Here is a 263,079-nt window from a genome sequence, read left to right as displayed (position 1 = left end):
CCTGGAGAGCCTTTGCTGCCAGCCAGTGTCAACAGTACTGGGCTATATGGACCAGGGGTCTGATGCAGTATAGGGCAGCTTCCTATGTTCCTATGAAGGCCTCTCTGCTTTCTGCTTTCCAAATCGATCTTCTGCATGTCCCCTCCCGTTTCCTGTGACACCAAACAGCAGCAATGAGAGGTGCAGATAAGCTGTTCACGTTTGACTAAGTCAGGTGGGAGCTGCTACACATTCCGCGATAACGTTGTGAGTTGGGGAAATGGCCGCAGCAAAATCCTTTGCAGCTACAGGCCTCAAATGCATGTTCCAAAGAGCAGCAGGTTAATAACAATCCACCTTTAGAGCCACAAATAAGAATGTTGGTTTTAACAGATCTAGATAGTCCATTTACTGCCCACACTACCATGTAACTATGATTTTTCTGAGCTTTGAATGAGTAGCATCTCCCTTGCAGACAAAAGAGGGCTATTTATTCATGTATTTATTTATTGCATTTTTATCCCACCCTTCTGCCCTTCTAAGACTCTTAGAGCACTTTCAAAGATATGAAATAAGACACCCCCTGCCCTCAGGCTTACAACCTAAAAAGGCATGACACAAAAGGAAAGGAGGTTGGGAGGGAGTTGGGAAAAAACAGATTCAGGCACTAGATTCAGCTAAGCTCAGCAGGTCATGGAGCTGGACCTAAACATAGCAAAGGGATTGCTGCTTCCTCTCCCTCAGAAGCAATGGTGGTTAGTTGGAAGGAGGGGGGATTTCAGCTGGAGCTGTATCCAGGTGCGATGGAAGGTGACTGACCGCTGCTTCCTCTCCCTCTGTGTGTGTCTGTCCTTTCTCAACCAGGCACTGCTTTAAAGAGGCAGACATTAACGGCTGCTCAAGAAATGTCACGCTCTGTGCTGAACGGATGAAAGGGCGGAGAGAAGAGCCAAGCGACAACGCCACACATGAGATCCGGGGTTGTTTATTTATTCCAGTGGTGTATTAGTTGCCTTTCAGGGCCAAGCCCCGCCAAGCAGTGGACACAACATGAAAGAAAGAACAGAACGTTGGGCGAAAGGGTTAGACGTCCCAAGGCCTTTAAAAAGGAAAAAGAAAAGGAAATTCAGCATGGGAGCGGGGGCAGGGAGGGGCTTCCAAACTGGCCCTACTTTCAGTATTTGTGGGGATGAGGGATTCTTGCAAGGAAACAGCAGCTTGAGGTGGGGTGGGAGGAATTTGATGGGGAAAGAGTTAAATGCCCACCTCCCTCAAGTTGGCAGCCCTCTGTGGCTGGAGTTCGTTGAGAGAGAACACCTCATGACATCCAGTCATGCATCTCCCTCCTAATGTGTCGTTCAGCCCTAAGACATTCTTCCAAACCACAGCTCGATGCCAGACCAACCAGCGTTGCATGCAGAAAGCCCCTGGTTCAATCCCTGCCATACAGACCTAGAAGGATCCCACAGCGAGGGGTGGGGAGAGTGTGGAATCCCTTGCCGCCTGAGAACCAAATTCAGTTTGGGGAAAGCCCTCGGGGGCCGTGTTGCACTGGTGGGCAGCACTGAAGATGAAAAGGGGTGAGGCCAAAATACCAAAAAAAACCCAACCCTGAATGTTTTAGCGTAAAGCTCTTCCTGGCAGTCACTAAGCCTTAGGAGAGGCAATTCATCCATTAAAACGGGGAAGAAATCATGCAAATGCTAGGTGGTCAGGGTGGGGGAAGCAAGAACTACCTGGTGATGTGAGGAAGGAGGCATGCATGGCCCTCTGGGGAACCTCAGAAGGCTGGACTGGGACCTGAGGCAGGCCAGATTTGGCAACAGTGCTAATAGGGACCAGAAAGAACAGCTGTAAGGCTGGAAACCAAAGTCAGGAAAGAAACAGCTGCACCAATTAAATTCCCAACATGTTTCGGCTTGGTCTTTATCAAGGGAAAAAAGCTTGGAGATCCTTTTGGAGGATTCCCTCTCCCTTGCTTCTTCCCAGATCTGGCCCCTGGGCCTAAGGTTCAAAACCCCTGCTGGAGCAAGGAATGGGGAAAACTGTTCTGTGCCTCAGACGCTGGAGAGAGGCTGCCATTGAGGACGATGCTAGGCCAAATGGAGAAATAATGTGACCTGGTATAAGGCAGCTTCCTATGTTCCTAGCCATGCTTCAGACTGGGCTTGTTCACATGTAGAATTGGCCCTGGTTCACTGCATAGCCAGCAGCAGTGGAGGATGGTGGCGCCGATGTCAGTGGGCCAGTGAATCCGTTCGGAAGCTCCGTTAGAGTTCTGACTGGTTCCGACTGAAACCCCGAGCGGATTCACCGGCCCACTGACATCACAGCCACCTTGGATAGCTCCTTTAGAGCTCTGACCGGTTCCGACTGAAACCCTGAGTGGATTCACCGGCCCACTGACATCACAGCCACCTTGGATAGCTCCTTTAGAGCTCTGACCGGTTCCGACTGAAACCCCGAGCGGATTCACCGGCCCACTGACATCACAGCCACCTTGGATAGCTCCTTTAGAGCTCTGACCGGTTCCGACTGAAACCCCGAGTGGATTCACCGGCTCACTGACATCACAGCCACCTTGGATAGCTCCTTTAGAGCTCTGACCGGTTTCGACTGAAACCCCGAGTGGATTCACCGGCCCACTGACATCACAGCCACCTTGGATAGCTCCTTTAGAGCTCTGACCGGTTCCGACTGAAACCCCGAGCGGATTCACCGGCCCACTGACATCACAGCCACCTTGGATAGCTCCTTTAGAGCTCTGACCGGTTCCGACTGAAACCCCGAGCGGATTCACCGGCCCACTGACATCACAGCCACCTTGGATAGCTCCTTTAGAGCTCTGACCGGTTCCGACTGAAACCCCGAGCGGATTCACCGGCCCACTGACATCACAGCCACCTTGGATAGCTCCTTTAGAGCTCTGACCGGTTCCGACTGAAACCCCGAGCGGATTCACCGGCCCACTGACATCACAGCCACCTTGGATAGCTCCTTTAGAGCTCTGACCGGTTCCGACTGAAACCCCGAGCGGATTCACTGCCCCACTGACATCGGAACCACCAGCCTCCACCGGCCAGGAGATCCCTAGCACATTTTAATCAAGTTATCGTAAAAACAACAACAACAACAACAACAAGCTGCAATTCCGCTTGTAAGGAAAAGGAAAACGTTTTCAAGTTGCAAGAAACAGGGATGTTCTACCCTTTCAAGGCCACGTCTCTCTTTGGGGGTTTGCACATCATGCTGTGCGAAGGAGCACATGCTCCATCATTGCGAGCCCTCCCCACTAGATGGCGCCAGCTTGTCCGCTCAGAAGCGGCAGCCTCAGTTTGCGTGGGCAAAACGGACCTCTCTGGCCTGTTCCTGCTGTCCTCAATCTGGTGCCCTCCAGATGTGCTGGGCTACAACTCCCATCGTTGCGCAGGGATGATAGGGAATGCATGTCACAACCGGAGGGCATCAGATTGGAGAAGGCTGCCCTAAATCATAGTCTAGGACGGAAAAGACCACAGCCCTCAAGCATCAGAAGCCAGCCATCTCTGCTATGGACTGGAGGCAGATTATTAGGGGTGGGGGAGAGAGAGAGAGAGAGAGAGAGAGTGTAGAGAGCGTGAAGAAGGTAGTTGAAGAGTGTGATCAACCCCATGCTGCTAATCCCCATCACCTCTGATTAACGAGTCCTGCAGGGTTTTGTAGCATTTCCAAAACCTGTTTCAGCAGAGAGGATGATGGGACAAATTCACTTTTATTTGTTATTATTACATTTAGATCCTGCCTTTTTTCCTCCTGCAAGGAACCCCAAATGGCTTGCATGGCCCTCCTCCTCTCATTTTCTAGCCTCACAACAACCTGTGAGAGTCAGTGACTGGCCCAAAATAACCCAGTGAGCTTCGTGGCTGGCCGAGTCCAACACCCCTGCCATGGTGCCACCATGTCACAGGCAGTGCATCCACTAGTGTGCCACTTTCACCTCTCTTATGAAGAAGCCTCTCGCTTCCAGCCATAGAGAATTTAAGCCCCAGAGTTTGCGTTAACCGTGTGGGGTGGGTTAGGGCTGAACACTAACTGAAGTGTCAGTGTTGAACACTGACTAAGTGGAGCCTAGAGCTGCACGGAAGCACTTGTAAGACGTCTCCATGCACCCTCCCACCTCTTATCAGTGGCACAGCTCGTGCAGCCAGGTAATTTCAGAGCCTGGATTAATGGTTTTATGGAGGGTGTGAATGTGGGTGGGTGTTGAGATAGCCATGTGTATTACGTCAGTTGTGAAGCAGACAATTAACATTTTTTTTATTTAGGGCGCAATCCTATGCATGTTCTGATAGAGAAAAGGCCTACAACTCCCAGCATGCCCCCAGCCAGCATGGCTGGTTGGGCCATACTGGGAGTTGTAGGCCATTTATTTATTTATTTATTTATTTATTTATTTATTTATTTATTTTATTCATATCCTGCCTTTTTTCTCTCGCAAGGAACCCAAGGCAACTTACATTAGCCTCCTCCTCTCCATTTTAGCCTCACAGCAACAACCCTGTGAGGTGGGTTGGGCTGAGAGTCTGTGACTGGCCCAAAGTCACCCAGTGAGCTTCCATGGCTGAGTGGGGACCAGAACCCAGATCTCCCGGCTCCCGGTCCAACACTCTCACCACTACGCCACACTGGCTTTTCTCTGTCTGAACATGCATAGGATTGCGCCCTTAATTCATTTATTGTTTTGGTGACATTTCTATACTGCCCAGTAGCTGAAGCTCCATCCATGCCGTTCCATGTTTTACATTTGTTTCTGCACTCCCAGTATGTTAGAGCAAACAAACAAAAAACTGTTTGCCAGCACTGTGAAAAAGAAGACGAAGGAAATGTTCTGAGCCTGTGCAGTTTCACCTTTTAAACTCATTTAAATCACAGCACCGTTATGGTGTTTGCTTCTGCTGCCCTGATGCTAAACACACTGACATTTGTTGGTAGAAAAGGATGTCATGTTGAAGAAGCAGCAGCAGCAGCATCAGCAGAAGACGACGATCTGTAACAATGCACATGCTTGCCGACTGTCCCCTGACTATAAAGTGTTTGGTTGTTGTTGTTTTAATAGGAAGAAAGGAAGGAAGCTGCGCTGAGCAGTTTCAAGTTCAGTAGTCCCCAACGTGCCCATACCTGCCCAGATGATGCAGCTGGGCCTGTTTGCCGCTGCCCCTTGCCGCTCTCTGGGGGTCATTGGGGGGCACCCTGGGATGCAGGACCCCGGATTTCATCCCCAAGATACAGCCCTAACTGTACCACTTGGGAGGTAATCAGTGACCTTTTATAAGTGGGGAAACGGAAGCTTGTGGAAACAAGCCCCGAGCATGACTGCACCAGGAGAGAATAAAATGCAAATCAGCAGGAGAGAGAAGAAATAGAAAGGGCTGAAAACCGACCTGCCTCCCACCCCGAGCCGATGTGGAATTAATCAGTTGCGGGCTTGCGCGGCTACACATTAACAGCCACTGCTTGTACGGTGTAGCAAAGTGGCAAAGGCTGCAACCAGAGCGGGCTCCAGGTTCTGGAGGGCCCTTGGGCGGGACACCCTCCATGGGCGCCTCCCTGAAGGGGTCAGGCTCACCGCATGGTCACCAGCTCGGATCTCGCTCCTCCTCCTCCTCACTGCGCCCACCTGCTGGCTTGGCAGGCAGAGCGCCGGGGAGCAAGGAGGCCGCGGCATCTGCCACTCCTCCTTCCCACCACCTCCGTTGTCTGGGCCAGGGCGAGAGGCAGGGGAACAAGCAAGTTGCAATAATGAAGAGGAGGGGCAAGTCCAGGGGGTTCTTGTCAGTGGGCCCCTGCTGGGGCGTGAGCCTTTGCAGGTGCCCCACCATGCCTACCCTTGACACTGGCCCTGGCTGCAATCCTAAACACGCTTGCCCGGGAGGAAGCCATGCTGGACACTTGTATTGCAGCTGACTTCCAAGTAACCACAAACAAGATTGTGCTGTAAGAGACGGAGCTACGAATCAGGAAGCCCTGGGTTCGAATCCCATGTCTTCCCTGAACTTAGGCAAGCCACTCACTCTCAACCTCAGATGTTTGTTCCGCATTTGCAATAGGAGTGGCAGGGGATGATCTAATAATATTGACCCTCCCAGATGACAGCAAGGCAGTGCATCTGAACTTCTTGAAAGCATACTTTGAAATGCTTCAAACTTGGCTCTCCCACTCCCAGCCGTTTGCTATTTGGGGATGATGGGTGTGAGGTCACCGGGTTGGGGAAGGCTGCTTTAAACACTCAAAAGCAGGGGTGGGCAGAAAGTAGATCTCCAGACATTTTGGACTTCAACTCTCAGCATTCCTGTCCATTGGCCATGGTGGCAGACACTTCTGGGAGCTGAAGTCCAAAATATCTGGAAATCTACATTCTGCCCACCCTGGTTTAAATGATAGCAGCTTTCCCCAACCTGGCACCTTCCAGATGTGATTGACTACAACTCCCATAATTCCCAGTGACTGTGCTGGCTGGGAATGATGGGAGTTGCAGTCCAAAATGTCTGGAGAAAGCCATGTTGGGGAAGGCTGGCATTGTGTTTTTGCCTGTCCATCAAATGCCTTGCAGGCCTCCTTATGTGGCTGGTTTTTAGTTTGGTGCAGCTGTGAATTGTTTAATTGCATCCTGTGCAAGTAGATCGCCAGACATTTTGGACTTCAACTCCCAGCATTCCTGACTGTTAGCCATGCTGGCAGGGGCTTCTGGGAGTTGAAGTCCCAAACTTCTGGGGATCTAGGTTCTTCCCACCCCTGCTGCAAAGGGCTACACCAATGCTCAATAGAATGATTAGTAATAAGTATGCACAGAAGCAGAAACAAAAAAAGACCAGGGGGGAGGGGAGGGATAGGAAATGCTCTCCCTGTGACTTATGGCATCCCAGATGGGCTTCTAAACATGCAGCTTCCATTTGCTTCCTGGATGCGACTAATTTGGATGAGTCACCCGCTTGGAAGCAGCCTGTGGTGGCTGTGACTCAGCTGAACCGAGCTAAGCCAGGGTGGGTGATTGCGCCCTACTGATCACTAGATGGTTTGCAGTAAATGGGCCCAGATTTCTGACTTCCAGTTGTTGAACAATAGCAGTGACAGAAGGGCTGCCCTCACCCTCCTTCTAAACAAGCTTGTTAAAATACTTTTTCCATGGTAACTGATCCATTGATGTAGATCAGATGTAGATTTGCATTGTACATGCCAGTAATCCCAGTGCGTGACTCATGGGGCACAATAGTAGGGAAATGGCTTTGCACCAGCCACCGTTCTTCATCTGTCTCTGCCCTCTCCCAGAAGACACTATTTTGTACCTGGTTCCAGTGGGATTGTAATAAGTAGGGCCTGTAAGGCCTCACCCATAAAGGTTCCTCCTCCCTCAACTGTCACCACCTGCAGCCATTCCAGCAGGCTATAGAGGAGGAAACAGGACCATTCCACCAGCCCTGCTGAATGGCTGCTTAATTTTTTCCTCTTCCCTCCCCATCCCTTTTTCCTTTTGTGTCATGTATTTTTAGATTATAAACCTGTGGGAACGGACTGTCTTGTATTACCAACTGGATGTAAGGTCCAGGAACCTTTTTGGCTGAGGAGCGGGATACAAATTCTTTAAGTAAAGAAATTCAGAAAAAAAGTAAGTCTGAAGTCTGCCTGCCCTTTGTTGGCTTGGCTGATAAAGGCATCTGCAGAACTGGCACAGTCTGGACAAGTACCACAGTGTAAGCCGTGGGATCTCCATCCTACCTCTACCACTTCCTGTTTGGGCATTTGATAATTGCCCAAGTGTGATCCAGAAGAATGATGGCAGAGTATCTAGCTCTTGCATATACTTAAGTGTGTGTGCATCTGTATATTATTACATATATATCCTGCTTTTTTTCCTCTTGCAAGGAAGCCAAAGCAACTTACGTGGTCCTCCTCTCCTCCATTTTATGTTCACAACAACCCTGCAAGGTAGGTTAGGCTGAGAGTCAGAGACTGGCCCAGAGTCACCCAGTGAGCTTCATGGCCGAGTGGGGACTAGAACCCGAATCTCCCAAGTCCCAGTCTAGCACTCTAGCCACTATCATCCCCCAAACTGAAAGACCTGCACTGGTTGCCAGTTGTTTTCTGGGCTCAATTCAAGGTGTGGATTTTAACCTTTAATGCTCTAAACAGCTTGGGGCCTGGCTATGAGGGACTGCCTTTCTCCATATGAACCTGCTCAGCTATTAAGTTCAGCAGGAGAGGCCTTTTGACTTCACCCTTGCTTGCAGAGGCATGCAGGAAAGGGCTTCCTCCTGGGTTGCTTCCACACTCCGAAAGTTGGAGTTGCAACTCCATACCTGTAGTTGTGGGTCAGGATACATCTTTTTCACTTGCCTTTTTGAATTGTTGTAATTTTTAAGGTTGTTTTTAATGTTTTTATTTGATTGTGGTTTTTATTTTCTGAACTTTTTGCAAACCGCCTTGGTTAGCTTCCGAAAGGCAGTGTTGAAATACAATAAAAAAGAATTATAAAACGAATAAAGATCCACTTTCAAGTTAGAATTGATACCATATACAACAAGACATTTCAGCTTGACTGTTTTATCTTCTTTCTAGCATGCTATTCTCTCCTGTTTTGTTTGTAGGATGGTCTTCAAAGCGTTAGGTACATAGAATGGCTAAGGGCACAATTCTATGCATGTTTAGACAGAAAAAAGCCCTACACCTCCCAGCATTCCCCAGCCAGCCATGCTGGCTGGGGAATGCTGGGAGGTGCAGGGCTTTTTTTTTTCTTAGCATGCATAGGGTTGCAGTCTAAAAGTTTGTTTCTAGTTATCTAGGAGTTTAACCATTGCCGGTGATACTTTATCATGCTCAAATACATAAAAAAGAATTCAACCCCTCCCCTGCTTTCAGTAAAACTTTGGCTCCAGACTCGGGGAACTGGGAGAAGGAGGAATCTTGCCTTTTTATTTGTCTTCCAGTGCAGGTGATTACATGTCGCATCTCCCAGCCGGGTGCGTGCAGCGAAGGCCGTGTGGAAGTGATCAAAGCCACCTTTGATGCAAGGGAGCTGTAAACAAACCGCAATTCTATTGGTATTTATTTATCAACGTTATGACAATACCGGCCGGGTGGCTGGCCAGCCGGAGCAGATCTGGGCCCTGCATCAAACGAGGCGGGCAGCGCGGCTTTCATGTGATGCATCTGCGAGATACAGAGCCACCATCTTCTGCCAGGATGGAGCCAGGAGGCATTGGGTGAAACCCAGACCCCGGAGGCTGTGGTGATCCCACTGCCTGGCTCAGCCCTCCTTTGAATGTAGGGTACCACTTTTTGCAGGGCCCTGCTCCAAGGCCTTTGACAGCAGCCTGACACTGGGGTACTTTCTGTGAAGCTGCATACGGATAGCTGGATCAGAGCAAGGGTAGACCTGGTCCTGTTTCTCACAGTGGACAAGTATATGCATTAATCCAGGGGTCCCTGTGGGCACCCACAAAAAGTTTTTTTTAATCATTTTTTTAATATACATACATGGATTTGTATATACCCGTAGCAATGAATACATGTGAAATAAATACAGCTTTCTAGCTATTATACATAGGCTTCAACAAAAGCAAACCAGATATCCAAATAAGTATGCATTTGGAGCGGGCGTCTACATGCCACCCATTCAAATTTTGAAAGTGTTGTAAGGTCCTCAATCCATTGCATCATAGGAACTGAGCGTTTATCCTTCCAATGTTGCAGTATCAGTCTTTTAGCTGCCAAAAGGGCACGGAGAATCCATTCATACCAACTGTCTGTTAATTTCCATGAAGCAGGTAAATAATTTAAACGAGCATGTACATCGGTGAATATTAAAGGCTATTCCAGTACAAAATGTATTGTGTAATAACCTCCTCCGAACTACGGCACATTGCCAAAACGTATGTTTAAAAGAAGCATTAGCTGCATTGCACCGCCAGCCATTTGCCGATTTAGACAATCCCTTATTAAAGAGACATTGTGGGCTCCAATAGATACAAAAGTCTTTGCTGAGTAAGACACAGCCTAAGATCCATAGATGCGACCAGTAGACGCCAAAGCAGCGATCCACTGATTAGGCATTTTGTAGTGGTGCCTGCAGCTGTTTCTCAAATTCCCAAATGTGCCCACGGGTCTGGGTGGGCAAAAGGTCACCTGGGATCTCTGGATGATTTGCAGTCGATGGATCGGCAAGGACGACATAGATTACAGCCATGAGGGAGAGGTACCCGGCAAGAAGCCTTGTCCTGCCAGAGAGCTTGGGGGGGTGGATCTAGTTACTTTAGTCGTGGTAACTAGATGGAGGGCTCCTTGTGCCGGCAATCAAGAAGGCATTGTCCGTATTGATACTTGCTTTGCTTTTGGCCTAGAAAAGCAGGGCACATAGTAACATCCTCTTGGATGTCAGATTGGCAGAGAATACAGGACAGCAGCCAACAGCCAGGCATGAAAAGCCTTCAGTGGTGTGTAATGGGCGGGTGGGGCGGGGAGGGGGAATAATGGTGTTGCAAGCATGTCCGCTGTGAAATGTTGGAGGCTATTTTTAAAGAAACACCTCTGGCCGTGTGTACCAAGTATCCTCCCATTTCACCACTGAATAATCACCACTAGCCCATATACACCTGGATTTAGCACAGATGTGGCGAATCCAGAGTCAGGGGTCAGCATAATTGGGCACTTGCCAAGGGCCCACATTCCAACAGGGGGTGGGGCACTGAGAAGAGCCCCCCTCCCCCTCGCAACCAGCTTGTTCACCTGCCTCTCGCTCTGGCCCAGACAGCGATGGTGGGGAGGGGAAGGAGCAAAAGCAGCTGGTGAGAAGGTGGACCCACGGAAGGAGGTGGCCCATTGGGGGTGCCTTGCCCAAGGGCTTTTCATACCCTGGTGCGGGCACTAGGTGAACCTGTGGCCCTCCAGATCTTTTTGAAACCCAGCTCTCATCAGCCCTGCCCAGCATGGCCTATGGGCAGGGATGATGGGAGTTGTAGCCCAGCAACATCTGGAGCGTCACAGGTTTTCCACCCCTGATAGGTGTAAAACGTCAAGCAGAGAGAACTCTGTGTGCGCACGCATGTGTTAGAGAGTGTCCAGGTTCGGACGATCATAGAGGTGGGGGTAGGGAAGAAGCCATCATGGCATCTCGCCCTGTTCCTGTGTGCCCGTTTACATCATTACCATGCTGCAACGCAGATTGGCATGTCGTGCAAGGCTGGTGCATAGCACAGAGGGAGTGGCTTTTAACTACCCTACAACCCACGATGTACAGTGGGGGTTGTAGGGTGGGACGAAGCCTGAACTGCATGCCGGGTTTGCACAGCACGCCAACCCACACTGCAGCACAGGTAATTATGTAAACAACGGGTGTGGCTTCTCCCCCCCCCCCCCCGCGATCATCCAAACACCCCCAGTGAGTGAGAGCGAGATTATATATACTTTCAAAATTAAGCACTGCGTGGATGCTTAACTTTGCCTTTTGCTTCGCCACACAGTTAAAAGAATCCTCTAAGCGAACAGGAGGCTTCAGGCCGAGGAGTTTATAATGTTGAGGTAGGAGGAAATTATAATAGCTTAGGACAAACGCAGGGCAGGGCATGGGCACCCCGGTTGGACTTTTTTCCAGTGCCCGCTGGTCTCTCTTCCTCCTGCAAGGCACCTTGGACTTTCAGGCTGAAAAAACTCAGGCTGGTTAATGAGCCAAGGAAAACGTGAGCAACCAGCACAAAAGGTGTATTTTAAAGGCCGGTCCTATCGAAAGGCTGGCGCTCAGCCAGAGCCACCACCCCTGGGAGCTGGCAAAGGAACTGGACGAAAGGGGAAACACAGGCGCAAGAGGGCAAAGAAAACAAAATAAAATCCATGTTCTGCACCTGTCACTCTGGCAAAAGACGGATTTGCTTTGCACCACTTTGAAATGGATACAGTACACTCTGACCCATCCCAGAAAAAAGGCAGCGACTGGCATTTGAAAATATTAGATAGTCATTGAGAAGTCAGGGGAGGCGGGAGTGATATTTGCTTAGGGACAAGGATTCCGGGACTGTCTACATGGCGTGACCTGTCTTCACCTGCACACCCTCCCCCCCAGATGCAAGCAAGTTTGCGTACATATAGCCGCACCCTGTGTGCAGTTGTCGCATCTCAGAAAGGCTATTGTAGAGCTGGAAAGGGTGCAGCGAAAGGGCAGCTAAAAGGATCAGGGGGTTGGAGCAACTCCTCTAGGAGGAAAGGCTGCATCGAATGAGGCTATTAGGTTAGGAAGAAAGGGGGGAAAAGATGAATAAGGGTGCAATCCTATGCATGTTCAGACAGAAAAAGTCCTGCAACTCCTAGCATGCTTGTAGGACTTTTTTCTGTCTAAAGACGCATAGGATTGCACCCTAAAAAGAGAATAGAGCTGTCTTCCAAAGCTGTCACACATTACGCCTTCCCCTGCTACAACCCATGATGATTGTGGTGATAGCCATGGACTTAGAGAACTTTAAGAGGGAGTGTTTATGTAGTTGGACTAGTTTTATGTTGCTCCTCAGCCAAAAAGGCACCCAGAATGGCTGACATATAATCAATTAAACAAGACAGTCCCTGCTAACAATCTAAAAAAGACACAACACACAGTGGGGAGGGAAGAGAGGGGGAAAAATTATTTTAGCAGGGCTGGTGGACTGGCTGTGTTTCCCCTCAGCTCAGCCTGGTGAAATTACTGTTGGTAGTGACAGTTAACCAGGGAGGAGACTTTATGAGGAAGCACTTTCAGGGCTGGTAGAACTGATCATCATCCACTGATTAGACAAACCAATAGATGATAGGTCTCCCAAGAGCTGTTAATCCATTTGTCTACAACAGTCTCCAGATGCTGGGAAGGCAACAGCAAAGGAGATCTATTACTTCCATGCCCTGCTTGTGAGCTTCCTGGAAGAGCCTACATTGTAAGTTCCTTGCAGCAGGGTCCAGTGTTTTCATTTGTTCAGGTTTTGTTCTGAAGTGCAGTGGTGTCTCTGTATAAATACTAGCCGACTTGGACGCTGTTGTGAGGACAGAAATCAACAGTGGGGTGTCCAGCAACTCTGCTTGCATGATTAAACTGGATCATTTTCAGCTTGTGACTCCTGATGATGTGGACAAGCTGCTTGGCTTGGTTAAAATGACAACCTGCCCTCTCGATCCCTGCCCATCCTGGCTCGTAGTCCAGGGAGGGGAGATGGTGAAGCAATTTTTGCTGAATATTATTAATGCTTCCCTAAGGAAAGGTAATTTTTCATCATGCCTAAAAGAAGCAATTGTTAGACCGCTTCTGAAGAAGCCTTCCCTGGACCTCCTGGACTTCAATAATTATAGCCCAGTAAGTAATCTACCATTTTGGGGCAAGGTAATTGAGAAGGTGGTGTCCATTCAACTCCAAGCAGTCTTGGATGAAACTGATTATCCAGACCCATTTCAAACCAGCTTCAGCACAGGATACGGAGGTGAGACTGCCATGGTTACCTTGTGGATGATCTCCGCCTGGGAATCGATAGCGGGAGTGCATCCCTGTTGATTCTTTTGGAACTCTCAGCGGCATTCGATACCATCGACCATGGTATCCTTCTGGATCGCCCGAGGGAGTTGGGGGCACTGCTCTGCAGTGGTTCCACTCCTTTCTCCCAGGACAGTTCCAGATGGTGTCGCTCAGGGATAGTTGTTCCTTGAAAAAGGAACTATTATGTGGAGTCCCTCAGGGCTCCATTCTATCCCCGATGCTGTTCAATATCTACATGAAACCGCTGGGAGAGATCATCAGGAGGTTTGGGGCTGAATGTTATCAGTATGCTGATGACACCCAAATCTATTTCTCCTTAACATCTTTATCCAAGGAAGGTATGACTCCTCTGAATGACTTCCTGAAGTCAGTAATGGACTGGATGAGGGAGAACAAGCTGAAATTGAATCCAGGCAAGACAGAGGTACTCATCGTGAAGGGTCCTAATTCAGCTATCGAGGCATGTCAACCAGTTCTAGATGGGGTTGCACTCCCCCAAAGGAGCAAGTTTGTAGCCTGGGGGTGCTTCTTGACCCAACCCTGCTCCTGGCATCCCAGCTGGAGGCAACAGTGAGAAGTGCCTGTTATCAATTTCGGCTGATATGCCAGCTACACCCATTCCTGGAGCATGGGGACCTGGTAACGGTGCTGCACGTGCTGGTCACCTCTGGGCTTGATTTCTGCCATGCATTGTACTTGAGGCTGCCTTTATATTTTGTTTGGAAACTTCACCTGGTACAAAATAGGGCAGCCAGGTTCGTCTCTGGACATCCCGTGGAGACCATATGACACCAGTTTTAAAATCTTTACACTGGCTGCCAGTTTGTTTCCAGCCAAAATAAGAAGTGCTGGTTCTTACCTTTAAGGCCTTACGTGGTCTAGGCCCAAGGTGCCTTCGGGAGCGCCTTCTCCCCTGCGTCCCAGTCCACCCCCTAAGGTCCTCTGAGGGCTCTCTGCTGCAGCTGCCTGATGTGAGACTAGCAGCCACACGAAAGAGGGCCTTCTCCTTTGCCGCCCCTCAATTGTGGAATGACCGGCTGGTTGAAATGCGCCTGCTGACCTCCTTGAAGGTTTTTTGTTGTTGTTGTTCAGTCGTGTCCGACTCTTCGTGACCCCATGGACCATAGCACGCCAGGCCTTCCGGTCCTGCGCTCTCTCCCGGAGCGTGCTCAAGTTCATATTCATTGCATCCGTGATGCTATCTAGCCATCTCATCCTCTGCCGTCCCCTTCTCCTTTTGCCTTCAGTCTTTCCCAGCATCAGGGTCTTTTCCAGGGAGTTTTCTCTTCGCATTAGCTGGCCAAAATATTGGAGCTTCAGCTTCAGGATCTGTCCTTCCAATGAGCACTCAGGGTTGATTTCCTTTAGGATGGACTGATTTGACCTCCTTGCAGTCCAGGGGACTCGTAAGAGTCTTCTCCAGCACCACAATTCGAAAGCATCAGTTCTTCGGCGCTCAGCCTTCCTTATAGTCCAGCTCTCACAGCCATACGTTGCTACTGGGAAAACCATAGCTTTTATTATACGGACCTTTGTCGGCAAGGTGATGTCTCTGCTTCTTACTATGCTGTCTAGGTTGGCCATAGCTTTCCTCCCCAGGAGCAAGCGTCTTTTAATTTCATGGCTACAGTCACCGTCTGCGGTGATCTTGGAGCCCAAGAAAGTAAAATCTGTCACTGCTTCCATTTCTTCCCCTTCTGTATGCCAGGAAGTGATGGGGCCAGATGCCATGATCTTCGTTTTTTTAATGTTGAGTTTCAAACCAGCTTTTGAAGGTTTTTAAGCAGGCATTAAAGACTCTGTTATTCCGGCCCTCCTTCCCTTTTGAGATCTTGCTCCTTTGGCTGCCTTTGTATACTGTTTTAAGCAGTGTTGTTTTAAGCTGTGTTTTATTGTTGGATTTTTAAAAAAATGTTTTTAGTTCAAAGTTGTTTTTAGTTATATGATGTTGTATATATTGGCCATATGTTTTTATGTAAATAGTTTTTAAAATTTGTATATTGTATTTTAATGTTTTAACTTTTGTAAACTGCCCAGAGAGCTTCGGCAATGGGATGGCATAGTAGTAGTGGTAGTAGTAATAATAATAAAAACAACAACAACTAATAATTAGGGCTGCAAGCTTGAATCAGTGTAAACAGATTAATCAACTCAAATGTTACTTGAGTCATCTGTTGGGACTATTATTGTTGCCAACATTATCATGGTACTTTTATTTAATAGATTTTAAAACTCTCTAAGCAGCCCCCAAATTTAGCTTATGAACTAAAGCACATATTTTGAACTTTATGAAGTATCAGCCTTAGATTTTACCATGTCAAATGGTGAATCCACATTCATCCACCTAAAGAGACAGAGTAAGGCCCAATCCAATCATGTTTAGACAAAAGACAAATCACACAACACGGTTGACTATGGAATGCTGAGAGTTATAGGGCTTTTTTCTGTCTAAATGTCATACGATTGCCCCCTAAAGTTACTTAGTTCCCCTCAGGCCCGCATCTGTAGGAAACTCTTTGGCACTTTCCATTGGTACTAGCTGGTCGAGCAGGTTTTGAGAACAAAGGGAGACCAATCCTGTGGTCTCAGGAGAGCGTTGCAGGGACCACAGGATTCTTTGGAGTCCCCCCTCTGAGGCCATAGACACTGCTGCAACCTCAGAAGGGGGACTCTGGAATCCAATTGCCCCACCTCTTTGCCCTTGCAACCTGAGTGCCTCTTGCTCTGGCCCAACGACAGTGGTGGTGAGGAGGAGCTGGAGATGCCACTGCCTACTTGCTCACGGAGTGAGTTCAAGGCAGAAACAAGATTCGAACCCAGGGCTTCCTGATTTGTAGCTGTCTCTTGCAGCACAATCTTGTTTGCAGTTCCTTGGAAGTCAGCTGCAATGCAAGCATCCAACGTGGCTTCCTCCCTAGCAAGTGTGTTTAGGATTGCAGCCGGGGCCGGCGTCAAAGGTAGGCATGGTGGGGCATGTGCAAAGGCCCACGCCCCAGCAGGGGCCCACTGACAAGAGCCCCCTGGACTTGCTCCTCCTCTGCACTTGCTCCTTTGCAACCTGCACGTCCACTTGCCTCTTGCTGTGGCCCGGACAACGGTGGAGGTGAGATGGAGGAGTGGCAGATGCCACCACCTGCCTCCTCACGGCCTGTCTGCCTGTCAAGCAAGCCAGAGCTGCCCATGAGGAGACAGAGAAGAGCAACCGCAGCTGGTGACAATGGTGGTGAAAAGGTAGACTCACTGAGGGAGGGAGCCCATGGAGGGCGACTTGCCCAAGGGCCCTCCAAAGCCTTGCTTCTGCACTCCAGGCTCCCACCTGGTGGGGGGAGGTTGTGTTTGTGTGTGTTTTTGAGAGAGAGGTGTGTGGTGCAAGGCTGCATGTGTGTGCTTGTGCATGAGTAACAACTTGCAGCACAAAAACATATGCTGCTGATCTGCACAAATAAACAGTAATGGAACACCCTCAGGTGCAAGCTTTTAGAAAGCGAAGATGCAACTTTAAGGGCACAGTCCTATGCATGTTTATACAGAGAAAAGGCCTACAACTCCCAGCATTCCCCAGCCAGCCATGCTGGCTGGGGAATGCTGGGAGTTGCAGGCCTTTTCTCTGTCTAAACATGCATAGGATTGCGTCCTTAAAGTTGGGAGGGTGGCATAGCTCAATGGTAGAGCCCCGGCTTTGCCTGCCAAAGGTCCAAGTTCAATTCCAGCATCTCTAGGTAGGGTTGAGAAAGAATCTTGTCTGAGTCTCTGGAGAGCAGCTGCCAATCAGTGTAGACAATATTAAGGTAGATGAACCACTGGTCTAGCTTGGTATAATTTTTGTGAACCGCCCAGAGAGCTTCGACTATTGGGCGGTACAGAAATGAAATAAATTTCTTAAAATACCTAAAAGCTTCTCTTGGTGGGATTTACTTCTGAGAGTGCCTTGGACTGCAAGAAGATCAAGCCAGTCCATACTCGAGGAAATGAAGCCAGACTGCTCACTTGAGGGAATGATCTTAAAGGCCAAACTGAAATACTTTGGCCACATCATGAGAAGACAGGACACCCTGGAGAAGATGCTGATGCTAGGGAAAGTGGAAGGCCAAAGGAAGAGGGGCCGACCAAGGGCAAGATGGATGGATGATATTTTGGAGGTGACGGACTCGACCTTGGGGGAGCTGGGGGTGGCGACGGCCAACAGGAAGCTCTGGCGTGGGCTGGTCCGTGAGGTCACGAAGAGTCGGAAGCGACTGACCGAATAAACAACAACAACAACAAAAAATGTGCATCATATTATTACACCTGCCCGCAGAGGATGCAAGATTAGAAAAGGCAACAGTGGGACATTTCCATGTATTGCTAAGCTCTGGACTTAATAGTAAAGAAATAACATCCAACTGTTTGCTAATCAATGACCACTAAACAGAAATGTTTTCCTTATTGCAGAAAAACATATTTCAACAACAAATCTTGGGAGGGTATCATCCCACCGGATCCAACCACCAAGGCTTTTCTCCCTCCAGCGAAAACTCTGGGTAATTTACAGCGCAAGCCTGTCTACTCTCAAGTAAGTTCCAAATAGTTCAATGGGACTTACTCTCAGGTAAGCCTGCCTAGTGTGTCATGCATAGCATTGTAGACTGGAGAAGCAGAACATCCATTTCCCTCTGCCAGCGGATGGAGGAGACCATGATGCACAGATTTACAAAGCACATCTTTTCATGAACAGATATACAAACTAGGACGCCCTGAAACCTGCAGTTTCGCTCTCACTGGAGAGCATCGATGCCTTGCTTCCTGCTGCCAGGCATCTATCTACCTGTACAGAGCGTGAAGTGGGAGGGGGGATTATTTTAGCCAAGGACACCTGGGGCACATTCATTATGAAAGAACCACTTCCTGCAGGCGCTGGAACCGCTTCCGCCTCTATGTTTCTGTGGCTCCCTCTATGCCAAGCACTAATCCTTGCTGGATTTCTCTTTCCTCCCTCTTTTTTTTTTTTTTTTTTGCAAACCCTAAGCGCGCTTACTGGGCTGTTAAGGTGAACTGAACTTACCTTCAAACGGACTTTTGTTACTCTGTAAGAAAGAAATTGGGGAGAGGTTGGGGATAATCGGGTGTGCTTGTGTTTTCCTCCAGCGTTAATTGCGTTTGCAGATTTAATTGCAGAAGATGCCTTGGCCCATTTAACCTCAAAAACAAAACTAGTGTTTGATTTGGAAAGAAAGGGGAGGGGGAATGAAGGAAACGCACTCTAGTGTTGATGCGTTTGCAAATTTTAATTGCAAAAGACGCGTTTGCAAATGTAATTGCAAATAGTGTTTGTTTTGCAAAAAAAAAAGTGGGATGAAGGAAGCGCTCGGATGGGGCCGTGTTTGGAGAGAGGGCGCAAAAGGGCAGCGCGTTTCGCAAAAAGAAGTCCAGCCTCCCAGCCATGCTTGTATTTCAAAATAAAAATAAGGTTGGCGATTAGAAGGCATCCAGAAACGCATCTGCGTCGGAAACCTGCCCAGGAATCTCTGCCAGTGGCACGAGTCCACCAACCCTGAACCTTAAAAAAAAACAAAAAAAAGGAGGAAAAAAAGCCTCCCCGCCGCCCCCCCCCCGCCTTCAAGCTTTCTACGCATTTGCACATTACGTAGGGGAAAACCCCTCCTTCCGAGCCCCCCCCCGCTCTGTATTGGGCAGAATATTCTTTTGTTAGCAGCCAGACTCGCCTGTCATTGGATACTTGGCAATGCCAATTAAAAAAGGGGGGGGAAGCTTGCCTCCCGAGCGCCTCTCCACCCCTCCCCCCGTCTTTCCCCTACACCCTGGAAGCGCGTGAGGCCCCCCCGCTCCGCCCCCGCCCCCCTCCCCCGCTTGTTGCGCGTGCAAACCCTCGGCGCAAAGGAGCAGCGGCCGCGCCAGCGCCGGGGAGCCGGGCTCGGCGCGCAAAGGCCCCCCGCGCGCGCTCAGTCGGGAGCGTGACCGAGAAGGGCCGCCGCGGCGGGGGGGGGCGCGCGCGCGGCGGCAGCGGCAGCAGCGAGGCGTTTCCCTCTCCGCCCCCCTCGGCTCGGATGGGCGGCCTGGAAGGGGGCGGCCGGAGCCGCAAGCGGGCCCTCTGCAAGCGCCTGCGAAGATCCGGGGCTGCTCTGGAGCGGTGCTGAGCCGGGCAGGAAAATTGCACCCTTAAAAAATAATAATAATAATAAAAAAATCCTTCCTCGCCCAGGAAAAAGGGAGAAGCGGCGCCGCTGGCGCCCGGGGGCGGAGCCCCGCGCTTTGTTTCGCCCTCTCTCCGCCCCCGGCTTCGCTTCCCCGCTGGAGCTCGGAGCGCGCAGCGCTGCGCGCCGGACTCTCCTCCTCCTCCTCGGCTTCCCGGGGATGAAGACGCGCGGCATGGCGCGGAGCTCCGCCCGGCCCGTCCAAGGCGCAGCAGCAGCCCGGGTTTGTGCCCGCGGCCGCTGACTGGAGAGCGCCGGCGAGAGGGGCGGCTTGCTCCCCAGCTCCCCAGCTCCTTTTTGCTCCCCGGATTTCCACGCGCCGTTTCTGCTCCGTCCGGGCCAACCTGCCTGGACAGCCGGGGCCCGTCGCCCCAAACCCCGCTTCCCCCCTCCTGGCCCTGGATTTCCGACAACCGCCTGGGCTCCCTAGCTGTGAGCTGTCCCAATCCGGTGTATCAACCTGCTCCGGGACATACTTATTTTCCTCTTCCCTCCTCCTCGCTCCGGTTTTGCCTCCGGGAAATTGGGATGTTAACCTGCTTCGGATCTGTTGCAAAGCCGTTCCTCTGGGCCGGGATTTGCCCCTTGTCAGTTTCAACGCCTGGTTTTTAAAGGATCAGTCCCTTTTTTAAAAAAAATAAAATAAAAAAATAGAGATATTTATATAAAGAGAACAAACCTCCGTCTTTTGTTTGTGGCCTGGGGGTCCCTCCCCCCTCTCCTTTCGCTTTTAAAAGGTGGACAAAAGTTGCAATCTATTTTTCGGTTTGTTTGTTTTTGGTGGTCCTTTTTCTGGGTAGACAACGCCATGTCTGCTAAAGATAATCCCTGCAGGAAATTTCAAGCCAACATTTTTAATAAGAGCAAATGTCAGAATTGCTTCAAGCCTCGAGAATCACACTTACTCAACGACGAAGATTTAAATCAGGTGAGTTGCCTTGTAGTAATGTGTTGGAAGTTCCTTTGGCATCAGAAGTAGATTATTTTATTATTTTCTTTCGAAGAATAGCAGTAATAATTGCAACCGTTGCTCTTTATAAAGTTCCTAAAATTGCTTTGGTGTTGTACAGAATTTTTATTAATGTTATTAATAATAATAAATAATACAGGCCCTGCTAGCAGGCTTGACCTCTGGAGCTGAATGGCAGGTGAGAATAAAACTTGAAAAGCTAACTTGTCACTGCCCTATTGCGGGAGCAGTGTACTGGTCTTAATTTGATGGTTTTATTTCTTTTGAATTTGGCAAGAACCGTGAGCTCTTGTCAATGTACCCAGGATGTTTTGAGACCTATATAACCACTTTGTTACCACTAGGTCTCTTGTTATAGGCCAGGCCCTTCCTGACCAATTAAATTGAGAATTTATTTTTATTTGCCTTGTTTTAGAGAATCAAAGCTGCTTTCTCCTCTTATGCTAGTCCTAATCTACTAATTCTTCCAATTAGAAATAGTAGCCTGCAGAAGGAAATTTAAACACCCCCCCCCCCCTCTTGATTGCAGAGGCCTTGCTTGGAAACCAGGACACCAGCTCTTGCTGTGAGCCTTTTTTCCCCTTGAGGTATAGAATCTTGACGCTGAGCATTTCAAAGCCTTGGTCTCCGCTATGTCAAAGGCAGCGTCAGGTGCCTGAGAGAGATCTATATATGCTTTTAATCTCCCTTAGGTAAACCTTTTGTACACTGATTTGCCTAGCTCTTTGCGTTTTCTTGTCGGTGTAATCGCAAAATCCAGGCACATTAAATTCAAAAAGGAACATGTTTGCATTACGGTTGAACACAGACACTTGCTGTTCTTGTGTCTATCCTGTTGTGTGTGTGTGTGTGTGTGTGTGTGTGTGATCTAAGCCCTTCCTGGACTGATGATCTAACAAGGTTGCCTCTTTTTCCCATCCTCCCTCCCCACCCCCTTCTTTCTGGGTCTGCACTAGTTCTGACATCCATGGTTAAAATCCTATTATGGAAATGAGATCAGTCATATTGCAGAGCTGGGCGGGGGATGTGGGGTGGGGGGAAGGCAGAAAGATAATGCAATCGGCAGGCTAATATGGAAAAAATGCGTGTGTGTGTGTTGCGGGGAGGGGGGGAGAGTGTATAACTGGTAAAAGTGCAATTTGGACAAAGCAAGGAGGCCCCAAGCCTTGCACGAATCCTCCGAAACAGCAGAGCTTTCTGCATCCCTAAATGATTTAATTCTTTTTCTAATCTACGTGATTTATGGCATGGTGGGATTTGTGATGTAGAAATCTCTGAACATTCTTTCTTGTCTCCTCTTCCTCATTACAAGCAGCAGCAACAACAGCAACAACTCATTTTTGTGTCTGTGAATGGTTTTTCACTCTCGAGGGAGGGAAAGAATTGCTGTCCTCCCTGCCCCGGGTTTCTCCCCCTCACTGCTGTTGAGGCTGGAGTACTGCCTGTAAGACAACAGGGCTGGCTGGGTGGATTATGGGAGCTGTAGTCTGCCACATCTGGAGGACACCAGGTTGGGCTAGGTAAACACTGACCTAGTTCTCACAGGTGAAGTGGTGACCCTTTTCCAGACAGTACAACTTTGAAGCATCTGAAGGTTTACATGTTTGAATGCTTTCAACACCCTGCCATTAAAAAAATATCCTTGCACATGGATAATTAGCACGTGGAGGAGAAGAGTTCTAGTGTCATGTTCTCCTTGAAGTGCTAGTTGTCTATGTGCAGGTGTGTAGAGAATGTAAGGAGGAGCATTCAGATATGTGACCCGCCCCCCAGCAGTCTGAAGTGGTACAGCCCTGACACAGGTCTACCACCCATGTGCTGTCTCTGTGAGGGCTAGGCCACCATCTTGGCTGCTTCTCTGGGGGGGCTGGCCGTAAGTTTTTTTAGCAACGTCAAAGCATTATTTCTTTCGTTCTTACTCAACAGAGTCCTCTGCCTTCTGGCTGCATCCCTTGTGTTGCATTCAGATTCAGTGCCTGTTTTATTTTGTTGGCAATTAAAGAGAAGGTTTTTTTTTAAAGGAACCCCACCCCATCGCTGCCCCAAATAACTACCATCTTGCTGGATCAGGCTAAGGCTTACCTGGTCCATACTTTTCCCAATCCGGTGTCCTAAAGATGTGTTGGACAACAACTCCCAACACATCTTTCAAGCATGATGTGGGGCTAATTTAGTCCCACGTTGTACTTCTATCAGCAGCCCCCCAGTTGCCTCTAGGAAGCCCATAAGCGGACATGACAGTAACAGTCTCCTGCTTTTGGCCACAGAATATGGTACTCAAGAGATATACTGTCCCTGAATGCAGAAGTTCTATTCAGCATCATTGCCAACAGCCTTTCTGTGAACCATCTAGGGAGCTTCAGCTGTTGGAGCGGTATAGAAATGAAATAAATAAATAAATGAACTGCCTTAGAGTGGGTCCTGGTCTCCCATGGATTTGTCCAATCATTTTAATGCGTATTCTTCCCATGTTTTTCCTGGCCTCCCTCCGTTGTCTGCCCTTTGCTGAATTTTAAACCTCTTGGGGCAGAGACCTGTCATCATTTACATGGTGAATCACCCTGGCCGTTGCTGATACCATATGAATATTAGAATGTCTGGGCCGAGAAAAGGAAGCTGTTCTTTGCGTAATCTGTAATTGATGTGGGCGAAATGCGGCTTGTGCAAGATGTGGTGAGGGCCGCTAGCGTAGAATGGCTTTTAAACGTAGGCTTGGACAAGTTTGCCAGGAGTGTGAGGGTATTTGACGGCTATCGGCCAAGAAAGTTAAAATGGAACCACCATGTATAGAGGCAGTTTTCCTGGGCATACCAAGTCCTGGGAGGAAAGCATCACTTTTAGGCCTTGCTTGTGAACTGGCTAGAAGCATCTGTCTGGTTGGAAAGAGCACGGTGGACTGGATGGATCGTGGTCTGGCTAGTGAGGCAATTCTGTACGAGAATGAATGCAAAATTGGTAAAAGTGCTTTTAAAATTAAAAGTGCTACATAAAAGATGAGAGAGGGAGGCGGGAAGAGGTGGTTTTAGAGCAATATTTTACTCTTCCTTCCCTTGGCTTCACTCCATAAATCCACTTTGTGGCTGTGTTCGCACAGAATACTCAGACGTAGTTTATGTTACCCATGGTTTGATGCTTTAGCCATGAATTATCTTACAGACAAGCAAACAAAATACAGCTTGTTTTCCCTATTTCTGATTTTGCCAGGGCTCATAGCGGTTTTGTTTTCAGGCTGCTCTTGCTGGGTGCCTCTTTTTCAGCAGCAGACAGTAGTGCAAGCAAGCCAGGGATACGCCATGATTATGGGTTCTGACATCATGACAAGCCATGATTTAAACAAACCAGACTTTGTCAGCCAACAACAAACCATGGCTTCTTTTTTTGGTTTGTAGTTATTTGTGGGGATGGGTTCAGATGCAATGACAAGCCAGAGTTCAACAAACCACACCATGGATTAGCATTATGGGCAAACCAGGTTATTATGTTGACAGCGACATGGATGTTGGCTGCTTCTGATGTCTGTTTACCACGCATTTGACTCTTGTCACTTTGTCTGGGGGTCAGGGGTGTCTGCTGTAACCAGATTGGGAGTTTGTCGTTTGAATAGTCTGCCGAGGCAAGTCCATGTTCCCGCTGCCTGATGATTTCCTTGGCTTGCAGGAAGTCTGGATAAAGTTGGACTTACCATGTGATCAGGTGCTACAGAAAACCAGCTCCTCCCCTGGTTGTAAATTTGCCCTACAGCAATCAGCTGCTGTGTGCTAAATGACCACCTGTAGGCACCGTGTATTTCTTTTGCATTAAATGGATTAATATGTTATCTCGCAAATGCTAAATAAGAGCAAGGATGGATTGAAGGTAGATTCCATCTACTGGGGAAGCTGTTTGACACCTGTCCGTAGGTAAAAGGGAACTGTTAAAGGGAACACTGGTAGAAGGAGATTGGCAAGGGTTTCCGATTCCCAGTTGTTTAGCCAGGGGTGGGCAGAAAGTAGATCTCCAAATGTTTTGAACTTCAACTCCCAGCCATGGTGGTAGGGACTTCTGGGAGTTGAAGTCCAGAGTATCTGGAAATCTACATTCTGCCCATCCTGGTTTAAATTATAGCAGCTTTCCCCAACCAGGCACCTTCCAGATGTGGTAGACTACAACTCCCATAATTCCTAGTGACTGTGCTGGCTGGGAATGATGGGAGTTGCAGTCCAAAAATGTCTGGAGCTGGCCATGTTGGGGAAGGTTGGCATTCGGTTTTTGCCTGTCTATCAAATGCCTCGCAGGCCTCCTTATGTGGCTGGTTTTTAGTTTAGCGCGGTTGTAAATTGTTGAATTGCGTCCTGCGCTTCTGCGATTGAGCACCGTCTCGCATGCGTGTCTTTGTCGCTTGAAGACTGGAGCCACTGCAGGTGTAACGCCATTGGCAGAGCTTCCATGTCATGCAGCTTCGAAGGAATCACGAAACACCTTGAGCTTTTGAGCTGAGTGGATGTTAACTGAGCAGGCTGCATTCATGTGTGAAACCAGCCCTGTGTATTTCCCCACTGTGGGGACAAAACTGAGATTTGAGTCAGTTTGTTGCTGGATAGTGTTTTGAACTTTCCATGGAAACTTGGGAATGAAAAGGAGCTTCCTTCTAATCAGCGGGCTAAATAGTAAGACAAAAACCTAGAACGCTGGCTTGTTTATTACCCATGGGTTCTCAGGGGATGTTTGGTAGCTGGGAAAAAGGGAGATTATTGTCTCTGTTCTGTAATACCAGAACTGGGGCTGACCCAAACAGATCAGCTAGCACCAGTGTCAGGGGACCCCAGTGGCAAGAGGTTGCAAAATGGCATCTCCAGGTAGGGCTGGGAACGAATCCTGTCAGAAATCTAGAGAACTACTGCTGGTCAATGCATACCAGCCTTTCACAACCTGGTGCCCTCCAGATATTTTGGCCTACGACTCCTAGCATTCATGACCATTGGCCATGTCAGCTGAAGCTGATGGGAGTTGAAGTCCTAAACATATTGAGGGCCCCAGGTGGGGGAAGGCTGGTGTAGGATATCCCAGGCTGGGAAAACGTGCAATGAACTTTGCTGAATGTTGTCAGCTATATATACATAGCGGACTGACGGGCTTGTCACCTCCCCACACCCCCGGTTTTTCCCGTCTCGTATAGGCAGCAGAAATAGGCCTGTGCATCTCCCATGGGCCACCGTATGTGGTGGGTGCCTGCCTGGCAGGTTGCATGTTGTGCTGCCCTGGCCTCCTTCGTGCTTTTGGGTCAAAAGATTTTGGTCTCATCTCTTCCATGCTGTGAAATGGGCGACCATTTTAAAGAAACTTCCAGAGGTGATCTAGATGGGATCCAGCTGATGCTTCGAGATGCAAAACAGTTGGTCTCCATGGGCAATTGATAGACCTGGATAGACCTCAATGGGCGATTGATAGACCTGGATAGACCTCAATGGGCAATTGATGGACCTGGATAGACCTCAATGGGCAATTGATAGACCTGGATAGACCTCAATGGGCAATTGATAGACCTGGATAGACCTCAATGGGCGATTGATAGACCTGGATAGACCTCAATGGGCAATTGATGGACCTGGATAGACCTCAATGGGCAATTGATAGACCTGGATAGACCTCAATGGGCAATTGATAGACCTGGATAGACCTCAATGGGCAATTGATAGACCTGGATAGACCTCAATGGGCAATTGATAGACCTGGATTTAACAGGTTCCATATCTCTGTAATAGGCTTGCTGGGCGGGGGGAGGGGGCACTGCAAAAGCTCTTATTTCCTGTAAAATAATGCAGGAAGCTGGGTGGAAAGGAAGGAATATATATAGCTCTAACAACAGGGTCTATGCCACTTGAAAGACAAACCAATTTATTATGGCTCTTTGTTGTTTTTGCTACATCAGAGTAACTGGGACGACCCCTCTGGAAATCGTTATATGGCTTTGGTTAATCTTTATCTACAGCCTAAAGGGTAGAGGCTCTATAGCTGATAGCTTATGGAAAGGAAACAGCCTCTGTCAGTACCCGGCTGCCAGTTTTTCTCTGGTTTTGTTTTGGAGTATGTTTTACTTTGTCCCCTCCCCACCCCCAGGGTTTTTTTGCTTGCGGAGAGAAAGAAATGGGCAGAACAATGCAACTCCGATGTATAGAGGGTTGGTTAAAAAAATAAATAAAAAATTAAAAAAATATATAGTGAGTATAAAATGTAGGTATTACCATTTTAATAAAATGGTATTAATACCATTAGACTGGAGAGCAGGCGTTAGTATTTATCGACTGATTGGGTTGCTGTCTTTCTTCCAAGGAGGTTTAGGCTGCATAGACAGGGCTTCTGGGGGGTTTATCTTCATGGGAACCCTGTGAGATAGGCAAGGCTGGAGAGAGAGCGCACGCAATTACACAGTGAGACTTGTAGCTAAGCTGGGATTTGAACTCAGGTTTTCCCATCTAAGTCTGCAGCATGAACATTGGCAGGAGTGGTGGGGAAGAGAGAATTCCCCACCAGTTACAACCTAGTTACAACCTAGTGATATTCCTGAGTTTTGGGATTGGCGTTTTGGATATGGAGGGATTCGGGAATGTTGTTGTTGTTCAGTCGTGTCCGACTCTTCGTGACCCCACGGACCATAGCACGCCAGGCCTTCCTGTCCTCTGCCCTCTCCCGGAGCGTGCTCAAGTCCATATTCATTGCATCGGTGATGCCATCTAGCCATCTCATCCTCTGCCGTCCCCTTCTCCTTTTGCCTTCAATCTTTCCCAGCATCAGGGTCTTTTCCAGGGAGTTTTCTCTTCGCATTAGGTGGCCGAAATATTTGAGCTTCAGCTTCAGTATCTGTCCTTCCAATGAGCACTCAGGGTTGATTTCCTTTAGGATTGACTGATTTGACCTCCTTGCAGTCCAGGGGACTCGTAAGAGTCTGTCTGTTATGATCTGAGCTCATTTCCCTTTTGAATGATGTGAGCTAACATCCCTTTGGGTTCGTAATTTTAAGCTTGGGGCCCCTTCAACTAGCACAAAGAGAGCTGGAACTCTGAATGGGGGTGACCTTTTAAAATGATCTAATCCCCCCCCCCCCCCACCAATCCAACTAGAGTTCAAATTAGCTCATGGCTGTTTATACAGCCGCTTGGCAAAGAAGTCCCCGGAAATTCCTAGCCTGCAAATGATTTTGGTAGCCTGACGACTTAAGGCATTCCTCTGTTAGCCACTTGTGGCAGGCCAGCTTCCTCCCCATTGACGCAGGCTTCCCAGTCTGCTTGCCTGCAAGCAGTTTTTACTTGCCACAGGCAAATGGCTGTATTTTAGCTTAAAGCTCTTCCTGCCTGTAACTAAGCCTTAGGAGAGGCTGTCAAAATTCCCCTTATGACCTGGACCCCTTGAGCGTCTCCTTAAGGATCTCTTGCCTCCTCAAGAGTCCCACATTCCTTCTTTTAAACTTCCCCTTCCCAGTAATGTGGGGTTTAGGCTGTAGATGTGGGGTGATTGACACTCTAGACACAGGGCTGAACCACAACAGTTTACTGGTAAATTAAAGCAAACAAATTACAACTAAAAGAATTTATGCAATAGAGCTGAGTCATACAAAAGGCATTAAGAGAAAATAAAATTTGCAGAATGCAAGTTCTTTTACCCTAGCTGTACTCAAGACTTCTCCAGGTTGCTTCTTCCTGCTCTCTCTTCAGGCTTTGGTCTTCTGAGTCTGTTCTTACTGGCTCTCTCACTCTCTTTATATACCCTCAAAACTGAAAGTACTGCTTCCGACCTGAAGAAATGAAACTCAAGTGGAGAAATGAAACTGAAACTTACTCCGGGGATATGAAACTGCTCCTCTCAGGGATACCCCCTCTCAACAACCCCCCCCCCCAGGCCTCTAAGCCTGACCTTTTTTCCCTTTGCCTCTGTAGGCCTCAAACCTTCACAGAGGCATTTCACCAACTCGGAAGTGTGTGTGTGTGTGTGTGTATGTGAGAAAATGCACAAAAGCCAGGACACCACCCAATGATAGGTGGTTCTGGGGGAAAGTGGGCATGGCCTGGGGAACCTCAGAGGGCCGGATTTGGCCCCTGGGCCTGAAGTTCTCCACCTCTGGGGTAAGAGATGGCAATTTGTGTCTGATAGACCTTGGCATGATAAAGACTCTTGTGTGTCTGGTATCCTAGTGAGGTGAAATGGCCACCTGGGCAAATAAAGAGTTAATTTGCAGCTTCAGGGTAAATCTGTAGCTTTTTGGACAATGATTACTGAGCACCTTTAACTTCCTGTTTGTTGGACTCCAGAGAGGCAGTTAGCAGCAGCTAAGGAGGTGTCTCTAGGCACTGAATGTGGGATTGGGGACATAATTCGGTGCTCTGTAAACAATCCGTTGTAGGCTCCTGCCCGGCCCAAGGCTGGGTGAGACGCTTTGGGGTGCTTTGGCTTTATTGTCAAACGTTTAGAAGTGTGGATTAAACACTCAAGGCTTTTCTGGGCCCAATTTACAGCCCAGTCCTTCTCACGCTTCACTTGGAATTTAAGTCCCACTACATCCAGTGGATGGGGCTGCGGTGGCTTAGTGGTTAAGACGCTGAACTGCAGACTGGAAGGTCGGCAGGACAGCAGTTCGAGACCCGAGTGCCGCGTGACGGAGCGAGCTCCCGTCTTCAGTCCCAGCTTCTGCCAACCTAGCAGTTCAAAAGCAAGAAATTGCAAGTGGATAAATAGGTACCGCCTCGGCGGGAAAGGTAACAGCGTTCCGTGCACCTCGGTGTTCAGTCATGCCGGCCACATGACCACGGAAGCGTCTTCGGACAGCGCTGGCTCTTCGGCTTAGAAACGGGGATGAGCACCGCACCCTAGAGTCGGACACGACTGGTTGGGGACACCTTTACCTTTTTTACATCCAGTGGGGTTTGCTCCCAATTCCGTATGCCTCGCATTGCATCCCGCCTGTCTTTGCTCAGAAGCAAGTTCCCCTGTGTTCATTGGGACTTAATTCCCTAGTTAACATGTGCTTTGGATTGCAGCCTTAATGGCTCTGATAGTTTTTGGAAGGCTTGTCTTTTGGGGCTTTGTTTCTAAATTTTCTATCCTTGGGCGACAGAGATTAAAATGGACGGTGTGCTGAACTCAGGAAAAGAATTGTGTGTGCTTGGTCAGCTCCTGGGACAGGGGTGCGGAACCTCCAAAATGGCCCTCTTGGGTTCCAAACCCGCTTCTGGGTTTCCCCAGATGACCCTCTGACTGAGCAGTCATTATGCCTGCATCTTTTGCTTCCCCCCTTTCATTTGTATCCTTTTTTTCCTCCATGCAGCTTAAGAGTGCTGTATATGGGGTTATCCTATTCCACCCCCCCACAACAACCCTGTGAGGTTGGTCACATTGAGATACATTGTACCATTAAAGCCACAGGTGGGCAGTCTGATGGCTGCATGCAGCTTGTAGAGCCTTGCCCACTTTCCCCTGCTGATCAGCCAGCTATGGCAAAGGCTGCTATTTATCAGCAAAAGGACTTCAGCCTTTATCAGGCTCATTGAGAGGGAGGCTTTAACCTCATTCCCTCTCCCCCAGCAATCCCAGCGCAGCCAGGATTGCTGTTCTTGCGCTACTAATGGCCATGGTTTAGCGCTATATGCAAGATTGCCATGGCCGTGGTGTAGCGCTATGTGCAAGGTAAAAAGGCGCCTATGTGAAGCTCCTCCTCCCTTCTCTCTTCCGCACGTGCAACCGTGAGGAGGAATAAACCAGAATTCAGTTTCACTTCCTGGCTTGTCATTACTTGCAGACCAAGAATCACAGTTTAAAAGAAATCTGTGGTCATTTGCTAAACACGCCAAGAGCAAACCCTGGCTTGGTTTGCTGGCTTGTTTAACAAACTAGAGCAGAGGCGAACAACCTGGTGCCCTCCAGAAGTTTTGGGTTACAGCTCCCGTAAAACGGCTGGTCATGCTGGCTGTGGTTGATGGGAGTTGTAGTCCAAAGCAACTGGAGGGCACAGGCTTGCCTACCCCCGAACTAGAGTTTACTTTAAACCACAATTTGTCGTTTGCACATAACAGCATCCCAGAAATCTGCTAAAAGCAAAACTGAATTCTGGCTTATTCCTTCCCGTAGTCATGGGAGAGGTGAGGGGGAGCAACTTTCTGGCTGTGCATGTAGCGACTAAATTATGGTTCAGCATTACATGCAAAGGCTGCAAGTGACTACCCAGGGCCCTTTGCTGCACAGGGATATGAATCCAGTTCTTTCTGGCCCAAGCTGGGCATTACTTGCTGGGCCGTTAGCTCCCATTGTGGTTCCCTAATTTGCATTTATACTCTGTTGTCTCACCCCAAACCCCTGAGTTCTCTAAATTGGGAAGGAAGCTGACAGGTGAGCTGAAATTCCATTGTTCGGCTCTTTTGTTTGCCAGCTGCTGGCATAACTGTGTGTTCCATGCTCTGGGATTCTAGCATGCCAGTGAATTTTGGAGAAAACAACAGCACACGGTGAAGACTCCAGATTAGGTTTGCCTCAGATCCATTTTCGTTTGCAACTTCTTTTTCTTTGCACCCCCATTATTCACTGTTCGGGTTTGCAAACGGGGCAAGTTCTGGGATTTGCAAAATGAAATGAAGTTCTTGTGCCTCTCTACCTCAGGTGTGGCTTCGGCCCTCTTTCCTGAGTTTTTGGATAGTGCTGCCCAGAGTACGTTTTGGCCTTCCTTTGTTTTGTTTGGGTGTTTTGCAAAGAGGATAAGCGTTCTTAATAGCTGTGTGCTTGGCAGGGTTTCTCCACCACCACAACATTTGCATACAATTAAAAAGAAACAGCTGACAGCTTTTGATGTGTTCAAAGTCTTAGCTTTGATCACATTTAACCCCAAGGTGTTGGTTTCGCTGGAAATCACATTTCCTTTAGCCTGAGGTTGATGAGCATTTTTTCCCTTTTTAAAAATATCCAGTGGATTTTAATTTTGCTTTCACTTTAACAAACCCCTGTAAAACACACACTTAAGTGGTGGTGGTGGTGGTGATGATGATACGTAGTTACTGTTATTTATTCTCAGTTGTATCTCTCTTGCCTTCCAAGGAGTTATTTCCTATTTTACCCTTTCAACAACAGCCCTGTGAGGGGGGCAGGGTTAGGTTGAGAGGTAGTCCCTGGCCCAAAGCCCTCTTCATGGCTGAGTGGGAATTTGAACTCGCGTCTCCCCTGTCCAAGTCTGTCACTCTACATTAGTCTTCCCCAACCCGGTGTCCTCCAGATGTGTTGGGCTACATGTCCCATCACCCTCAGCCATTATGGTCACTGCTATGCTGCCCAGGATTGTGGGAGTTGTAGTCCAAAACATCTGGAGGGTGCCTGGCTGTTCTACATCATGCTGGTTCAGTGGATTAGCCGCTTCTCTCTTGCTACCCAAAGTGGCATGATCAGTGGTCTGCTGTTGGGCTTTCTGACATCTGTCTTCCCTGCTCCAGCCTCCTGAAGCGAATGAATCCATTTTTCTACACTGCTGGGGTTTCAAAGCAATGCTCTTGCAGCCAGGGCGATACTATGAGTGGCCCAAATGTGTCCGCTGGCCAGTTTAAAAGTCCCCCAAATCAGTGGCCTACATTGGGCCTCAGAACCTGAAGTGTAACAGGCTGGAGGTTCTATTTTTTTTCATGAGTCAAAGCCAGACTCCCTATTTATTCTCAGCCTGGCCAATCAAGAGGCTTCATATTGCTGGCCAATTGCAGGGACTGATGTTGCACTCTCTGCCGCATTTGGCATTTGCTTTTCAGTTCCTGCAGAGGGCTGTGAGACCTGAGCGCACAAAGTCTGTGCCCACTTGGCAAGCGATATCCTTGACCCAGACTCTCCAAGATTGCCGGTTTGAGTCCAGGAGTGCCTGGCCAGGGTGGCGTCTCGCCGATCTTTCCCTTCCTCTGCTGTGGGCTGCATCCCACTGCAGATGTGGCATTCTTTCCATTCCTGTGGGAGTGGGTCAAACACCAGACTTCTGAGATGCTGCAGCCTAGGAATTCGAAATGGTGGCCCTGGCGTAAGCGAAGCTGCGATGGCCGGCATTAGCTTCAAGGTGCAAAAAGACAGGGAGACTCCCTTAATTCATGCTGTCTGCTGTTCCGATTTGGCCCTGTAACCTGGCCTCAGAAATAAAGATGGCCCCACTGTGGAGCTGAAATCAAAGGTTATGGCTGTGCATCAGAGGTCTTTGCAACAGGGTCCGTGTGCCCAAGGGCGCTGTTGGATTCGGGTTCTTTCTAACAGCAGCTCCACTCCTGCTCCCCAGCAAACCTCTTTTGCAGTTGAAGGGAGTCCCAAAAGCAGCTTGTGATATAGCTAAGGTTGTCTGAGAAATGAGTTTAAGTTTGTTTACCACCAGAATTTACCCCTTTTGCACCGCCTGAACGCAAGCGTAATCTGCGATCATAGCTTATACACTCTGGAGCTTACAATGCCATTCGCAGGAAAGAGAAAAAAGCATTTGAAAAATGTGTAGATTAGAAGGATGCATGTGAAAAAATGTGTATTTTTTAAAAAGTGCACACAAACACACTTGAATCCTATAGAAGATAGTGTAATTTTGACTGTGCACTCAAGTAGTTTGCGATTTTCACACGGAAAGAGGGGGAAAAGGGTCTCGGTCTGATACAGGGTTGGACCAAGCTTTGAGGTGGAGCTCTGAGAAAAACCTTGGCAAGCTTGTGGTTTGTTGATTTCCACATTCCTAGATATGGCATGGGGTGAGTCTCTTGGGCCAGCCGTTCAGAGAATCAGATTTGAAAAGATGTGACTGGCCAGGCTCAAACCCTTGAATGTACCTGAAGGAGACTTTGAGGGTTCCTGGCCTATGTAAAAAGTGCACAAAAATACACACTGAACCATCCTCAAAATAAGTGGATATCCATTTTAGTTGGGAAGGTGGTAACAACCAAACTTCCTTTTAATGCAGGAAGCCTGAAGGCTTAAAATGTAAGTATTTTAAGAGCTAGGGTAAATGCAACGCAAGAAGAATAAAAACATCTTTTGAAATAAAGGGAGGAATTTTGGTTTGGGGGCAGCTTTGTAAGGGATTGGATTGTGCAGTTGAATTTTATCTTTTCTCATCTTAAAAGGTGCATAACAAATTTAAGTATCACTGTAGTACCTGAGTGGTTTTGTTCCCTTTGATGTGTAATCTGAGGTGTTGGTGCAAGATGATGATGATAATTTCTACCCTGCTGTTTTGTTTGTAAACACTCAAAAGTGGCTTACGTAACACAATTTTTTTTAAAATACAGAGAGTAAAGCATAACAACACAATTACAGCATTAAAAAATATTGCAATTTCAGGCCAGAGCAGTCTTTAAAAGAGCAGATCAGCAAACAATAACATCTTACTTTAAATTAAAAAAAAAACTTTTGGCAAACACGGGAAATGTCAGATTAGACTCTTGCTCTGCTCTGATGTTATTAGCCTGACTCTTTCACAGCCCTAGTGCTGCCGCTCCCCATCCACAATATGGACATTATAATACTGGCCTACCGTAAAGGGTGGTTGTGAGGATTACAAAAAAATTAATGAATGAAAAAAAGCACTGAAGTGTTACAAAAATGCCAAGTTGTTATGGTGGCTGCAAAACAAAAGCGTTAAAGTATAAAATCCACGTTGGTTTGTGAACATTCATTGGAAAAACCGTGTGTGGAATGGGGCTCGGAGAAAGTGAGGGCTCAGAATCAAATTTTCCTCACCACTGCAGGAGGATCCTTTCCCCATCATAGCACCTGCACATCGCTGTTGAGGCTGTTCCCTGGCACATGCGGAATTCCGTGCTTCTGTGGGCTTCGGAGGAAGGTGGAGAGAGCGGATCATTCCACAGGCACCTCACTTTACGAAGCTGAGGAGCAATTACATGTGAATCCTGAAGCTTGTGTATTTACAAGAACACCGCTTCAGTTCATACAGATCCTTTGTGTATAATAATGGAACCAGTGGTCATAATGAATCAGCGGATAAACAGACGTTGGCCTCCAAACAGAGAGCTTGACAAACAACCGTTGACCGCTCCGTGTACAGAGGATTACGGTGTGCCTCTATAAAGAAAACTTTATGATTCATTGCTGGGTCAATACAAAGATGCTGTCTTAACAGAGAGCAGTGCAGCATAATAGATGATGTGTCGTGTCTCCTAACAAAAGAGAGACAAGAGGCCTGGCGGGTGGCTGGTGCAAAGTGTGCTCTCGGAGCTGGACTCTCACCTCACTGGGAACTCGCTAAGCGGCTCCAGGGAAAGAACCGTTCTCTCCAGCCTCAACCTTCCCTTTTGCAATACGGGGATAAGAGTGCTGGTCCTCCTGACAGGGTTATGCAATGAATGCTGAGAAATTCGTCATATAGGGAAGGGCTGAGGCTCAGTAGAGCAGCACCTGCTTTGCAGGCAGAGGATTCTGGGTTCCATATCCAGCGTCTCCAGGTAAAACTGGAACAGACTCCTGTCTGAAACCCTGAAAAGCTGCCACCGGTCAGTGTAAGCAGTACTGAACTGGAGCAGTGTTCTGGCTGAGTATAAGGCGGATTCTTAGGAGAGATCCTTGAATATTTGCTATTAAGAAATCGTTGCATTATCTCGCCCTTGGGTAGATCTTTTGACAGCTCTTGAGACTGCAGTCCTGCACACCATAACCTGGAAGTAAGTTCCGTTGAACGTGGTGGGACTTAGCTCTGAGTAGACACATGCAGAGAGAGAGCCAGTCTAGTGTAGTGGTGAGAGTGACGGACTGGGAGCCGGGAGATCCGTGTTCTAGTCCCCACTTGGCCATGGAAGCTCACTGGGTGACTTTGGGCCAGTCACAGACTCTCAGCCCAGCCTACCTCACAGGGTTGTTGTTGTGAGGATACAATGGAGAGGAGGAGGATAATGTAAGCTGCCTTGGGTTCCTTGCAAGAGGAAAAAAGGCGGGATATAAATGCAATAATAAATAAATAAATAATAAATAAATGCAGGTTTCTGCTGTGATTCACACATAGACCTTGCTCTTAGTAGCATCTGGTTACTTGGGGCTGAAAGCAGGATGCCTTTAGGTTAGTCATAAAAACATAAGAAGAGCCCTGCTGGATCAGACCAAGGGTCCATCTAGTCCGGCATTCTGTTCACATAGCGGCCACCCAGCTGTCGGCCAGGAACCCACAAGCAGGACACGAGCGCAACAGCATCTTCCCACCCATGTTCCCCAGCAACTGGTATACAGAGGCTCACTGCCTCTGGTACTGGAGGGAGCACACAGCCATCAGGAGTAATAGCCATGGATAGCCTGCTCCTCCAGGAATTTGTCCAACCCCCTTTGAAAGCCATCCAAATTGGTGGCCATCTCTACATCCTGTGGTAGTGAGTTCCATAGTTTAACTGCGCTGTGTGAAGAAGTCCTTCCTTTGATCTGTCTTGAATCTCCCACCATTCAACTCCACTGAATGATGCCACTCGGTTCTAGTATTATGAGAGAGGGAGAAAAATGACTCCCTCTCCAGACTATGCATACTTTTGTATTATCATGTATACTTTCCCTGACCTGCCTTTTTTCTAAGCCAAACCGTCTCGGACATTCTAAGGGAAGAGGCCGTAGCTCAGCGGTAGAGCCCCTGCTTTGATGGAGAAGGTCCTGGGTCCCCAGCATCTCCAGGTAGGGTTGGAAAAACCTCTGCCTGAAACTCTCTCAGTCAGCGTCAACAATATTGGCCTAGATGGACAAATTCTATGACTCAGTATAATGCAGCTCCTATGTTTCTACGTAACCTTCCCTCATAGGGGAGATGCTACAGCCCCTTGATGATTTTGGTTGCCCTTTTCTGCAGTCTTGGAAGATGAGAGGAAATAATTGACCCCAGAGTGATTGGGGGGGGGGGGCAGGCAGAAGCAAGCCTGACCTCTAAATGCAACTCTTTCTTCCTTAGTTCTGGGTGTGAAATTTTAGGGAAAGGGCTGCAGGAGACTAGCTCTGCTAAGTTTCAAGAAGGGTCTCCATGTTAGCCTGTTGCAGCAAAAATAAAGTTTGGTGGCACCTTAAAGACTAACCAGTTGATTGTGGCATAAGCTTTTGTGGACATGGCCCACTTCATCCGATGCAGCTATGCTCAAGCCTCCTTGTATGTCTCGTTTTTATAAATAGTTCCTGAAAAGCCATCGGCTAGCCCGACTGATGTTTTTGCTTGCTCAGATTCTTTAGTCCGTGGCGGGTGGTGTTGAGCTGAAAACATCCAGCTGTTCTTTGCTAATTATTAGGATTAAACGGGGGGCGGGGTTACAAAATGTCAAACACACCTCCATATTTGCAGTGGCAACCTGCAAACTGTAAGACCCTGTTTGTTTCTGGACAGGGGTGCCTGATTGACTGGGAGAAGAATATTGAAGGGAAAATAAAAACACTACATTTTGTTTCAGATTTTTTTAAAGTTCCCTTCCCTTTTTATCCATTCGCTTTATGCAAATCCACCTAAATTTCAACCAGAATGTCCGAAGACTGTGGGATCCCCAAACCAACAACCTAAATAAGGCATGTACATTTTTGTTCTTGCTAGAGTTAATGCTGTTTCATATGTGCTTACTGAACACCGAACGGGTGAATGCATTTGAATGCAGAACCTTGTGCATGAGGCAATGCCTGAGTTTTATTTCTGGTGGTATCATACCTGCAACAGCTTCTTTAGATACGCAGACCGCCTGTCAAAGCTGGACTTGAAGCAATGGACATACACATGTGAATCTTACTGGGTTCACTTATTCCAGAGTAGTTTTGCTCACCTCATCTGTGGGCTGCTTGTTACACTGCCTTTTGGCTTGTAGGATGTGGGGAGTAAAGTAATCGGCACCTTGAACAATTTTTTGTATTTGCCAGGGGTTCTGGACACTTAATTAAGGGTCATGGACATTGAGTTTGTTGGAGATTGTTTTGAGCCAGCAGTGTGATGTTGCAGCGGAAGAGACCAAAGATCTTTAAGGTTGTGCCGTTAAATAAGAGTACTACAATTCTACTGAGACCAGAGTTTGGATACCTCCCAGATGCTACAGTTCAAGGGGGACTAGAGGTCTACAGATTTTATACTTCAACACAACCAAATGCTTTCTTTTCTAGCAAGCTTTGGGTTGAAGTTTGTTGTGGCCTTGTTTTGATGCATTTGTATGCGATACAGATTTTGTTGTGTTTTGGAGGCCAGCCAGGGAAGCCTCTGCATGCTTTGCAGTGGAATGTATGAGTCTTGCAAAGGATTCTGGGGCAGAGAGCACACGCTCAGTTCATACATCTCAGTTACCCTCCGTGAACAGAGAGTATACTGTCCATCCGTCGCTCAACCCAGACGCTCTCCACCATTGGAGGGCAAGATTGCTAGATGTGGAGTTTTCTTCCAGGACAAGTTGCTCACTGTTATAGCTCTTGTTGTTCAAGAACCCCTGATGAGTATCTAAGGAACCCCAGGATATGCTGGAACACAGTTCAGAAAGCCACTGAGTTGGAGAATATGAATCGATGCACCTGCCTATCTGCCTGCCTTTCTGTCTTTGTCTGTCTGTCTGTCTGTCTGTCTGTCTGTCTCCCTTCCTTCCTTCCTTCCTTCCTTCCAAACTTAGACCAGGAAAATCCATCCAAACCTCAGGCACCCGAAACAGTCTCTTCCCACCCGTGCACACTTGGTCCCTGCTCTGCCCCAAAGCCAGGAATTTTTCCTAGTGACTAATCTGAACTTCTAGAGCATGTTATGACGGGTCGCTCATGCAGCTCCCGGGGAATTCTTCTCCCCCCAGCTTTTAAAACATTTTCTCATGATATCCTTGTTTCCTAATCCCTCCGGGCATTGTGATTAGCAACTGCGCCAGGTGTTTTTTATTTCTGCTGTCGCGGTGTGTTTCGGGAAGGCAGCGAGACAGGGCTTAAATTGGATCAAACCTCTGTCGAGATCCTAAGAGGAATGGGATCATGGAGTTCCGAAGTTTTCTGTTTCATGAAGAGTTGTTTATAAATAAGTGTTGACATTTTAGATCATCTGTCATGATGATGGCATGGTTCCTGGAAGGGCTGACATTACCTTGGCTGCGCGTTTATAGGCCTGTTTTGTAAACAGCAACTCGCCTAGGGTGAGTTGGAATTGACTCCAAGCGAATAGACAGAGAAGACTTGTTTTTTTGGTAAACTGGATAACTGTGGGGGTGAGGGTGTTTCTCTTTTTTAGGTCATTAATGGTTCCACAAATGACATAAACTAGTATTTGTTTGCAGGTAGACTCCTGAAAAGTTCGGAGGCCAAAATCTCAGTCTGTTAGCAGTTTTAAAGACAGATTTATTGTAGCATAACCTTTCAACATATGAAGCTACTTATACTGAGTCAGATCATTTGGTTTCATCTTTCTCCAGTATTGTCTACTCTGGATTGCAGTTTTTTTATGAGGCAGGGGAGGGGTCTTTTCTCAGCTACCTCAGACCTTGTGACGGTTGATGTTAGGGATTGAACGTGGGACCTTTTGCTTGCAAGGCACGTGCCTGACCAATGAGCTATTCTAGAGTAATACAAAACAGTTCCAGTTTTCAGCATCTAATTTTATTTATTCCTTTCATGCTTTACTGCCGGGGTGTACACCCTGTGGCCCTCCAGATGTTGTTGGCCTATAACTCCTAGCCAGCATGGCCAATAGTCAGAGATGATGGGATTTGTAGTCCAACAACATCTGGAAGGCCACAAGTTGCCCACCCCTGCTTTACCGGAATGTAACCAGATATGTACGTTTGTGCCGGTGTGGTAGCAGGAGTGGGCTGACCTGGTCTTGTGAGATCTACTTTAGTTTTTTACTTAAAACCTCAGAGTCCAGTTTACCAGATCCAGGTGCAAAATAGTGGTTGGATCAGGCAGAGCCATGTGCAAAATGGCGGCTCTGGAGTTGGAGCGAATTATCTGCTGAACCTCATGGTTGATAGACTGGGATAACCTGCATATAGGGATGTCAGAGGCATCCGTCCGGGGGTGTGAAGCTTGCTGTGCTTTCATGAGCTCAGTGCCCCGGTCTTCAGCTTGCTTTCCCGCGAGTTGGCCCAACTAAGGATGTCAGAGAAATCCACAACGGAACCAAATGAGCTCAGATTTTCATGAATCTGACCCACGGATCCCACAGCAGGCTGGCTTTTCCCCTTTAGAGTGGATTCCGCAGACTTGTGGACCGCTTTTCTAGCTTTCCCAAATTTTGCACAAATTTTGTCATAGAAAAACACGCAAAATTAAAAAATCCAGCCAAAAATGGTCATTTCGCTCGTAGGCTAAAGCGTGAAAATGTGCATTTGGGGGGAATTTGTGCAGAACTGGATACAGTATTTGAGGTGAAGTCTGACCAGTGCAGAGTAGAGCGGAACTTTCCCTGTTAAAGCTGTACCTGTACTTATGCAATCTAAAATTGCGTTTTTCCCTATCTACATCTAAGTTACTGCAGATCAGAGATTCAAACAGCCTCTTTGAGAAACCAGTTGGTGACTGTGTGCCGACCACATAGGCTCAGGCCAAGGTAGGTGTGAGGATAAAAGGGTGGGAACCATATCCTTGTGTGTGCTACCCCAAACTCTTTGGAGGAATGGGATGGGGGTATGTCATCGTGTGGGATAAATATTGTTTGTTCTTTATATACCTCCATCTGTTTATGTGGAGCAAGAGAACAGGTTCCTGCCCCAAGATGCTTGCAGTCTGAAAATAGACACCAGGGAGACAAAAGAGGAAGGAGAGGGAAATGAAGTCCGGGAAAGAATGTGCGTTAATAATATTGGAGTACCCTCTTTTAATGACAAGATCCAGCCTGGCTAGGATGAATTCCCCTGAGGTGCCGTGGATGGATGTGCCTCATCGATAGCAAATGTCTGGGCTGAGCCTGCACAGCTCTCTGACAACTTCATGTAAACCTGACGGAGGCAGTTTCCTTCCCTCCCTCCCATCCTAACGGTCTCTGCTGGCTTTGAGGGAGCCCAGGCTCAAACAGCCAAGAGGAATAAAAATAAAGCAGTTTGGAGAGCAAAGGGAGCGGAGCTTTATCGGTTGCCCTTCTAGATGCCAACTTCCGCTGCTGTTGTACAGGCCTTCTGCATTAGCAATTGCTCCCTCTAATAGGAAACTCAGGCAATGAGCGCCAACAGCTGTGTAGCCAAAATGGGGCCACTGAGAAACGAAAGGGAGTCATCGGTACACATGGTTTGCAGAAGTACAGAAAAACTGTATTTTTTTTTTTTTAAAGCTCGAGGGGGGGCACCTCCCCCAAACAGCCTAATGAGGACTCTCAATGCTCAGTAGCCACAGAATGTTGAAGAAATCCAGGGGGATGCCATGAGAAGGAAGGGAGCATCCCAGAGGGGAACATGTCTGCAGTGGTGCGGCTAGGTAATTTTAGATCCTGGACTTAGAGAGCAGTCCTATAGTCCCAGGGACCATAGGATTGTTTGGATTCTCCCTTCCAAGGTCGGAGCCAGTGCTCTAACCTCGGAAGGGGGAGTCGGAGATCCAGCCCTCCTCTAATGTCTTCCTGTAGTAATGTCCTGAGCTGTGGCTGGGATGATCTAGGGTGCTCGGAGCCAGTGAGGGTGATGGCCATCCCCTGTATCGGCTATTCAGAGGTACATTACCTCTCACAGTGGAGGGTCTCATGGCTCTGGATTCATTTCAAGCCCTTTTAACCTGCTCCTCAGCCGCAAAGACTCCCAGAACGTCGTACAGATTGATAAAAATGCAGCCACTCCCTGCCCTCCATCTAAAAGACACAGCAGAAAAGGAAAAAGGAACAGGGAGGGAAGAGGAAAAGAAGCACGCAGGTGCCAGTTCTTGAGGTTCTTATAATGGACAGAGTTCAAGGTAGCATGACAGAACTGCTACTGCCAGATGATAGAGGAGGAAGAAGAGGAGCCAAAGGCAGGCGGTCTCTCAGCAGAGCCGATGGAATATCCCTGCTTCCCTTCCTTTGCTCCCTTTGCCTTGTGGCCTGATGGAACACCTGCTGCTAGGTGATAATATTTGCTGCAAATGTTTCTAATACCATAAGAGATTACAATGCGTAACAGTGATTTCACACTGTGAAATGTCGGTAGCCCCATTTTTGTGACACCCCCCTCCCCTTTAAAACAAGCCTCGGTTGGCCCTGTCGGCAACTGTGCAGAAGTTAATTTAGGTGTTTTGTGAAGACGCACTTGCATTTCATGAGAGGAATCCCGATACTGTGGAAGTGGAGATTTCTCTTGCCTATCCTGTGCACTGTTCACTTCTTTTTTGTTTCATTTTCATTATTATTCAACACTCTGATTCAGGGCTTGGCAAACTAGTGCCCTCCAGATGTGTTGGGACTACAACTGCCTCATCCCTGACCATCAGCCGTGGTCGCAGGGGCCCGAAACATCCGGAGGACAACAGGTTGCCTTCCCCTGCACTCCTGTTCATTAACTCTTTAGGGCTCTCAATGTACCTGGGACTTGACCAGTTAAATGAGCATCGAGACAGGACCCTGCCCCTAGCTGCTTACAGTCTAAATGTTTCTAGTGGACAACAAGGGAGGAAAAAGAGGAACAGGTAAGAGGATAAATATGTAGAAATGGAGACTGTGTGGATCAAGATTTGGCATTATGTGGGTGTTCTAGGCGGAAGTTTATAGCAGGGATGGGCAGAAGATAGATCTCCAGATGTTTTGGACTTCAGCTCCCAGAAGCCCTGGCCAGCATGGTCAGTGGTTAGGAATGCTCGGAGTTGAAGTCCAAAACATCTGGAGATCTGCTTTCTGTCCACCCATGGTTTATAGGAGGGAGGGCAATGAGAGATACTTAATAGGCTGGTTCATGTCTACCATCAAGTTGATTTTTATGTTTGTTCATAGAGTTGCTTGGATTTATTTCCTTTCGTCCAACAAGCTGAGGGGAGCCTATGTGGCTTCCCTCCCACATTATCCCCAACAACAGCCCTGTGAGGTAGGTTAGGCTGAGGAATGACGAGATGCAGTCCAGCACATCTGGAGTGCACCAGGTTGGGGAAGGCTGATCTAGTTGCATGAGGGCTGGAAAACTCCACCTGTTGGGTTGCCCAGGCCCCTACATTTTGATGCTGGTCCCTTGGACTCTGCAGTGCTTTTGAGGCCTTTGACTCCTTGTATCAAGGACATTATAAAATAATAATAATAATAATAATAGGTGCTTTCAGGTGCTCACAGAACTTCACATAAGATTACTGGGGAATCCTTACATTAACTCTGTAACATAGGCCAGAGTTGCAGAAAACTAAAGGCTTTCAAGTACATGAAATTTCTCGGATGAAAACGACTATAGCACTAACAGAGTATACCCTTGGCTTTCTAAAAAAAACCCTAAGAGAGTGATGTTTTCATTGTGCGAAGATACCTCTGGATCACGAACAGAGCAGGAATCCGATACTACCTGGACCAGTGGGTTTGTTAGCCATGCCAACAACCCAACCTTGCTGCGTTTGGACGATACAACAACCTACAAGCGGGGGTTGGGTCATGGAACGGGGGCCCATGGGCGCCCGGCACATACTGCAAACCACGGTGGCTCATTCAAGCCAATGATTGTCCTAACCCAGTCAGAGAGTTGCTTGCCTAGTCCCTCCCGGTGAGTTCACAGCAGAAGCAAGGTTCAAATCTCTATGCCAGGGGTAGGCAACCTTGCAAAACTCCCAGGTGTTTTGGACTACAAGTCCTGTCAGCCCAAACAGCATGCCTAAGGGTTATGGGAGTTGTGTTCCAAAACAGATGGGATCTCGGAAGAAAGGTGGGCAAGCACGTTTTGAAACATCTGTGAAAATCCATGCTCGCTCTTCATTGTGTATCATGTGGGTGTTTCCTCTGAAGTGGAAAAAAGGTTGCATCTGACTCTTGACTGATGTCTCTTCTGGGGCAGAGTTAAAACCTTCTCGCTGATGGCCTTTCCTCCCCTAGCACAGAATTTCAGCTGGAATGTCTAAAGATGTAGTGTGCATCATCTTGAGAATGATGTATGGCTTGGTTGCCGAGGGATGTTTTGAAAAGAGTGGCGCGATTCTCAGCGAAATGCAACCTCCTCTAAGCAGGCGTGGAGTGCAGAGAAAGAGAGACTTAAGTGTGCAGAGTTCACAGAGGGCGAGACAGCTGTGAGCCGCAGAGGGAGTGGAGAAGGGAAGTTACACACAGCGCGTGTGTGGGTTGATGGGTGGAGAACCAAAGTGCCCTGACGGAACAAGGTGCATCAGCCAAACCCTGAGAAGAAAGGAGAGCGGGCAGAAGGTCCGTAAGAACTCGGAAGCAGAGCACCATGTACCGAGGAAAGAGTGGCCGGGTCCGGAAGGCGCTGCAGGAGGCAGGTGCAGAAATCAAGGTGCGTCGGAGTGTAGTAAGGCCAGGCGGAGCCTAGGTCTTAGTTTTGGAACCAAGGAGCTGCTGTTTAGAAGGAAGGTAGCAACTCGAGAGTCAAGCAGTTGATTAAATCAGTCAGCAGTGGCTTAATGGATTAAGAAGGTGTTGGCAATTAACTGTGCTGACAATTAGAAGAATGAATTTAATTATTTTTAATCCCACTACTTACAAAAAAACCCACAGGTGGCAGGCACCATCTTGGAAGAGGCATTCCTCCTACAGGGGAAATGCCCTGTTCAAGAGACTGCTTGCTCTGACTAGTCTGGGTGTCCTCTAAAAATAGAAAGAGTGACTGTTTTAGAACTGTTGTTTTATCCTCCGTATGAAAGTTTATGCAGACTTTGGGGTCTTTTTTTTAGAAACGTGATATTTTCCACAAAGCTGCGCTGGTTTGACTAACGCTGTCCATTCAAATAAATGTTAGTTGATTTTAATCAAGAGTTTATACTTGATTTTAATGGTTGATATAAATTACTTAAGCTCATGCGATGGACAAGATTTCTTTAATCCTGTGATAACCTAGCTGATATGGCAACTTGGTAGAAAGTGTAATAGTATTTAGGGATGTGTTCTGTCTCTGATCTTAGGGTTGCCATATTCTGAACTATGTGTTTATAGTCTCCACATTATGTTTATTATTACATTTATATTCCATCTTTTTTCCTCTTGCAAGGAACCCAAGGTGGCTTACATGATCCTCCTGTTCATTTTATCCTCTTGACAACACTGGGAGGTAGGTTAGGCTGAGAGCCAGTGACCAGCTGGAAGTCTCCCAGTCAGCTTCATGACTGAGTGGGGACTAGAAGCCAGATTTCCAAGTCCAACGCCCCCAGCCCCAGTCCAACACTCTAAAGACTACACTACACTGTATAAAAGTACTAGATGGATCGGGTGGCCTGCATTCAAGTGTGCACTTAGCCATGAAGCCAACTTGGTGCCTTTGAGCAAGTTGCTTCTCTCTCTGTCTAACCTACCTGCGGGTGTTACAAAGGAAAAAACATAGGATGAACCCCATGTATACCACCCAGAGCTCCTTGGAGGTCAGGACAAACATGTAATAAATAAATAAATACCAGATTTTACACCAAATAAAGCAAAACCCTGTGACAAGCCCAGCAGAATAAGCAAAAATGTTGACGGAGCGGCTTAGTTTGTATGCTGCTTCTCCTTCTGCCAGCTGTTGGGAGGGTCATTGAACTATGAAAAGTACTGGAGTTTCTGGCCACTCAAAATCCTTTTCATTCCACCTTTGATTTAAGAGATGTCCCCAGGTGTTACGTGTGTATTTATTCAAACATACTTTCACAGTTAATAAGGGCTAGGCACTTGCTTTCTTAAAGTAAGATTGCTTCGGAAGTTGAGCTCTTCACCCCTGGGTTTTGTACCCTGCTGTGTTGTGTGGGGCGATCATGGAAGTACGGCCCGCTGTACTGTAAAATAATTTCAAGGGCATAAATTGAAGAGCTGCAAAAGTGGAATTAGTTCACAGATGTCATTGATGTGTGTTTTCAGAGCTTGAATAAGGACTAAAAGTGACTTGCTTCCTGGACAAGTATTTGTCTGCCGCTTGGTTGTGTGTGACGCCCGTATATGTGTGATTTATTGATATATGTGTGTGTGTAGCTTGTATGTTTAGTTACTGTCCATCTGCATCTGGTCTGAAATCCACAGAAACAAGGAGAGTATTTTTTAAAAAAAAGTCAGAGAGCCAGTGTGGTGTAGTGGTTAGAGTGTTGGATGGGGACTTGGGGGACCTGGGTCCTGGTCCTCATTTGGCCAAGAAGCTCACTGGGTGACTTTGGGCTCATCACTGACACTCAGCCTAATCTACGTCACTGGCTTGTTGGGAGGGCAAAATTGAGAGGAGGGTTATGTAAGCCACCTTGGGTTCCTTGCAGGAGAAAAAAGGGTGGGATATAAATGTAATAAATTATTCTTTCAGACAACAGAATGGTGCTTATTTCCCAGTAAATGTGTTTAGCATCAGGGCATTCCGGTAGTCATGACGATGCTACGATTGAAGCGTGGTTCAAATGCAAAACACTTGCTGAGAGCTTTTCTTTTTCATCAGGACTGGCAAAGAGGTTTTGTTTTTGTTTTTTGCGCTAATGTATCAGGGATGTAGAAGCAGTCCCAAAACGGGGAAGGGCAGGGAAGAAGAGGAGAAATGTTAGTTGTGTGCTTCACAACTGAAGTAATATACATGGGAGTCTAAGGGGGTCTCTGTGGGCCATTAAGTCGATGGTCTAAAATTACCTAGCTGCAGATCTATGTAGAACATAGTGACCTAGCGTTTGGATTGTAAAAGGAAATATAGGCCAGCGAGGCAATTCTGCATTGATCGAATGCAACGAACGGGACCTGAAATGTGATGCAGGACCTGAAATGCAGTGCAGCGCATCAGGGTCTCCTTCACACATGCATGTTCAATCAGGTAGCGACTTGCATGTTTGAAGGAAGTGTTGCAGTTGTAACACCACAGATTGAACCCGCTCCATATCACCTAAAACGCACTGCTTTTTCATTGGAGTTGATCCGTGGATTCAGCTGCCCATCACTGAATGTAGAGAAATCCATTGATGTTTGTGGATGCGTGATTCAGGTGTGCTGGATTGGAGGTAATGCAGAAACAAAGGTGAGCGTCTTATATTTCTCTAGATTTAAAAAGAGAGGCTGTGTTTTATTTAAAAGCATTTTCTTAAAAGCCTGGTTAAAGCTGTCAAACGTGGCCTTACACTCTTGCATTCTTGACTTGACTAGGAATGCTTTTAGTGTTCCATAGAAGGAGAGTTAACTTCAGGTTTTTTTTAAATTGCCCTGGATTTTCTTGCTTTTCAGAGGTGCGGTGTGTTGACAAATTTCCCATATATCTACAGATGGATTGTGTGTGAGTGTGTATGTGTACATTTTTAAATGTTGTGAAATCTTTGACTTGCAGAGCAGGTTTGGGAAGGTGTCACTTAATCAGCCCTGAAATGTCTGTATGTTTCTGTTTTTAAATAAAGCAACTAGATTTTATTTTGACAGTTTGCAGTTAAAAAAAAATTGCTTTCTTTTGGGTTTTAGGTTTCCAAAGCTGTTCTTTAAAGAGAGCAGATCTTTGTGGCTTCTTGCTTCAGTTTTGGCATCTTTTGCTCTTTATTAATACAGTGCCATTGGTACAGAGTCACAGGAGCGAATGACAAATATCCCTTCTCTGGGGAGTTGACAGGCTAACTTTAGACAGGGGAGGAAGACAACAGACCAAGGGGAGAGACAAGGATTACAAGGGAATATGGAGAGTAAATTTAGGCCTTGTTCCAGAGTGGGTTGCAGATTGGGAGGCTAAGCCAAGGCCACTTATGAGTGGCCAAAAAACAGGAAAAACATCACCAAAAAAGAGCACAACAATTTGCATAACATTTGCATATGTGATTTAAATGTATAAATGCTAATTTAGAAATAACTATTCAAATGTAAATAGAAACACAAGACATCTCAGCATTGTGTGGACGGCTGTGACCAGGTGACCTGTGTGCCTGCCTGTTCAGTCTGCTGTCCAGGTGTTCACTGTGGATGGGCCACAGTTCTGATGGTTCCTTGCCTTTCAACCAGAAACTGGATAGGACAGCCCTTGAAATAGAGGACTGCCCTCTGTAAAAGAGGACACATGGCCACCCTACAACGGCTTCTTGTGCATTTTATGCAAAACATTAATTTGGTGTTTTGCTTCTAAATAGTGCAACGGGTGTTTTAAATTTCTTATCGCAAAAATGCGGCATGTTCAGCCAAACCCTCAATCGTGTATGTCTTTTTCCAGTCTACTTCTGTCTTTCTGATTTGCAGCCGTCTCCTAAGGATTTTGTTCGGAAGTAAGTCCTGCTGAGTAGTTGGACTTGACCTCAAAGCCATATGCACAGAATTACAACCTCAGAGCGCTTCAAGCCCCTGATCTCCAGTTAAAAGCAGCTTGGTTAGGTGGGCTGGGAAAGACTTTGGGGAGTCATGGTGTGTCAGAGTAGATGGTGCTCCCACTCAGTCAATGCTCTCAGTTTAAAGCAACTTCTAAATAGCCAATCCCTTGTGGTGGTTCAGAAGTCTCCAGGTGACCAGGCACAGAAGCTTTTGTCAATGGGAAGAGATTTGGCTGCTTCTCAGACAGTGGATGCATCACAAATAACATAAGCTTGCAACCTTTGTGTTCTGCTCTGCAAGGCTGGTATCCCCACCCTGACTGAACAGCGAGATGTCTCATCATCTCATATGTATATATAAGTTGCTATGCAATTCTGAAATCTTTTCACACAAGTGTAGAAATTGGGACTGGGGTCAAAATTCAACATTGTGAGAACCTTACTATGTCTCGGTTTAAAATCAAGTCTCTAGTCCCTGTTGCTATGGAGATGAGCTTTAAAATATGTAAACAGCACTTGATGAAATCTCAGACGGATGCTGGTCAGGAGTTCAGGTCTTCTTTGTCCTCTGTAGTTAGGAGAGGCAGAATATATTATGAGAATTAATGCAAATTCTACACATGGAATTCTGTAATTGGGGAATATGAGTAATTCCCCACCCCCCTTTGTATCACAGTGCCATTATCGCAGGCTCCTGGGTCCTTTTTAACGAGGGTGGCTTATACTATCATACCATTGGTCCATTGTGTCCAAAATTGGGCCTGTTTGCACGTCATGACAGCCCACTGTGGGTTAATTTACCTGCGGCGGCGATTGTGTCGTGCCGGGCATCCACGGTCACCATTGCTTGGCTTACCGTGGCTTCTCGTATCATGAGAGCCCAGGCAACAGGAGTTGTTTGAGAGTTAGACAACCCTCAAATAACCCTGGAACAAGGCATGGGTTATTTGAGAGTTGTCTAACCCTCAAACAACCCCTCTTGCCTGTGTTTGCACAGTACAGCAAGATGGGTGCCCATGGGTGTGAGGCAAAGATGATGGGCGCCCGGCACAGCTTGACAGCCCCCGGGGGTAAATGAACCCACGGTGGGCTGTTGTGCTGCGCAAACCAGGTCATCATCTGCTGTGGTGCGCAGGGTCCCAGGCAGAGAAGGGTCCTTCCTATAATCTCTCCCTGTGATTCTTTGCATTGGAGATAGCCAGGGATTGAACCTGGATCCTTCTGGTTGCCAAGCAAGGGCTCTACCCTGGAACGGCGAGCCTTACATGGAGTTCTGCGGTGGGCTCTTCCAGCCTGCAAACACATGAGGCGTTGTGCCAGTTTCCATAACTGGTAGTTGCTATAATTTGCGTCACTGAGTAAACTCTTGGAAGTTGTACCTTAAAAAAATAAATAAAGCTGATGATTTTGTTGTGTTTGCTTCTTTTTCAGGCCAAGCCTATTTATGGTGGATGGCTTTTGCTGGCACCGGAAGGCACCGATTTTGACAACCCTGTGCATCGCTCTCGGGTAAGGAAGAGGCTTTTTTCCTCTGCTGAGCCAGCGGGGCACTAAGGGTAGTCACAGCCCAGATGGACCTGCGCTTGGTGAACTGAGCATATGCCAAGAACCAGCAGGCATGCAGGAAAAGCATCGGATGTGACTTCTCGAGTGCAAAACTCTGCTTTCTCCAAATCTTTGCTTTCGTCATACCAAAAAACTAAGCAAAAAACCATCACTAAGTTTCTAGCATTTATGGCTGTGAAAATATGCTCAAGTGTGCGTAGGGAATTCCTGCAAGAAATCTCAGTAGTGGCTAAATAGGACTTGCAGAGGTCTGGGGCTAGAACATCGATGTCCTGAGCATTTTGTTACCTGGAATAGCAAAGAACAGGGGAAATTATGCAAAATGACTATATATATATATATGTATATGCAGATCTGCTCTGTTTTGCATCATCTTAACAGGGCACACCATTCGGCTTTTCTTGATGGAGAATTAAAGTTGACTGGGTGCAGAAATTGTTATTAGCACAGAATATCCAGCCCTGCTCATACTTCTGGAGTTTGAGGCTGTTGGAAGGAAGTCTGAGAAACCAAGTAGAGGCAAACAAGGCCCCCTTGTTTTCGACAGAGGGTGACCCTTATGGCCTCCTGAGAGTGAGGGTTGGTGCATTAGTTGGAGCTTTCCAGGCTTGCAAGTTGGGTGCAGGCAGAGCCTCTCACAATTCTGGTCACCAGGTGGTCAGCAGTAACCATGCATCACTTTCTGACAGTCCTCCCTGCCCTTGGTCCCTGGGTATCCAGTTTTAGCAGGCGGCAGTATTGCAACCAAAACTCTCCCCATGACCCGAATTCGATCCCGGCGGAAGCCAGGTCCCGGGTAGCCGGCTCAGGTCGACTCAGCCCCCCATCCTTCCGAGGTCGGTAAAATGAGTACCCAGCTTGCTGGGGGAAAGGTGGTCACGACTGGGGAAGGCAATGGCAAGCCACCCCACTACAGTCTGCCACGAAAACGCCAGCGCAAGCGGCGTCCCTCTAGGGGTCAGCAATGACTCGGTGCTTGCACAGGAGGAGCCTTTCCTTTCCTTTCCTTTCCTTTCCTTTCCTTTCCTTTCCTTTCCTTTCCTTTCCTTTCCTTTCCTTTCCTTTCTCAGAGCAGCAAGATGATGATCACTGCCTGTGATCTTCATGTTGTTTCTGCTTAAGCTGGGAGCAGTTTCTGGGACTGTGGTGTCCATGTAAAGCCGGGGTGTTGAACCTGTTTCTGCCTGAGGGCTTCATTCAATTTCAGGGAAGCTCTCAAGGGCTGGTTCCAGTGGTGGGCTGGGCCTAAGGCAAATGGCATCTAAAATTCCCCAAATCCTAGCATATTTTAGCTTAAAGCTGTTACTGCCAGTAATTAAGGCTTAGCAATGGCTTTTCAACCTTTTAGAATGGGGAAAAAACTGCAGAAAGCCAAGAAACCACCAAACGGGCCGGCAGTTGGAGAAAAGACCGTGCCAGGGGAAGGAGGCATGGTCATCTGGGGACCCCAAGCGGGCCAGAGGTTCAGCACCCCTGACGTAAAGAAACAAAGTTGGAAGAGAGTAAGAACAGACATGAAGGAGGACGGGGGAAATGTCAAGGAAGGTTAAGAACCGTTAAGGTTTATCTCCCTCTGTGGGAATTGGGTTGGGAGTTTCCTCTGGTTCAGATACCATGTTTTAAATGGTGTGTTCTTGCTTCTCTCTCGCTTCCAGAAATGGCAGCGTCGGTTCTTCATCCTCTACGAGCATGGCCTACTCCGCTACGCCTTAGACGAGATGGTGAGTGGCAACGTCTTTTCTCCTGAAGCAATGCCATTTCATTTGCTTGCTGTGGGATTGTCATAATGAGAGGCTGAGGCAGTTTGAGGCAGAAGCCTATAAGAGCGGTTGACCCATAGAGAGCTTGGGGGCCTCTGTGTTGGGGGAGGGAGATGTGGCTCATCGTAGGCTGCTGTTTTGAGCGGGTTCTGGGATGGCGGTGTGTTTGCTCCTTTTTCTTTCATGGCCTGTGGTGGTAGCATGTTTCCGACTGTGAATGCGTAGGCCCAAATGTGGAAGGGTCCAGAACCTGACAGGAACAGAAAGCACTTCTTCTCCCTAGCTGATAGTTATGCACTGTGTATAAGCTGGGGGCAGGAGAAGGCCCCCTTTCCACTCAGTTCCTTAGCGACCGTTACGGATGGCTGTTCGGAGCCTCACCGCTGTTGGTTACACCCTTGAACCTCAGAGTAGCTTGACAGGTTTCAGTTCCCCTCTTTCCCCTGCTTTGTTTCCTTTAGGTAGTGGGTGCGGTGAAATCACACGTGTCTTCCAGGATTTCTTATTTCTTACTCTGCTGTTGCGGGAATGAGCCTCAGCTGGTGAATGGCTGGGCAGGGTTTGGCAGTGTGTCCCAACATAGATATAAAGCCCTGGACTTAGTTTAAATGGTTGAGTCATACGGCCGTCGCTAGTCCTCTGCACCTGTTTCTCTCGGTAACTGCCAGCATCCCAGTATTGGCTGCTGTGTCTCCTTATGATTTACTGTGCATCTGCAAGTTATCGTGTAGACCTGTTGTGATGAGTTGTCCTAACCTTTGGGCTTGGATCCGGCCGTTGCTGTCTCCCACCTGCCTCTGCTCTCATCAGGCTTGGCTTTCTTGCCTTTAAATACCTGTAGGCAAACTTTGCATCCTCCCATTTCCTGTCCCATCTCCCGTGGGGCTTCCATAGGAATATAGTATTAATATAGTATAACAGTATCCCCACTGTTAGGGGGGGGGGGGCTGGAGCCAAGCCACACCCCCTGGAGAAACCCCGGGAGGCCCCTCAGGCCAAAATGGGGAGTCTGGTGTACTTGATGAGTCCAGCGGGGCAGGGGCTCTGTACCCCTGGAATATAGGAAATTTCCTTCTACTGAGTCAGATCCTTGGCCCATCTAACCAGGTATTGCTGACACTGACGGGCAGCAGTGGCTCTTCAGGGTTTCAGGCAGGGTTTTTTCCAGCTATATCTGCAGATGTCAGGGTTTGAACCTGAGACCTTCTGCATTCAAAGCAGGTGCTCCACCACGGAGCTGGCCCATCCCTGTTTGGGTGAGGCCAGGAAAAGAATCCCAAATAACTTAGCAATGCAATTGCATTGCTTCCTCCCACTGCCTTTCGCAATGTTATGTTTAAAGTTTATTTCTGTGCCACTTTTCTGGCAGAAAAAAAGCCCCCACAGCAGCTCACTTAAAAAAAAATAAAAAAATAAAATCTTGCCCATTGTCATCATGCTGAACGATGCAGTTGGTTCTTCTGCTGCCATTCCAGACAAATGGCTGCTGCATCAGATACCGGGGATGGGTTCCAGCTCACAGCCTGCGGACAACTCACAGACACGCACACACGTTGGTCACAGCAGATGACAAAAGATGGCAGCATTGACTGTTTGTGCTGCTAAGCCCATTCACACGCGGTGGCCGTGTTCTTACATTGTGTGTGGGCACTGTCCCGTGGTGTCCTCAGAAAACATGACTGTAGCCAGCAGGCTCCTGAGGTGTGGGTTGTGATGGAAAGTGTTGTGGGATAGTTTTAGAGGCTGGCAAACTTGCTCAGGCCTTCTGAGAAACCAAAAGGCCTACCTCATTATGGTTCTTGGTGACCCAACCTGGGAGTTGTAGTCCAACACAGCTGGAAGGCACCAGGGTTGGGGAGGCTGCTGTAACCTGGCCTGCCTGCTGGACAGATCCTGAAATGCCAAGCCTAGCCGTTTCGGGTGGTTTGTCTAGATTCTTCTCCTTCAAGGCCTGCCTCCATTTTACTCTCCTCCAAGATGGGCTCTGTGAGAAACCCCTTCTCGAAGGGAAGAGAGTATTGTATGAGAGACCCTAGGAGGGGAAGGGGAAACATGAGTGTTGAGGGGCAGGTGGGATTAGATGGCAGAATTCCCTCACAAGGTACATCTCGGTGCCTTTAATTGACTCGTTTGGTACGGACATATGAGAGTGCCCCCTTCTCTGAGGGAACTGTGGTAAAGGTTTGGCTGAGGTAAAGTTGACATCCTCAGATTCTCCTGTTTCCATCTGTCAACTTAAGTGTGTGTGTGTGTGTGTGTGTGTGTTTTTCCTCCCCTTGATGGTTGGTTATTTTTGGTTCCTGTGAGTATGGCTGTCCCCTGCTGTTTCCTGAGAACCGGGCACTTCTGTTGTGATGCCCGGAGCAAATAAATAGGTCAGTGTAGAGGTGCGTTCCCTCAGCCGTGTAGTCTGTGCCAAACAGTTCCCCTCCTCTCCATGCTGGAAGTGGGGCCTGTAGTGAAGGAACTGGTTTGCTCAGCTTAGCAGAGAGAGATCAGTCAAGTCTGTCATTTTTCCTTCTGTCAGCAAAGTCGCTCTTGGCAGGGGTGTTTTCGAAGGTGGTTGTTCTGCACCTTATTCACTGAAAGGAACATGTATGCATTTACTGGATGGGGTTGGAAGGCTAATGAAATTATCAGAATTTTGATTACAGAAGGGGAAAAATATATATTGCAGGAACGTCACACATGGAGCTCCTCTCTGTTCTTAACATCTAAGGCCTAGTTGACAATAGACTTGTGTCTGGACTATACCACTTCAGACTGCAGGGGAGGGCTAACATGATGTTCCCCTCTGGAAAAAAATGATTCTAAGTTGGTGGCTAGTAAGATTTGCCTCCATGTGAGCAGAGGAGCTTTTGCAAACTGGAGGGTTTTATTCTTTTGGCAGGCATGTGGTTGAGCCACAAATGATTTACATTATTATACTCTGGACTTCTTTACAAGGCTGCAGTAATAAGAAGGTCGACCCTTTTGGCTTCTCTTGAGCATACCTATGAACGGCTTTTGAGGAGAGTTCTTCCTTCGGTTTCCCTTGCTGTTCTGAGGGGTTCCTCCACCCCCCAACACAAGCCGCTGTGAGAGAATAAGGCGTTGCTTTTTGGCTCAGTATGAAAACGAACCCTCGAGCTTGCAGAACTGCTGCTTTTTGTTACCACTGGCCGCTTTGTGTCACCGCTGGAACTTCATCCAAATCCTCTTAATCAGCCATGCTGGAGTGCCGTAACATTTCTCTTGTCCCGTCTCCAGGCAACCTGGCTGCTTTCACTGGGATAATATTTCCTGAAATGACAATAGGAAGACGGCTCATGGGAAGGAGGGAGCGGGTGAAGCTGCATGGAAGGCCCAGGAGTGAGATGGCAGGAAATCAGTGGGATGTTGAGTAAAAATAGGTCCTCTCTTTCTAAACAGCTCTGGTACATGGCCGTGGACAGTCTAGGAGCTGGCTGGCTGGGGAGTAGGGGGCATAAATGGCTGGAACTGGTGTTGGAGGAGAACTTTGCAAGCAGTGGGAGAGGAGACATAATCCAGACGCTTTTATAGCTCTCCCAGGTCAAGGGGAGCCAATGGGTTGCTGAGGTGGGTGGAGTTACCCCAGAGCCTGGGGAGGACATCATAGCCTGGAAAGTCTTTAATGTCCCACACGGGGCAGCAGAGTCCAGATCCAGAGGTTCTAGCCCTTGCAGCTCCTAACGCCAGTTCAGAAACACTTTCCTTGTGGAAGGGCTACCTATGATTGGATTTACTGTTCTTTTAATAGGTCATCCATGTTTAGTGACAATTTCCAGCGGGTGGCCCTGTTAGTCTCTTGCCGCAAAAACAGCAAAGAGCCTTGTGGCACCTTAATGGCTAACCACTGGGCCAGCATAAATTTGTTAGTCTTTGAGGTGCCGCTAGATGCTTTGTGTTTTGTAGATTTTCGTGGTGTACATGATTTTATTGTTCATTTGTTTGGCCAAATTCCATTTTGGAGAAGGTTTTGGGGGGCACATTCCAGTGGGGGGGGGGGCAAAGGCAAAAGGGCCCCAAATACCAGCATGTTTAAGCTTCAAGCTACTGCCAGTATCTAAGCCTTAGGAGAGGCATTTCAGCCTTTTGGAACAGCTTGTGACCCTTTGCCCCACCTCTCTCTTGCCCCATGCGTGGCAAAACCATGCATTGGGGTTGGACTGACTTAAGTTAGGAAAGGAGACCGAGGTCAAGCTGCAGTCCCGCCGCCTACTTTCCAGGCAGGAAAAAACTACAAGGGGGAAATCGGAGCAGTGCAAATGGATCCCTGACTCTTGTGCTGCTACTGTTGTTATTTCTGGGCTGTTTGGCTTACCTACACACACAGCCAGCGCCACAGGAGGGAAGGATGCAAATAATAATGAGAGCATTTAACCAGAATCTCTTTAGCTGTAAAACGGAAAAAAGCTAGGGCCAGAAGGAGAGCTTAGTCATTAAGGTCTTGCACTCTTTTTCTCTGGAACAGGAGGATATTTTAGGGCCAGTTGTTTTGTCTTTCTGTCAGGAGTGGGCAGACTTCAGGCTGGTGAGAACTGCTTGTCTTCCTTTTTTTACTAGAGCTGACTGTAAAAGAATGGCTCTGGAAGGGGTGGAGCTAGATGCAAAATGGTGGCACAAGGGGGCGGAGACAGTTACCTGTTACATCCACTGGGGTGACCCGTCCTACACAAGTACAAATTCACATCTGAGCTACCACTAAATTTGGGATTCTAACGCACTAATTTAGGGGGTGGGGAAGGCCTCTCTCTAGTTGCCGTTCTTAAGCAATTGGGAGTCAGTTTGCTGATCTACTGCAAATAATCCAGTGATCTACCAGTAGATCCCAATTTACTTCTGCCTACCCCTGCTTTTGATTTTTTTTTTTTAAAGTTTGGAACAAACAAATGTAAAATTGAGCAGATGAGAGGCAGGTAATGCTAATCCCAAAGGAATATCCATCCAGCAAATTGCTTCCTCCACCGCCCCCCCCCCCCGCCCCAAGCTCTAGATTCGGCTTGCGTTTCTTTCTCCTACCTCCATTCAGACTGCAAAAACTGGTTTTTAGTTATCACCCAGGCAAGTGGGGTGCAACACCAAGTCCAATGTCTTAGAGTAGCAAACGGCAATGAAAGGCCATTACTTGAGACCTTATCGCAGCCTTTCCCAACCTGGTGCCCTCCAGATGTTTTGGAGTACAACTCCCAGAATCCCTGACTGTTGGCCATGCTAGGTAGGGCAGATGGAAGTTCAGGTCCAAAACATCTGGAGGACACCAGGCTGGGAAGGCTGACTTATTGTCAAGGTTGAGTTATATGTAGTGGTTCTGTATAGATGCAGAATTCAGCTTTCTGAGAATCTCAGCTTTTTCTTAAAAAAAAGAAAAAAAGGTGTTACTAACCCTCATGGCTTTCCCCCTGAAAAATAAGGATTCTGGTAGTCAGTGGCAAGAATATTGGGGCCCTGCATAGCTCCTTGGACTTAACCCATGATTAGTAGAAAAGCAAATAGATTATGTAAAGTAAGAGAACCTACGTAAATTGTTGTGATTCGTGGAGTTCACAGAATTCAGGTTTTCTTCGCTATGCCTCTCCACTTTAAAGTCGTGTGATGTGACGGCAGCTCTTTCCCATTAAGAACCCAGGTTCGTAGCAAGGAAAACCCACCTGTGAGCTCCTTCTTTTGGCATTACAGGGTCATAAGAACATCAGAAGAGCCCTGCTGGATCAGACCAAGGGTCCATCTAGCCCAGCATTCTTTTCACACAGTGGCCAACCAGCTGCCCATGGGAAACCCACAAGCAGGACAGGAGTGCAAGAGCACCCTTCCGCCCATGTTCCCCAGCAACTGGTGTACATAGGCACACTGCCTCCAATACTGGAGGGAGTGTAGAGCCATCAGGACTAGTAGCCATGGATAGCCTTCTCCTCCATGAACTTGTCCAGTCCTCTTTTAAAGCCGTCCAAGTTGGTGGCCATCACTACGTCTTGTGGTAGAAGAGAGGGTCTCTCACTTTGGGTTGAGTTCATCTGTATTGGCTTGGGAACTGCCACAGAATGTGTCAGATCATCGGTCCATCTTGCCCAGTATTAACAATTCTGACCAGCAGCGGCAATCCAGTCCCTCTACCTCAGATGTCCCCATCCCAGTGTTTTCCAGATGTGTTGGACTACAACTCCCGCCGTGCTGGCTGGCCATGGTGGGAGTTGTGGTCAAACACATCTGGAGGTCACAAAGTTGGAGAATCCTGTGCTTTTTAACTGGAGATGCCAGAGCTTGAACCTGGGCCCTGTTCTGTACAAAGCAGGTGCTGTATTTCTCTGTTACAGCATATAACCAGGAACTCGAAAGTACCACTAGAAATCAAGTCTGGAAGGCCATCTTATTTGCAAGAGTCCTGGGCCCTGTCATAGAACCTTGACTTGCGATCACCTAGTGCAGAGGTCTTGACTTCGAGCACAATCAGGGTTGTTTGTGGAAGAGTTTCTCTGTGGGGCTGGGAAGGGTGTGTGTGTCTATGTCTCGGATAAAAGAGGTTTTTTATCTGGCACTGTAAAAATGCTGTGGTGGGGGCAGAGATTTACTGGGAAAGAGGAGGAAGAATCCATATTACTGGTATAGGATACCCTCTTGGCAGCTGGGTGTCCTTGTTCTGACCCAGGGGGAATTGTATTTGCAGAACTGACAGTCCTGGTCAACCCCCAAATCTGTTACCACATACGCTCTGAAGAACAGAGAGATCTTTAATCTCCACCCGAGGTTTAACGTTACTCATGCCTGCTCCGAAAAACGACGTCACTCTGACCCTCAGTGCAGACAGTTCTAGAAGGAAATTGATGACCTTCAGAGCAGACACCCCCTTTGTCTGGGGGAGGAAGGGGAACGGCGTCAGGACGTACTGATCTCTGTGGTGTTTTCTTAAACATAGCTGGGAGAGGAAGGGAAAGGCAAGTTTATAGCAGTGGACAGACAATTCCTATGAGATTGTTTCACAGGTCTTTCTGGATAGTTGCTGAATGGTCCAATGGAAGGTTCCATGGAGAGATGCTGCTTTCCATGGAAGATTTGGGCAAGGTGCAAGGAGATTAAAAAATCATTGCACCCCTGAAAACCAGATTCTACACACAGTCTGAATGGGAGGGGGAGGTAATAAAGTCTGAGAAGCCTGCAGCCTTTCACCTGGGGGAGAGGCCTTCAAATGCCTTTCCCCTCCCTAGGGATTGCCTTGGGAAATACCCCTGCTTTAGGGAGCCTTTTCCCCAGTTCCTGTCATCTTCTCAGACCTATCTGCATTCTTAGCAACCAACACAACTCACATTATGGGGAGGTAACAAAAAGGCTGCTGTGCTTAAGAGGCCTTGAAGCAAAAAGGTATTGATGAATGAATGCATGCGTGCAGTGAGAAGTCAACTACCACAGCAACTGCATATACATTTAATTGTTGTGACCTGCCCAGATTGCTTCGGCTATTGGGTGGTATAGAAATGTAATTAATTAATTAAATAATTAAATACATTTCTACCATTTGGTGGATTTTTTTTTGCTAGTTCTGCTTCCAAAATGGAGGGAAGGAAAAGTGTAGGGGTATGGGTCTAGGGGTATGGGTCTAGAATGGGCAATTCAGACCCATTCACTTTGCAAAAGACCTGTTCCTGGTGGAGATGAAAATTGCTAGAACTGATTTGTTGATTGGAATCAAACCGGCTGCCTGTATTTTTGGACTCTCCTCATCTGCACTTCAAAGGTTACCACTATCCACTTTTAGTGAGACCCGTGCTTAAATTGTGGGGCCAGTTGGGCACTTTGTGTCTTCTTGGTTTTGCCCCGTGGATGTGGAGAATGGCTGGCATGTGTGCCATTTGCCAAGCTGCAGAGCATACCAGCAAGTCGTCTTTGACGCACCGAGCTTTTGCTATAATAGGACAAAATGAGCTGTCTGAATCATTCTTTTCAGATGGGTGCTGTACAAAAGGTTTAGCCGGAGTTTGAGCGCTGTGTCGACACTGGGGTCTCAGTGTCGTCTCCTCTAGATTTATGGGCCAGCTGCGAAGAGAGGCTGGAAACTGTGTGTGTGGTAGCGGTGTTGGGGGCAATGACGCGCTCATCCAGGAGCGAGGTCAATGCTTCAGGCAGGATCTCGAGCTGCTGTTGGTGGATCCATCTTTGCGTACGTGATTTAGAACTGTCTGTTCTTTCAAAGGCAAACTGTGCGACCCTTGTTGTTAATGAGGGATTTTAAACCGACCACAGGTTGCATCTCTTCCAGCAGTGTTGGGGGGAAAAGCTCGTCAGGGGTGGGAGGGAGGAGGTTTGGAAAACCCTGTGGACAGTCTTCCAGCATCTTTAGTATTCGACTATTAACTTGTTATAGATCTTTAGAATATACAAAGAACTTGAAATATCTCTATATAGTAGGAGTATGCATATAGAGTTGCAGTGCCAGCTCCAGGTTTGGGGAGGGCATTGGGCAAGACCCCCTCCATTGGCCACCTCCCTCAGTGAGTCTACCTTCTCACCACCCTGGTCACTACCTGCTGTTGGTCCTCATCCTCTTTCTTATCATGGGCACCACTTGCTTGCTCAGTAGGCAGAGACCAGTGAGCAGGAAGGCCATGGCATCTGCTTCTCCTTCTCACCACCACTGTTGTCCAGGCCAGAGCAAGAGGCAGGTGGACATGAAGGATGCAGTGGTGAAGAGCAGGAGCAACTCCAGGGGGTTCTTGTCTGTGGGGCCCTGTTCAGGTGTAGGCCCTCAGCAGGTGCCCAACCATGCCTATCCTTGATGCTGACCCTGTAGAGTTGCTAGATTGCAACCTAGATGTTTCCCTTGTACTTTCCAGTGAGGGAGAGGGGAAGTAAACGTGGTGGCTCCCACCCATTTCTTCCCTGGTCCTTTTGCCTCTCCCCTCTCCTGCTGTGCAGCACACCTGAATCCATTGAACAGTAGAGAATTCATATCAAGGTAACATTAACTAAGAACTCTCTGGTTCATAGTTCAGCTGCTGTGTTACACTAATTCAAATGTTGCAATTGAACAATGCAAATTGGAGGGGGGAGTGTGTGTGTGAGTGAGAGAGAGAGAGAGAGAGAGAGAGAGAGAGAGATGGCGTGGTGCCTGGGTTTTTCCTTCTGCAAGGTACCTGCCTGCATGTTGAGATCATCAGGTGGTGCCCCTACTTTTTGAACTTAGGTTGGTGGTGACCGGAGAGAAGACCTTCTCGGTGGTGGTACCCTGTCTTGTGAATGCTCTCCACCGGGTGGCTCATTTGGTCTCCTGTTCATTCTAGTTGACGGCCTTTTAAAATGTCGGTTCAGTTTTGTTTTCTTACTCCACTCCTGGCTTTCTCATTGTTTTTATATTCTGTCTGCTATTTCAGTTACGTTTCTGGTTGCTTGTTTCTATTTTTGCTTTTATTATTGTTAGAAAGGATATTGCTGAAGAGCAGGATATAAATCTTATAAATAACAACAAGAGCTGGCCTGGCATCGTAGCCAAGACAAGCTATGAATCAGGAAGTGTGTGGTTGGAATCTCTCCTGTGCTCAGAACTCACTGGGTACCATTATCTCTACCACAGTCTTCCCAACAGCAATATGGGTGTAATAATACTGACCTACAGGGTTGTTTGTAAGGATCACAACCAGATAATGTATGTAAAATGCTTTGAATGCTTGAAAGTGCTATGCAAAGTAAAGTATTGATCATAAGTATAAATATTAGGGCTGAAATGTTTAAATTGATTTAAGGAAACACCTTTTAATCAACTAAAAAGGAACCGCTGGTTGAATTTTAAAAAAACTAAACCTTCCTAATCATACTTGTTAGTTTAAAAAAGATTTCTCTCTCAAATGACAGAACACCTCTTCTAAAATAATGCTTATTCTAACACCGTCTTTAAAAACAAATGTGGTCATCTTCTTGCTTCAGAACTAGATTGTTTTTAGCCATTTGCAAACGTAATGAAGTAACTATGAGTTTCTGGTTAATTGACTATGATTTTGGTAAGTGGACGACCGCCCTAATGTGCATATTATACTCACGCACTCCTGCCTACTGACTGTTTTTATAGTTAGGTACCTTCTGTGTTCACATGTACTCTGAATTTCTTGGCTGCCTGATGACTAGACCAGAAGGGAGTTCTGTGCGCCTAGCCATGATGTCTCCATTCTTGGAGCTGGATTGGATTATATGCAGCAACAGAAGGTGGGGGTGTTTGATTTCCCTCTGCCTTCTCCCCCAGGGAATGAGCCCTCCAGCTTGCAGGCAGGAGAAAATCTGCTTGTTGTCCTTGCAAACGAAAGCTTCCTGTTCAACCCTGGGAGGTATTTATCTGCAGAGGAAGTAGCTGCCTTCAGTCCTTCATATGAAAATAGCAAGCAAATTAATCTGGTAATTGAGCCCAAATGAGATTGCATGGCTAAAATGAAAGGAGCCCCCCAAATGTGGCTGAATTTATTAGCTAAGGGGAGCCAGATGCGGGAGGGAAGATACTGAAACCTCCTAACCAGGGTGGTGGTTCTCTAGTTTTAGATCTATATCTATATATGTATCCCTAGAGGCTAAAACAGAGCCACCAAGCCATTGCTAAGCTGTATATTTAGATGTATTGCATGGGTAGACCAGGGGCACCCAAACTCTTTCGGTCAGTGGGCACATATGGAATTTTGAGAGGGAGTTGTGGGTGCTGTCACAAATGGCTGCCCTGGGGGTGTTGCCTGTCCATAAAATGGCTGCCATGGTGGGCATGGCCAGTGACAAAACATTCATTTCCCAGAAGGCCAATTGGTGACACTAAAAGAAAAGTATCTTGCCTAAAGACCTAAGTCGAAGCAGAGGTGGTGTTTGAGCGCCAAAACACAAACCCCTCTTTTGAACCCAAATAAAGATGGTGTTAGAGGGCGGCCCTTTGCTTTGTATCATACAAGCCTCCTATTTTTTAAAAACAAATCATAAAAAATGAAAAAAAACATCAGGAGGGCTTATCAGGCACCAGACGAAGTGCCCAGGGGCAAAGAGGAGCACACAGGCAACATATTGGAGACCCCAGGAATCGATCCTTCGACCCCTTTTGTGGTTCAGAACTTGTGTTTCCCAGAAAGTGGTGAACACAAACGTGCAGCTCCATTGGGGCTGTAAAACCCCAATAGATTTAAATTGTGAGTTCCCTCCTTAAGCTCTTCCAGCAGCCCCCAGCCATCCTACAAGCTTTAAATCTGTTGTTAACAATTGTTTGGGATTAAGGTATAGCATCATTAAGGCCCTGTGGGGAAAGGGGTGTAGAGTGTTTCCTTCACTACAAACTTCAAAGCTTGCTGCCTTGTTAAACTGGTTCCACAGAAATGCTTGTCTCCTTTTGACTAAAGACTCCCGTCTATATGATAGGCAATGCTGTTTGCCCCTCTTTCCATAATTCTGCCTGTTTGCCCCACTTTCCATAATTGCAGGGGCATGCAACCCTATCTTGTGATGTTCCTACAAATGGATCATTTGTCCAGCCCTGTGCTTGAAATGCCCTCTTAAAGACATCCGAGGGCCCAGTGAAAGGCCCATGGTATCTCAGCCTCTCGGGCCACCACTGGCTAACCTGCTGTGAGGTCACAGAAAGCCGTTGGAACATAAAAGTCCTGCTGAAACAGTCTGTCTAGCCCAGTATTCTCTTTCCAGCAGCAATCAGCTGCTTGCTTCTGAGAACCTTATAGCAAGCTAACCTTATAGCAGGTTATGTGTGTTCATCCCCCAGAAACACGTAGTCCCCCAGAAACCAGTATTCAGCAATATGTTGCCTCTGAACACAGCGGAAGGGAATTGTCCCAGCTTGCAGCCACTAAGAGATGCCAATTCATGGAGTGGAATAGGTGTAATTATTTTTTTAAACTAGAGGAATCGTGTTTGCTCCTTTGTCGTATAGAATCAACCACACCAGCTTAGGGGCCCAAATATTATGGCATGAATGTTGAATTCGCTCAGATATTTTTACGTGTATGTATGCTGGTCTGAGACTTTGTATTTCTAGGCGCAAAGATTACTGCAGACGCTGACTGCAGCCAGGAAATCAGAAGACGTTTACTTCTTGGGAGGAGAGCAATGACAAATCTTGATAAAATAGTTAAGAGCAGAGACATCACACTGACAACAAAGGTCCGCATAGTTCAAGCAATGGTATTCCCCATAGTAACCTATGGCTGCGAGAGCTGGACCATAAGGAGGGCTGAGCGAAGGAAGATAGATGCTTTTGAACTGTGGTGTTGGAGGAAAATTCTGAGAGTGCCTTGGACTGCAAGAAGATCAAACCAGTCCATACTCCAGGAAAGAAAGCCAGACTGCTCACTTGAGGGGATGATATTAAAGGCCAAACTGAAGTACTTTGGCCACATCATGAGAAGACAGGATACCTTGGAGAAGATGCTGATTCTAGGGAAAGTGGAAGGCCAAAGGAAGAGGGGCCAACCAAAGGCAAGATGGATGGATGATATTCTGGAGGTGACGGACTCAACCTTGGGGGAGCTGGGGGTGGTGACTGCCGACAGGAAGCTCTGGCGTGGGCTGGTCCATGCAGTCACAAAGAGTCGGAAGCGACTGAACGAATAAACAATAACAATGCTGGTCTGAAACCCAGTCAGCTATAGCAACCATTCCCTAGAGCAAAAGCCGGGTTCAGTTGGCATTTCATTTTTGTAGTGCTAAGTGCTTCTGTGAGCACTTATGGAAACATCAGCGGCGCTCCTGAGCTGTGTTGGATTGACAAAGCAAAGGACTAGTGGGGCAGTGGGGGGGGCCAGAGATTGAGCAGTACAATAACCTTTTACAGTTCCCCATTCCACTAATGGGAAACCGAGGCTGAACTTGCCCTGATGTGCCCACTGGCATTTGTGGATTCGAACCCAGGTCTCCCATGACTGATACCATGCCTGTTGGGCCTCACTGGGTCACCAGGATGGGTTTGGTGGTGGTGGGGTTGTGGGGGGGTTGACCTAAAGTAGAAAATCACACCTTTTCTCCGCCATTTGCTTGTAAACATGTTCGTTTGTAAATTTCTTCTGATCAACTTGTTCCCCTCACCAACCTTGTGTTGCCGTATGTGAGAGATGGTGGGCCCCAGAACTTAAGCAAGCCTGGTGGAGAAGGAGTCCTCTGTGGTACTAGGAGAGCTTGTTAGTGGCTGGACCTGAAACCTCCCATGTGCTTCACAAGAAATGCATGTTATCGTAAATTGAGCCTGCTGAGCATTAATTGGATATGGTTTTGGATCTGATATTTTAGAAAATGGATGATATGAGTTATTGGTGGGGGGGATATGAAAATGAGTGGGGAGGGGCTGAACTCTTAGGAAAACAAGTAAAACTGTAAATTCCCATTAAGTTTGGTCTTGATTTAGTACTGGAAAAGACCCACGCAAAGGTTGGGGTGGAGTAGGGGGTTGAAACTGTTTGCACTCCTTGCTTTTTTTAAAAAACCCAAGACGCATTGATCTGTACAACTTGGCCGAGGAGCTCTTGAGCTGCTGACCTCCCCGGGCCGCCATCCTGTTGCAGAGGTCACATCTGCTCTCGAGCTGGGGGTCGGCAGTTAATGAAAACGTTGGCCTCTGCTCGGAATGTGTGGGGAGAGGCGCCCACCCAGCTCTTGCTTAATAGCCACTGAATGTTCCCATCATGCCCGTTCTTGCGTCTGGTCCAGCTGTGAATTTTTATTGCGGCCCCCAGGGACAAACCAACTGCTTGGCAGGCCACAGCTACTAAGAAAAGGCCTTCTGGTAGCAGAGAGGCACAAAGTTTAATCAGGCCATGCTGCAGTATAAGCCAAGGTTGGGAGCACTGGTATAAAATGAATGTCAGAAGCGGCCTTATACTGGGTCAGAGCCTTGGTCCATTGAGCCTAGTATTGTCTGGGCTCATCGTGGCGCCCTTAGACACCTGTCTTGGCACCCGCCAATTCCCTGCCCCTCCTGATTATTATTTTATTTCATTAAAAATAACAACACTTTTTCTTAACTGGGAGGCTGGCATGCTGGAAAGGGAACTGCCACCCTCCAGTGCCATCTGTATTTGGGTTCACAGGAGTGGTGTTGTGTTTCGGAGCTCAGACCGCACCATTGTCTTCTACCTATAGCTTCTTGGGCAAGTTCCTTTTTGTTTCGTTTCGCCAGTTTGTCTTCTGGGAAATGGAATGTTTTGTGACCAGCCATGGCAGCCATTTTATGATTGGGTAACTGCCTTGTGGCAGCCGTTTTGTGAGAGTGCCCCATGACACTCTCTCACAATTCCAGCTGTGCCCGCTGACCCCAAAAGCCTGGGAATCCCTTCGTTGACTAGCAGGAGCTCAATAGCCAGGGGTCTTTCCTAGCCTTACCTGGAGATGTCAGAGATGGGCCTCACGACCTTCTTCATGCAAAGTGTGTGCTCTACCACTGAGCTGCTGCTCAAAGCAAAACCCAGACCCAGTGCTGTTTTTCCTTAAAGACAGAGGTGGAAGGCCCCCAGCTCCTCCAATCAGAAGGTGTTGTATAGCCAATCCGTCTTTCCCTCCTTAAGAGATTTTTGGTGGTAAGGAAAAAGACGGAAGAAGGGGTGAGAAAACACAGGACGGTCATGAGTGGAGGATGTTGTCTGGTAAAAGCCTGCGTTTGAGGCAGGGCGATTGTGCAGTGAAAGCCTAGTCTGGAAGCACCTGCAATATGTCAAGGGAGACTAAATTCTGCAAATTTGTTTCCCTGCTTTCCCCCTCCTTGATCGTGCCCATTTTACGAATTGCCCTCTCCTCACGTTTCCAAGACTGAAACGCAGCACAGCTGTATGTCAGCTGCCGTGTATCTCTTCCAGCCTCCCTTTTTTTTTGGACTTTAAAAAGTCCGTAGGGGATAGTGTGCAGCTGTTACATACTTCTTTAAATACAGGGCTGTGTTGCTTGCTTCGGTCTGCTCGGGACTTCTTGCCAGACAACATCAGCAGAGGTACTTGATCTATTTAATAGGTCCCCAAACTTTTTGTGTCGGTGGGCCCATTTGGAATGTTGCAGGTGTTGTGGCCGCTCTCACAAAATGGCTGCCATAGTGGGCATGGCCGGTCATAAAACGCTCATTTCCCAGAAAGCAAATGGGTGAAACTAAAAGTAAAGAAAAGTAACTGGCCCAAGAACCTAAGTACAAGGCAGAAATGAGGTATGAGCTCCAAAACACAAAACCAAGATGTCCCCGGAGAGCAGCGCTTTGCTTTGCCCTACCTTCTTTCTCTTTACCATCAATTATTTGATGGTAAATTATTTGATTTCAGTTTTTCCCATTCTAAAGCTTGTGATGCCTTTCCTAAGACTTCGTTGCTGGCAGTAAAATCTTTAAACTAAACTGGCTGGATTTTTGTGTGTGGCATTTTTGGCCCCACCCCTTTTGCCTTCAGCCTCACCCACCACTGCCATGCAGCCCCTAAGAGCTTCTCCAAAATTGAATTCTGCCCTTGGGCTGAAAGAATTCCCAGCATTCAGCCACATTCCTGTGTGACCAAGAGACACAACACAGGTTGGGATTATATAGATGCAGTTATGGGCAGACTTGGTTTTGAATGGCTGGGATAACTGGGGGGAGCAAACTGCCAGGATTGGCCCCCACCCTAGTGGTGTCCCTGAATTACCCTTTCCCTGTAGGTTCGGTGTTCCAGCTTTCTGGGCACTTTAGTTATTCCTTTCTGCACCTTTTCTAGCAGACACAGGTATGTGCTGCATTTGCAAGACTCTTTGAAATGCATTTCCCTCTCTCAAAATACTAGAACCCAGAGGGGTCATCCTATGAAGCAGATTGGTGGGAGATTCAGGACAGATCAAAGGAAAGACTTCTTCATGCAGCGCAGAGTCAAACTATGGAATTCGCTACCACAGGATGTGATGGCCACCAGTTTGGATGGTTTTAAGAGGTGGTTATACAAATTCCTGGAGGAAAAGGCTATCAATGGCTACTAGCCCTGATGGCTATGTGCTCCCTCCGGTACCAGAGGCAGTAAGCCAGTACACCAGTTGCTGGGGACCATGGGTGGGAGAGTGCTGTTGCACTCATGTCCTCCTTGTGGGTTCCCGGTCGACAGCTGGGTGGCCACTGTGTGAACAGAATGCTGGACTAGATGGACCCTTGGTCTGATCCAGCAGGGCTCTTCTGATGTTTTTATCTACATCTAAGTCATCTCTATAGTCGTGCACACATGTTTCCATCCAAATGATAAGGCATTTTGCTAGTTAAATGAAGTCTGCCACCCCATCCCTTCACAGTCTCTCTTCATCTTTTCCTCTCACTCGCTTTTTAAACTTGAAACTAAATATATTCAGTGCAAATTTGCCAGCTGTGCTTCTAGATGAAGCCTCTGGTGAGCAAAGCTTGTTCGGATGGGTACCACATGTGTTTGTTTTTTTTATTTTGCTCTTGAGAAGATCTAGAAGAGGCAGTTTTTTAAAAGACAAATGTTCTCTGCTTCCCCACCTCCAGTTTTCTGCAGCTGTGGTTGGTGGGGTGGGGGGAGAGTAGAATGGGGGTTCTGTAACACTGCCCAGAATTGTGTTCCCATGGTAAGCAGCCAGGGTGATTTCGGCCTTCAGCAGTAGCTCGTTTTTCATAGCGTTCTGCAGACCTGCATGAAGAGTCGGGTGATGTAAAGGATGCTGTGATTGTGAGGTTGTTTTTTCCACATATGGATGGAGGAACAGCTGGGAATCAGCCACTTCAGATTAATTGCTGGGAGAGAAGAGGAGGAGTGAGGAAAGATGGAGGATGATTTATCTCAGTCCTCTGATGAAAAAAAGGAAAGACGTACGTTCTTGGGAAAGGCATCGTGTAAAAGATTGTGCACGTGTGTAGTGGGGGTGTAGATGATTCCTCCTTTCAATATTTTCTCACCGAGTTTTGGTTGCTGTTCTTTTTAACGTTTCAGTGTTCAGTTGCTGGTGAAGCTTCTCTTGGCCTGTGTGTGGGGTGGGGGGAGGAGATTTTCAAGTTGCCTAACCTCGTGCCCAGTACCAGTTACTGAGCATGTACTGGGTACTTACGGAATTGCAGAATTCACCTCGGCGCCCTAGATGCAAGGGGAGATCTTACGCCTTGTTACAGAATAAGGGTCCAGCTAGTCCAGAACGTTGAAACCTAACATTTCATACTTGACTATAACTGGATTCCGCACAACATACCATACCACAGAGGTACTAACTAGGTTAACAGGATATCTCTGAAACAGAATTCAGCCCTTGGGCTGAAAGAGGTTCAGCACCCCGGCTTAAAGGTAAGCCTCAAAATACTGGAACCCAATGGGGTCATCCTATGAAGCTGATTGGTGGGAGACTCGGGACAGATCAAAGGAAGTCCTTCACACAGCACAGAGTCAAACTATGGAATTCGCTACCAGAGGATGTGGTGATGGCCACCAGTTTGGATGGCTTGCGAAGGGGGTCGGACAAATTCCTGGAGAAGGCTATCAATGGCTACTACTCCTGATGGCTATGTGCTCCCTCCAGTACCAGAGGCAGTGAGCCTATGCACACCAGTTGCTGGGGAACATGGGTGGGAAGATGCTGTTGCGCTCATGCCTTGCTTGTGGGTTCCCCAGCTGCTTGGCCACTGTGTGAACAGAATGCTGGACTAGATGGACCCTTGGTCTGATCCAGCATGGCTCTTCTGATGTTCTGAAGTTCTTACGTTCATCCACTTTGCTCCATTGCTAAGGAACAATCACTGAATTGTTCACTCTGGAGAAGCCTCAAAAGACAAATTGGGACCCCAAGCAGGCCTGAGGTTCTGCACCCCTGCTTTAAGCCTAACCCACTTTGAGAGTTTGTTGTGAGGATCCAACGAGGGCTGGCCTTGGCCCACAGCGGGTTGGTTGCCAATCCCTGTAGTAAAGCCATTGTTGGGCCGTTCTCTTCCAGTATCCATCAACTATATTTTTCTGCTCTCGATGTCTTTCCAGTGAAATCCTATTGATCCTGAAGGGCAATAGTCTTTACAGTAAGGTAGAAGATGGACCAATGAGTTAAATGGGGAAACAACGGCTATTAAATGAATCTTGTAACTTTTCATGCTGTTTCCATCCCTGATGGAAGTCTACCATTTTCTCAGGCTGAGCCATCTACACCCTTCACCTTTCACTCCCGGTCCGTACACAGAAGTGCTGCTATTTAAATCAAATCATTTCCAGTCGTGTGAAATATATGTTTATACTCCTCCTCCTCCTGACATATGTGCCAAAACATTACCAGTGACCTGGAACCGGAAGGGCAGGAGGGAAAGACCGACCAGGGTGAAGCGGAACTGAACTGGCTTGGCTGCTTTCTGGCAAGAGTTAAGAAAGCAAACATGACACTTGGACAGAAATATAAGTTCGAGAGGGCAGAGGCCAACTTGGAGGAACAAGGCCTGGCAACGAACGATAGATCTGTTGGGGCACATCTGGATTCGTGCTGACAGCGTGTGGGGGGGCATGGAGGTGTTGGAAAAGTTCCTAGAGAATCCAGTGATGTGGGTTGATTTAAAATAATGACACAAAGTCTTTAGCCAAGGGGAGCACATGGGTTTACATGGTCTGGTTTCTGCAGCAGTTCCATGTTTTCCCCACTGTAGAGACCAGAAGAGCCATTCTTCCATCAAGTAGCTGAACGTGTTAATTAGTTTACTAGATAAATGATTGTGGGTCGGTCCATTTTTATTGGAGGGGCTCATGGTTAAGGGCACAGTTTGGAAGTTACGTTCTAATTCCTTCCAGACCAAAAGAGGACACCCCTTGAGGTTTTGGTGATGTGCACATTCATTCAGATTGAATTGGTTGCTCAAAGGGCAGGTTATTGGTCAGCTAAAAGTTTTTTTTGTTTTGTGTTTTTAAAGTGGCAGCCCTATCTAAGAAGTATGTTGGTCTGTAAAACAGAGTTTGGAGCCAGACCGCAGTTGCCTATCCTGTTATCCAGCAATCTGCATTAACTCCAGACAGAGGACATAAGAGGAGACTTGCTGGATCAGACCAACAGTCCATCTACTCCACCATCCTGTTCCCACAGGGGCTAGCCAGCTGCCCCAGTGGGAAGCCCACAAGCAGAAGATGAGTGCAGTAGCACTTTCCAGCTCATGTTCCCTAGTAATTGGTATTGGAGAGACACTGCCTGTGATCCTGGCGGTGGCATGTAGCCATCAGGGCTTGTAGCCATTGTTAGCCGTATCCTCCATGCATTTGTCTGATCCCCTTTTGAAACCATCCAAGGTGGCATCCATCACCACATCGTGTGGAAGCGAATGGCACAGTTTGACTCAGCACTGTGAGAAGTCCTTCCTTCTTTTTTGTTACGGTTCTGTACAACCTATAATTTGCACACCGTTTGGTGAACACTGGTGGTGTTACCTTGTGAATTGTTGTTTTATACTGACCCAAATACTTCTTGGGAGGACAGCAATGACAAATCTTGATAAAATAGCTAAGAGCAGAGACATCACACTGACAACAAAGGTCCGCATAGTTCAAGCAATGGTATTCCCCGTAGTAACCTATGGCTGCGAGAGCTGGACCATAAGGAAGGCTGAGCGAAGGAAGACAGATGCTTTTGAACTGTGGTGCTGGAGGAAAATTCTGAGAGTGCCTTGGACTGCAAGAAGATCAAACCGTCCATACTCCAGGAAAGAAAGCCAGACTGCTCACTTGAGGGGATGATATTAAAGGCCAAACTGAAGTACTTTGGCCACATAATGAGAAGACAGGACACCCTGGAGAAGATGCTGATGCTAGGGAAAGTGGAAGGCCAAAGGAAGAGGGGCCGACCAAGGGCAAGATGGATGGATGATATTCTGGAGGTGACAGACTCGACCTTGGGGACCTGGGGGTGGTGACGGCCGACTGGAAGCTCTGACGTGGGCTGGTCCATGAGGTCACGAAGAGTCGGAAGTGACTGACCGAATAAACAACAACAACTGACCCAAATAACTTGCAGATTTTAAATTAAGTGTTCATTTGTTAGTTGGTAGCATGGGGCATTTAGAGAAATGCTCAAACCCATCACTTCCATCGCCTTACTTTCTCACACTGTTGTTCCATAGATCATCAGAACTATTGACAAAGACAAAATTAATTGCCGTTTCCCCTTTTCAGTGCATTGTTGTCAGGCTGTGGTGTGTGTGTGTGTGTAAAAGAAATCACAGTTTATTTATTTATTGTGCTAATGCTGTTTTTATATTAAAGCTGTTTACTTAAGCCTGGAGCCAAAAATAAATGATTTGGCAAGGATTGTATGAACAACATTTAACCCTTTTAGCTTGGCCTGTCTCTCCCACATTCTCCATCTGTCTATTTTTTCTCCTTCTGAGTATTCCCAAGTTGTTGGATTATTCCCCCCCCCCCTTCTCCTTTGAAGATTCAAAAACGTGCTCCGGAAAATAACTACAAGCAGTTGAATAACTGCTTGTGAGTTGAATCCTCTTAATAGCTTCCAGATTTTTTGTACGTTCGATTCCTGATTAGCATAGAAACTTCACCTCTCATACAGCCCCCACTGCCTCCAGCCTGTTGACATTTTTAAAAGGGAAAAAAGGGCTTTAAACGATTATAACGATTGTGAATATCAATACTTATTTTGTGTGCTGAGGTAATTCATTGGGCCCCGAACAGGCTGTCTTGGATGTAGGAACCCCAGGCAGAATTTGAATCAGCAAGATTTGCTTTTGTAGATTCCCTGGGCTTTTCCAACTTGTTTGTACTATCCACCCCCAAACACTCCCCCTACACACACACACACACACACTTCTGAAAAATGCTTCTTTTCCAAAGAGAGGCTAGTCTTTTCACCAAGTTTTGGCTTTGAAAGCGCCGACTTTGCATTTCCCAAACAACTTTTTAAATCTGCATGTAAAGTACGATGCTGAATTTGCTTGTGTCCATGGATACGAGGAGAAACTGGCCTACCGAGGCTGGTGGGGCTTCCTGCCTCTGCTTCTTAGCTTTCCCTTGCTGTTCGTTCACCCGGCCAATTTTACTCCTTTTCTGCGAGTTTGCATTCCACGCGTGTGTCTTTAACAGGGCCTTTCGTGAGCCGCTTTGGCGAAAGTGTTCGTGGCCATGGGTGCGAGGTGTGTGTGGGAGCGGTGCTGTGGGTGCTGCTTGAAATGCAGTCACATGAAGATTGCTCTGGGTGGAAAAGCCATTTGAACGAAGCAATTGCTCTTGGACTCGGCTTCTGGGAAGCCACAGGCAAGGCAAGCATAGTCGGTAGCCAGCAAGAGCACCCTTCCAGTTCAGATTAGCAAGCCAGCCAAAACTTTTATAGGGGCCACAAGCTGCCTGAATGTCTCTGCCCTATTGGTGTAAGGAAGCTTCCTTGGCCGGAGAATTGCTGCTTTCTCCTTTGGGCAGAGCTGGATGGCGGCTGCATGGGTTAGAACCACCCTTGACATCTGTGAGGTCACCAACTCAATGTGGACCTGAACTCCTTGTGGTTCAAGTGATTCTTCTCATGATCCGGCGCTTGCTGGATTTCGCCATACATTGCTTACATGTCCTTGCAACCTGAAGGACTAGAAACTTGCCTTAAAAATTTGTGGCATCCTTATGCTGATGATTGGAGTGCCAATCTACCGGTATCAGGTAGAGTCCATGGCCTATGTGGCTAGGGAATTGCAGAATACACCCCTGTCCTGGATGCTAGAGGAAGCCGTGCTCTGCATCACAGAGGAAGGGTCCATCTAGTCCAGAATTGGAGCGTAAGAAGCTGCCTTATACTAGGCGAAACTATTTGTCTTATGCATATGTTAACTATGGTTAACATATGCATGCCACAATAAAGTTACCCAAGCATACACACCAGTAGATGTTGTGGCCAGAATTCTCTTAAGTCACGTTCCTTCCCTTTTGTCCCTGAAACAGATAAATTGCCTCTCTGTCTTCCAAACCACAGTGTTCCATTTAAAGGCCTAGTCTGAAATTCTTAGTAATCAGTTCATCATAAGAAAGCTTCTTTGGTTAATAAAGATTGCAGGGGAGACGCAAGAACTCCATTTATCTAAGCTTCTCCTGCCTAGAGAGTGGCTTTGATCTTTTTTTCTTTGCGCACTTCCTGCGAACAATAGTCGTTTTGTGTAGTGCAATTTTCTTTGCTGAAACTTGTTGTTCACTCTCGTTGCAGGTTCAGTAACATCTCATTATCAAAAGCCTTTTTATCAGCGGTTCTCTGGGATATTTTAGAACTGGTTGAAGGTGGGGTCACAGCTTGCTAGAGATGAGAGGCCTGGGACTTTAAAGTCCAGGCCCAACCTTGGAATCTGTGCAATCCAGGCTGTCATCTCTGAGCATGAACAGAGTGCATTTTCCTCAGCTCAGCAAGCAGTCCTTTTTACAACTAACTAACATGAAGTGGTGATGGAGTCTTTAGGTCAAGCATGCTAACGCGTCTAGTTTTTGGAATGGAAGCATGTAGCTTTTCCCTGTGCCTGTTCCCTGTTTTCAAAAGGAAGTACTTAATAATTTGAAATAGCAACAGAAACCCTCTTCAGTTGGATTCCATCAGCGGCACATAATCAGCTCCTTTGCTGGCTCTTTTGTGCATCTGTCCCCTTACCCGCTCAGCTATGCCGTGTTGCTCTAATCCCCTAAAAGCTTGGGTTAAGGTAATGAAAATTGATGTTATGTAAATAAAACTGTTTATAGTGGTTGATCGGATGGGAAAAGCAAAACGGGTTGGATCCTGTACAGGAGGCTAGGGATGTACAGACTGTGTAAAATCTGCTCTGTCGGTGTTTCGTGGATTGTCAGGTGCCTTTTGTTCCGTTGTCTGCCCACAGACGGATGCAAATATTTTTTTCCTCATGCGGAAAATTACGCAAATAATTATGCAAATCATTACATAAGTATTTACATAATTTACCATAGTATGTAATATTTATGTATTGTCCCCGTTCCATTCAACATTTCCTCAGAAGAAACTTACATATTTTCTTACAAATTTATATGCATAGATTTCAGAAAGGTAAAAAAATCATCCTGAAGTCCACGGACTCCGTGCTGCCTGAGCGGGTTGCTCTGCAGCAGATTCCACAGATCAGATTCTTAGAAATCTGACCTCATTTTAGTCCCTCTTGAATTTCTCTAGCATCCCTACTGGAGGCCGGACACATTTTGAAAAGGAAAAGTTGTGTCCTATTTCCTCAGTCTCCTAGCTATTAAGACAAATAGGAAGCTGCCTTATAACTTATCTGTCTGGGCTAGCATTGTCTCCTGATCTCTTTCTCATCACCTTCTTGCTACCTAATCCATTGAACTGGAGATGCCAGGGCTGTGTTTGTTTATGTTTATTTTTTGTTTCAAAAGATGTCTATGCTGCTTTTCATTTTAAAAAATAATAATCCCAAAACGGTTTACGACATAAAATAATGATAAAATACAACAAACCCAATAAAACAATGATAGAAACAATAATAACATCTCAGTTAAAATAGCAAGGGTAGCTGACAGTACTAGCAGTCAGGGAAATGCCCTGGCAAACAACTGTGTCTTCAGTTGTCGGTGCAAACAGTCCACACTAGGTGCCCACCTGATCTCAGTGGGGAGCTCATCGCACATCATGGGTGCCACTGTTGAGAAGGCCGCCCTGCGCACTACGGCCAAATGAGCTTCAGTAGGTCCAAGTGACCTTGGTGGCAAAGAACGCCTGTTACCATCTTAGGCTGGTACAGCAGCTACGACCAAATGACCGTGGTATGGTCTGTAAGCCCTCCCCCTCAGAATGTAAAGACTGCAGCATCCTACCTCACAGGGTGGGTGTGAAGATAAGATGGCGAGGAGAAAGACCATGTAAGCCGCCTTGGGGTCCTCGCAAGAGGAAAAAAGACAAGCTATAAGTGCACTAATCAATCAATGGGAGAAGGTGGTCTCTCGGATAACTTGGTCCTGAGCTGCTTAGGGCTTTATAAAACCCGCAATAGCTCCTTGAATGTGGCTTGGTAGCTGATGGGCAGCCAGCGCAGGGCTTTCAGCAGAGGAGTTGCATGTGCATGGTGAGAAGCTCCGCTGAGCAATCTGGCTGCTGCACTTTGCAGTAACTGCTGGTTTCGATCCAGTCTCAAGGACAGCCCCACATCAAGCACATTACAGTCGTCCAATCTTGAGGTTGCCAGCATAAGGGGGTAATAGGCACTCTTTGCCATCGAGGCCACGTGGGTCTTAAGTGACAGATGAATCCAAGAGCACCCCTGACTATGTATCTGTCCCTGTATGGGGAGTGCAACCCCATCCAGAACAGGCAAATTACCCAACTCCTGGACCCAGGAACTGCCACTCTGTCTTATTGCAATGTGGTTCCAATTGGTTGGCCCTCATCCATCCCACTACTGCATCCAGGCACTGGTCTAGGCCCTGTATGGATCGCACCTGAGACCATATTGCAACATATATGCTCTCCCAAGAAGAGCCCTTGGAATTGGAGGTCAGCAGTGTTTGGCCCGCCTTATTGGTCAACCAAAAATCATCTTAGCACCACGACCTGTCTCCCCCAAGGGGCGGGGTCTTGTCTCCGTCCGAGTGCTGTGTTTCTGACATGCAGCACATGTTCAAGGAAAAAACTCTTTCTCGTCCCTCTGGCTTTTGAGCTGAGGTGGGGGACAGAAAAGCCCCTCCTGCCCCCCAACAGCTGGAGGGAGTCACCTCTAAGCTGGTCAGGGGCAGAAGAGCTTGTTATGGCTTGCGCCCAGCAAGTGCAGAGGCAAAACAAACCCAGGCTTCTGCTGAACTTTAGATTTGGGAAGGGGCCAGCTTCCTCCCCTCTCCTCTTCGGAAGCCTGGGTCTCCTCTTGCTCACCAGAGCCTGCTTCCCCTCTTGTCATGGCTGGGGTGGCGGGAAAGCGGACTGGATCGAACCCTGCTTACAGCCCTGGTTACCCCACATGATTCCATCCTTCAAATGTCAGAGTAGGTTCTGACAACGGGGGAGGAAGGGAGAACCAGCCTCCTTGCGTTACTGGTGGTTTAATGCAGGGATGGGCCTACAACTCCCATAATCCCTCGCCATTGGCTATGCTGGGTAGGGCTGATGGGAGTTGTAGGCCAAAACATCTGGAGGGCCACAAGTTGCCTGCCCCGGTTCAATCCAATCAAAGCTGTACGCCCTTCCCAGCATGGCGGTGTGGCTAATCCTGCCATCGCTTTCAGGTGTTGTCTCCCTGTTCAGCCTTTTCCTGCAGCCCTGTGGTTGGTGGCAGCTGGAAGGGGCTGGGACAGCCAGAATCATGGGTGAGCAGCCAAGCATTGGCCAAGCGGAGGAGCGGTCGAAAGGTCATGCTGCAAAGAAGGCCTATGCGCCACCACCGCGGACCAAACTGTGCCCTCTGGACTTCGTTGTGCAGGGGTGCCATTTTGAATTTCTGTGTGTTGGTGGGAAGGAATGTCAGCAAGGTACAAAGGCCACCCTTGAAGGTAGGTTATATTCAAGATTAAATAAATAGTCACTGAATTGTGTGCACAAATTGCCATGGCTGGCCGGGGAATTCTGAGAGCCGTAGGACTTTTTTCTGTCTAAACATGCATAGATTGCACCCTTAGTGACCAGTGAATTAGCCAAAGAGAGAGGAGCTTGTTGGGAAGAGTTTATATGTGGTCTGATGCATAGCTATTCTCTCCCCCAACTGGCTGCCTTACCTAAACCAGCATTGCAAATAAGTCCACTAAAGCTACTAGACCACAAGAATGTTTGCGAGCTTTTGTGGGCCTGAAATCAACTTTTAAAACTTCCCTGCCTGGTTGCCATAGGTGATCCTTAACTCATCCCAGGTGACCAGGCGAGAACGGCTATTTATAAGCTTGCTCCAGACGGCATTCTTTCGAACCATTCCCGCTTCACAAGAACCTCATTGGTGGCCTCCATTTTAACGGCTTCTATTTTTACTTTCATTGCAGAAATAAACGGTCTCTTAGCAACTTCCTTTCCTGTCTCTCTCTCTCCCTCCCTCCCTCATCCCATACCCAAATTCTCTTTCCTCTCAAAGATTTGTTTTCCAACATCTTGCCTGTGCTTTTTAGATCTGAGAGGGTGATGTGCGTGTTTGGGGTTTGGGGGTGAAGAATACTTTTGAATTGTCCATAGGCTCTGGAGGCACAATAGGCCTCAGCTGCTCGGGGGTGGGGGGGATGTGGTTTGTGTGTGTAGCTGGGAAAATGAGAAGTAAATACTCAATTAGGCAGGCATCCAGCGCTCCCAAACAAGCCGTGGTTGGAGGGGGGGGCGGGTGGACAAGAATGGTTGGGGGGAAGTTTCGTGTCCAAACTTTTGAATGCCTGAGAAAAACCAGCAGCGCCCTAAGGCAGGATCCAAGGTTGTGGGCTTCCCACAGATCCAAAGGCCTCTGCTGACCAGGAAGGGCCAGAGGCCTCTGGGGAGAACTAAATTCCCACATCTAATGCTAGTAATGGGAAGCTAAAACTCTCTTTAGCAGCAATAGCACAAAGCAAGGAATAAAGATAGCTCTCTTCTCTCCCTCCCGCCCATCGAGAATTTGTCATCTCCTCTGTAAGGGATGTCAAGTCTCACACACATGCACACAAAAGGATGCCCCCTTTTTTTTTGCAGGGACAGCAAGTAGTCAAACTTCTGTAATGCTGTACAGGAGAGGTGGAGGATCCTGGATGTCTTTGCTGTCTCCTCCCTTCTGCCCCAGTTTCAGTAGCCAAGATTGCCATGTTTCTCTCCCCGCACCCACCCTCAGGGCTGCTGTGCCTTTAAATATTGGCGTTGTGGATTCAGCAGGTTCAGCATAGCAGGCAGACTTTTTGACACCTCTGTAAAGATAAGGAGATACCTTCTAGGACAGGGGTGAGCAGACTTCAGCCTTACAAGATCTATTTTGTGTGGGTTTTTTCCTAGAATCCCAAGGTCCAGCAACCAGACTCAAGTAAAAAAAAATAGTGGCTTAGGGGGCAGACATACGCAAGATTTAAGGAACGGGCACCTCTGAGCACATGCTCAGCCCAGAAATTTATTTTCAGAGGCCAAACTATGTTCGCCATTCTTTCACCCACAAACCCACTCTTGGTTCTTCATTTCAGCAGCCTAATTCAGGGTAGAGGAGCATTTTTCATTTCTTGCTAGCGTTGAGCAATTGAGAGACAGAAACACTTGCTGATCTACTGTAAATCACCCAGAGATCTATCAGTAGATCCCGATTCACCTTCTATTCATCCCTGCTGTAAGAAACGACATGTTTGTAGCCTGTAATATCCTCTGTGGTGAATTTGGCCCTGCAAGGAGATTTGGGGGGGGGGGGGCGCTGCTTGCAGTTCCTCCTTCAGAGGGAAAAGAAAGGGAAGAAAAGGTTACATCTCTCCTTGGGTTTTGTAGGAAAGCAAAACCCCTTTTGGACCATGCAAATTTGTGATGGCTGTACCCTTCTATTAATTTCTTTGAGGCCTCTTGCAAAAAAAGAAAAAGGTGGGGGAAGATGAGACCCTCTTTTCCTTCTGCTTCGCAGAGTTCTGACGGTAAGATATAATTAGTACTTCGCTTCCTTCCATCCGTTGCAGAAGGGTTGGCAGCGATCTATGCACAAAACAGATGTTGCAAGGAAGCCCTGGTTTTTGTATTGCTGAACTCGCGCTAGGTTCAGTTGACCCATGTTTGCTAGTGAAGCCAAAAGATGCTTAATAGTTGGCGGTGGCTGGCCTTCGCACATGGGCCGCTTTCTGTCATCTCCCGTGTTACAGTTTCCAATGCAGAGGTGCATTCTGCACCGAGGGCCTGTGGGGGTGGGGGGTTTGCAGTGGGTTTTCAGATTTTCCACCTACACTGTAGGTCAGGGCTGCTTGGGGTCCCAATCCAGCCCTCCGGGGTTCCCCAGTTGTCCATGCCTCCTATCCACCGCCACTACCGATGATTGATTTTCCAGCATTTGTGCAGTGTCCCCCCCATTCTAAAAAGGTGAAATGCTTCTCTCAAGCCTTAGATTGGCAGAAAGAGCTTTAAGCTATTTAAAGCTCTTTTAAGTATTTTGGCTCCTTCCTTTTGCCTTCAGTCCCTCCCACCACTGGGATGCGGCCCCCGAGAATTTGGCCCTCGAGCTGAAAGAGGTTTTACATCTCTGCTGTAGGTCTTACAGGAAATGTTCTCTGCATCAACTTATCTGTCAGGTTAAGTCTGGCACCTGTCAAGAATGAATCTGAGCATGTGGAGAAGTCTGGCAGCGCAGACTGGGAACAGCAAGGACAGAGGGAGGCACCCTCCCTAGTGAGCCCAGATACGGCCAGACTTTCTTCCCAAGACCTTGGCACACAGATGGCCCAGCCTGAACAGCTCCCCCATTCCTCCACCCTGAGAACTCACGTTTCGGAGGGGGAGGAGGGCGAGGGGCGTGATTTGCGGGACGCTAGGGTCCGTCGCAGAGCGAAGCGGGAAAAGTTAGGGGCAGGGCTCAGACGCTCCGCCAGGCTGGCCACTCGTGGAAGCCAACGCAGGAGGGAGCCACCCTAAGGGAGGGGCAACCCTGCCAAGCAAGTGTGGCCGTGAAATTCATGCCCGGACTGCTGGCAGCCTCTCTAACTTCCACTTCGGCTCCTCTGTTGATATTTGTAGATGTGTGGATGAGCTGGTTCTATGCAGTCCTATGCTGGTTTTATGGTTTCCTAGAATCTGCATTTGTAAAGAAGCTGGTTGTTTACTAATAAAGTAGCATTGGCCTGAAGCTTTGTTTCCTGGAGTGTGTTGATTGCGAAGGCAGAAGATGAGAGAACGTGACAGCATCTTTGGGTATCTGATCACACCACAACGGAGTGCTCACTGCTGTTCCTGAGAGCCCCCTGGCCCTACCCTGCCCCCTTACTGCTGCAACCTGTTCACTGGCCCTCTCCACTTTGGGCCCGGAACAAGAGGGCATGCAAATGGCAGTGATGACAGTGACAAGGAAGTGTGGCCACTCAGGGAGAGAGGTCTGCTTGGGGCTTTCTGTCCCAAATCTGGAAAACTCTGGTTGACTTCTGGGCCAATCTGAAATCCTCAATGGCAAAAAAATAAAATAAAAACATTGCCGATTTGCCACCAGTTTCCAGCAGCAAATCACTATGGATCACTACAACAGTCCAATTTAGCTTGTTACCAAGCTAAATAGGGCCAAGACTGCAGGAGTGTGGTCTGCAGAGAGAGTATCGGAGGGGCAAAAGCAACCTGTGGACCTCCTGAGGTTTCCCACACCTGCTGTATACCGACAAGCAACTAGGCTCTTGCTGCTGAGATGTCCCCACCCTCATGTTGCCTTTGCGATCTCTTTTGCCCTGCTTTGCCTCGCGCTAGTTCAAAAGAAGTTGCATCAGATCCCCTCTCCTCCAGGTTTGTTTATTCCCAGCTTGCCATCTCTACTTTCTTGAATTGGACAGGGCCTTTTCGGCAGGGGCCCCACAGCTTTGGAACCCTCTCCCACAGGAAATACACATTACCCCATGTTTTTGAGAACTTTTAAGAAAAAGAAAGTGCAATCATTTTTATTTCATTCTGCTTTTTATTATCTACAATTTTTTATTAACTGCTCTGGATGTATTCGTTATTGTAGGTCAGTGCTTAACGTAATGAATGTTGTTTAACTGGATGTTTTTCTACTCTTATGTTTTGCTGCACTTTTATGTACTGCCTTGGGAGGGCAACACCTAAAAGGCAGTATGTAAATTAGTTGATAATTGAAATAAATAGTCAGATTGTCCTGGTTACTTTCTTAGTTCCTGTTGCATCTTTCTACTGCCAGTTGGGTCTGTGTCGCAGTTGAACAGAGTGCTAATTGCGTTGCTCGCGTTCTTGTATTGTCTGCGACCTAGACAATTGTCTAGTGTGTCGCTTATTTGTTGGCCAGTTAACAACCTTTCATGAGCTGGGTCTCTTTCTCTTTTTCTCTCCCAACTGGGTGAGTGTGCCCATGGTTTTTTCTTTTACTTTTCCACTGTTGCTAAAACGGAGCTGTTGATTTGAACACTGTTGGTGATGGGTGGGGTGGGGGGACTTATTTCGAGTGCACGTGCCATCAGATTGCCTCCAAAATGAACCTGGGAGATGCACAGTTTGATGGCTGGGATGAATTGGTCTCCACAGCACTGGTTTTGATTTTGAGGTGCTGAACTGGAAAATAAATACCAAGCATCAACTCTGCTCGCAGAATTGCATCGGGGTGGGAGATACATTATTGTAGATTGGGCTGCACTTATTAGCAACATAGGAAGCTGCCTTAAACTGTCAGACCGGCTCTCCAAGGTTTCAGAGAGGAGCCTTTTCCAGCCCTACCTGGAGATGCCATAGATTCAAGGTGGGACTTTGTGCATGCAAAGCAGGGGCTGTACTCCTGAGCTACAGCCCTTTCTCCTTGTTTCCTTTTCACCCCCTCCCCTTAATATTCAGTGTACATTGTGGCTTTTCTTCTCAGTCCTTATGTAAACATTGTCTAAAGGCCTTTGAAACAAACTTTCGTTGTGGGCACTAATCCCATTTAAAAACAACTGCCTGGGACCGTCCCTCTCCGCTCTTGCCTTCACAAAAGGGATGCAACTTCCCTTCTCTTATGGACGATCCAGGCTTTTAATCCCCTTTGTTAAAAGTCTGGGCCACTCCCTTCCTCTCCTCTCAATACTTTTTCTGAGCCTGTGGTGTCCTTAAGTCAACACAACCCTGCTGAACCCAACCGACTTCTGGTACTTGGGAAAACGCCACAGAATTGGGCTGAACGTAAGAACCGAAACCCATTGCTCGTCATGTTGAATGGAGTGTGGGCTACGCTTTTGTTGTATTCCTAGGGGGGTGGCGAGAGAGGGAGTGAAACAAGAGACCCGCTGTTGGTTCTTTGGGAAGCACCCCTGCTTTCTGCTGCTCCAGCTGGAGGAGGTTGTGAAACATCCGGCATAATTGTCTGCCTGAAGATCCCAGCCAAGCAGGAAATGCTGGATTTCTCATAAGGAAGGGGTGTCGGGATTAATGATCTTTCCATCCCAATTTGGCAGTTGTACCGGCCTCCAATTTAAGCATCCGAGCTGCTGGGGAAGCAATTTGAACCTCTTGAGAATCTCACTAGTAGATGTCAGTCTTGGTTTGGTTGCCGTTCTGCAAAACATACACGGAATTCTCTCTTGTCCTTCGTGCAGATGGATCTTGGAGCACTTGGTCTCAGAGGGTGAGGGACGGTTTGGTGAAGACCTGTGCCTCTGGCAGAGTGGGTTCTCTGAAGAATCCTGATCAGGGATTTTTCTCCCTGCACCTGTGTCCCTTCTGGCTTTGTGCCTAACTTGTTCTGCAGTTTTGGCCCCTTTCGCATAAACCTGTTCCTGCTTGATCAAATTTGCATATAACATTTTTCTAGAACAAAATCATATTTTTCTTCCTTAAACAATGTACAGATGTGTCACGGTGGGCCTCATCTTAGATGAGACCATTCCTTCCTGTGTGTGAGAGGAGAAACAACCCTCCTAAGAGAGGGCTCTATCTATTTTTTATTTATGTGTTACATTTATTGTCTTTCTGTGCCATATCCTTACTAGACATTGGCGATCGCTCTGGCCCACATAAACTTATTTACTGCTGTTCGAAATAAAGTAGATGTCCTTCCTGTCCACTGTCTCAAATTCCGAAGCCGTGATCTCCTACGACGTCCAGGTCCTCTTTTCCCTCCACTTTGCCTTACATTATGATTTGTAAGAGCTGATATTTCTCATTATGCATTATATGACCGAAGTATGATAGCTTCTTTTCTTTTATTACACATTTCTGAACTTCTTCGGCCTTTCCCATTCTCTGCATTATGGTGTCATTTGTTACATAATGTGTCCAAGATGTTCTACGCATGCAACGGTGGCGCCGTAGCTTGAATGCTTCCAGGCGTTTACAGGCAGGTTCTTTCAGAGTCCAGGCCTCCACACTGTACATCAGCACTGAGAAAACGTAGCACCTTAGCATGCGAGTTCGAATATGAAGTTTTAGGGTTAAGTTACAAAGAGCTTTCCTAACGTGGTTAAAAGCGCTTCTTGCTTTCTCAATGCGAATTCTGATTTCATGAATATGGTCCCAATTCTCAGTTAGGGTAACTCCCAAATATAACGTATAACATCTACTCTTTGTAACGGTTTTTTTGTTTGATATAAACTGGGCATTTATGTCAGAATCTTTACATTTATCTCCCACCTTTTCCTCCAAGGAGCCCAAGGTGCCGTATGTCCTCCTCCTCCTCTGTTTTAGCCGTACAACAACTCTGTGTGGTAGGTTAGGACTGAGGGTCACTGGCCCAAAGTCACCCAGTGAGCTTCATGGCTGAGCGGGGATTAGAACCCAGGTCTCCCCAGTCTAACCACTACACCACCCTGGTTGCCACGTAGACTTTTATAATTTCCCCCCAAATCCATTGACTGATTAATCAGTGGCACCTTTTCAGTTGATTGATCTAACCCCAGAGGTGGGCAGATTTCAGCTTTGTGGGGCCCATTTTGGGTTTTATTACTAGAAACCCAAGGTCTGCCAACCAGGGGCAGGCAGAATATAGCGTCTGGGAGCAGAGAGCAGCTAGAATGATGGGTGAAGGGAGCATAAGCCATGACCTACTGCAGCCTTCCCCAAACTGGCACTGTCCAGATGTGTTGGATCACAACTCTGTTGGCCATGCTGACTGGGATTATGGGAGTTGCAGTCCAACACATCTAGAAGGCACCTGGGTAGGGTGGCTGATCTACTCCAATATATGAGCCAGAGACTAGGATGTTCAGATCAGTAATCCTGACACTGCTCTAAAGGTGACCAGCATAGTTGCACAGCGACCAGCAATTACTTTACTGGCGTGGAACATTGAGGCTGGGAAATAAGTGATTTAACCCAAGGATGGCCATAGCAGGGGATCCTGTTTTACCTGGATTTTTACCTGCCGTTGTTGAACTGTTGGGAGTCAGAAATCCTTGCGGACCTCTAAAAATCACCCAGAGATCTGCTGGTAGTACTCAATTTACTGTCTGCCCATCCCTGATCTAACTGATAGATTAAGCACTGCATTCCCAACAAAAAGGCTATTCAGCAATTGCTCTGGCTTCTGAGATCTTGCCAGGCCTACACTTTGTGATCATAAGGGCTACAAACTCCCCTTTAAAAAACTGAAGAGATAGCCAACTTCTGCATGCGGTACTGGAGACCCTGGCCTTTCTGAGCCCCATAGAATTGCATACATATACATAGGCTCCCTAGAATCTGGATCCATGCTGTCCCAATTGCAATATGCTGTCTTCTGTCCTGAAGATAGCAGAACAGGCAATTTCTCCTCTGCCATCACTATCTGCTCGGCCCAAAGTTGTTCATGTGTTATTAGTGTCTCTCCTCTGTTTCCTCCATTGACATAAAGCCTTTCTGACTTCAATTGCATTAAATGCCAGTATAATTTATGTTTCCTATGCTGAAGCAGATCTGTGTTGAGTATAAGCCTACAGGAAATACAGAGGGGGTGTGGGAAGCAGAATCACTGGTGGGTTTCTTCTGTCTCCGTTTCACATCAGAATCCCTGGGAAAATGCTGTTCCTGATTGCCCCAAGGCAGAGTGCCGGGCAGGTTTAGAAGCAGAGGGTGGGATACATTTATACCCTTCCTCCCCCATCCACCCATAGTTTTTATCTATGCATCTGTTGCTGGGCCTTTGATCATGCCCGGACAATGCTGGCTGCTATTGCTAAGAGGATGTGCAATTCATGGGCCACTTCTTCTGGGTGTGAGGCCTTGGCTTTTGCAGACTTGCTCTGGGCCTTTTTTTATTCTGAAAAATGCAAGCTACTCTTTGACCTAAGGGAAGTTTTTCTCCCTGGCCCATACATACCTACTAGTCTCACATGAGAGCAGAATTCATTCAGCGTCTTCCAAAGTGAAATTTTGCATCTGTCCCTGGTGCCCTGGAGGAACTCTGGGGTGGGAACCCAAGATCATAAGGAGGTAGCCACTGTTGTGACCCAGATGAGCTGTTCTGCAGTTAGCTCAACATCAAACGCACCCCTGTTCTATACTTAGAATGTCTGGTGCTGATTTAGTTTGTATTCCCCACATGATTAATCTTTGCTTCCAAATCGAACAAGCTTGGATTTTTTTCTCCCTTTGGCAAAGGGAGGAGGCAGGGTGTGGGAAGCTTATGGAAAAGTTGGATACAAGTAAAGGAAACAAATGGAATGGTACCCATGCAAGAAGAGATGGAAGTTGTGCGGAAGCACCATATATTCTTGGTATCCACAGTTGTGCCATACAAGCGCAGAAGCTGGTACTAGACACAAAAAGTGGCATCCTGCAAAACGCCTTCATTATTACTTTTTCTTTCTTGAGGTTCTAGACCTTAAGGTGTGAACGTTCGTTGGATAATCCATGCTGAAAACTTCAAAAGTTGGAAGAGCATGGCCTTGCACAGGCCTTGTTGCTCCTCTCTTGACTAGCAAAAGAAGAAATTATGCAAAGTAAACAAATATATCAAATATGTTTGATTTGCACAATTTATGGAGGCCATGGAGTCTGGCTATTCTTGGGTAGTCTTGGCACAGATTTGTATTTTTAATGTTTAGTGTTAAACGTAGATCATGCACATCTCTGATTTAAAGTATGAGATGCGAATATTGTAGAACCAATTGGAAACAGTGACCACAGTGCTATCAAATTTAATATATATTTAAGAGGAAAATTGCCAAGGAAATCCAACACAGTCACATTTGACTTCAAAAGAGGACACTTCTCTAAAATGAGGAAACTGATAAAAAGTTGAAAGGGGGAGGCAAGAGGGTTAAATCCCTTTGAAATGCTTGGAGCTTACTCAAAACCACTGTATGCCCTGGCCGTGGGCTGCTAAGGTTTGGAGGTGCCAAGATAGTGATAAGCCAGATCCAGGTCTGCTTACAAAGAGACTTTATTGAGTACTTACAGCGCACAGGCGTACCCAATGGATCAGACAACTTCTCTGAACCCAGAGCCAAGGGGTAAAATGGGTTTAATACCATACATGTTAGCAGTGAGGCAGCATGACAGCAGCAAGCATTAAGTAGTGTTCATCTGCAACTTTCCCAGCATAGACTAACAGTGCTTGGTGAGGAGGAAATCAATCAGAACTTTCCCAGCATAGACACCTGTAGCTTAGCACAAACAGAGCTCCACTTCCCAGGCGCATCCTAGGCTCTGATAAGATACCAGAGCTCGTTAGCATGGAATGTGCTGAGGTGGTGATATCGACCTTTGACTCATCTCACAAGCTCAGAGGCCCACTAGCAAAAGAATTGCACTCATAAAGCATTATGGATATCTAGGCCCCTCTAAAACTACTAGTGACTTGGTTACAGATCTGGGACCATTACAACCACAATGATAGAAGCTCAGCTAGAATGTACATCACAGGTTTGGAAAGGTAGCACCAAGTCCAAGAGGTCCCCAGGTTGGTTAATGCGCAGTGTGTCAAGGAAGCTGTTAGAGAAAAGAAGGCTTCCTTCAGAAAATGGAAGTGTTACCCAAACGAGGAAAACAAAAGGCAGCACAACTTGTACAAAGGAGATGCAAGCAGACAATGACTGAGTTTGGACGTTAAGCTGGGGAAACAACGCAGTGCTGGTTGTGGCCCCTGCCTGTGCCGGTTGTATGACCAGGATTACCCCATTTACCCACACCGCTTCGCAGGTTGCTGTGTTATCTGAACTCGGCGCCCGGCAACTTTTGACCCACTCTACAGCCCATATGTGCAGTTCTGGTCACCACACATAAAAAAGGATATTGTAGAGTTGGAAAAAGCACGGAAAACAGCAACTAAAATCATCAAGGGGCTGAAGCAACTCCCTTACGAGGAGTTTAGCTTGGAAAAACAGCAAGTAAGGGGGGACATGATTTGTTGTTGTTGTTGTTGTTCAGTCGTTCAGTCGTGTCTGACTCTTCGTGACCCCATGGACCATAGCACGCCAGGTGTACAAAATTATGCATGCTGTGGAGAAAGTAGGTAGGGAGACATATTTCTTCCTCTCTCATAATACTAGAACCCAAAGAGGTCATCCCATGAAACTGATTGGTGGGAGATTCAGGACAGATAAGAGTACTTCTTCACACAGTGAATAGTTAAACTCTGGAATTCACTTCCAGAAGAAGTAGTGATGGCCACCAGTTTGGATGGCTTTAAAAGGGGATTGGACAAATTCACGGATGATAAGGTCACTGATGACTGCTGGTCCTGATGGCTCTTTGCTGCCTCCAGGATCAGAGACAGTGTTCCTATGTCACCAGTTGCTGAGGACCATGGGCGGGAGGGTGCTGTTACACAAATGACCTGCTTGTGGTTCCCTGTGGGCAGCTGGTTGGTCACAGTGTGAACAGAATGCTGGACTAGATGCACCCGTGGTCTGATCCAGCAGGGCTCTTCTCTTCTTAAAGCCTTACCTGCGAGCTCATATACTTCTTAAGCTGTGATTTGCTAATTAGGTTGGCCACCTGTTGCCCACCTATTTCTAATTTCTTAATAGGGCTGTTTTCTAATTTGAAAGAGTCTATTAATGTATGTAAAAACAGCAAAAGTCTTGTGGTACCTTAAAGACTAACACATTTATTCTGGCATTATGAATGAAAACAATAGTTTTGAAGAAAATCATACATGGTTTTTATTCTTTTCAGTATTTATTTTATGTATTTATTTCATTTCTATACCACCCAATAGACAAAGCTCTCTAGGCGGTTCATCTATTTAAATTCTTTTTGTTGTTCAGTCGTTCAGTCGTGTCCGACTCTTCGTGACCCCATGGACCATAGCACGCCAGGCCTTCCTGTCCTGCACTCTCTCCCGGAGCGTGCTCAAGTTCTTATTCATTGCATCGGTGATGCTATACTAAACTATTTTCAAGGTGGCAAACAAATACAATCATTTAAAAAGTCAAAATTGCCAATTTTAAAAACTATTAACCATAATTTAAAAAATCTCAGATTATTACAATTGGTATAGAAACAGCAGCTTTGACATATGCATGCATCATCTCGAAAGAGCCTCTTCTCAGATGACACCAAATGCCTGTGGGTTTTATAATTGCTTATTGATTGATATTGATTTACAGTCTTCAAAACACACTGCTACCTCTGCCTTGGTTAATCAGGAGCAGTTTTTTAAATTTAATCAAGAGGTTCTGAATCTGTTAACTCATGTATTGACCAAATATTGCAGTCCTATATTTTCCATCATTTCCTTAATTCCATGAGGTCTAGAAACTTAAAAAAAAAAATTGAAGATTTTCAGGATGCAAAATCCTTTTGTAGTAAACCTTCCTGTGATGCTAGATGGCTCCTTTCTATAGTCAATTTTAATGCCTCTCTTTTATTTATTTCAAAGTACCATTAAAACAAATTGAGCCACCTTCTTCCAATCTGCTTATTGTAGCATGTTCCTACAGTGTTTGCTTCTGCTGGTTGATTCTGGAACTCACTTTCTGTTGAACTCACTTGCACCAGGGTGTAATAATACACCAACTATGTGGGTGTTGTTGTTTTTTGTCATTACCCCCTCCCTCTTTCATCCCTCTTTATTGGGATTTGTTGGAATGAATAGCTTTGGATCCTATTTGAATGACAGCATTTTCTCTGCTCCGCTTGATTTGTAAGCCAGTCCTGTGGCACTGAGTGAAGTGAGCAACTTTTTTTGCCTCTGGGTTTTGGTTTTATTCCATAAGCTGCTTTGTGAAATTAATGGCCTTCCAGGAGAGAGTCTCTTAGCTTCTTTTGGGACTTGGCATTTTGGGCAAATGTGGTGAATGGAGATGTGTTATGTAAAGGCAGGAACAAAAGCTATACCTAATAGTTTTGCAAAAAATGCTCATGGATAACAATTGGTTTTATACAGAGTGAGAAAATAAGTGCATTTCAAAGGGCCTGAACAAGAGTTCTCGATGGGGATCTATCCACTGACTATCACTAGCCATTAGGCTTTTATAGAAAATCAAAATACAAGATGCATGTCATCACCTTGAGAAGTCATGAGCACATTGCAGAGGGCCTGAACAAGAGTTCTCCATAGGGATCGATCCTCTAACCCCCGCTACCCATGAAGCTTTTTTAGAAAATCAAAATACAAGAGGCACGTTATCAATAATGGCTTTTATATTCGGGCTGAAGCGTTTAATTGATTTTTAGTCAGTTATATTAACTGGCTAAAAAGCCCTTTGATGGACTGAAAAGTTCCCCAATTAAATCGGGTAGCAGATTTTTTAAAACAACTACAGTACAAATACTTATAAAAACTGAAGCTGGCAGCCCCCTTGATTTCACCTCTGGTGATAGCTGGAGACCCAGTAGCTTCGGAAGTAAGTCCACAAAAATACCCTCTAACCCAGTTACCCAGACACACTTGTATTAGTCAGGGCCCATCTTAGCACAGCTAAGGCCTGGAAGAAGAAGAAGAAGACGACGACAACAACAACAAAGTCTCTTTCACCTTTATAACAAACAACCCAACTACGTTGTACAATTCTTACTCGCCCCAGGAGAGTATTTACAAACTTGAATTGCAGGTTCTGGGGTTAGGTAGGAGAAGGGACTGGGGTGGTGAGAGGGAGGGAAGCAAGACAAGATGGGAAAAAGCCAGGTAAGGACCCCAAGGGGAATTCCAAGTGGGGGAGAAGAGTGGTGCAGGGAATTAACACACTGTTGTCATTTTATGTAATATTTTTTGACAGGTACTTCAGGGGTGTAGCGAATGCTGTCCTACCTTCCAGATTTATATAGCATCTTGTTATCCTGCTTTTTCCATCTGTGGCAGACCTTAGAGTTGGCAAACAATAAGGCTCTTTCCCTCCCAGGACTGTCTCCAGAGGCAGCCATTCCACCTGCTCGTTAGGTATCATCATTATATAAAAAGAGACATTACCTAAATTGGCTTATTTTGCTCTTTCCTCCCCATTCATTCCTTTTATATCACATCTCTTGTAAGCAGTTAGTATAAATTTAAAACTGGCTTGAGTGTACAAATGTAGGAAGCAAGTAAGTAAATTTAAAAACAACTTGGGACCAGGATACCTGAGAGAGCGCCTTCTCCCCTTTCAACCTGCCCGGTCACTGAGGCCATCAGAGAGCATGCTGCTGGTGCTTCCACATGGACCTATGGCCCAATTGGAGTCCACCCAGAGAGGAGTCTTCAGTGTGGTGGCCCCCTTTCTATGGAACCCCCTGCTTCTGGAGGCAGGCAGGCACCAAAACTGTTGTTTTCAGCACCTGCTGAAGACATCTTTGTTTCAAGAAGCCTTCCTTGATTGAACAGCCACAATTTTATTGGCATTACGTTCTTTAAAAAAACTTTTAATATGGTATTATATTTTTTTTATCTTTTATTGTTCACCACTCTGGAATCTGTTTAGATGTGGAGTGGTATATTAATATTGTAAATAAATAAATTTAAAATTTTAGAAATCAGATAAAAGGAGATATGTAAAATCACTACAAATAAAATGCAGTCTGGTAACATTCAACATGAGAAGCAACCCCCCCGATAAAATAATATCAAACCCCCATAAATGGACAAAAAAATTTTTCAGTTATCAAAAAAATGTTCAGTTATTTTGGGCATAAAGCATGCTGAAATAATAGCACCATCACTTGGCATCTGAGGGCAACAAGGGAGGGAGCTGACCAGTGTTCTGGAGCAAAGAATGCCACCAAGTGGGTGCAACCACTGAGAAGGCCTTGTCCCATATGCCTGTTTGCTGTACCCCCAGCTGAAGTATGGGTTTCCAACAAAGACCTAGGCAGGGGAGCAGTTGAGGATGGGATCCTGCCAAAATTAAGAGCCAATCTAAGGGCGGAGGGGGAAGCGGAACAAGGTTGATCAAGTTGATAGCATTATGTTCCAACAGACTCACTTGGCTTAAGTGAGTTGGTGAGATAGTACAGTTTTTGTTTTACAGGGATAGGACTTTAACGAGAGAAAGCTGAAGGGTGGATTCCAGGAGAGGAAAGGGGGCAGATCAGGAAAAGGAGAAAAGGGAATGTGGTGGGGAAGAGTCATGACCACCCCGACCCCCCTGTGTGAGTGGGATATGAGCTTCGTATGTGGGGTGAATCAGGCTGGGAGGGGGCATGTATTCAAATTGATGGAGAGCTGCTGGATGGGGCAGATTGGATGTTAAAGGATGTTGCAGGGGAGGGGCCCTGGCTAAGTGGCAGAGCATCCCAGGATCAATGACCGGCATTTCTAGTTGAAAGGGTCAGTCAGCAGGTGATGGAAAGACCTCTCTCTGCCTCTGTCCATGGCAAGCTACTGCCAATCAAGAGCAGGCAATACTGAGCTAGGTAGACAAACAGCCTGACCAGGTATATGGCAGCTTCATGCGGTCTTCAGTTTGCCAGGCAGGTCAGTCCATCTTAGAGAAGTTTTCTGATGTTCCTTTATTCGGGGAACACTCTTACATTTTTGATCCCCCCCCCCCCCGGTGAAACCCTCTACCAAACAGTGAGAACTTGGTGGTGGTTGTTTTCGTTAGGTGTAATAGTGATGGCTGTAGGAAACTTGCCCTCAGGAGCGCACCTTCTGCTTTTGTGTAAGCAGCTGGAACCTCCACCTGAAGGTGGCTGCAGGGAGAGGTCAAACTCCCCACGCTGTTTGCGGGGGGATGTTTCCGTGAATTCCAGCAGTGAGCTCAGAAAATCCATTTGTGGGTGTGTAAATAGATGGGGGTGTGACTTCCCCCACCATTTTGCTTGCGTGTCCATGCAGGGAGGGGTTTGTGCCTCCCATAGTGACTGCTTAGACCTCTTAGGAAGGAACACATCTGGCATACCGCCTGTTCAATACAGTTCCACTTAGCTGTTGCAGACAGCAGCCATCGATAACCTTTTCCTCCTCCTCCATGAATCCATTTTAAAAGTGATCTAAGTCATCCTCCTTTGCTGATGATTGTAGGACACCTAGGCCATTTATTCGTTAGGTGTCTTATAGATAATAATTTCCCCAGTTTGAATTACTTGGAAACCTCTGACTTCCATGTTTGCAATGCAGTGGGAAGGGGCTGGAGACCAGTGGTCTGGTGAAGGGGAGGGGGCAGTTGCAGCTGTATCTAGTAAAGAGTGGAGAGCAAGCAAATCGAGGTATGCTGCTGCTGCATGTCTGTCTGGGGAGGGGAGTACCGCTGTGTGATGCAGATCATGGCTGCACCCGAGAATCCCCATATAAGGTCAAAACAGCCTCTGAAAAAAAGCCGATTTGATTCCTTCGCCTCTTGAGAGAAAGAGGCCTTTGCACAAAGCCCTTATCCCCAGCAATTTCTTAATCTTCCATCTCGGCCTCCCGCACCCTGGCACCCTCCAGATGTGTTGGACTACAACTCCCATCATTCCCCCCAGCCTGCAGGTCCAACACATCTGGAGGGCGCTGGGTAGGGAGAGGCTCTTTTCGCTGGTTCCACGCTCGTGAAGATGCAGGCCACCTGGAATAAAAGGGACCTGGCTTCCTTCCCTGTTTAAATGTACATGTGTCCCCTTATCCATACTTTGATAACTTCTCATCTGGATTACTGCAATGCGTTATACGAGGGGCTGCCTTTGAAAACGGTCTGGAAACTTCAGCTGGTCCAAAATAGGGCAGCAAGATTGTTAACAGGGACTGGCCAACGAGCTCATATTATGCCAGTACTTTTCCAGCTGCATTGGCTGCCAGTTCATTTCTGGGCCCGATTCAAAGTCCTGGTATTAACATTCAAAGCCCTAAACAGCTTGGGGCCAGGTTACCTGAAGGATCGCCTCCTCCCATATGTGCCTGCCCGGACCTTAAGATCATCCTCAGTGGCCCTTCTCCGTGAGCCCCTGCCAAAGGAAGTGAGGCAGGTGGCTATTAAGAGAAGGGCCTTTTCTGCTGTAGCACCCCATCTCTGGAATGAGTTCCCTAGTGAGGTTCACCTGGCACCTACACTGTATTCCTTCCAGCGCCAGGTGAAGACCTTTTTATTTTCCCTGGCATTTTAGCTTTTTAGACTTTTAGCTTTGTTTTAAATTTGTATTTTAAATCTCTGCATTGCTGCTAGGTTTTATTCTGCTTTTATTCTGGTTGTATTGTTATATTGTGGTTTTAATGTTTTTATATTTTATATTGTTTTACTGTGTGCTTTTTGGTTTTAATTTTTGTGAACTGCCCAGAGAGCTTCGGCTATTGAGCAGTATAGAAACTAATTAAATACATACATACAGCAAATGGGGTGTCTTGTTGTTGTTGTTGTAAACTTAAATATGGTGGGTGGGTCCCTTTTATTCCAGGTGGCACATGGATTGGCCTGAACAATAATTCCCAGCCTTTTCCTAGGGCATTCTGCCGTGCTGTGTGAGAACCGCTCAGCATGTTGCAGGGGGTTAACAAAGCAAAAGCTTCTGGGAGAGGCTGCCCGCAGCACCCCTGTATGCTTCTAGGTCAACTCTGGCCTCTTTTGCATCACAGCCTCTGCTGACTAATCCTGCTGTTAGAGGCACGATGGTATTACTTTGGCTGTTGTACGTATACACTCTGCCTTTTTTGCAGTGTAACAGGGATGTGATGTGACTTCAGTTTTAAAGACGGGGGGAAGGGTGCCTCTGCTAGAAGTTTGGGAAATGCAAGTCTAGAAGGAGTGGGAAGCAGCGTCAAGGGCACCCTGCCTGCCTTGTTTGGGAGATTATGACGGCTACCAAATGTAGTGTGGTGTAGTGGTTAGAGCAGCCTTCTCCAAACCTCACGGCTTCTAGAGGTGTGTGTTGGTTTATTTTTTGACGTGCATTTATAAACGGCTTACATCTGAAGCTGTCAAAGCATGGCATACACAATTCATAGAAACGTCAAAATGTAGAATATATCATATCTATGCTACCCCGGGAAGGTTTGCAGAAACATGGGCTTCAAACTCTGCCTAAAGATAAAAAGTGTTGATGCGTGTCAAATGTCAGGAAGAAGATGATTCTGCATAGTGGAAGAATCTAAAAAAAATGTGTTGGACTACAACTCCAGTGGCCATGTCAGCTGCGGATAATGGGAGTTGTAGTCCAATACATCTGCAGGGGGACCAGGTTGGCGAAGGCTGCGTTAGAGTGTTTGGGATCCCAATTCAGATGTGGGGCAAAGTTGGTGAGCTTGGGCCAGTCAGTTCTCTCTCTCAGCCTATCTTGCAGGGTTGTTGTGAAGATAAAATGAGGGGGAACAGTGTGCATTGCCTTGAACTCTCTGGAGGAAGGGCAGGTTGAAAAAGTAGCCCTAGCGATGCTTAGTTCAACACGTGAGAGGGTTTTCTTTTTCTTTCTGGGGCCTGATGGGGTTAACAGCAACTCTACCTCTTTGCTCGGGGCTGGCCGGATTGGCTGTTTAGACGTGCTGTCTGCCTTGAGTAAACGTTGAGCCTCTCTTAAAATGTCCCCTGGCTGAACTTGCCTTCCCCTTCCTTGAAATGCTAGGAAAGGAGACTGCATCGGTGTCGTCATCTCCCCCCGCATTGCCCCCCAACAAAAGCCAGACTCCACTACTCCTTCAGTCCCCCCCCCATCTTCTCCTTCAACATGGGAATTCCAAGGATTGCGCCATCCAGCCCCGTGTGGTCTACTCGGACACTGACTGCCCAGCTTCTCAAGCAGAGGGACATTCCCAACCCTTGCGCAGAAGATCTTTTTAAACTAGAGGTGCTGGGCATTGTACCCGAGACTTTCTGCATGCAAAGCCTGTGCTCTGTGCATAGGAAGCTCCCCCATACTGAGGCTGCTGGGCCGCCCGGCTCAATATTGTCACTGACTTGCAGAGGCTCTTTGAGGTTTCAGGCAGGAGTCTTCCACAGCACGACCAGGAAATGTCGGGAATTGAACCCGGGACCTTCTGCATGCAAAGCAGGGGCTCTGCCATTGAGCTATGGCCCGTTCTGGTTTAGAAAAATGGGTTCAAGTAAATCTCAGAGCCTGGAGTCTGGCTTGTGTCCTATGATGCGGATAGATTGTTTGTCCCTGTTCCTTATAACCCTTCTGAAGTTATAAGGAACTTATAACCCCTCTATGGTATTTGAAGAGATTGGAATTTAAAAAAATAAGTTAAAAAGCTTTAGAAGTGGAGTTCCTTGCCAAAAGGCTGGCATCCTCAATTGAAGGCAGACCAAAGTCGCCTGGGTGACTTTGAGCCAGTCACTGACTCTCAACTAACCTACCTCACAGGGTTGTTGTGAGGATAAAATGGAGAAGAGAAGGATCATGAGTTCCCTGCAAGAGGGAAAAGGGCAGGATGTAAGCGTAATAACAACATGAAATAATAAATACAAGCCATGTAGGCGAGGTGTGGGAGAAAAGGTGAGCCTGGGGCAACTGGGCATTAGTCTTCTATCTGCAGAGGGGGACGGTGCCAGTATTGTCAGCAGTGACGCAGTTTTTTATGGAAAATGTTGATTCTGAACATTTTTTGATGCTTCCTGTCCCAGAAATTCCCAGTAGTCCAAACTAGTTGAACTCACATAGGGTTAAAGCACACATAGTGTGGTTTCATGTTACATGAAAACAATTCAGACCTTTTACTTACCATTTTTAATGGGAATATTTGTAAATATTTTAAGACGCAAGCATACACTTCCCTTCCATTGTTTAAATGTTAAGATAAACAAAATGAAGGCACTGAAAAGTTAACATAACAACCCAATCTTTCCCAGTCTGCCAGAGTTTCATTTCTGGTCGTCTAGCAGTTACTCTTCCGTTTGCCATTTTCAACCAGGTAGGCGAGTCCTGAGAAACCTGCTTTACGTTTAACACCCCCCCCCCCAACAAAATAAAGCTGATTTGCTTCACTTGCTCTCCTTTAGCGTAATGGCTTTGGATGATGACAATAATTATATGTAGCATTTTTATAGCCCTATGATATGTTCAAAGCACTTCACATGTGTCACACTGGAGAGCCAGTGTGGCGTAGTGGCAAGAGTGTTGGACTAGGAGCTGGGAGATCCGAGTTCTAGACCCCGCTCGGCCATGGAAGCTCACTGGGTGACTGTGGGCCAATCACAGACTCTCAGCCCAGCCCACCCGACAGGGTTGTTGTTGTGAGGATAAAATGGAGAGGAGGAGGATAATGTAAGCCACCTTGGGTTCCTTGCAAGAGGAAAAAAGGTGGGGTATAAATGCAGTAAATAGATAGATAGATAGATAGATAGATAGATAGATCTCAGTACTTCTTACAGCAATCTTGTAAGGTAGGCCAGTATTAATGGGGGGGGGGCAATTTATTTCCAGTTTGTGTCACTTTTGGATGTGTTCACCAATAAGTCCATTCCATCCCATTTCTGTATTAATCTGCGATTTTTCAAAATCTGCTCAAAAATTCACATTTAAATATCTATTTTAGACATATTTTGAGATGTTTTTGGAGCTGAGAACGATGTTGGAATGTTTGGGAAGCCCCCCCCTTTCCCCCCATCCACCAGTCGTTTGGTTAGTTTCCTGGGTTTTGTGTTGTTTTTTCCCCATCCTAAAAGGTTGAAATGCCTCTCCTAAGGCTTAGTTTACTGGCAGGAAGAGCCTTAAGCGACAATATGCTGGTAGTTTTTGTATTTTCGGCCCCACCCCTTTTGCCTTTGGCCTCTCCCGCTATTGCAATGTGGCCTCAGAGAGCTTCTCCAAAATGGAATGCGGCCCTCAAGTTGAAAGAGGTCTCCCACCTCCGCATCAAAACAGCTCTGGGCTGGCTTGTTCTAGAAACCACGTTGTGCTCCGTGATCCCTTTCTCTTCTTTTCGACTCTCCTTGTTCTAGCGATGTCTTTTGCAGAGGAAGATGGGCCCTTGTAAGGGGATCATGACCCTCTTGTGTGGGGAAATGGGAGGTTGTGGGAGATCACTCCAGTGGGATGGGGAAACGAGCATTACCCGCCACCTCTTCTTTTGTACTTGAGCGTGTCTGGCTCCTTTTGGAAAGCTTCTCTTGCATCCTTTCCAAGCTCCCTTGGAAGCTTTATGATGACTTGTAGAAACGGAAAATACAACACAGCATTGTGTGTGTGTGTGTCTGCTATCTTGTGGAGTTGGGGTAGCGGTTCTGCGGATCGCTTCCAGAAAAGAATGTCGTGTGCACCAATATTTTTGTTGTTGTTTTGGCAAAGCAGTGCAGGCCACGGGGGCGTTTTTTTGTGTATGTAAACACAGATCGGCTGCGCCCAAGGGAAATTCCGATGAAGCATCTCCTTGGCTCCTTATTCCTCCCACGACGCTCTTAGTGGCACAGTTGCTGGTGCGCCTGCCGCTTTTTCCACCACTCCTTCCCACCGTGCCGGTGTGTTGGAAACAAAGCAAGGCAGGTGACAATTTATGACTGTCATTAACAAACAAAACCTGAGATGGTTTGCTCCTTCTAGAACAGGCTTCCCCAACTGGCTGCGCTCCAGATGTGTTGGACTACAACTCCCAGCATGCCCAGCCAGCCAGGTCCAACACATCTGGAGGGTGCCAGATTGGGGAAGACTATTCTAAAAAGAGAAGAACTGTGGTTTGATGTCACTAGAAAGCTTCTTCCTCTATCTTGGAAGCCCAAGGTTTCCAAGTGGTTAATAGCTAGTATGCTTTAGAATTAAAATGGGAGGCATGCTCCATTGTTGCATCCCAAAAAGAGTCTGTTTCTGAGTTTGAGAAAGAGCTGCCAACTCTTAGAGGAGCCCTCCACATGTACACACGTGTGGGAAGGAAGGAAGGAAGGAAGGAAGGAAGGAAGGAAGGAAGGAACTGACTCTGTTTGAAGCGTGCCTCCTGATTAAGGGAAGGCAGACCCAGAGCACCAACTGCTACAGGTGCACAACAGGCACCTTCTTTTCAGAAAATAATTCTGCTGCATCTCTATAGAGGGAAATGATGGGTGCAATCTTGGCTGCTGCAGACATGGTAGGGTTATTGACCTCTAGCAAATGCTGATATGAAGGAGAGCAGGGAATCACGCAGAGGTGCAGTACTCATTAGGTGGGTGCTCACTGGAGCTGTAGTTACTTAATTTATTAATTTTGTATGGCTCATTTATGTGCTGCTAGTGAACTGCTGATGTACCCCAACATGTATTTTGGAAGGGAGTTATGCCAGATGTTGGGGGCGGGCTTTGGTTCTCGGTGGTAAAGGGAGGTTACTGTCTGCAAGTTCAAAGGATCTTGTATTGCTCCTGACTCGGAATAAGCCCTTGTGGGGTTATATGTCTGATGGTAGGTGTATGCACAGTGAGGGGTAACTTAACCCTGACAGAGAGCTGCTGTGGAGTTGCTCAACTGTAGCGCCTGCCTGCTTGGTGACAGATAATTAATTTTTGTGGATCGTTCATATTTCAGGAACACTGTCCATAATCAGCAGAGGTATTACGGACAGCTCTCATGTGCTTTTGAAAGAAATGACAACTAAGGGTAATTTGTTTTGCTGGTACAGAACAAAGCATAGTGGATTTGTTTGTTTAAGCCTCACCTGCTTTAAAAAACTGACGCTGCTGTGTAGGATAATAAGAACCTATAGCATCCATTATGTAATAGTGACCCATTTTCAGAACTCTGTATTTAATATGCTTTAGTTTAAATGGCGTGCCTAAATCCCCATAATTATATCATAGTCACAGGAATTTCTTTGGTGGCAGTTGGCTAAATGGGCTGTGGTCTGCCAGGGTGAAAAGGCAGCAGCCCTCACCAGGGAGCAGGATTCAGAGCTTGGCCCAGGAGGGGAGGCTGAGCAAAACCTGTCCCAGGAAGATCCGAGAAGCCCCTTACTTGCTTGCTGCTGCCTTTGGCGGTCTCCTGTCGACTGTATAAGAACATGTCCAGCCAGCTCTTTGGCCGGCCAGGCAGATTCAGAGTGGCCTCTCTTGCTGGGGATTGAACCGCCATCGCAGCCTTGTTGCAATGCCCACGTGTGTCTGCTGTGGTCGAGTATCAGGGCAGGTGTGACGTAGGGGCCACTGGAGGGGAAGCTACCGCGTCCTATCGCTGATGCAGCTGGAACCAGCAGGCACCGATGCTCCAGACTGGAGCTGCATCTCCTTTCATTGGAGGTGGCAAACTAATTGGATGTGAGGGGAGGCGCCGAGGGAGGGATCCTGGCCTGTGTAGGCACTGCTAAGGCCTCTTCTATAGCCAAGCCCCTAACCTGGTTACTCTACCTGGACCCTACGTCAAACTTCCAGTTCTTGAGTCTAGACTTGGGCATCTATCTGGATTGCATAGGGCTCGTAGGGTTTCATTAAACTGAATTGCAGGATTGGAGGGCCCATTTGCATGCTGCTTCCCCACGTGCAACACGAAGAGGCGTTTCCATGTCGTGGGGCAGCGACACACCTGTTGTAACAGGAGCACAGCTATATGTGTATTCATACACACGCATGGTTGTGTATGATGAAGGTTCCGCTGTTTCTACAGCAAGAAAAGGTGGTTCTGGAAGACGCATGTGGTTCAGAAAAAACGAGCAAGTTAACATTGATCGATTGTGTTTCTATACCACCCAGTAGTTGGAGCTCTCTGGGTGGTTCGCAAAGTAAAACTTAAAACCATAGTGGCCAAAAATCAGCTGAAAGATGTCCAATTAATAGCCTGCTGTACCTTTAATTGGACGATAACCATACACATTGTGAAGTTGCTTCTCTCTGATGCTCTGCGGGAAATGCAGCCCCCAAAAGGGGTTTTCTCTTCGCTACATCTCACCACCTTTCCCCCTTACTCTTTTCCTTACAGCCGACCACGCTGCCACAGGGCACCATCAACATGAACCAGTGTATGGACGTTGTGGACGGGGAGAGCCGGAGTGGGCAAAAGTTCTCCCTCTGCATCTTGACGCCTGAGAAGGAGCATTTCATCCGAGCCGAGAACAAAGAGATCATCAGTGGGTGAGTGGTGAGGGTGGATCCTGGGAAGTGGTGGCGGCTGAGTCTGGGAGAGATCCAAAATGGAGAGAGCCCGATGCCCCCGCAGAGCTCCTGGCATGCCGCCGGGGGGGCTGTTTGGGTTGCAGCCCGAGACTGCAGAACACGCGTATTAAAAGAGGGGGTGTTTCTGCATCTTGTGTTGCTGAGCGGCCTTTTGGGGGGCCGGGGGCTCCAAGGCTTGAATCTCGTGGGCTGGATTGGATGATGGCACACAATGGAGGCTGGTGTCTCCGATGTCAGTGGGGCGGTGAATCCACTCCAGGTTTCAGTCAAATCCTGTCAGAACTCTAAAGGAGCTATCCAAGGTCCTCTAAAGGAGCCATCCATCCAACCAGAGTTCTGACTGAAACCTGGAGCAGATCCCCCCCACCCCCGACATCAGAGCCACTCGCCTCCAGTGATATCATGAGTCCCAGAAGGCTCTCAAGGGTGTGTATGTGTGTTCAGGGCTTGGCACTCTCTTCAGGCTAAGAAGGGAATGAGGATGTGTTACATTGGCCCTTGCAATTGGCAGGCAGTATCAAGCCTTTGGATTGGCCAGGCCTTCTGCTCTTGCCCAGTAAGGCCTGCGGGCTGCATTTTAGACCTCAGGTCAAACCCCTCTCCCCAGTTCTGACAGTGAATGGCAGGGACCCAGATCTGGAGAACACCCATCCCAGGTCAGGATTTGGGTCCAGTGGTCCACAGTCCCAGCTGGCCCCAGACACTTTCCTGGTGGCCTTTACTCAGGTTCCCTTCACTGTGTCTCGTTCACCCTGCCACACAGTTCATTTCTCTCAGCCCACAGTATGGGAATAAATGGTCCGGAGATACTTGCCCTAAAGAAATAAATAGTAACCTGGAATGCTGGGAGCAGAGCTAGCCATGGGAATATGTAGGTTGATTTCCATGCTTAAGTCTTCTCTCCAACCTCAGAAGGCAGACCACAGTTGCATCTGTGAAATACTCGGTCCTTGCTCAAAGAGCCCTGCAAGGTGGGCTGAGGGATTTGAACTCTGTTCCGAGTCCAACACTTTGAACCACTTTAAGATGTCCTTAGAAGACCCCTTTTGCTGGGAATTCAGATTTGCATCTAATAGCTGAAGTTTTGCAAAGCTCTATTAAGAAATCCTAAGAACCCAATAATCTGCCTTGTTGGGTTAATCCTGGGTTGTTTAACCCCTAAATAACCCAGAGTTCCAGGTTTGGATATCACAACAACCCAGGAATGGGGCGGGGGGGCGTTCCTCAGTTGTTGATTGAAAACGGCTATGGCAATTCCTGGCTTAAACAACCCAGGAATTGCTGGTTCATGCAAACCAGGTCAGTTTGTCAGCATTGTTTTCATTTCCAGTGACAAAAACTGAAGCAAGCTCTCAGGTAGTAAAGATGAAAAAGTGAGGGCTTAAAAAAACCAAAGGGATTGTTCTGGATCTGGATGAAGGGGGTGCCATTCTAATATTGTCTCTAGAGTGCCAGAATGCTGGAGGCTTTACCCTAAATTTCCAGCACTATTTGGAATCCTTCAAGCATTGATTTAGAAACGGGGTGGATGTGAATGATTGAGGACTAGGAGCATTTTCAGCTCTAAGTGTTGCACTGAAGGCAGATGAGAATTCTTGAGCAAAAGCCTCCTGAGATCAGCAGGCATCTGTAGAGCAAAAGCGCCGACTAATTGGGATAGAACCACAGCAGGGTGGCATCTCCTGTTTTCAGTTTATACCTGTCATTTGTTGCTTTTCCCAATCTTAAACCTGAAAATCCTGAAATATTTAGGTGTAAAAACTGGGGTGGAATTAAAATGAGCAGAACAGAAAGGAAAGGGAGAGGCTGTGGAATTGGACCTGACCTGTTCGGCAGGATTTGCTTGTTCCTTCATCGCCCTGTCACAGCTGCCCACCTTTGGCTTGATCTGCAGGAATTAATGGCGTTCTGGATTTCTTGATGGTGTGGCAGCTGGCATCACAGTGCCCCCATCCCACCGACGCCTCGGAGGATTGTTCTCATGCTGATTGCCTAATCATGACACTGGTTGCCTAAAGAAAAGTTGGAAGTGTTTAAATATATATGGAAATAGTGGCAGGACCCGTATTGTTATGGCGAAACCCGAATCCTTCGCAACTGGGGTTAATGGGAAGAAATTGGCTGGTTATGTGACCTTGGGAAGAAATGGCTGCCTCCTCTCCATAGCTGTGAGAATTTCCCTGTCGCGGAACCTGCACAGCAGCTCCGCCACAGCCAGAGCCTTTGTGTCCTCCCTTTACGGGCTGCTTTTAAATGATTAAAAAGTCATTAGTACCATGGAGCTGGTGCTGGCATGTTGCAGTCTCACAGAGCCTCGAATTCTGCAGTTAAGGTCTTGTACAGCGTGGCAGTTAAGACAATTAGTTCTGAGCCAGGAAGTCTGTGAAGATAAGGCCGCCTACCTTAGCCTGAGTCCCTCCAGATGTTTTGGCTGACCATTCTCATCAGCCCCAGCCAGCATGACTAGTGGCCAAAACATCTGACGGGACCCAGGCTGGCGAAGGAAGACATAAGAAAAGTCCTGCTGAATCGGACCAAAGGTCCATCTCGTCCATCTCGGCTTGAAGACAAGTGCCCTCCTCTGCAATTGGTATTCACAGGTGTATTGCCTCTGAACATGGAGTTTCCATTTAGTCACTGGCCTTCTTCACCTCCTCTTCCTCCGTGAACTTGTCTAATTCCCTTTTAAAACCATCTAAGCTAGCGGTTCTCACCATGCCTTGTAGTGGTGGGCTCCCTAAACAAATGATTTAAGTCTTACCCCAAGAGAGTGTGTGTGTGTTTGTTTATTTATTTTAAGACATTTCTATACCACCCAATAGCCAAAGCTGGGCGATTCATAACAGTTAAAACCATAAAATACAACAACACAGTAAAACATAATTTGAAACTTCTGAAAGTTTAAAACGACAAAGTAAAAACCAGCATCAGTGTAAAGATCTTAAAAATAAAACAACAGATTTAAAACAAGAACTAACATGCCTGGGAGCATAAAAAAAGGTCTTCACCTACTGCCAAAAAGATCACGACGTAGGCATTAGGCGAGCCTCTCTGGGAAAGGCATTCTACAACCAAGGTACCACCCCTGAAAAGAACCTCACTTTATAATAATAAAGATATTATTGGCCCAATGTGTTTCAAAATTCACTTCTTCAGGGCCAGTTAAGAAAACACATTAACATTCTTTTTAAGTACCCCGAAGTGTATTTTGAACTGCATGAGACAATTAAGACCCTTTTGTTTTTGTGCACCCCTGAGATTTCAGGGTTTCTGAGCTATAAGGGTTTCTGAGACGTGTGTAAAGTTAGAACAGATACTACATAAATACTAAGTTCTTAGGCATGTATAGAGTGCTTCTGATGGCATTCAGTGCACTTTCAGGTTCTGTAATCCGTGCACAGCGACCCTGAAAGATTAATCAGCATTGGAACCCCCATGTTCAAGACTAGGAACGGAGGATGAGAAAAATTGTGACTTGCTTAAGGCCTTCTGATGAGGGTGTAGCTAAGATGAGATTTGCGCAGATCTGTGCTCTTAGAATTTTGCTGCTCAGTCCTATCCGTGGGTGCGCAGTTATGTGAAAAAGCAGTTTAGTGCTAAGCTGGCTGTACTAGCAACTGCTTCTGGGGTCGAAGAAATGTTTTCCCCACCTCACACAATGGCCGGGGGGGGGGGTGCTAACCAGGAGAGTACCACCTAGTTCATGTGGATCCACATGCGTGTGGAGAAATGTATTTGCATTGGCCAGCTCTGAGTAACTCAAGATGTTCCTGAGCATCGTGGGGCTGCAGTTGCCCAAATTGTGCAATGCAGCCAGAGGTCACTGCAGCAATCTCCCCCCCCCCCCCCCCGGCCGCCAACTTAGCAGAAAATCATGAGGTACAGGCACTTGCTAAGGGAGAAGCTACTAAGGCAGAGGTGAGGAACATTCAGATGATGTTGGGCTCCCAACTTGCATCAGCCCCAGTCAGTGGTGAGGACCCATGAGGACTTCTTGGGAGTAAGGGTAGCAGCTGCCTCCTTAATCTGTGGCGGCTGGAACAAACATGTCAGAGTGGTGGAACTGTCAGTCCATCAAGCCAGGAGGTAGGTCCCAATCTGATCCATTAATTTCCAGCAGCACAGGCTCTGAGAGCAGGCATCTGTCTTTGCTGCTCCAATTCCCTGATGTCCTGAGATCTTTTTTCTTTTTTGAGGTTGGAATGGCTTCCCATTTGGCAAAAGGACATCTGTCTGTCTTGGGTTTGTGGCTGCTGGCTGTGGGGACGCTGTGGGAATTCTGGGTGTTTTTTATTTGCTGTTCTTGCTGTCTCTTGAGAAGCGGAGATCCTTGCGTGTGCCAACTGACAGCTTGGGGGAGCTGGGGAGAGAGCGAGAGATGGGATTTCATTTTTATGGCCATGTTTCATAAACTCCTGAAAAGTAGCTGCTTAGCAGTGGAAACACTGACGCCACCCAAACTCTGACGATGTGGGCTGTGTGTGTTGGAAGGCAGATGAGAAGCTGCTGACGGCGTGACCCTGCTTGGGAGGCGAAATGAAAGCATCCATTTCTAGCGGGGGCAGGAACGTTTCACTGCTCATCTGGCACTGGCATTCTCTTCTGGCTCTTTGGACGAGGAGGGTTTGAGGAGTAGATCAAGGGGAAACTGGGAGTAGAACTGAAACGCTGACATGAGCTCGATTTTGATTTTATTTTTGCCCTGGTTTTCTGTCTCTGGACATCCCTGGTGCCTTAAAAACCAGCCATGACAAATTATCATAAAAACAAGGGAGTTTTCAGATGGCAGCTGATAAAAACCAAATCCAGAGCAGCAGATGTTTAAAAAAGTGTGGCACAGCAGCAAATGGTAAAAACATAAGAACCAAAGGCTTGCTGGAAAAGAGCCCAGTTTTCAATGAATATCTGAATGCTAAAAGCCTGTGGGTCTCCAAGGGGAGGGAGTTTCACAGTCTTGGTGCCACCCCTGAGAAGGCCCTACCACAACTTGTCTTAATGGGGATTCTGCATCCCCCCATGAAGCAAGGTGAGATGGCAGTTCTGGGGCGCAGTTCGAGGCTGTGGACCTGTATATATATTCAGCCCAGAAAAGAAGAAATGTCAGAAACTGGTTGAGGATCTCTTAACTGCTCCCCACACATATGAACTGGACAGGATTGGAAGAAGCTGGCGTTGCCGCCTAAAGACGAATAGATAAGGAGAATGTGGCAAACAATGTGAATGCAATATTGGTGAATCATACAAAACTTTATGGGGAAATGAACACTCTGTTATTGGGAGAATTACAACCATGTATTGTCTGTTGCCGAGGTGGGCAATGTGAACCCCCACCCCAGATTGTTAAAAAGAAATGTTAAGGCATCCAGAGCAGCCATTTGATTCTCTTTTTACCCTTTTGGTACTCTGTAGCTGGTCTGGATGCCATTTGTGTGTGTGTGTGTGTGTGCGCGCGCTGCAAGGATTGTGGGGAGGTCCGCCCCACTGGTGCGGGGGGGACGACCAGGGGGCAAAAATGGCCCCTGGACCTCCTGAAGTTGCCCACCCCAGGTCTATTAGGATAGGGTTCCATCCTTTGAGAATTTGAAGGAGAACTAGTTTTTGAATAAGATATGAGCATTTATTATATATGGCACAGGGAACAGGGTGGCGGGCGTGACCTGAACCAACATGACCCATGGGGCCCAATCTAGTGGGAAGTTTTCCCGCACACACCCCTGTGAAATGTGTGGGAACTGTGCAATGACTTGTTTCTTGTGCCCTATATTAGATGGGTTGCATCCAGTTAGTTTTGTTTTATCTCTATATACACATAAACATATCGTGTCTGTCAGCTCCCAGAGCGCTTTGTGAATAATAGTACAACAGCCAAGTACGTTATAAAAACCAACATATTTAAACAACAGAACAATGAAAACACGGCAGAAGCAGAAGCAAAACCAGCTCAAACAATATTTGAAAAAGGCCCTGGGAATGTAACAAGGCCTTTTCCTGTCACCGGAAGGACAGAAGAGTTGTGGCTAGGCCAAGCCAAGCCTCCCTGGGGAAAGTGGTCCAGAACAAGGGCACCATGAATCAAGAAATTGATTATTGGTTGTGACCTTCCCGGCCTTTGAGGACACCTGGAGACGGGCCTCCGAAAAAGGCCTCAATGTATGACGAGGTTCATGGGGATGTAGAGAAGTACATTATACCCAGTTAGACTCTTGGTCTGTTGAGCTCAGTATTCTCTACACTGACTGACAGCGGCTTCCCAGGGCGGGATGTGTGCGGCCGCCATTTTGAATATGCAATTCCCACTCGGGGGCTGTTGTGTTATGTGAACCCGGCGAGTGTGGGTTATGCAAGGGTTAAACAACCCTTGCATAACCCATGGCTTGTTTTAAATAACCCATGATGAGCTGCTGTGTGTCGTTTGAACCTGGTCGTTGCAGTAACTAACTATGTCCTCACATCTGTGTATGTATGTATTTTTATTACATTTGTATCCCACCTTTCTTCCATTGTGGAACTCAAGGTGGCTACATGTGGTTCCCAGCGGGTCTCCCTCCAAGCACTGACCAGACCCAGACCTGCTTAGCTTCAGCAAGGGGGCTGCCTCGTGTGCCTTCACACCATGCCCTGGGACCAGGCTGGAGGCATCTGAAAGGGCATCTTGTTACATGCTACATAAGAGAATTATGAAACCGGTCATGGCTAAAGCTGTGGGTACAGACACCATGAATGGATGCTAGCCTTTAGATGTGCAAAGGCAAGATATACCCCAAAGCCTTAGTCTTCTGTTTTTTTAAAAAATATTCGTTTTAACTCCTCTTCATTTAGGAAGCTCAGAGTAGCTTAGCTTGTTGTAGCACAGAGTTCTCAAAGTCCGTTCTCCAGAACGTGTTTTTATGTTTTGTTTTACCTTTTAAATATTTTTGTAGACACGGGGCTGCTAACACTCTTACAAGAAAATAACACCAGAATTGGGTTTGAAGACAAACTGCAGTTCAGCAGATAGGGTGGTGCATATTTTCTTAGTTCCTCTCCATGGCCCTTTGCCCCAGTTCATATTGCCAAGTCCTAGTGCAGTCAACATTGCCTCCAGGGAAGTGTTATGAAAACTGGCTCCTTGAGTCTGTACCAGAAATGACAATTGATGTAAGCACATTTGGGTGAGCAAGTCGCAATTAATGTGGACTAGTAACTTTTGTGGATTTATATATGAGGCACTTCTGCTGCAAAGCTGTATCTGGCTAGCAGAGGACGACTCAGCATATATGAAGCTCTCTTTTTATTTTTATGTTTTTATTCATTACACTTACTGCTCTTCATAACAAATCACAGAGCGGTTTAAAAATAAAAAGTAGCAAAGCAAAACACAAATTCTAATAAAAATTTACTATTAAACCAGCAGAGAGATAATACATACCAAAGAGTGTTCAGCGGACAGAAGACTTGAAGGTCTCACCAGAATGGCCCAAAGGCCTGGATGGAGAGGTGCCTTTTAAGTAACTGTCAAGACAAAGCTACTGAAGTTGCCTGGTAGGAAGTCAGGAAGTGGCACAGCCCTCCCCAGGGTCACTGTTCCCTGGGCAATGCCTGTGGGTGGGACCGTGAGGAGGGCCCCCTCCCAAATATTTCTAAAGCTGGGAAGGTACATACTGGGAGAGGCGCTCCAATGAGTATTTGGGCCCAAACCAATTAGGGCCTTATAAGTCAACACCAGTACCTTGAGGTCAGCTCAGAAGCGAATAGGCAGCCAGTGTAGATCACGGAGAATGTCTTTAAGGGCAGCCCTACACAGAACTCCAACCTGTCTCTGAACTGTCCTACATAGAGCTCCAAACTGTCTCCAAACTGTCTTTAAGGGCAGCCCTGCCTACAGCTCCGGTGGTCCTTGGAGCCTGATGTTGTCTACTGTGCTGGCACTGGCTCCAAGACCCCAGGCAGAGGGTCTTCCCTTCTTTTCACTGGAGACACTTGGAGCCTGGAGCAAGGCATGTACTCTGCCATTGTACTGACTGTGGCGTCTCCCCAGGCTGTCCAGATGTGTGCAGTATAAATGGTGTGTGATTTGACCACGGAGTCCAGGCAAAAGTTTTCTCTGTGCTGCTTCTCGAATCACCTGCCTTCGCTGTGCATCCCTTGCCCAGAAAACTGTGAATCTTCACGTGCGGAACACCCCGGTGCTGAGCTGGCGCGTCCAGCACTCCCTCTGGAAAGAGGCTCTGAGGCAGGCAGGCAGCCAGCCAGCCAGCCAGCCAGCCAGCCTGCTTCAGGGAAGGGGGACTGCAGCCAGTTTTGTCTGGCTTGGGCCTTTTCCTGTTGCTGTCTCCTGCTGCTCCACTCGACATGTTTCTTAACTTGTGGCGCTCTTCTCTCTCGCTTTCAGGTGGCTGGAAATGTTGGTTATCTATCCAAGGACGAACAAGCAGAATCAAAAGAAGAAGAGGAAAGTGGAGCCTCCCACTCCACAGGTAATTCTTGGGGGATGAACCCTGCATGTGATTAGCATGATCTGGGCCTGTCATCAGAACTCTTGTCTCTCAAACTAGAGCAAAAAGCTTTTCGCAGCTTGTTTGTAGCTATGTTGCCCACACCCTTTCAAGTTTATCTTTGCACCCATGGGGGCTAGAAACTTAAAACACACACACAGAGAAAGCTGAGACTTGTAGGGAGCACCTAGAACCATATTCTGTGCTTTATGAATGTGCAGGATTGTGGAATATACAAATCTGCAGAAAAAGGTTTGAAAGATCTGGGTCACAGAGTATATGTTGGGGGGGTATACAAAAGCTGGCACCCACATACATACAAAGAGAGAGTTGTACAGAAACACACCTTCTAAATTTCCAAGTGGAAATTTGCAGTCCCTTTTTCACAGTTGCAAGCAGAGAGAGATCCTTGGCCATTACAAGCCTCTCCAGTGGGGCAAAAGTTGCTCAGGTTTTCCTATGTGATGTGGCCCCTGGACATAACTCCGAGAGTAAGAGGCCACAGCTACGGTTGAGTTGGTTTGCAGATTTTTAGGAGACTGGACTGTGTTCTCTGGGGATCCGGTGACAATTTATTTCTCTTTTGACTATAAATGGTAACAAAAAACAAAAAAAACCTCAAAACTGGTGTAGAACTGTGACTCATTCTTTCCTGTTAAAGTCTCCCACATGGAAGCTGCAGGGGAGAACCGTGCAGGGTCAGAAATCCAGCCCGTGATGCTGCCAAAATAGCTGCTGCTATTGGGACCAAGGCTTGGCTTCTGTTGCTAGGTTGGATTATCCCTTCAGTGCCTGGTCAGTTGCATAGAGGTGGGGTTGCCCAGGAGGTTCCTGGCTTTGGGGGTTGCCTGGCAGAGGCAATGTTCAGTGCCAATGTTCACAGCATAGATAATGCACATTTTGCCATTTAGCAGTGAATCTTCCCTTGCCATGGTTTGGCTTAAACCTGCACGGTGAACCTCCGAACAATTCACATAGCAGCCATTAAATGGAGTGATTTCATGAGTGGCTTCAGTGTGGCTACTGTAGCTTGGTATCTGGCCCTTAAAGTTGGGATGCCAGAAAAGCCAAGGGCAAGAGGGTAGAAAAAAGGATGTTTAATACAATAAAAGAACTCCGACGTGTTTCGGACCCTCAGGTCTTTCGTCAGGGTAATTCATTAGAATGAAATGGATATCATTTGCTTCATAACCCCCAGTCTCCTCTGCTCCTGGTGGTTCCACATGGACCGAGTGGAGTCTACCAGGAGAAGAGCCTTCAGTGTGGTGGCCCCCTTCCTTTGGAAGTCAGGCATGCACCACCCTTGTGTTGCTTCCAGCGCCTCCTGAAAACATTGTTATTTCAGGAAGCCTTCCTTGAATGACTGGCGATGGTTTTATTAGAACTAGGTTTCTTTTTAAAAATTAGGAATTATTTTAACTTTAGTTTTTATTTTATATTGTTCACTGCTCCGGAATCTGTCTGGATGTGGACTGGTATACAGATGTTGTAAACAAATACATAAAAATAAACATCTTTTTTTCTACCCCTTTGCCCTTGGCTTTTCTGGCATTTCTTGTGGGGTTTTCCCTTCCTGTTTATTTATTATTTATTATTTTATTTATTTCATTTCTATGCCGCCCAATAGCCGAAGCTCTCTGGGCGGTTCACAAAAATTAAAACCAAAAAGCACACAGTAAAACAATATAAAATCTAAAAGCATTAAAACCACAATATAACATATCCCGTTGGCCTTAAAGTTGGGAGCAAAGAAGCTTGCAAGGAGCAAATGCCAATGCACAGTGCTGCCATCCCTTTTGCCCCTTTCTTACCTCCATCCCACCTCTGTAACCTTCAAAAGAAAAGGACAGTGACCTTCGGGAGCAGCCTTCCCCATCCGAAGGCCACCCTTCCATGTTCTGAGTGTGGGGAAGGAGATGCCACAGGCCTCGGAAAGTCAGAGCGGTCTGCGTTTCATGGCTGTCCTCCCAACTGACGTTGCTCTCTCAAGGTGCTCCCATGCCGTAGGGATCCCGAAACACCAGGATCTATTTGACTGGGTCTGGAAAGTTGCTCAGGGGCCACCCTTGGACATGGGGACGCTGTGCAAAATTCTCTGTCAAGGAAAGCTGAATTTCGACCAAGAGTCTAACTGGATATAATGCCGTTCCCTACATCCCCATGAACCTCTGTCAAGGAAAGCTACAGCTTTTTTGTGGGATTATGGACTGAGATTATTATTAAATTGTGAGATGATGATGCTTATTACGACTATTTATATCCCGCCTTTTTTTCCACTTGCATGAACCCATGGTGGCTTACATGGTCGTTCTCCTTTCCATTCTATTCTCACAACCACACTGCAAGGTAGGTGAGGCTGAGAGTTAGACACTGGCCCAAAGTTGCCCAGTGAGCTTCATGGCCAGGTGAGGACTAGCACCCAGATCTCCCAAGTCCCACTACAACACTCTAACCACTACACCGCACTGCCTCTCAATTTAAGCATTTTGTTGCTGCCCATCAGCTGATAGGACACAGTAGCTAGGAGCTGTGCAAAGCCCTGGGAACCCTTCTCTGCGTGCGTGCACACACACACTCCAGCTCGGAGGGATTGCTCAAATAACTTTGAAATTATAAGGGCGAGAGAGGGGGGTGGTTGTTTAAAGGAAACGAAGAGCCTCGGGATTCTTCATATGGTACTAAATTTAGTACTAGTACTGAGTGCCATAATACATGTAGCCCTGTTCATCTCAGACTAGCCCCCATCAGTCAAAGCTTAGCTGATTTAGGGCACAATCTTATGCATGTTTAGGCAGAAAAAGTCCTACAACTCCCAGCATGCCCCAGCCACACTGGGAGTTGTAGGACTTTTTTCTGTCTAAACTTGCATAAGATTGTCCTCTTATTTACCAAAAGGGCTATGGTGGAGTCCATGGTGAATATGGTACTATTTTCTTCCTGCGTGCTGCATTTGTTTTCCGGAGTCCTTAGCCAGATATATGTGTGTGTGTGTCCCAAAAGGACCGATCCAGAGAGCTGGTCCCTTTCCCCCTTGATTGGGGCCCTTGGAGCATCCTGGGTAGTTATGCTCTGCTGAGGCCACAGAGGAGAGCAGCAGCAAGGAAACCTTGCACAGCGTAAACCCAGCCCCCAATGCTGTTCCTCACCCCCACTTTCTTTTTTCTGGTGTGTGTAGTTTTTGGAAGCAGAAAGGAAAACGGGGGGGGGGGGAATGCTGGCCGAATAATATCATTTTTGTGGATTACGCTTTGTTGCCGTGGCAACTTCTTGGAAACATGACAGGATCTGAGGTCCTGAGCACCAAATAAGGTAAGTAGGATCTGGGGGAAAGATGCAAGGCGAGGAGAAGTGTGTGCTGGTCTCTTCCCAACCAGGAAGTCTCTGGAGGTGGTTCCTGGAGTAGAACCGGGGGGGGCGGGGGGAGCATGCCCTGTCTAGATGCTTCTGGTGGGTGACAGGCGATAGGACAGGCATGTTAAGTGCCTAGGAATTATTTTTTGAGGATGGGTTCTGCTTCCAAAAAAGGAACAGCTTGCCAGGGTGGGAGGTGATTTTCTGCTGTGTAACTCTTCCCGACTCTGTGCTGCTGTTCTCCTGCTTGCGAGCTCTTGGGTCTTCGCTCTTCCAGAGGGAGAGCATACGGCCCCAGAATGCATTGAAGGATGTAGTCAAAAGTGGGGCGGTTGTCTAGGTCGTTGGGTTTGGACCTAGGGGAGAGTCCCCCCACCCCCTGTCTATAAATGACTAAAACTATCCTGTGCTCATGTGGTCATCGATATCATCCAACAAAGCGGTGGGAATTTTACCTGAAGTCAGGTGTGGCCAAATGGTCCATTTGACAAGTTGCACAGCTCTTTTTTTGTCTTCTGAGGTAATGCGCAAAGGAGGGACTTGAGTGAATTTCCTCCTTCCACATCCCCGCAGAGATGTACAAACTCCATTTTGCGACACCTCCCTTCTCCGTGGATTGGAGCACAGATTTGCGCCTTCCATTTTCCACTTGTGAAGATCCCATTTGGGGTTGCTGCCACCTCATCTCCCTTTGCGACATCAGCCTTGCAAGGCACCATTTTTATTTGTTTGCAGCAACATAATTTAATTATATTTAATTATATTTTTAACTTCTATACAGTTGTATTTATATTTCTATTTATAGGTTTTAATTGTAGCAGTTTTAAAGTTGTAAGGCCGCCTTGAGTCCCAGTATTGGGAAAAAGGCAGGGTATAAATAAATATAATAATAATAATATAATAATAATAACATGGGCGTGAGAACGGTGAAGCCCTTTGGTATGGCGGCAGCATCCCGAGCCAGTCACGCCATTCAGTCTAGCTACACAAGGTGTCGTCCTCCTTGCGACATCAGCCTTGCAAGGCACCATTTTTATTTGTTTGCAGCAACATAATTTAATTATATTTAATTATATTTTTAACTTCTATACAGTTGTATTTATATTTCTATTTATAGGTTTTAATTGTAGCAGTTTTAAAGTTGTAAGGCCGCCTTGAGTCCCAGTATTGGGAAAAAGGCAGGGTATAAATAAATATAATAATAATAATATAATAATAATAACATGGGCGTGAGAACGGTGAAGCCCTTTGGTATGGCGGCAGCATCCCGAGCCAGTCACGCCATTCAGTCTAGCTACACAAGGTGTCGTCCTCTGGACTTGAGAGGCAGCAGTCGAACTTTGTATAAACAGCCGAGTGAATGACAGTGTACCGTATGTTGCTGCAAAGTGCATTCATTCCTGAAAGAGTTTAGCAAACGGCTCTATGCTAGGTTTGCTCACCTGGTTGAAGTGAGTGTGTGGGCCGGTTCGCACAGTCAAACAAGCCACGATCAAAGTGTTCCCTTCGTGAGTTGGTTGTAGGTTTCTGGATGCATCTGGATGGCCACTGTGGGAAGCAAGCACGATTCCGGGCTGGATGGACCTCTGGCCTGATCCAGCAGGACTTCTCTTTTATGCCTCTGCACTTTGTGGGCTAATAAGAAATAAGTTGGTAGGGGACAGGACCAGCTGGGGGGCAGGGGGTGGTGGTATGGACATGCATTCTGAGCTTGGCTCCATTCAGCCCTGCGATTCTGTTGACTGCAGAATTTAAGTTCTTTGGTTGCACCTTTTGGTGCTGTGTTCGTGACCCACCATTCTGCAAGTGCCTCTCACAAGGCCAGAATTCAGCACCTTGTGGTGTGTTTCAATGAAAGTGGAGATCCTCAAGTTTCTAGCCTTCAGGGTTGCAGAGATGGGAATGAAAGCGTTTGTCCAGTGGGCAGGTGGAAACTCTGGAGGCAGCAAGGCGACTGTGTAGGAGTTGCACTTAGCCCTTCCTCCCGACTTAACAGAAGCAGAGTAAATTTGCATAATTTATATGGGTCGCATAATTTAGCTCTTTTCTATGCAGAATGGGAGCTATCTTGGCACAGACGTTTGTTGTTGTTGGACAGTTTTCAGAAAAGCCCCTTTGTGTAAAATGGTACGATTGTTAACGGCATGAAAATCTTTTCCACGTCTTCCACTCGGGAAGTGTGGTGGCCTGACCCTGGCCAGCGTGAGGATAGCCACCGCTCCCGCCTGGGATGTGGGGCACTGAGGTCCTGCAGGTGCCCCCAAGCCTGGAAATACCAGAGCGCCACGTGTACAGGCTCCTTCCCGTTTTTCAGATTCTAACCATGCCCTGCAGTCATACAGTACTGGTACAGTGCTGGCTGGCTTCGACACCAACATTTTACCGCTGCAAATGTGATGTGGCTTGTCAGGAGAAAAAGAAAAAGAGTGGGGAGGAAGTGATTGCCAGAGGGAGGGAGGGAGGCCTCTTGAAATGGCTTCTGTTGCATTTGGCTACTTTTCAGTGCTCTCCTGCGCTCCAGGAAACAAGGCTTTTGAGTGGGGGGATGAGGGGGGAAGAGAAAATTTACCCACGTTCCAGTAGCAAATAAAGCGTAGCTTTCAGAATGGGCCAGTTCCTTTGGTCATCTTCACGGCTTTCCACTCATTACCGTTTGTGATGGCTTCCGAACACTTGACATAAAATCTGAATTAAAAGAAGGTATGTGTGCGTGCCTTTGTGTGCGCGCGCGTGCGCTTAATAGAAGAGCGGCATTAAAATAGTATCCATAGAAGACTGGTCCCTAAAAGTTAACCTAGCACCTATTTTGTAAGTATCCTTGGGTCGAGGGGTTGGATTCTATGAGAGCATTCCACAATCATGAAGCCACCACCAAGAAGGTCCTGTCTTCAGTTGCCACCTGCCTGATCTCACAAAGTGGCTCCTCAGAGAAGAGCCTTTGATTCAGATCTTAGAGCACAGGCAGGTTCATACGGAAACAGGCAATCCTCCAGCCCTCCTGATCCCAAGCTATATAGGGATTTATAGGTAAAAAAACCCTCCTCCTAGAATTGTGCCTGGAAGCAAATTGGAAGCCAGTGAATTTAAAAAAAAATAAAAATCAGAATATATGTTTCATGAGGACAGTTTCAGCCAACATTCTGGCTGCTATATTCATACCAACTGAAGTTTCCAAATAGTTTTCAAGGGCTGCTCCATGTACAACTTGCTGCAGTAGTCAAGTCTGGCTATTAGCCTGGCTGCAGTTATCCATGCCCTGGTATCTGTGTCTGGAGGAACACACATGCAGCTCCTACTTTCCTAATAAATGTACCAGTTGCTGTTGTCTACCTAACTCTGTACCTCATCCACCAAATGAGCATGTTTGGCTGCTCTTGTTCCAGTACTGGATCTTTGCTCACATGGTGGATTTTGACGTACTGAGTGTTCTGCTGTTTGGGAGATTTAGGTACTACGGAATGGAGAGCTCTTCAGAATTTAGCGTTGATGTTCAAAGTACAAAACGGGGCTGCCTGCATGCCAGGAAATCTTATTGTCGTCATTGCTTCCATCCTCCAAAGTCACAACCAGCTTTTAGAGCACTGCTTCTTGTATTTTTCTTATCTCACCCCACCTCCCAAAATTGCCTACTAGAAACTTTTAATCTTTAATTTAGAGCTCACTTGTTAGCCCAGCAACCATATGTACTCATGCGACATTGCAAGGCTCTTTGTAGAGCTTGGTCCCCCTGAGTTGCTTCACATTAGAAATAAAACAAAGTTTCTAGCCCTCTTGCTTGCAGAAAGAAGCGTTTATCTTTGTTGCTTTATCTTTTGCAACTGAGATAAATGGGTGAGAAGGATTTAAGGCTGTTCACATGACACGGCAGCCCCACCATGGGTTATTTAACCCATGGTGAGGCTGCGGTGTGTGTATGGGGGTGCAGCCACCATTTTGAATATGCAACCCCCACTTGGTGGTTGTCATGTCAGGTGAACCCAGCGAGCGTGGGTTATGCAAGAGTAAAACAACCCTCCCATAACCAGTGCTCTATTTTAGTGCTATGCGAGGGTTAAGCCCCACATAACCCACATTCGCTGGATTCACACGACACAACAATCCCTGCATTGTGTCGTCTGAACCTGGTCAGTATCTCTAATAAGGTCCTGGGGAAGGGACTCAGAACAGAGGGAGGAGTGCATTTATATTACTCTGAAGAGCAACAGGCACACCACTTCTGGGAGAGGTCCAAGTGCTTTATTTCTAAATTTACCTTTTGCTCTGCTTTTTCACTTTTGACTCCTGCCCTTTGTGGAAGACTATTAAAAGCTCTTCCATTCTCCTTTGAAAGCTCAACACTTGGCCCCCTTTACCTACGGGAAGTCTTTCGTTAGCCATTCCCTGGTGTGGCAGCCTTTATATTTGGCAGCTTCACAAAATCTATAAATAAGATCTTTGTGTACACGTTATAATGGCCGCTGAGAATGTGGGGAGAGGTGTCATACTGAGATCTAGAATGTGAAAGGAATGAAAGGGGGAAGAGGAAGAAAATGTGTGTGTGTGTGTGTGTATGTGAGAGAGAGAGAGAGAGAGAGAGAGATGGGAAAACCCCTTCCTCTGTTCCAAATCCCCTCCCAGCAAGCCATTCAGAGGAACATCCCCCCCCCCCGAACTCTGTGTATAGTAACATTTTATTTTATTGTTTGAAAATGTCTGTATCACCTTTCCAATACAAACTGCTTTAGGCAGTTTACAGTAATAAAAGCACACATTTAAAACCAATATCAAATTATAACCAGAAACATTATCAACTGTGGGAGCAGTTACAAGTCCCGATCGCCAAGGTCGTAAAAAGTTGGAACAGAATACTTAGGGTTGTAAAAGGGGGGTTAGTAGCAACCCAAGCAAAGAAGCTGAATCTAGAAGGCCCAGCAGAACGAAATGGCTTTAACATGGTGCCTGAAACCCCTCAAGGGAAGATAGAAGGGATTCTTCAGTAGTGACACCATCCCAGAGATTTTCCCTGCTTTGTGAGGCCAGTTCTAATTTCCCATCGGTATGGCCTCCGTCTTAAAGCACAGTCCTGAGGAGGCTCTCTTGTATATACTCTGGACCCAGACCGTGTAGCTGTAACCAGCCCTGACTTTGTGAGATAGGGCAGGATGCAAGATCAGTCTTACCGGTGCTGTGATGCTACCTTTCCTGAAAAAGTTGAGAGACGCAAGTGACAGAGCAGGCAGAGCTCTACTACCCTTGATGCTGGGCTGCCGCAAAAAATGGCAGCTCTGTGCTCTCCCACCCTAGTTTAGACACGTGCAGGTTGTGATGTCATGTCATGCGTTTCCCTGCCTTTGCTCTGTGTCTTCAGCTGCCAGGAAAAGTCAGAACTTGATGACATCACAACATGGATCAGTGCGACCAAACCTTATGGGGCTGCCATTTTTGACAGCAGCCGCGTGCAGAGAGCTGGTGAACGGCATCTCAGTCACCTAAGTTGTTGTGAGATGTAAACTTTAGCCATGAAAATGTGCATCACTGGACAGCTTGTGTTTCCCTCCAGGAACCTGGGCCAGCGAAGATGGCCGTGACCAGCAGCAACATCCCCAGCGCAGAGAAGGTCCCAACCACCAAGTCAACGCTTTGGCAGGAAGAAATGAGGGCCAAAGACCAACCTGATGGCAATGGGGGCATTAGCTCAGCCCCCAGCCCTGTGCAAGGCCAGGCTCCCTCTGCTTGCTCCCTCAAAGAACTGACGCTGGAAAGCAAAGAAGGTAAGGGTTGAACCCTGAGCCATAGAAGACAGTACCAGTGCAGGAGGCTTGGGGTCAGCTTTTGTAGATGGGACAGGCTAAATTAGCGTACCTTGTTTTGGTCCAATGGATCCTTTATCTCTACAGATTAAAGAGTGTCTGTATAAAGCAGGGGTGGCCAGCTTTAGACAGTCCCAGGGCCAATTCCCTCCCCGACTGGCCGCAGGCCACACTTCCCCACCAATGCATCGCAAAAATGTGGGGAATAGGGAAAACAAGCTAAATTTGTCCATTCTAAGCCCCTGTAGTGGCTCGCCACCCAATTTCAGTGCCAAACAGCAACTATATTTTTTTTAAAAGGGAAAAATTGGAGTGGCAGAAGGCCATGGTGGGGGTGTTTGGGGGCTGCACTGGAGGGTGGCAGGAGCAACATTGGTGTGTTGCCCGCCCCAGCTATAAAGGATGGGGACATTGGGAAGTTTAAACAAGGCACGTTCCCCCCCATTTATTTGGCTGCTGCTAAGGATTGGGTAACATCCAAAGATAAGGCGGCAAGTCACTCCTTTTCTAAGAAACGGATGTTGTCGTCTTAGTGACCCCATTCCAGTATGTTATGGCTGGGGCCGTATCTGAGAACAGTGAGATAAAACAAGGCGCTGGCAGCTCGCAGTCTTCTGGAGCTGTGGGGGCTAATTTCAGGTGCATCGCAAGGACGGGACGTTCTTCATAACCTTGCAGGATTCCTGGGTGGGGTGCATGCAGGAAGCACCCATATATTGCTCAGAATTTGGGGGGGGGCGCGTGCAAGGCAGTGCTGCGCTCTCTGCCCACAGAGATCCATTCTCTGTTGGTGGAGGTTGTGTCAGTCTCTGTTGGAAGTGGGGAAAGGGGCCATTTTTTGTTCCCACTACAAAGTTATCCCCAGCTGCAGCACTTTCCCATGGGAGAAACTGAAAAGAAAATAAAGGGTGCAATTGGAGACACCATTGGGGTGGGGCTAAACCATGGAGGTGATGAAGAGCAGACTCCCCCCCCCCCCAACACATACACACGTAAACTGACTCCCAGACTGTGGCTGGTCTCCTTTGTCTCAGACAATTCATGGTGAGGAACTGAATATGGCCACCAGTTTGGATGGCTTTAAAAGGGTGTTAGCCTTCTCCTCCAGGAATCTGTCTGTCTATCAATGGCTACTAATCCTGATGGCTATAACCTACCTCCAGTGTCAGAGGCAGTAAGCCTATGCACACCGGTTGCTGGGGAACACGGGTGGGAGGGTGGTTTCACTTACGGCCCGCTTGTGGGTTTCCCATGGACAGCTGGTTGGCCACTGAACAGTATGCTGGGCTAGATGGACCCTTGGTCTGATCCAGCAGGGCTCTTCTTCTGTTCTGAAGCCATCTGCATAGCCCTGCCCTGCATTATGTTTCTTGGTAGAACACTAAAGTATATTAACGCTGGGGTTTTCAAGAGATTTGGAAACTGGCTTATTTTATATTTTCATATAAGTATGTATTGAGGTATTTCTGAAAGTGTTTTTCCCCCCCCCTGCACCACCTTGAGAGGCTGTGTTAGGGTTCTTGCCCCCAGCTGATAACAAACTGCAGAATGTCTTGATTAGAAATGTTCTGCAGCTATTGCCAAGACCAAACAGCGTGATCCTGTCTCATTCTCCCATCCCCAGCTGTTTGCTTTTTAAATCTTCTTTGGTTAGTCTGCCAGCATCTGTCGTATTGTTCTCCATGAAACAATTGGGGCTGGACCTTTGCTTCCTTCTTGGGAGGATGAGCTTTCCCCCTTGGATACCTAGCAAGAGTGGACCAGAAAGAGCCAAGGTTTTTCTCTATCATTTTGAGAGGCTGGCTAGCAAAAGGGGTTGTTTTCCTCTTTGCCCTCTCAAGGGAGATGGCCGTTTTGGCATAAGCACCCTTTTTAGATGAATCAAGGCAGGTTCTTTTTGTCCTTGAAAAGTTGGGGCTCCTTTTGATAGGTGTGAAAGATGGAAGATAAAATGCTTTCATCAAATAATGCCTTCTTCAGAGGCTGTTTCTCCCATTTCTGGGTGGTAGGAAGCTTCAGGGCTGGGTCAATTTTCTTTTGAGGAGAGAGCATTGCAGACTAAACAGTGCCCATGTGACAGTTTCTCATTTATAAATAGATGAGGTGAATGGCAATGGGTGGGGGAGAGGTTCTGCCCCCACCCCAATCCTAGCCTTGAAATCCATATCAGTTCGCCCTAAAACAAAGAGCATTCCTTCAGAGACCCCTTGCAGCTGATTCTAGTTGGCCAGCTGCAAAACATGGACTTCTGTCTTCTTCACTGACTGCATTCAAACTTCCAAACCGTTCTTCTCTCATTCCCTGCCCAAGGAGGTATTGTAGCCAACGGCCACCAGACATCGAAGGCCATCAGTGCTCGTTAAACAAGCAACTCTTCAGCAAGAAAAGCCTTGAGAGAAGCTCATTGTGCATATCATAAGGAAATATCTGCAGCAATAATGCTGAAATCCCAAATGTGCTTGGGAGGTGTGCATTGTTCCTGTTTTGACTCAGACCCAGATGATCCAGGGATGGTGGGACCACAAGTATGGAACAGCCACCAAGCAAGCCTCTTTGCTCTCTGAATCTAGCATGTAGGTGGAAGAGCTGAGAGGACGTTCTTGGTTGATACCAAGAATGCTCCACATGCCTCTGTATGATCTCTGTTCACAGGTCCAGTTTACAGCATCTGAAAAAGCTTTCTCCGTTAACCACTGTAAGAGTGAAACAAAGCGGCAGTCGCAGTCTTAAAGCCATGTTGAAGCAGAGTTCCTCTCTCTCTCTCTCTCTCTCTCTCTCTCTCTCATTTTAACATCTATTACATGTCAGGGAGTTATCCATTCAAGAACCAAGTTATCCTTTCACGAACAATGTAGAACCAAACTGAGGATAAGCTATAGGTGCATGAGATTATTGAACAGACCCAATGTGGGGTTTGGAATAAAATCTCAGGGGCACTGCAAAGTACCATACTTTGGGCTTTCCAGATACTCTTTTTGCAGATTCCAATGTCGGGGTGAACAGAAGGTAGATCTCTTGGTGGCTTGCAAGGATTTCCAACTTCCAGTTGTTTAACAATAGCAGCATCAAAATGACTCCCCTTCCCGTGCATACACACCCTAAATTAAACCACTGGAAGGAAGGAAGGAAGGAAGGAAGGAAGGAAGGAGAGAGAGAGAGAGAGAGAGAGAGAAAGGAAGGAAGGAAGGAAGGAAGGAAGGAAGGAAGGTTGGGGTAACCAGGAGTGGATTTTTGTGTGGAAGGACTGTGTACTCAAAAACTGTTCAGTTCTGGTCCTCAAAAACAATTCCTGCACTGAGCAGGGGGTTGGACTCGATGGCTTTGTAGGCCCCTTCCAACCCTACTATTCTATGATTCTATGAAATTCCTGGGCCCAGGTGGATCCCATGGTTCTTGGGGTGGGGGAAGTAGCCCTCGCAATCCTGAAGTCTGCCCACCCCATGCTACATAATGTATTGCCCCTAAGGGGGATCTTATTTGAAATGCATCAGGCCTAATCAGCCATATTTCATGCACCTTGCTTGTGCTCTCTTCTGTTTGTCACTGCTCGTTCAGGGGCTGCTTGGGAAGGAAGGGTTTAGTTGTGATCAGCTTGATGGGCTGGACCTGGGGAAGCAGATACGTTTAATGTTCTTTATGAATTTGGTGGGGGTCCGAAAGGAATATGTAATGTGCACAACAGGGAATGGGAAATATATTTCTATCCTCTGCCCTCCAGCAAGACTGTGTGCCGTGAGCAGTGTAGTGTGAAGGACAAGAGAGAGACCTATGGCCCAGTTGGAGTCCACCCGGAGAAGATGGTGGCCCCCTTTCTTTGGAACTCCCTTCCCCTGGAGGTCAGGCAGGCGCCAACACTGCAGCGCCTCCTGAAAACAGCTCTGTTCCAGGAAGCCTTCCTTAACTGACCAGCCACAGTTTTTATTGGTATTCTGTTTTTAAAAGAACAATTTCAATAGAGTATTTTAATTCTTTTTATCTCTTTATCATTTTACCTTTTATGTTCACTGCCCCTTAAATCAATTAGTAAATATGCAGGGAAGCCTTGGGTATTGTTCTGGAAGGGCTGAAACATTTAAGGATGTAGAGAGGGTTTTTTCTTCCTCTCCTCCCCCCCCCCCCCCCGGTTTAAATTCACTACAGCCTGCCCAGAGCCTCGGGCTGAGTGGAATAAAGATCCAAATCAGTGAACGATACCCAGCATGAGGAACCTGGCATGCCACATTGCAAGCCTTGGCTGGTCTATCACTCTACTGCCCCCTTCCTCCTTCCAACCCGCCCCGCCCCGCCCCTGTCCCGGACACAAGGGATGTTGATTGGGTTTGTGATTAGGAAGTGTGTTCTTGGCTTGCCGAACCTCTGATCCTTCCCTCTGGTATGTGCAGGTACACTTCACTGCGAGGCACCTTCCTCTGGGTCTCAACAAAGCAGCCACTGTTCTTTACTGTGCCGTGCATCTCTCCCAATGCCCGGGACTCTGGCTCCCTGGAGATAGCAGCGTAGGCCTGTTTGTACCCTAACATTTTTCTTCTAGGTCCTTTTCACATTCTGTAACCTTTTGCTAGGAGTGACTACCATGACCAGAAGGCGTGTGAAATGCCACAGGCAGCAGGCTGGGCTAACAGGAGGACTTGAGACCCTTCTACATGAATCTGGCGCATACAGAGTCAGTCTGTCGGTCCATCTAGCCCACTGCTGTCTACTCTGACTAGTAGCAGCTCTGCAAGATCTCAGGCACAGGGGGCTTTCACAGCCTTGCTCCCTAGGATCCCTTTTGCTGCACACGCCATGGATTCAGCTTGGGACCGAGCGGGTGCTCTGCCGCTGAGCCACGGCCCATGTCCCTCTTTGCTCTCCCCCACTCCCCCGAAATATTTCCGAAGCTTTCTTCCCCTCCGCCAGCAAGGCGCTTTATTTTTACCCCAAAGGAGGGATCAGCAGCTCCTCCTCCTCCTCCTCATTAATTATATTTCTGTCCCGCCCCATAGCTGAAGTTCTCTGGGCAGTTTACAAAAGTTAAAATATTAAAATACAATATACAAAGTTTAAAAACTATTTACATAAAACATACGGACAAACAACAGATAACTAAAAACAACTTTAAACTAAAAACAATTTGTTTAAAAAATCCAACAATAAAACACAGCTTAAAATAACACTGCTTAAAAATACTATACAAAAGTCAGCAAAAGGAACAAAAGTTTATATAGTTAGGGCTGCAGCATGAATGGTCAGATTTTAAAAGATTTAGCTGGGGGATAATTTGTTCCATCATTCCTTTCAGTCGGGGCTAGTTTGAAGGTTTCTATTTGAATGTTACTGCTGCTCTCGATGATGCTGTTGCCGATGTCTTATTCCCTTGGATTGTTTGTATACATCACTGTGTTTTTTTATTGCTATTTGCCATAAGCCATCTTGGAAGCTATCAGCAGAAAAGTTGGGATATAAATTATTTGATGAGTCAATCGCCCCCCATCTGCCACCCAAGCTTTTCAGAAGGTGGGCGGGGGATTTCAGTGCCATACCATCGTCTCTGGTCTCCTACTCTGTCCTTGTCCTACAGATGAGAGTGCCATGAATGGTGACCGAAGCGACTGTGGGCGGAAGACACGTGTTGAGAGTGGCTATTTTTCCTTGGAGAAGACCAAGCAAGACGCCAAGCCAGAAGAGCAGCCGCTGCCCACCTCGCCGCCCCCGCCCAGCCCTAGCGTCCCAAACAACAGGTACAGTGACCCCAAATCACCCTCCCAGGAGCAGAGCCGCCCCTTTCCTTCCCCAGGTACCCAGCCAGGCAGTCGAATGGTGTACAGCTTCTCTCTCAATTCCCTGGACTCGAAAAGCGGCTACCCCTCCACACACATGGACCCGGCTGGCGGAGACGGGGCGAGGGGAGCGGAGAGACCAGGTCGCCCCCTTTCCTTTAAAGCCAGCCGGCAGTACGCCACCCTGGCCGACGTCCCCAAGGCTGTTAGGATCAGTAACCGGGATGCCTTCCAAGTGGAGCGCAAGCGGCTGGAGCGGAGGACCCGGGCCCGCAGCCCTGGAAGGGAAGAAGTGGCTCGGCTCTTCGGCAACGAAAGGAGGTAAGGTGCTGGTGCTTTCTCCTTTTTGAGAGACCCGCTGGCTCTGGGTGGTTGAGAATGTCTTTTCATAGTATGTCCCCAGCAGAAATGGCACTATGTTTGAACAGGTTTTCAGCTTTTGAACGGACACAACTATTGGCTCGTCAGAGCAGTGGGTCAAAAACAAAAGTTGTCTCTCCTTTCCTCCATGGGAGGCCTTAAAACACCCTTTGCTGCCCATCCGCAATCAAATGGCACTTCCAGATGTTGCTTGGCTATTCAGAGAAGGGACTGGGAGATCAATATTGGCAAACTGCACAGCAGGGATGCTCCACTCTCGTACATATCTCTGGATGGCAGTTTAGAGACAGAGACCCCGTTTGCATGTAACAGTGGCAAATTGTGGATTAATTAACAATTAATGGGTGTGTTCTGTGGCCATTTTTAGTATTCAGCTCCTGATCAGGGGTTGCTACGTGATGTCCCAACTCGTACACTATAGGTTAATCGTTGGTTAAACAACCCACATTTCACCTACAGTTAGTTAACCTACAATTACATATATTCAAAAGGGCTGCAGAATGTTCCCCATCTGCCACCATTACATGTGAACAGCCCTGGAAAGTGCCACACTGGTGGTCAGGTCTGTGATAAGATACCCAGTTAGCTGCTCCCTGGAGTGTTGCATCTAAACCCTATTGTATGTTGTGGATTCTGGTATCTGATAGGGAGTTTTAGAAATCTTACTGTTCTTAAAAAAAAAAAAAAAAAAGTATCTAGGCCTCATACTTTGGAAGAAAGCCTGAGCACACACAAATCCAAAGTACAGTGGGCCTGTACCATATTGTGCTGATGGGATTGGACCTGAAAGCCCTGCACAGCTCATTCTTCTCCCGAGGTGGTATGTCTGTTGTGGAGAGTCTTGCACATGATGCTGTCTAGCTGGCTTAATGAGCTATGAGGGATGGCTAGCAAGCTCTGCCTTAGGAGTGAGCAGTGGAAGAGCTGGGTGCGCTGTGCAATAGCTTGGTGTTCGCACAATAGCCTGACATCTGCAATAGCACTGCTCATGTGCCAGTCCCATGCTGGTGGCTGTGGAAGGCGCCTGGTGGCTTGTGCCCCAATTGTGTCGAGCATGCAGCCAGGTGCGCATGTGTTTCACAGTGACATTCCAGAAGCCACGCCAATAATAGTTGGAACTTGCCTTTCAAAATCTCTCTTAAACACACATGCACATACTCCTTTGGCATGATGAGGCCTGTAGACAAAATTATGAGAAGGGGGCACAGGGCCGGAGGGGGGAACGCTGTCAACTCTCTTTGCTCACCCTTGAGTTCTCCTAGACATGTTCACTCTAGCATGCCGCTGCCGAGAGGCTGCATTTTTGTTGTTGTTGCTGCAGCTTCCAACACTCCCTGACATTCTGCATTTTAGGCTGGGTGGCGGTTAATGAGTCCTGAACAATGCTGGGAAAACCCGCAATGCACCACTGGATGCTCAATGACGGGCTGGCCCACGCCGCACCCGCCCTGCGCCCTCGCTCAGTGGCAGCGGTGTGCAAATGCAGTCGGCGTGAGATCGTGTAGAAGCTTTGGGTGGGGCGTCAGCCACCACCAGGCTCCTTTAAAACCCCCACAGTGGTGGCCATTAAAGGAGGAGGGTATTGCTGCTGAGCCATAGGTCACCGTAGAGCAAGAGCCAGGAGCTTCAAGTCAGAAGGGAAGAATCGCAGGCCAGAAGCCACATAACCAGACACAAGGGAGATGGTTGTTATCGAGGCAAATTCCTGGACTGGCCAAGAAGCCTTTGTAGTCAGGGGGAGCCAGCAGGCAGCTTTGGTGGCTGGAGCCGCTCCGGAGTCCAGGACACTATTCTGCTCCACCTTGTTGGTCTAGTGGCTCACCGCAAGCGGCAGCAGCACAGAAATCTCTGTGCGCTTGGCAGGCTGGTGGGCGCAGGTCAGGTCCACCTGTTAAGACATGGTTGAAGAGCATAACGCTGACGTGCTTTGGATCAGTTGTGTGCCATTTCTCAATCCAAACGCTTTGGGCACGTTCCAGCCAGGACAGGCCCAGGCCTGAAACAGACCAGAGGCTTCATCTTAGGTGCCAGATCTTGCCATCCTTAAATTGTATCCTTACGGGCGCAGTCCTGTGGCTCGCGCCCTGGGTTCTCAAATGCCCCCGAAATGGGAGGCGCCTCCCTCTCTGTATTTTGGAAAGATGGGCGGTTTCGCCGGTCTAGCAGAGGCTCTGGGGAGGGGGAGGGAAGGAGGCTGGGTCGGCAAGAGGAATAGGTGTAAGCCTCCTCCCCTCCCCACCCCCAGGAATGCCCCCTTTCCCTGTCTCTGTGCTGTATTTACTGAGCATGGAGAAGCAGCTGGCACAGTTCTCTCCACGCCAGCTATGAGGGGGAGGGGCAGGGCGCGCAGTTGCCTGGCTCCGAGCTTGGAGCCCTGTCTTCGAGGTTGGAGCCAGGAAACCGAAACATCCAGTGTCCACTCAGACACTATCCCCAGGGGACGTAGGTTTGCTCCCTAAACGCCCTAACTTGGTTGGCTTTTACTGTGATGACAACATCCCATCAATGGTTTTCATGAACTGCTGAAGTGAGAAGATGGAGGGAAACATGACTAGTGGGGGGTCAGCAGCGTAGTGTCTCACAGGAGCTGTGCTGGTCGTTCGGGTTCTGCCCCAGGCATCCGAAAGTCCTACGCAGTTACCCAACTCCTGTCCTGGCTCGTGAAACATCATCAGCGGCTGCTCACATACCCTTTATATTTTTGCCACCATGAGACCTAGAAACTTGCTTTGAAAGGAGATGCACTGGTTGGCTGAGTGGTTGAGTGTTTTGACACCTGGGAATTTCCCAACTTGCAGAGGTGTGCCTTGTCTTTTTTTTTAAAGTGGAAGGGTGCTTATCATGAAAAGTGATAAGGTTGGCACACAGACGTCCGTGTTGCAGAACTGACTCATATTACTGTGCTGCTGGGAAAAACAATGAAAACCAGTCAGCTTGTACAGGATATAGGGAGGGAGAGTGGTGCAGTCTCTTTTCTGCCTTCCTCGAAGCCAGGGGGATCTTTAGGTTCTGAATATTGAGAGCCAGGCTATACGTGCCACAGGGATGATGCTCAAAATAGTGTCCCCGTGATGAGATCTCCTTGTGACGTTTAAGAACGCTTACCCTGCCATGTGACTTCATCACATCGCACATTTCACCTGCCCTGCAAGCAGCAGCCAGTGATGTGGGGAGAAGTTCCAGAGAGCAAGGAGGGAGGGGAGGGCATGAATATTTGGGGGGCCCTTAGTGCACTCCGGCCTTCCCCAACCTGGTGCCCTCCAGATGTGCCAGACATGCTGGCTGGGAATGATGGGAGCTGTAGTCCAGTGCATCTGGAGGGCAGCAGATTGGGGAAGGCTGGTGTAGTCTGTAGTGGGAGATGAGTCGGGCTGCTGTGCATGGCACTTGAGCCTCATCACAGGCCTCTGGAAGCCCTCTCTCATTACCCTTCACCTGTCTTGGGTTCTGAAGTTCTGTCAGAGGCTGCTCACCCAAAAAGAGCTTAGACCAAGGTGAGTCCACCTAATCCAGAATTGTGTTCCCCACCCTTTTTCCATAAGGACCCAGCCAAGTGCCTCCAGGACCCTACAAGCAGGGCATGAAGGCAACAGGGTCCTCATTTAATGCGTGGTGGTCAGAGATAGAGTGGCTCTGAACATGGAGGTTCTATTCAGCTGTCAGGATTAATATCTGTTGATTAGACCTATCCTTTGTAAGTGTCTTGACATCCACATGGCTTTGGATAGAACATTCCTCAAAGCCTCGTCACCCATCTGCACCCGTGAATTAACATTTCCTTGCCTTCTTGCAAATCCCCAACCCTCACTTGGCTTTTGGCTGCTCTTCTGATTTTCTTACTGAGCTTGCTGCCTTACTAACATTTTCCCCCCGCCTGTGTCATCTTGGAGCTGAGCAGACTCGTAACAAGCGCTTGCGCCTGGGCAGGTCCAATCTGTTCTGTAACCCCTCCTCCTGCTGTATTTGTGCCTGATCTCCGGGTTGTGCAAGGGAGCCCACTTGTTTCCTCAGTTCACATCCTCATCAAACCTGTCCCACCCTGGTATCCTGAGTAACAAACAAGGGCTTTACAAACTGCAAACAAAGTCCAAGGAACATCCTGCCTACCTTCATCCCCTGGTTCCTCTCCCTTCACTCTTAAATGTCTTGCATTGACAGTCAGGTTTTCTGAAGGCTATGGGGTTATTTCAGCACAGTCGGGAGCAAAGGGACTGTAGTACACACACACAGAGGCATGGGCTTCTTTGGAAGCTTGTCAGGGGCTCCTTGCTGAGATGATCATTAATGGCAGGCAAGTTTCCTTAAAATATGGCTTACTCTCCAGCTTGCCCACCACTACCAGTCTTCCCCTGGGCCTGTGGTGACTAGCCACATGGGGAGATTGGGGCTGCATTCTAGGGAGCCAGGGTAAAGCCCAGCAGGCCTGCCCAGTGCCCGCTGAGAGTGCACCTTAGGTTATGTCTCAGAATTCTCTACAGTAAGCTGGGTTTCGTCAACTGATACGTCGCTGTTAAAGGATCCCCTGCTGTTATACTATGTAGAGCGCAGAGGTCTTGCCCCTACCAATGAAGGCCCCCGTCAGACATTCTTTTGTTTCAGATCCTTTAGGGCTTGCTGTCCACTCATTTTCAGCGTTTCTCTATTGTTTTAGGACTCAAAGCATGCTTTGAAAAGCATATGTGGCAGAGGCTCCCAGTTCCACATGTTGCATGGCGGCATGGAGATGCAGTGCTGGGGTAGACAGTGCAATGCACACAGCCTTCCTTGTAAAAGCAACAGGCCAGGGTTTCTGCACGATATAATGCATTGGATTTTAGTTTTAAGTACACTTTAGCTACATGATTGCAAATCTTTCATTATCTATATGTAAACCAGATTCAGACAGGTTTAAATTGCCCTGATTTTGTAAGAAATTGTAATATTAGGATGGCGCTAGGAATTCTGTTAAATATTCCCTACCCACCTTAAGAGATTATGATTTCTAGATCATATTGAGAGAAAGCGATGTTTCTTAAACTGGTTTGAAACCAGTTTAAATTTGTAGTGTAGACATGCCCCAAAATGTGGGAATAGGTACCCTGCCTATTAAATAGGTGCAGTTGGAGAACATCTGACCTACAGCCAACCAGTCTTGGGTTATGTTTACAATGGCAACTGCTGTGAGCCGTAAGATCCCTGTTGGTTACAAATGAAATGAGATTCAACCCTGAAAGGGAGTCTGGTATGTATATTTGGGACACTGCAGCAGGTCATTAGTGTCTGAGCTCCCCCTGCTGGTCATCAGGAGACATTCTCTGTAGCCATTGCATTTTCTGCTTGTAAGACACACGCCACAAAGTAATTTTACTTTTTCATTTTGGAGTAAAAGCCCAGTGGATATCCTGCTGGACTGAACTGAGTTTGTCCAAGTCTACATTTTGGTGGAATCAACTTCTTGGTAGGGCCTCTGCGTGCGTGTGTATGTTTCCGGAGGAAAGGTGGGGTTTCGTGGAGGAGGCAAAGACTGCATCTGACATTTTTTATTCCACTCATCAACCAAGCCCTCTGGATGGTTAACTAAACTTGCAAATCACTAAAATACAAAATACAGTCTAGTAACATGGGGGCTGGGGCAGGGTGGAATTAAAAACAATACCAGCGTAATATCAACATAACTTCCAACCACACATTTCCCCAAACTCACTCCTTATTTTCCCCAAGGCTACAATAAGGAATAATAAAAAATTAAATAAGACTCACATTTTGGATGCAAGATTGGCAGTGGTTTTGATTAGAGCCACCTTGTCCCTACGGTGGTTCTCCTTCAGGATAAGGGCCAGCCATCACTCAGTCAGTTGAGTGCATGCTTTCCACATAGAGAGATCTTGTGTTCATTTCCTCTCACCTCCAGTTGCAGGTTCTTCACAAAAGTCGTTTGGATCCTGCCATGGTAGAAAACTGTCTGCAGTCCAGTGTGCTGGCTGTTGTGGGAGCCTGCACAGTGGTGCCATGGGGATGACTGAAAACATTTTCTATAGGTTCATCTATGCCTCTTTGGAATACAGCAGATCAGCACAGGGGTTGATGTGCTCCTTGTGCGATTGTGGGTGCCAGGTCAGGATGCCTGACGCTCACAGGGCATCTCCCCCATCCCCCGCAATCTAGAAGTGCCCTTAAAAATTGAGCACCAACCATGGGGAAGGCTGAAGTGGGCCAAGAAAAGGATACTCTTGGGTGTTGTAGGAACAGTTCCAGGCCTTTGTGTTTGCACCATGATTTTTACAGATGTGCAGGACAAGCAAACTATGTGGTACTGAATGCACAATTCAGTTTCCTGAGAAAAATTTTTGTGAACCGCCCAGAGAGCTTCGGCTATTGGGCGGTATAGAAATAAATAAATAAATAAAATAAGAATGTCTGCTTTTGTTTTTTAAAAAATCGGGGTTTCTAGCCATTATGGCTGCGGAGCAGTGATCGAAAGTGTGTGGGCATGTATGGCCTGCTGAGAATTCAAAAGCCAGTTTCAGGGATTGGGGGTGAGGCTGCAGTGTCTCTTGTATAGCTCCTTGACTCTTGCAACCAGCAGAACCACACCTCATTATGCAAAACTTACAAAACCATGTACATTTTGCCCAGGGTTGCAGAATGTATTCAGGTCACAGAATACAGCTTCTCTTGGCTCAGAATTTGACTAATTGGAGCATGCATAGTCCTGACTATTGTCATTTTTGCCAACAGCAGGTTTCACCTCAACAAGCTGACATAATTTATACTCACAGGTTGCCTCTCAGCCACCCCTTTCTCTTTCCATTTCCCCTACCCCCCAGAATCCCTTTTGTCTCTTTTGACTATCCCTGATCCCCTCTCTCTTCCTGCTGAGTTACAAATCAAGCCAACAAAACTGCCTGCAATCAAAAGCAAATCATTTTTAACCGTAGCTTTTCTTGACCGCCTTTAAACTCCCTCTCACTTAGAAACCGCTCTAATACTGGAGCATGGCTAGCAACTACCAACTAACATGCATGGAACATCCTGTCTCTCCACCACCTCCCTCCTCCCACCCTCCAGAGAGCATAGCATCCCCCAAAGGCTTTAATATTGCCTCCTGCTCCTCCTTTACATTTCTCCATAGACTTCAGGACAAACAAGGCATTCGGCGGCAGATGTGGGTTTGGGGAACCCCCTTGCCCCCTGGAGGGAGGAGCAAGTGTGTGAGTTTTGCAGGGGAGAAGTGGTGGGAGGGGTGTGCGCCTCTCCCTGGCTGCTTCCCAGACCTCTGCCTGCAGCGGAATGAAGACAGCTGGGGAGAATTTAAGGAAATGGCTGTGGGTAGCTAGAGTTAAGTCCCTGTCCCCACCCGCCACTTTGCTGCTGCAAATCACACTCTCCCCCTGCCATCTTGAAGCTGTATCTGAGCATCCACTGAAGATCTGGCTCCCCAAATCCAGCTTCCGGGAGTCCATCTTCTCCAAGTTCCTGCATGTCTTTCTGGTGAGCTCTCGCAGGAGCTCCTTGGGCGCATCCAGGCCAGATGAAGAATGGGGTCATCCCACCACACTGCTGCCCGCATGGAACGACTCACTCCGCGTAACACTCGGCCCCCTTCCCTGATGATCAGAGTAACCGCACACTGCAGGGATGTGGTTCTGGAGGTCTGCCATGATTATATTTAATTTTGCTGATGATTTGTGGGAGGGTTTGTTTTTGTTTTCTTTTAGAAATCTTGGAATGATTATTTTTATTTGTGGATAAGGGAGGGGGAAATATAATTTTTCTGTTCATTCATTTTCCAGCTTTCTTTTCTTCCAGGTCTTGTTGCTCTTCACCTTCTCCTGCTGTGTGACGTGTCCGCCTTTACACCCCACCTGCTTCGCTACCATCTCATCTCAAAATAAAAAATTGAGCTGTAGACACCTCGGTGGTGCGATTCCCTGTCATGAGAAATCAACCTGCTTTTTTCGTTTGTTGTTTTTGTTCTGTGTTGTTGTTTTTGTTTTTTTGTAAGAAAAATTATTTCCCTTCAGACTTTCGCTATTTGTCTGAGCCAAATGTTAATTCGTGGATTGGTTTGCCCCACCTTTATCCTTTTTGCAAAAACAAGACAAAGGGAGGGAAAAAGTTTATTTATATATACACACACACACACACACACACACACACACACACACAAACACAATGGCTGCTGTCAGTTTAAAATCATTGCCCAGGTTAAAAAATACAGATAGCTTGGCTTTTGGAGAAAGGGTTTGTCTGGACCCCTTTAAAAAAAAAAAAAAAAGCCTTCCCCAGTAGTATACGGCAGGCACCTGGAGCGGTCTCTTCTGCAGGCATCTTGGTGAGGGTATGCTTCTTTTGCTCTTCTTCTCTGCATGTGGCATGCTGTGATCCTGATCATGTAGGCTAATCTGGAAGGGTTGCTAGGGTAGAATTGCTCCTGCCTTGATAATGGGAGATTGGATTTCACGATCATCTGGTCCCTTCCGGTCCAATAACGCTCCTCTTATTAGAAGTTAGTATTGAAATGAACATCCATCAATTCCAGATCTTATTAAGCCGACAGAGCTTCATAGATACACTCCAGCATTGGATTCTGTTCTCCAGGAAAAACACTAAATTTTATCTAAAAAATAAAGCCAGACACTTTTTCCGTTCTTGGTGTTTTGCATTATTATGGAAACATTTTTTAAAAGACAAAATATACAATTTTCTTAAAGTATGAGCTTTGCTCCCCCCCCAAAACCCAACCCAAAAGAGAGTCCATTTAGCCTAAGAAGTAATCCCTCCCCACTGCACCATTTGCAAGTAGCATGACAATTTCCAAGTGACTGCAAGATCCCATCGTTAAAGCATCTGTTATTGTACACTGACAAGTTTTAGGTTCCTTTCGATATCGAAACACCCACAATTCTAGATGCTACCGTCAGTTAAAAAATAAACTCTTATTTCTCTATTCCATGAGTATTACCGCTCAATCCAAAGCATATTTACCTGGAAGAAAGTATCTCTGGGTTGTACATAGGTTAGTCCTACTTAGACTAGACTCATGGAAATGAATGGGACTTAAATTATTTTAAGATTGGATGCAACCCTCTTGATCCAATCTTTTGATTCCCCTCTACTCAGCACTGGTTAGGCCTCATCTGGAGTACTATGTCCAGTTCTGGGCATCACACTTTAAGAAGGATGCAGACAAACTGGAGAGGGGTCAGAGGAGGGCAACAAAGATGATCAGAGGACTGGAAACAAACCCTATTTATTTTTTTTATTAAATTTATTAATCGCCCATCTGGCTGGTCACCCAGCCACTCTGGGCTATGAAGAGAGACTGAAAGAACTGGGCATGTTTAGCCTTGAGAAGAGAAGACTGGGGGGAGATAGGATAGTGCTCTTCAAGTACTTGAAAGGTTGTCACAGAGAGGAAGGCCAGGATCTCTTCTCCATCATCCCAGAGCGCAGGATGCGGAAGAATGGGTTCAAGTGACAGGAAGCCAGATTCTGGGTGAACATCAGGAAAACCTTCCTGACTGTCAGAGCAATACGGCAATGGAACCAGTTATCCAGGGAGGGGGTGGGCTCTCCCACACTGGAGGCATTGAAGATGAAGCTGGACAGCCACTTTTCAGGGATGCTTTGACTTGGACTCCTGCACTGAGCAGGGGGTTTTACTCGATGTCCTTGTAGGCCCCTTCCAACCCTACTATTCTATGATTCTATGATATCAGTGGGGTTACTTTTTAGTAAGTATGCTTAAAGTTACAGCATTAGCCTGCTTTTTTAAAGAACAAAGCGAAGAAATAAAGGATTGGGTTTTTTTAATATATTATTTCTTACCTGTGTGTGATGATGTTGCATAATGCAATTACAATTCCCGCCCCCTCTTAGAAATGCTGCCTGGATAGTCTTGCTGTGTGGGCTAATCTGGGCCAGGAGGAGAGCCCCAGTGCTGTTTTTCAGTAGCGATCACCCATGGATGATGTATATCTTTTCAGACCACGTGTCTTCAGAATAAAAAGTTGGGATGGGGCCATAGCTCAATGGCAGAGCACTTGCTTTGCATTCAGAAGTTCAATCCCGACTTCTTCTTTGAGGGACCTCAGGTGGAAGGATGGAGAAGGATTTCAGCCTGAGACCCTGAGAGCCACTCCCATTCAGGATAGTCAACACTGAGCTCTGACCTGATGTAAAGAAGCATCACATCCATATGCAAAGCACATCTCCTTCAAATCTGCCTACCCATGTTCCAGGCATCTTTATTTTTGATTTAAAAATGGCTCTTTCCAGCTTTGTGTATGCTGAAATAACAATATTGACACCTTGAAATAAACTCTTGTCTTCCATCGCTTGTGGAAGTACCCTGGGGGCCCTTGTCCTCCAGCTTTTCTCCCACAGAAGCCAGCACAGAATTCTGCTTGACCAGATTTCACCTTCATTCTATGTTGAATCTACCCATGCCTCAAGGCAGGATCTTCTGTACAACCTACCCCCCCCCCAATTAACTAATATCATCCTAAGGTGTGCCCCAAGTGAGAGAGGAGGAGCAAAAGCAAAGAAAAGGAGGAGCAAAAACAATCTCTGGTGGTACCTATGGAATTTCCAGATCATTCACAAAAGTCCAGGCGTCATTCCTTGCACAGGCCAAAGCTATGTATGGTTGACCCGGACACAATTGCAAAGTCTAAACGTGAAGATTGTTTTATTAAAATTGGTCAATAATAAAGGTGAATAAGTGTTACTGAATATATTGTTATTTAAAAATTAAAATAGTTCAAAATTGCCCCTTATCCTCCATGTATTACCAGGAAGAGCTCTGTTTTGGGATTGGTCCTAGCCTAGCACCAGCAATTTTCTCCCCCTGTTATCTAGAAAAGCCCTTAGTTGTGTGGCTTTATACACTTGATCAGAAGATCTTGCACAAACTGTCACCACTGCAATACTTTTCAAGTCCCCCCACCCCTTTTCAAACCACCAAAAGGCCATGTTGAGTTTGCATTCTCTCCTTATGAGTCAAACTTGTTCCTATTCCATGCGGACCACTCTTGGAAGTGTGATGTAGAGGTAGTGCCTCTGCTATGTGCATGCGAAAGAGGGAGCATAAGTACCATAAGAAAGGGGCCCTTGTGCTTACATGGGTTGCTGGATGGGGGAGTTGGCCATGCGCCCCACTCCACAACAGAACAGAATGTGTAAGTCACCCAGGAAGAGTGTGTCATGTATGTCTGAATCCTTTGTATGTGGGGCCCTGTATTATTCATTTTGTAGCCGCCTGACTAGATGGTAAAACAGATGAGTAGAAATGTCTGTGTGTGTGTGTGTGTGTGTGTATGTGCATGCACAGCTTGCAGGTGTGACCATGAAGAGCTTAGTCTCAAAAGTGCATTGAGACAAGAAATGCCAGGACGGCAGCATGAAATAGTGAATAATTCTGCCTGAAATAAGAGTGTGGCTCTGTTTCCCTTTATTCCTCCCTTGTTTGATTCAATGTGGCCACAGGGTGTAGTCCTCAAACTGGTACAGGCCCTGCTCAGTTCTGGGAGGCTCTGATTGAGCAGTGCTTTCAGCCTGAAAAAGTATACTGGGCCGCTTTCTAAATACAGCCTCAAGGCTGAAATGTAAAGTTCAGCATCTTTCACTCTCTGTGGAGCGGAGTCCACATTATAAAAGTCACATAACTGCTTCCCAGAACAGCAGATCTGGGCTGGGTTCCCCATTCCCACTCACCCCCATAGTGCCAGGACACCGCCCCAGTGGTGTTCTAATCCTAGCACCATCGGCTAAGCGGCTTCATGCCATTGGCAATAATGCTGTGGAATAGGGGCAGGGAAATACTCAACATGATGAGCTCAGGAGATGAGGTAAATAGAAGTATACACTATGGACAGGGTGGTGTGGGGATATTTGATACGGGGCTTCTGTTTTGGACAGCAGACCTGTGTTTTTTGTAATGCATAGTTAACGCCCTGAATCCTAATAAATATTTTCCAGTCCCTGCTTTCCCCTCCCCCCAGTAAGTCTGGATAACATGCCAGGACTTAACTGTAGTAACAAAAGGGTTGTTACCCCAGTATCTTGTGTGTGCTTTTGTTGTGTGGGAGGGGAGGGATGGAATTGTTGAAACTTGCCAAGGACGGTCTCTGCTTCTCTGTGTTAAAAGGGCCTTGGTTTCCTCTATTGTCTGTCTTCCAGACGATCTCAAGTAATTGAAAAATTTGAGGCATTAGATATCGAGAATGCTGAACACATGGAGACCAACGCTTCCACTGGTCCCACCCTCTCCAGTGAGACTCGGCAGGGCCGGAGCGAGAAGAGGGTTTCGCCTAGGAAACGGGTAAGGTGGCAAAATGGCTTCTCCCTCTCCATCTGTTGGAGGCATTTTTCAAGGGCATCTAGAAGCCCTACGGGTCATTCAGAGGATCTAGCTAAATATAGTTTCCACGTGTATTCCTTGTCTTGTATTCCATACTATTTTCAAATGTCCTTCTCAGCTCTTGGCCGCAACCATTATTAGCAGGAAAATACTAAAATGAAGCAAAGCAAGTATAAATATGACAATTTTGCTTCTGGAATTTTTTTGGGAGGTTTCATAATTCAAGTGGAAACAGAGTCTATAAACATAAATACAAAGTATAAACTTTCATTGGCTCTGAAGCATGACTTAACACCCCACTCCAGTGTGTGTGTGTGTGTGTGTGAGAGAGAGAGAGAGAGAGACCCCACCATGCTTCTAGCTATTGCTTCCCTGAGTCCTTTCTTTTAATCCCTTCATTCTCACTCCCTAACTGTAACAAAGCCTAAGATGGAAACAAGTCCTGTTGAACATAATAGGACTGATTTTCAAACACACAACACACACACGATAGGACTTCATCCTGGTTGCCTATGACGGGTCCAGATGACCAGGAAAGGAAGTTTTACAAATGGCAAAAATGGATAATTGAAGGCTTGTATCCCATCCTTCAATCAGATTAGCAGGACAGCTTCCCAAAAAATGATTAAAAACTCAATGAAAATGATTGAAAACTCAACAAATGATTTAAAACTCAATAAAATGATTAAAAACAAAAGAATTGGGTATATGTAGGAAGGTGCATGGATGAATATGTTTGGGCAGAGTTGTGTGGCTGGCAAGTATATGTAACTTGATTACATTCACCCTTTGTGAAACCTTCCTCCCCTCCCTCTGTTGTCTCCGTTGCATGCACGCCCCCACGCATACAGACTAAATTTATATTGTTAGCTCCTTGGGGCAGGTTCCTGTCTTTTACATGGACTCTATAAAGCACCAGGTAAATTAATTATAATAACGGATAGACTAAAAACCATGTTAAAAATGCCCCTGTTCCTTAGAAAGTAGCATGTCTATAAAAGAATGCAAATGGTGACCTTATTAAGAATGGAGAACGTGCCATTGGGCCCATTCAGGTGTTAATCCAGAAGCAAAGCTTGCAGTCGTAAGTTGCATGCCTTTATGACCTCTGTACTTGTTACAGGACTTTGTTGCAGAAACGGCGACTGGTGCCATCCTGGATGTGTCGACATCTCCTTTGTCCCCACACCGTAGAGCTAAATCACTGGACAGAAGGTCTACAGAGTCCTCCATGACGGTGAGTCCAGAGGCTTTTGTATGTCTCTGCTGTGGAGGGAAACTGGCACAGTGCCCCAAAGATGAATGGTGCCTTGTCCTTTGCAGCTGTTCTCTGTAGGAGGACGTGCTGCACTCAGGGGAAAGGCAGGTGCTTGATGAGGCAAAATTTGAGATCTGGCATTGTGTTAGTATATTAATTGCTTTAACTTGGTTGGGAATTCGAGCCAAAAGGTCCTGTAGGCATTAAGACTGGATAAGGTTCTCATAATTTGCTATGCAGGTAAAAATGATTTGCTGTGCAGGTATTTCTCTTCAGATCACAGACAGCTCCTCTCTGTCTCTGTTGTCTTCGCTGGGAAGGGTGGGGTTACTGATTAGGTGCCAGGGGCAAATGCAGTAGGGAGGGCCCCAGAGCACAAGCAAGTGCTTTGCATGCCAGAGGTCTCGGTTTCACTCCTTTGTATCTCCAGTCAGAGTAGATAAGGTCTCAGGCAGAACTCTTTCCCAGCCTTGCTGTTTAACTGGAGATGCTGGGTGCCTCCAGACTGGGATATTATTTTGAATTTGCCCTGCCTCGTTGCAGAATTTCACAGGGGGTCCAGACAACATGGTCTTCAATTTGTAGCCCTCCCATGTTTTCCCACTACTTCTTCTGTCTCTGTCCTTAGCAGAAGATTTTATTTATTTATTTATTTATTAAATTTATTAATCGCCCATCTGGCTGGTCAGCCAGCCACTCTGGGCGATGTACAGCGTACAATAAAACAGTTTAAAACAATAAAATTCTACAGTAAAAACATTTTCTAAAATACCCTAACCCACCCCAAATGCCTGCCTGAACAACCATGTTTTTAATGCACAGCGGAAGCTCATTAAAGAGGGGGCATGGTGGAGTTCCCTAGGGAGGGAGTTCCACAGAGTGAGGGCCACTACAGAAAAGGCCCTCTCCCTCGTCCCCACCAGTCTAGCTGTCCTGGCTGATGGGACAGAGAAGGCCATCCGAGGCTGATCTTGTTAAGCAGCCTGTCTGGTGTTGCTGGAGGCGCTCCTTAAAATAGGCTGGGCCGGAACCATATAGGGTTTTAAAGGTCAAAACCAACACCTTGAATTTGGCCCGGAAAACAACTGGTAACCAGTGCAACTCCTTCAGCACTGGAGTGATGTGATCTCGCCGGCGGCTGCCTTTAATCAGGCGAGCCGCCGCGTTCTGTACCAGCTGCAGCTTCCGAACCGTCTTCAAGGGTAACCCCACGTAGACCTCATTACAGTAGTCTAAATGAGAGGAGACCAGGGCATGTACTACCGATGGGAGCAGATGGTCGGGAAGGAAAGGGTGCAGCCGCCGTATCAGATGGAGTTGATACAGCGCTGTCCGGATCACAGCTGACACCTGAGCCTCCATGGACAGTTGGGAGTCCAAAATGACCCACAGGCTGCGGACCTGGTCTTTCAAGGGTAGCCGTACCCCATTCAACACCAGGTCAACATCCCCCAGCCTCCTCTTGTCTCCCACCAAAAGTACCTCGGTCTTGTCAGGGTTCAGCTTCAGCTTATTCCTCCCCATCCAGCCACTCACCGTCTCCAGACATTTGGACAGGGATTCTACGGCCAACCTTGGTGAAGATTTGAACGAGATGTAGAGCCGTGGGTCAACCACTTATTGATGACACCGCACCCCAAACCTCCTGATGATTGCCCCCAGCGGCTTCACATAGATGTTAAATAGCATCGGGGAGAGGATGGAACCCTGTGGCACCCCACAAGTGAGTGGCCATGGGTCTGAAACCTCCTCTCCCAGTGCTATCCTCTGGTACCTGCCGGAGAGGAAGGACCGGAACCACCACAGTATGGTGTCTCCAATGCCCAACCCCTCCAGGCGGTCCAGGAGGATACCGTGGTCAACGGTATCAAAAGCCACTGAGAGGTTGAGGAGAACAAGGAAGGAGCATTCACCCCTATCCAGAGCCCTCCTCATATCATCCACCAAGGCGACCAAGGCTGTTTCTGTCCCATGCCCAAGCCTGAAGCCCGACTGAAATGGGTCTAGATAATCAGTTTCTTCCAAGTGTGCCTTCAACTGCATCACCACCACCCACTCAATCACCTTGCCCAAAAATGGCAGATTTGAGACTGGGCGAAAGTTGTTCAGAACTTGAGAATCCAAGGAGGGCTTCTTTAAGAGTGGTCTTATGACTTCCACCTTGAGGGCTGATGGCATCACTCCCTCCTCAAGGGAGGCATTCACCACCGCCCTGATCCCCTCACCCAGTCTCTGTCTGCAGCCCATAATGAGCCAAGATGGGCAAGGATCAAGTAAGCAGGTGGTCGGCCCTACAGATGGAAGCACCTTGTCCACTTCATCAGGAGGAAGAAGCTGGAACGGATCCCACAAAACCGGTTTGCCACAGGCCGCCTCTTGCTCACTAACTGTATCCACAGCGTGCAGAGTAACACACCTAATCTGATCAATTTTATCTGCAAAGTGCCTTGCCAAGGCCTCACAGGAGGCCTTACAATACTCCAGTGGTTCCGGAGCCACAGGACCGACCAGACTCCGGACCACTTGGAAAATAAACCACTTAAGATAAACAAGGAGGAAAAGGTGAAATAGCTACACACTGCCCTTTGAATGTCCTCTATCTGGAAGTTCCCGCTGCAGGTTGCACATGGGAGCCTCTACATGCAAAGCACGTGCTCTGCTGCTGAGCTGTGGCCCACCCCTTGCTGGTTCTACTGGATGCATGTTGTTCATCTCATTCTTAGCAGGTGCCCTGTCCCGTTCAGAAACTGGTTTTGTCTGGTCCTTGTTAACAAAGAAGTTTGCTGTCCTAGATGCCATTTGGATAGCACCCACTAAAGATGATGCAAGCCTCGAATGTCCCCCCCTTTTGAACCTAAGAAACCCTCCATTCCCACCCAAACTAGCTTGCTGTGTTTCAGATTCTTTTGCCCAAGCTGCTGATTGATACTGTTTTCATGCATCCTCTCTGTTGCTCCAAGTACACTTTCTGAAAACTGCATCTTAGCCTTTGGGTTTCAGTGGGAAACCTCTAACCACGAGCCAGTGTGTCTGTATAAAGTGGGGGGGCGGTGTTTGTGTTAATACTGTTTAGCTGTGCCAAGGACACAGATAAACACTATTATGGGGTACAGTCAGCAAGGAAGCCTCCTATTGCTTGCTTCATTTGAGCAGCTTTTCGTTGGCTCCAATGAAATCATTTTGCAATGGTAGTTCACTGGCCTCTCTCTCCCTTTGTCTGCATCTCTCTCTCTCTCCCTGCCACCTCAAGATTCCCCTGCAGACTGGGTCGGCCTTATCAGAGAGGAACATTTGTCACCAGGCAAGTCATTCTGTCCCTGTTGAACGAGATGAGAGATACAACCTTTTGGGCACTGTGTCATGTGCATGACTTTTTCACAAGGAAGTACTACACCGGGGGGCGGGGAGTGGGGGTGGACACGAAGCGCTTGTCTCCCACAGTTCCCTTCTCCATCCTTTTTGTGTCTGTTTTGTCTGGATACCATTCCACACAGGTAGCTTTCACAACTGATGCTAAGAACACACTTTTGTCTCTGAAGTGAATAGTTTTAACAACTGAATGTGTTTGATGCAAGAGGTAAAATGGAGATGGCATGTTTCATAGGGAAGGGTCCTAGGTCAGTGGTAGAACACATGCTTTGCATCTAAAAGGGCCCATGTTTAATCTCTGGCATCTCCAGGTAGGTCTGGGCAAGACTTCTGTCTGAAACCCTGGAGAACCAATGCCAGTCACTGTAGACAGCATTGAGCTTGGTGGATTGAGTGGTCTGACTCAGTTTATGGCAGCTTCCTATGACATTCCTCAGAGCACCATCTCTCAATGGATGTGGATTATTTTGTTGCTATGAGCGGGTGCGCTCGTCATCCTTTTGTCAGCCAATCATCACTTTTACCATGTGCCGCTCCTTCCACAGGGAGTTGTCACACCCTGTTCATCTGCTTCCAACACGTATATTGTAGTTTCCCCAAACCCTTCATCCAACGAATGTAGCCTCTCTACAGTCGAGCATTTGTTGTTCTACCTCCTTCTGGGGACAGTCACTTCTCCATTGTGAGGAGGTTATGCACAGGGCACTGAAGAGCATCTTGGATTGCTTAGTACATCATTTGGGCCTCTCCCTGGCTAGAAATGGTGGATATGATACTTCTGGGAAGTGGGCTACATACCCATGCTCGTCACTTAATTTCTCGGCACTTGACCACTCATTCAGCTGCATTCATGCAGCTGAATGTATGCTCTGCTGAAAAGCATTGTGCTAAGGTGATGGCGCCTGGAAGTTTAATCTCTGGTGTTTTGCTCTCTGATGCAGTGATTCACTCCTGCCAATCAACCTTTGATGTTGCACTGACCAGGTGATGTAGAGTTGTCTGCACCAGCCCAAATGCATATGGCATCTGACACATAATGAAGCAGAATAGCACAAGGGGGATCTGGAACAGCTGGAGATGTGCATCGCCTCATATTGTCTCTTCTTATTCTTCGTAATCCTGTGGTCGTGCCAGAGACGCCCCGCAGGCGGAAGGCTTTGTTGCTGCTAGGGGTCCTGTCCTTGCTGCATGATGAAGCTTCAGTAGAGAGGAACCAGCAAGTTTGTTTGTCAGCCTAAACCAGCCAGTTGGTTGCAGGGAGCGCCAGTGCTTGCTTTTCTGGCTGCCTAAATCCTTACAAATCCACAGGCTAGTTTTCGTATACAGCGATTTCCTCTTAGCATCCGGTGGGTCTATCCAATATGATCATGTTACCTGCACCACTGGGAGGGAAGGCTTTCTATTTCTGTGGTTGTAGGCTTCTCCCAGATTACAAGCATTCTGGGAACAGCATTCAGAGTACGTGTGTAAGTAAATAACATTTCTTTATGGGAGGCTGTGGTCAAAGAAGGAAGCAGCTCCTCTTTTTCTTCCTTCACCTTGCTACTGTGTCAAGTGGATCAGGGCTGTCTTGTCTTCAGTCTGCCATCCTGCACTTTGCTTCTCTGGCCAGACCCTGCTGGAACCTTTCAGAACAAAATCTCCTGGTGTGGAAGATTCTGCTGCAGCAGCTTGGGATCTACCAAATGATGGTAGGAAGGATATTGATGAGCTGCAAAAGGTGCAGAAGGGCAACCAAAATGATGAAATGGTTGGAGGGTCTTCTCTACAAGGGAAGCCTAAAACGTCAGGGGTGGTAATGATTAAGTTGTGGACATGAAAGAGGTTGATAAAACTATGCATGGCATAGAGAAAGAAGATCAAGGGAATCCCCCCCCCCCCGATCCCTGATGCATAGTGCTAGAACTGGGGGGGGGGGGAATATCACTCAGTGAAACTGATTTAGCAATAGATTCAGGATGGACAAGAGAAAGGGGGGCTTCTTCACACAATGTGGCTTTTAATGAAGTTTGCTGCCACAAGATGTGTTAGTGGTGGCTGCTGGTTTACGCGGCTTTAAGAGGGGTCTTACGAGCTTCTTTGAGGCATCTGGCTGGCCATCATGGGAAACTGGATGCTAGAGTAGAAAGACCTTTGGTCTGTTCCGGCAGTTTTTCTTATCCTAGCCTTTCTTCAAGCTTTAGCATTGTGACAGAGCCATCTGAAGAGGAAACGGAGGTTTGCTAGATTGATTGTGCTTACCTATAACTGCTGTTCCTCAAGCGACAATCTGTGCAGCCGCAGTTTGAGAATGGCACATATGCAGGCTAACAGCAGAATATTCCGGAGCTGTTCTCAGGCCTGTGAGGTGGTGTTCCCCTTGAACAGAGATGTTTTCCTTCACACGACGGAGAAGGAGGGCCACCTCCTGCCACTTACAGCAATGGAAACTTCCTTCATTACAAGAAAGCAGCTTTTTAAAGTCACAAACTGCCTACTGTTAGAGCCTTTTCAGAAGAAACCTGACCATTCAGGGCCTATCAGATGCTGGAAAACTCCCCCCCCCCCCCCCCACACACACACACACCTGTCAAACGTCTAGTGTATTTTGAGGGCTCATAAATAGGAACTCTTGCAATAGCTTGAATCCCACCATACATGTGACCACCAACTGCCAGCCATGCCCAGCAGAGTTTATAAATAAGAGCCAGAGAAACGAGGAGCGAGACCTTGAAGACTTGGCAAGTTGGCAGATGAGCAGGGAACTGCATGGATAAGGTGGGCCAGCATATACATTTTTTGTTCTGCTGACTACAGTTGGCAAAGCTGAGTAGTACTGCCTCCTCTCTAGGTTTCTCTGCTGGTGGTTTCTTGTTCCTACCGTGCAAGGGGTGGCACCCCTTGAACTGTAGAGGCCATGCCCGCTGCTTGCAGTGGCAACTGCCCACAGCTTCAGACCCAGAGCAGTTGAGTGATGTCTTCTCGACTTCTGTGGGACGTGATCTTATTTGCCATATGTGTAACCCTCCCTTCATGCAAGGCAGATATAGGGTTATCCTGTATATCCCCAGACCTACCTTGTGAGGCAGGTTAGGCCATGAAACAGTGATGGGGCCACCTGGTGAGCATTGTGGCTGAGTGGGGATGTGAACTCAAATCTTTCAGTTACCAAGCCCATCACCTGGTCTGTGCGTGCGCCCTCCTTTTGCTTGTTTCCCCCCTGCCCCCATGTAATGGTTAAAAAAAAATCATCTTTGGGCACGATCCAGGCTACGCCTTGCATATGCACAGCTCCCTGTGTACAGGTGAGCTGACAGCAGGCATCCACAAATCCTGTTTTACTAGCCAGCTTCTCTAGCAGCTCTCCCCCCAACACACACACAAAGTCATCTGCAAGGTGAAGAGGGCTTCAGGGAGAGGTGGAAATTTCTGTGATTTACGCTGTGTTAAAAGAAGGGAGGAAATGGTAGCACAACTGTTGGAAGGCTCCAGCAATCTTGCAAGTACAGTGAGCTTGTGAGAGAGATAGTTTCCTCTCTCTTCCATGGAGGCTTGGATAAGAAACAGCTGAAAGACCCTCCTGCTGGCCATTCCTTTTTCCAAATCAAAGCACGAGAGCTTGCCAGAAGTGCTGGAAGGCCTCTCACCAGAGGGCCAAGTGGAATTGTGGATGCCTGGCTGATGGGGAAACCTGTGTGCAGACTGGGTGGCAAGGATACAGTGGGAGGCTTGATCTAGGGTAATACCTATCCTAATTTGTAATTGATTTCTCATTCCCTGTAGCTTAAACTCTTTTTTTTCCCTATCAGCAGCAGATGGGGTACATAGTGGTCCTGAATGTTGATGACTGTAAAGTATCGTGCCCAAATGTTGATGGTGGACACTGTATCGCTAAAAGATGAAGGCCTTGGCTTGATACCATTATTTCCCCTTCCTTTGTTCAGTCGTTAAGTCGTGTCCGACTCTTCATGACCCCATGGACCATAGCACAACCGACCTTCCTGTCCTCCGCTCTCTCCCGCAGTGTGCTGAAGTTCATATTCATTGCATCGGTGATGCTATCTAGCCATCTTATCCTCTGCTGTCCCCTTCTCCTTTTGCCTTCAATCTTTCCCAGCATCAGGGTCTTTTCCAGGGAGTTTTCTCTTCGCATTAGGTGGCCAAAATATTTGAGCTTCAGCATCTGTCCTTCCAATGAGCAGTCAGGGTTGATTTCCTTTAGGATGGACTGATTGGACCTCCTTGCAGTCCAGGGGACTTGTAAGAGTCTTCTCCAGCACCACAGTTTGAAAGCATCAATTCTTTGGCGCTCAGCCTTCCTTATAGTCCAGCTCTCACAGCCATATGTTGCTACTGGGAAAACCATAGCTTTGATTATACGAATCTTTGTCGGCAAGGTGATGTCTCTGCTTCTTACTATGCTGTCTAGGTTTGCCATAGCTTTCTTCCCAAGGAGCAAGCGTCGTTTAATTTCTATTGAATGGCTACAATCATTGGCTACAGTCACCGACTGCGGTGATCTTGGCGCCCAAGAAAGTAAAATCTGTCACTGCTTCCATTTCTTCCCCTTCTGTATGCCAGGAAGTGATGGGGCCAGATGCCATGATTTTGGTTTTTTTAATGTTGAGTTTCAAACCAGCTTTTGCACTCTCCACTTTCACCCTCAAGAAGAGGCTCTTTAGATCCTCTTCGCTTTCTGCCATTAGCGTGGTACCGTCTGCGTATCTGAGGTTGTTGATAATTCTCCCGGCAATCTTAATTCTGACCTCTGATTCATCCAACCCGGCGTTTCTCATGATGTACTCTGCATATAAATTAAATAAGCAGGGCGACAATATACAGCCTTGTTGTACTCCTTTCCCAATTTTGAACCAATCGGTTGTTCCATGTCCGGTTCTTACTGTTGCTTCTTGTCCCTTGTACAGGTTTCTCAGGAGACAGGTAAGGTGGTCTGGTACTCCCATCTCTTTAAGAATTGCCACAGTTTGTTGTGATCCACACAATTAAAGGCTTTAGCGTAGTCAGTGAAGCAGAAATAGATGTTTTTCTGGAATTTTCTTGCTTTCTCCATGATCCAGAGAATGTTGGCGATTTGATCTCTAGTTCCTCTGCCTCTTCGAAACCCAGCTTGTACTTCCGGTAGTTCTCAGTTCACGTATTGCTGAGCCGAGCTTGTAGGATTTTGAGCATCACCTTGCTGGCATGTGAAATGACCACAATTGTGTGGTAGTTTGAACACTCTTTGGCATTGCCCTTCTTTGGAATTGGAATGTAAACTGACGTTTTCCAGTCTTATGGCCACTGTTGAGTGTTCCAAATTTGTTGGCATATTGAGTGCAGCACTTTAACAGCATCATCTTTTAGGATCTTAAATAGCTCAGCTGGAATACTGTCGTCTCTGCTAGCTTTGTTGTTAGTAATGCTTCCTAAGGCCCACTTGACTTTATTCTCTAGGATGTCGGGCTCAAGTTCAGTGACCACACTATCATGGCTATCAGGGACATTCAAATCTTTCCTGTATAGTTCTTCTGTGTATTCTTTCCACCTCTTCTTAATCTCATCTGCTTCTGTTAGGTCCCTGCCTTCTTTGTCCTTTATCATGCCCGTCTTTGCACAAAACGTTCCCTTGAGATCTCCGATTTTCTTGAAAAGATCTCTAGTCTTTCCCATTCTATTGTTTTCCTCGATTTCTTTGCATTGTTCATTTAAGAAGGCCTTCTTGTCTCTCCTTGCTATTCTCTGGAACTCTGCATTCAGTTGGATATATCTTCCCCTTTCTCCCTTGTTTTTCGCTTCCCTTCTTTCCTCAGCTACTTGTAAAGCCTCATCAGACAGCCACTTGGCTTTCTTGCATTTCTTTTTCTTTGGGATGGATTGAGTTGCTGCCTCCTAAACAGTGTTACGGACCTCCATCCATAGTTCCTCAGGCACTCTGTCTATCAAGTCTAATCCCTGAAATCTATTCCTCACCTCCACTGTATATTCATAAGGGATATGATTTAGGGCATACCTGACTGGTTTAGTGGTTTTCCCTACGTTCTTCAATTTAAGCCGAAATTTTGCAAGAAGCAGCTCATGATCTGAGCCACAGTCAGCTCCAGGTCTTGTTTTGACTGACTGTATAGAGCTGCTCCATCTTTGGCTGCAACGTACATAATCCATCTGATTTCGATATTGACCATCTGGTGATGTCCATGTGTAGAGTCGTCTCTTGTGCTGTTGGAAAAGAGTGTTTGCTATGATCAGCATGTTCTCTTGGCAAAACTCTATTAGCCTTTGTCCTGCTTCATTTTGTACACCAAGGCCATGCTTGCCTGTTATCCCGGTGATTTCTTGACTTCCTACTTTAGCATTTCAATCCCTTATGATGAAGAGGACACCTTTTTTTGGTGTTAGTTCTAGAAGGTGTTGTAGGTCTTCATAGAACCGATCAACCTCAGCTTCTTCGGCCTCAGTGGTTGGGGCATAGACTTGAATTACTGTGATGTTGAATGGTTTGCCTTGGATTCGTACTGAGATCATTCTGTTGTTTTTGAGATTGTACCCCAGTACTGCTTTTCCCACCCTTTTATTGACTATGAGTGCTACTCCATTTCTTCTAAGGGATTCTTGCCCACAGTAGTAGATATGATGGACACCTGAATTAAATTCACCCATGCCTGTCCATTTTAGTTTGCTGATTCCCAAGATGTCGATGTTCAATCTTGCCATCTCATGTTTGACCACCTCCAGCTTACCTTGATTCATTGATCTGACATTCCAGGTTCCTAAACAATATTCTTCTTTACAGCATCGGACTTTCTTTTCACCACCAGACACATCCACAGCTGAGTGTCCTTTTGGCTTTGGCCCAGCCACTTCACTCTTTCTGGCGCTACTTGGAAATTGCCTCTGCTCTTCCCCAGTAGTATATTGGACACCTTCCGACCTGAGGGGATCATCTTCCGGCGTCATATCTATTAGCCTTGTGATACGTTCCATGGGGTTTTCTTGGCAAGAATACTGGAGTGGGTTGCCATTTCCTTCTCCAGCGGACCACACTTTGTCAGAACTCTCCGCCATGACCTGTCCGTCTTGGGTGGCCCTGCACGGCATAGCTTATGGCTTCACTGAGTTACGCAAGCCCCTTCGCCACAACAAGGCAGTGATCCATGAAGGGGTTCCCCTTCCTAGAACAGTGTATTTACAAAAACCCCACGGTAGATAGTTACATGAAATAAGTGGTCTAGAACTACCCCATTTCAGACTGTAGCAAATGTCAGCCAGTAATGGTTTAAAGTTCAGAGTTAAAGCACAAACTGTTTTCTCCATTTTCAGTACATCCCAGATTTTTGAATCTTTGCAGCTTAAGCTACCATCGATAACTTAATAATGAAACTCCAATCACTTATCCTTGGAATAGTTTTTATCAGAATGAATGGGACTTCCCCTATAAGTCAATACCATTAACCTTCATAACTCTGGTTAGAGAAGAGAGCCCTCTTTAAAAAAACAAAAACCCAGCAGGAGACCAGTTACATTTGGACCTTTGATGGTAATATGGCAAGACCTCTGCAAAGAAAGAAGAAGGGCATCTACTGGGCACATGGACAAGCAGAAAGGGTGGACAATTGCAAATGGTGTGAACGCAGTCATTATTCTCCTTCCAAAGCTACCCCAGCCACCAGTGGTATACTACAAGCATAGGATTTCATCAGTTTTCAGCTGCAGTGCTGTTCCTTGCTGGAGATAGATTTAAAAGCAACTTAGTTTTAAATAAGTTAGTCATGGAACCAGCCAGCTCTCCTGTGGCATCCTTGTTTGGTGTTGCTTAATGCTACTCTCTGTTATCTGTGTACAATTTCCTTTCCTGGATAAGGAAGATGTCAGAATTTCACTTATGCTCACGCTCATATTAGAAAGCATGACTGCTTGGGTGTTTTCCTCTCTTTGCGGTTGCACATTACTGTCCAGTTTGAGTTTTGAAACCTCTAAATTCTCTTCTTTGCAGCCTGACCTGCTGAACTTCAAGAAAGGATGGCTGACCAAGCAATATGAAGATGGACAGGCAAGTCTCAAATGAAATCATTCCTTTGTCAGCTATAGCAAAGGGTGGTGAGGAGGTAGTAACCATTAAGGGTCTATCCAACTTCTTCTCTGGGTAGTGAGGTACCCCCCTCCCCCAATTTTGTTACTTTGTGGTTAGGGTTCATCTGCTGGTGTGCAGGTTCTGCCTTGCTTGACTCAGTTCACCCAATCCAGATCATAATAGTGAATATATTGAATATTGACACCCAATAGAAAAGGCACATGTGAATATCTCTTTACTTTCCCCTTAGCTGAGGCTGCCTCCCTGTATGTGTCACCTCACCCACCAAAATGGCTGCAAGGTGGCCCTAGGCCTACCTGCCCGTGAGGGCTATGGAAGGCCTCTCAATGAAGAACTCTGCTGTGCGCACCTCGGGTTGCCTGGTGTAGCTGCTCAGGGCAGCAAAATGTCTGGGACCAGCTCTGTATTCTCCAGTGCAGCGGGTGAACGAGAGCCAGTGTGGTGTAGTGGCAAGAGTGTTGGACTAGGAGCTGGGAGATCCGGGTTCTAGTCCCCGCTCGGCCATGAAAGCTCACTGGGTGACTTGGGGCCAGTCACAGACTCTCAGCCCAGCCCACCTCACAGGGTTGTTGTGAGGATAAAATGGAGAGGAGGAGGATAATGTAAGCCGCCTTGGGTTCCTTGCGAGAGGAAGAAAGGTGGGGTATGAATGCAATAGATAGATAGATAGATAGATATGAATGAATGAATGAATGAATGAATGAATGAATAAATAAATAAATAAATTCAGGCTGGGTGTCCAAACACCCTAAGTATCAAGCGCTTGGCTTTTAAACAAAAGCAGGGGCTGTGCTGACAGTTTCTGCTACTATCTTCTTGGGCTGCAGCAGTTGAATGCTGAAAAGGGCAGCTTGAAATACAGTAAGGGGAAGTGATTGGATTAAATGAAAATGCCTTGGAGGGGGCCCTTAATGGAAAGACCAGCTGCTTTCCTTGTTCCACCCCTTCTTCCAAGGCAACGTTGAATGTTCTCTTCCCAGAGCCTGCAGGGCCACCTGCCAGACATTACTGACTTGGGAATGTAGTCTTGTTCCAGTCAAATGTCCCCCTCCCACTCTCTACTTTGGTTCAGGATTTCTTTCCCATTCCAGTATGTTCCAGGAGCTACATGGACGACTACATGTGGCTGGTGTAGAATTAGCATGCTTGAGACTTAAGATCTTTTCTTTGTACTCTATACTTTCTATCTAATCTATCATCTATCTATCTATCTATCTATCTATCTATCTATCTATCTGTCTATATAGAATTAACATTATATTTCCCATTTCAAAATAACTAAAGAGGGCTCCAAATGGATATAAACAAATTATTTTTGTATAACCTTGGATAATGAGTGTTTTTGTCCAGCACTAAAATTGGGCTGTCACCCGTCTTAAAATAAATCTTAATGGAATGATCAAAGGACTGACTAATCAGATCTGCATAAATTTGAATAAGACTAAATCATTTTGAAGAAAAAGATAGTATTTCGTTTATAGAAGGTACGTGTACATGTTGCAGCAGACAGGTGCCATCTTAGAAGAAACAACACCTTGTGGCACCTTAAAGACTAACACATTCATTCTGGCATAATAATAAATGGACTACAGTCCACTTCATCAGTCCACCTCTTCATCTTAGAAGAGGCATCCCCACCTGAGAGTGTGAAGGAGGAAGTCCTCTTCTAAGACGGTGCCTACCTGATGCCTGTAGTTGTTATAATTACTTGATATTAAAAACAAACTTTTTTTAAAGTTGCCCTTTTAATCTGAAATGCCTTTTTACGTAACTAAAAATGTTCAGTGAACCCAATTGATTAAAGTTTGCAGCCTTACTAACATTTCCCAGACATTACATGATTCTTCCCCTTCCCCGTATTTAAGGACAACCAGCCTTGCTGGTTATGGTCATTCACTTGGGCAGCAGTGTTGTACACACTTTCCTGGAAGTCCCATTGAACTTGGTGGCTCTTACTTTTGAGTAGACACTTATAGGGTTGCACTGTAAATGATGAGCCCACCATCCAGTCATAAAAACATCAGAAGAGCCATGCTGGACGAGTCTGAAGGTCCACCAAGTCCAGCGTTCTATTCACAGCAGCCAGCTAACCAGATGCCTGCAAGTAGCACACAAGCTGGCCATGAAGGCAACAGCCTTCTCCTGCTGTGTGCCCCAATTGCTCTCTTGCTGGAGATGGTTTCATGACATGTTAAATAGAAGTAAGTGGCTAGTGTTCAGTTACATCAGTCACTTAATGTTGCAATCAGAATCATGAGAATATGAATGAATCCTGTTGTATTCTCAGTCCAGCGTGGAGGACTCCATATGGGGAGGTGGGAACCTTAAAGTCTCTGTCTGTCTGTCTGTCTGTCTGTCTGAAACACCATTTCCCCAAGCTTAGGAAGGCAGCAGTTTGTAAACCAGCTTTTGTCTTCTTTGTTCCACAGTGGAAGAAACACTGGTTTGTGCTGACAGATCAAAGCCTGAGATACTACAGGGATTCTGTGGCGGAGGAGGTAGGTTGTTATCAGGGCTTGCAGTTTAGGCTTGGTTTATCTCTGATACTTTTCTCTGCTTGTTCCTGTCTTTGTTGGTCTTATTCCCTGTTTACTGCATTTCCGTTTTCCTCCCCCTCTATGCTGAATTTTAGATTGTAAGCTCCGCTGGGCAGTGGCCTGTCCCTCTTGTATTTTGTAAAATGCCATGGTACGTTAATGGTACTATATAAATAAGCAAGCAGTAAATAAATATTTGAATGCAGCTTGTTGGGAGCTGTGGAAAACACCTTTCGCAGACCATCTGTTAACTAGCCACTGTTAAACATTTATTCTCTCATGGTATTTTGCCAGGCTGCTGATTTGGATGGGGAAATTGACTTGTCAACGTGTTTCGATGTCACAGAATATCCTGTCCAGCGGAATTATGGCTTCCAGATCCATGTAAGAGAAACTTGGGGAACAGGCTGTGTCATGCAATAAGGTAGAGGTTGATTGTGGTTGGGAAAAATAGTCATCGCTTTCATAGCTTTCAACCTGTTCTGGATGGGATCACAGTTCCCCCAGGTCCACCACTTGGGAGTGCTTCTAGATCCAGCTTATAAGATCGCCCATAGCATGAAGAGACTTCTGCCAACTTTGGTTGATTCACCAGCTTCATCCTCTCCAGGAAACAGCTAACCTGGCCACAGTTATCTATGCTCTGGTAAAATCCAAACTTTACTTCTGCAATGTGTTGTGTTCTAAGAGCTTCCCTTGGAAAATGTTTGAAAACATCAACTGCTTCAAAAAACAGTGGTCAGACTGCTGACTGAGGCTCACTGGAATGCTATTTCTCCAATTCTAAGAGTTTAATTCACTTGCAGTTTGTTTCTGGGCACAATTCAAAGTGCTGGTTCTTTATTACCTTTTAAAGCCCTAAATGGTATCTAATGGATTACCTTCTCCCATATGTGCCTGCCTGTCAGTTAAAAGCACTCCTTCTCTAGATTTCCTCATGATCTTAAGGTAGGGAGGTAGTTACTGGAGAGAGTGTCTTCTCCCTTATGGCACCCTGGGAGTTCTCCTGGCACCTTTGAGGTACCAGGCCAAGACCATCCTATTCTGTTGAGCATCATAGCTTCTGTGCCCTTTCTGAGTTGTTGGTTTTATTTTGTGCTGCCATCAGTTCTGTTTTAATATAGCTAATTAACATTGTGTGTTTTGTTTCTCTACCTTGTGGATCCTATTAATAGAAAAGCAGTGTAGAAATCGTCTAAACAAATAAATAAAATCTTGTCCATTTTGGAGCTCCATCTCTTTAAATTGGCCTGATGGAGGTGAAGCAGACTTCAGAGTGTAGCCCTCCCTTTAGAATGCAGGTGTCTTTCTTTCTTCTGAGTGACTAGCATGTGTGTTGAAGTGTGTAAATAAATAGCTCACTCTTCTTGCAAATGTGGGAACCAGATGTATCTTTCTCAGCAAACTGTTCCAAAAACTCACTCAGAAAACATCCACCAGATACATTACAATATAGAAAATTCCAGAAGCTGACTTTTCTCCAGAGTCCTGGCCAGCTGCTCAGCATAATCTCTTCCCCTCACATTTCCATGTTGCCTAGACTAAAGAAGGCAAGTTCACCCTCTCTGCCATGACTTCTGGGATTCGCCGGAACTGGATCCAGACAATTATGAAGCATGTGCGTCCTACCACAGCTCCAGATGTGACCAGGTAAGAAGCAAGGAAAATCAGGATAGCTGGTGTCTTCTCCCATCTTCAACATGCTCCGTGGCTCCAATCTGAACTTGATCATTCCCCACCCCACCCACACACAGACAGAATTTCCTTTTTCTGAGCCTGGCCTAGGCCAGCTTTTGATTTTCACATTGTTCGGCAACTGCCATTTCTCAGGCATGCGGCATTTTCCAGTTCTGCGCCCTTCGGCATTTGGTGAAATGGCTAGAAGAGTTGGGTCGGGTTGGACAACAGGAAACCCAGGTTCAAATCCCTGCTCAGTTACAGTCACTCGTCCTCCTGGGTCTCAGTGCCACACGTTCTAGGCCAGCCCTCTGCCACCAGGTGCCCTCCAGATGTGCTTGGCTGCAGCTTCCATCATCCCCAGCCAGAATGGCTGTACTGGCTGGAGATCATGGGAGTTGTGGAAGGCTGCTTTAGGCTCTTTCAAGGGAGGGTAAGTACAATGGTAATAAACTGCAACTAAGCCAGTTTCAAACAATGCAGCAAGACCCTTGTGTATGCATACGTATGCAGCTGGTACACGACTGCTAATGTGCAATATCAATAACTTGAGATGCTAATTGTACTCTGATTAGGACCTCTTCCTTCCCTTAAGGAAAATTTGTGTGTCATCAGTAAGCATTGTATCCCAAAATACCTATTTTCCTTCATTTAGGAAGGTTCATGAGGAAATGCATATTTTAAAAGTTAGATCATAATTCAGAAGCAAACGATTATTCCAACGAAATGACAACCGTAAGGAGTGCAAAGCTTCTTGGTTTAATTTTTCCCCTTTGGGCAATTTAAAAAGTACTTCCTTGGGTTTTTTTTTTCTCTCCTTCAGAATCCACAATGCATTCCTTCATGGGTGTTTTTCTCCATGAGAGAGAAACCACTGTGGAATTAGCCTTTAGAATAAACAGTTCTAGCTTGTGTAGTACACTTCCTCACTGCTTTTCTGAAGAACCAAGACAGCCAGCAGAATCGTCAATATTTTGTCGAAATCGAATCATAGAATAGAATGGTCAGAGAATCATAGAGTTGGAAGGGGCCACTTTGAGTCCAACTCCCTGCTTAGAACACCACCCGTATATTAATTATGTAATCTCACCCTATGTGACAATTGAAGCAACACTTGTTTGCTTTCAGGGAAGGTCCTTTCCCTGTCCTACCTCTTTCTTACCTCTTCTACCAGTTTTATTCATTTATTATTTGCCCCCATTTGCTCCTTCCCTAGCAACTCCTTAAGAATGCTCACTTGCCTCTTTGAGAACTCTGATTGCAAAAACAGCCCACAGAAGCCATGTTCACATGTTACTTTAAGTCAGGAATCCTGGTTTAATAACCCAGTGTGAAAGAGTAGCGTGCTGGTGCATGCAGTTCATTTGCTCCTCCCCTTGCATGAGCTTTCCCTTTCCTAGTTTGTTTAGCTGCTCACACGAAGAGAGGAATGAATGAACTGTGTGCACCGACATGCAGCTTGTTAACATCGTGATTTAATAAACCAGAAGTTTTGGCTTGAAGTATTATGCAAACATGGCCAGAGAGTTGGGAGTGGCAACCTCAACCCAAATGGTCCATTGCCCTTTCTCTATATATTACCCCATCCCTCTCTGGGTGCTTCTGAATCCTCTCTCCTCACTCCTTCATATGTTTCAATTTCCATGCATTCCCAGGAAAAGCTTCTCTTTGAAACTATCCGTGCTGAAGCCCAGGTTGGAAAACTGTGTTCTCTCCTGTATTAACGTTTTGTGGTTTGTATATCTTGTGATTCACTGCATGCTCCCCTCTTTGCTGCACTTTGGATGGGTACAAACTCCTGCTTTTCTGCTTTAAAAACAAACAATGAAGGGGAATGGGGATGATAAAAACAGCATCTATTTTTGCTGCTGAATTGCCTCCTTTGGCTCAGGAATGCTTTCCACATTGTATCTTCACGGTACTCCTGCAACTGACTCAGAGTTCAAAACTGTAATGTGGGAAAGGTAAATACAAGCTGCTACCTTGAAATATTTCACCTTGGAAATATATTAATCATTTTCCACGTCACATTTTTAGACATTCCTGGACATACCTTACAAGATATTTCCATGTTGGAAATGTGCACCATAGAAAAGGCACACAATCTGATCAGGTCGGCAGCTTGGGGTGGAGTAACAGCTGATGATACAGCAAGTATCTGTAGCGTACTGGGTTGGTGTAAAAACCTGCAGTAAAAGATTGTGGTGTCTCTTGCACTTAAGTGTTTGTTTAGTAACTATCAGTGTAACCAAGTGCTCTATCGGAATGGTAGGGAGATGCTTCTCCGCCTCTCTGAATTGTAGTGATTGAGCACATAGAGGTGATGGGGAAGCTTGTGGGCACACAGCCATTTTGCGACGCAGCTGGTGTCTCAATCCCATCATAGGTCACATCTCCTTGACACATGTAATTTAAGGCATGCATTCTTTGAAATAATTTGCTGGCAAAGCTTCTATGAAGACTGAAGCTGAAGTACAGAGAATTCCTCAGCTTCGGATTAGGCAGGGCTTGGGCTCGTCATGTTGTTAGGGCAGATGGGGGCAGGGTGCAGCCAATGTTAATATCTGAGGCGGTGTGGTACTCAGCATCTGATGGCAGCATCTCCAAGTGATATGCTGTACTTAAAATCTCTAGGTCCCGATGCTTGTTGTTGTGTCCTGCTGTTGCATGGATTTCTAGAGGACTAATAGTTCCAGAGGTTCTTTTTAAAAAATAAACTGATGTCTAACTTGGAATAGCCAGGCAGATTTATACATGGGAACATGCTTGAGTCATAACTTAACATGTGCAGTCTTACTCCAGTCTTCCCGCATAATGTATAGCACCCTGTACAACGGGTGATGACGTTTGGGAAGGGTGACATGCATTTGAGTATACAATAGTAGCTCTCAACCTTTGGGCCTTCCTCTTCCAGCAGTTTGGGTGGGTTGGCTAGCTCCTGGCATAGGACCCTGATTGGGTTTGTGGGGGTGACTGAATTTAAGAAAGAAGCACCAGGAGAGCTGATACTGAGTGTGAAGGCAGGCAAACATAATTTGTGCCCTGACTCAGGATTATTGGAGCAGATGTGAATTGGAGCAAGGCAAAGGGAAGTTGGCTTGAATATTTTTAGAGAGGTGGGGTATAAATGCTGAAAATAAACAAAGAAGCTATTCCAAAAGGGCTGCTACTTCAAACAGGGCTGCTACTCTTTACCTAAGGTGATGCCTTACAGAGTTTTTGAGCAGTGGTCTGGTGCCATTATCCCTACATGGTAGTGGGTCTTGAACCCAGTTCTCCCCCCCCCCCCCCCGGCAGCTTAAGTTATGTTCCCCTATCCTTTCCAGCCTGGAAATAGCAGAGGTCAGCCCTGGGATTCTGCACCCTGAAGTTAAGTGGCAGCTAATCTAAGACACTGGATGTCATTGCTGCTTTCTGCTGTTTCATGATCTGGGGCCAAGAGCAAATTCTACACAGGTTTTGCTGTAGCTGCCAAATCTGAGAAAAAGAACAGTTTTCAGTCTCGCATCAGAACATAGATGACAATACAAATAATCAGGTGGGAATAACCAGGTTATTCCCGACCCCAGTCCATCTGATTGTCTCCCTCTGCAAACGACATGGCAGCAGCCTTCTCTGTGCTGCATGTGGAGAAGTGCAGTTTCTGCCTTGGGTGCTGCAGAGGAGGTAATTTCTGGGAAGCTTTCATGCCAGTGCATGTAGGTTTGTGGTTTGGTGTGGCTGGTCTTAGAAAGCCTATAGAATGATGTCTGTGGCTTTTATAGACCAGGTCATCTCATGCATTGACATTATATAGACACTCCCACTTTAAGGGGCAGTATTAAGGCAGATGTTGGTGACAATTGGAAAATTAACAGAATTTATCTAAGAACTACCAAAGTACCTATCACTGTCACATTGCTATATTTACTTTCTTCTGTAAAAGTGAATGGTTTTCATTCACTTCAGTGGAAGGTGATGCAATCAGAAGCCCAGTGTGACCAAGACTTGCACTGGACTGCCATTTTATATATGCTAGTTCTAGAAGTGCTATAGGTAATACGTAAGTATTTATCTTATCTTGGAGGCTTGTGATGGAACACTTCTTTGGCCAAGGATAAAAATCCTTGGCTTTTGATGGAACACTTCTCTGTAGACCCTTTGGAGTTAGATTATTGCTCTATTTTTAATCCAATCTGCAAATTTGCATGCTGAAGGCTGGCATGTGTTGTTTTGTTAAAAGGCCTTGTCTGATGGTTCTTTTTAGGTTCTCCTCAGATGTCTGAAACTACTTTCCTTTACCTTGCCTGTCTGCTGCCTGTGTGTCTCGCTCCCTTTCTGTTCCTCTGTCAATATTAGCATTAAGTGCTGCAGCTTTCTTTAGTGTTAGCAGTAGCTTGCATTAGGCTCTATGCTGATACTTGTCTTCTAGAAGTAATGAAACAGAGTACTATCGCCAAATGCAGATCTGTGGAGTTAACTGCAAACCAAGGGCCTCTATAGATATGTTTTTCCTACTTGGGTATATGTCATCAATTGCAAAGTCACACAAGTGTCTTTTTTGCCATGCTTGCATGTATTCAGAAGCTGTTGTGTGTGCTATGGTGTCCAGACATGCACAATAGTGGCAAAATAGACATTTGCATGATTTTACGGCTGTGTGTATATTTTTTGCTTCACGCATTCATCAACTATGAATGGCCTTGGAATCTCATGCTGCCAGCCAAATGTGCTGTTGCTGCCACCTTGTTATCAGCCACAGAAGTGTAACTGCCAAAGGCAAACGTTGCACAACCTGAGTGGGATTGTGTGGTCTGAAGTCACCCTCTGTGTAGGAAAAATGTACTTGTCTGGTGGTTTTGAGAGAACCTGTGTATTCAGTACAAGAGAAGAGTTGGAGATGTTTCGTGGAGAACCTTTTCCAAGGAATCCTTTTTAGCATGTCAGCTTGAACGTCTCCCCAAACAATTGCTTACTTTCCTGTGTTCATGCTTCCCTTCAGTTGTTAAACTGAAACCAGACAACTGATCTGCCTGGATGAAGCCAGGTCCTCTGCACATGGGAGCTGAACTAGGCAAAAGTAGTGGGGCAGTTTAAAACAGAAAGTGCAGGAAAGTGTAGGGCAGCCTGTGTCTCAGATGGTGAAGTAAGTTCAATGTTTTCCTTTTGTGAATCAATTAGGGTTGAATCTGATATAAATTTTTTCTTCACTGAAGATGGATCCCATGGAGGAATGCATATTAAAATCAAAGTAAGGGAATGCACAATCCATGTTTGGTTTTTTCTTTTTCACATGTATTCCCTTCATGGAAGGAAAAACCTATCTTGCAATCAGTCCTGATTTTTTTTTTTTTACCTGGGAGGTCTTTGGTGAGACTACCTGGAGGCATTATTTTATCTTTCAGTTACCAGCAGCAAACATGGTTCCCTCTTGTGAACAGTTTTGAGTGAGCTATAGAGAGGAATCCTTCCTTGTCTTTGTGGGATGTAATGGGAATTGGAAAACCCTTGCTGAGTTGGGCTAAAACAAAGTCCATTTGCCTAAACTGTTCTGCTGTCTTACCTGCTCAGTAAGAAGCATTTAATAAAGGACTTCTGTCTAGTCATTTGAACTAGTGATGTTGTTGAGCGATTACTACCTCGTTTGGAACATGAATCTGTCCATCTCATAATGCTCAGATGTGTTCTGAATCAAGCATTATTGCCATAAGTTGGTCTTCTCTGGTTTGGAATGTAAAATGATTTTGCAAAGCTTCTACACACCATGCTGGTTCTGACTCAAGATGAGGGTAGTTTGCCCATCACTTGTTCTGTTGAATGTTAAAATGCTAAATCTTGCAGGAGAGGAGAGAATTGAAAATGCATATCAGGAACCAATGGCAAGAAGCTTCAGAGATGGTAGAGTGCCTGACACTCCAATAGGCATTGGTTCTTCCCCCAGTGCTTCTGATCTGTGATGGTGTCTTAGAATAAATAGACAAAGCCAGATTCATGCCTAACATTCTTCCGCTCTCTTATCTACTTTGCTTCCCTCTTACTAGCTCATTGCCAGAGGAGAAAAGCAAAACCAGCTCATCCTTTGAGGCTTGTCCCAAGCCAAGTGAGAAGCAGGACTCTGAGCAAGCCGAGATAGACCCTGAACACAAGCGCAGTCGGGCCCGGGAGCGCAGGCGAGAGGGTCGTTCCAAGACATTCGACTGGGCTGAGTTCCGTCCCATCCAGCAGGCCCTGGCACAGGAGCGGGCAAATGTGGCAGAGACTTCCAAGGGCAGTGTTGCTCCTTTCCTCAAGGAGCCCGGCACCTCAGATGCAGACTCTGGGGAACTTGAGAGAGAACGTGCCCGGCGGAGAGAGGAGAGGCGTAAGCGCTTTGAGAGTCTGGATGCTACCGATGGGGGTGGCCCAGAAGACTTTTCCAGGATGGAGGTGGACAGGCTTCCTGGTTTACCCATCACTTCAGAGAGCAAGTCGCAAAACGTTCACGTGGAGATTGAGCAGCGGTGGCATCAAGTAGAGACGACCCCTCTGCGTGAGGAGAAGCAAGTCCCCATCGCCCCTCTGCACCTCACGCATTCAGAAGACAGCAGTGAGACACTCCACAAGCAGCACCTCACCACACTCCTGGAGAAAGAGGTAAAGTGAGGAAGGGAGGGATACAGTGGATGTGGCTAGGTGGAGCTCTGGCTCCTGCAGGCAGGCCTGCTTACAGCTGATGGAAGTTCTAGTGCTATAGTTGCTAGCCCTGGATGAAGCAGGAGGCTCTGGTATGTGGGGAAGTCTTTATTCCCCTTGATCACTGTGATCCCTTTCCTCCTTTTGCATTTTTCTCACTGACAAACTTTAAATTGGAAGCTTCTTGGGGCATGTTAAACTGACTTGCTCCCTGATTGGGCATGGCACTGTTCCACCTCTGTTAACCAGAGATGTTAATATTTTGGTCTATGAGGAATCTGAAACTCAAGATCTCTCGGGGGAGAAGTGTACAAATATGTTGGCCGAATAGCAGCTCAGTGGTTGTGTGTAGCTGTGTGGTTTTATTCACTTACACTGCAGGCAAATGTCAGCAACTCTGTTCACCTTGGTACCTCTGTATCTTCACTAAGTGAACTGTGCTTACTCTCTTCTCTTGTTCTTGAAGCATGAACTCCAATTTGCGGGGAGTAAAGGGGCAGGAAAATGGAACCCAGTCTCGTTCATTATCTGGGTCAGACTACAGCAGAGGCTGTGTGCCTTTGGGAAAAAACCTGGGCCCCAGTCCATCAGCTCTTTTGCATGTTAGCAAAGCCACCTGAGCCCACTATGGAATGACCAGGAGTATTTCAAGTTAGAAATTAGCGGTGGGTGATAGGAAAGAACCCTGGCTGATAAAGCTGCAGTGGGTACACTGTTCCTTTGGTACAGTAGGGAAATGGCCAGTATTTTTGTTTGTACTGGACCTTGCTTCCTGCCCCATAGCCTTAACTGTGTATAGAAGTGAAGTTCCCATTGTGGGTTGCAGGAGAAATTCTTGAAACTTTACTCACCCAGTTTCTGTTTTGCCTGGCTTGCTTGGAGCTGTGGATTCATTTGACTGGTATCTCTGTGGTCTTTTCCCTTCCCACCCTTTTTTCCTGTCTTCTGTGCCTTGCTTTCAGCTGGAGCAGAGCCAGAAGGCAGCCTCAGAGCTCCTGGAGCAGAACCGTGTTCTACAGGACCAGCTGAAAGTAGCCTTGGGCCGAGAGCAGAGCGCCCGGGAAGGCTATGTCCTGCAGGTAGGAGAGACCAAGATCTCCTTCTGTTGTCATGGCTCAGATTTAATCTCTGGGGCTTCAGTCCTGGGTGCTTGTGAATATGTCTGGATTGGAGACAGAATGTGCAAAACCTTTTAGTTCCCTAGGGTGGGGAGAATAGGCTTTTTGTATTATCTGCTTTGTGCAAGTACAATTACAAAACAAGGTTCCCCTCTAATACTATATGAGAGTTGTGGATATCCTGCCCACTACTGGATGCCCTTCCCTGGGCTGGTGAGGAAATATTCTTGAGTGTGTTTTGAGTGTGTTGCTCCTTATCAAGGTTACTTACAAAATAAAAATATTAGGGCTGCAACGTTTAATTCAATCAATTTAAAACATAATAAATACATGTAATAAATAGAAAGGCATCAATTAATGGGAGCAATGCATTTTTTAAAAATAAATGTTAATTATTGTTAATACATATTGATAAAACTACAAATTTCAAGCACTATTCTAGAAGAGGCCTTCTCTCTCCGACGCAGGAAGCAACACATTTTTTATGATGGTGTCTGTTGTAGCGCGCACACGCACACATACACATATATATACCATCTAAAAGCAGGGAAACTTTCTTTTTCTCCAGAAGTTATGCTTTAGTTATACGCAAATGTACGCAGATATAGTTAACCAACTAAAAAATGTAATCATGTGACAATACATTAAGGTGAAGAAATTACTTCGATGTGTCATTATAAATAATTTTATATAAAATCAACATTCCTCAGCTTAATATACATATATTTTTTATTATGTAGTACCCTTAAAAAAGACCGGTATGCTCAAAATGCACTGGGTAAACAAAATAATAAGCGTTTTCTGCAGCACCCGCAGATATTTCCCCTCCTGTTTTCACCATGAATGAGTGCAGCTCTCTTCTTTCTGGTGAGTGAGACCAGCCTCTTAAGAATGAGACTGGACTATCTGACCATAAGGTCTCTCCAGCTCAGTGACGGAAAGTGTCCTATGTTGTATGTCAGTAATTCCTTTGTGTAGGGTGTTGATACACTTTTCTATAACTTCTGTTGTGGTAGCATCCAGAAACTCAAATCACAGGTGAGATTCATTTAAACTGAGGACAGTAAAAATACACAGAAAAATATTCTCCACCTCTAGGGATTAGCTACCAAACTGGAAAGAGGTGTATGCATGTTAAAGGCTGTAGCAGGTCAGAAAATGCCATTCCAGGTCTTCTGGAGAGAAGCTCCAAGGAAGACATCCCATCTACCCTGCACAGTTCTGCAAAAGGAGCTGTCAGTGTTGCAGAGGCATCCTTCCCTCTTCATACTGCTTCCATCATTCTGGAAGCCCTCTGGAATAGGTGACCATCTGGCCAAGATCCCTGAGTCTCGTGATGGACGATTAGTCTTATGTGGTGGTATAAGAAAGGTAGTGAATCACTCTACCCATTTGCAGGCTACCTTAATCTCAGTCTGGTAATCTGTATCTATGGTCTCCAGGTCTCTGGCCATTTTTGCACCTTCCACTCTGATGTGACAGGACATTGTGAGGTTCATTCTACCTCAAGGCTAAGGGAAGGTATTGTAGTGCAACCCCCGCCCCCCGTTTCTTAGGTATCACCAGACATTTAAGTAGATTGCCATGCGTATTTTCTAGATCAGGATGATGGTACTAATTCCATTTGTTTGTATCAGACTATTCAAATATTTCCTGCCATTTTAACCTGGTCCAACTTGGAATATGCAATTTGACCATAGTACCTTTGCATGTAGAAGTAGAGTTCTTAGATGTAGATAGCAAAGGAGCCAATGAAAAATTAAGCCACCAGACTGATTAACCAATTATGTTGGTTGCTGTCTCTCTTTAAAAAAAAGAAAGAAAAAGGTCCCTTCATGGTTGTCATTGTGTTTTCCAATGAGAAAGCAAATGATCCTTGTGAAAAGGAGATAGTTGCAGCTTCTTAGGAACATTTTGTCAGACTTCTCTGCAAACAGTAGAGCAGGGGTGCGCTCTTAATCATTTGCCTTCCTCCCGTTCCAGATACATAGTGTTAATGTTACAGATTTTCCTCCCAGCCAAAGTTCTGTATATTTCCAGGGCTTGATCACATGCATGTTGAACTGGAGCTCCTCATTGAACTCTTGTAATGTAACCTTTCCTGCATATCTCTTGCCTTGAGCTTGACTGCAAACTGAGCTCCTCAAGCCCATTGGATGCTAACAAAAGTTGAGCATGACTGTTTTTTCTTCTTTTTCTGAGACCCCAATTTTGTCTTCTGGCTCCTTTGTGGTGAAGGTGGGGAGGTCACTCTACTAATCTCTCTTGGGTGTGGATAATATTGCATGGAGGGTTTTTGCTGTGGAAGCATGTACTGACTTAATGTACCTGAGTGTCACATCTGTGGGCTGTCCCTGCCAGCAGTCACGGTACAGCAAGGCAGGCCAAATTATTAGGCTTAACGCTGTGCTCTTGTTGCCTCTTTCTGTTTGTGTATTCTCCAAGCCACATGATTTCTTGTCCAGCTCTTGCATGATACTCTGTAAGTTTTTCTCTGTGCATGCATCATGGCTTTGGTTTGAATACCTCCAAGATTCCTTGTCCTGATTTTTATGTTCTCATCATACCGTTCTTTCTTCCCTACTTGTCTTGATTTAAAGACAAAACAAAACACAAATAGCAGAGAGATCTAGAAGTTCCACATTTTAAATTTCAGTTACACTTTTTTTTTACTATGAGCAGAAAGCTATAAAAGGTTTGTTTCAACATTGTGGCAACTGCCATAAGAGTGGGGGGAGAACAACTGTGTCACTTCTGTATCTTCATTGTTTCTCCAGGACTTTATTATCTGAAGCTCGGCATTATTTGCTTGGCAAAGACATTATATTTAAACGTGGACACATACATGCTCACATAATCCAGTAGCTATTGTAATTTCTTACATTTACAGTTTGCCCCTTCCCAGAGGTTGGGGCAGCTAACAGAACAGAAGGTTGGGGTGAGTAACAGAAAACAAAATCCCAGCAGAACAGGATTAGAATTCATTAAATGCATTTATCTCCCCCCGCCCCAATCCATTCTGAACCTAGCCCTGAGCCCCAAACACTCACCCTAACAGGTAGGTCTCACAAAATGTACTCACCCTTAGCGTATTGCTGACCACACCACTTCCTCACAATTTTCACTCCTTTTTCAAACCTTTCTTCTACTTGTCGTATGTCATTATTTTTCTTGTAGTGTCCATCATTTTTTTTATTTTATTCAATTTGTTTCTCTTAGGCTCCTTTGCATTAAAGCTGTTTTGGTGTTCATCATCCATGTTGTCTGTTAAACTGGAAGACGTTTCCCCTTTTTCCCTGAGCAAAAGGGATTCTTTAAAACCAAAAAGCAAAACAAAACAAAAAAAACTGACACCATCCAAAATTGGAAGAGATGGATAGTGGTCAAACCAATTCAAGGAGTTCTGTGGCCTAACATGACCAGAGGTGTGACACTCAGAACTGGGAACCAAGAGTGCTACTAATCTCCTATTTAATCAATTTTTTTTTTAAAGACTGAGGTGGCCACATCCTCATCAGGGGCCTGGCAGAGGCTCCATAAAGTCAATCGAGACCTCCAGAGTGAGCTGGAAGCCCAGTGTCAACGCCAGGAGCTGATCAATCAACAGATCCAGTCACTTAAGCGTAGCTATGGGGAGGCCAAGGACGTCATACGGCATCATGAGGCTGAGATCCAGAGCCTGCAAGCAAGACTCAGCAATGCTGCTGCGGAGCTCTCAATTAAGGAGCAAACTCTGGCCAAGCTGAAGAGTGACTTGAAGGCTGAGAAGAAGAAAGCTCAAGAGCAGATGGAAGAGTGGCAGCATAGTGAAACGGCATTGAGCTCCCAGTTGAAAGCTAGTGAACAGAAGCTCAAGAAGGCAGAAGCACTCCTATTAGAAAAGACCCAAGAACTGAGGGATCTGGAGACACAGCAGGCTTTGCAGAGGGACTACCAGAAAGAAGTCCAGCGGCTCCAGGATCGGATTGCTGACCTGAGCCGGCAGCTGAGTGCCAGTGAGCAGTCTCGAATGTCGATGGAAGAGAAGCTCCAGAGGAATTATGAGGCTTTGCTAGAAAGCTGTGAGAGGGAGAAGCAGGTTTTGATCCAGAGCTTGAAGGAAGTGGAGGATAAAGCCAGTGAGTATGAGAATGAACTTCAGAATAATGAGCAGCAGATGGAAATCCTGCAGAAGGAGAAATTGACTGCCAAATTTGAAAGCAGTGAAATTGTCCACCAGCTCGAAGAGCAGCTGGAAATGAAGGAAGACAGCATCCAGAAGCTTGTTGAGCACATAAAGAGTCTCGAAGAGGAAAGGGATCAGATTAAGTGCCGGTTCCAAGAACTGATGAACCAAGTTGCTGAGTCAGATAACGAAGTTGCCAAGCTGCAAGCCAAGCTGCAACTGGAGGAGAGCAACTATCACACTCTGGAGCGTTCCTATGAGGTGGTGTCGGGACAATTCCAGAACTTGCAGAAGGTCCTGAAAGAAAAGGAGGAGGAGTTGAGAGTGGTGAGGGAAACTCACTTGAGAGTTACTGAGAAGAAGGATCAGGATGTCTGTGAACCTTTTTTTAAAATGGCTGCCACAAATAGCCATCTGGAGGAAGTGGAAGGAAGCCAGCAGGCCAAAGAAGATGTGTTGAAAACGTCAGCTGATGAGAGTTCAGTATTATGTGTTGTAAGAGACACAGCTGATGGTGGTCAAGTGGTACAGCCAGTCTTAGATTGCATGCTTGTGGATGATAATGAGGAAGGCTCCAATACTAGTCAGAGGCAGATATGTGAACATTCAGTGATCAACACAGAAGAGTGTAGGTCTCCATCAGAGTCTATAGACCTTCAAGAGAGGGGAGAGATTTGTGTAAAGGACTCAGCAAAACCCAATGCAGAAATCCCAGGAGCGAAAAGGCAAAGGATACGTTTCTCCAACATCCAGTGCCAAAAATACATTCACCCTGATGGATCAGAGAAGACATGGACCAGCAGCACTTCCTCAGACACCAGCCAGGACAGATCACTTTCTGAAGATAGCATATCATCAGAACCAGCTCCCTGTTACACAGCCTCGGGAGATTCTGAAACTTATCTGTCTATCATTCACTCCCTGGAAACCAAACTTTATATCACGGAAGAAAAGCTCAAAGATGTAACTATGAAACTTGAAAGCCAACAGGGCCATAATCAAGACACCCTCATTGCACTTCACCACCAGTGGGCCAGCACAGAAGCACAGCTTAGGGAACAGCTTCAGGATAGCTTGACTCAAGTCAGCATGCTGGCTGCACAGCTGGAAAGTGAAAAGCAAGAAAAACTCAAGCTAACTGAGAACCTCATCCATGAACTGGGAGGGCTCCATGGGAGAAATGACCAAGCCTTACTGTGCTTAAAGCAATGCAGAGAACAGCTAAGAACTTTGCCCAGATCTAACAAGGAAAAAGACAGAGAGATGTTTTGCGATTCCCTATCCAGTATGGAAACTTCTCTATCTAATGCAATCCATGTGTTAGAACAGACACTTTCTTTGCCTCTTTGCAAACCAAAAGAACATCCTACAGCCCAAGCTTTGTATGCAGAAGGTAGCTGCTTGGAGGAGAAAGCTTTTCCCCAGCAGTGGCAAGTAGAATTTTCTGGACAAGACCAGTTGAGATTGCTTTCCAAGAGGATGGCTTTTGAAGCCTGCTTGATCAGTCAGATAGCAGAGTCTTTGAGAGACGCAACTTCCAAGATTTCTTTGGCCCTTAGAGAGCTTCATGGTACAGTAGATGCAGTCTTATTAGAGCCTTCAAATATTTCACATACCGCAGTGGCCTTGGCTGATATCTTATCCAAAAAGCTGGTGTTAGAAGATGAGTTTTGGAGCCAGGTAGAGGAGTTAAGGAAGCACTTGGGTGCCAAGGAAGAAGATGAGAAGAGGAAGATGGAGACTCTGACTTTGAATGTCCCACAGTGCTTCATTCACTCAATTGCAGATAACACACTGATTAAAGCAGAGCTTGGCTTTGTTGCCCAAAAAATGCGAGAGTCCTTTCATCAGAGATTGAAGGCCATTGAAGAAGACCTTCACAATACCAAAACAGCCCTTCAGCAGCATAAGTGCATGTTGGAGGAAATCATTAAAGCATACAGAACTTCTGAATTTGATGGGGTTATGCATCAGGTTTCCAAAGCCCTTGAAATCCAAGAAGACACTTCAGAAAGAGTCCAATCAGCTTGGGATGTAAGCCTTCATGACCGCATGGCAGGAGGCCACAGTTTGCAGGATCTTAGCAGTCAAGCTCTGGCTGCAGTTCAGGATGAACTTGCTCAGCAACTCAAAGACAGAGCGAACATCCTAAAAGAAATATCTGCTGCGCTCCTGTCTCTGTCCCCTGATGATGCCCTGAAAGATTGCTACAAGCTCCTAAAGATTTCTGGCAGTCCTCCCTATGAGATGTGCCTGGGGGATCTTGAGCGTTACTCTTCTCTGCTAGTTCAAGATGCAGTTATGCAGGCCCAAGTGTGTTATGGGGCTTCCAGGGCAAGGTTAGAGTATGCTAATGAGGCAAGGCTCTATAAGGAGTCCCTGCAAAATGTAGATACTCTGTGTCAGGAACGCATAAGGGCTGTTGCTGCCCTCAGAGAAGAGTATGAAGAACTGCTTCGAAAACAGCAGAGTGAATATGCTGAGATGATTGCCGTGCTTGAAAAAGAGAATGCAGACCTCAAAGCCAAAGTAGAGCAGCTTGACAGCCAGCGGCAACTCCTGGAAGAGGAAGAACAGAAACAGAGTAAGAAGATATCAGCATTTCAGGGCAGATATGAAGAAGAGATCCAGAATGTGGTTGAGCAGCTAACCAGGACCGAGGACGCTCTCAAGGCTGAGCAAACTGAAGGGCTCTGCCGACTAGATGCCCTTGTGCAAGATAAGCAGAACTTAGAAAGGTACCACCTTGAGCAAATACAAACTCTGGAGGATGAGTTCCAGGTCAAGATGAAAGAACTGCAAATCCTCCACAATGAGGAGCTGCAGACCTTGCAGGAGCACTACAATCAGAATTTGCAGTGCTTGCAAGTATCTTTGGATGAGTACCAGAAGAAGCACCCAGAAACATTGCCCAGAATAGCCTCTGGTGAAGAAGCAGCATGGAGTGTGGATCAGGTTGATGGTGGAACACAGGTCTCAGAGAGTGAACAGAATGCCATGCATGGGTTGAGAGAGCGCATTCAAGAGCTGGAAGCCCAAATGAATGTCATGAGAGACGAGCTGGAAAATAAGCACCTTGAGGGGAACGCATCCACCCTGAGGGAGAAATACCAGAAAGATTTTGAGAATCTTAAGGTTTTTTCAGTGCATTTAATCCTGCTGTGTTGTACGTGTAAATCTTCACTTCTCCCTGCTAGAACCAGATGGCCAGTGGCTAGTTAAAAGAGAGATGGAAAACCTTTCTGAAGGAATGTTACATTTTTCTATGCATAATGTCATGGGATGTGACTCAAACCCCATGACAGTTATGCATGTGATGCATTGTAAATCAAATGCTGAAAGTCCTTGGAACTGGCCCTTAAACACTAAATAGAAACTTAGCATTGCAATATAGGAACAAATTGCCCATCCTTTCAGATCTGATGTCGCTTCCTTGAGATAGCCAGTTTCAGTAAATGTGACCTTCACAAAATATGACCTCACCTTAGATCCCAGATAGATTTCCTATAACTATCCTTCAAATAAACTTTGTTATAATCCCATCTCTCCTTCTACCCAACTTCCACCCTCACTCCTTTTTCAATCAGGTCCATGATATCTTTTTAAAAGGGCAAACTTTCTTATCCAGGTTCTACTTGAATAGCAGTTGGAAGTTGGAGCCAGTGTGGTGTAGTGGCTAGAGTGTTGGACTGGGAGTCGGGAGATCTGGGTTCTAGTCCTCACTCGGCCATGGAAGCTCACTGGGCGACTTTGGGCCAGTCATAGACTCTCATCCCAGCCTACCTCACAGGGTTGTTGGAGGATAAAATGGAGAGGAGGAGGATTATGTACACCGCCTTGGGTTCCTCAAGGAGGACAAAAGGTGGGATACAAATAAATAAATATCCATACGAGATGTGTGGGTTTTTACAGGATGAACTTACTGAATCTCACAGTAACGGCTTTGCTAGGCAGCAGATCTGCTTTGCAGCAGATCTAGAAGGGGAAAAAATGCCCCTTGTGCCTTCAGTGTACTCCTTTTTCAAACAGGTGTTATGACCAAATGAATTCTCTTTTCTTTACTACTGGGGACTGCTTTTTGTTCCTCTTTTTACACTTTTCCCCAAAGCTATCTTAGACTATCAAAGATGCCTTCTTTAAGTAGGTTTTTACACACCCAATATTGAGATCAACCTTAAGTTGCTCAGCAAATTAAGATGTGTGAACCTTTCCAAGAGAAATATACTCTTTTTCATGAGTCCAAGTCCAGTATCAGTTTTGTATCAACATTTAATTTATATCAAGAGCAAGAGACCAACATTCCTCTTAAAACTTTGTCACTTTCCATTAGACATACAGTAGTATCCAGTGTTAGTCTTATGTAGAGTAGACCCATTGAAATGAATGAGACTTAAGTTAGTATGACTAACTTCAATCCCATTCATTTCAATGTATCTATTCTACATAGGACTAATATTGGATACTACCCAGTAAAACAAGTAGCGTAATATGAGAAACATAACCTAACAACCAAAAGTAATTTCTTAAAGAGCTAATCTTAATAAAAACATAAACCGACAAAAGATGATTTTAAGGAGCTGATCATTTTGAAAATGGCTGAGGTAACAGGAGCACTTCTCATCTTTAAAAAATATGTGATAAGCATCCACCTGCTCTGAGAAGATTCAATGTTCCAGGCATGTTCCAGGCATAAACCTAGTACTACTTGAGAATCTCTGGGCAATGGCTATGGAACAGCTGGTCAAACAGCAACTCTATGGCCATGAAGGAAAATGGGTATTTTCAAGATGGCATAAAACTAGCCCACAGGGAAAGAGGTCTTGGGATCAGATGATGTCAAAAAGTATACTGATCATCTCCATTTTCATTAAGCAAGCAAGCAGAGACTAATCTTATAGTAGGAATAAATAATTTCAGATACGTTCCCATCCTTTTATCTTTCTTCCTCTCCACAGGCTCTGGTAATTTCCCTATGATATAAATGTGTGGATGTATTCAGCATTCCTCTGACTTACTATTTGTGCATCAATAAACATGTTATTGGATCTGCCAGCTCAGGCAGTTAGGGAGTACTTGTTCGTTCCCCCCTTTAGAATTATAATTTGACAGCCTAATCCTAAAGAAGCTAGGCTGACAACCAAAGACCAATCAGTTTTTGCATGGAGTTCCTAACAATAGCACTGAGAAAACGAGATATGCCACTGAAGTTTAAATAAAGGTGATTCCAGAAATTTTTTGCAATGATAGCAAGAATGCAGGATAGTAGCTAACGCCTTTTGCTTCAGAGGCAGGTCATTAATTCAAGCTTGCAGCTTGTCCAACAAAGCCCACTTTTGTCCATCAGGAGTAACATTTCATGGGAACAGAAATTCTGTAGCCAGCACTTGCCTGGTCTCAGGGAAAAGAAGTAAAAACTAAAGTTGTACATGACTAGGATTTGTGTTTATCAAGAGGTTATAGACATCTTGCACAGGCACAGTTTGGCAACACATCATGAGATGCCTGTGGAAAAATATTCTTGAAGCAGAGAAGCTTACCTTTAATTTTTTTTTTTTAAAAAAAATCAGCTTTTATCCCTTTTATAATAGCTGAGAAACATCCTGGACATGAAAGGGAAGGTTTCATTTAAAGGCTTAGGTTAGGATCCAAAGAGGTACTTTAGCCATATTTTAAAGGGGAGAACATACACGCACATGTACACACACCCCTTCCTACTTGGCAGACACCCTGTGTATTCTATACCCAGGTACAAAAGTGTTGCATGAGAAGCAGCTGTTAGTGATGGTGGTTACAAAATAGCATATACATCTTAACTCCAAATTAAAGGTGGAATGGAAGCTGTGTAGTGTAATAATGGTGTGGACGTGGGTCAGACATGAAGCCACATTCAATACCTCCGAGAACTAAGAAAGATGTGTGCAGGCAAACACAATAATCCATTCAGGCCACTCTACTGATTTTTTTAATTAAAAGTGTGTAGTTGAGTAAACGATGGTCTGTTAAGAGTGCAGTGATGCTGGGTTGGTTGTGTTGTCTCTGATTAGGCCTATCAAATTGGCATCCCAGGGTGAACCTACATGGTGCTTTGGCAGCAGTGACAGTGCACCTTCCTAAAGTTTAAAATCCCATATCTTTTCAGAAGTGTCCATTTAAAGGGGTTCTGAAATAATGCTGTCCCTAATCAGTCACCTTTCAGATGGGGGGAGGGGGTGGTCAAGTTAAGATTGGAGACATGTGCTATATCTCTCTTGAAGACTTCCAGTCTGGCTAGGAAACCACTAGTCCCTCCCTGCATGCTTATTCATTGACTTCGTGACTTTAGTCTTGCCTGTCTACCCATCCATCCTTTCATCCACTTATGCAATCATTGTAGGTGTTTAAGTTGGATCACTGAAATGTACAAATACACCTTACAGGACTTTCTCCCTTCTTGCAGGCAACCTGTGAACGCGGGTTTGCAGCCATGGAAGAGACTCATCAGAAAAAGATAGAGGACTTGCAAAGGCAGCACCAGCGAGAACTGGAGAAGCTGCGGGAGGAGAAAGATCGCTTGCTAGCAGAGGAGACAGCTGCTACCATCTCAGGTAGAGCAAAAGAAATATAGAATGGTTGGGAGAAGTAGTACTGGAAGACGACTGTTCTTGTGGCAAGATCAGAAGACTGGATGTGTTGTAACCCTTCCCTTTCCTTCCCTGCCCAGCCATAGAAGCCATGAAGAATGCCCACCGGGAGGAACTGGAGCGGGAGCTGGAAAAGACGCAGCGCTCCCAGATTAGCAGCATCAACTCAGACATCGAAGCCCTCCAGAGGCAATACCTGTATGCATTTCTTTACATTTTCTTGACTCATTGCCATGGAAAATGTAGAATTCTCTTAGCATACTTGATGGAACAGTTTGCCATTCTGTACAGCTGCCTCTTTTGAGCATTGGGGAAAGGAGAAAGCTGTTCTAAGAAAGTAGCCTGCCTGAACCTTCCATGCATCTTCTGATGCCCTCCTTTGAGTTTCCCTGCCTTCTGAAGTTATGCAGGTGATGACTAGGGGAAGAGGGTCTTATTAGTTGTGATGCCAGGCATGTGGAATGCCCTCACCAAGAAGGATTACCTTTTTCATTGGCCCAGGTCTTCCAGAATATTTTGTAACGGTTAAAAAAAAATCTCATCACTCTGACAGATTTTAGCTTCTGTGTTTTAACGTCTAGTTTGGTATTTGTACATTTACAGTATCTATATTTTATTGTTTATGGGAGGCATACACATTTCTAAAATAAATACATAAATAGGAAAGACCTGTAGGAGAGCCTTTATCAGATATAGCCCGTAATTAATTTTCTGGTGCTTTTTTAGGTAGTTATTGTACAAGAGGAGCAATTATTGTGGATGGAACAAATTGGACAATCCACCATAGCCACATTTTTATTGACCTTTTTATTGACCTATTTCTGCTGGGCCCATAAGCACGTCTGTTAATGAGTATAATCCTGACCTGCAGCCCCTGATATTCCAGTCTTGGAGCCATCCATGTAAATTACAAGCATTCAATCTGGACAATATAGTCAAACTGCTCACCCAGGTTTCTATTTGAGAAGGCACTGAAGTTTAATAAGCTTATCCATCCTCTCATATGCACAAGGGAAATGACCTGAATGGAACATATGTATAACGCTCTCTTAATTAAAGACAGCTCAATTCCCCCATCTCATGCTGTCTTAATTTTTTCAATGGATTCTTGGGGAATGTGCAGGCTTTTCCTAGAGTCCTCTGCAAAAACTCAGGATGAGCCCTTTCCATGTGGTTCTTTGCAAGCCCTCCACCAAGCCCTGCCCATTCCTAAACTATGCAACATCCATTTCCTGTACTTCTATATACTGTTTACTCTGGACTAGGAAAAAAGAAAAGAAAAAAGATTGATATGGCCAAAATAATAACTTTGAGGGATTGAATTCTGTGTTCCTTGTAGTGTTGCTAGACTTCCTGGGAGAGGTGAAAGCAAATGGAAGATGTTACTTAGTGCTCCTAACTTCTCACAGCTGGCCATTGTGCAAAGCCTCTTTCTCTATACATCTTTATTCCAAATGCCAATTTAAACAAGCATTGCAGCTGGCCTTGTGTGATAGATCCTTTTTGTCTCCCTCTTCACCACCACCTCGTCAGGGAGGAGCTACAGTCTGTCCAGCGTGAACTTGAAGTCCTCTCAGAGCAGTACTCTCAGAAGTGCTTGGAAAATGCTCACTTGGCCCAGGCCCTGGAGGCAGAGAGGCAGGCCCTCCGTCAGTGCCAGCGGGAGAACCAAGAGCTCAATGCGCACAACCAGGTAAAGCACCACATCCCCGGTATCTTTCCGCTGAAGAAACGCGTAGATTTAAAGCTTTTCTAGAGTTACTTTCAACTAAGAGATTTCCTAGGTTTTGACTGTTTTCTTAATTTTTTTGGTCAAGAGATTCATTTTAAAATTCATAGCAATGGGACCAGAATCCTAGAAGTCTGCTGTTGAGCAGGGTGGCACATGCCTGTAATTCCAGCTGGGCAGGTGACTAAAATGGGGGCCTATAGCTTAGTGGTAAAGCACACGCTTTGCATGAAGAAGGTCCCAGCTTAATCCTCAGCATCTTTGGTAAAAAGGATTCAATCGCGGGTGAAGAGAGAGACCCTGTTTGAGATTCTGGAGAGCTGCTGTCAGAGTAGGCCATACTGGGGTAGATTAATCAATGATCTGACTTGGTATTAGATGGCATCGTATGTTCACACCTGTTCAGAGCAGCACTATGCAGTGCTCCAGATCTACCGTAAAGTGCTTGTAGAGAAAACAGCTCCACATGAGCAAGTAAGCCAAGCTGCACACTGCAAAAAGAAATGTAAGCCCCTCCAGGATTGCTGTGTCATCTGACTGGGGGCCAGGGGGTGCTCTTTTGACTCCAAAAAATAGCAGCCAGGCAAAAGCCATCCATAGCATCTTACCAACAGAAGACTATCACTTCCCAGCAGTGGTAGTCTCAGATGCTCCAGAGAAGCAGGAGAAATGTACTTCCTGACCTTAGGAAGCTACAGTGAGGTACTACTCAGCTCTTTCAATTCCCATAAGGCTTCTGCAACTCACCTCAAGGACATTACAGGCTTAACTAGTACTTGCTGGTTTTTTGACATTTTGTTTTTTTAATTTGTGTTTTTATTATATTTATATTATATTACTGTGATTATGGCTTTATTTATTGTATGTTTGTAAGCCACCTAGAGAGAATATTGTCTTTTAAGACAGCCCAAACATCCTTTAAATAAATAAGTCAGGCTTATAAACAACCCCTCACTTGGCTGTCTGAAGCATAGAGCTTACTTTTTATTAAAGAATCACAGTTCAAATCATCTTTAAATACTAGAAAAAATGTTTGAAGATACCTTTTAAATGGCCTTGATTTCCTGGCAAATACCATATTTACAGTACCAGCAGTGGAAACTGCTGTTTCAGTCACAGTGTTAAAAGTGGAATTATACACATGGTGTGGACCTATACGGGAGCTCAAAATGTTTAGGCTATGGTTGTAAATGCAGTTTTTGAAATCCTCAATTTTGTATACCTTCAACCTTTCTTTTAAATTATGTAAAATATGTCCCAAAGAATATTACAATGTACTTCTGTCTATGTTAACAGCTATTAACTTGGTGGGTATTTTTTTAAAAAAACTTTTGTTTAGAACTATGAAAAGAAAAAGAATACTGAAGGTTGGGGAAGTAGCAACCTACTGAGAGTAACCCTGTCAGGAGAACTATGTATAAATTACAAACTATCACTCCCGTCCGACTAATTATATATATTAATAAAAGAGGATGAGTTGGAGGACACATTTTTACAGTGTTCTCACTTGTAATCACTTAGGCGTTTTGACAGAGCGTAGTTAATAAGCATTGTTGTATTTTATGTTCTTTGTAAAATCTTTTTCTTAATCACTTCTAGGGAACCAGGCTTTCATAAATTGGAAGATAATTGTTTTTTAATCAGGCTACTGGTATATTATGAACGACTAACGTAGATATGAGTGGGCTCCTAAATTTTTTCAGGGCTAGTGATCTTTGTAAACTTAAGATGGTCCATCTCAAGGGAAAATGCAGACATACTAGTAGGTCTTTATTTGTGGAAATGCCATGCTCCATTTCTCTGGCTGAAACTCTGAAGTCAAGGTAACAAGGAAGGCCAAAAGAACCACAAAATTGGCTTTGTGGGATTACTTGCAAGCTGGAAGGCATTAATTCACTTGAGATCCCATCTCTCCCAGGGCAAAATGTGCATGGTAAGTTACCAGGACCGAGGACCACCTCAGTTCAGGCAGTTTATTCAGAACTGCTGCTGCTAACAATTTTGTGGTGTTCTCACAGGAGCTGAACAACCGTCTGGCTGCAGAGATCACACGGCTACGGACACTGCTGACTGGGGAGGGCGGAGTAGAGACTGCTGGCTCCCCTCTTACCCAAGGCAAGGATGCCTACGAGTTGGAGGTGAGCAGTCTCTGCTTCATTCCCAGATGTTAAGCAAAACTGGCTGGTATTCAAGGGGCATGCAAGTGCAAGATGGACTCCCATTCTTACTCATTCACTCTTTAGCCAGATTGCAAGCTTTTTTTCCCCTTTTCACTTGTTGTGTACGTTTGCCTAACATAAAAGGTATCTGCTTGGGTTTTCCTCCCCTTGCAGGTCCTGCTGCGAGTCAAGGAATCAGAAATCCAGTACTTGAAACAGGAGATCAGCTCCTTGAAGGATGAATTACAAACAGCATTGAGGGTAATAGTCATGCAGTAGGCATGGTTCCTCTTTCATTTAAAAATTATTGCAAGTTATTTTAAGTACTTTTCTCCTTTATGGCAACTTTGAAATGGATAAGGCATTAATCTTTGGAAGCATGTTTGATGTGATGGCCAAGTTAGCTTAATCCTATGGTGATGGCTGTAAGTCTCTGAAATCTTCGCCTCCACACTCCTTCCACTCTGCATTTCAGCTAAATGGGCTTTTTTGCCTGTGTAGCTGAGGCGTCGGAAAGCGGGAGGGAAGAAGCCTGGGGAGGCTGGAGGATTCATCCTAAGCCAGCCTCCGCAGTCTCCTCCCCACCCATGGGAATGACCCCTTTACCTTCCCTCCAAGGTTGCTTTTACAACCTTGGAGAAATAGCCAGTGCAGTTCTGTTTGCGCTGGCTGGGAGAGGGAGAGAAGCTCAGACTCCTGGGTCTGACCTCAGATCCAGGAATCCAAACCATCCTATGGCCCCCAGATGCTGTCTAGGGGCCATAGGATTGCTCTCCAGGTTACCCAAATGTGAATGCGGGAAAATGAGCTCTGTGAATGGTGGTATTCCATAGATTACTAGGAAAATGTCATACAGCTGTTTGGTAAACAGGTTCATTGTTCAGGTGCTCTGCTGTTTTGAAAGAATGAGGCCTGCCTCAATGGATTGCAATTGTTAAGAAACCAAAGGCATCTTTTAAAGCTTTTTAATGCATCTTTTCCAGCTTTTAAAGCTGAATCCAGGAAAAGCTCCAGGTATTAGAGAGGGGGGGTGTCACTTGAGTTTTCTGGGGTTGAAATCTACTTTCCCCTTGGTGGCCTGTAGCATGTACATCTACTGATCTCCCAGACCCAATGGGATAGAAAGATATCCTTAACTGAAATTGCCATTGTCTTTTCTCAAGGATAAGAAATATGCCAGTGATAAGTATAAAGACATCTACACAGAACTCAGCATTGTGAAAGCCAAGGCAGACTGCGACATCAGCAGGTTGAAAGAACAGCTCAAGGCAGCCACCGAAGCCCTTGGTGAAAAGTCACCAGAGAACACCACAGTGTCTGGATATGGTCAGTCTTCTGTTAACCAGTTTGGCTATTTCATGGGTGCAATTCAGGATGCAACATGAAAGCAGCACCAGGTCTGGTGTGTCAGTGAGAGGCTTTTGAAAGAAAGTTCTAGCCCATTCACTGTACTTCAGATACAGTGCATAGTACAATACATGGCTCCTTGCCTATTTGTGGTCTTAGGCCTTGCTGGTTCAGAGAGCCAAAGCTATTATTTATTTTATTTATTTCATTTCTATACCGCCCAATAGCTGAAGCTCTCTGGGCAATTCACCAAAAAAAAGCTATGACTGGTGACAAAACTAGGTTCCTTTGGAGACAATATTCTGGGCCATTGTTGCCTGGAGGTAGTTTGGGCCTCTCTGAGAGCCATTTGGGCATAGCCAGAGAGCTTCAGCTACGAAATATAATATAATGTAATATAATAGAAATAGAATGAATGGATGTCTTTATCCACAGTGGGGGAGAGAGACTTTGCACTTATAGTGATTTCAATAGTAAGCTAATGTGGCTGTTTTCTCCCCCACCTAGATATCATGAAATCCAAAAGCAATCCTGATTTCTTGAAGAAAGACAGGACTAGCGTTGGCCGGCAACTAAGAAATATCAGGTCAAAGGTGAGTTTGTGTTCCCTTCCTTCAGCCTTCCTAGCCAAACAAGAGATACCATAGCAATAAGTCTAGCTATGACAGATCTGTTGTGTTCTATTTAAGTTTATTTATTACACTTCTATCCCACCCAATAGCCAAAGCTCTCTGGGTGGTTCACAAAAATTAAAACCACAAGTACAGCATAGAAACAATATAAAATATTGTTTTATAAAAGTTATCAGCATGCTGTCTTGATTCCCCCATCCAAGTTCCTTGATATGGACTGTGGGTGGTTTACCTGAGTCTTTCCATTCTGCACTGTTAGATTGTGTAAGGCATGAGAGCTTAGGGCAGGGTTAGGCAACCTGGCGCCCTCCAAGTGTATGGGACTACAACTCCTATCAGGTTCACACAGCCTGGCCAATGGTTGGGGATTATGGGAGTGGTAGCCTACCCCTGGCTTAGGGGAACATGTCCTCAGCTAGCCTACAAGGGCATGTCCATCAATACTGACATGTCCATCAATACTGACAGTGCACTACCTTCCTATTCCACACTGGAACACCTCTGCTGTTAGAACTGGAAAGAGGAATGTGGCAGCACAGAATTCCAACCTATGTTTTTAAAGGCTAAATTAAGCATTCACTTGATACATAGCATGCAACTTGGTATACACTTTTTCCTTACCTAATAACAAGTGGTGGGTGGATCCTTACAGGGAAAGCAATGTGCAGGAAGGGGGGGGGGGGAGTCTTATCTCTTCCCTTGCATGTGCAGGTAGAATGCCTGGGAGGAAATCCTTATTAGCACAGATGGAGACTTATTTCCTAAATGTTCTTGTCATGGGGGAAGGTGATCATGGTTCCAATAGTGCTGAGGGAGATAAGCCTCCCCTCCCTGAATGCTGCATTCCCTGGAAGGATGCCCCCCCCCCCAAGTTAGGTAAGGAAAAACATTATCAAACAGGTGTCTACTTTGGCTCTAAGTTGGCCAAGTTTCTCTGAGCTGGTATGGTAGGTATCTTGTACCAGCACAATTAAACTCATTTTTTTTGTTTGTACCTTACCCCTATTTGTTTGTGCCACTTCCCTTTCTGTACACACAGGGCCCCAGTTTTTCACTTTGGTGTGACTCCTCTTTATTGCCAAGTGTATGTTTTGTTTGTTTACTTTTGTGCCTTCATTTATGTTTGAACAAGGGAGCAAACACCCACTCTTGCAGGCCATGAAGACTCAAAGTGCCAGGTTGCCTTGTTCTTAACAGTGGGAGGGAGTATGTTGGGACTGTAGGACCTCTGGAGTAATTAGGATTTATGTATTTCCTGTTCTTTGTTTTTTGTCTTTGCTTCCAATAACAGTCCGTTATTGAGCAGGTCTCATGGGATAACTGAAATGCACCAGATTCCAGGGTCCCTGTCATATAGGTAATCTAACTAGCACCTGCCAAGCAATGTTGCTTCTCTGAGGCACAGCCCACTTCATGCATGCTCTGCTCACATCTCCATGGCTAATAAGAATCTCTCCATCCCTCTTAATTACATTGGAGGCTGGGTGAGTGGAACAAGAGTCAGAATCACAAAACTTCGCACACCAGATAAATGGCTGCGTCTGTGCCTCACCCTGCCCTAGCTGACATCCATTGCTGGCGGGATTTCTGCACCTTCTAAGATGCACGAAGGGCATGGGACAAAGAGTGTGCATGCTGGAATAATGTGCATGTCTCAAACTTAACTCTCCATAACAGGCAGTTCTGGACTCTGGGACAGGTGAATCTGATCAAACATGCTACATATAGGGGTAGCCAGAAGTTGTCTGAGAAGCCAGCTGCATTCTCCACAAACAAGGTTCCTGTTCTCTACCTTTTTTTTAGTTAAAATCCCCTTTTAGCCATTTCTTGGTCGATTTATCTACCCAGCTCTTTTGTTTATTTTCTTCTCCTGACCATCACAACAGTTTTAACTGTTGGAATTCTGGGTTTCAAGATGACCTGATGGAAGGAAGCCGCTGATTTGTCTGCAGAGTTTCAAGAACAAAAAAAATATATCAGTCACTACTATATATAAGGTGTCTATCTCCAAAAAGTGATTTCATGCTGGATGAGGTTGTTATTTTTCAGAAATTAGTACATTGTGGCCCACCAAAATAAGTATTTCGCCTAAGTAAGAAGAGAGGCCCTTGAGATCCACATTTTTAATACAGCAAAAAAATGCAGCTCCGTTTGGATGTACTGTAACCATTTTCTTCTTAGCCACCTGTACCACCACCTCTAATACAGGGAGTCAACTGTACCTCGGAGAACAAGCAATTGTAACATATTGTGCCCTTTTAACTGATGTAGGAGCAGAGTATGTATGTCTGATACTGGATTAGCATTGCATTTAGTCAGTGAATCTACACTATCCTTAAAGCTGACTTACACGTACAACAGAATTGCATGCTGCTGTTCTTGTTGGACTATGTCACTTCCGGTTTTGTGTTGGGGGAGAGGATTACAAGTTTGAACATCCCCCTCCAATTTTTTTAAAAAAACATTTCACGGAGAAAACTACCATTTTGGAATGAGGGGTTGTAGGCTAGTCTTCTCCCTGATGTCCTTGTGAGTTTTTGTTGTAAAGAAGCATTCAAAAATACATTCCTCTTCTCCGCCCACCCTGGGAGTGTGAATTGGTATAGTCCATCTGGAGCTGCACCACAAGATTATGTTGCATGTAAATCAATCAGTGCTGCCAGCAATTGGGGTACAAGCCAATAATCATTGTACCCATTCCTCTCTACCAACCTCTTCCAATTTGTAAGTTCTGCAATTATGTTTGAAGTGAGGGCCAACATCCCTCACTGTTTATTTGTGCCAACATCCATTTGCTACCATTTTAAAGATAGATGTCCTTGTCTCACTGTTTTGTGACTGGATCTCATTTTAAGAAACATGTGTTCCATTGTGAAATAGCAGGTGTCTGGTATGCCGCTTCTTATACCTTTCTTCCCAAACCATGGCTAGAGCAGAACTGCGAGAGATTCCATGGCCCAGAGGCATGGAGCTCTAGAGGCCATTTCACTTCTTGAATTCTGGGTTAATGTTTTTAGATAGTATCATAAGTACCTCCAACAAATGTAAAATGAGATTGCCGAAAGAAACAGCAAATGCAAGTCTGGCATTACTGTGAGCAGCAAGAATGTTTCACGGTATTGTTGATTTTGTCCTGTTGAAATCCAAAGGGCCCAAAACGTGGGAAGTTTTAACGTAGAAATTACATATTCCTCTGATTAAGCCACACCACTGATTAAGCACCAGGGTGGGGGGGGGAGAAAAGAGGTAACACTCAACTGTATCAAGACTGGCTCCTTTAAACCCTGTGTGAGATAGGCTTTGTCCTGATGGAACTCAATACCTTAAAAAAATGTCCTGAAAAATTTGCCCTTGGCCAGCATTAACCATTGTGTGTATTGCTTGTTGGATGCATCCCTCAGCAGCAGCTGGTGCTCATGAACTATTGATGTGCAGCGCTGGAGTTAGACCAGAATAGGGTGCTGGAACAAAGTCGTTGTGGGGAAAGCTTTGTGGCACTGATGAGCTACAAAGGCTTTTAAACTGCCTCTATAATCCCAGGTATTCACTCTCCCAGTTAAGTTAGCTGTGCCTGTGGTCATTTAGTTCACCTGCAGTCTTTCTCCATCTTCGATTGATTCACCAATAACTCCACTCCGTAACGGTGCATTTTCTGAAGCATGTCCTTCTAATCTCCTCATTGAGGATGCCATCTCTTGCCTTTTCTTTGCCTGAGCATCTGTGCCATTTCTCTGTATTGGACTTTGCCTTTCTCACCAGAATAGCATTTTTAACTGTTTTGTTTGTTCTTCCTCTTCTCCCCTCCATCCTGAATATGCAGAGTCTGAAGGAAGGCCTGACGGTGCAGGAACGCCTCAAGCTCTTTGAATCCAAGGACTTGAAGAAAGACTAGTTCTCTCCTTCCTGTTCATCTTGACCACATGCACCTCCTCGCTTGCAGCATCACAGCACAAGCACCCTTTGTTTTGTTTTTCCTTCCTTAGGATTCTCATTGCTGTTGCTCATCATTTTTTTTTGTACAGATGTTCCAGAAGAAAAGACTGAAAAATGCTGGCAGTTCCTCTGCCCACTGTTTGATGGACTCTCTGATTCCTTGCCTTGACTTATAAAGTTAATAGTCTTGGCAAAAGAGCAGGGAGAGATTGGGGATATCCCCCTTTTGGCTCTTCACACAAAAAGTCCTTTGTACTGTATATCCATTACACTAAGTGTCAGTATTAAGGCTCAACAGCCTATTGATAAGCTAGCTCTGTTTTACCGAATGCATTGGTATAGCAACAGGGCCCTGGGAGGGGGAAACGGGGGGAAGGCAATGCACTGTGCTTAGCTCTGCCACTGTTGAACATAGCCCAGCACTTAAGTGCATGCTTTGAGCCAAATTTTGCACCTCTAAAACAAAACTCGTAGATCTGGTTTTGGCACCAGCTCCCTCAGTCAACCTTGATGGCTACAGCAGTGACAACAAAACATGGGGGGGGGCAGACACTTGAGACAGCCCTGGTTTGTATCTTGCATAGTTCTGCTGTGTGACCAAATTTGAAATCTATTCTCCTAATGCGGCTTAGAACTCTCCTGGAAAAAACTTTTACTAAACTTGTTTGCAAACAATTACAGGCATTGAAATATGAACAGCCACCTCCGAAGTAAATCAAGAGAACCATTATGTAGGCTCTTGGAGGAATGTGTTCCTTAAGATCACCAGGGATCACGGTCCCCTTCAAGCTAATTTCAGACCAGGGCCATGCCACCTGCCTGTGTGTAATAGCACAACACGGCCAACTTTTCTCACACCTGTGAACTTAGAATTTGTGTTCTGCCCAGAAGCTCAGACATGAAGTTTTTCTTTCTTAAAGATAGTTTTTAAAGAAGAAATTGTTTGCACTTCTTACTCTATTTTTGGAATATGTTTATGCCAGCTTCCATCATACAACTGGCAGAAATGGTACAGCATTGTAAATAGCAGGGCTCTTTGCAAAACAAGAAGGGCTTTGGGCATGCTGATATGCAACATGTTTGGGACAGTACCAGGTCAACCTCCCAAGCATAGGTAAGGGCAGAAATGGGAGCTTACCCTTGGATTTGACTTAACAGGTCTAAAAACAGTTCAAGGAAAGAGAATTGTCATCCCTATGTTCATGCAAGCTAGCAGCATCTGCATGTAGACATGCAGTTACAAGATGGCAGTGGAGAAGAGAGCCTAAATAGCAGGGCAATGGCAGGTCACATGATAAGGCTAATAAAAGGTGGTATTTGAAAAATGGCAGGTCAAGTTGAAGAATGTCTGTTAGTACTTGGTCCCATCATTTATCTGAAAAAAAGCAGTTCTGTGGGACCAATTTAGATTTATTTTTTCTACATACTGGGCCTGATGACATAGGCAGTGAATATATTCTTTGATGTATTGAATTCCCAACCCAGTTGGCCTTTCCCAAGCAGGTCAATGTACATAGAGATGCATTGAACAATGCTTGTACATTTCAGTTCCAAAACAGGTGAGCATTGATCTTTTGAACTTGCTGCTTCAGTATTGACAGTTAATTCTGCAAAATTTATGAGCAAGATGGTTTTTGTATTTTAAAGTATTTTACCTGCTTTGCTGATTACTGCATTCTCCACTAATGCTGTAGACTTCAAATTATTTGAGGTGGATTTCTGCTCTACAGCCTGTCACATGGAGCTTTTGGGCAAACACAAATGTGTAAAGTGAAGTTTTGCAATCACTGGCTAGCAAGGTCAACCAATTTCTCTTGCAACTTCATCCTGTCCTTAATGCTTAATTAGACATACAGTTTCATAATAATAAAAACTAGCTGTTTCCAAATAACTCGTTTGGCACAAAAGTATACACAAGGCACATTAAGGTTAACCAAGGCAAGGTGTTCTGTGTATCCTTCATGCTCCTATCTTTTAGCATGCCACAGTGATACCATTCTGTGAGCTGCTATTTGCTGCTATTAATGGCTAAAGCAGAGGTTCATAACATTCTTGCAGTTGTTGCTGTCTTGGAACAGGGTAACCTTCATAGAAGAACTTCAGTTTTGTGCTTGTTACGTGTCTGGCAGTTCCTTTTTAAATTGGGTATGAAAGAAATAAGAGTTGGCTGGTTTTCATTTGATGTTCCTAGCAGTTTGTCCATCCCCTCAGGTTGCAGAGAACTGTTACTGCATATTGGAATAACCAGCATATGTCCTGGTGTGACTAAAGCTGATGTAGCAATTGTCTCTGATGTTATTTTGCAAGCCTGGCTTGTTTTCTCTCTCCTTCAGCATTGACTAGGCTTTTAACTGGGCAGAAGAAACATTTTTCCATGTGATTTACCTACAATATGAGAGAAACCTGCCAGAAGAACAAATTATCCCTTGCAAAACCATTTGGTGTTGATCCATATACTTCCTTTTCTAAAAACAGAAATGTCATCTTTCTTCTAGGATTATAGTAGCCAATGTTTTGCAAACATTTAAATTGGTGTAAAAAGGAGAGTAAGGCAACCGAACTTCCTTTTGCTCAAGACAGTCTATACTGCTGTGATCAAGGTGCTCTCCATACCCAGAAAAGCAAGGTGGTATTCTTGGAGTTGTATTTTTAAAATGGCTCTTAAAGGACACAGTATATACATTGTGTGAATAAAATGGCATATCCTGTTGCAAGCTGCTGCATTTTATACAAACCTACACTACAAAAATAACCAGAATGAGTGGCCAAAGTGAAAGTTCAACACAGATGGACTGTATAAATACACCTGCATAATGGCTTCTTAAACCTTGTCTGTTGCAGATAATTTTTTCTTCTCTTTTTGAAACAAAATCCTGTTAATTCAACTTGTTTTCCTTTGTTATGAAATGGAAAAGGGGGATTGCTTGTGCTGCTGTGCAAACTCCAAGCAGGCTGTTTTTCCTGTGGCAGAGGCTGCCTACAAGTAGCCCTATACGTTGTTTTAAAAAAGTGTCGCTTTTTGTAATGACAACATACTTGATTAGAATCCCACTGGACTTTTTTGCATTTTGGTGGTTCATACGCAGTACTTCATTGTGAACACTTTAAGCACATGCACGCTCAGTGTAGCTTATCTTTTCTTTGTAATTCCCCCCCCCCTTTTTAAAGCTTTGTTATTCTCTTTAAAAAATAATTTAAAACCTGTATAGTATTCAAAGCACGCAATGTAAATATTTATTACTCAAAAGCTAGTGGAGGGTTTTTTGGGGTGACTTTTTTTTAATCTTGTTCTAATACAGATGTCCTTTTGACTTGGAAAAGGAAATTAGTGTAACCTGATAACCCTGCTCTATGTTCCCTTACAGAATGTTTGTTGGTTTGTTTGAATGTTATAAATATATTTTAAAATTTCTCTGATACCTTTTTAGTTTTGGAAATGCCTGTCCAAAGAACATCTACAGTGTTTCAAAACTTTAAACCTATGTATCTATACATTGCATTTCTTCCCCATTCAGTTAAATAATCTTATAGTTGACAGTGGCATAAACCACTTGGGTGTGCAAATATACTATATTTATATAGTAATGGTGGTGGTAGCTACTCTGTCACTAAGCATACACCAATATTCTTGCATGGTAATTTAACACTGTTGCAGAATAAACGAAGGATTTCTTGAAGGGAGCCAAGTAGATTTCAATTCCCACAACCCACACGTCCCTTTCAAGTTACACGGCATGGTATTGTAACAGCATGGCAGAATACAGTTAACATAGGATGATTGCTCAATTTACAGTTACACTATGTTTCATTACAATGTAGTTTTAACAGGGTTGAGTTGCAGTGCTTGCCACTAGAATCTATGACACTTCTCAGTAGAGAGAGGAGTCTTACTGACTGCATGACTTGGAGAACAGTTATGTGGCACGTATATAAATGTTTTGATTTTGCTAATGGTGTTCAGCCTCAGGCCATGCCTGGAACTCCACTAGAGGGTAAATGAAACTGGGGGAGTTGACAGCAGAGCCTAATATAGTGCCAACAGAACTAACAAATCTGGTAAATGTGGATTGGCTTAGGATTGGTACTTCATTCTGCCAGTAGAACACTGATTCTAATCTAGTTTAAAACAGCAGCTATCATGTGTTAGAAATAGCTATTCTAAGTGCACATTTTGTTTTTGAGTGGCAAAAGCCTGTACTAATACAATGTTCCAAAATGGTACTTATTTGGACAAAAACGTTATGTGTGGCTAAAAAGGTAAGCCAGCACTGTATGCACATAGTATCACTACTTGAGTTCTTCCTCGTGCCCAGTCATCACTGGCCTACTTCTAAAAGATACTGAGGTTATTTCAGCTTACACTATAAGCCTGCCTGACCAACAAACAGACTTACATGAGCTTCATCTCCAAACTGACCATAACTGATTGTATTATACAGTGGTCATCCAAGAATTAAGCAAGAGGACAATATACAATTCCTGCAGTTCTGCACACTGCAGAGGCAGAACAAGGCCATGGGAATATCGTGTTTGTTTTTGTAGGGGGCAGCTATGATGCTAACCACCAAAACAAAACCTCGTATCTTAAGAGGTGTAAATAAAACCAATTCACTCGAGGACTGAGGGGAGGTCCCCACAAATCTGCCTGGTGATTAACGTGTCCAATCTGACTTTCTTTTTTCTTAACAAAGAATGTGTTTGAGCCTCCCCCTATGAGTCTGAAAGGTATATATCTCCTCTTTGTTATTTTCATGCTTTTCAAAGAGCTATTTCCCTCTTCAGCTGTTCACTGTAATAGAAGTATCACCAATGTCACAGTATTTATTCCTTACAAACTTTGTGTGACATGCTAGGGTTCCCATGGATGTAGCTGATGATTATTTTGTAAATATTACTTAAGTATACATAAAACTATATCGTAATAAACTATTTTTGCACCACCTTTGGCATGCTGTGGAGAAGGTTTTTGTTGGCACTAGAACAGCAGGTAAGATCTTGGGTTTAGTACTCCAATGCACTTGCATCCTTCAGCATATATACATATTTCAGCTAGAAATGGGAGACAGAAATCAAGGCAGCTATACTCACTAATAACTGAGCTCTATGCGATGCATAAGCACTATGAATATATACAGCCTCTACCTCCTGTAGCTTAGCCTGCTCTTGAGAGGCATTTCAGGGCAGGTACACAGCAAAGAGCACACTTGAAAATATAAAGATGTCCTTATGATTTTCACAGGATTTAATTCTGTATATTTAGGGATGATTAAGGCTTTGACACTGATCTAGCATCTTCCTTCCTAAAATCTAATGATTTTCAGGCACAGAATACATACATACCTTCAACTACTAATATGTACCCACCTCTCAGCTGCAATGGACAGTAGTTCAAAGACAGACAAGCAAGCTGCTACCCCTCCAGCCTGTTTCCTCTTCCTTTATGCAGTTTGAGCATAAGGAAGTTTGTGACTGCTGAAGCTTCTGCAATAATGTGTTTTTTTCATATCACATGGTTTTGTTCTCACAACTGGTAGGAAAGCTGTTAGATAATGCTTTACAACGGGTGAGCAACACATGCGCCACATGCACGCGCGCGCACACATTTTTGGAAGAGAACAAGGTGCGTGAGGAACACACACCCTGTTTGGAAGCAGAACCGTGCTCCCAGATGGTTCAGGAGAGCACAATTCTGCTTGGAAACAGAATTTTGCTTCCCAAATGCCTGGTTTACTTCCAAAATCAGGGGTTGTTGCCGCTCCTGCATTCCTCTCTCAACAATTCATTCTTGAAACTGGCTCAACCTCTATAAACGCTGAAGTAGTATTTCTGCACCCAAATTTTGGCCTTGGCTATAACTTGCACACTTAACATAAGGTGCCCTCTACTTAGTCTGTTTCTGCACCTAGCCATTTCTTAGCAGAAAGACAAGTTCTCAAGTGTGCCCCTCCTCACCTTAAGTTCCATGGCTCAACTCTGCATATTTGCAGTACATACAAGAAAGAGCAGTAGAACCTACCTGTGAGTTATGTACATACATATATGGCATTTATTTGCAAGTATATCTGATAGTTAAGGACTCCAGTCTCTTGCCTTACATAGCATATAAATCATCAGTCAACAGACCATTAGTACATCATATTATATGTACACATATTAATAAAAATGCATGTTAGCAAAAATGGAAGCATAGCGTATAACTAGGAAAGTGGAAAAAACAAATGGTTCTGTCCTTCCTAAGACTGTATCAATGTAGAATGCAACCAGGTGAGCTACACTTTAAAATGATCCCAAATATTTAACAAATCCAAAAGATTCCTGCACATTAAAGCTAGCATCTCAGGAAGAACACCACAGCAAACCTAATAATAAATGCTGTCCGCTGTGCAGGCAGAGTTGTTTTTCCAGCGGTCACAAATATGCCATTTCTGTTCTACTCTCAGTCTTAGGTGGTCTGTACTTGCATACTATTTCTGCATGTATGAATTTGATCTCAGTTGGGCTCTTTGCACAACATGACAACCCACTGTGGATTATTTAACCTATGGGGAGGCTGCAGCACATATGGCCACTTTGCTGCTTAGTTCCTGTTAAAACGACTGTGCCATTCTCAAATAGTATGAGTCTTTGAACCAAACTTTGAACTAAAATATTTACTGCTGTTAAGTTGTCATTTGTTAAGTTTTATTCTTTTTCAATACTTGCTTTTCTTTTGGGGGGAAAAATATATAATTAGCTGGATTGTAGTCCTCCCAAATCTTTTCAAATTCTGCCAGGAAAATATTCACACAGTCTCTGTCCTCCACTATCAGCAGATTCTCTCTGTTGTTCTGGATTGCTTGAGTGGTCCAGTTCAAAGAGCCAGTGATTAGCATCTTTTTGTCAACGATGGCAAACTTATGGTGCATGTAGCCAGTCTCCTGATCGTGACGTACCTGAATCCCTAAAAAATTAGAATAGCCCATTCAGCCCCACAAATTTGATTGCATCTTCTCACCAAATGTACTTAGGACTATACTGTAAAGTTCTCTAAGCATGCAAAAATTACTTGTCTCTAGGGCAAACTACAGAATTTCAGCCACTGAATTTCTGCAAGTACAAAGGTCTGAAACTAGGTTAATTTCACCCAGTGCAGGCAGTCCTACCTTGAAATAATTATTAATTCTCTAATATACCAAACACACACACACACCCCCTCACACACACAGCAATTAGGCTTTTTTTTTCCTTTTCCAAAAAAAGCTTGCATTGGAGCCAAGCCTAATTGCAGTGATGTGCGTTTTCTGGCAAATGTGAATTACGCCTCAGTTGAAAGCGACAGCAAAACTGAAGGTGCCCCAACAGTGGAAGAGAGCTGGACTCTACTGAAATGGATGAGTGGTTGTCAGCATATCATGCAGTTCTTTGGGTTGTAAAATTAGTGTGTCGACACTTTTCCTATAGAAATTTCTGCATAATATAACATTTAAATCACGTTAAGGGAGCAATCCTATGACCATAGGATATCTTATTTTCCAGGAAATGACCTCCCCCCATATCCGTGCTGCCAGCCTCGTCCTCTGTGCTCACAAGAGGAGTGCAGAGCAGCTGATAAGCAGCGTGTCTGGGGGCATTCTGGGGCAGATGGAAATGCCTGTACGACACATCCGATGTGTCGTACAGCAGCCTCCTCCCCCGCTCAGCCCTCTCGTGGCTAAACAGCCGCAATCAGCTGTCTAGCCAAAAATGCAGGGCAGGAGAAGCGCAGAGGGAATGATCCCCTCCGTGCTTCTCCTGCCCTGCTTTGGATAGGTGGTCGCCTCCAAGTTCAGAGGTAGCCGCCTATCTGGATAGGATTGTGCCCTAAGTGTACTTTAATTTCCCCCCTCAAATACTTCAAGTCAAATTCTTGTGGTGTGTTGGGGCAAAAAATTAACACGGGGTACTTTTTTCAGTTTTGTTGTTTATTAAATACAAGTAAAATAAACATGCTAAATTAGTTTTAATTTATTATGCATGTTCCTGCATAAATGCAAAATTTTCCCACACAAATGACCCTATGCAAACTCACCTAATTTGCATTGGAAAATTTTCCAATACAAACTGGACATTTTCCAGCGCAAATGACCCTATATCACTGCCTAATTGCGACATAGCAAGGGGGCATCTTCATATGTGTTTCTTGCCCCATACACTTTGAATACTTTTTAAACCTATAACGGGAATGTCTTTAAAATATTCCCATATAGGATCTTCCATACTACCACCATCCATGACAGTTTGTGAAGTTAAGTATGGGAATAATGGAACCTGCACACTGGACAATTTTGTTTTTTCCTTTTTCCAGTGTTGCTCCTTTCTGCTTCACTTTGCCTTGGCCCTCCCCTCCCCTCCCCTCCCCTCAACAGCTGCAAACAAAAATGAAATACCCATAACTAAAAAGTAGGAGTAAGGTCTGATAGTTATTAGGCAGGCTTTGTTTTGTTGTTTATTCGGTCAGTCGTTTCCGACTCTTTGTGACTTCATGGACCAGCCCACGCCAAAGCTTCCTGTCGGCTGTCGCCACCCCCAGCTCCCCCAAGGTCGAGTCCGTCACCTCCAGAATATCATCCATCCGTCTTGCCCTTGGTCGGCCCCTCTTCCTTTTGCCTTCCACTTTCCCTAGCATCAAGGGTATCCTGTCTTCTCATTATGTGGACTAGTTTTATTTTCATTAGGGAAAAATGAGATGCCTATATTTGGTAGGTAAATGTTCGTATTTGAAAAATGATCAAACTGGTTCTTCATTTACATACAAAAGCCTCTTTAAACTCAATGTAGTTGGTAGAAGCTGCAGCCATGATAGCACAGAATGATAAACCAGAATACTGGAATGTTTGCTTAGTGCAGGGTCGGCAACTTGTCGCCCAAAACTCCAAATGTTTTGGGTGACAACTCCCAAGATTTTGACTGATTTTATTTACTTAGTTGGTTATTGAATGTATTACATGCCTCATAAATTTCTCTAGGTGTTTTATAATAATAATGATACAAATAAAATCACAATAAAATGAACAATACAAAACTAATGAACATGCCAGGTATAGGATCCCTCACCACTGACTATGCTGCGTAGGGCTGACAGGCGTTGTAGGTCAAAGCATCTGGAGGGCCACAACTTGCCTACTCATGTCTTAGAGCAAACCGGGGATCCTAGCTTGTTGTACCCCTTACGAGCTAGAATTGCAAACTAGGGATTGTTCTTGGTTTACAATTCTTGTTTGGAAGCCACAAGCCAAGACTGTCTGTTCAGACAACATGCTAAGCAAACCCAGGGAGGAGCAAAGCAGGAGTGAACAGGCTGCACGCAGTAGCGCTCAGCTCATTTACAATAAACCAGAATTCTCTAAAATCCTGGTATCATTTTTTGCTAACATGGACACTGATTCACTTTACAGATTTAACTGTAGGGCTACCATGCTTATATCCGATTATAATTTAAGAGCAACGTAGTGTTTATTAAGTTTTTCAAGTATATATAAGTACTCAGTATTTACTAACTTTTATGGATGTTTTATGATAAAAAAATCATGGTATGATGAAAATGGACTTTAATTTGGGGGGGGGTCTGATTTTTAAAAAATCACTGTTATGCACCCTGGTATAAGAGAGCGTGTGTGGCCTGTCCACGCTTTTGCTATGGTCCCACCCCCTTTTACAGGAAGCCTGATTCCGGATGACCATCAGGAAAAACTTCCTGACTGTTAGAGCAATACGACAACGGAGCCCATTCCCTAGGGAGGTACCACAGAATGGAGAATACCATTTCTCAGGTACACCCTTAATAAAGCTCTTAACAGCAAAAAGAGCCGGAAGGAGGCTCCCCCACCCCCGGCTTCAGACCTACTATTGTATTAATATTGGTAAGTATGGTGCAAACTCAAATCAGTCCATCCTAAAGGAAATCAACCCTGAGTGCTCACTGGAAGGACAGATACTGAAGCTGAAGCTCAAATATTTTGGCCACCTAATGCGAAGAGAAGAGTCACTGGAAAAGACCCTGATGCTGGGAAAGACTGAAGGCAAAAGGAGAAGGGGACGGCAGAGGGTGAGATGGCTAGATAGCATCACCGATGCAACGAATATGGGCTTGAGCACGCTCCGGGAGAGAGCGCAGGACAGGAAGGCCTGGCGTGCTGTGGCCCATGGGGTCACGAAGAGTCGGACACGACTGAACAACAACAACGGTGCAAACAAATAAAAGAATAAAGCCGCCTCGAGCGCCGTTTTTGGTAGAAAGGCGGGGCACAAACCAAATCCAACCATCCAGCAAATTAACGGCCGGAGATGTCGTGGGGCGCTTCCACCTCTGGTTAATACGCGGTTCCACGCTGATTGTGGGCGCAGCGAGGGGGGAGGGGGGCCCGCGCTCGCGGCCCCGCCCAACCACCCGTCCCCCTCAGGCCGCCATTTCCTCCCACGGGCGCGTCGCCCTGCCGCTCTTACCGGCCAGCCGGAGGGGCCCGATCTGGGAGCCGTTGAGGGCCATGTAATCGGCGTCGGTGACGACGCGGACGCGGACGCCGCGCCGGTGCAAGAGGACGACGGCCCGGCGGAGCTGCGGGCTGGAGAAGGCGAAGAGGCAGAGGTCGAGCGAGCGCCGCGCCGCCAGCACGCGGGCCAGGAGGCGGCTGAGCGCGCTCTCGCCGTGGGGCAGCGGGCACGCGCACGGGGCGCGCGGCCGGCCCTCGGCCCCCGCCAGCAGCTCCTCGACACACGTCACGCGCGACGGGAAGAAAAGCACCTCGCGCACCGGCGACGGCCTCCCCGCCCGCCGGCGCCATCTCAGCAGCCAGCAGGCCAGCGCGTCAAGAGCCGCGCCGAGCCCAACCGCGAGCAGAGCCCGCGCCACCCCGCGCCACATCGTCGCCTCAGGAGCGAGGTGGTGCCGCCGCGCATGCGCGCCTCCCAGCCCAGCCCTGGTTTAACCGCCGTTTTTCCGCCCCAGAGCGCGTGGGAGCCACGGCGCGTGCGCCTCGCCTCGCCGCGCGTGGAACCCCCACAGCGCATGCGCCCCCGTCTCTTCCTCTCGCAACCGCCGATTTAACCGCCTTTTTTTTTTTCCTTCTCCTCAGAGCGCGTGGGATCGCCAAAGCGCATGCGCGCGCTCTCCCACCCTTGGCTTTCTCTCTCAACTACCGGCCTGATTTAAGCCTCTTTTTTTTTTTTTAGCCTCAGACCATTGGGCTCGCTACAGCGCATGCGCTTTGTCGCGCCCCCCCCCCCCCCGGCCTTTGCTCGTCTTCGTTTAGGCTGCAATGCTATATATGGTTACGTAGGAGTAAGTTCTATTGAACTCAGTGGGACTTACTTCTGAGTTGACATGTATCGGATTGCATTGTTAGTCCAGCTAGCTAATTTCCCCCGGGGTAAAACAGACTGTGAATGAAGCTGTGGTTTACTGTACTCATTTATAACGACTTTTGATGGGGGATACGTGGCGAAACAACACTACAAGCGACAAGGATCTTGGGATTGTAGATCACAAGCTGAATATGAGCCAACCATGTGATGTGGCTGCAAAAAAGGCCAATGCTATTTTGGGCTGCATTAATGGAAGCACCCCCTTCATGCATCACTGCCTTGTTGTGGCGAAGGGGCTTGCGTAACTCAGTGAAGCCATAAGCTATGCCGTGCAGGGCCACCCAAGACGGACAGGTCATGGCAGAGAGTTCTGACAAAATGTGGTCCACTGGAGAAGGAAATGGCAACCCACTCCAGTATTCTTGCCAAGAAAACCCCATGGAACGTATCACAAGGCTAAAAGAGATGACGCCGGAAGACACCCTCAGGTCGGAAGGTGTCCAATATGCTACTGGGGAAGAGCAGAGGGTATTTCCAAGTAGCGCCAGAAAGAGTGAAGCGGCTGGGCCAAACCCGAAAGGACACTCAGCTGTGGATGTGTCTGGCGGTGAAAAGAAAATCCGATGCTGTAAAGAACAATATTGTTTAGGAACCTGGAATGTCAGATCAATGAATCAAGGTAAGCTGGAGGTGGTCAAACATGAGATGGCAAGATTGAACATCGACATCTTGGGAATCAGCGAACTAAAATGGACAGGCATGGGCGAATTTAATTCAGGTGACCATCATATCTACTATTGTGGGCAAGAATCCCTTAGAAGAAATGGAGTAGCACTCATAGTCAACAAAAGGGTGGGAAAAGCAGTACTGGGGTACAATCTTAAAAATGATAGAATGATCTCAGTACGAATCCAAGGCAAACCATTCAACATCACAGTAATTCAAGTCTATGCCCCAACCACTGAGGCCGAAGAAGCTGAGGTTGATCGGTTCTATGAAGACCTACAACACCTTCTAGAACTAACACCAAAAAAAGATGTCCTCTTCATCATAGGGGATTGGAATGCTAAAGTAGGAAGTCAAGAAATCACCGGGATAACAGGCAGGCATGGCCTTGGTGTACAAAATGAAGCAGGACAAAAGCTAATAGTTTTGCCAAGAGAACATGCTGATCATAGCAAACACTCTTTTCCAACAGCACAAGAGGCGACTCTACACATGGACGTCACCAGATGGTCAATATCGAAATCAGATTGATTATGTCCTTTGCAGCCAAAGATGGAGAAGCTCCATACAGTCAGTAAAAACAAGACCTGGAGCTGACTGTGGCTCAGATCATGAGCTGCTTCTTGCAAAATTTCGGCTTAAATTGAAGAACGTCGGGAAAACCACTAAACCGTTCAGGTATGACCTAAATCATATCCCTGATGAATATACAGTGGAGGTGAGGAATAGATTTCAGGGATTAGACCTGATAGACAGAGTGCCTGAGGAACTATGGACGGAGGTCCGTAACATTGTTCAGGAGGCAGCAACGAAATCCGTCCCAAAGAAAAAGAAATGCAAGAAAGCAAAGTGGCTGTCTGATGAGGCTTTACAAGTAGCTCACGAAAGAAGGGAAGCGAAAAGCAAGGGAGAAAGAGGAAGATATACCCAACTGAATGCAGAGTTCCAGAGAATAGCAAGGAGAGACAAGAAGGCCTTCTTAAATGAACAATGCAAAGAAATGAGGAAAACAACAGAATGGGAAAGACTAGAGATCTCTTCAAGAAAATTGGAGATCTCAAGGGAACGTTTTGTGCAAAGACGGGCATGATAAAGGACAAAGAAGGCAGGGACCTAACAGAAGCAGATGAGATTAAGAAGAGGTGGCAAGAATACACAGAAGAACTATACAGGAAAGATCTGAACGTCCCTGATAGCCATGATAGTGCGGTCACTGAACTTGAGCCGGACATCCTAGAGAGTGAAGTCAAGTGGGCCTTAGGAAGCATTAGTAACAACAAAGCTAGCGGAGATGACAGTATTCCAGCTGAGCTATTTAAAATCCTAAAAGATGATGCTGTTAAAGTGCTGCATTCAATATGCCAACAAATCTGGAACACTCAACAGCGGCCACAAGACTGGAAAAGGTCAGTTTACATTCCAATTCCAAAGAAGGGCAACGCCAAAGAGTGTTCAAACTACCGCACAATTGCGCTCATTTCACATGCCAGCAAGGTGATGCTCAAAATCCTACAAGCTAGGCTTCAGCAGTATGCGAACCGAGAACTACCGGAAGTACAAGCTGGGTTTCGAAGAGGCAGAGGAACTAGAGATCAAATCGCCAACATTCGCTGCATCATGGAGAAAGCAAGAGAATTCCAGAAAAACGTCTATTTCTGCTTCATTGACTACGCTAAAGCCTTTGATTGTGTGGATCACAACAAACTGTGGCAAATTCTTAAAGTGACGGGAGTACCAGACCACCTTACCTGTCTGCTGAGAAACCTGTACGAGGGTCAAGAAGCAACAGTAAGAACCGGACATGGAACAACCGAGTGGTTCAAAATTGGGAAAGGAGTAGGACAAGGCTGCATATTGTCACCATGCTTATTTAACTTATATGCAGAGTACATCATGAGAAACGCCGGGTTGGATGAATCACAGGTCGGAATTAAGATTGCCGGGAGAATTATCAACAACCTCCGATATGCAGACGATACCACCCTAATGGCAGAAAGCGAAGAGGATCTAAAGAGCCTCTTATTGAGGGTGAAAGAGGAGAGTGCAAAAGCGGGTTTGAAACTCAACATTAAAAAAACGAAGATCATGGCATCTGGCCCCATCACTTCCTGGCATATAGAAGGGGAAGAAATGGAAGCAGTGACAGATTTTACTTTCTTGGGCTCCAAGATCACCGCAGACGGTGACTGTAGCCATGAAATTCAAAGACGCTTGCTCCTTGGGAGGAAAGCTATGGCAAACCTAGACAGCATAGTAAGAAGCAGAGACATCACCTTGCCGACAAAGGTCCGTCTAATCAAAGCTATGGTTTTCCCAGTAGTAATGTATGGCTGTGAGAGCTGGACTATAAGGAAGGCTAAGCGCCGAAGAATTGATGCTTTCGAACTGTGGTGCTGGAGAAGACTCTTACGAGTCCCCTGGACTGCAAGGAGGTCAAATCAGTCCATCCTAAAGGAAATCAACCCTGACTGCTCATTGAAAGGACAGATAATGAAGCTGAAGCTCCAATATTTTGGCCACCTAATGCGAAGAGAAAACTCCCTGGAAAAGACCCTGATGCTGGGAAAGACTGAAGGCAAAAGGAGAAGGGGACGGCAGAGAATGAGATGGCTAGATAGCATCACGGATGCAATGAATATGAACTTGAGCACGCTCCGGGAGAGAGCGCAGGACAGGAAGGCCTGGCATGCTATGGTCCATGGGGTCACGAAGAGTCGGACACGACTGAACGACTGAACAACAACAATGGAAGCACAGCTTCCAAATCCCGGGAAGTACTAGTTCCCCTCTACTCAGCACTGGTTAGGCCTCATCTGGAGTACTGTGTCCAGTTCTGGGCACCACACTTGAAGAAGGATGCAGACAAGCTGGAGAGGGTTCAGAGGAGGGCAACAAAGATGATCAGGGGGCTGGAAACAAAGCCCTGTGAGGAGAGACTGAAAGAACTGGGCATGTTTAGCCTTGAGAAGAGAAGACTGAGGGGAGATCGGATAGCGCTCTTCAAGTACTTGAAAGGTTGTCCCAGAGAGGAAGACCAGGATCTCTTCTCGATCATCCCAGAGTGCAGGACACGGAATAATGGGCTCAAGTGACAGGAAGCCACATTCCGGCTGAACATCAGGAGAAACATCCTGTTAGAGCAATACGACCATGGAACCCATTCCCTAGGGAGGTGGTGGGCTCTCCCACACTGGAGGCGTTCAAGACGAGGCTGGACAGCCATCTGTTGGGGATGCTCTGACTTGGATTCCTGCATTGAGCAGGGGGTTGGACTCGATGGCCTTGTAGGCCCCTTCCAGCCCTACTCTTCTATGATTCTATGAACTAAAATATCCCCACAGCTGCCTAAGGTTTTAAAAACATGGTTCTAGATTATCATGGTGAGACATACCTGTGGGCTACAAAAGTTAAAGGATTTTTTTCGTAAAGGTGGAACGTTTGTAGTGAGGGAAGCTGATATTATATAGTTTAGCATTCTTAGTATGTCTGAACTTGTCCTTTAACACCAGCCATGATGGTGCTATATGTAGCTCATCAGGGAGGAAGTTCCAAAGATGTGGGGCTACTACTAAGAAAACCCTATCCCTCACACCCACCTGCCTACTTCAGCAGGCTCAGGCAGGTATAGGCAGTCCTTCAGATAATATGGTCCCAAACAATTTAGGGCCTCAAAAGGCCAAATCCAGCACCTTGAATTGCACCCAGAACCTAACAGGGAACCAATATAAACACTAGAATAGGACTAATATGATCTGAATGCCTAGGCCCCCAGAAGCATTCTACCTGTTGCAGTCTGTAGCAGTTGCAGTTGAGGGCCATGTAATTGGCAGTTGCAGTTTCTCAATTATCTTCATAGGCAGCCCCATGTAGGAGTAATCTAACCTGGATGTAACCAAGGCATGTGTCACTGTGGCTAGGTCAGTTTTCTCTAAATAGGGCCGTAGCTGCTGCACCAGCCTAAGCTGGTAAAAACCACTCCTGGCAGTGGCCACCTCTGCCTCAATAGGAAACACTGAATCCAGGAGCATTCCCAGTACCTAGCCCTTCAGGGGGAGTGTCAGATCTAAACCTCCCACGGTCAGATCTAAACCTCCATCTAGTTTAGCAGATTTCCCAATCCACAGTACTTCCATCTTATCCAGATTAATTTTCATCTTTTTAGCCCTCATCCATTCAAATACTATTCCCAGACACCTGTCCAGGGTTTCAACTGCCTCCCTGGGATTAGATGGTGGAAAAGAGAGAGAGTGCTGTGTGTCATCTGTATACTGATGACACCCCAGCCTAAACCTCCAGAAGACTTCTCCAGCCAGTCTCATGTAGATGCTGAAAAGCATGGGGGACAAGACGGAACCCTGAGACACCCCAAAGTCAATAGCCAAAGGGTGGAACTAAAGTGCCCCAGCACCATCTTCTGGGTCAGTCCTCCCAGGAAGGAGAGAGATGGTCCAAAAGTATACCATGGTCAATGGTATCAAAAGTTGCTGAGAGGTCCAGGAGTACCAATAGGGTCACACACTGCAAATCCATTCATTAGAAATGAATTTTTTACTGGTCTAAACAGTAAAACCACATTCTTGAAAAAGCCCAATTTTATTCAAAGTACTAAAACCATGCTTCCTTCTTGGGGGTAAAAAAACATTTATTGGTTTGCATTTTACATGTGCATTAAATAAATTCAATATAAACATGCTAAAATCTACAACATGGAAAAGTTATTTTTCTTACGCAAATCTTCTTGCACAGGAGACAAGTATCGATATATTAAACATTTCAACTACACACAGATAAAAATGTTAAATCAGTTATCTCAGAGAAAGAAGTCAACATCTCAGGCTCCACATATTTCTCCCATTTTACTATTCAACATACAGTATTTTCAAAGTGGGTTTTTTGCCCAATTTGCAGAGGTTGTCTATAATCCCCTTAGCTATACAGTAAGAAATGTAAGAAACAGATCTATATGGGGATAACAGGGGGAAAGCAAATGTTACATTCTTAAACACATTCTAGAAGAAATTATCCCAATTCCTGCAAATCCTATTTCACCAAAATGTGTTATCTTATGTAATACCAACCTGTCCATTTTGCAAGTCTTATAGTAGCAATTCCTACTGAAGACCTCCAGAGCAGAACTTGTGAAGTGAGCATTGAGAGATTCTGAATTTATCACAGCACTTAGTGATCCTTTATTGTAGCAAAATAATTAAGGGCACAATGCATCGAAATTTAACAAGTCCCACTAAAACCAGTCGGAAACAGTTAAGTCCATGTTTAAAACTGTCTCCCATTCAACAAATGGAACTTTGAAGTGTTAACTTTGACTGGATTGCATCCTAAATTCCTTTTACTACAAAATATGTGAGCTCTAGAAAACAAAACAAATCTAGCAATAAGAATTAGTAATGTGATAATACCAGATATTAATGGTACAATGCACTTTTAAAGCAATTCTATTTTTGCTTCCTTTCTGTTTACTACTGACAAATAGATTTTCTAAGAGAGATACAAGACAGTGTTTTTGTTTGAAGGGCCAAGCATCAGCTCATTTTTGGACAAAATGCATAAAAATTCATTGCAACATTGTCTTGCATCAGAATACAAAACAGGATCTTGTGAGCCAGTTCTCCAAGGTATTATAAAAATACATAATCTTTCCTTTCCTGGACAAAGCCTGACTAGGTCCCAAGATTTATCACCAGAACACAGCCCAATCTTGGTGTATGTCTCTTGGCCAGGGATTTCCCCAATACAAGATGGCCGGATTAGTTCTGATGTCAAACTAATGTTGTTTTTAGCTGCATAGATACTGCAGGACGTCTACCTCAAACAGGACATTTTATAAATAATGTTAACCCATCCTCAGTAAAATTCAGGGACAAATTCACAGGATGCCTATGATCATGGGCTCAAAAGGCACTCCCTCAACATGGGAATATTACAAGCATACACTGGTGTGATGAAGCCAGAACCCCCACAGATAAGCACTCCAGTGCTCTAGGTTAGTGTCAAAGGATAAAACACCGGAACCTCCGTGTGCCTTCACGTTTCACTAAGGAGCACTCAACAAGACAGCAGGTGTTTAAAGTCCCCTGTTTAATGGCAGTAAATCAGAGGATATGCGTTTCAAGAGATAAAGTTTTCATCAGTAGGAAAAGACTTTTTCATGTACGTGGTAGTGAACACAACGGGATTCCAGGTCCCCTTGTATCTCTACCTAATCAGACCTCAGAACTGGAGCAGCAAGAAACTCACACTACTCTGTTGTGCGTAAAGCAAGTAGGTTGAAGGTTCAAGCAAGGAATTTCCCAGGCACAACCGAAGAGCTCCAGGCTAGTTTCGAGACTCCGAAGAAGTTGGGCTACGAACCGTTGACATCAGGTGCGACTTATAGGTCTTGCTCAGGCCAGTCATCCAGAATTTCAGGAGCTTCACATTGTCCTCTTCCGAAGCTCCCAAGATGCTCAGCAACTTCTGGGTGTCTTCTTTGGGCCTGCTGTCCACTTTGGTGAACTTGAAGAGGACTTTGACTTTACTGCAGAAGCCAAAAATAAGAATATTAAAATGTACATAAACAGCAACCTTGGATATTTCTCTGTTGTACCCAGTTTCCTTCTATGAGCAAGAAGTAGATGTTTGTTTTAGCAGTCTCTTAAACTCCTCTGCGATAGGCAAAAAGAAGTTAAATGACATTCTTTCACACATGCATGCAAATAGAGTAAATTGTGATTATGGAATTGCAACTTGCAATTTCTCCAGCTAAAAATAAGAAGCTCAGAGGACCAAATTCCATCCCCCTTGGCAACAGAACTCAAAACGCTGACTAAATTAAGAAGAGTGAACTCTCTATTACCTTTGGTCAGGATCCCAAAGAACTGTGTGACTAGCTTGTGCTATATAAAAGTAGTTTGGGCCTGCATTTTTCAAAACAGGAGCCTTTTCCCTCCCTCACCCCAAATACATGCCACATACCAAATCACTTTTAATTCTGAACAGGTTTGACAAACATTAATAGGTGGGGACTGGGGGTGGACTGCTTTTTAATGAAAATCGTTAAAGACACATACAATTCCTTGAGCACAACTAAACTACTTATTTGGATTCCAGGCCCAGCCTTTCAAAAACAAAACAAATTCAACGTAGCCTGTCATCCCAGCATTATTTCAAGATCATGAAGGTGCCCTGGGACCAGAGAGCACAAGGGAAACACACTCTGGCTTCTGCCATCACCCAGGAGACTTAAAGCCACAGGGAAGCTGCATCCACTCACTGCCTCTCAGGAATAAGACCAAGCCAAGGAGACCAGTCCATCACCCGGAGAAGGAGCAGTCAGCTACAGCAGCACTAACCACTCCCTGCAAGAAACAACACTGTTCCAACTACCTGTACCCTCAGGTCCCATCCATTGTCCCAAGCAGGGGTAGGCAACATGTTGCCCTCCAGATCTTTTGAACTACAACTTCCATAATCTCTTACCATTAGTCATGCCATCTAGAGCAGATGAGAGTTGTAATCCAAAAATCTGGAGAGCACCTCCGGGCCAAAAGAACACAAGCCACCTATTGCTATTTCAAGCAACAGCAGCAGCAAAGAAAGACTGGCATGGCCCAAACTGCATTTAAATGCCCACTTCGTTCCAGCCCTGAAGAACTGATGTCCCGCCTCTTCCTTTTCCCTCCACTCCCTCTTCCTTATTTTTTTTAGTTTATAAGCCTGGTGACAAGACCTGTCTCTTTTTTTGTCTGTGTGAACTGCTTTGGAAAACAACAGTTGTCTGAAAAGCAGGATAAAAATACACTAAAATAAAGATCATGACTTGGCGGGTGGGGGGATTTCAGTGTACTCTCAAACGTTTTTAAAAAGTGAAGGCAGGTAGCCACTTACTTCATCCACTCCTCCTTCAGGCAGATGAGGCACTGGTCTACCACATCCACTGAGAGGTTCTGGTTCGTCAGGGCAGCTTCCATCTTGTTCAAGATGGTGGGACCAACTGCATCCAGAAGAGAAAACTTAGCTACTGTGTCCCAGCGTATCTACCACTACTGATGGATGAGCCAGTCATGTGGCATTTAAAACATTTATTTACAGAATTTTTATCCCAACCAATTTGCCACTTCTTCAAAATCCACCTTTTCCACGAAACCTCTGGCACAACCCCCTAGTTCCCATCTCTTAGCGTAACTATGCCTGCAAATGAAATAACACATATTTTCTTGGTTATTCCTGTCTCAGCTTCCTTCCCCTTCCTCTGTTGTCTTTATGTCACATTTTAGATGGTACGCGCCTTAGGGCAGTAACCATACAAACAAAAAAGCCACCTCTAAGCAGCTAACAACACTCAAGTCTGATTAGGATAAATCCAAAAGCTGGAAATGTATTTGAACTATACAGAGATTGCCGCCAATATCTTCTCTCCCCCATAGCTGGCAAAACCAGGTTTATGCAGTCTTATACAATTGTGCGTGATTTGCTTAACATTCATTCATTCATTTTTATACCGCCCAATAACCAAAGCTCTCTGGGTGGCTCACAAAATTAAAACCATAAAAATACAATAGAAAATACAATATAAAATATAACAGGTTAAAACTACTGAGTAAAAATACAACCAGAGTAAAACCTAGCAGCAGTGCAGATATTTAAAACACAATAGCAGATTTAAGTCAGCAGGGGTAAAAAAAAAAAAAAAGCTGGAATGCTAAAATGTCCCAAATGCCTGGGAAAATAAAAAGATCTTCACCCGGTGCCAGAAAAAGTACAACATAGGCGCCAAGCAAACCTCTGTAGGGCGCTCGTTCCACAACCAGGGTGCCACAGCAGAAAATGCCTTTTTCTTGGTAGCCACCTGCCTTACCTCTTTTGGAAGGGGCTCCTGGAGAAGGACCCTTGGAAATGGTCTTAGGGTCTGGGCAGATACATATGGGAGGCGGTGATCGTTCAGATCACCTGGCCCCAAGCTGTTTGGGGCTTTGAATGTTAATACCAGCACTTTGAATCGGGCCTGGAAAGGGACTGGCAGCCAGTGCAGCTGGGAAAGTACTGGCATAATATGATCTCACTGGCCAGTCCCCATTAACAAATCTTGTTGCCCTGTTTTGGACCAGCTGAAGTTTCTGGCCTGTTTTCAAAGGCAGCCCCACGTATAACGCATTGCAGTAATCCAGACGAGAGGTTATGAGAGCATGGATAACTGTAGCTAGGCTATCTCTGTCCAGATAAGGGCATAGTTGGTATATCAACATGTATTAGGTTGCAGGTATTCGATATTTTTTAGCAAAAGGTACACTCAGTCCTGCTTATGATGTACATGTCACTGACTTGCCAAAGAGGTAGATTCAGGTGAAACATACACCATTATGGGCAGCCATCTGTCAGGGTGCAAACAGGTACACTCTTTTTTACATATCTAGTTGCACAGATAAACAGAGGCAATCACAATAAGTCTCCCTACCCCACAAAAAACCCATGACAGGAGCCTCTCTGATTTACCTTGGTGACCTGTACTTTGACAGCATCTACAGCATCTTCTTCCTTACCCAACCAGAAATGGCTCCATCTTGACAGGATAAGCTGCTTACCTCTGTCGGCTGCCACAGGGCTCCCGCTAGTGACCACAAATTCATATTTGCTGAGTGGCTGCTCATCATCAAACAAGACAGGGTAGAGGCTTGACCTTGTGGCAGTGCGGACTTCCACGAGGACGGCAAATTCTACAGCAAGAGGATGCCCGTTCATACCATTACTTCAGATTTTTAGAAAGAGTAACTCACCAAAATGTCGCTCTTGAGAGATAATCCATCCCTAAATTAGTCACATAATTTGTCCCCACACTGAGAGCTAGTACGGTAAGTGGTTAGAGTGCTAGCCAGTATGGTAGAGTGGTTAGAGAACTGGGGAGAGGCAGGTTCAATTCTGTACCTCCCCCACCCAGGAAGCTCACTGCATCACCTTGGGCTATCACTGTCTCTCAGTTAACCTCAAATAACCCGGTTTGCACGTCACAGCTACCCTGGGTTTGTTTAAACCCTGGGTAGTCACGAATAAGCAGGAGCAAGTGAGCATGCCATTTCCTGCCTTCCCATTCTTGCTGAGTGAAACCCAGGAATGCTCCACCCCTGGGCTATAGTCCATGGCATCCAGACACAGAATTGTGGGTTGTGTGCAAAGGCACATTCACCCACTCCGTTCATTCACAACTATCCAGGGTTTAAACAAAGCCTGGGTAGCTGTGAGGTGCGATCCAGGTCGATGCAGTTGCAAGGATAAAATGGCTGACAGAAGGACCTTGCAGGGTGATCTGAGCAACTTGGAATAAGGATAGGATAAACATGTAATAAATAAATATGGAAGATACACCACCACCCATATCTGTTATCCGGTGTTTGCAGAGATCTCTAGGTAGTAGCAAAGTAGCCACCTATCATCACCCTTAGCTCTCTCCTGCTGTAATTTAAAGCTGTGTAAAATGGCATTAATCTACTACTGCTTCAGATTATTAAGCATTTTTTCTAGGGGAAAAGGAGAAGTGGGGCCGGGGGGGGGGGGGGGATAAAGAAAAGTGGCCACTTGTGCTAAATGCCTGGACTTCCTGCAACTGGGTACATTGCTGAGCTTAGACAGGAACATCAGAAGCTGCCTTGTATCAGATCAGACTTGGTGTTCATCCAGCCTTGAACTGTTTGCTCTGATTCTCCTGCATCAGAAGAGGAGGGATCTTGTCCATCTCCTGCTACCTGATCCTTTTAACTGGAGATGGCGGGGAATGAACACAGGACTTTCTGCATACAAAGCAGGGGGTCTGCTACTGAGCTACAATCCATGACTTATATTACACCTTTTCTGCAGCCACCTCGTAACGTTCAAATATCATGACTCCTGACCATTCTGATAAGTTTGAGATGAGCCTCAATAGCCATCCTGCATGCCCAAGAAGTTCGGGGGGGGGGGGGTGTTCCTAAGCAAAGCTAAAAATATTTCAAAGGCCAAGAACTTTCCACCTAAAATTCAGCATCAACTGAGAGGTTGTTAATGTTTCAGTTCAGCTTAAGAGGCATTCAAATGAGCCATGGGCAACAGAACAATGAAGGATACCAGCTGATTACAGAGAAGGGGAATAGAAGTCAGAGAAGTCATAGAATAGTAGGGTTGGAAGGGGCCTACAAGGCCATCGAGTCCAACCCCCTGCTCAATGCAGGAATCCAAGTCAGAGCATCCCTGACAAGTGGCTGTCCAGCCTCGTCTTGAATGCCTCCAGTGTGGGAGAGCCCACCACCTCCCCAGGTAATTGGTTCCACTGTCGTATTGCTCTAACAGTCAGGAAGTTTTTCCTGATGTTCAGCCGGAATCTGGCTTCCTGTCACTTGAGCCCATTATTCCGTGTCCTGCACTCTGGGATGATCAAGAAGAGATCCTGGCCTTCTTCTCTGTGACAACCTTTCAAGTACTTGAAGAGTGCTATCATATCTCCCTTCAGTCTTCTCTTCAGAATACAGACTTAAAGAATACAGACTTAAAAATAGACACAGGGAGAAGAAGACAGAAAACTGCTTTTACCAGAAGACAATATGTGGGACGGGATTTGCACATGGTGGCTCAGGCCCAGAAAATTACACCTATAAGCCTCCTCATATTTGTCGCTGTAAGGGATGATACGAACGCAACCGATGGGCAGCATGGTCTGGCACAGGAAAAAGAAAAAAGGTGAGAATCCAGATACAAGCACAGGCTGCACTCTTGCCAGCAGCATGACAGCACAAGGTGGTTCTCAGACTAGAAGGACAAGAGCTCTGCCTCCCCCACCCTTCTCTTATGACATCAGGGCAGCCCAGCCAACCGCTGCCAGAGGCCTCTCCATCCCCAAATCCCTTTGTACATTATAGGATAGGTAAGGAAGAGCAGATGTTCCTACCCGCAGGACATCAAAGGCAGACTGGACAAGATCTTGGTCCCGCGCTTTCCAGATAACCTGATTCCCCATGAGCACATGCCACGCCAACATGCGGAACGCCGACGGCCCCAAGACCTGAAGAACAACAGAAATAGATTAAATATTGCCTACAGTTTTTTAATTTGCAGGTTTGGACTATCAACAGCATCTTTCCAAAGTGGCCTTCCAACTGTGCTGCCAAAGTTCTTGAAATGCTTGGCCTTTTGCTTCAGGAAGTTCTACACAGGAAGTTCTCGTTTTAGCACTAATGTAGGAGCACAAAAAAGCCCTAACATGTCAGGATGGGAAGAGCGGGACAAGCATTCCTGTGGCTGTCTCCAAATTTGAAGGGAGTCTTCAGCATGGGGTCCTCTGGTGGCAGCCCTGCCTCCGACAAGCACCAGCTGACTCCACAATACCCTGGGGCAATGCAGGCAATTATACCACACACTCTCTAGACCTGCCTACCAGAGTCATAACATTAATGTATACATATTCTCAGATTCATAACATATTCCACAGCATTTTACATATCCTCAGATTCATAACATATTTCATTGCATTTTATTTATTAGGCAACCAAATACAGGTTATAGCCAAAGATTCATAACATATATACATCACGGTGCTCACTGGAGAAAAGGGCCCCCAGGGATACGGCCTGCTGACCCCAGGCCTGATCACTCCTTCTTTTTGGGTGGTCTCTCCCATTTCAGAGTCGTTCCGCAATTCAGGAGGGCAAGACCATAGCTCAGTGGCAGAGCCCCTGCTTTGCATGCAGAATGTCCCAGGTTCAATCCCTGGCTTCTCCAGGCAGGGCAGGAAAACTCCTGCCTGAAAACCCAGAGAGCCGCTGCCAGTCAATGTCAACAATACCCGAGTTAGTTGGATCAACTAAAGCAGCTTCCTATAGGGCTGGTACTTCCGATTCCCCTACACAGTAGCATCGTTATTCATGAAGAATAGGTCTATCGGTGACTATTATTTATTACTACTTATTTATTTCTTTACAATATTTATATACCAAAACATATCTAGAATAGATTTCGGAGCACTGAACACAAGAGATAAAACAGTAAAAGAATAAAAAGACTAAAACACATTAAAATTATACTTGTTTTAAAACACAATACCAATAAAACCCGTAACTGGTCAATTAAGGCATGCCTCCTGGAACAGTGCTGTTTTCAGGAGGTGCCAGAAACAATGCAGTGTTGGTGCCTGCCTGAGCTCCAAGGACAGGCAATTCCAAAGAAAGGGGGCTGCCATGCTGAAGGCTCTTTTCTGAGTGGACTCCCATCAGGCTATAGGTCCATGTGGAACCCCAGGAGCAGGCCCTCTGATGACCTGTGACTGGGCAGGTTAGTAAGGGAGAAGGCACTCTATCAGGTATCCTGGTCCCAAGTTGTTTAGGGCTTTGACACTAGTACTAAAACCTTAAAGCTGGCCCAGTAGTGAATAAGCAGCCAGCGCAGTTCCCTCAGAAAAGAGTTGCACGCTGAAAAGGGGCAGCTCCTGACAACAGCCGAGCTGCTGCAATCTGCACTAGCTCCAGCTTCTGGAGCAGCCTTAAGGGAAGCCCCACATAGAGCTCATTGCAGTAATCCAGCCTTGAGGTTACTAGCGCCTGTACCACTGTGGCCAAGCTATGATAGGGCCTACCAGGAAGAGGGCCTTTTCTGCTGTGGCACCCTGTTTGTGGACGGAGCTTCCTAGAGAGGCTCGCCTGGCACCTACTTTGTGCTCTTTCTGGCGCCAGGTGAATACTTTATTTTTCCAGGCGTTTTAGCACTTTAGTCTTTCAGCTTTGTTGTTTTAAATCTGCTGATGTATTTTACATCTCTACATTGCTGCTAGGTTTCATTCTGGTCATACTTTTATACTGGAGTTTCAAGCTTTTATATTTTATATTGTATTTTAGCCTGTAATTTGTGGTTTTCATTTTTGTGAACCACCCAGAGAGCTGCAGCTATTGGACGATATACAAATGTAATAAATAAATAAAATAATTTGTCACAGCAGCTAAGTAGAACCTCCATATTCAGGGGCTGTATACCTGAATTTTGCTTTGCTAGCTGGGGAATGCTAGGAGTTGTAGGACTTTTTTCTGTCTAAACATGAACAGGATTGCACCCTAAGTTAATTTATGCATTGTGTGAAGTAGTACTGGAATACACCCCAAAGGAGCGGCAACCCTGAATATCATAATCAATACTTTATTTATTTTAAGTATTTGTATACTGCCCTTCAATCATATTCCCAGGGTGGTTTACCAGCTTTACATATCAGGAAACAGCCCTTGCTGACTCTTGCTTGTCAGCAATGCCAATGAAACGAAAAACACCACTCAGATGCCAGAATGTGGGTAAATGGGTCCTGATTCATTACACACTCAAGCAGATAATGCTTACAAATTAAATACTCTCCAAGAAAGCACCTCATCCTTACCTGTCTCAAGTGCCGGAGGGATCGGAAAACAGACTGGCTTCTGGGTGCTACATTCCAGCTACTGCAATCCGCCATGAGAGAGGAATCGGTCGGGCTCTTGATTAGTTCACGGTCTTCTCTAATATCTGCTTGGCTTGGAGATTTTTCCTCTTCCTCATCCTCAGAGTTACCCCAGCCTTCCGATTCTTCCTCAAGATCTCAAGAGGAAGAGAGACAGAGATTGGAAAAGAAGATTCTGGTTCCACACTCAATCTGGGGACAAAAGCAACCATTTGGCTATGTGTCTCAAGATGTACAGATTACATAAAATCCACTCCATCTGTGTTTCACAGACTGTCAGGCACCTTTCGTTCCATCATCTGTTCACAGACATATTCAAATTTATTGTTTTTTGTTATGTGGAAAGATACGCAAATAATTCCATAAGAGGATTCACAACAATTTACATAATTTACCTTAGTATGTAACATTTAGCATATTGTCCCCCATTTCATTCAACTTTTCCCCACCGACATTTACCACTCTCGGCAGAAACCTGCATATTTTCCTACAAATAAATACGCATACATTTTGGGAAAGTTTAAAAAAAAAAAAAAAAGATCCGGAAGTCCATGAACTCCACGCTGCCTGAGGAGGTCGGTCCGCAACAGATTCCACAGGTCAGATTCTTAGAAATCTGAGCACATTTTAGTGTGTCTTGAGTTTCTCCAGCAGCCCTACTCAAGTTATATGGAGATAAGATACTCCAGGCTGATGCAAAGAGGACACCGCAATAGCGGTCACTGTATGTGTATAATGTGTGTGTGTGTGTGTGTGTGCGTGTGCGTAAGTGTGTGTGTGTGTGTGTGTATATATATATATACATACACACACACACACATACCCCTAAAACCATTCCTACAAGACATAATGGTGTTTTTTTTTAACACCAAAGGAACAACAGAGCTAGGTGGCATTTCAGACTGATACACATTTATATCCCACCTTTCTCCTATGAGGAAACTCAAGGTGGTGTATGAAGGGTCCCTAGGTGGCCTCCATTCCAGGCATTGACCAGACCCCGAACTGCTCAGCTTCTGGAAAAGTAGCTTTTACTGTATGTCTACAGATATTTTTGTGACCAGACTTTCCTCCAAGGAGCTTGCAGCTTGGGAGAGGTGGTAGTGGTGGTGGTCGGGGGGGAGGGTTCCTGCCCACCCCTGCTCCTTATTAACCTCACAACCTTGTGAAGTAAGTTAGGTGGAAAAAGCCACTATCACCCAGCAGATGTCACAGCTGAGCAGGAATCTGAACCTGTATTTTCCCAGTCCAGTCCTCAGACTAATTGCATGTGGCCCTCAGTGTCACCTGGCTCTCCAAACACTGTGGTCTACTCTTGCTTTCTGGACTGTCTCTCCGGGAATTGCTGTGTGTGCACGTGAGCACGATGCAGAGAGAGAGAGAAAGAGAGAGAGTGCGCATGCCCAAGAAGTAGAGAATGGATGGGATGGGGCAGGGCAGCAGAGAAAGAGCTATGCAATGCTGCAAACTCCATCCACCTTTACCACCAGCCCCACCCACCAAGTGGCTTGACCCATGGGTCAACAGTCCATCATAGGAAAAAGGTTCCTCACCCCTTCCTTACCAGCTAGTTTTTCCATCTGAACCAGAGTGTCCTCTGTGGGTGCCCCCTCCAATAGTTTCTCCGTGAGTCTGCTACCACAGGCCTTCAGGAGCCTGAGGAAATTAAAAAGGATGCAACTGAAGAGGATATACTAGATGTCACAAGGGTATAACATACTCAAGGCCTTAGTTCTCTCACCAATATATGTATTCCTCCATTTACACATATATCGATGTGCTACAATGAACACCTTGTGAATTATCAGATGGCACAAAAGGCAAAGATTCACTGGTGAACACTGACAGAGTTAACTAAACAAGACTATCAGTATTCAACACTGGTTGCTTCCTGGACAAGCAACAATATACTCTAGGAACTGCTGGCATTCAACAAAGTTGGCCAAGATTATTGAATATACTCATATGACTGTTGACATTTTGGGACATTCGCAGTAACACACACATTATATATATTTGTATGAATGCATGCTTTCAGTCTATATTATAAAAAAGCTTGAATTCATTAAAATTGGTAGACCAACCAACTAAAGCTTTAGGGAGCAATCCTATGCATGCTTAGATGGAAAAAGTCCTACAACTCCCAGCATTCCCCAGCCAGCTTTGCTGGAATTGTAGGACTTTTTTCCCCATCTAAACATGCATAGAATTGTGCCCTTAGTTGATTAAAGTCACAATCCTACATAGAAAGAAGTCCTACAATTCCCAACATTCCTCGGCCAGCAAGGATTAAGGGTACATGTATAATATCTCTTGAAGCCATTTTGCTTCTAGTTTGTTACTGCACTATGGAACAGAGAAGATATTACAGGCCTTTCTTTCTAGTAATAAAAAAACAACAGCTCTCTTACACTCCCTTTATTATCCCTAAAAGCCATCTACATTGAGATTTTGTTGATACGTGAATTTTAGCTAAATGGAGCCTCCACATTGAGAGCAGTCTACCGCTGAATACCACCAGGCGCTGCGAAATAACATCAAGAGAGGGCTGTTACCATCACACCCCGCTTACAGGCTTCCTGGAGGTATATGGGTGGCCAGTGTGGGATGCAGGACGCTGAACCAGGTAGACCTTTGGTCTGACCCAGCAAGGCCCTTCTCACGGATTTACTTAAATTTAAAATCAATATGGACCACTGATTATTCAACTAAGATCTTCTTAGCAATTAAGAGAGCAATCCTATAACCCCTAGACAGTGTCTGGGGGGTGGGGGTGGGTGGTCATAGGACAGTTTGGATTCCTGGGTCTGAGGTGGGAGACAGCACTCAGACCTTGGACCACAGAGTCTGAGCGCCCCCCATCCCCAGGCGGTGTGGAGAGAATTGCGCCGGCCGCGTCTCGGAGCTCGCGAAAGCGACCTTGGAGAGGACAGAAAGGAGGCGGTTCTGTGGGTGGGGAGGGGACTGGGGATATGAGCTATCCTTCCCCAGCATCCTTCCCTCCCCCTCCGCAGAGCCCTAGCTAGATGGGCAAAAACGCCCATCTAGCAAAAATGCAGAGCAGGAGGAGTGCAGAGGCAAAGATCACCTCCGCACTCCTCCTGCTCTGCATAAGGTGCCTGTCAGCCTCCGTGTTCAGGCTCCAAGGCCTAAGTATTTCTATATGATCTGACCATTTGCAGCTGGGGAACTTCAAGTCCAACACAGCACAAAAGTGTAGAACTAATATGACAGAATTTTCCAGGACCCTGCTGACTTCGTAGTTTACCAGTACAATCTTAACAGAAGTTATCTTTGTGTTGAGACTCCAAAAACACAACATCAAAATTTGTATAGTTTACTGTAAATACAGTGTTTTATACTGTAGTTTTAAGTGTTTATATTTTATATTGTTTTTATGCTGTACTTTCTGGTTTTAATTTTTGTGAACTGCCCAGGGACCTTCACCTATTGGGCGGTATAGAAATGAAATAAATAAATAAATAAATAAAGGCCAATGGGCATCCGAAAAGGACCGCGCCCTAATAGCTCTAGTGTTACAGACATACAAAATGCATCACCAAGCAAAGGAAGTATGGAGACACGCCCACAGGTTCTCGTCATTCGTCAGAGAGGTTAGAGACCGAGCCGCATTTCCATTGCGCTGATGCAGGAAAGGCGTGAAGGCTGTATTCATCCGCTGGGCACGCTGCGGACAGCCGTATTGCTCTGCTTCAAAGACCTGCGTTCCAAACAAGCAACAGTTAAAAAAAGAAGAACCTAGACATGAGAAATGTTTCAAGAAACCCAATTTTGACAAAAGCCTGGTTTATTCATTCATTCATTCATTCCTTCAGAGTGTTTTTATCCCACTCCTCAGTCAAAAAGAAAGTCCTCAGTCTCCCAGAGAGGCTTACAAATCATCAGTAAAACAAAACAGACGCTGCTTGCAGGCTTACGACCTCAAAAGACACGTCACACAAGGCCAAACGAATGGGGAGGGAAGAAGAGAAAAATTAAGTCTTTCAGCAGGGCTGGCGGAAAGGTCCTGCCTCCCCTTCTCATCTCCCTTAGTACAGCCTGCTGGAATGGCTGGTGGGGGTGATAGTTATGGAAGGAGGAACCTTCCTGGACTGATCTGTCTTGTTAACTGGGGGCTAACATAACTGGCAGCTACTCATCGGAGGAAGGACAACGAAGAGTCTTGGTGGCACCTGAAAGGCCAACACATTTATTATGGCAATTCTGTTATTTGTGTAATGAATTGAGAGCCAGTATGGTGTAGTGGCAAGAGTGTTGGACTGGGAGCTGGGAGATCCGGGTTCTAGTCCCCACTCGGCCATGGAAGCTCACTGGGTGACTTTGGGCCAGTCACAGACTCTCAGCCCAACGTACCTCACAGGGTTGTTGTTGTGAGGATAAAATGGAGAGGAGGAGGATAATGTAAGCCGCCTTGGGTTCCGTGCCAGAGGAATAAAGGCGGGATATAAATGCAATAATAAATAAAATAAAATAAATAACGCTGTCATCACCCACACCTTCAGCGCTTTGCCCTGCAGCTCGTCAATGATGCCTCGGATCTTGCCCAGCAAGAACGGCCAGGAGTTGATGAGGTAGATGCGGTCCATCATGATGGTGATGATGCTGTACCAGCGCTGGAAGCCCCGTGCCAGGCTGTCCTTGATGAAGAAGGTGTGGCTGAACACAAAGCCGTGCTGCTCGTCGCCAAAGAAGATGGGGCCTTCCCGTCCCGGACAAACCTTGCAGGGGAGCGAAGAGACCCAGTGAGCGCAAAGGGACACCTGACACAGCTGCAGAAGCCGGGCAGGGTTGCCAAAGAAGGCCGCCCCGGCTCCTTCTATCCATGAACAGAAGGAGCAGGCTAACGGTTGCAAAAGAAAATCTTTAAACTGCTCTTTGTGTCTGTCGGACACCTTGCCGCTCCTTGTTTGTAATTCATTTCTTTAGATTTTTAAAATTATTTTTCTTAACGGGGAGACTGGCATGCTGCAAAGTGGAGTACCACCCTCCAGCGCCACCTTTATTTTGGTTCGAAAGAGTGGTTTTGTGTCTTGGAGCTCAGACCCCGCCTCTGCCTCGAACTTAGGTGGTTGGGCAGACTACTTTTCTTGTACTCTCACCAGTCTGCTTTCTTGGAAATGAGCGCTTTGTGACTGGCCATGCCCACCATGGCAACCATTTTATGAATAGGCAAGGCTGCCCCATGGCAGCCATTTTGTGAGAGCGCCCATGAGACGTGCTCAAAATTACAACTGTGTCCACCACCCAGAAAAGGTTAGGGACCCCTGTCATAGGTCATCTTTGCACAGAATGTCAAATATCTTAGCACAACTGGGTTTATTTCTCAAACATACAGACCTGCCTACAAGGAGATCTTTTGGAGGGTGGCTTACCTCACAGCTGAGGCTACGGACACAGGCCTGGCGCACAATGCTGAACAGCTGGGGGTGATTTGGATGCTGGTGGCTGACGTATTTGATTGAGGTCTCTTTGTCATGGCTGACATAGCCTGGGTGCCCTGCGGGAAGAGAACGGCACCCCTAATCGTGGAAAGAGAAGCAGACAGTAGGAATTACCATAGGGGCACCAAGAAGAAAGCTACTTCCTTCTTTAGAAAGGGAAAGAGAAACCTATTGCATACTTTGCCATAATAGCTATATAGCAGCCTTCCCTAACCCAGATGTGTTGAACAACAGCTCCCATCATCCCAGCCTGTATAGCCAAATATATCTTGAGGCACCAGCTCGGCAAAGGCTGCTCTATAGCATCAAAGGATTAGTTGGCTAGTAACCTCAGAATAACGTAACATGGGTTGAGATCTACACATATATTTGCAAAGTCAAAGACTGATTTGGATAATTATTTAGAGTGCTTACTGTGGTTGCACAGAGATAAATGAAGAATCAAATTAAAGCACCCTTGCACACAGATCTGCAGAAAAATAGTTCCTGCCAGTTTAGCTGAAAATAAGAAGGGCGGGTGGAGAAATGAGGAGAATGCAGGCTAGTGTTTGGAACCTCCATAGCTATTGGCTCAGCTGCTGAGATGTTACGGGATGTTTATGAACATTCCAACTGCTCAGGAGTTCAAAAAAACAACAACCACCTGTCAGCACATGAGACCTGAGTGCAGACTGAGATGTTAGCGAGAACAAGTACAGCAGAGGAGGGAGCAGGAGAACTATGGAAGACAACTAACAGCTTGTGCATGCAGGAGAATGGGGTCTAATAATAGCATGCACATATTATCAGAGTGCAAATAGCACAAATGGGTTTGACGGTGCATATATAAGTGGAGGAAGCACGTGAGAGAGTGAAGGAAGAATGGATTCAGGGAAGGGAGCACACACAGACACATATCCACATATATTTACATGGGTATCCACTTGTATTCTTGTAAAAATTCTGTGTCTTGCAATTAGACCAGCTCCATTTAGCTATGGTGGCCAATAGCCAGAGACGAGTCTCTCTCTTCTGTGAATTTGTCCAGAGACAATAAGGGCCACGAAGGATGAACAAAAGCTGCAATCCTATGCATGCTCACATAAGAGCAATTCCCACAGAACACAGTACTACTTACTTCTGCGTAAACAGGCATAGGATTGAGCTGCAGAAGGCAGGATCGTAACCTCGGCGGATTTATATTGACAAGGCTAGTCTTTGTATCAGAGCAGCACATCACAATCCTCCTTGAAGACTGGGAGAGACACTTGCCTCACACATCTCTGACTTCTTCGGCCCTGGGCTGCTGGAGTCCATGCTGGTGCCTTCCGCCGGGCTGTGCGAGCAGATCCGGCTGCTCATCTGAATGCCGCCTTCCTCCTCTTCCGCCTGCTCGCTTTGCCCGGGGCTGTCTCCACTTCCCGCACCTTGAGGAAGAGGCGTGTGCAGAACCTCTGTGCAAAAGAGCGTGCGGGGGCCATGCAGCTCACAGAAGTGGCAAAGGACAACAATGGCGTTCATGGCGGCTGTTGTCAGGCTCCCTGGAAAATAAAGAGAGGAGCACATGCCTCAAAAAAAGAGATCTGTGGCCCTGCTTCACCTTCCGCTTCAGGACCATAACAGGATCATGGCCAAAGATCTCGTTCACAAAATTGTTCCTAGAGTGGCAAGCAAGGAGGGCATGCTCCTCTCTCCACTCCCCTGCACAAAGTCAACTCTTTCCCCATATGCCATATTTAATGTATTTACCTTTCTAGTATTTATATTCTGTCTTTCTCTAAGAAACAAGCCAATAAAAGGTGCGATCCTATGCATGTTTAGACAGACTAAAAGGCCTACAACTCCCAGCATGCTCCAGCCAGCATGGCTGGGGCATGTTGGGAGTTGTAGGCCTTTTAGTCTGTCTAAACATGCATAGGATTGCATCCTAAGGCAGCTGACAAAATGAAATCCTAGAAGTCGAGCTGCTCAATCAATACAAGAACAGTAAAAGTTTATATTTCTATATCCCGTCTGCCCTTCGAGGTGGTCAAGGCAGTATTAGGGTTTTCTGCATACTCTGTTTTATGCTCCCCACAGCCCTGCATGGTAGGTGAGGCCGCTGGAGTGCAACTACTCCTAAAGTCACCCAGTGAGTTTCACGGCCAAGTTGGGATTTGAACTTGCCTCTCCCCCCGGGGGCTAATCCAATGCTCTAGCCGCTACGCCACACACAGCAAATCCACATTACTCATATAATCTAAAAACTGCACTTAAGACCATATACAACTCTGAAATAAGTCACACCTCATAGCTGCAAGCCAGCTAGCCCAAAACCTACTGAGAGTCTCACACTGACTTCTCCTATCCTATCCGGGCTCTGGGACATCTCCCTGCTGCATCGCAACCCAGCCCACACTCATATACTGTACCCTCCCGGCCAAACTATGGACAGTGGTGTAGCGGAGGCAGGGCTCGCAGGGACGCAGCCCCGGCACTTTTTCATGAGCAGGGACTCTGATGTCACCCGCCACCCCCTCGGAATTCCCTGTTCCCTCTGGGCTTAGCTGCGATCCCCACTGTAGCTGTGGGGGGGAATGAGTTTTCCAAGCAGCCGTATATTGTTCCATGTTGGAATGCAAAGTATTTGGGATGACTCGGTCTGGAAAGGGCAAGTAAGACCTATTCGCTTTACCAAAGGTCCATCCAGCCCAGCACTCTGTTCACACGGCGGCCACCCAGCTGTCGACCAGGAACCCACACGCAGGACAGGAGCGCAACAGCACCCTCCCGCCCATGTTCCCCAGCAACTGGTGTACCTAGGCACAGTGCCTCTGGCACTGGAGGCAGCAGGTAGCCATCAGGACTAGTAGCCACGGATAGCCTTCTCCTCCAGGAATTTGTCTGGCCCCCTTTTAAAGCCGTCCAAGTTGGGGGAACAGCCTCATTCAAGTGGGTGGCCCCGATCCTGCTCCCCTGGAGTTCTAGGTAGACACACCGGCTCCTTCACGCATATATTCTCACACACACACAGCCAGAACCTACCACACCCACGATCGCAGCCTTGTTGTGCCACGAGCACTGCCAAATATACTGCCTTCGTCCCCTCTTCAGATGCCAACCCAAGTTCCTAGTCCTGACTGAGGCTGCTTTCCACCGCAGGTCTACGCGGGGACCCTTCGGAGTCAGCCGCCCTCTCTCCGCGCATGCGCCCCTTTCCCGGCTGCTGGTCCGGCCCAAGGCGCCTGACGCTGACTGGCTGGGAGGAACCATGAAGCGCGCTCTGGGAGGGGGAAACAAACGCGCGTCTAGCCCCCTTTGTAAGGCTTCGCGGAGCGCAAGAGAAGAGAGGAAAGCGCAGACGCGCACGAACAGAGAGGGACGCGCTTCCCAAACCGCATCTGACAACTTCCAGCGCTTCTCCGCCTACCGCATCACTGTTCCCCCCTAGAATCGGCACATGGTTCAACCCTCAGCGTCTTCAGCTTACAAGGAGCGGGTGAGTCTATCTGTAAGAGGGGGGGGACTGCCTTCCAGCAATGTATCCGGACTTGGCAGTAGAAGGCGGGTGTACGTACCGCCTCAGAGAGATCGACCAAAGAACTAGGATGAGACGTTTGGACAGGGAAGACGACCAGAGCTGGTGCCTTTCGGACAGTGGTCCCTTTCCCCCCTCCCCCTTCCCCAGAGAGATGGTACGACCCTCCAAGACCTATGACAGTCACGTGATAGAAATAACACAACAGAGAATCCGGCCGCAGCGCCTTAAAGGCGGGTGGGGGCGTTGTGATGCGCAGAGGAGGACGTTTAAAGGGCAGGGCGGAGGAAGCACCGCTGTACCTTTTATAGTGGATTGTTCGCCTTTAAATAAGGAAGTAATGATAATTAGATAATAAAATAAAAAGAAATGCCCCATGCACAGTAACAAGGAGAAAGCAGGTCTCTGCCCGAAGGAACATACAATCTACAATTGCATATTCCAACTTTGTGGGCTGCTTCTGTGGAGTTCATTCATTGTAGTCCTAGCTCTCGCCCATGAACTGTGGGAGATGCTACTGCTGGCAAAGCATTGGACATCTTTAGCCCCGCTCAGTTTGGGCAAGTGGCTCAAATGTTTTAGGGATGCCTTGACTCCCCAGCTTACTTGAGGCTAAGGGCATCAGCTTGCCAGAGCTGGGATTCTGGCACTTATGGGACTGATACCTCCTTTGGGGAGCATCTAGGGCAGTAACGCCTTAGGGTATGCTTTCCAAAAGGTCAGCCTTGTGGCAGACTGATTTTGATTCCCTAAACGCCGCTATCGGTACCCTCTTGCTCTTTCCCACCCATATATTTTTTCTAATCTGCAAGGCCAGCTTTACTAGCAGAGTAAAGCGCAGTGACGGAGCTGTGAACCAGGAAATTCAAATCTCGGCAACGAACAACCTAGGTGAGCTGCTGTATTTTCAGCTGCCATCCCTCCACCCCAAAATCAGCAATGTCAGGATGAGAATATTTACTTAATTTCCCAGAGTACAACAGGGTGTGAATAAAGCTATTGTTTACTGTATTCATTTACAACCAGACTTCAGAACTAAAGTATTCCCACAGCCCGACAAAATTTTAAAAACACATTCTTCTAGATACCTGTTGGCTGGAAAAGTTAAAGGATTTTTTTTTTTGGTAGACAGAACCTTTTAGAGTTCTTTGACAGTGTCAATAAACATGTAGACGGGTGATCCAGTAGACATTGTCAAGAGCCTTTTAGAAGTTCAAGTAAACAAAGTCACCAAACAACCCTCACCAAAGACTCCTGAGCAAACTTAGCTGCCATGGAATAAGAGAGGCCCTCTTTTGGATCAGTAAGTGGTTAAAGAACAGAAAGCAGAGAGTAGGAATAAATGGTAAATTCTCCTAATGGAGGGAAGTAAACAGCGGGGTCCTACAGGGATCTGTATTTGGACCAATGCTTCTCAACTTGTTCATAAATGATCTGGAATTAGGCGTGAGCAGTGAAGTGGCCAGGTTTGTTGATGACATCAAACTATTTGTAAGGAGCTCCAAGAAGACCTGAATTCAATTGATATATTCCCATCCTTTGGGGCAACTCAAGCACCCAGCATCATGCTTCTCCCACCCCACCCCACCCCACCGTTCCAATCCCTTTCCTTGTGTCTTCTCAGATTGGGTAGAATTAGATAGTATATCACTCTCCCTCCCCGCCCCGCCCCTACACATACACATCCTCTTAACAAAGTTTTAAAAAAAAAATTAGGCAGAGAAACTTTTATTTCCCATTTGGAGTACTTATACCCCATCTACTAACCAAGATCCCTGAAGCAGCTTACAATACTTTTAAAATATAACAGGAGCAAAGCTGTATACAAATTTCTCCTCAGACCTCAAGATGTTCCAGCCGCTAGTCTGCCTCTGAATCTCTAGGCCATCTCAGAGGAAAGGGCTGCTGCTATCAGTCCCTCACAGGACGGGTGCTTCTTTACTGGGGCTGCTGCGGACATCTCTCACAGTTTTGGCTGCTGGTGGAAGGCACAAGAGGCACAGGAGAAGCAAAGGTGTTTACAGCAAGACTCCCCCTATCCTCAGATGTGCGAGTGGATAAAAGGCATCTTCCTAGCAGTTCTCTGAATCAGACAACCTCTACACAGTTTGATCCAGCATCTGCTATAACCCCATGCATCATCGGTTATTTAAAACAAACTTGGAAGTAACGTTGTTTGCCAGTCTTTTATTTGTCTCTAAAGAGTACATTTAAGAACAGCTCCTCAGGACGGACCGGTCAGCAGCCATGCAAAAAAGAATGACAGATAATCCCTGTGACAGCACATACAAGACAGATCACAACTGCGCTAAAATAAAGACTTGTGAAGAAGAGAAGGGATTATTTTTTAAACGAGGATGAGAATGAATATAGTGCAAGAGTGTGCAAATATTGTGCAATTGCAACATTCCTTTATATGGCACAGACCATAGAGGCATCTGTCTGAAACAAGAAGGCTGCAGGTTTTTGTTTCATCATTTACAATCCTCTGCAGCTCAGATTATAGCTGCATTTCAGCCCCAGAATCTTCCATCTGATTTAGGAAGATAAATTTACTGGTTATCCCACAGGTCAAATTACACAACCAGGAGGATTTTCAGATTACACCTCCTCTTACTATAATCATGCACTCTCCCCCCTCCCCCTCTCAACCTCTATGGAGGAGTCCAAGATTGCCTGGAGATACCCCTTTATATAAATGCATAGCCACTAATACATTCCAACCCCTCTTACTGTATTGAGGGAGGCTAAGATATCAAGTATGATCAAACTTGCGTCTAAGCTATTGCCATGGAACAGGTACAAGAAGTCAGTTAACTGTACAACTAGGTAAGAAAATGGACTGTCTTTTGAAAAACAAACCCACACTCCTAAAGCCAAAGGATGTATTCTGTTAGATAAGGATTTAACATTAAGTATGCATGCTGTGTGTAGCAAAAGGTACAAAAATCAGGAAATCTCCTGTTCAAATCTCACCTGTCATGAGCTCAGTAGGTGGACTTAGGAAAGCATCTCTCTCCACTTCACCCCATCACAATCTGCAATGCATCTCCCCTTTTAATTGTATATGTTTTAATTTTTGTAAGCCGCCTTGTGTCCCAGTACTGGGGGAAAGGTGGGGTATAAATAAAATAATAATAATAATAATAATATAATAATAATAATAATACAGGGCTGCTTATAAGGATTACAAGATCATATACGTGGAGCACTTTTAGCATGATCAAAGTGCCAAAAGGGAGACTTTGCTAGTGTTGCTAGCATCTCTCTTTGCACACCATGGTTTGCAAATCAGGAGTCACCCTTGAAGATCTACACAGTCTTGTCAGCATTCACACGCTACCTGTGGTTCCTTTGTAAACCAGAACTTTGAAACAAGAACACAGAAAACTAGTATACTAACTGGCAATGAATCTCCAGGGTGTCAGACAGGAGTCTTTTCCCAGCCCTGTCTGAAGATACCAGGGAAGTTTTGCATGCATAACTCTTCTACTGTTTGCAAACCAAAGGTTACAAGAGAACGTGGTTAGCAGTTCTGCACATGTAATGCTAAGCCACAGTTGAGGCTGAAAAGGGAAGAGGGGGGAAAGTTGCTCTGGTGGTGGTGGTGGTGGTGGGTGGGTGTGTGTGTGTGAGAGAGAGAGAGAGAGAGAGAGAGAGAAGAGGAAGCACACATCACCAAGGCTAGCTCCCAATTAGCAAGCCATGGTTTACAAGGAATCAGTGTTACAGCTGCATCAAGCCTACTTAACACATGCAAAATATACAACATTCTAGCATCTGGAGATTGCTCCCCACCCCTTCAGTAGGTGGAATTGTAACAAGTGACACAAAGTAATGATAAAGTTGAGCATCAAAATTAGAATACTGGCTGTGTCTAGACTAACATTGTGCAGGGATGAAGGGTCATACTACATAGGGCTCAGTAGCCTATAGATCTGACACTGCCATCTAGGAATTTAAGTCTCTTTCCCACACTGGCAGTACAGTGTACCTCAGGGCTACATCAACATGCATGGTCTACTCTTTTAACACTAGAATCCCTGGCACATCAATGTATTTCAGAAGAGTGCATGTTCAGGATCCACGAGTTTTTGGACTGCAATGCCCATTAGCTATGTTTATTTATTTATTTATTTATTTATTGCATTTATACCCCACCTTTTTTCCTCTTGCAAGGAACCCAAGGTGGCTTACATTATCCTCCTCCTCTCCATTTTATCCTCACAACAACAACCCTGTGAGGTGGGTTGGGCTGAGAGTCTGTGACTGGCCCAAAGTCACCCAGTGAGCTTCCATGGCCGAGCGGGGACTAGAACCCGGATCTCCCAGCTCCCAGTCCAACACTCTTGCCACTACACCACACTGGCTAAGGCTGATGGGAATTGTAGTCCAAAGACAGCTGGAGGGCCACATGTCCCGAGATCCTGAGTGTCCACACTTCTTGGATTTCACACACATCCTGAGGATCTCTTACCAGGTAAGGCTTGAGTGACCTGCGTTACATGATCCTGAGAATACCCTCTTGCATGAGCATGTCAGCTTGCTGTATTGGATTAAGATCAGATATGCTAGATTAGATAGGTTAGATGTTAACCCAGGATTCTTTCAAAGGATTGTAGCAACCAGCAAGGATCCAGTGGTCCACCACTGGACCACCATTTTATCCCCATCCCTGCTGTAATAGTATGGTATAAGACACTAGGCTGCCACTGCTCTCAACTCAGTATAGATGTCAATGCTTTGACAGCCCCCATCTTCTGTTCAGATGGCTGAAACATGGTACACACTTAGAAAGACTACAGATGCAAGCAGTCCCATTTAGCCAAAGGCAAAATGTTCAAGTTTTTGCTTTGTCCCCACCCCCAGTAAAGAGGCCTCTGCCTGCTCATCACAGCTTGTCAAAATACTCCACTTTCTAATTTCTTGGGGATGGAGAGGATCTGTACCTGCTGTTTGAAAGCTGCTGGCCCACACTAAGCATGTGTTTAAATGTAATCCAAGAACCACTTTAGTAATTACAGATTTATGCAGTGATTTTTAAAAGCATAAAAGCAAGTTTTAACCATGACTCAACAGGGCTGCCCAGGAGAACGTCAGAGCAAGCAAGTCCTAAAAATTGTTCTCTGCTGCAGCCTGTAAAGATTGCATTCATAAACATCGTGCCATTTTCCTAACTTGGGTATATGAAGTGACACAAGAGCTTCTACCAGTGCAAAGGACGTGTTTTAATGTGTTCCACTTTCTATACCCCACCCTATATCCCATTCCAGGTCTTGTAAGTTATCTAAAGACCCACCAAAATCGGTCTTTGTAGATTAGGTAGAGAATAGCTGCCAATTCCTAGCCCACACTCCTAACGCAGGAGCGGGGAGCTTTGGCCCTCCAGATGTTTTGGCCTACAGTTCCTATGTTCCCTCACCATTGGCTACGCTAGCTAGGGCTGACAGGAGCTGTAGGCCAAAACATCTGGAGGGCCACATGTTGCCCAGCCCTGGCCCAAAGGAATGCATGCACACACAGACCACCTCCGTCCACTGAAGTACATTAGGATATGGGGAAGCCACTCCTGCCAGGGAAGCTGTATTAACTCAAGAGCTTTCAGAGCAGAGCACTAGGTGACAGTGACCAGCTATAAACATGTGGGCGACTAAAGTATGTTAAGAGCTAACTTGGAGCGGTCTTAGGATGGAATAGGTCTTACGGAATAGCCTTGCAACCTCATGCTTTCTGAATTCAAAAAAGATGTCTTATACTGGCTGCACCACAGGACCACAACAGCTTCTTTGTTCCATCTCTCTTCCACCTGAACAAGTCAGGTGCTACCAAGGAGCAGAAATGGGTGAGCAGTGGCAATGACAACAGGAGTGCTGCCGAGTGGGCTGGAACGAGGCCCGCCAGCTGGCTGTAGCAGCCAGAGCCAGTGGTTGCTAGAGTCATCTGGAGGCTTCTGGATACTGGGGAAGGTGGGGGCGGGGGAGAGGCTGGTTTGCTGTGTCAAACAGGCTAGATCCTCTGCTTTGGAAGCACGTGTAGCAAGTGATTTGGGAAAGAACTAAATTCTGCACCCGTCCCCCTGCCTGTCAACTTGCCCAGGCCTTTAATCTAGCAAAAGCCACCAAGTAGAGGCATGCGCTAGTTTATTCAGGATTGGGTGGGAGAATAATCATTATTTTCCCCTTAATATAAGCTCTTTGGATCATATAGAGTTCATAAGAGACTGTATTTTATGAAGGAAGCAAATGAAGCAAAAATGCTTTCAGACTAACTACCAGTTGCTTTTCATCTTGTCCGTACCTCTCGTTCCCTGATTTAAATTAAATTTTTTGAATTTTGCATGGAGGGAAAAAGGGCCATTATAAAAACAGCAACATTCAAGCCACATAAAACAAAAAGTAAATTATTTAATGAATTAACGATGTTAATCGCAAAATAAATCCACAACAGAATGAGATTTTTTCCTTTCTTTGCAGAGCATATTTCTGAAATCATACAGTACTGAGAAGACATCATTTTAATTTTGCTCAACATCAAGGTGAAACAGTCAGTTCTCTGCTTTCTTTTTGGATTTGCTTTTTTTTTTTTTAACACTCGGATCCTAAAGGTAGTTCTCTGTAGCTTTTTTTTGCGCTCTACAACAGAGTGGCAAGCAAAATGTGATTTTCAAGAATAACTGGATGGTTTGCTTCCTGATTCATCTTCTTGGGAGCCCATACTCTGTTAAAGAGAAAGAAGAGTTGTTTAGCCAATACCTATTTCCAAAAGACACAACAACAGGTACATGGAGGATCAGAGCTTGCTTTTGTGGCAAGAAGTTAACAAATCATTCCCCAAATCCTTCTAAGTTGCTGCTTCCCAGTTCCTGTATCTTTATATAGCCAAGAATGGAAGACACCGCTCAGGACAAAAGCATTTGAAACCATTTATGAAGGCCCAACATGTTTCCGGTCAAGAGGACTCTTCCGTAAGGATGCATGAATCAATGTTTTTCGAGAGGACAGCTAAGGCAATCTTGCATGCAAACCCCATAAATAGAGGAGGAACCATAGCTCAGTGTTTGTATGCAGCAGGTCCCAGGTTCAAACCCTAGAATTTTCCTGTTAACATGATCAGGTAGCAGCTGAGGAAAAGGCCTCTCTCTGACCAAGATCTTGGACAGCTGCTGCTAGTTGAAGCAAACAATGTTGGGATAGATGGACAAAAGTCTAACCCAGCAGAAGGGGTTCCTTTTGCATATATTCTGAATGTATTTAGCCTCTCCTGAAGCAGAGTCTCTGACTCAAAACATGTTGGACCTTAATAAATGGTTCCAAGTACCCTTCTAAGGTTTCTGCTTTTCTTTGTTTCTGTGCTGGAGATTTCTCTTGCTCCCCACCTCTTCAGGTTCTACCAGTGAGTGATATTCTGAGCTTGCCTCCTGAAGTGACACAGTCCCAGCAGAACTCTACCACATGCTGAACACCTGAATCAACTCTTATGCCATTACCTGCTTACATTTCAGACAGATGAAAACTGCTGCAATTTGAGAATTTATTTATTTATTTATTTCATTTCTATACCGCCCAATAGCCGAAGCTCTCTGGGTGGTTCACAAAAATTAAAACCAAACAACACACAATAAAACAATTTAAAATATATAGAACATTAAAACCACAATATAACAATACAACCACAATAAAACCTAGCAGCAGTGCAGGAGTTTAAAAATACAGATTTAAAACAGCAAAGATAAAAGTTTAGAAAGCTAAAATGCTAAAATGCCTGGGAAAATAAAAAGATCTTTACCTGGCGCCGAAAGGAATACAATGTAGGCGCCAGGCGAACCTCACTAGGGAGCTCATTCCAGAGCCGGGGTGCCACAGCAGAAAAAGCCCTCCTCCTAGTAGCCACCCGCCTCACTTCCTTTGGCAGGGGCTCACAGAGAAGGGCCACTGAGGATGATCTTAAGGTCCGGGCAGGCACATATGGGAGGAGGCGATCCTTCAGGTAACCTGGCCCCAAGCCGTTAAGGGCTTTGAATGTTAACACCAGCACTTTGAATCGGGCCCGGAAATGGACTGGCAGCCAGTGCAGCTGGAAAAGTACTGGCGTAATATGAGCTTGCAGGCCAGTCCCTGTTAACAATCTTGCTGCCCTATTTTGGACCAGCTGAAGTTTCCGGACCATTTTCAAAGGAATGAGGGAACAGAACATCTTTTCAAAGAAAAACATGCTGTTGTGAATCCAATAGAAGAGAAAACACGGTGTCCTCTGTGTAAGGGGGTGAGGGGTGCATATGGGACAACCGCATTTGTTAAGTAGCAATGCACTGAGTTTTCTGTTCAGATGGGGATGCTTGCTTTATAGTTCTAGATATAATTGGAGTTTTTATTTTTTATGTTCAACAGTACAGAACTTTTATACACATTTAGTATTTGGCAAAAGCTGTGGATAACAAGCGGGTTTTTAATCAGTTTTTGCATGTGAGCAAACAGAGCTTAACTTTGACACTTACCTTCTGGACAAACTGAGGGTTCACAGTGATCTCTTGATCCATGGCTTTCAGTCTCTCATCAAGCTCTATACATTTCAGCATCTAAGAGCCATGCAATACAGAACAGCCACAGTTCATTAGTTTCAGACATTTTAGGATTCTCAGGCACAGCCTGCCAAACTCTTATGATTCCTCCCACCCACTAGGCGCATTATACTCCATGGGCTCTCACCTGAAATTAATTTCAAGCCCACTGCTTTACAGAAGTCTGGGGGGGCCTGAACAAAGCCTCAAACACTGGTTTGGAACCAAGAACCCAGGCATCAGGAGGTTAGGGAGAGGGGCAAGGGCTGCTTAATGAATACATCTCTTGCCTTTTCGTTGGCATGGTCAAGACACACAACAGAAAAACGCCGCTGCAGCAAATCAATACAAAAATCTAGCAATGATCAGCTAATGAGGAATTGGGCCCTGCCCTCTGCTGCTTCTACTGCAAGGACGGGCAGAAGGTAGATCTTCATCTACTGGTAGATCTCTGGGTGATCTGCAGAGACCAGCAAGGGCTCTTGGATTCTCAGTTGTTTAATAGCAAGTTTAAAAAACCCTCAGCCATGGCTGGCCTGGTGCTAATTGGTTCTCTCTCTGCTACAGTGTTCCTCTGCTGCAAAATATGAGCAGCTTTGGTTTATATCTGTACTTACATATGCAGTCAGGCTCATGAGGTGTTGTGGTAGGTAACTGCCACCCCAGCCCCCATTTTGCGTCTGGTTCCCCCCACCGGCTTCTATTCTGCACTTCACTCCAGTTGGGGGACTCTGGGGTTCTAATTTAAAAAAAAAAATATCCCAGAAGTCTGCCCATTCTCGTTCTATTGGCAGCTTTCCCTGACCTGGGCCCTCCAGATGAGCTGAACTACAACTCCTACCACCCCCCAGCCAGTTGTGATGGGAGTTGTAGTCCAGCACATCTGGAGGGCATAAGGTTGAAGAAGGCTGTCCTACGGCATCCTTACCCTGCAACCAGACTTCAAAATCCCAGAGTCCTTTTTTTGTTCCATCCTCCCCTCACCTCCATTTGACAGAGTGCAAATCAGTGGTTTTTAATCCTTTTCTCCTCATGTCAAAAGCAACTAGGGCAGCCCAGAAATGTTACTAGTCTGTTTTTTTTGCTCATAAGAGGTGGCTGGCAAAAGAGAACAGAGTGGTCTGTTCCTCCTCCGCCAACCAGCTTCTGTGGCTGGATGCAATCTCTCATCACCTTACAGCTGGACTAAGATTGCAACCTATGCATGCTTACTGGGCAGAAGCTTCCATTAAATCCAGTGGGATTTATTTCTGAGTAGGCATACGTAAGATTGGGCTATAAGATGAACATCTTTCTTTCTAGGGCCTGAAATGCCAGAGTCTTGCCTTGGAATTCCATAAGTAGCTATGTTCTAAGTGCTTCCCTCTGATAAAACAAATCAGTGCCTGAATTAATCCCAAGGACTTTAGCTGCAAGACAGGAAGCAGTGTCTGAGGCTTGCAGCAGAATGAGGGGGTAGAATGGGCTATACCACTTCAGCATGCAAGCAGGAGAGGAATCACATTATTTAATTCTCTCCTCCATGTTAAGAGAAACAAAAGCATTCCTGCAAGTACAAAAATAGTACAACAGTGAGCCCAGCTAGGCTGTAGTGTCTCCACATGATGTGCTGGGTGTGTGCATGTGTGTTTAATCTGTAGCGTTCGTAACATGGGGAAGGATGCGTAAATGCTGGTGTGTCATTCCCCGACCCCACTACGCCCACAGCCCGTAGCGGCACAATCCCATGCTGCTACCTCATTTTGCTGCTCATGTAAATCACAACCAAGGCGAACATGAAGGGTTATTTACCTCCTGATCGATGTTGTGAAGCATAGCTGGATTGTTGTATTTCTCAGGATTATCATGGAAACAGACCATGCCATCTTTCTGGTTAATACTTGCAAATATTTCTCCATCTTCTATCTGAAAAAAGATTTAAGCATATTATAGTTTGGGCCTATGAAAGCCTTTGATCGCTTCAATGGCAACCTCATCCAGGCAACAAAGGAATCGATACTGTGCCTATTTCAACTTGCCTCTGCCACCCCCCTCTCAAATGCTCCTAACGATCCTGCCACTTAACAGCAAAAAAAGCAGCTCTTCGTGTACTCTCAAACCAGAAATGATGCTTCTATGCCAAGCAAAGCTCTTATGCAAATCAAGCAAGCCTGCATTCTCCAACTTTGCATAATGTATTCTGGTTTTGCTCATCATGGGGCGGGGGCACAAGGAACTATGATGGGCAATGAAATTGCCCACCATAGTTCCTTGCCCCACCCCCCAATTTCTGGAAACCTCATTCAACCAATATTTCCTTACTGCATAGCAAGAAAATTCCACTAAAGTATTAGGGAAATCTCATCCAGCAACTGGTCTCTGGTTTCTGAGACTGAAATGCTGCTCAATGGGGCAGCTTTCCCAAACTATGCTATGTATTCAAACACAAAATGAGAACATATTTGCACCAGCATTTAAAACTTTAGGAAGCCCCTGCTTTTGCCAGAAAAAATTAATGCCTTACAAATAAATCCATACGTTACTGCACATTGTTTCTGACAGATATCTTCATCGGTCAGTGGGGTACACAGATGTTCTAGAAGAGCCACCTCTACTCCTGTTTAAACAAGGTCCTCAGCATGATCACATGGGACAAACTGAGACTTCTCAAAGGCAATCAGGTGACTGGCCATGTACCAGCCTGGATTAGTCAGAAAAAGCCAAGTGTGTTGGCCACAGCCTTATGATTTAAATTGGATGGTATTCAAGTAAGAAGTTTAGCTCAGTGAAAGCAGACAAAGAACTGCAGATATTTATTCCAAGTTCAAGTCAGCCCCACTTCATGTCCCCACAATCCATCCAACCAATAGAACAAACATGCTTGGTTTTGCACTAGTAGACACAAATGCTCCTGAGAAAGCTGAGGATTCATCAAGTCCAAGCCCTCCTCTCCTCTCTAGCATTTCCCCATTTGTCCTTGCAGTTGCAGCCATGACTTCTACATCGGAGAGTCAACTATAAAAAGGGGGAATCTGGGGTGGGTGATGGTATTGTTTATTGAACGTGGACAAAATCACATTGCAAAGCATCAGCAGACAAAAAGCCTCCAACATCTATGTTTTACAAAACATTTTTCTTCAAATGGATCTCTGTGGATTTTTTATTAATGCTTATTGCCTACCCCTCTTGCAAGTTTGGACAAATGAATTTTGATGTGCCACTTGTTCTTATTATAACACTTGTCCGTCCTAATAAAAGGAATTGTTGTTTGGAAGATGATCGTATTATACTGATTACTGTAGTCCTTTTCTCTAGTTTTGATCACTTGTATTTTGTAAAGGACTTGATTACTGAAAGTTGTTAGGAAAGATATTGTTGTTAACATATTTATTAGCAGGCTGTAAACCACTCTGCGCACACTATATGCACAACAGGTATATTCAGATAAACCTGATTTGACTTCTCAGTTGTGCAGTTTAATAGCTATTCTCATCAAAAGCATCATTCCTTACCATATGAAGGACATACTTTTCTGCTTCCTGAGGCCCCGATAGCTGCACCCTACTTGCCATGTCTTGTAACGACAGTGTTAAAAATGTCTGAAATTCAGAAGTAGAGCAAAAACCATTAGAGGTTTAAACGCCTTTGTCTTCTACAAGCCATTCTCCATTCCATGGGGTAGGGGGGCAGAATCTCTTTTAGCCTGAGAGCCTGATTCCATTTTGGAGAAGCTCTCGGGGCCCGCATTCCAGTGGTGGGTGGGACCAAAGGCAAAAGGGGCAGGACCGAAAAACCAAAAATACCAGCCAGTTTAACGTAACACTCTTAACACCAGTAACAAAGTCTGAGAGGAAGCATTCCAACCTTTTAAGATTGGGGAAAAAACTACACAAAAGCCAGGAAACCGCCAAACCACCGGTGGTTTGGGGAAAGGGCTATGGCCTTCTGAGTAATCCCAGTGGGCTGGATTTGGCCCCGGGCCTGAGGTTCTGCACCACTGCCCTAGGGGACTGGCCTACTGAAAGGAAGTGGCAGTATTCTGTACAGCACACAGGAATCTAAGTCTCAGCAAATCAACAGACAGATGAAGAATCAGAAGCCACACAAGCCATTTTCTCAGCAGGAACCAATTTAGGTTGTTGCGCCTATGAAGTCTCTGTGATAACTTTTTGTCATACGACAGAAGACCTTCACATGACACTTCCATGTAACATTCCCATGGATTCACTGGAACATCTGGGAATGGCTACAAAATCTGCTCCGCCCAGCTAGTGTGCTAAAACATAGAACAGAACGGATGCCTCACCTTAGTTAGCCTCTGAATGTTCTTTTTATAGAGGGACGACAAGCACTGCTTCACTAAGCCCATGTTGTTATCCCTGGTAAAAGTCTCGCTATGCTTGTTCACCAGATTTCGCAACTCTGAGGGTTTATTGGTTGCATACACTTGCGCTAATTCGTGGTAGGCATTGCTAAGTGGCTGCAAAGAGAAAGCAAGGCAGATTATAAAAATGCAGGGACTGGCAATTTAACCACAGATGAGCCCCCGCCACCCAAATCAGGGACCAATGTTCTCAAGAGCTGCTTTGTACAAGTCACACCACGGTTCCGTCTACCCTGTACTGACTACCCTGATTGGCAGCAGCTCTCCAAGATTTCAGGCTTCTCCCCCAGCCCTGGTACCTCAAATTCTTTTTAGCTGGAAATGCCACAGACTGAACTGGGGACCTTGCCTCCAAATGATGTGTCCTACCACTGAGCTAGCCTCTCCGGCTAATAAATTGGAATGATCCTACTATCCCCACTCAAAATCTAGTTCTGCTCTTTCCTTTTCGTACACGTAGGAGAGAAAACACTCTTCTCCCCAACTCCCATCCTGCATTCCACAGCCTGCCAATTTCTCCCAGTGCACCATATGATATGATTTCTGGAGTCTTACCTTAACGAATCTACCCACTATCTGGGAAGTGTACTTTGGCAGTTGCTGCACTTTGCCAAGTAGTATCAATGAAACTAGGATATACTTTTTATAAGATTCCAACATAATATGACTGACTGCCATGGCGGGAGTAGTTATAGCCTGAGCAACAGAAATGAGAGAGAGAGGGAGAGAGAGGGGAGATGAAAACCATCACAAACAAAAACAGGCTCCATCATCCCACAGGTCTTCCTAGAGATCCCAAGGGGCTGAGAACTTGAAATCCTGCAAGTGGGGCCAATCTCACATAAACAAAGGCATGAAGCTACTTGGCTACTATGGAGCCCTGTTCTTCTAGAACAAGCATTCAGCAAAGACAGCTTAAAACCAGTTTGCCAAGGGAGAAGAAATGGGCGAGGACAAATTTTTAAAATCAACAAGACACAAAGCAGGGCTCAGTTTTCCCTTGGGAAGCTGGAGAACAACAACACCCCCATCTAATACTTTTAGCTTTAATAGTTTCAACCCAAGAAGAGGGAGGAAGGTACTTGCTGAACTAAGCATGAAGGAATCATAGAATAGTAAGGTTGGAAGGGGCCTATAAGACCATCAAGTCCAACCCCACAAGTTGGACACAGGTCGGTTGTCAATTTTCCGGGATGATTTAATAAACTTATATCACGCCTTTCCACTGGCTTGGTTGGGGGGCTTATAGATTCTACACTGCTTTATCCAATTACACCCCATCAATACAATTATAATTATAATTATTATTTAAGCAGGATATATTTCATTTCATTTTCATTAACACATTTAAGAGAGCTAGCAAAATTAAAATTGCATAAAGGACTTACAATGAATCATCCAAAAATACAAGATTCTAATGACAAATCACAATACTCTGATAGAAAGCTGAGAACTGCAATTAGTAATGTCACATGGGTGTAATCAGGATGCAAATGGAGGGGGTGTCCATGGCCCTTTCTAGTGGTGTGGTAGCCAACTCTCCTTGAACAGCATCAGGGTTGGCAAGCATGTCATCGAGTTTGTTAAGTCAATGATTGTAGAGTAAGACTCCGTTTTATGGATATTATTATTATTATTAAATTTATTAATCGCCCATCTGGCTGGTCACCCAGCCACTCTGGGCGATGTACAACATACAATAAAACAGTTTAAAACAATAAAATTCTACAATAAAAACATTTTCTAAAATACCCTAACCCATCCCAAATGCCTGCCTGAACAACCACGTTTTTAATGCACGACAGAAGCTCATTAAAGAGGGGGCATGACGGAGTTCCCTAGGGAGGGCGTTCCACAGAAACCTTGGGAGCTTTTTATGCCTTTTGCTGCAACTGCAATTTCCATGCTTATGGCTTATTTTATGTAACTTTATTATGGATCAATACATATGCATAGCTACTTCTTAAACACTTTCCTTTGTTCCTTCACGTCAGTGGTTGTATATTGATCCCTCTGTCACACATAAACAGCTGTTAAGTAAAACACATATGAAATCTAGACTTGAAAATAGCCATTTGCCTATTCTCTTGTAGAGAGTAAGAATCACCCCCAGATGAGGAGGGGCGAGTTTGTAACTTGGATGAATCTACTTTATTTTCAGGCTCTTGCTCTGCCTCAATGCCTTGCATTCAAAAACTGGGGGCATGCAGGGTAATATGTTTCTATTCTTCTTTTTATATGGCTGTTAGAACCTCACACTGACCCCTGCTGCAGCAGACAGACCTCTCCTTCAACACACAGAGGAAAACATTACCTGCTCATAGAAGTAGAGCGCTCTTTCAAAGTTCTTGAGCCCAGTGTATATCATTCCACCATAGTAGTAGTAACATAGAAAGTGCTTTGCATCATATGCCCCGTTCTCTTTACAAATATCCATCATGTCCACATCTAGATATGGGAGGGCAGGTTTAAAGCATTTTGCTAACAAACAGAGCTAAAATGAAACAGACCAGAGTTACAAAAAACAGTGCCACTTTCGCATGCTTAAGAACAAGAGCTTTAATTGTGCGTCAGGGCAGAATAGTCATCATTACTTATAAAGCCACATAGGAGAATGAAATGCAGGTACAGTATGTGTTTTCTCCAGTACTGTGAAATTATTAGGTCTCCCCAGAATTACAGACCATCACAATGGCAGTTAGGAGGAACAGGAAGGGGGTTATAGCTGCCTCTACAAAACGTGCACCAAAACCTTATGGTGAGTAACTCTCACTTTAAAAAACATTTAGGCATAACTTAGAAGGTATAGTAGAACTTCTGGGCTCTATTTCCCCACCGCCCAGATGCACTTGCAAACCTGCAAGGTTACATTACTATTCTTGCCTCTGCCAATACATTTCAATTTCTGCAAACACACCTGACTCCTGAAGGGTGTGCAAGTCACCTGTTTATACCAATGCGTATACACTTCATTTGTGTAAATATGTTCGCTCTCCAGCTGGGCTTTTTTGTTTGCTGGAAGCACAGCATTGTAGATCCTCTAATCACCTGTCTCATCTCTGATGCCAGATTGAAAAAGGCAGACCAGGCTTCCAATATACTGCAGCAACCTGATGCCAATTCACAGAGCCACAAGGTGTGCAGCTCAGGTTACTGGCAGCGCTATACGCCATCTGGAATGCTTTATACCAAAGTTTACAGTTATATGCAACTTTGTCCACGTTGAGGCTGAATTGAGGGGGAGAGGTAGAAACAAATTTGGAAGACCTATTGTCACTCTTGCCCAATCGTCCACTATGAATGATTCAGGGAACAGCTAGCTCTGGAAGGGACTCTATGCAGCTGGTTACCACTACCCAGGAGTTCTGGAGCAGCACAGCAATTGGTAAACAGATTTGATGGGCATTTACTTTTTCCCCCAACCTATTCATAGGAATCTTGAAGCTGATCTGTTGAGAGTTTTCTGCACTGCAAGAACCACTGAAGGCCAAGTATTCATACCAGTTCCTTACCTGGCATAGATCTGCATGTATTGAGGTCAGCTGGTTGGTGTTCATCTGCATCTTGTCTATGGCTTGCCTGAGAATGCCAATTCCTCTCAGGGGCTGTCAGAAATGTAACAGGTCTCTTTTAGGTAAGTTTCCATACAGACTCTAGTGCCAACACCTATACATGAAAAACCACCAGTGCCTTTACCATGGATTAGCATCAAGGTGTGCCCTCAGATCTGAAAACACCTACTTTATATTGTAACCCATTCCTTGCCCTAGGGATGAAGGGGCTAGAAGTCCCAAAGCAGTGACTACATACCAACAGGTGGGCAAAAGAGAAGCTACAAAATTACTGCACAAAGAAGTGCAAGACTTAGTTCTCCAGAAAACAACTATTAACCCAAAGCCCTGAGAAACTAAAAATTGTATAATCTAGGCAACTTTGTTTCAGCTTGTTTACCTGCTTCCGTTCCACAAGGGCATTCGTTAACTGGTGACACAGGCCAGCAACTAGAGGCAAGTAAAAGAAAAAAGAAAGTAAACCATCGAGAAATCCCAAATAACGGAACACATCAGATTTGAGAATACACAAGACTGCAGAACCAACTCACAAGTGTCTGTTGCGTATCGAATGTGTTCCCCATTACAAGTGCTGATAAAAAGCTGAACCTGCGAGAATAACGTTTCGAAGTCAGGGACACTGGGCATAGAAAACTTCACAAACCTAAAAACGAGACAAAATACACATTTTGTTTTTCTTTCAGCAGCTCTAAGGTCTCAACCTTAGAGACAGGCGACAAGCAGCAGAAGCTTTGGGCAAGGGAGCTTTCATTTAAAGAGATAAACCTGACACAGCTCTTAAAAGCCGCAAGAAAACACAGATGTTGGCTATACACAGCCACAAGTAGGAAGATTAATACCACACCAATGCATATCTTCAAGACACTTCCTTTGTCAGCCTGTCTGAACATGGCAGATGGAAGAAATCAAAGAGGATTGACATGACCAAGGTTTTACATTAAGGGTAGGCAACTTGTGGCACTCCGTATGTTTTGGCCTACAACTCCCATCAGCCTTAGCCAGCACAGCCAATGGTGAGAACTGATGGGAGCTGTAGGCCAAAACTTCTGGATTGCCACAAGTTGCCCACCCTTGTTTTACGTCATATAGGGAGGTTCCCCTATGTTCCCCTAGCCGCACAAAGCAAGGAATTCTACAGAAGCTGCTTTTCCTGTAATGCCGCTGATAAAGATCAGAGGAGGCCCTGAAGGAAAGGAGCCAGAAACTCCAAGATCGTATTAGCTGGCCAGTTACTAGAGATCTATCTCCCTTCATGCATACAAAACATTGTTTTCTGAAACTGACCATGCTTTAGCCCTGTTCACACATTCAGTGATCCCCTTTATGGATCACTGCCTTGTTGTGGCGAAGGGGCTTGCGTAACTCAGTGAAGCCATAAGCTATGCCGTGCAGGGCCACCCAAGACGGACAGGTCATGGCAGAGGGTTCTGACAAAATGTGGTCCACTGGAGAAGGAAATGGCAACCCACTCCAGTATTCTTGCCAAGAAAACCCCATGGAACGTATCACAAGGCTAAAAGTGATGATGCCGGAAGATGAGCCCCTCAGGTCGGAAGGTGTCCAATATACTACTGGGGAAGAGCAGAGGGTATTTCCAAGTAGCGCCAGAAAGAGTGAAGCGGCTGGGCCAAACCCGAAAGGACACTCAGCTGTGGATGTGTCTGGTGGTGAAAAGAAAATCCGATGCTGTAAAGAACAATATTGTTTAGGAACCTGGAATGTCAGATCAATGAATCAAGGTAAGCTGGAGGTGGTCAAACATGAGATGACAAGACTGAACATCGACATCTTGGGAATCAGCGAACTAAAATGGACAGGCATGGGCGAATTTAATTCAGGTGACCATCATATCTACTATTGTGGGCAAGAATCCCTTAGAAGAAATGGAGTAGCACTCATAGTCAATAAAAGGGTGGGAAAAGCAGTACTGGGGTACAATCTCAAAAACGACAGAATGATCTCAGTACGAATCCAAGGCAAACCATTCAACATCACAGTAATTCAAGTCTATGCCCCAACCACTGAGGCCGAAGAAGCTGAGGTTGATCAGTTCTATGAAGACCTACAACACCTTCTAGAACTAACACCAAAAAAAGATGTCCTCTTCATCATAGGGGATTGGAATGCTAAAGTAGGAAGTCAAGAAATCACCAGGATAACAGGCAGGCATGGCCTTGGTGTACAAAATGAAGCAGGGCAAAAGCTAATAGAGTTTTGCCAAGAGAACACGCTGATCATAGCAAACACTCTTTTTCAACAGCACAAGAGACAACTCTACACATGGACATCACCAGATGGTCAATATCGAAATCAGATGGATTATGTCCTTTGCAGCCAAAGATGGAGAAGCTCTATACAGTCAGTAAAAACAAGACCTGGAGCTGACTGTGGCTCAGATCATGAGCTGCTTCTTGCAAAATTTCAGCTGAAATTGAAGAACGTAGGGAAAACCACTAAACCATTCAGGTATGACCTAAATCATATCCCTGATGAATATACAGTGGAGGTGAGTAAAAAATAGATTTCAGGGATTAGACCTGATAGACAGAGTGCCTGAGGAACTATGGACGGAGGTCCGTAACATTGTTCAGGAGGCAGCAACTCAATCCATCCCAAAGAAAAAGAAATGCAAGAAAGCCAAGTGGCTGTCTGATGAGGCTTTACAAGTAGCTGAGGAAAGAAGGGAAGCGAAAAGCAAAGAAAAGGGGAAGATATATCCAACAGAATGCAGATTTCCAGAGAATAGCAAGGAGAGACAAGAAGGCCTTCTTACATGAACAATGCAAAGAAATGAGGAAAACAACAGAATGGGAAAGACTAGAGATCTCTTCAAGAAAATCGGAGATCTCAAGGGAACGTTTTGTGCAAAGACGGGCATGATCAAGGACAAAGAAGGCAGGGACCTAACAGAAGCAGATGACATTAAGAAGAGGTGGAAGGAATACACAGAAGAACTATACAGGAAAGGTCTTAATGTCCCTGATAGCCATGATAGTGTGGTCACTGAACTTGAGCCGGACATCCTAGAGAGTGAAGTCAAGTGGGCCTTAGGAAGCATTAGTAACAACAAAGCTAGCGGAGATGACAGTATTCCAGCTGAGCTATTTAAAATCCTAAAAGATGATGCTGTTAAAGTGCTGCATTCAATACGCCAACACATTTGGAACACTCAACAATGGCCGCAAGACTGGAGAAGGTCAGTTTACATTCCAATTCCAAAGAAGGGCAATGCCAAAGAGTGTTCAAACTACCGCACAATTGCGCTCATTTCACATGCCAGCAAGGTGATGCTCAAAATCCTACAAGCTAGACTTCAGCAGTATGCGAACCGAGAACTACCGGAATTATAAGCGGGGTTTCAAAGAGGCAGAGGAACTAGAGATCAAATCGCCAACATTCGCTGCATTATGGAGAAAGCAAGAGAATTCCAGAAAAACGTCTATTTCTGCTTCACTGACTACGCTAAAGCCTTTGATTGTGTGGATCACAACAAACTGTGGCAAATTCTTAAAGTGATGGGAGTACCAGACCACCTTACCTGTCTCCTGAGAAACCTGTACGAGGGTCAAGAAGCAACAGTAAGAACCAGACATGGAACAACTGAGTGGTTCAAAATTGGGAAGCGACAAGGCTGCATATTGTCACCCTGCTTATTTAACTTATATGCAGAGTACATCATGAGAAATGCCGGGTTGGATGAATCACAGGTCAGAATTAAGATTGCCGGGAGAATTATCAACAACCTCCGATATGCAGACAATACCACCCTAATGGCAGAAAGCGAAGAGGATCTAAAGAGCCTCTTGTTGAGGGTGAAAGAGGAGAGTGCAAAAGCGGGTTTGAAACTCAACTTTAAGAAAACGAAGATCATGGCATCTGGCCCTATCACTTCCTGGCATATAGAAGGGGAAGAAATGGAAGCAGTGACAGATTTTACTTTCTTGGGCTCCAAGATCACCGCAGACGGTGACTGCAGCCATGAAATTAAAAGACGCTTGCTCCTTGGGAGGAAAGCTATGGCAAACCTAGACAGCATAGTAAGAAGCAGAGACATCACCTTGCCGACAAAGGTCCGTCTACTCAAAGCGATGGTTTTCCCAGTAGTAATGTATGGCTGTGAGAGCTGGACTATAAGGAAGGCTGAGCGCCGAAGAATTGATGCTTTCGAACTGTGGTGCTGGAGAAGACTCTTACGAGTCCCCTGGACTGCAAGGAGGTCCAATCAATCCATCCTAAAGGAAATCAACCCTGAGTGCTCATTGGAAGGACAGATACTGAAGCTGAAGCTCAAATATTTTGGCCACCTAATGCGAAGAGAAAACTCTCTGGAAAAGACCCTGATGCTGGGAAAGACTGAAGGCAAAAGGAGAAGGGGATGGCAGAGGATGAGACGGCTAGATCGCATCACCGATGCAATGAATACGAACTTGAGCATGCTCCGGGAGAGAGCGCAGGACAGGAAGGCCTGGCGTGCTATGGTCCATGGGGTCACAAAGAGTCGGACACGACTGAACTACTGAACAACAACAACAACAACAACATTCAGCTTTAGAGTTTAAAGAGCAATGAGGAGGAAGAGCGAGGATGAGCATGCTAGCTCCATGCCCTATGTTGTCACGCTTCTCACCTTCCACACACTGAATGCAAACTTCTGCAGCAGGGGAGCGATGTGATTTAGAACCTTAGAAAATCAGGGTTCTAAAGCCACACAGGGAGCCGACATGGAGGCAAAAGGCTCTCTGCTGCAGAAGTTCCTTCTCAACACATGGAGGCAATGGAGGGGGCTCGAGTGACAGTACTTGTCCAATCTCTTTCCCCTTGTGTACTTTAAACCCCAAAGCTGAATTCCTGAATAGGGCTTCTGACAATGCAAGAACCTGAACACTTTTTACTGCTAAGTGAACTCTACCCTCAGACAGGAAAGCACACAAAATACTGCCTACACCAAATCATAACTAACTCTGATTTTGCGTCTGCCAAATACACGTTATATACCATTTAAAGTTACCAATACACAGTTAGGATGCTCCTATCATCATAGAAAGCTAGTATGGTGTAGTGGTTAGAATGTTGGACTGGGACTGGGGAGACGGGGGTTCTACTCCCCACTTGGCCATGAAGCTCACTGGGTGACTTTGCTCCAGTCACTGACTCTCCGCTTAACCTACCTCACAGGGCTGTTGTGAGAATAAAATGGAGAGGATAAAATGGAGACAGGATCATATATACTGTCTTGGACTTCTTAGAAGAAAGGCAGAATATACACGTAACAATAGACATCTAACACATCCCCACCCAGGCCACTGCTGAAGTTGCTAACTCCATGTCGGGGACGACGACGACACTGAACTGGTTCACACAACAAGACAAGCCAGAATACATGCTGAGTTTGGGTTGACAGTAGGTTGTCAATGAACTATGGGTTGCTGTGTTGTATGAACCCAGCCATGCTAACAAACCACGCTGTTAACCATGAAGAATCCACAGTTCACAACCCAACAACAAACCATGGGTTCTCTTCATGGGTTGCTCGTGGTTAACAAACTATAGTTTGTTAGAGCAGTTGGGTTCATACAACACAGCAACCTATGGTTCAACAACAACCCACACTCAACCCGTACCCTGGCTTGTCATGTTGTGTGAACCCAGACACAGGAGAATAAGGCTGTTGAACCTCTTTTAGCTTAAGGGCCAAATTCCATTTCACAGAAGCTCTCAGGGGTACATTCCAGTGGTGGGTGGAGCCAAAGGCAAAAAGGGTAGAGCCAAATATACGACCATATTTTAGCTTAAAGGTCTTACTGCCAGTAGCTAAGCCTTAGGAGAAGCATTTCAACCTTTTAGAATGGGAAAAAACTGCACAAGAGCCAAAAACCACCAAATGATCAGAGGTCGGGGAAAGGAGGTGGGGCTGGGAGAACAGGTTGTGGCCATCAGGAAGGCTGAATTTGGCCCCCAGGCCTGAAGGTAGAATATCAACACTACCTAGAAGTCTTCAACTTTCCCACATGGCAAAAGCTTTTGCTAATTGATGCTCTGCTTATGGAATGGAAACCTCCAAAACTGGTGTTAAAATCAGTGGGTGTCATCCTTGCCTGCTTACTTCCCAGTCAAAGGAAGAGAGCCCAAAGGTTCAAGGCTTTCGAGGTTCTGGAAAACTCAACGTTCTTTATTCTCAATTCTCAAGGGAAGTTGCCTTTACAATTAAGGCATTTGAATCTGCTCACACTTTCACTATTAGCGGTAAAAAAACTTCACCTAGCTCCATGTCTAAGGCAAGGCAGTAGACCTGCTCAAACCCACTTCAAAGATGATAGCTAACAGACAAATCCATTGGAAAACACCTCAAGTCATAGGATTGCAGCCATCACCACGCAAAACCTTTAAACAAATAACTATAATAAACCCTACTCAACACACCACACATCCACAGAGATGAAAAATGTCACAATCACTTGAATTGTATGATTCTTCTGACAACATTAAGGGTTTCCAGGGAGTACTGACAAAACCAAGAGGAAAAATTTTCAAAGGTGCTACAGAATATGATTTATATAGCACAGGCTTCCCCAGCATGGTGTTAGCAAATAGTGCCATCAGTGTCAGTTTGCAGAATAGAAGTGCCCTGAGAAACTTGCAATCTAAAATACAACATTGGGAAACAATGGAGGGAGGCAAGCAAAGTGGAGGCAGAAGTAAACAGGGAAGGCGCATGCAGCTGCTTCAGTTGCACATGCTTAGGCTTAATTACAGAGCATGATTGTGCTGAAGGCTTCAGAGAAAAGGTGTGAAAAGTCATTTTTACAATCTAACTTTCCACAGCAACTTTGGATCTTTTCCTTCTGTCATTGGATTGGTGCAATGCTGTTGTTTCTAGGCTGTTTCACAGGCTGCAAACGTGGGTCTTTTTTAAGTACAGCTGCTGTGGCAACCTTTTATTAAAAGGGGGGGAGACAAGGGGAGACCCCCCAACATCTGCCTTCATAGTCACTGTTCAAAAGCATGTAAAACCTTGTAAAAGCAAGATGTCTAGAAAATGACTTTATAATACGATGGCCAATTTTTTTTAGGTTTCCATATTTCACACTTGATTCAACACACCATGTACAGCATGCACAGAACAACCATGGATGTCTCTCGTGTCACTCTGACCCAAAGTATCTACAGCATGGCTATCCACTTAACTCCCTTCAAAGTTAGCAAGACAGCTTTCCTCCAAGTTTTTGTAGCAGACAAAATCTAATGATACCAACAGGCAGTCATTCTTGCTATGTTTGATATAATATCTACAGTGAGCCAAGTTCAACCACCCCCTGCCCATCTACCTACCATAGCCAAGTCTACACTTCTGTTGAATGTGTTGCCCAAAGCAGACTAGGAATACTTCGTAGATAGTAAACAATCACTGCATTTAACTAAATTGCACCTTGTGCATTCTTCCTACAAGTGTTTTTTTTTTTTAAGTTACAATTCACCCTTCCCATCCTTTCTTAAAATGACATTAATAAGGGATATTCATAAAGATGAAGAATAGTCCAATGAAGTTTTGGATAGCAGACCCATACAAAATTCAAACCTAGAGCAAAAACTTCAAATAAAGGAAAGCATCACTTACAAAACAGCAAGAACACCTAATGAGTGTTCTTGCACATCTAGGGCACCAAGAACTGTATCCAGGTGAGACAGATTTTTTGCTAGCAGTTCTCCACTTTTGTTGATCAGTTCACAAAGCTGGGTCATTTGCCCTGAAATAGGAAAAAAAGGCTGTTACATTTCAGCTTGGACAGTAACAATATAAAATAGCTCCCACACATAAATGCTTATGTCATTTTAATTATTTACTTAGGGCATCTGCATGCTGTCCTTCATCCAATATATTCCAAGGCTCTCTGAACAACGAATATATCACAAACACACTAAATCAATAACAAAACCATAACACTAATGATCGCATTAGGCAGAAACTAAAAATATACAGCAAGCTACGGCATTTCTCAAATTAAAATACCCAGGAAAATAAAAATATCTTAATCTGAGTCTGCAAAAAATGTTACGTAGATGCCAGGCTCACCACTTTAGGAAGGACATTCCATAACTAAGGTGCCACCACAGAAAAGGCTCTCTCCTTTGTGTTGTATATTGTACTTGGAGAAGTGGTCCAGCCTCTGAGGTTCCCAGAAGCATTCAGTTGGGCATTGTGGGGAGCAAGATACTGGACAAGATGGATTGCTGGCGCAATCCAACAGGGCTCTTCTTATGTCCAGAATCATTTTGGTGAGGAATCTATCACTAATGAACTTCAACCACAACTGGCAGATTGTATTTTTAAGTAGTCCAGGCTCATCAAGAGAGAAGTTCCCAAAATAATTCAGCACAAAACAGTTTACAGAAGGGTAGAGAAACAGATTCATTCAAACTTTTAAATAAGGCCTGACTTAAATATAGGACAGTCTTGTTTTTATTGACTGTATTATAAGCCACTCCAGGAGCCCTTTGGCTGATGAGTAGCATAAACATGCTTTAAATAGATAAATATAAATACATAAACACACCCAGGCAAATCAAGTCAAAACAAAAGTCTTTGGGTCAGGAATTTTTTGCTAAGATAGCAGCTTTAAATAACCACCAGCAGGTTACGCATACCCTTTATACGTAGATTGCACTCTGTTCATAATTTTGCTTCACTTCTGCAGCATGAGAGAGTTTAATTTTCAAAGTAAGACAACAGCTGGAGGTTGTGGGATGGGTGGGTGGGGGGTTGACTGGAAACCTCCACCCCCACAAACACAATACCATGGACAGTACCACAGCTGAAATCCTAGGCTAGCTAGTAAAACCTTAGTGCAACTCTAATCTTTCCCTGAACCTAGGACTAAGTATTTATATAGACCAGTGGTACAGTAAAACGTTTTTAATGTATTTTTTAAAAAAGAGAATTGAACCCCAAAGAAACAGGGCTAAAAAACCCCCATGTAAACAGGACCACATCCAGACTCCTATGAGTCTAAAAGCTTTAGACAACTCTGTGCATATCTAGTATCTACAAGATGAGGCTGAGTCAATATTTGAAACCAAAGACACAGATCAGAAATATTTTTCTGACAGACAAATGTTAATTGAAACAAACTGAAACTAGAAAGCACCAGTGCCTGATATCTTTAGAAGAATATAATTAACCTTAAAATTTCATTTTGCCCAATCCAGAGATTACCACACCCAAGAAAAGGATGCACATTTCTACATGCAAGAATCTTTAGGGGCCTGCCAAACTGATGGTTGGTGTGGGACTAGGGTCCCAGAAGGCAGGGTTAATTTTAGAAGAGCCCTCCACCAAATTCAAAGTAGTTTGAGAAATACTCCTCTAGAATTCTAGTAGGCCTAAAATTAAGAACTGTACATTATGTTCTAGAAACCTCTGAGCAGCCATTCTATTGTTTCCAATCACACACCAAGTCACAAATACAAACACTAGTAATTGAATTTAAAAAGCTATGAGCTAAAGCAATCTCACAGCTCCAACCCAAACAGATTACCATTGCTCCCCCAGGACACTTTTTCTATTGCTTTGCCAAATGCATAGAAGCTGTCTTTACAGAAAGCCCTGCACAGCATATTTCAGAACCTAGTAAGAAATCAGGAATCTGTGTGTGCAACGAATAACTTAAGTAAGAAACTGAGGAAAGTAGACCTATCTGCTATGGTATGTCCAAGAGACCCAGAGCTTCTTGTACAACTTTCCCTGTTATAGCATCACACAACCACCACACAGCTTCTTAAAAGAACATGTCCATGACACATCACCCTTCTTCAGTGCCCTCCCTAATATGCTGGCACCCCTTTTCCGATCGCCACAAAATGCAATGCATAAAGTCATGCTGTGTGTCAAATAACTCAAATAAGGCCCATTTTTCTTTCCTAATTAAACCCAAAGAACCACTGTAGGTTATGAAAGGTGCAGGGGCGTGGATTTCTTTCCACACACAGATGTCTTTGCCTATCTTATCTTTTGCAAGGCTTGATCTAACAACTGTAGAACACATACAATAATATATTTTGATGAGTGAGCAAGAACAGAGATATGTGTTAGAGGAGAGCTGGATGGCTTTAGTGGTGGCCTCTTCCTTATCTATAGACAGAAACTGTAGTAGTAGTAATAATAAAAGCAACAGCAACAGCAGCCTCGTAGTATGAGCCTTTCCTCATGTTCTATCAGCCTCATCATATAAGGGGCCTCCAGCAAGATGGACAAACAGGCCTAGCCTCTACTCATTCCCCCTTTTTGCTCTGTGCCCAGAAGGTCCTCTCTGGAAAAAGTACATGCTGCCATCTCTCTTTCCCCTTTCAAAGACCTCCCCAAAAGCCACCTCCTCTGGCTAATTACCAAGCTTAGGTACTGAAGCCACTCATATTCAATCTCTGTTACCCTCCTCTCTCTCTTTCTGCACTTTCCTTCCTGCTGTCAAAACTTTAGATTGCAAGCTCCTTGTGGGGATCATAGAATCATAGAATCATAGAATAGTAGGGTTGGAAGGGGCCTACAAGGCCATCGAGTCCAACCCCCTGCTCAATGCAGGAATCCAAGTCAGAGCATCCCTGACAAATGGCTGTCCAGCCTCGTCTTGAAGGCCTCCAGTGTGGGAGAGCCCACCACCTCCCCAGGTAATTGGTTCCATTGCCGTATTGCTCTGACACTCAGGAAGTTTTTCCTGATGTTCAGTCGGAATCTGGCTTCCTGTAACTTGAGCCCATTATTCCGTGTCCTGCACTCTGGGATGATCGAGAAGAGATCCTGGCCTTCTTCTCTGTGACAACCTTTCAAGTACTTGAAGAGCGCTATCATATCTCCCCTCAGTCTTCTCTTCTCAAGGCTAAACATGCCCAGTTCTTTCAGTCTCTCTTCATAGGGCTTTGTTTCCAGTCCCCTGATCATCTTTGTTGCCCTCCTTTGAACCCTCTCCAGCTTGTCTGCATCCTTCTTAAAGTGTGGTGCCCAGAACTGGACACAGTACTCCAGATGAGGCCTAACCAGTGCTGAGTAGAGGGGAACTAGTACTTCCCGGGATTTGGAAGCGATGCTTCTATGAATGCAGCCCAAAATAGCATTTGCCTTTTTTGCAGCCACATCACATTGTTGGCTCATATTCAGCTTGTGATCGACGACAATTCCAAGATCCTTCTCGCTCGTAGTGTGGTTGAGCCACGTATCCCCCATCTTGTAACTGTGCATTTGGTTTCTTTTTCCTAGGTGCAGAACTTGGCATTTGTCCCTATTAAATGCCATTCTGTTGTTTTCTGCCCAGCACTCCAGTCTATCCAGATCACTTTGAATTTTGTTTCTGTCTTCCAAAGTATTAGCTATCCCTCCCAATTTTGTGTCATCTGCAAATTTGATCAGCATTCCCTGCACCTCCTCCTCCAAGTCATTAATAAAAATATTGAAGAGCACTGGGCCCAGGACTGAGCCCTGCGGTACCCCACTCGTTACCTCTCCCCAGCTTGAGAAGGTCCCATTGATAAGCACTCTTTGGGTCCGATTCTGTAGCCAACTGTGGATCCACATGATCGTTGTTTCATCTAGCCCACTTCGAGCTAGTTTGCTCATCAGGATATCATGGGGCACTTTGTCGAAAGCTTTGCTGAAGTCGAGGTATATGATGTCTACAGCATTCCCACGGTCTACAAGGGAGGTGACTTGATCAAAAAATGAGATCAGATTTGTCTGGCAGGACTTGTTTTTGACAAATCCATGTTGGCTTCGAGTAATCACTGCATTGTTGTCAAGGTGCTTCCAGATGGATTGCTTTATGATCTGCTCCAGAATTTTCCCAGGGATTGATGTCAGACTGACTGGTCTGTAGTTCCCAGGTTCCTCCTTTTTACCCTTTTTGAAGATAGGGACAACGTTAGCCCTCCTCCAGTCATCTGGCACTTCCCCGGTCCTCCATGATTTCTCAAAGAGAATAGACAGCGGTTCTGAGAGCTCTTCTGCCAGTTCCTTTATGACTCTAGGATGCAGTTCATCTGGCCCTGGAGATTTGAACTCATTCAAAGTAATGAGGTGTTCCTTGACCATATGCCTGTCGATCTCAAGCTGCAATCCTGCCCCTTCAGCCTGTACTTCGCCTTTGCCAGGGGGGTCATAGACCCTCTTTTGGGAGAAGACTGAGCCAAAGTAGGAATTGAGCACCTCTGCCTTTTCTTTGTCCTCTGTTATCATTTTGCCATCCTTATTTAATAGCTGAACCTATCACTTTATTTATTTCTTCTTTAAAGTGATTCTTTGAATCACTTTATTTATTTCTTCTTTAAGTCGTGAAACCATCAAACTTACATTGCAATAATAATTAGTAGTAATAGCAGCAGCAGCAGCAGCTTAGCATAAGAGCCCTCTGAGGAATCTGCTCCATATTTCTTTACTTAAGAATGAATCAGACCAAAGGCCTACCGAGTCTATGATGCAATTCACACAGTAGCCAACCAGCTGCCTGTAGGAAGCTCACAAGTAGGACATGAATGCAATGGCACCCTCCCACTCGTGGTCTCCAGCAACTGGTACACAGTCATACTGCTTCCGATACTGGAGGTAAAATATAGCCACCAGGACTAGTAGCCATTGATAGCCTTCTCCTTGATGAATACCTAATCCCCTTTAAAGCCATGCAAACTGGTGGCCATCATGACATCTTGTGATAGCAAATTCCATAGTGTAACTATGCGCTGTATGAAGAAGTTTTCCCTTTCGTCTGTCCTACCATTCAACTTCATGGGATAACTTCACTGGGTTCTGATATTATGGGAGAGAAAAATGTCCCCCTACGCACTTTTGCACACCATGCATAATTTTATACACATGTCTCCATGCACTCACCTTTTAACTTAGTTTTCACATGTATATCCCACCTACCCCACAATGAAAGCAACGTAAATCATCACTTTGCCAAAAAAGAAAAAAAGTGGGGATGGAGATCCCTGAACGCAAAGAGCTTACAACCCAAAACAGACAATGGGGAAGACTACAGAAAGTGGCAGGTGGGGGAGGAGATACAAGGAAAGGCAACTCCACTTCTCTCACTTCACCCCAAACAGGCCGCCAATAAACCGGTTCAGGAGGTGTGGTGTAGCGGTTAGGGCACCTGGCTGGGAATTATGGGAGATGCAGACCCAGCACATCCGGAGGCTGGGCGGAGTGCTGGACTGGGAAGCCCCGGGTTCAATCCCTACTCGGCCACGAAGCTCACTGGGGAGTTTGGGCCAGTCACTGACTCTCAGCCTGGCCTACCTCACAGGGTCGCTGCGAGGATAAGATGGGGAGGAGGGTCATGTAAGCCGCCTCGGGCTCCTCCCATGAGGAAAAAAGGCGGGACAGAAACGTAATAATGAACGTTTGGATTAAAAGCACCCGGCGGCCATTCGCCCCATTTCGGGGAGAGGGGCGGCGGCGGCCCTCCACGTGCCTGCCTCGCCCGAGGAGGGCCGGGGGCGGCCCGCCTTCCCTCACGACGCCCGCCGCCCTCGCCTCGCCTCGCCTCGCCCCCGCCCGGCCCGGCCCGGCCCGGCCCGGCCCGGCCCGGCCCTCACCTTGGGCCGAGAGCTGCCTGACGCTGTTGACGAACTGCTCCAGGGCGGACGCCATCTTGCGGCTCTCGGGCGACCAGGCCGGGGGAGGGGAGGGAGGGAGGGAGGGAGGGCGCGGGGCCCGGGCCGGGGACGGCAGGGAGGAGCCGCCTGCTCCTGTTTCTCCTTCTCCCCCTCCAGCAGCAGCGGCGGCGGCGGCAGCGACGCTGTCCGCGCTGGGCCAATCAGACGCCGCGTCGAGGGTCACGGGACCGTGCTCCTCGGGCGTCACTTCCGCCGCGCGCCGCGGGGCCGGCGCGCCAGGCCTCGACAGGGGCGTTGCCATGGGAACCGCCTCCCGGCCCTTCGACCCGGAAGTTGCCCTCCGGGTGTAAACAGAAGCCGCTGGCTCGCGTTCCCCCTCGCCTCCCTCTCGGTCTCTGTCGTCGCGACTCGCACGCGGGAGGCGAGGATGGGGCCGACGGGGAACGAGTGGCGTTTGCAGGCCTGTCCCCCCACCACCACCGCCGCCCCGTTCGCCCTAAAATGATCATAATTGTTTAAAGCACCAAAAACGCTAGAAATGACCATGCATTGCAAATCCAGACGGATTGGTTGCTAAGGCCCAACGTGACGTCACGTTGGCGTGCCTCCTGGCAGCAGGATCTTGCACCATGTGCCTCACTATCACCTTGTTGTTCCTCCAAACTTCACAGAGCTGTACAATTGCATGATAAGAACAGAGCAAAGTGCCTTGTGTCACCGTAAAGAGCAACACATTTATTACGGTACAAGCTTCCCTGGATTAGATGCATCAGATAAAATGGACTCTAGTCCACAAAAGTTTCTGCCACAAAAGATATAACAGTTTCCAGAAGGGTAGCCCTGTTAGTTCATTGCAGCAAAAACAACAGACCCCTGTGGCACCTTAAAGACTTGCACATTTATTCTGGCATAAGCTTTCATGGACTATAGCCCACTTCCATCTGATGCATCATGCATTATAACTGCCATTTTATCCCAAGAAGATCTGAGCTCATGCTTCATTTGATAGTCCCAGTGTGGGATGCCAATGGCTGATGTGTACTCAGTCTGTACCTAATAATGGAACAGCATTTCACACCCAGGAGATTTTGGCAGTTCCAGTCCTCATTTGTCTGTAACCTTAGGGCCTCATTATCTTGGATCTTATGTTTTTGGAAACCATGTACTTTAATATAATATTTAATATTATCAATAGTTATTAGGAGTACAAAATTACTGCATTATCAGCTGCATATAATATAGAGGTGGTGCATTCGTATTTTTCCATTCGCATTATCATGATTTCAGAAAGGTGAAGGGAGGGAAAAGGATTTGACCAAGAAGCAGAGAGAATTGAGCTCAGGGCAATAGTACAGAATAAGTGAGATGAATTTGATCCAGGAGAGGCATTGCAGAAAAAGTGAATATTGAGGAGAAATTGAACTCCAGTTGTTATTGCAGCATGATTGTACAGAACTCTTTACAGAGTGGTATAACAACAAAAACCTTGCCAACAAAGGTCCGTCTAATCAAAGCTACGGTTTTCCCAGTAGCAACATATGGCTGTGAGAGCTGGACTATAAGGAAGGCTGAGCGCCGAAGAATTGATGCTTTCGAACTGTGGTGCTGGAGGAGACTCTTAGGAGTCCCCTGGACTGCAAGGAGGTCCAATCAGTCCATACTAAAGGAAATCAGCCCTGACTGCTCATTGGAATGACAGATACTGAAGCTGAAGCTCAAATATTTTGGCCACCTAATGCGAAGAGAAAACTCTCTGGAAAAGACCCTGATGCTGGGAAAGATTGAAGGCAAAAGGAGAAGGGGACGGCAGAGGATGAGATGGCTAGATAGCATCACCGATGCAATGAATATGGACTTGAGCACGCTCCGGGAGAGAGTGGAGGCCTGGCGTGCTGTGGTCCATGGGGTCACGAAGAGTCGGACACGACTGAACGACTGAACAACAACAAAAGCCAGTTTCCTGCATCCAGGAACTTTAGGTCTAAATTTCAAGAAGGGGTGGGAAATAGAAAAGAGGAGAAAGGCGGAGGTGAGGAAGGACTATGAGGATGTACAGTTGAGCTGCTTTGACTTTCTTACAGTTACACGTTCCAGTCCTCGAGGAGCGCGCAACCGATTGTGCAGTTATTCAGTGCTGAAGGCAAGGTGCTCTGCACACGCTCAGAAGCATACTTTGTTGTTGTTGTTGTTGTTCAGTCGTTCAGTCGTGTCCGACTCTTCGTGACCCCATGGACCATAGCACGCCAGGCCTTCCTGTCCTGCGCTCTCTCCCGGAGCGTGCTCAAGTTCATATTCATTGCATCCGTGATGCTATCTAGCCATCTCATCCTCTGCCGTCCCCTTCTCCTTTTGCCTTCAGTCTTTCCCAGCATCAGGGTCTTTTCCAGGGAGTTTTCTCTTCGCATTAGGTGGCCAAAATATTGGAGCTTCAGCTTCAGTATCTGTCCTTCCAATGAGCACTCAGGGTTGATTTCCTTTAGGATGGACTGATTTGACCTCCTTGCAGTCCAGGGGACTCGTAAGAGTCTTCTCCAGCACCACAGTTCGAAAGCATCAATTCTTCGGCGCTCAGCCTTCCTTATAGTCCAGCTCTCACACCCATACATTACTACTGGGAAAACCATAGCTTTGATTAGACGGACCTTTGTCGGCAAGGTGATGTCTCTGCTTCTTACTATGCTGTCTAGGTTGGCCATAGCTTTCCTCCCAAGGAGCAAGCGTCTTTGAATTTCATGGCTACAGTCACCGTCTGCGGTGATCTTGGAGCCCAAGAAAGTAAAATCTGTCACTGCTTCCATTTCTTCCCCTTCTATATGCCAGGAAGTGATGGGGCCAGATGCCATGATCTTCGTTTTTTTAATGTTGAGTTTCAAACCAGCTTTTGCACTCTCCTCTTTCACCCTCAACAAGAGGCTCTTGAGATCCTCTTCGTTTTCTGCCATTAGGGTGGTATCGTCTGCATATCGGAGGTTGTTGATAATTCTCCCAGCAATCTTAATTCCGACCTCTGATTCATCCAACCCGGCATTTCTCATGATGTACTCTGCATATAAGTTAAATAAGCAGGGTGACAATATGCAGCCTTGTCGTACTCCTTTCCCAATTTTGAACCAATCGGTTGTTCCATGTCTGGTTCTTACTGTTGCTTCTTGACCCTCGTACAGGTTTCTCAGGAGACAGGTAAGGTGGTCTGGTACTCCCATCACTTTCAGAATTTGCCACAGTTTGTTGTGATCCACACAATCAAAGGCTTTAGCGTAGTCAATGAAGCAGAAATAGACGTTTTTCTGGAATTCTCTTGCTTTCTCCATGATGCAGCGAATGTTGGCGATTTGATCTCTAGTTCCTCTGCCTCTTCTAAACCCAGCTTGTACTTCCGGTAGTTCTCGGTTCGCGTACTGCTGAAGCCTAGCTTGTAGGATTTTGAGCATCACCTTGCTGGCATGTGAAATGAGCGCAATTGTGCGGTAGTTTGAACACTCTTTGGCGTTGCCCTTCTTTGGAATTGGAATGTAAACTGACCTTTTCCAGTCTTGTGGCCACTGTTGAGTGTTCCAGATTTGCTGACATATTGAATGCAGCACTTTAACAGCATCATCTTTTAGGATTTTAAATAGTTCGGCTGGAATACTGTCATCTCCGCTAGCTTTGTTGTTACTAATGCTTCCTAAGGCCCACTTGACTTCACTCTCTAGGATGTCCGGCTCAAGTTCAATGACCGCACTATCATGGCTATCAGGGACATTCAGATCTTTCCTGTATAGTTCTTCTGTGTATTCTTGCCACCTCTTCTTAATCTCATCTGCTTCTGTTAGGTCCCTGCCTTCTTTGTCCTTGATCATGCCCGTCTTTGCACAAAACGTTCCCTTGAGATCTCCAATTTTCTTGAAGAGATCTCTAGTCTTTCCCATTCTGTTGTTTTCCTCGATTTCTTTGCATTGTTCATTTAAGAAGGCCTTCTTGTCTCTCCTTGCTATTCTCTGGAACTCTGCGTTCAGTTGGGTATATCTTCCCCTTTCTCCCTTGCTTTTCGCTTCCCTTCTTTCGTGAGCTACTTGTAAAGCCTCATCAGACAGCCACTTTGCTTTCTTGCATTTCTTTTTCTTTGGGATGGATTTCGTTGCTGCCTCCTGAACAATGTTACGGACCTCCATCCATAGTTCCTCAGGCACTCTGTCTATCAGGTCTAATCCCTGAAATCTATTCCTCACCTCCACTGTATATTCATCAGGGATATGATTTAGGTCATACCTGAACGATTTAGTGGTTTTCCCGACGTTCTTCAATTTAAGACGAAATTTTGCAAGAAGGAGCTCATGATCTGAGCCACAGTCAGCTCCAGGTCTTGTTTTTACTGACTGTATGGAGCTTCTCCATCTTTGGCTGCAAAGGACATAATCTATCTGATTTCGATACTGACCATCTGGTGACGTCTATGTGTAGAGTCGCCTCTTGTGCTGTTGGAAAAGAGTGTTTGCTATGATCAGCGTGTTCTCTTGGCAAAACTCTATTAGCTTTTGTCCTGCTTCATTTTGTACACCAAGGCCATGCCTGCCTGTTATCCCGGTGATTTCTTGACTTCCTACTTTAGCATTCCAATCCCCTATGATGAAGAGGACATCTTTTTTTGGTGTTAGTTCTAGAAGGTGTTGTAGGTCTTCATAGAACCGATCAACCTCAGCTTCTTCGGCCTCAGTGGTTGGGGCATAGACTTGAATTACTGTGATGTTGAATGGTTTGCCTTGGATTCGTACTGAGATCATTCTATCATTTTTAAGATTGTACCCCAGTACTGCTTTTCCCACCCTTTTGTTGACCATGAGTGCTACTCCATTTCTTCTAAGGGATTCTTGCCCACAATAGTAGATATGATGGTCACCTGAATTAAATTCGCCCATGCCTGTCCATTTTAGTTCGCTGATTCCCAAGATGTCGATGTTCAATCTTGCCATCTCATGTTTGACCACCTCCAGCTTACCTGGATTCATTGATCTGACATTCCAGGTTCCTAAACAATATTGTTCTTTACAGCATCGGATTTTCTTTTCACCGCCAGACACATCCACAGCTGAGTGTCCTTTCGGGTTTGGCCCAGCCGCTTCACGCTTTCTGGCGCTACTTGGAAATACCCTCTGCTCTTCCCCAGTAGCATATTGGACACCTTCCGACCTGAGGGGCTCATCTTCCGGCGTCATCTCTTTTAGCCTTGTGATACGTTCCATGGGGTTTTCTTGGCAAGAATACTGGAGTGGGTTGCCATTTCCTTCTCCAGTGGACCACATTTTGTCAGAACTCTCCGCCATGACCTGTCCGTCTTGGGTGGCCCTGCACGGCATAGCTTATGGCTTCACTGAGTTACGCAAGCCCCTTCGCCACAACAAGGCAGTGATCCATGAAGGGGCAGAAGCATACTAATTAATAATAATAATATGTTCTGCTCATGTTGAACCCTAGAGCCTTTATTATAACCAGATTAGCTGAATCACGCTGCAGTCCTCATGCACCTTGACCCTAGAAGAAAACCTCCTTGAATACAGTGTGTTTCTTAGTTTACTCCCGAGTCCAGAGCAGACACACGCAGCCTCGGGCGGTCCGTCTCCGGGGGAGCGCTTTCGCCCGTGGGAAAGAGTTCCGCCCGCGTGACTTCCATTCCTGGTTTTGCCTGAAACAAGCCGCGAAGTTGCCGGGGGGGCGGCAAGACCTGGATCCGTCGCGGCGGGCCGCGCCTCGCGCCGCCCCCTCCTAGGCGAGCCCTCCGCGGGGCGCGCTGGCCGCTTGCCGCTCGGAGGCGGCGCCTGCAGCTGCCAGCCTGCCCCTGCCCCTGCCCGCCTCCTGCCGCAGGCGCCGAGAAGGAGAGTCGGAGCACTGCCGGGCTGGGCAGGCCGGACGCCGCTGCGGCTGGGCTGAAACTGGCAGGCGCGCGGGCGGAACTGACCCGCGCGCCCGGAATGCGCGGGGCGTCGGTGCGCCTGTGGAGCTGGGGGAGGGGCGCCGCACCGCCTCTTCCCAAGCCGCCTGCCCCTTTCTGCAGGGGGGGCGCCCGTTGCAGCCGTCCCGCCGGCAAGACAGGCAGGCAGCCCCCTTCCCTCCCGCCCCCGCCCTTTTGCGCCAGCTGTTTTTCTCCCTCCCCCCCCCTCTTTTCTGTTTGCGCACAGCCTGGCCGGCCCAGGTGTCCAGGGTTCCGCTAGAGCCGGACCGCCCGCTCCCTCCTTAGCCTCGCTCGCCCTGCAGTCCGATACGCAGAAGCAAGTCCCGCCGAGTTCCGCGGGGCTTACTGCCCGGTCAGCGTGCGTAGGATTGCCGCTTTCGCCTCTGGTTTTGCTGCAGGAGGTGCAGAGAGGGAGCGGGAGCTTGGCGCTGCCAGAGAGCAAAAGCCCGCCTCGGCAGCAGCGGTAACTATAATCATCATTATTAATAGTCATAATCACAGTAACAACAACTGTGGGCTGGATTGACCGCCGCGCGCCCCCAGGTTGTGCACTGCAGAGGGGGAAGCCGGAGTGATGCAACTGGAGAAAAGGGAGGCAGAAGGGTGGATGCGTTGTTATTGTTGCTGTTTTAATGTGGCATCATCGCTGACGCGGGATCCCTGATCGCGCCCGCAGAGACGCTTCCCCCGCCATGATTTTCATGGGCAGCTTCTTCTTGCACCCGCAGCCAGCCTTGCGGGGCTGCGCGCCCTTCCTGGCCTGGGGCGTCGGGTGCATTGCGCACTGCAGCAGCTCGTGCTGCGCATCCCGCCGGAGCCTGCGGGTCCTGGTCGACATGGACGGGGTGCTGGCGGACTTCGAAGGAGGCTTCCTGAAGAAGTTCAGGGCCAAGTATCCCGAGAAACCCTTCATCTCCTTGGAGGATCGCAGGGGCTTCTGGGTTTCCGAGCAGTACGGCCAGCTGGAGCCGGAGCTGAGCGTGAGTCAAACTGTCCTTCTGCTACCTGTGTGCAGCGGTGCCTTACGAGGCGCAAGAGGACCAGCCGCTGCCCCGAGGGGCTTACAGTCTCTAATGAAACACCAAGAACACAACAGAGGAAGAGGGGGGAAATGCAGGAGGGGTAAACAAGGGACAGATAATAGCAAGTACTATTGTTAATCATAAATAGTATTCCTATTTATGATTAACGCTTCCAAGCCTTTTGTTTCTCCTTCATCTTCACAACAGCCCTGTAAGGCAGGACACTCTTATTCACATTTTGAACATGGGAGAAATGAGGATGAGAGGTAAGTGACTTGTCCGATGGACAAAAGCAACCCAATATAGGAAGCAAAATACTGCCTCCTACATTTCTTTGTCCAGTACCAGTTCTACCACTTGGGAGAGTTTCTCATATTGTGTGTGTGTGTGTGTGTTTTAGTCAGAAGCAATTTCTTAACGCCATGATAGTTATGGAGTACTCTAGAACTGTGATCAAAGTTTAAAATGCAGGCCATTTGAAGAGTACTAAATTTCCATGTTACCACAATATTATTTATTTATTTATTTATTTATTTAAACTACTTATATACCACTTGATATCGGAAGACCTCTAAGCCGTTTATATAAGAAATACATAAAATACAATATAAAGGCAACATAAAATAATAAAATACAATATCCTGCATTCAAACTGAGCATTGCCTCCTTTTAATATCTTTTAAAGTAGGAAAAATGAAGTGTGACATAAGCTAGTGCCAAAGTGTACTCTGAACACCCCACAAACTCAGGCAAAACAATCTTTCACACTGGCCCTGTTTTCACGATCACGGCAGGAGAAATGAGCCGCCATGGCTTATTTCCCCTGCCATGCATGGCAGAGCAGGGATTTGCATAATTACTCTCACTGGCGCAGTTTGCTGTGCAGTGTGAACCCAGTGAGGGTGGCTTGTTGCCATGCTTAACGAGCCACCCCAGAACCCTAAAATAGCCCATGTTTCCCCCTCCGGCAAGCCATGTCGCCCAGGTTCAGATGACATGACAAGCTGAGCCCGGGTGCGTAATTAGCAAATGGCTCCCTGGCACGCACCAGCATGTGCCGTGGCTTAAACAAGCCCCTGTAGCTTGTTTAAGCTGTGGTGATTGTGCAAACCAAGTTAATGTCAACAATACTGGGCTAGTTGGACCAAGGGTCTGACAGCTTCCTATATTGGTAGGGGAAACAGCGGCACCATTCCAGCCATCATGAGGGAGATGAGAAGGAGAGCAGGGCCATTTCACCGGCTCTGCTAAAATAATTACCTTTTTCTCCTCTTCCCTCCTCATTCCTTTTTCCTTGTTTGTTGTGTCTTTTTAAATCATAAGCTGCCAGGCATGGACTGTCACGTTTAGTTGATTATATGTAAGCTGCTCTGGGAGCCTTTTTGGCTCAGGAGCAGCATAAAAATACTTCCAATAAATAAATAGACTGTTATGTCCCCCCCACCCCCCCTTGCAGGAAAAGGCAATCAGCATTTGGGAGTCGAAGAACTTCTTCATAGAGCTGGATCCGCTACCGGGTGCTGTGGAAGCCGTGAAGCGGATGGCCAAGTTAGAAGAGTGAGTACACAATCATAGCTATAAACCAATCTCCCCCAACCTGGTGTCCACCAGATCTGTTGGACTACAACAACCAGTATCCCCTAGCCAGCAGGCTGGGAGTTGCAGTCTAACACATCTGGAGGGCACCAGGTTGTGGAAGGCTGGTGTAGTATCTAGCAGGAGATGTGCTGGGTTGCTGTGCGTGGCACCGTCTTGCATGGGGCTGCAATCACTTGCCACACTGTTCTTCCTGAGGGTGCAATCTCTCAGCAGCCCTTGTTCCTCTGGCTAGTGGCAAGGGCCAGATTGTACCTCCCTTCAGCTCTGCAGTCCCAGGGTATCTGCTGCTGTTTGTTTTTTTATTGATTTTCATAGATTCGTTGTATCTTTGAATTTTTTTCTCTTAACTGCTCTGGAAACATTTTATGCTGACAGTTCGGGATGCAACTTAACAAGTAAACGAACATATTGGGGTGCAGTCCTGTGCACACTTAGTCAGGAATAAGCCCCATTCAGCTCAGTGGGATTTACTTAAGCAAAAGCATTATTTAAGCATTAAGGGCCTTCTCTGCTGTGGCACCCCAGTTGTGGAATGTCCTCCCCTTGGAGGCCCGATTGGTGCAGACGTTGGTTTTGTTTTGGCACCAAGTTAAAACATGGCTTTTCACCAAAGCCTTTGAGGGCTAATTGAATTCCCTAACGTTGCACACTGTTTTAACAGTTTAATTGTTTTAGATTTTCTAATTGGTATTAGCTTGTTTAATGCTTTAATATGCTTTTAGCTGTTCAAATTATTTATTGCTTTATAGTGTTTAAATGGATTTTATCTGTATGCCACCCTGAGATCTTAATGATATACGGCAGGATACAAATGTTTTAAATAAATAAAAAAATTAAATAAGCATGCATAGGATTGTGTTGCTAGGTTTAATTTCAGTAGGAAAGCAGGACTGTGCTGAAGGCCTCAGAGAAAAGGTGGGTTCTGAGAAGGGAAAAGAGGTGGGCAGAAGGGGGAAGCACCCCGCTCCCACCGACTGCTTCTCCTCTGGGTATGCTCTTGCAAATTCCTGCCTCACACATTCATACTAGGGGAGCTGGGAATCCTGCGTTCAGCACACAACCTCTCGTTTCAGCCTCGGTGTAGGCACACATTCTTTGCTTGTAAAAGGTCTGGTGCAATCTCTAGTGACAAAGAGCAGAAGGAGCAAGGCTGAGAAAGAGCTGCCCATAATGCTAGAGATGCTCCCAACCAAGGCAGATGGTCCTGGGATAGACAGATCAATAATCTCGCTCTGTCTAGGGCAGCTCCTTACATTCATGCATGGGGCTCTGAGCTTTCCGCAGGAAGGCCGAACTGCAAATGTGATAAATAAATGGAATGGTGGATTGTTCTCTCAATCCCTCTCTCTCTCTCTCTCTCTTTTTTGCGGTAGGACGGATGTCTTCATATGCACGAGTCCCATCAAGAAGTACCGCTATTGCCCGTATGAAAAGGTAATTGCTATATATGCACATACTGCAATCAGTGGGAATTAATTTATTCCCTTCTGAACACAGGGAAAGGGGCTCCATACAGCCTCTTACATTCCAGAAACACAGTACTAGGTACAAGCAGTGCCAAGCAACCGTCCAGACAACCTTTTCCCTGTGTGTGCGCTCAAATTTATGCATGCATACACAGAAATCCTCCCATACAATAAGAAGCAGCAGCAGAGCCTGGCGGAACAGGAAGGCCTCTGTTCTCGCTTCCTAGAACCCCATCTGATAACCATCCTCTTATTGTCACAGAGCGGAAAGGAGCAAGCGTCCTGCATCAGGAAGAGTGAGAGCCCTTCCAGGCCAAAGGCCTATCTAGTTCAGCATTCTGTTCCCACAGTGGCCAACCAGCTGCCGGTGGGAAACCCACAAGTAGGACATGAATGCGATGGCGCCCTCCTGCTTGTGTTCCCCAGCAACTGGTATACAGGGGCGGGGCCGGCGTCAAGGTTTGGCATGTTCAGGCAGCTGCCAAGGGCCCACACCCCAGCAGGAGCCCACTGACAAGAACCCCCTGGAGTTGTTCCTCCTCTTCACCATCACAACCTGCTTGTTCACCTGCCTCTCGCTCTGGCCCAGACCATGGTGGTGGTGAGAAGGTGGAGCAGGAGATGTCACTGCCTGCTTGCTCCCTGGATCTCTGCCTGTTAAGCAAGCAAGGGGTAGCAACGATGGGAAAGAGGACGAGGAGCAAGAATAGCTGGTGAATATGGCAGTGAGCAGGCCGACTCGCTGAGGCAGGGGGGCCCTTGAGGGTGGGTTGCACGAGGGCCCTCAAAAACCTGGAGCCAGTATGGTACAGAGGCCTTCAGTCCTGGAGGTGATATACAGCCACCATGAGTCACAGCCACTGGTGCTCTTATCCTCTGTGAATTTGTCTAAACCCCTTTTAAAGCCATTTAAGTTGATGGCCCGTCGCCTTGGACTGAGCCCTGGCACTGAGAACACATCCTGGGGCTAAGTCTAAAAGCCCCAAGCAACTTGGGGCTAGGTTACCTTAGGGACTGCCTCACCCCTTATGCCCCGTTCATCAGAGGGAGCACCTCTGAGGGCGCCGCTTGCTGCTGAAGTTCACCTCAGGCGCACTCGCAGTAGAGAGAGCATTTAGCGTTGCCACACCCTCCTTCTGGAACGCTTTACCCGCCGACATGAGACAGGCCCCCCAGTTTGGACATCTCCTTAAAACTCATCTTTTTACAGAGGCTTTCAAAGCGTAGCCCAGCCAGCTATGGTCTGTAGCACACAGCAGAGTGTGCGGTTTTATTCCTGATTAATTTGTATTGTGTTATTTTTATTATTACATTTATGTCATTGTATTTATGTTCACTGCTTTGATACCTTTGTGGGAAGCAATATATAAATCTGAATAATAAATAAATAAATGGAAAGTCTCCCAAGTCTTGGCTCAAAATTAAGCTCTACTTCCCTCTTTGCCTAACGGTTTTATTGGGGGGGGGGGAGTGTGGTTTGCTGCTATCCCAGTGCAAAAACGTCTTTCCCCACTCTCTGCACCCAAACTGTTTCTTCCACTGTTTCCTCTTCCTCTTCTGCTTTCCAGTATGCCTGGGTGGAGAAGCATTTGGGCCCAGAGTTTCTGGAGCAGATTATTCTCACACGGGATAAGACAGTGGTCTCTGGAGATCTGCTGATTGACGACAGACCTGATATAATAGGTAAAGAGGTCAGCCTCGGGGAAGTCCATCAAGGGCTGGCGGGCTGTGTGCGTGTGTGCATAATCCCATATCCACGTTCCTAGGCATAAGCCCTATTGAACTCAGTGGGACTTGATCCTGAGTAGACATGTATAGGATTGCACTGTCAAGGTGGCGATCCAGCCGCTGGTATGTGTTGATTATTATAATATACAGATCTCTGCCCATTGTTACTGTGCTGTAAGTCAGTGCATTTCTTATGACATACTTCAGGTCACTTTGGGATTATTGGCATGTAATATACACAGGGTGGTGTCTATGTTACAAAAATGAAAAGTTCTGCTCCAAGAACACAGGCAACAAAATCTATAACTCTATAAGAGAGCCAGTGTAGTGTAGTGGTGAGAGTGACGGACTGGGAGCCGGGAGATCCGGGTTCTAGTCCCCACTTGGCCATGGAAGCTCACTGGGTGACTTTGGGCCAGTCACAGACTCTCAGCCCAACCTACCTCACAGGGTTGTTGTTGTGAGGATACAACGGTGAGGAGGAGGAGAATGTAAGCCGCCTTGAGTTCCTTGCGAGAGGGAGAAAGGCGGGGTATAAATGCAATAAATAAATAAATATAACCTGTACAACTATGCAAATTAGAGTTCCCCAACCACAATTTTGGTTTTTGAGATTTGACCAGCTGTTGTCCAAGTTGCTCAAGCTTATCATTATACCCGTGAGGGCTAGAAATTTCTTTTCTTCTCAGGATCCTAATATTCTGCTGCTACTACCAGATTCCATATTTACAGGATTGAAAAAATTGAAAAATTTCCAGCCGTGGCATCACAAGGCCGATCTCCTGAGGTGTTTTGTTTACTCTGCCTTCCAGGAGCTGAGAGGAGCCCCAGCTGGGAACACATACTCTTCACGGCCTGCCACAACAAGGACATGGAGCTCCCGGCTCCGCGTCGCAGGCTGCACTCGTGGGCCGATGACTGGAAGTCCATCTTGGATAGCAAACGGGTGCTGTAGAGCCAGGCCCATTAAAAGTGTTTCCTCAGCGTGCCCAGTGAGGGGCAGGGTCTACTTGTAGGCCTGAAACACACATATAGACATCCCAGGCAGAAACAGGAAGGGCCATGTCTCCAGTTTTGGCTCTTCGTGGCTCACAACCTAGTAGACATGACACAAAAGGAAAAAGTAATGGGGAAAGTAGAGGAAAGTAGACATTGAAACAGCTGTGGGGTCAGAAACAAGAGCAGAGAAGCCCCAAGACGGCCCTAGTCTGCTAAGACAGGCACAAAGCTACCTGTTGTAGGGCATGGAAGTAACAGACATTCCAGGCCGTCTAAAAACAGGTTGCATTTGCCAAACACTCTTCTTGTGCCTCACTGTATCTAGCCCAATGACATCTTACCCACTGGTTAGACTAGTCAGGGGCCTTCCCAAGCCCTGTTTAGCTTTCTATCTGGCTCCCACAAAGATGGCAGCCGTCCTTCACCTCTGCTCCCAATGGACCTGCTTCCATTTTCAGGACTGCAGTCATGTTTGTCTCAACAGGACACTTAAGGAAAAGAAGTGTTCTGGGGCACAAGCCTGCCTGGAAGCCATCACCTCTTTGACTCCAGATTCTGATTCGAAATCCAAAATGTGTGAGTGAGCTCAGTGCCATAGGTCACTTGTGAAGGAAAGGCATTCTCCATGCCCTCAGAAACATCCTCTGTGTTGTTACTTCAGTTTGTTCAAGATGGTGTCCTGGCAACAAAACCAGGTTACAGAGCTGAGGCCTGGTGAGGCCTGGTTCCTGTTAAGTCATCCTTTCGGCTCCCGGCTGGACCTTCACTCAGTGTAAGGCCGAACCGACCACCCTTCTGAGGAGAGAAGGCCTTTGGGGTGGTTGGTTGGTCTGGGCCAGACTTCCCTGGCTGGGGGATGTTGGGAATTCTAGTCTGGCACATCTGGAGGGCATCAAGTTGTGGAAGGTTGTGTTAATTCTCACAAACAACAAATGACAGGGTCAACCTGTATGCGGCCTGTACTACTTCTTTGTTCAGGTGTAAATCCACACGACTAAAAGAGCCTCATACCTGTATCATCCCCCACCCCCCATATCCCTCCACATAGAAAACTAGCATGACAGTGAGAAAGGTTCCAAACCTGGCCTGCTACTTTTCTGTGTGGAGGAGTTTGTTTGTTTATTTATTTATTTATTTATTTATTTTACAGCGGAACCCTCTGTCACATGAGCCCCACACCCTGAAGTGGTACAGTCCATAAACAGGCGGATCATCTCACTGTGCTGTCTGGGAGAAGTAGATCGTAATAGCTTTGCCTTGGAGCAAATGTTCCAGAACATTCTTCAGATAGGGTGTCAGTCAGACAGGGCTGGCCCAAGACATTTTTCTCCCTGAGGCAGAACAGTGGGTGTCCCCCGCATCATCCAAATCAAGGTGCATAATACCCAAAGCCAGCCACGTTATTTTGACACATGAGGCAGAAAAATCTCACAGCCACTTCTCCCCTGGCAGTAAAATTACAATAGTGACAAATTAAATAGCTAACAATTTCCTGCCCTTTAACGACACCCTCAATCTGCAGCCTGAGGCAGCCGCCTCACCCTACCTTATGGTAGGGCTGGTCCTGCAGCCAGATGAACCTGAGGGGCATTCATCCACAACAATGAGCTGAGCCCCATCTACGCCCAGCCGCTAAAACCTTTCTTAGGGAAACAGTAGCCTTCCAGTGGAAAAGCTTTATAGTTCCCGAAGGAAACCATGACTAAAGCTAAAACAAAAATGTTCACAAATTGAAACTTCGCAGAATTTCAGAATTAATTTAGTTTTATGAATGTCCAACATTTTCAAGTACTGCTTTTGAAATCTGATGGATCCCTTAAATTAAAAAAGAGATCTTGACTTGGCAATGAATTTTAAAGGCAATGGCGACCAATATCAATGTGTTCATAATCTGACACCGTCTCTCTTCCCCTGTCTTTTAAAATCCCGAAATCTAGCAGTTTCCATAACTGGTAGTGTTGAAAAAATAAATATGAATGAGAATCAATTTGGATTTTTGTGAGCAGATTCAAGCGAGAAGAATTTGTTTGAGGCCTTGAGGCTACAACCCTGTACGCATTTACCTGGGAGTAAGCCCCACTGAACTCTGTTTGGACTTACCTCTGAGTAGACATGTATAGGATTGTGCTGTTAGTTCCTCAGATCCAATTTATCTCTAACCCTGGACATCTTTTGAAAAATACAGCATGCAAGATTGACAGCATATACAGTCAGGGGGAGCGTGAGCTAGTGAGGAGGGCAGGGGGAGGGTCGTCTTGGAGCTTGCCCTAAGAGCTCCATTCAGGGACAGCCTAACTTAATGGGCTGTATAGGCAGCTGCCTAGGGCGGCAGAATTCCAGGGCTCCCAGCATCTCCAGTCCTAACAGTGAGCATCCCATAATTGACAACATGTGTGTCTTTGGGCTTCTCCACATTTAGCAAAAGTCCTGCGGCATCACCAGGACTTTGTCTTCCAGAGTCTTTGCAGGTTTAACAACTCATGCTCCCCCGCACCTTGTTTTTGCTGGTTTCCTTCCCATATGTTTCATGTATACCACCAGCAGATGGTGCAGTTTTATTGCGTGATTTAGATTTATTACAGCATTTTCAAGGCTCCTTCACACAGAGGTTATGTAGCGTGATCAAAATCGGTTACTCGCTGAAGTTTGCGGGTCCTTTTCACAATGTCATCATCCTCCAGTGCCTCTCCCACCATTTTTTGTTTTCTTTATTCCACCGTTAATTTAACTCACCAAAAATGTAGTAACAAATACACACTGCTATCAAAGAGCTGGTATATTTTCGGGATACTGCTATGTCGCTGTCACGTTGCAGCGCTTTCTGCTGGCTGTATAAATGGAACATACGGAACTTCCCCACAAAGGAAGCTGCCCCCCAAAAAGGGGGAGGAAAGGGGGCGGTACGTGTATTTTGCTGGTTGTAATCCCGGAAAGACTCCGCAAGAAGAAAGCCAGATAAGGGTGCGGGATGTTTGCTGTAATGTAGAGAAGCCCTCAGGGTTTTATAAAATGGCAGATTCCTGCTTGAAAACAGTGGGAGATGCATTGGAGGTTGATGACGTCGTGAACAGGACCCATGAACTTCCGTGAGTGAACAATCATGAGCGCGTGATAAATGCTTCATGTAGAGACGCTCTTAAGGGCTGGGTTGTGCGAGGCAACTTAGAAATACGGGGATTGTCTTACAGCTGTGTTGAGTAGCTTTGCCCAAGTTTAAGTCTCTACTTTAAGGAGGACCTTGGCCGTCATATGCCGAACTGCAGGTGAGCAGAGGCATGATCAACCGTGGTCTTCAAGCATCAGCAAAGAAGGAAATCTCTGGCGAAAGCAGACAGACTCTTCTTCATTAATTCCACATCAAAGTGGAGTAGCCTGGTGCAGGGCAGTGAATATCAACATTTTCTTGCAAGTCTCCCCTGTAAATAAGCAAACAGCAACAAC

General features: G+C 46.1%; 5 protein-coding genes across 10 annotated transcripts; 2 read left to right on the top strand and 3 right to left on the bottom strand.

Moving 5' to 3' along the window:
* The first annotated feature begins 19,545 nt into the window (after window positions 1-19,545).
* On the top strand, window positions 19,546-183,786 carry MPRIP (myosin phosphatase Rho interacting protein). Of its 3 annotated transcripts, none has more exons than XM_084818180.1 (24): window positions 19,546-20,614; window positions 49,328-49,405; window positions 51,118-51,183; window positions 99,814-99,965; window positions 108,379-108,463; window positions 117,372-117,582; window positions 123,182-123,341; window positions 135,924-136,065; window positions 137,228-137,341; window positions 148,701-148,757; window positions 151,229-151,297; window positions 151,631-151,720; window positions 152,877-152,986; window positions 159,034-159,625; window positions 160,627-160,743; window positions 164,276-168,082; window positions 171,384-171,531; window positions 171,648-171,765; window positions 173,101-173,260; window positions 175,315-175,434; window positions 175,630-175,716; window positions 176,619-176,781; window positions 177,310-177,395; window positions 181,255-183,786. In XM_084818180.1, exons 1-24 carry the CDS (start codon window positions 20,495-20,497, stop codon window positions 181,324-181,326), a joined length of 6,924 nt encoding a protein of 2,307 aa, XP_084674306.1. In that variant the 5' UTR covers window positions 19,546-20,494; the 3' UTR covers window positions 181,327-183,786. The 3 variants fall into 3 exon arrangements, with proteins under 3 accessions (XP_084674306.1, XP_084674305.1, XP_084674307.1); XM_084818179.1 differs by having other exon boundaries at window positions 123,182-123,701; XM_084818181.1 differs by lacking the exons at window positions 19,546-20,614; window positions 49,328-49,405; window positions 51,118-51,183; ... (1 more) ...; window positions 108,379-108,463; window positions 117,372-117,582 and having other exon boundaries at window positions 123,179-123,341.
* Window positions 183,787-185,914: 2,128 nt separating this feature from the next.
* PLD6 (phospholipase D family member 6) lies at window positions 185,915-192,261 on the bottom strand. The gene is made up of 2 exons (XM_084818182.1): window positions 191,829-192,261; window positions 185,915-188,307 (listed from the first exon to the last, which is right to left on the bottom strand). The coding sequence occupies exons 1-2, from the start codon at window positions 192,244-192,246 to the stop codon at window positions 188,042-188,044; spliced, it is 684 nt and encodes a 227-aa protein (XP_084674308.1). The 5' UTR covers window positions 192,247-192,261; the 3' UTR covers window positions 185,915-188,041.
* A 5,730-nt stretch (window positions 192,262-197,991) lies between these two features.
* FLCN (folliculin) lies at window positions 197,992-216,470 on the bottom strand. 3 transcript variants are annotated; one of them, XM_084818176.1, is made up of 12 exons: window positions 216,086-216,470; window positions 214,560-214,828; window positions 213,240-213,386; window positions 212,364-212,585; window positions 211,407-211,567; window positions 209,411-209,502; window positions 207,787-207,983; window positions 205,321-205,434; window positions 204,966-205,089; window positions 202,991-203,122; window positions 201,297-201,402; window positions 197,992-199,947 (listed from the first exon to the last, which is right to left on the bottom strand). In XM_084818176.1, the coding sequence occupies exons 2-12, from the start codon at window positions 214,806-214,808 to the stop codon at window positions 199,746-199,748; spliced, it is 1,746 nt and encodes a 581-aa protein (XP_084674302.1). In that variant the 5' UTR covers window positions 214,809-214,828; window positions 216,086-216,470; the 3' UTR covers window positions 197,992-199,745. The 3 variants fall into 3 exon arrangements, with proteins under 3 accessions (XP_084674302.1, XP_084674303.1, XP_084674301.1); XM_084818177.1 differs by having other exon boundaries at window positions 214,426-214,828; window positions 216,312-216,470; XM_084818175.1 differs by having other exon boundaries at window positions 216,312-216,470.
* Window positions 216,471-223,188: 6,718 nt separating this feature from the next.
* COPS3 (COP9 signalosome subunit 3) lies at window positions 223,189-247,049 on the bottom strand. The gene is made up of 12 exons (XM_084818172.1): window positions 246,875-247,049; window positions 240,912-241,041; window positions 233,827-233,939; window positions 233,676-233,725; window positions 233,237-233,329; window positions 232,039-232,218; window positions 230,280-230,420; window positions 229,647-229,820; window positions 228,853-228,939; window positions 227,153-227,266; window positions 225,299-225,379; window positions 223,189-223,521 (listed from the first exon to the last, which is right to left on the bottom strand). Exons 1-12 carry the CDS (start codon window positions 246,927-246,929, stop codon window positions 223,468-223,470), a joined length of 1,272 nt encoding a protein of 423 aa, XP_084674298.1. The 5' UTR covers window positions 246,930-247,049; the 3' UTR covers window positions 223,189-223,467.
* Window positions 247,050-253,442: 6,393 nt separating this feature from the next.
* On the top strand, window positions 253,443-261,623 carry NT5M (5',3'-nucleotidase, mitochondrial). 2 transcript variants are annotated; one of them, XM_084818173.1, is made up of 5 exons: window positions 253,443-253,804; window positions 255,303-255,403; window positions 256,819-256,879; window positions 258,480-258,594; window positions 259,452-261,623. In XM_084818173.1, exons 1-5 carry the CDS (start codon window positions 253,517-253,519, stop codon window positions 259,592-259,594), a joined length of 708 nt encoding a protein of 235 aa, XP_084674299.1. In that variant the 5' UTR covers window positions 253,443-253,516; the 3' UTR covers window positions 259,595-261,623. The 2 variants fall into 2 exon arrangements, with proteins under 2 accessions (XP_084674299.1, XP_084674300.1); XM_084818174.1 differs by lacking the exons at window positions 258,480-258,594; window positions 259,452-261,623 and adding an exon at window positions 257,174-258,312.
* Window positions 261,624-263,079: the final 1,456 nt, after the last annotated feature.

The sequence above is a fragment of the Heloderma suspectum genome, chromosome 12 (assembly GCF_057233095.1).
Source record: "Heloderma suspectum isolate Gila_16-S chromosome 12, 16-S_ref, whole genome shotgun sequence".
NCBI classification, from domain to species: Eukaryota; Metazoa; Chordata; class Lepidosauria; order Squamata; family Helodermatidae; genus Heloderma; species Heloderma suspectum.
This window is presented reverse-complemented; position numbering and strand designations above follow the sequence as displayed.

Excerpts from the sequence above, each read along its gene's own strand:
- MPRIP (XM_084818179.1), top strand. The coding sequence starts at position 20,495 with ATGTCTGCTAAAGATAATCCCTGCAGGAAATTTCAAGCCAACATTTTT. Across the intron at positions 151,298-151,630 it reads GGGATTCTGTGGCGGAGGAG|GCTGCTGATTTGGATGGGGA; the intron begins GTAGGTTGTTAT and ends GTATTTTGCCAG. Across the intron at positions 171,532-171,647 it reads GACAGCTGCTACCATCTCAG|CCATAGAAGCCATGAAGAAT; the intron begins GTAGAGCAAAAG and ends TTCCCTGCCCAG.
- PLD6 (XM_084818182.1), bottom strand. The coding sequence starts at position 192,246 with ATGTGGCGCGGGGTGGCGCGGGCTCTGCTCGCGGTTGGGCTCGGCGCG. Across the intron at positions 188,308-191,828 it reads CGGGCCCCTCCGGCTGGCCG|GGATTCAGGTACGTCACGAT; the intron begins GTAAGAGCGGCA and ends CTAATTTTTTAG.
- FLCN (XM_084818176.1), bottom strand. The coding sequence starts at position 214,808 with ATGAACGCCATTGTTGTCCTTTGCCACTTCTGTGAGCTGCATGGCCCC. Across the intron at positions 211,568-212,363 it reads TGCAGGGCAAAGCGCTGAAG|GTCTTTGAAGCAGAGCAATA; the intron begins GTGTGGGTGATG and ends TTTGGAACGCAG. Across the intron at positions 205,090-205,320 it reads CTGCCTTTGATGTCCTGCGG|ACCATGCTGCCCATCGGTTG; the intron begins GTAGGAACATCT and ends TTCCTGTGCCAG.
- COPS3 (XM_084818172.1), bottom strand. The coding sequence starts at position 246,929 with ATGGCGTCCGCCCTGGAGCAGTTCGTCAACAGCGTCAGGCAGCTCTCG. Across the intron at positions 233,726-233,826 it reads TCGATACGCAACAGACACTT|TTGCTGGCCTGTGTCACCAG; the intron begins GTGAGTTGGTTC and ends ACTTGCCTCTAG. Across the intron at positions 228,940-229,646 it reads ACATTCAGAGGCTAACTAAG|ACATTTTTAACACTGTCGTT; the intron begins GTGAGGCATCCG and ends TCTGAATTTCAG.
- NT5M (XM_084818173.1), top strand. The coding sequence starts at position 253,517 with ATGATTTTCATGGGCAGCTTCTTCTTGCACCCGCAGCCAGCCTTGCGG. Across the intron at positions 255,404-256,818 it reads CGGATGGCCAAGTTAGAAGA|GACGGATGTCTTCATATGCA; the intron begins GTGAGTACACAA and ends TTTTTGCGGTAG. Across the intron at positions 256,880-258,479 it reads GCTATTGCCCGTATGAAAAG|TATGCCTGGGTGGAGAAGCA; the intron begins GTAATTGCTATA and ends TCTGCTTTCCAG.